General features: G+C 41.9%; 2 protein-coding genes across 5 annotated transcripts; both read left to right on the plus strand.

Moving 5' to 3' along the window:
- Window positions 1-10,279: 10,279 nt before the first annotated feature.
- Window positions 10,280-52,121, plus strand: FAM91A1 (family with sequence similarity 91 member A1). Of its 4 annotated transcripts, XM_061171831.1 has the most exons (24): window positions 10,280-10,580; window positions 17,022-17,106; window positions 18,414-18,565; window positions 20,193-20,250; window positions 20,957-21,024; window positions 21,575-21,688; window positions 22,933-23,023; window positions 23,445-23,507; window positions 26,471-26,577; window positions 27,093-27,131; window positions 27,662-27,774; window positions 28,197-28,312; window positions 29,163-29,272; window positions 29,605-29,691; window positions 31,526-31,658; window positions 34,981-35,129; window positions 36,367-36,501; window positions 36,641-36,754; window positions 40,965-41,037; window positions 43,032-43,181; window positions 45,170-45,274; window positions 45,798-45,921; window positions 47,090-47,159; window positions 49,190-52,121. In XM_061171831.1, the coding sequence occupies exons 1-24, from the start codon at window positions 10,509-10,511 to the stop codon at window positions 49,373-49,375; spliced, it is 2,514 nt and encodes an 837-aa protein (XP_061027814.1). In that variant the 5' UTR covers window positions 10,280-10,508; the 3' UTR covers window positions 49,376-52,121. The 4 variants fall into 4 exon arrangements, with proteins under 4 accessions (XP_061027814.1, XP_061027815.1, XP_061027817.1 ...); XM_061171832.1 differs by lacking the exons at window positions 20,193-20,250; window positions 20,957-21,024; XM_061171833.1 differs by lacking the exons at window positions 10,280-10,580; window positions 17,022-17,106; window positions 20,193-20,250 and having other exon boundaries at window positions 18,489-18,565.
- Window positions 52,122-120,282: 68,161 nt separating this feature from the next.
- FER1L6 (fer-1 like family member 6) lies at window positions 120,283-236,465 on the plus strand. Its single transcript, XM_061171617.1, has 40 exons — window positions 120,283-120,358; window positions 124,791-124,911; window positions 127,628-127,682; window positions 127,779-127,910; window positions 131,995-132,057; window positions 135,947-136,025; window positions 137,334-137,490; window positions 138,108-138,294; window positions 139,314-139,506; window positions 144,254-144,606; window positions 148,595-148,703; window positions 149,462-149,633; window positions 153,965-154,085; window positions 156,992-157,092; window positions 160,352-160,442; window positions 162,847-162,966; window positions 164,768-164,920; window positions 169,309-169,486; window positions 174,116-174,240; window positions 183,607-183,741; window positions 185,820-185,969; window positions 192,773-192,883; window positions 193,147-193,308; window positions 194,442-194,622; window positions 197,188-197,405; window positions 198,884-199,006; window positions 200,241-200,280; window positions 201,480-201,592; window positions 202,611-202,742; window positions 204,164-204,289; window positions 207,973-208,100; window positions 211,982-212,152; window positions 215,166-215,326; window positions 217,909-218,051; window positions 220,274-220,362; window positions 220,826-220,924; window positions 223,026-223,267; window positions 224,785-224,948; window positions 234,790-234,890; window positions 236,279-236,465. The coding sequence occupies exons 1-40, from the start codon at window positions 120,283-120,285 to the stop codon at window positions 236,463-236,465; spliced, it is 5,562 nt and encodes a 1,853-aa protein (XP_061027600.1).
- The last annotated feature ends 51,893 nt before the right edge of the window (window positions 236,466-288,358 follow it).

Genomic DNA, 288,358 nt, shown 5'->3' on the forward strand with positions numbered 1-288,358 from the left:
GAGGCTGCTTTAACTTCTCTCTTCATTAACCCTTCCACTGAAGGCGAGATAAGAAGTGAGAGGATTTAGGAATACCCCGGCCGGCTCACAGGCACGTGCCCATCAATGATGCCCTACATGGTGAGTGTTTATTTGTGTGTTTGAATTAGTTGCCCATCAAGTCCACATAAAATTCAGAGTTTCTGTTTCTCTCAAAAAATCAGACCTGATTTTTTAGTAGTACCGGGCTTCTATCTCCACTTGTAAACCAATGGCTGGAACCGAGCAGTAGATGCCCATGTTAGAAGAGGATACGAGACCTCAAGATTGCACCGTCCCCCCTACCCCCTGACCTGGCTCGTGTTGCTCATTTACTTGCCTTGGTCCCTCTAGCATTTGAGTTTGCAGTTCTGGGAATTCACTCAATACTGGGTAATCTTGGGTCAGCGAGAGAATCTCTGCCACCTCAGCCTCCCAGGGCTGCATGCCACTATAGCCACTGAAGCTCATCTTGCTGAGACTGAGAAGATTGACACATGCCTGCTTCTTTTGGTCAGCAGCTCCTGATTCACACTCCGGCCCGAGCACGTCTGATTGGTGAGGCTGAGGTCACGTGCTCATGCCTCGGCTGCAAAGGCAGCTGGGAAAGGGAATATTGGCATTTATAACTTCTTTGATGGGAGGTGGACTCTGCCTCCAGCAAGATTAATAAAATGTTTTGCTGTTGAGCAGCCAAATGAATGACAAAAGTCCATTAGAAAGGGGTTGGCTGTCTAACTGTGGCATGTTTACCAGTGGGGCACAGGACACATGAGATGATTTTATGTCAAACACAAAATCTTTGCTTTGATAGCATGGCATTATGTTATGTGCATTAGGAAGATACAGTTAAGATATCAAACCTGCGAAGGACAGGAAAAGTTTATGAAGAGTGCGAAGTGTGACAATTTAAAGAAAAATCTTAAGTAAATAGTAGTTTAGATGATATTGGAAATAATAAAATTATTATTCAAATGACTGAATTTTTGGAAATTAGTCTAGGTAAATGAAAATCTTTACATTTCTCTTTATGCCAAGTAATGATGATGATGATGATAATGATGATAAAATTAACACTAATAATACAAAATTTTACATTTATTTAGTGTTATGGGCAAGACCGTGTTCTAAGAATTTTACATTTGTTTATTTACTTAAACATCACATCAACTTTATGAGATAGTTACTATTATTTCCCCCATTTTACGGATAGGGACCTAAGGTCCAAAGGGGTTAAACGAGAGTTCACTCAATAAATAGTCAAGTGAGGATTTGAATTCATGCCACTACTCTCTACCTGACAACTGCATATATTAGGGTGGATATGGATTCCTGTACAATGATTGCACCAAAAATCTGCAGAACTGATTTAGGATTTGGTGTCAGAAATTTGGGGGTGAATGCTTTTCGAGTACTCATTTTCATGCCAAGGAGAGTTCTCAACTTCGGCACTATTGATATTTTGAGCAGGTAATTCTTTTTTGTGTGTTATGTGTGGGACTATCCTATGCATTTTAGGGCAGCCTTTCTGGCTTCTACCCACTGGATGCCAGTATATCTTCTCCAGTTGTGACCACCAAACATGTCTCCAGACATTGTCAGATGTCCCCTGGAGACAACATTGCCCCCAGTTGAGAACTCCTGGCCTAGAGAATTCTGAAGTCTCTCAGTGAGAAGCCCAGAAATAATTACCAGCAAGAGTAAATGATATGACTAAGCCACTCTGGTATGCTTTCCTAGGTAGTCTTCCACAGTATCATGTCATTATTCGTTAATAGCAGGCGTGTCTCGTTTCTCATATCACAAGTAAATACACAGTACCAGCTTGTACCAGCCATTGGTTTTTAATGCAGTATGTGGTGAATCTTTAACTTTGTGGCTTACTTATAAAATGAACAACCAGCGTCTCATTTTTCTAGAATCCAGTGGCTGTACACTTGGCAAGAAATGACAGGTGACCTCAGTCTCTTTAGATTTTTAAGCCAGTACATGTTTCTTTCCCTGACTTGGTGTTTGATCACATCAAGAATTTTTTTTTCTTTTCTTTTCTTTCTTTTTTTTTTGCGGGTGGTGTTCTATGTAAAAATAGGACAGATTATAAATTACGTCCATTCTCTATATTTGAATATGGTTGTTAGGATTTTGAACACAGTGATCAATATTATGTTCATGATGTATTAATACATCATAAAACATTGAAGAGCTATGAAAGGACAAATCCTCTCTCAGGTAGGGCTTTCTGGTCATTAAATCATTAAATTTTACTAGACACCAGAGTCTAGCAAGAGCATCACCTAATCCTTTTTATTTTAGTGTGCCCTGGCCTTCATGGCATCTCCCATACCATTCTTTGCCAGCCAAAACCTTCCCTCCAATCCCTTCAGATCTATCTGAGCATTAAAGCCCAACAAAAAAGTCACCTCCTTCACGATTGCTTCCAGAAGTCATAATCGGAAGAACCACTTCTTTCCACTGGCCCCACTTATCATCTTGTACCCATCCTTGTATTCCTCTTTATATTGCATCGAATTAAGTGAGGGACTAGCCCTCCAGTTCAGTCTTGCTCCTTATCTTTTCTGTGCAGAAAAGAAGTCTTAGCTCCGATTAAAGCTGGCAGTTGTTTTGGGGTTGAGAATGTTCATACACGACCATTCACATTGACAAATAATATTATAGCTGCTTTATTTTTGAAGGTGAATCAGTTTGTCCTCACACTCTCACCCCACAGGGTAGTGTGTGTGCAGGGGGTGGGGCCTTAAATCTATCAGTTAAGACACTCTTCTTTAAAAAACTTAGAGTTGGTTTACAATAGTGTTAATTGCAGGTATACATTACTCTTAATTTGGTCTCTTCCTGTTTAAATACAGCCATCTCATTGGGGCAATGGTTTCTACTCAGCTATGCTCCACCTTGAAGATTTCATCTTTCTCCCCTGTTTCTCCTCAAGATATGCCAGTGGGAACTAAAATAAACTAATTCAGAAAACTGTTTCTCAACAAAGCCTGGCTTTCAAGACTACTGTCTTAGACTCAAAAATCCTATTTTTTTATTTCAAAAGATGAACCTTGACTTTGTCTTTCTCTGTAATAATCCTTATCTGCTCAAAGGCAAGTGGATGATACTGGCTTTTTAATTAATTTTTCCTGACTTTTGCTTTCCTGGGCTTACCTTTTACCAGGTACATGATTCAGTTGGCTTTTAATATCCTTTAAAAGAGAAAGAAAGGAAAGAAAGAAAGAAAGAGAGAAAGAGAGAAAGAGAGAAAGAAAGAAAGAAAGGAAGGAAGGAAGGAAGGAAGAAGGAGAAAAGAAGGAAGGAAGAAAGAGAAAGGAAGCAAGGAAGAAAGAAAGAAAGAAATTACTGTGCATTGAGGCTATATAAATTCTAAAAAGATATGGTCACTAATGACATTGAATTCAATCTTTGCAAATTCTAAAAGAAAGAGAATTTACTTCTGTAAAGTGAGAGAACAAATGCTTACGTAGACCTGGGCCAAGAAAGAGCCAATTTCCATTTTCCTGGAATCAGTTGTAATGGGAGCCAAGAAAATATCCTGTCTCTCACTGAGATCTCATTTACAGAGGTCATGAAACAGTCCTATTATACTTCATTTAATCCTTGATCACAGATTATACTAGTAGACAAACTTGTATTTCTTGTTGGACAGTTAGATTACCTGTTGCTAAAGGTGTAAAGTTTGAGTGACACAATGTAGAAGGAAACAAAAAATATTTCATTTCAGCCAAGTTCTAAGCCACTGTGACAATATACCCAAATGAGCTAAAAAGATCTGAGATGGACCCATACCATATGTGTAACACAAACTCAGATAATTTGCATATTAGTCCAATAGCATGTAATTCTTTATTTATCTCATGGCTCTCCCAACGGTTACCAAGGGGTAGAGAAATTACTTCCTCGGTCTACACCAGTGTTGAATAGATGCCTGCTTATTTGTCGTACAGAAAAGTCTAGATTGGGGGGATTATTTTGAATACGAAAAAAATTATATTAGAGTTGGCCGTGGAATTATTGAGCTGTAGAGTTAGAATGGACAGTAGCAGTCGTCTTTGCTAACCTCCTCATTTTACAAATTCATTTCAACAAGTGCTCATTGAGTACCTGAGGCCCAAAGAGGCCTGAGAAGTGGTTGCCAGCACTGTGCTTTGAGTCACCTGGGAATATTTTAAAAACATGCATTACCTGGGCTCCAACTGAAGAATTCTGATATAATTGCTCTGGTGTGAGGTTTGGATGTTGGTAAGTTTAAAAAACTTCTCAGGTGATTCTCATGCTCCTAGAACTACCCTCTCCCCCCAGTAAAAAAAAATGGCATTAAAATTTTTATTCTGTATCTTATCCACTTACTTAAGTTAACTGATTTGATGAGGTAAAGGGGGAGAAATGAGAGAAACTCTCCAGATACCTCCTCACTTCTCTGGGCTTTCATAACCTTGTCCCTTTTACCTCTATAGTTATTTTTCCAGCTACTCCAACCTCTTTTTAAAAAATTAAGTTGCATACCTACTGTAGAATTCACAAATCCTATTCACTCAAAATGTGATTTTACTCCCCATGATGGATATTGTGAAAATATGTTCAGTTAAGGATAAACCATGCCTTGTAGCTGACTGACTTATCCTGTCTACCAGAGCTACCAAGGAGCGCAAACTCGAGGCTTAATGGTGACCTTGAGATTGTACAAACCTCAGTTGGACCACTGCTCAGCTGTCCTAACTCCATCAGTTTCCAAGGAAGTATTTGGTGCTATCAGATACTGGAGACAAATTAGGGAAAGAATTTCAAGGACTTTGAGGCTTCAGAGAATGGTTTGGATAAAAGTCAATAAATGAGGAAGTGTAGAACTTAGGTTGTAGGTATAGAAATGTTGTGTGAGATCAGCCCCTAGTGGGCACTGTAACGATTACAATTGTTCAGCCTTTGTGTTGAGGTGACGTGGCTTGCTATTGGAACAGTCAGTATTCATTGCCACGTCAGACCACAAATGTTCTAAACACAGACTGACTTCAGATGGCAGAAACATAACATTCTCTTTATTATATAAATATATAATATTCATATTTCCCAGGCTACGTGGCAAAGGATCTCTCAGCTTCTCTCTAAAACAGACAGCTCTTACGTTGTTTTCTATCACTTGTAGAAGAAAATCCTAGAAACTCCCTAATGTAGAGGACAATGGTCCCATATGTTCGTGCTTCTTCCCACCTCTCCATTGTCACCTCCTGATTCTTCAGTGTTCCATTCACAGTGTCAGGATGAGAAGGTTTTCAGGTGGAGAAGGAGGAAAAGCATTCCAGACGGGTATTCTGCATGCAAAGACCCAAAGGGATTAAGGAGTGTGGCACGTTTAGGGAATTCTAAATGTCTTGGTATTTCTGAAGTCTATAATGTGAGTGAGACTAGACGGCTGGGTCTTCCAGTCTAGCGTTCATTTCCTTCAGTTTCGACAGAGACAAGGTTAGAGAAATATTTCTCTACCCTGAGATAAACAAAGTACAAGTGAGATGGGTTTTGCAACTGACAGCTTCTTAACAGAGGTAGGGGTGGTGGAGAACGTGGCCCTGAGAAAGCCCACGTTCTGTCTAAGCCGGGTAGCCTGTCCTCAGCTCCACTGACTGGTGTGGGGAAGGGGGTCCAATGCTGTGGGATTTCCCACATTTTCAAGAAGATCCCCAAATCTGGATTTTTAGGAGAATTCTGCTCCCTATGCAACATCTATTCATTCATTCAATACTATGTGTTGTTCTAAGCCTGAGGGCAAGGCTGAGAACAAAGCAGACAGAAGTTCCTACATTTGGGGTGCTTCATGTCTGATAGGGGAGACAATTTTAAAACTAAGTAAATTATTAAATATATTAGATGGTAATAAGTGTTACAAAGAAAAGTAATGTAGGGGAGGTGGCTGAGAAGGACTGGAGATGTGTTACAATTTTAAATAACGTGGTTGGGGAAGACTTAACCAAGAAGGTGACATGGAAGAGCTCAGGTGTCACATAACTGATTCACTCATTCAATACGTTCAATGGCATTTATTGAGCACTTACTATGTGTGAGGCATGATTCTAGGTACTGGGGATAGACTGATGATGAGACAAAGTTCTTTCTTCCATGGAGATTGTATTTTTGCTGGGGAGACAGATAATAAACAAGAAATCAAGCAGGATAATGTCCATTAGTGATTCTTTGCAACAAAGGAAATAAACCAAGATAATGTGTTGCAGAGAGGTGGTGGAGAAGTGGCTAGGTGGGACAGAGAATTTGGCGAAGGCCGCTCTAAGTGACAATGGGTGGAATGAAGGGAGCCTGCTTTGCAAAGGTCTGGGGAAAGGCATTCAAAGCCAAGGGAACAGCAAGGGCAAAAGCCGTGAGGTGATAACAAGCTAGGTCATGGTGCTGAGCATCAGGGGTGATGCCTTGGTTCATGGAACAGAACAAAGCACATTCAGGAGGGAAAACCATGGCCAAGGTCAGGCCCAGGCAAAACTGTGAAACAGAAAATGTTCTCAGTGACTTCCTCTTTCTTCTCTCTAGACACCCCTTCCTCCTCTACAGATCCTTCCTTGGCCTCATTTAATCCCCAAGCTCTTTCTCTTTCAAACTTCCTCTCAGAAAAAGATGTGACAGCTTGTACATACTAAAAAATGATAAGGCTAAAAAGCTATTATTCCTCCTAAGGGTATTTATACTTCAACTATAATGGTTTAATTATGAAATTTGATTTAATTATGAAATTATGAATTTGATCAGCTGTTTGGGTGTTGGAGTATTTGATTGTTGTGGGAGTATATTAATTTCCTATGGATGCGGTAACAGATTACTGCAAATTTAGTGGCCTAAAACAACACAAATTTATTATCTTAGAGTTCTGGAGATCAGAAGTCCAAAATGAGTTGGCAGGGCTATGATCTTTTTGGAAGCTTTGGGGGAGAATCTGTTTTCCTTTTCCAGATCCAAGAAGCTGCCCATGTTCTTTACCCTGGGGCCCTGTGTCACTTCAACCTCTGCTTCAATTGTCCCATCTCCGTCTCTGACTGACTTTCCTGCCTCCCTCTCCTAAGAACCCTGTGATTACATTGAGCCCACTTGGATAATCCAGGCTATACCCCCATCTCAAGATCCTTCACTTACTCACACCAGCAAAGCCCCTTCTGCCATATCAGGCAACATATTCTCAGGTTCCAGGGAATGAGATGGGGACATCTTTGGGGGCCATTATTCTATCTACCACAGGGAGTGATATTCTGGAGTCTGTGAAATTAGTCCACCAGATAGCGCCCTACTTCCGGGTTGTTTCTGCTCCTTATTTTTGTTGGAATTGTGGGAATGAAATGGTTCTGTAGTCTTTCTGAAGGGCAGCTGCTCAAGACAACTGAGTAATTTTCCTTAGTCCAAGTTGGTAAAGCCAGATAAGATGGAATCTCATTGCCCTTGTATTCCTGAACACATTGTTAATCCATAAGGTTAATTTGAATGGTAGCTTCTGGAATGGGGTTTCTAACACTCTGCAGTTTCTGACCTCTCTGGAATTTGAATAGCAAAGGTCTACTGAAGCAGAAATAGTAGGGGGTCTGAGTCAAGGACCTAAAAGAATGGACATTACCGTTTACCAGAGAGGCTCCATGATGTAATGAGTGCTACATGTGGAGCCCAATGAGTTGTTTTTGCTTCCTGCTGTTTGAGGGAGCAGTCCTGTTCCTGAACTTCCCAGCAGAGGGGTCTTTGAGCCCTATGGATTAACCTATGGTCTCTCTGAACTGCTTTGTTTCCCGTCTCTCAAAGACTGGCACCTTGGGGGAAATGAGGCAGATCAGTATTTTAATTAGCACCTGTGTTTCATAAGCCAAACTCTGTCATCAGTTCCTCCTTAGAAGGGCTTGCTGTTTGGATTTTTCCCATACGTAGCTTTGACCCATTACCATTTCCTCCTTCAAATTTCTTTCTCAGCTACTTGCTGCATTAGGATCTTTTCTATACTAATCTTTCCTATTCTACTTACTGAGTTAGATTCTTTTCTTTTGATGGTCAAGTTTCCAAAGGTTCGTGTCTTATTGATTTAGCAGGTGTAAGTTCACTTCCACCATCCCCTGTCTACTTCTGTAGTTTCAGATGTGTCTACACCATGGTCAATAATTGTTGATAAACAAAAAAGATGAATTTAGCAGGTGCTCATGTTTGCTATAATTCCCTAAACAATGGTTTACAAAGATTTAAAAATTATGTTGACTTTAATTTTCATTGTTACATTGCATTAAATCAAAGTTAGACTTTGGAAGAATTTGAGTTCTTCTACACTTAATTATTCAAAAAATATTTTTGAGGGGGATTTATGTTGTTGACTTTAAATGAACATTATCTGAATTGGAACAGCAGGCAGAACAGTTCAGTGAGAGCCTGAATCAAGGAACTGAAAGGATGGCTCTGGCAGGAGAGAGTCTTAGGCTCCAGTTTGGCGCTGTCTCTACCACCTGTGTGATCTTATGAGTAAGTCAGGCAGCCCTGCCAAGCCTCGGTTTCCTCCTCTGTTAAATTGGGATTTTAAGAGTGGGATTCTTTCATAAGGTTGTGAGAAATAACCTGTTGTAAGTCAAGGGCTTAATACATAGCAGGCAGGCAATCAATACTTGTTGAATAAACATCTCATGGTCAGAGTTCTTTTAATTTTAGCTATGATGTCGAGGGTCTATAGACATAGAATTCAAAGTACTTAGTTATGGGCTCTTATAGTTGGATAACACGAGACCAATATATCTATGCAAGGGCAGCGTGGGTCCTATTTGTTTCAACTCATCAGAGATAAAAAGGTCTCTGCCATGCGTCAGGCTGCTGCTGAGCTGTGCCCTAGGTGTCACAAAAAGTTCTAAGTATACATCTGTCAGGTGTGGAATAAAATATTTAAAACCGTTGTTTTCTTTTTTAAAATTTATTTATTTTCCTTGTTTTCTTGGCTGCGTCGGGTCTTATTTGCGGTACACGGGATCTTCGTTGAGGTGTGCGGGATCTCTTGTCGCGGCGCTCGGGCTTTTCTCTAGTTGTGGAGTGCGGATTTATCTTTCTACTTGTGGCGCGAGGGCTCCAGGGCGCATGGGCTCTTTCGTTGAGGAGTGCGAGCTCAGCAGTTGTGGTGCTGGGGCTTCGTTGCCCCGCGGCATGCGGGATCTTAGTTCCCCTCTTAGTTCCCCGGGACCAGGGATTGTCCCCTGCATTGGAAGGCGGATTCTTTACCGCTGGACCACCAGGGAAGGCCCCTAAAACCATGGTTTAAAACTGAAACAAATACTATGGTTGCTTGCCAGTAACAAGGGTCATGGGTTTGCTAAGCCAGTGTAACAAATTCTGGAAGAAAGTGTCCCCAAAGACCTTCTCACTAGAACTGAAATTAAGAGTGTCTGAATTTCTGCCTTTAAAAAGCGACTCTGGAGCCATCTGTAAGGAGCAGAGCAGCAACAGGCTGCACGCAAGAATCTTATCTCCTAGATTCCTTCTGGACCTCCCCGACGTCAGCACCGGCTGTTTACCATTTCAACTCCCTGAATCCCTACATTTTAAGAATTTGGACCTTTGTGGGAATTCCCTGGCCGTCCAATGGTTAGGACTCTGCGCTTGCACTGCGGAGGGCCGGGGGGTTCAATCCCTGGTGGGAGAACTAAGATCCCGCCAGCCGGGTCGCAACAAAACAAGAATTTGGAGCTCTGAAGGAGAGCCCAACTGTTTCTCTTCCACAAGATGTAGCAACTACCAGGAGGGGATGAAGGATCACTAGACCTTTGCTCTACCACTCCACTGGGGGGAAAGCTCTGACTTACACATATCCTTCATCAGCCTGGACCCCTTCCACCTGGCCTCGGTTCGGGGTTGGCTCTTAAGAGCCCCCGGGACCTCACCGTTCTTGCCCTTTTTTAAGTCAACTATGGCCCCCTTCCCAAGTCGCTGCTTCTTGGCCGGCCCCACCCCAGTGCCTGTAACCGCCTGCTACAGGGCCACCCGGGCTCTCATTTGGGGGAAAGTGGGTCATCCAGCAATGGCAATACAAACCCAATTGACTCATCCAGAGACTAACAGAAGGACACGGAGCGCGCGAGCAAGGCGCCGCTACCCGGGTCCCTCCCGGCGCTACCTCGCTGCCCCGCCCCACAGCCTGCAGGGGGCGGGCAGGAAGGCTGGTCCCGGGCTCCGCCCCCCGGCCTCGCGCCGGCGAGCGGAAGTGACGCACGGCCGAAGCCGTTTCCGGCGGGCCGAAACTAGGAAGAAACTTGGAGCCGCCGAGGCGTCCGGCCCCCTGTGTCCGGTGCTCCCGTGGCCCGGGCCGCACCGAGCTGTCGGGAGCCCAGGCCATGGGGCAGCCCGGGCCGTCCGCAGTGTGAGGCGTGGGGCCTCCCGCGGGCTCCTCGGACGGGCCAAGGGCGGGCAGGCGGGAGGCGTCGTTGCAGCTGCGGTCCCGGCCGCCGCCGCCCTCCCGGGCTCCCGGCATCATGAACATAGACGTGGAGTTCCACATCCGGCACAACTACCCCTGGAGCAAGCTGCCGGCCAACGTGAGGCAGGTATGGAACCTGGGGCCGGGGTCCCGCCCCGCCGTCACCTGCTCGCCGAGCCCGCGGGGCCGGGGCTGGCGCCTCTGGGCTGACTCCCGGCCTTCCCCCGCCCAGGGTCTTGAGATAACCTACCCGCAGCCCCCGGGTGAGGAGGGGACGGTCCTGGGGCCACAGGGGCAGGACGGGGCCGTTTCGAAATGGGATGGAATGGTGTCCAGTGGGCTCGCTTGGCGCCTTCGCACGCAGACTCCCTTCAGCCGGGCACTGGGCTAGGCACCTTCGAAACAAATTTAAAACACGGCTCTTGACCTCCAGAACTGCGGGATGGTGGGAAAGGGACGGGAAACAAATGAATCCGTTACAGGCTGATAGCAGCTCACACGAACCTGCATGATAGTATATGCGAGCGCGCAGAGGAGGGCGTCAGAAAGCGTCCAGGGAGTGTCAGGACGTTGTGTAGGGGAGGCATTTAAATTGGGCCTTAAAGGACGAATAAGAGATAGATAGTTAAGAGGGATTCAAGATTTTCCAGCGAGAGGGAAAGTCATTTTAAGAAGCTTGGACGAGTGAAAGCGTGCTTTGAGAGTAGTGAGGGACCTCCTCCATCACCGGAATCCGGAGGTGTAAATGTATTGGTGTGTTTGGCTGTGCGGCTTGGTGAGTGCGTGGGGAGTGGTAGCGGTCAGGGCCGGATTTTGAAGGGCTTTCGGACTTTGTTTTGTTGGACTTCAGTCTGTCAACAAGATGGGTTTATTAGAGATGTTGCAACAAGAGAGCGAGGTATGTGGAGGTTTTTGTCCGAGAGGTAGTTCTCAAATGCTTGAGTGTTATTTTTACTCAGTTGTTTTACAGATATTTATTGAACACCTACTATGTGCTGTGCCTTGTTTTAGGTGCGGGTCATTTGCAACAGTCAACACGGGAAAGCCCTGTCTTCATGGAGCTTACGTTTTAGTAAAGAAAGACAGTTAACAAATAAATGAATAAATACATAATATGGTGGGCGGTGGTAAAGATTATGAAGGAGTGATATGTGCTGTATAGAAGGCACTGTTTCTCTCTGGTCATAGATTAACCTTCAAGTTCCTGCCATGTTGCTTGGTTGAGAGTGAAATTCTGTTTTCCATTGGTGCTGGACACTGGCATATTTGGAAAGATTGGGTTGGTGGTGGTGATGGTATAAGGATTATTACTTTGCCTCCTCTCCCAGCTTGGAGTCTTAGTTCCAGGAAATGAATAATTTAAGGTTCTGGCGGTGCGTCGTGTGGCAGAGAAAACACTTTCACTTCAAGATACCAAAAACACAAGAAAGTGGAAAAGTAAATTTAAGGAACTCAGAATTCTTGGGTGGCAGTGGCTGCCCATGTGACGTTAATCTTGAATGGGAAGAAGAAAGCTCTAAACCTGAAAGACTAAGTTTCTCTTGTTAAGCTGGAATGAGGGCTTTGATGGACACTTTTTGTTTTTAGGGTTTTGTGGCATATGGCAAGACAGCTGGAAGAACCAACAATTCTTTGTTGCCATGTTTTCTCTACTCTTCCTTTCACAAAAATAAATGTAACATAATAGAAGAAAGATGGATGATTCAATTATGTCCAACAGAAATAATTGATCTTAATTAGTATTGGGAAAAGCCTTTTTTTTTGAATTTTATTTTATTTATTTTTTTATACAGCAGGTTCTTATTAGTTATCTATTTTGTACATACGGCAAAAGCCTTTCCAAACCTTAGTCATGACTATTAAAAATCTCAGAACAGTGTTATACTTAAGTACAAGCATGACATTAAATTAAAACTTTTTTTGGTGAGATCACTTACAAGAATTGGTGTTTTAGCTTAGGATAAGCTTCCGCTTGTAGAAGGTGTTGCAAAACCCATCTGTACAAGTTACTTCATGGATTTTCTCTAGCCTTGCTCTTTTTCCCTAGGTCTACCTTGGATTAGTACATTAGCTTTCTGTCTGGTGTCTAGCACTCAGAAAAGTACCCTCCTATCCATTCTTCATACTGTACTGTGGTGAGGTTTCTAAATTGCAAACCCAGTCCTATTTCTATTTGTCTCCATAGAGTACATGTTGCTTCTTTTTGAATTGAGGTGTTAACTCCTCTAGAAAGGTTTTCCTGACCTATCTCTGGAGTAGTTGACCCTCAGGTGTGCTGCCCCAGCACTGTATTTCTCACCCATAGCACTTACCCCACTGTGTTATATTTTCTGGTTACAGTACTTGTTTTTGCTTTTGTATTTTGAGCACCTATCTCGTAGTTGGCTTTTAGTAAATACTTTTGCAGTGAATGAGTGATAGTATCAGTCTGAGATTTTTTTCCAGGAGCTAAAGCTTAGTCAGTTTAAAAGTGGGGAGTAGCCCTTGTGTGGAAAGAATTTGGTTTTTGGTGTTACAGGTACTAAGTACTTTGATAAGAGTTTCTGGTGAGTTTTGATGAGTTTAATTTGAAAGTGACTCATATTTCCCAGTTTTGAAAGCTGGTGGAAGGTGATTCAGATTTTTTTTAATGTGTTTTTTTAAAAAATGTGTTTGAAAAAATAGTTTTTATATAAATGAGATGAAAATTTTTTACATCGTGTGAGCTATACTAGACTTTCAGAAATACATTAAAAAGTTATGGATCAGGCCGTTATTTCAGGATCTTTCTATAGTTTACCAGTATTCATTGTTCAAAACAATTCATAGTTGTTTTATTTGAAGGGAAATTTTATGATGAGGTTCCAAGGAGGGTCAATGAAAAAAAACTATTGTGTATTTTGGGGGAGGTGGTGCACATTGGGGTTTGTAGGAGCAAAAGCTTTAGAAAGAATTCTTTATGCTTTTAGCATCATCTGATGCACAGTGGGTGTTTTACAGCCAGTTTCTATGTCACTCCGTCTGTTTTAGTTCCTTTTATCTGCAGCCCAGCTTCATTTGTCAGACCTGGTGGGAATTTCTGCAGGGTCTGCACTGTCTCCCAGTAAAATGACCTTTCTTTCGTTGCCTCCTGTAGTGGCAGCAGTGTTTTAAAATGTGGATGGTGGGAAATTGGGGTGGGCGTGGAAGAGAAGCCAAAGAATCTTTGTGAACAAAGCAATTATATTTTACATACGAGGGTAGTGAAGAATAAAATCAGCTGTTAATGCAGTTTTTAGTTATTTGTGTGTATGCACATGTATTGATCAGGACCAGTCATTACTTAATGACTAGCGCAAAGACTTAGATGTTTAGTAGATACTGTATTCTCTAATTAGCTTATAAATAACGGGGACCTTATATTTTGTGTAAGTGGCTTGATTTACACTTTTTATCCTGGAGTTACTGGGAAGAGTTTTAAAGGGAGAAAACGGTTGTAAGTTAGAATAAATTAAGGGACTTATTTTGAAACAGAAGAGTAAATCCTCAAGTTTGGAAGTTGCTAAGATTTTAGCAAATTGTCTGCTGTGTGAGTGAGTGTGTGTGTTCTCTGTTCCTTGAGAAAGAGACTTTTATTTGGCAGTAGAGCTAGAGGAGATCCTTTAAAAGTTTTACAGAAAGCCTAATATTTTGAATCCCCTAAATATCTTCAATACTGGCCCTGGTTTTGGTGCCACATAAAAGATAGGAGAGCAGTCTCTCTACAATGAACTTTACTCTTGATTTCTTGTAATGTTAAAATGGATGAAAATAATGTCAGCACATAACATTTCAGCAGTAGTGTGGGTTATGGTTCAACCTGTGATAAATCAATTAATCTAGATGCAGGAAGAAAGATTTTGTTTTCTCACGTTATGTCCCTTTTTTCTTAAAATGCTACCCACCAGTAGTTCCAGTTTTGTTCCAGTTTATTTAGATGTGAGTTTCATCTGTTTTGTGAAGATGGCCTTAAGTGAAAGTATGTGCATGGACATTTACCTTGGCTTTCAGAAACCTATGGGTGAGAAGTATAATAACTGAGTCCTCTGTTCCTTCTGTCATTAATCTCTTAAGATGTCTTATTTTATAGTGTGTTGGAAAGATCATAGCTAGTAATTAGAAGGGGGATAGCAGTCACATATTAAATTAAGTTTATGGTCTCACATTGAATATCATGTTAACTATAATCAGACAAACTTATTCTTTACTTTCATGAGAACCCAATTTTGAACTTAAAACACTAAATTCACAGCTAGAAAGCATTTTGCTCACTAAAAAATATATCGGAAATTCTAAAATTGTCTAAGTGTTTTCTAATGAGGCCATAAGATGACGTTTTTAAGAAATAATCGTATTTAGAGGTACATTTTAAGTGTACATTCTCCAGGAATCTTAATTTTTAATAATCATAGCCCTCAACTGTAAGTAGTCATCAGACGGGGATCTGTCCTTAGTGGCCATTCTTAAATTTAAATAAATGTAGGTTCAAGAATCCATCCATCCACACAAATTGGAGATGGTCGAGAAGGAAATCTTTTGGTGATGGCCATTCTGACCGCTGTGAGATGATATCTCATTGTAGTTTTGATTTGCATTTCTCTAATGATTAATGATGTTGATCATTCTTTCATGTATTTGTTGGCAATCTGTATATCTTCTTTGGAGAAATGTCTACTTAGGTCTTCTGCACATTTTTAGATTGGGTTGTTTGTTTTTTTGATACTGAGCTGCATGAGCTGCTTGTAAATTTTAGAGGTTAATCCTTTGTCAGTTGCTTCATTTGCAAATATTTTCTCCCTTTCTGAGGGTTGTCTTTTGGTCTTGTTTATGGTTTCCTTTGCTGTGCAAAAGCTTTTAAGTTTCATTAGGTCCCATTTGTTTATTTTTGTTTTTATTTCCATTTCTCTAGGAGCTGGGTCAAAAAGGATCTTGCTGTGCTTTATGTCATAGAGTGTTCTGCCTATGTTTTCCTCTAAGAGTTTGATAGTGTCTGGCCTTACACTTAGGTCTTTAATCCATTTTGAGTTTATTTTTGTGTATGGTGTCAGGGAGTGTTCTAATTTCATACTTTTACATGTACCTGTCCAATTTTCCCAGCACCACTTATTGAAGAGGCTGTCTTTTCTCCACTGTATATGCTTGCCTCCTTTATCAAAGATAAGGTGACCATATGTGCGTGGGCTTATCTCTGGGCTTTCTATCCTGTTCCGTTGATCTATATTTCTGTTTTTGTGCCAGTACCAAACTGTCTTGATTACTGTAGCTTTGTAATATAGTCTGAAGTCAGGGAGCCTGATTCCTCCAGCTCCATTTTTCGTTCTCAAGATTGCTTTGGCTATTCGGGGTCTTTTGTGTTTCCATACAAATTGTGAAATTTTTTGTTCTAGTTCTGTGAAAAATTCCAGTGGTAGTTTGATAGGGATTGCATCAAAAAAGTCTACAAACAATAAATGCTGGAGAGGGTGTGGAGAAAAGGGAACCCTCTTGCACTGTTGGTGGGAATGTAAATTGATACAGCCACTGTGGAGAACAGTATGGAGGTTCCTTAAAAAACTAAAAATAGAACTACCATATGACCCAGCAATCCCACTACTGGGCATATACCCTGAGAAAACCATAATTCAAAAAGAGTCATGTAGCACAATGTTCATTGCAGCTCTATTTACAATAACCAGGACATGGAAGCAACCTAAGCGTCCATCAACAGATGAATGGATAAAGAAGATGTGGCACATATATGCAATGGACTATTACTCAGCCATAAAAAGAAACGAAACTGAGTTATTTGTAGTGAGGTGGATGGACCTAGAGTCTGTCATACAGAGTGAAGTAAGTCAGAAAGAGAAAAACAAATACCGTATGCTAACACATATATATGGAACTGAAAAAAAAAATGGTCATGAAGAACCTAGGGGCAAGACGGGAATAAAGACACAGACCTACTAGAGAATGGACTTGAGGATACAGGGAGGGGGAAGGGTAAGCCTGGACAAAGTGAGAGAGTGGCATGGGCATATATACACTACCAAATGTAAAATAGATAGCTAGTGGGAAGCAGCCGCATAGCACAGGGAGATCAGCTAGGTGCTTTGTGACCACCTAGAGGGGTGGGATGGGGAGGGAGACGCAAGAGGGAAGAGATATGGGGACATATGTATATGTATAACTGATTTACTTTGTTACAAAGCAGAAACTCACACACCATTGTAAAGCAATTATGCTCCAATAAAGATGTTTAAAAAAAAAAGGAAATCTTTATTAGTAGAACTTAGTTTTTTGTTAACTTAAGTGAAGTTATGCTCTCAGACTGCTCTTTTATTTGATATTCAATACTTCAGATAATTTCAGTAAGTCCTTTTAGAAAGGGAGACTGAAGATAAACACATTGAATTTTTGCTCTAATACCATAGCAGGAAAGTTTGTATGATAAAATTTAAGAAAATCTTTACTCAGTTCTGGAAATTAGAGATTCCAGGATAAAATTAGGGGGCATGGTATTGAAATTTTATGGGGTAAAAGTACTGTTGTTTAGTTTAGAAACTATTTTAAATCTATTTGAAACTTTTTTTAGAGTCTTGGAAATTCACAGAGAGAATATGAGAAGCAGGTTGTCCTGTACAGTATCCGCAATCAGTTACGATACAGAAATAACTTAGGTAAGTAGAGACATTTTTACATTGAGGTAGAAATGACTGTTGCTGAATTACATTTTCATAAATCTCTCCTATCTTTTCATTATATATTTCATGGTACTGAAATTTTTCCATGTACAGCCTTTAATAATTCTGTAATGACCCATCACACCTAACAATAATTTGCATTAGCAAGTAGATTTTTCTTTCTAATTCCAATGAAAATTATTTTTTAGAATACTGTTTATAGATTCATTTTACCTATAGAATATTAATTTTGATTCAGTTGTCCTCTTTTTAGTTTACTGAGAAAATATGCCAGAAAAGAAGTACATTCCTTCTTAATGATTTTTGACTTTGAGTTTTGTTTTGGTCTCTATAAATTTTCCAAATAATATAACTTTAATGAAGACTTTTTCTATAATAATTGGAACAAATTTTAAACATAATTGGCTCCATTTTTTTTAAAAAACTTTTTTAAAAAAATTATTTATTTATTTATTTATTTTTGGCTGTGTTGGGTCTTCGTTTCTGTGCGAGGGCTTTCTCTAGTTGCGGCAAGTGGGGGCCACTCTTCATCGCGGTGCGCGGGCCTCTCACTATCGCGGCCTCTCTTGTTGCGGAGCACAGGCTCCAGACGCGCAGGCTCAGTAGCTGTGGCTCACGGGCCTAGTTGCTCCGAGGCATGTGGGATCTTCCCAGACCAGGGCTCGAACCCGTGTCCCCTGCATTGGCAGGCAGATTCTCAACCACTGCGCCACCAGGGAAGCCCTAAATGTTCGCTTTTTATTTGTCAGATTACTTTGATTATTCTGTTGCCCTGCTAGTCTTCCCTCCCATTTGTTACTCTTATTTTAAGCGTAGTATTTCAGAGATAGGTTTTCTATGAAAACGTATTCCATGGAAGTCAGAGGTTTTTTTACATTTAAAACACAGAAAACAGCAAATAATTTTTAAAAATAGACTTGATTTCATAGAAAACTGCCATTCAGATTGGCTGTCTTGTAAAGTATCATAGGGATTGGATGGATTATAGCTTATGGTTTTTGGGGGAGACATCTCATGCTCACTTTCTTTGCTTTTTGATTTGTTAAGAATTATTTCTCTACTTTTCTGTCCCATTATACATTTTACTTATGTACTCTGAAGTCTGTTTCTTGTGGTGTAATTGTTTCTTTGTTCCAACTTAGATTGTTTTATTTGTTCTCTTCCAATTTACATACTTTTCTTTTTAATTAATATTAGTTTGTAAAGTGTTTCTCCTTGCATTTATAATTATATGTAAGTGTAAGATCTGAAAAACAACTGGAGAATTTCCCTTTCTTTCCCAGTTAAACATGTCAAGAAAGATGAACGCAAGTACTATGAGGAACTGTTAAAGTACAGTCGAGATCATCTCATGCTGTACCCTTACCATTTATCAGATATCATGGTAAAGGGCCTGAGGATAACACCATTTTTATATTATACTGGGATTATGGAGGTGAGTTTACAGTGTACGTGAATCTTCAGGGATGGGATGGGACTTCATGTCGGGGACGCTTTGTGAATGATGACCAGCACTCAGCCACAGTGGACATTGTTTCTGAGTTTATAGTGTAAAAAAGACGGTTGCTTACAAGTTAACTGTTGTAGCCACACTTGTGCAAGTAGTTGTCCTTATCAGTGTTTTCTCAGTGGGAAAGTATCTATCTTTATTCTGTGTTCTTGAAGATGTTGTTGACCCTTTGTACTGTTGTAGCATTGATCAGTCATTTATGTTAGCACAGTTTGTATAAAATTTATTGCTTTTAATACACGGTTGAAAATGTGGCTGACGGAATTGAACATTAAGCTCAGAGAAGCTTAATATATTTGGCTGTTTTCTAACTGTAGGAAGAATAAATGATGATATAGACCCAACATTATATAATGCATGTTTCAGAAGAATAGAATTGTATTAGTAGTCCTGGTTGCGGATCTTTCTGTGATTACTGACTTTTAGATGTTAGCCTTTTTCCAAAGGCAGTTTTTAGGCCTGTGTTGAATAGCTTTAAATAGTAGTTATATACTGTTTTTAAGAGAGCTTTATGTAAAGATTGGCAGTATTTATCTAGTATTCATTTGCTGTTAATTCTGTTTGAGTGCTGCTGTTCTGGGCTCACCAGCCACTTGAAGAGCAGAGGGCAGCCTAGGACTGAAGGAGTTGGGCGCCTGCAGTAGCAGTGAGGTTAGCTCCCTTTAGGACGTGGCTGCCTTCACAGGAGCTCCCTTTGCCTGTCTCCTTAAGCCCCTTCTTCACAGGTACTTCTGTAGTCCCATGTCTCCTGTGTCCCTGTTTTGGAGGAAATACAAAGTAAAGCTTGAGGCCTGGCCGCCCAGGTTTCTGTCAGTCCCTTTCCCTAGAACCAAGGTAGCATGATGAAGGTGGCAGCTAAGCAGTGCGTAGAATAGTTTTGTTGCTGTCTCTCTGATTATTTTTCTGGTGTTGTCCACAGGTTTGGGGGAGATAATAGAGTGAGGTTTTGTCCCATTTACCAGCTTTCAGTTGCATCCATGTGCTTGCTGTTCTCTGGTTTCTGTTTTTATACCATTGGGTATAACTCCTGGGTTAAAAATGGGTATTATCCCCACAGTAAACAGCTGGTTTATTACTGGAGAAACAGATGAGGGTTGCAAGAAGCTGGATACTGAGTTTGACTCTGTTGCTGGTTGGGATTTGGAGGAGCAAAGGCTGCTGAGCGGTTAAGGTCTTTGTCGGCAGTGCTTGTCTTGGACGCTTGTTGATGGAGCTATGACACACTGTTGGGCCTTCTCTCGGGATTCTCTCTAATCCTAGGGTAGGAGTCTAGGATTAGGTATGAAGTGTGGAGAGCCTGGAACCCTGAACTCTGAGAGGGTATTCCTTGCATAGCTTACACAGGGCAGAGGTTACTGGGCAACTGTCTGGGCTTCATAGAGCGCTCTGAGGAACCCAGACCTGAAAGCCTGACCTTCATTTGCTAGGTTGGGACCTCGTGGTACATGCCACACTGTGACATGCATGCTCCAGGTTGCCAGGCTCTGATCTCAGTGCTTCCTGTGACAAGGACATTTTGCGTTTAACATTTACGTTTTTTTCTTTTTAAAAGGACATTATGAACAGTGAGAAAAGTTATGATTCATTGCCCAATTTCACTGCTGCTGACTGTAAGTATTTAATTATGCTGAACGAGGCAGCGTTTAGAGTGTCTTTGTGCATGCGTGCTCTTGTCTTTCAGTATTGTGCTTTTAACCTGAAAGACTCGAAAGATGAGAACAGCAAGCAACATTATTGATAGGAATTTTATCAGGTGATACAAGTCAAGTATAAGATTTAGTCTAAACGTCTAAGAGGAATATTTTGGAGTGGTAGAATCAGAAAAATGGGACTAGTCTCTGTATTTCTAGAGAATGAAGTACTTTCTGATACTTGGGCTGTGGTGTATACCAAATGAGGAAAGAAAATTTGTGCACAGTATTTTTGCAGCATGATATATGGTTGTTACTAACATAATTTGCTGGTGTTTTATTATGCTTATTTTAATGAAGTGTATATTTGAAATGTGACATAGTTCTGCTGTGTTAAGAAGAAACTTTCGCTGAGAAGTACATTTTGACTTCCTGGAATTGGGAGGACTTCTGCTTTTTAAAAATTTTCTCAGTTAGCATTGTCAAAAGTGTCAGCTTGAATTCACCTCTCCCAGTTGCTTGTCTTTTATACTTTGTTTGAAGAATTCTTTTTAATTTGATATTGATCATCTGTCAGTAATCAAAAGAGGAATGAAAGTCAAAGGTTTTTTCCTAGTAGGCTTGTGAGTGTACTGACATTTCAAGATGTATTAAATGTTTTTAAAGGAAAGGCTCTTTCTTTTAGGTCTAAGGCTTCTTGGCATAGGAAGGAACCAGTACATTGATCTGATGAATCAGTGTAGGTCATCAAAAGTAAGTTAGTTGTTTCCCTTCCCTTCTAATTTCTTGTCCTCCTTATCACACAATCTGATTAAATTTTTAAGTAGTAGGAATAATGAATTATGATTTCTTTGATCAAATAAAATATGCTTCATACAGAAACAACTCATCAGTATCTCTAGGTTATAGCTTAAGTGATTATTGGATTAAAAATATCTAAGGCATAAGACATTTCATTTATTTTTAAAAATTAACTTTGCTCTGCTCATTCCACTCCCAGGGTTCACTTCATGGGTGAAATCAGTACACATTTTCCAAATGCATTTTCACCTGGGTTTCCTTTGAATTTCTGGATTTAGATCCAGATTTAATGATAGTGTTTGGAAGTAATTTACTTTGAAATAATTTAAGAATGACTTTCTCCATTCAGTGTATCTAGAATACTTCAGATTTTAAAACATGAGAATTTTAAAAGATATTTGTTTAGTCCTCTGGAAACTGTCTTGTTATACTATTATCAATAAAAAAAGAAAGTAGTAGTTTTAGATTGATTGCAAATTCTCAGATGTTTGTACCATTGCAGAAATTTTTCAGACGGAAAACGGCCCGTGATCTTCTACCAGTAAAGCCGGTGGAAATTGCCATAGAGGCATGGTGGGTGGTGCAGGCTGCATATATCACAGAAGATGACATAAAGGTAGATACCTTTAAAAGTTAAACATAGGATTTTTATTTTAAAAATGATTTTATAATTTTTAACTATAGTTACATAACTTTTTTTTAAAAAAGTAACACTAGTTGGTTTTCCTGAAGGAAATTATACTTAAATTCAAAATTGTAAATGATCTTAGTAGGCTAGAATATTGGTAGTTTTCGAAAATACTCTTTAATAATCAGGGAGACTTGACTTGGTTCATGTACAGTCATCTGGGGATTTTACTTACATGTTTCATGTAAAGTGACGTGATGCCACAGCTACCAGCAATAGTATTGCCAACGGTTTTTGAGCACTTGCTGTGTGCTCAGTGTGCCAGGCACTATTCCAGCTGCTTTTTATATTGTCTCATTTGAGTCTCATCACAACCCCAGAGCTGTGTATTATTTGTAGCCTCTTTCACATGTGAGGAAAGTGAGTGCAGAGAAATGAAGTAATGGCTCCAGTCACAGTTCTAGTAAAGGTCTGGGATTTTAACCCAGGCAGTTTGCTGTGCTCTTAATCACTGTGCTGAACTGCTGTACTGAAGTGGTAAGTGCTTGATAGGGAATAGTGTCAAGATCAAGGGAAATACTATTCCCAGTGGTCAGACCACATTTGCTGTAAGCTTTATACATTTTAGAAGGGATGTTGATTTAGGGGAAAGAGGTGGAATAGCAGACGAGGTGCCTAGAGACAAGTCATATCCCTGTGGCTGAAGGAATTAAGTGAGCGTGTGGATTTTTCTTTAGTTGGCATTTTGTTTTACTTCCGAGGACAGAGTAAATCCAGTGAGTGCAAGGCTTAGAAATTCTGCTTCAGTGCATTTACTTCCGAGCAGAGATGTCAGACTGTGTCATAAGATAGTGATCTTCTTGTCAGTGATAATAATCCTGTGGCATGTGAATAAACTTCTGATTTGAGAGATCCAGAATCAGCAAATGGATCAGATTCCAATGCAGAGAAGATGGGTAAATATTAGTATTTATTAGTGAGCACATTACTTGCCAGCAAGTATTGGCACTTAAAATTGCTTTGTTGTATGAGTTCTGTTGGTAGCATATTTGGCACCTTAATTGATGGTTGTGTGTGGCTTTTTTTGTTTGAATTCTAGAGTAAAAAATGAAAAAAATATGTAGTTCATTCAACTAATGACATATAATCATTGGTTTAAACATGAATAGATTTCAGGAAACTTATCAGTTAATTTGGACAGAACCTAATTGAAAATATTTTGCTTTTCCTAGATATGCACTTTGCCCGAGAAATGCGCTATTGATAAGATCATTGATGCAGGCCCTCAACTCTCTGGATCACTAGATTACAATGTAGTACATAGTAAGTGGTTAGTAGAAATGGTCTTTTGTCAACATGAAAAATTATTTTAAGCCATCAACAATTTATAGCAATTATTTATCAATTAGGTAAGAACAGTAATATTTCCTAAGGCATGTTATTGTTTGAAATGTGACCTTAGTCCATTGTTTTCCAGTGTGGCTATAATTAGTCACATAGATTAGAAATTTATACAGGTGAATCATACGAAAAATTTTACAGTTCTGAGCATTTGAGGGAAACCAAGATTTGAAAGCTTTGATATAATTTTTTTTTCTTCTGTCTTAACTTTTTTCCTTTTCATATACCATTAAGTTGTAAGAATCTTTACAGAAAATCAGGAATAAAGTTTTTATTTTATTTTATTTTTTTAAATTACAGTGTTTACTGGTTCATCTAAAATAAGATACTTTTGCTTCTGTAGGTTTATATAACAAAGGATTTATTTATTTGGATGTACCAATATCTGATGACAGTTGTATAGCAGGTAAATATGTGCTAATATTTCTCAATGTTTTTTGAATGGCTGCTAGGTGCTGGGCACTGTGTGTCACCCTATTAAGTTAGACACCTATCATTCTGGGATCTTTGATGTTAGAATGTTTCAAAGAAAAACATTTCTTCCTCATTACGTTGCAACTCATGAGGTGGTTTTAGTTAAATTCCTTTCATTTTTATCTTTTGTTGGTGTAAGCACTGTATTAAAATAGTAGAAATCTGAGATAAATTTCTCACAATCCTAAATCAAACCAGTGTTTTTATAAATTTATGTCACCTTTTAAACCTTGTTCAGTGCATAAGTTTCTACATATATTCAGTAATATCATAGAATTATATGTTCTTCATTTTACATTATTTATTTATTTATTTGTTTATTCATTTATGGCTGCGTTGGGTCTTCGTTGCTGCGCGTGGGCTTTCTCTAGTTGCGGCGAGCAGGGGCTACTCTTTGTTGCGGTGCGTGGGCTTCTCATTGTGGTGGCTTCTCTTTGTTGTGGAGCACGGGCTCTAGGCGCGCGGGCTTCAGTAGTTGTAGCACACGGGCTCAGTAGTTGTGGCTCGTGGGCTCTAGAGCACAGGCTCAGTAGTTGTGGCGCACGGGCTTAGTTGCTCTGCAGCATGTGGGATCTTCCCAGACCAGGGCTCGAACCCGTGTCCCCTGCATTGGCAGGTGGATTCTTAACCACTGAACCACCAGGGAAGTCCTTGTTCTTCATTTTTACCTGACATATCTGTGTCTTATATTTTCATGTCACTACCATCTTTTTTATCTTTATCTCTTCCTCCCTTCCTCTTCACCCACCTCTCCAAGTTAAATCAATATTAAGACCCTTGTATATTTCAATTTAGTAAACCATTCCCCTATTGCTGGTTGTTTAGATCATTTCCTTTTTTAAATATTTTATTCTTTTTTATTTTATTTATTTATTTTTTTGCCTCAGTGGTGATGTGGTTAACATTCTTGGACACATCCTTGGCTTTTTTTCCCCTCTAGATTAGATTTCTCACCAATTTGTAGAAGCACTTGTTATATTAAGGTTATGTATTATAAGTGTGTTTTGCATCATATCTTTTAGGTATTATTCTTGTTTGTGATATCTTTTACCATTCTAAAATATTGTGTAATCAAATATGAAGTGTCAAAAAATTCCAGGGACCTTACTGTTAACAAATGAGTGTTAGGGCTTTTTACAAAAATACTCCCACATACCAGGTTATCATAGTCTAGTGTGTCCTGACCTTTATTTTTTATTTGTGTTACCATGTGTTTATGGCCAGGCCTTCCTTGTCTTTTTTTTTTCTATAACTTTCTTTGCTATTTCCAGGTATTTTTCTTTATTTTTATTTTTGTTAATGTATTTTTTGAGTAGGCAGTAATTATGATTATAAAATACTAAATCTACAGAAGAGTACAAAAAGTCTGCTTCCCATGCCTGCCCCTAACCACTCAGTTCCTCTCTCAGCCGCCACTAAGTTTCCTGTATATTCTTCCAAAAACATACTATGCACATAGGCTTATATGTATATATCCTTTTTTGTGTGGTTTTATTCTTACGCAGATGGTGTATCCAGCTCATACTTTGCTTTTTTAACTTAATATATTATACATTGAGACTATTCCATATCTCTTTATGTAGAGTTGCCTCATTCTTTTTGCCTAGATGTAAATTGTGTATTTCTAACCTTTTAGTGCTTTGGTTTCTTCATCTCTAAGATAGGGTATAGTTTTGAACAACTCTTAACATTAAGAGGATTAAGTGAAATTGTATATATAAAGTAGCTAGTCGTATAGTCTGGCACTTAGTAAGCGTTCAGTAAATGTTTACACTTCTTATTCACACAGCTGATAGTGTAGGAAAAGAATTATATAAAAAAATGGGATTACTAAAGTATTTCTAAAAAGAAACCTTTGATCCTTAACAGTCCTTGGATGATTGGAAATATGGGTAGCACTAAATCAGAAAATGACATGAGCCAGAGCTGTGAAGTAGATAGCCTATCCTGATGTATACATTGTGGTTCTTCACAGTGCCTTCGTTTTGACCACTTGAGTTTTGTCTTATAACTCTCTGTTGGGAATAATTTAGGTTTTGGGTGCAATTAGGTGGTGTTAGGGTTAGAGGACACAGGGACACCCAAATCCTGCTATGGCCTAGGCACACGCCTCTTCCCACGATGTTTTCAAGGGAAGTGTGCCCACAGGGGAGAATGGCAGAGGAAAACATAGTGCTTCTTTATTGTTGGTCAGGCAGAGCACTCTAGTAAAGTGGGTTAGAGCATCTGGACCAAAGAGATGGAGAGAAGTGAGTATGAATAAACAAGTGGGGAGCATCGATCGGGCAGCCTCTTGTGCGGAAGGTCTTGACCCTCTTCCCATCGAGGAGGTTACGGAATAGAAAGCCCCAAAGAGCAAATTATACCAGTGATAAACGTGGCAGTCACGCAGATGAATTTCCCCTTTTCTCAGGATGGAGCAGGGATGATGGGAGAGGGCAGAGAGTCAATACCTTCTGTCCACCTGGTTTTGGATAGCATGGTAACTTGCAGTTCTTGCTTCTCTGCTTTAGACCAGCCACCTGCTGCCTAAGACGCATCAGAAACACACCCTTGGCAGGCTTCCCCATTCTGAAGCAGCGCCGGCACCCCTGCCTTTCTACCAAGTCCATGCCTCTAGCACTTCTCTGCCTCAGTAATGCTGAGAGGTCCATGGGGATGAAATTACTCTTTGTAGGATTTATGCTCTGCCATAAGAGTCCACTCTGTGTAGACAGCATTGCATATGACCTTACTTTGGGAGTTTTAGGAAAACTTGCTATGGAGTTGGTAAAATGAATCAAAAGCTGAATTCAGTCCCTAAGTTGGAGGTCTCTTTTCAGTTAGATATTTGAATTAAACTTTCTTGTTTTGCAAAATTATGTCACTGAGAAAAGTCTGTTTTGTTTATTTTAGTTCCTCCTCTTGAAGGTTTTGTAATGAATCGAGTGCAAGGTGATTATTTTGAAACTCTCCTCTATAAGATATTTGTTTCAATAGATGAGCACACTAATGTTGCAGAGGTAAGTATGACAGCATCTTGTGAAAGAACTTAACCTCGAGATTATAAAATAAGTTTGTGTGCAGTAGATAAAATTATTTAATGATAAAATATTTTCAAAATCCACCCATGGTTAGATCTTGGACCATTAATATACTTAAGTTCACTATTCTTAAGTTACTTCCTGCATATGTATATTAAAATTTTTTTAGTTAATAGCTTATGAATGGGTTAAGTAACTTTATATGACTTTATAATAAAAGCATTGTAGACAATAGACTGATCTAGAAATTTTTTTATTTTGAATGAGACGAAATTAAAGGCTAAGTAATTCAGTTGTTATGGTCACTGCCTGGATTTGTACTCCTCTAAGTGTCTTAGAGATATGGAAAGAAAAAAATTCTGATTACAAAATTTATTCAGACTCAGTTATTAATAATTTAAATTTTTCTGATTATGGTTAAATTGTCTATTACAAGTGTGTAATATGCTTATGATTCTTAGAATGTAAAATATTTTTAAAATTTTATTTTCCAGCTTGCAAATGTTCTTGAGATAGACCTATCCCTGGTTAAGGTATGTAATTTTTATACTCTTTTCACTTGTGATAGGAATACTGAATGGATTATAGATTTTTGTCTTGATGCTGAGAAACGGAAGCAGTGAGATTCCTATTAGCTGTCAGAGGAAGTGTGCACAGTCGGGGTGCTTACAGAGATAGAGAAGAGCAAAATAAGAACCCTGAACCAGTATTCCATCCCAGGGAGTGAAAGCTGTACTCACACATCTGTGCCCAGCAGGAAGCAGCCTGACCGGTGTCTTGTAGTGAAGTCACAGTATCTTGTAATGAAGTCAGATAAAGCAACAACTACCGCTTCTTTGGGGGTGGATCTAGGGAGGCCCTGGCCAGACAGTTGGGAGCATTCCCTCTCCTACATATGTGAAGACCTTAGGGGAAGACCAGGCCTACTGAAAATTTTTTCTTCTCTTTATGGGATGAAAATGTTTGAGGCTCACTGTAAGCATAGTCCATAACAATTTTTTCTCTACAAACATTCTGAAGTCTAGTTTATTTCAAATGTTCATTTCCTTTATATTCCTTTCAGAATGCTGTGTCAATGTACTGCCGATTGGGGTTTGCCCATAAGAAGGGACAAGTAATAAATTTGGATCAACTTCATTCATCGTGGAAGAATGTTCCATCCGTAAACAGATTAAAGTAACTCATTTATTTAGTAGGAGAGTTTCTTTTTGAAAAAAACATTGTTTTACATACAAAAATTTTACTTATTCAACCTGTCAACTGAGGTGAACCATATATTAGTGGTTGTTAATCTTGTGTGTGTGGTAATCTTTTTTAGAATCTGATGAAAACTAAAATGCTTTCCCCAGAGAAAAGCTCGTACAATATTTTACATATAATTTTTAAATGTTCTCAAATTTCCTGAAGCCTATCCATGGGTTTAGTTAAGAACCTTTTCTGTGTGTGCAGAGTATTTTGGGACTGTCTCTCAATTTTGGGCTTGAATGTAAGAGTGGATTTAGGTGGATGTTCATAATTTAAGTACTGACTTCAGTAGCTGTTTTTATATATGATCATTTATATGATTTTTAAAAAGTGAATGTATTCTTCATTAATAGGAATACTTTAGATCCACAAAAGATGCTCCTATCATGGGATGGTGGGGAAAGTAGGAGTCCTGTACAAGAAGCTTCATCGGCTACTGACACTGATACAAATAGTCAAGAAGATCCAGGTTAGCAGTAACTCAGTTTGAGTCTGTCTGTAGATAAGCCATGTGTCTGCACATACACTCATAAAGCAAACTCTACGGGCTTACAGTTATTTTGTAGTTTGTTCCGGATTTCAGTCATTCAAAAGTAGTCTTTGAGTACTTACCCATACGGTGGGCCTTGTGGTAGATCTTAGGGGTATAAAACTGACAAGAATATGGTAGTTTCCTTCTAAAAACTAAGTCTGGAGAGTATAACCATAAAAACCACAGTGTGAGAAGCATTATGGTGCTTGTGGAGAGCAAAGAGAAAGAGCCCTCTTTCTCCCTAGAGAGGTTTAGGAGCCTTCATGGAGAAGATGATTTTTGGGCTGAGAATGAATAAGAGCATGCCAGCTGGCGAGTGCAGGAAGGCCAGTGCTTGGGCTAAGCACAGAGGGAGGCAAAGCATAGTGGATGAGGGGGCTGCACATGGTTTTGTGTTGGGAGGGGAGAGGGGCACACAACATGGGCTTCTACTCCTACCCTAAGTAGCTCTGTTACCTGAGCCAGGTGACTTGTCTGTAGAGGTTAGGCTAGGTAGTCTTATTGATCTGACAGTGATCAAGTCTTGGTTTATTATTGGTTTTCAAAAAAATTTACTACAAAAGTGAGTGCCTTTAAAAAAAAATTTTTTTTTAACTTTAACTTTTTTTATCTCTATGTTGGAGATAGGTAGGATTGGGACTTCTTATGACTACAGTGTTGCCTATATTATGTACTTTCTGATTATTAAATAAAGCTGAAATGAAATACTTTCTCATTCCAAATGATAAGCAAAGAACAGTTTTCATTTACTTGATTTTTAAACTATGATTTTTTTTTCCCCCAACAGACACAGCCAGCATAAGCAGTTTGAGTTTGTCTACAGGATATACAAAGCGTATTGCATTCCTGTTTGACTCAACTCTTACTGCCTTTTTAATGATGGGAAACCTTTCACCAGTAAGTCAGATTCTTGTTTAAATATGAAAATGTTTAAAATAAAGATTAGATAAAAAATAATTCAGTGCTTTTATATCTTTTTTTAAGTACTAGATTTTTTCCGGAAAATGCAACTGCCTTTGTTTTATATTCCTTAGAGGAATGTCGGAACTTTTTAGTGAGGGCTACTTTTGTAATTAGAAAAATCAGCTCCTCACCCACCCTTAAGTTTAAATGTATTGGAAAGCATAATATAAATCTAAGATGTTTAGCATTCAAAGGGAAAACTACAACTTATTAATAATAGGCTCAAATAAGGTACATTTAGTTTTGTTTTTGTTTCTTTAATGCAGAACTTGAAAAGCCATGCAGTCACAATGTTCGAAGTTGGCAAACTCTCAGATGAGTCTCTGGACAGCTTTCTTATAGAACTAGAAAAGGTAAATCTAGATAGCTTATTATGGGATGTCAAGGCATTTGGAATCTTTTCTTGCTTGATAAAACATCAGTTATTGATTATGTAGATTTTTCGTATATTCTTTGTTCACTCCTACCTCATTCGTGCTTTAATACCGTGGCAGTCATTTAGGCTTAAACATATTGAGTGGATGAATGAATTTTGTGATTTAAAAACAGTGATTTGTCTACCTCATCTAAGCTGTTAGCATAATTTGATATAATGAAGAAACGGGGTACAGAAATCTTAAGTCTGTGTAATTTTTTAAATTGCACTTTTCTAAAATAGCCTTTAACTTTTTTTTTCAGTATGACTCTAAGATCTATTCTTAAGCAATTTTATTTGAAGTTTTTGTTCCACTTATCTTAAATCTGGAACAGTGTCCCTGGGTATCATATTTATGTCCACTCTCACTACCCCTTTTACCATCTTGAAGACTTCAGCCATATTTGTTCTTAACCATCTTTTTCCTCATGAGTACAGCCTAGTTTTCCTTAGCTCTAAATCTTGATTGCCCTTTTGGTGTTTTTCATTCCCTGTATATTTTATTCTGTCCTCTGCACTTCGTTATGCAAACAGTTTGTGTGCCTAATCTATTCTTTGACTAATAATTTTGGTAACTTTTGTGCTTTAGTGATTAACTCGTGTATGTTTAGAGAATTTTTTATGATTTTGTACTTCCTTTACATCTCAGAAAAAAAAAAGACTTACCATAACATTTTTTTCCACTCCTCCTTCTCCACAGGATTTTTACTTTTTTAGTGCCTGAGATAATCCTTGTTATTAATTTGTCTCTTTAACTTTTATCTTTATATTTTTATTATTTCCTCAATACTTTTAATATCATGTTTAACCCTATTTCTTATTGTGTATCATCTTTTGCCAGTAAATTTTTTATATTTAGCACATTTTAACATGTTTTCCTGATTTTTATTTTTTCTCACCTTAACTAGTGTTTTATCGTGTATAGCAAATTGGAAGATCCCTTTTACACTTTATATATCTGTATTCTTTTTTACCACGTAGTCATTCTTGGGAAAGCCCTTTAGTCTGAAGTTTAGTTTTTAAAAATAGTTTCTTAGCTATTTTTTAAGCTTCATCTTGATTAAACTTAATCAGTTGATCTTACTAATTTCATGCAAATCTAATTTAGTTATTTCCCCCTGTAGACCTTTCCTTCTGTTTTCTGTGTTGCTTCTGGAATGTGTATGTTTTTACATATTAAACAGGTGACTGACTCAGTGTCAGAAGAGCATACATGTAAACCCAGTGAAGGCAGGAGTTTTGTCCACCACTCTCTCCTTACATCCTAGAGAGGTCATAGCACATAATAGGGACTCAGTGAATCCTTGTTGAGTGATTTTAAGCTGTATGTTCAGCAGTGTTGAACAGCTGTGTTGAATCACGTACTCCATTGTTCCTTGCAAAATTGTGAACAGGGTGATAAGATAGTGGCATAATTGGTGACCATGGATTGGAGTACTTTTCTGGATAAAACAGAATATATAGATTGTAGAGTTTTTAAAGCACCTTATTTGAATCATATATGGAACATACAACGTATAATGGTACAATTTAGCATTACTTGGTTGCTGAAGTTGTTGGTTTTACATGCTGGGGTAATTTCTGTCATCTTCAAAGGTATAGTCACATGGAAGTCCAACCACGATTGGGGTTAATATTTGTTTCAAAATCGCCTGGGCAAATTTTTGATTTACTGATTTTAAATATCTTAATATCTCTACTGTATGGTTATATACTAGAATGAATGGCATGAGAGTGGTTTTTGTTGCAAAATTTGTTTTCTCTTGGTTTAGGTTCAGAGCACTGGTGAAGGAGAAGCACAGAGATACTTTGATCATGCACTCACTCTGAGAAACACAATATTGTTTCTGCGTCATAATAAAGATCTAGTTGCGCAAACTGCACAGCCAGACCAACCCAATTATGGTATGATAAAAATACTTGATTTTGAAGACATGATCCTGTGGAACTTCTTTCTAAGAAATTAAACAGGTCATGCTCACTTATTTAATCATCACTTATTTAGAACATTTTGTGTAGATAGCACATTGAATTTATAACTGTTGGCTTGTTCTGTGAATTTCTTTACTCGTCAGCTGTTCCTTATCTTACTTTACTGTTTCTCCTCTTTTATGTGCCACTGACTTTTGTAGTATCTAAATTTGTTTAGTTACCTACAAAAAGAGTTGGAGTGTTAATTTGTTTAAGTAGCTGGATGGGATATAGAATAGGCATCTGTTTTGAGAGATGGACAAATTCCAAAATTTATTTAGGAAGCATGAAATATCAAGAATGAAAGAGTCGTTATATAAAGATAATAAACAGGGTCTTCCTATTCAAATGCTGCTATAATATTTACTAAAGTATTTTACTTTAAAGAATAAAAAAGGGAACAGATAACCTCATTTCAAAGAGTTAAGGAAAGAAATGGAAGCGGTTTTAATCTATTGATGAACTCTAATGTGGCTCTTGCCCTAGTGTGCTCTCTCAGTTTCGTGATAGAAAGGGGTTCCTGAACTTTAGTTGAACTGATGGTATTAGCTCCTAAATTGTGGAATGACATGCAGGAATGTGTGTTTTTAAAAAGATGCAACAGCTTGGGCACCAGTGTAAGAGCATTACACTGTGAATGTAATTACATTGTGAAGTCTTTGGACATTCACAGGAGTTGCATTTTGGGACACTGTGAATTCTTAGCACCAGTATCACATTTAATTTCACTCATTCTTTCATTTACCTAAAAGTTCTATTTTCTGGCCAAGAACCATCATTTTCTTAGTCATATCCATTTTCGTTCTACTGCTTTCATCAGCATCTGGCTTTCTTTTCGGCTCAATTAAAAAAAATTTAGGGCAGAATCACATGTCACTTCACAAGAGTTGTTGCAGAGGAGAGGACAAAGATGCTGGGTAGTTTAGCTGAGTGAGGCTAGACACACTTAGTACCTAGTGACTCACTTCTTCAGCCTTGGGGTGTCTGGTTCAGAGTTGTGCTTTAGCAGTATTACAGATGCTTCCATGCTGGAGCTCTTTCTGAGGTTATTCATAAACATTTGAAACTGAGAATATTAGATCACCAGACACCAAGAGTCTAAAGCACTTATTGATAAGCATTTGTTGATAGTAACCATTTTTTGGTTACCAAATATTAGATCATGTGACCTAACAGTGAGTGGCACAGTCTTAAATATGTCTCTGGATGTACAAATCCTGGAATTTCTGGGACTTTTTAGTGACTTATAGAGATAATGGGTTAGAATATTTGAACTATTCTGTTATAGCCATCTTTTACTGCCCATCATAGAATCCAAGAATGTTAGTGCTAGTGACCAGCCAGGGGTAACTCAATTTATAGATAAAGAAATTGAAGCTTATCTTGGTTAAATCTCCTGCCCATTTAGTCATTAAAGCCCATATAATTAGTAAATGGAAAAGCTGGGGCTTGAATCCATGTCTCTTGAATTTTTTTCCTTTGCTCTGTTCCTTACATCATCTTCTCTTGAACACTAAGGTTTTTATTGATTTATTCATCAACAATTCGTTGTTTAATAGGTTGGGCTAAACTTTGTTTTTCACCATGAATAGTCTGTGTTTCATCAACTAAGTTAAATGGTAAACCTAAACCTATTCTGTGTGAAAGTAAAGTATAATTCTAACCTTTAAGGTATATTTAATAGTTGACTATTTCTGGAGCTTAGAATAATTGATGTGGCTCCAAAGTTAAAATGTGATTAACTCCTCCCTCCCCATGAGACCAAATGGGCAATTGTTTATGAAGTTTCATTCTTTTAACCAGACTTTCTTAACTGGGGCTCCTCATTAGAACCACAGAACACAGAAGATGATTTAAGTGACTATTTCTCAATTTTTCTTATAATGGTGTATAACTAGTACCATTCTAGATTCATAGAAAAGAAAGTCATTATTCCAGATAAAGAATAACTTTTTAGGGCATTAGGGCTTAATACTCTCCATGTTGAGAAAGGTAACTTTCTGTAGGTGCCAGGAGTGATAACTTAACCTTACTCCTTTTTAAACAAGAAATTCTATAGTATTGGTGTTCAAGCATCTTTTTTTGAGTAGCAAGAATTTTTTTTTTTATGTCACTAGTAATTTGTAGTTTGAGTGTATCATGTAGTACTTGGTACTCACTGTAAAGCAAAAAGCCTTCTGATACTGTCATAGAAGCAAACCTCTGATATGTGTGAAAAAGACTAGTTTCGTAGTAATCTTTTGGTTCTAGACAGCATGAGGCACTGCTTAAAAAACAGAAACAATGTGTGGTCTAACTTGTTTTCATTTTATAAGCATAATTTTTTTTTTCCAGGTATCTTTGTCTTTAAAAAGATATCTTTTCCCTAGGATCAGTACAAGTGAGACCTTAAAGCCACTGTTTGTAATTCGGCAGTCTCGTACTATGAAATGTTTAGAAATTAAACCTCATTTGTAGAAAAGCTATCACAGTTGTAAAAACCTTGTTCTAACTACCATCAACTCTTTAGACTTCCTTCCATATCCTAGTATTCATTAAATATTTTCTATACTTGGCATTGACAATGTCGAATTTTACCTGAAGCTTCTCACCCTTTTTGTATTTCAAAAAGGGGCTTACTGCAAGGACCCACCCTTTCTCATATAACTTAGCTAAGATCACAGGCACTCCCCTTGTTTATCTGTGAGAGGCCAGACACGGACAGACCCTCCAAATCCCCTTTATCTTTTTAGAGAGCAGTAGGACTGGTATTTTCCAGAAGGATTAAGAATGGGGACACTTAAAATCAGTTGCATGCTAAGTGAGTTCATGCTTTATGGACTAGTTTAGGCACATGTTTCTAAATGAGGAATTCTTGCCCCTCTGGTCAATTCAGAACTTGGCTGCAAAGTTTGTATAGAGATTGAAAATTGGGGGAGGGAAGGATACAGCTTTCCCAGGGCACTTAGGTTTTCATAAGATGCCACTGCCATGATGGAGAGGAAGTAAGATAAAGCAAACATATTTTTAAAGTATAAGGTTAGCCTGAAGAAACACCAGTAGACAGTTATCTTCCTGGACCAGAGAATAAAGACTTTTAGCTTTAAGTCTTAGAGAGTCTTATTGGTCTCCTAGGAAATAAAGTGCTTTTTAATAGAGATATTCTACCTTATTAAAAAAATTTAAATCTCAAGGCAGTTATCAGTGTTTCATCTTAGACTCTTTTTTTTCACATTGTCAGTCTTTCATTCTATGTATGTGGTTGATCATAATTCAGGTTTTCCTCTGGATCTCTTGCGCTGTGAAAGCCTTCTTGGGTTGGACCCTGCAACTTGCAGCAGAGTTCTAAACAAAAATTACACACTGCTTGTTTCCATGGCTCCTCTCACCAACGAAATCCGGCCTGTCAGCAGCTGCACGCCTCAGGTAAAGACTCACTGGGAAGCTCGCTCTGCCGCCATTTCATCCTTCCTCATGGCGACGTGAAGGAGAGGTTTATCAGTCTTACTGTATTACTTCTCAATTTGTAGATAACCAGATATTAAAATCATCAACTCAGAAAGCAGTTTTGTATTTTTTGCTGTTGTAAGATGTTATGTTCAGTTTGTGAGGTATAATTGGTACATTTTATGTATGTATTATCTAGTGACTAGTGACACAATTAGGAAAAATGAAATATTTTTGGAAGTGGGGCTGTGATGCTAAATAAGCTGAAAAGAAAAGATTATGCTTGAAAGCTAGAACTCTAGTTATCTTTAAAATCGTGAAAATGACTTCTGGTCTTTTAGTTTTTAAAAATAGATCAGTTGCGTTTGTATACTTAGCAAGGCCATTGTGACATGTACCGTTTTCAAAGAGTGAGGTTTGTGCTCTATTCTTCAGTGCTGCATCCTTCCTGGTTCCCTAGATGTGCTAGGTTTAATGGTGTAGAACAAAGGAAGGGATTCTTGTACCAGGATGATTTTGTTGCCTGTGCTGATCTAGCTGCCTCAGTGCGCCCACTCCCCCCTTACCCCAGTTTTGTCCTCTGTTTGTCCTCTGTTCATTCAGGAATGATTGTAGATTTGCAGCCCCCCCAACACACACACGCGCTCACACACTCACACACACACGCGCACACACACACACTTCCTTCTGTTCTTTAACACAGCCTCTGGTCATAGCAGGAATCCATGAACTGAATGAATGGATGAATGGTAAGATGGATGGAAGGATAGATAGTCCCTTTTGAGAAAAATTATTAATGATTGTAACAACTAACACTTTGATACAGAGCTTGTTATGTGCTGCCAGGTACTATTTTAAACCTTTAACAATGTCCTTAAGAGATAAGTATTTTGTTGCCATGTTACAGATGAGCAAAATGAGGCACAAGAGCGCTTCAGTAACCTTAGGTGATAGGGCTGAGGGGGTGAAGCCAAGATTCAGACTTAGGCCACCTACTCCAGAGTCCATTCTCTTAATTACAGTGATAAGACCTGCTTTCTCAATTCCAGTGTAAGTTTGAAACTGTTTGAATGGATCCTTTAAAATTTATCTTCATAAGGATAATAGCAGTTAACACTTACATGAGGCATTAGCTTTAAGAATATACTTGGTCATTTGTGAAATTTGGCTTCAGATAAGTATTTACAACTTTATCTTACCTGTTTTATGATTTTAGCATATTGGACCAGCTATCCCAGAAGTCAGTTCTGTCTGGTTTAAACTGTACATTTACCATATCACCAGGCAAGGACCACCATCTCTTTTGCTGTCCAAAGGTACAAGACTTCGAAAACTGCCAGATATATTCCAGGTATGTTGATTGAGGTTTTTTTAAAAATCATTTTTAAGGAGGATAGAAACTGGTAAGCAGTATTATAGATAACTTTCTTAAATTTTTTTTTGTTAGTTTCTAAATGCCATGCTGTGTTTTATTCATTTCTTTCCCATAGGGTTATGATCGATTACTAATAACTTCTTGGGGTCATGATCCTGGGGTTGTTCCTACATCAAATGTGCTCACGATGTTGAACGATGCCCTAACACATTCGGCGGTTTTGATTCAGGTACAGTTAGCTTATTTGAAACAGTCAGTTTTGGATTTTTATTTTAAAGATCATAATTTGTCTAGCTTTCTGCTGAGTCGCAATCAGACATCAGTAATTTGACATTTGTAAAACTGAAATGTAAGGAAACAGAGATCTGCGTTTTAGTCCTGGCCTTTGTCTAGCAGCTTGGAAGTGGTGGAAACAGCATAGGCTTTGAAGTTAGACCGAACTTTGAGTTTCAGCCTCATCTTTTGCTGCCTGTGTGGCCCTATTTTTTTTTTTAATAGTAGCCTTGAAATAGAGATGCAGTTCACATACTTTATTCCCCAATTGAATTCTGTGATTCAGTGGTTTTAGTGTATTCACAGATGTCTACAGTCAGCACCACACTCAATTTTACAACATTTTCCTGGACCTTTAGTTCTCACTCCCCTATTCCACTTTCACCCCCCCGCCCCAGCTCTAACAACACTAATGTACTTGCTGCCTCCCTAGAATGCCTATTTGGGGCATTTCAGATACATGGAATCATATAATATGTAGTCTTTTGTGACTGGCTTCTTTCCTGTTGTCAAGGTTCATCATGTAGCATGAGTACTGCATTCCTTTTTATGGCCAAATAATATCCCCTTGTATGATGAAACGCATTTTGTTTATCCGTTCATCAGTTGATGGACATTTGGATTGCTTCTACCTTTTGGCTATTATGAATAATAATAATCACTGTTATAAACATTTATGTACAGGTTTTTGTGTGGACATGTTGTCATTTCTTTTGAGTATATCCCTAGGAGTGGAAATGCTGAGTCATATGGTAACTCTGTTTAACTATTTAAGGAACTGCACCATTTTACAGTCCCTCCAGCACTTGGTATTATCTGATTTTTTTTATTATAGCCACCCCAGCAGGTGTGAAGTGGTGTGTAACATTTTAGAGATACTCCTCTTATACTTAGTTTCCCATCTGCAAAATGGAGATGGTAATATCTACTGTGTAACAACAAAAAATAATAGTGACAGCTAATGCCAAGGTAAGCATTTTTAGCCTTAGGATTGTTGAGAGAATGAAATGAGAAGGTGTGTATGAAGTGTGTAGCACACTTTCTGGTATGTAATAGGTTCTTTGTAAAGATTTCTTTAATTCATTGAACTAACAATTGTACTCGCCATATTCTGTACTAATTAATGTGCATATACAAATAAGATGTGGTCCCTGTCTTCAAGAAACTTAAAGTCTGGTGGGTAAAGTTGCATAAGCAGTCACTTCCATTTTTTTGCTGAGTGCTGAAGAGAGTTATACATATACAGTGCAAGCATTAAAGAGAAGTAGTATCCTTCTAGCCTTGGGGCAAGGACAAAGGCTTAGGGAAAGCTCCTTAGAGAAAATGAGACCCAGGCTAAATAGAAAAGGCTGATTTAGAGGAGAGTGAGGCCAGGCAGAGTGGTCAGCATGAATAAATCTCTGGGTAGAGATTTTTTTTCTTTTTCTTCGTAACTATTTCCCTGGTGCCCAAAAATAGTGCCTGACTCGTAGAAGTTGCTCAGTGAGTGTTTGTTGAATAAATAGGAATACGAAGTGGGAGCGTGTGCTAGGGCCTGTAAGCTGTTATGTAATTTTGAGGGGTGAGCTGAAGTATGATGGGATGGTGGTCAGAGATGAGTCTGGAGAAGTAGGCAGGCCCAGAGGGCAGTGGACCTTAACTGTCCCACTGTAGTGCTTAGAATTTCCCCTTTAGATTGATGGCAGCCAGTAAAGGGTGCTGAGCAGGGGATTAACATGGTCAGTTTTGATTTGGAAGATCAGCCTGAAGACTGTTGAGAATGGCTGGGTGGGAGAAGACAGGATTAGGAGTCAGTGTTGGAGACCAGATAAGAGATGAGGACAGCGTAGGTCACGGAAGTGGTAATAAGAATGAAAAGGAAGAATTATTACAAATATAAAATAAATAGAATTGATCAGATGTCTGAGATGGATGTGGGAAGAGGAAGAATGATTCCTGAGGTACTTGGCTTTTGAAAGTGGAAGAGTGATGATATCACACAGAGCCGGTTTATGGGGGCAGATGAGGTGGTGTGTTTTGGGCCTGTGGGACGTTTGGGTGGTGGAGATATTTAGGAGGTAATTGAAAATATTCTGAAATTTGAATGAGAGGTTGAACAGGAGAGATTGACTTGAGTGTCAGCATCAGCACGTGGATGGTAGTAGAAACCGTGAGACGATGCATTAGCCAGCCAGGGCAGACATGAAGTAGGGGTTGGGGGAAGATACACAGTAGAATGGGTTAGATGTGGACTGAAGGGTCAGTCTGCCTGAATTCACATCTTGATTCCACTACTTATTGGCAACGTTGGGCAAGATAAATAACCTCCTTGAACTTCAGTGACTTCACCTGCAAATTGGAGATAATAAAATTTCTTATCTTTATACGGTTGTTGAAAAGAATGACTGAAATGGATGATCTACGTAAAAATGCTTTATACCTTTGTTTAGCGCACCGGAAGATCTCAAAAAATGTTCGCTGTGGTGGCAGTGGTGGTGGGAGTTGAGTGATAGGAGTTTTAAAGTGTTGTTAAGGAGTTCTGCCTTTGCTAAAAAAGAATGCCTCTTTTATTACATTTTATGGAAAAATTCACCTTGCTGGAACTTAAAACACAACAAAATTAAGATTTTGATTAGGGCTTCCCTGGTGGCGCAGTGGTTGAGAATCTGCCTGCCAATGCGGGGGACACGGGTTCGAGCCCTGGTCTGGGAAGATCCCACATGCCGCGGAGCGACTAAGCCCGTGAGCCATAACTACTGAGCCTGCGCGTCTGGAGCCTGTGCTCCACAACGGGAGAGGCCGCGACAGTGAGAGGCCCGCGCACGGCGATGAAGAGTGGCCCCCGCTCGCCACAACTGGAGAAAGCCCTCGCACAGAAACGAAGACCCAACACAGCCAAAAATAAATATAAATAAATAAATTAATTTAAAAAAAAAAAGAAAGGTTTAAAAAAAAAAAAAAGATTTTGATTAAAACCATGCTTTTATAATAGCCATCTTGTTTAGGGTTGAAATCATAAATGTATCAATGGAATAGAAGCAAGATGTCAGAAATATACTCAAGTTGTTATATGAACCAAATAAATGCATGTGATTTTTTTCCCTGAAATTATTTTTTTTCTTTTATGTCATGGTATCTTGAATTTGAATAATGTATGGGTCTCTTTTAAAGGGAAAAAATGTATAGATCCCCAGTGTTAAATTTTCTATTATAACAATTCGAAATACATATAAACATAAAATTAAATTCCTCATGCTTATCATTCTTACACAACTGTAAAACCAAAATGAATTTAGGAATTAAATACAAAAGACTAACAAAATTTAAATGAACAACATTAATTGAGTGTGATGGATGAAAGTAAATTATTATTTGTAATGTGGGACTGACGTGGTTAGACTCATAGACTTTTTTCAATTTAACTTTTGATAGAAATTCACATGATTCAAAAATAAAACACTATTAAAAGATGCACAGAGAAAAGTATCACTGCCCTTCTAACACTCTACCCAGTGCCCACTCCCTAACTCTCCTCCAAATCAGACAACCACATTAGTTTTTGCTGTACCCTTCTAGAATTTCTTTATGCATATGCAAGCGGTTACACACTGAGATGCCCCATGCTTTTTCCACTTAGCAGTTGTAACTTTCACTTTATAGAGAGCTTGCTCTTTTTTGCAGCTGCATTGAAAATACATACATTAATTTATTTAATCAGTCCCCTGACAGGCATTTTGGTTGTTTCCAATCGTATATAATTACGATGTTGCAGCAAGTAATTTTCAATATGTGTCATTCAGTGCAGGTTTTTGAGATTTACATTCCTAGTCCATGGCATGCCAGGTGATCATGGGGATCCTCCCACCACTTTTCTCTCTCAGCACTACAGCTAACCCTTGTGTGAGTGCACTTGATCTCATTCAGGCTTCACTTGGCTGACACCAGATTTACCTGTTTTTTCATTAGCCCATACACTCAATTTGAGACACATTGCCTTAATAGGTTAATATAGACTTAAGATTGTCTTTACTTGCTGGAGAAAAATAGAAAATTGTTGAGAGCATTTTGATGGAGTATTAATGTGGAATACACCATCACGAGGCACAGTCTTGTTTATCGTTTGAGTATCTACTATTGGAAATACAGGTTTTGCGTATACCTTTCAACTTGTGTTTTTTCGTGTTTAGGGACATGGTTTGCATGGGATAGGAGAAACTGTCCACATACCTTTCCCATTTGATGAGACAGAACTACGAGGAGGTACCTTAATTTTGAGTTGTATCCATTTGACTTCTTTATGATTAATCTTGTCCACAATTTGGTGGAAACATAGCAGGAAGTAAATTCTTAAAATTTTTAAGTTCTAGGGTCTTAAAACTATTCTGCTTTTAAAGAGTATTGGCAAAAGGTAGTTTTCTGTCATGTGCCTGTTCCTACAAAGAACTAATAGAATAAGACTCATTTAGAACCCAGGCCTAGAAGGAATACTAGTCTGTCTTGGAGATGAAGAGACTAAGTAGGTAGCTACGTAGATGGAAGACTAGGTTTTCTGTATGTTTGGCCTTTTAGTTTCCTTTTATTGTTTATTTATTTGGAGGTTGGGGGAGAAGACAAGTCATAGGGAAGATTTTATGCTTAGAAAGTTGATGTTTTTTCCCCCAAGTGTTACATACTGGTTTTTTTCAGGGGCTTTTATGGACACTAATGAACATTTGTATACTAACTTACAGTTTACAGAGAACTTGCATGTATTTCCTGTTTCAGCATTTTTTTTTTTTTTACAGAAGCAAATTTAAAAAAAAAAACTTTTATTAATGGTCAATGTGTTTTGATTTAAGTTTGTGGTATAGTATTAGAAGTCCCGAATCTAGAGTCATTGTGTAGAGAAAATGAGAAAGCACTAATTTGCTTTTTAATTAATTAATTAAAATTTTTTTTACATTTTATTTTTCCTATTAGAGAGGACTTGAGTGAATAGCAAAGTTTGAGCTAAATTTAGCGGGTTGGAATGAAGGGTGAAAAGCCTGTTTAATGTTATCTCTTTTTAGAATTGTGAGCTACAATACATTTGGTGAAAGATGCTCGGAGAATTTCTATAAACGCAAATTCATTCTTCCTTTTGTTTAATATAAAAATACCTTTCCTCTATTGAATATTAAGAAAGTATGTATATTCAAAAGAAAAATACTCTCTGATTAAAACTTACGTATATTTATATAGCACTTGTGTTTCCTGCTCCATGCAAAACTTTCATTCTCTAATCTATTTTTCTTGTTCTTAGAATATTGCTTGGAATTTTAGAGAGCAGTGAATCGTTCAAGTAATTTAACTTAATTCATATAAGAACTTTTCTTCTAAAATGTTAGTCACCATTGCCCCTCCTCGCCCAAAGCAGGGAAAAGGAAGAAGATTTTTATAAGTATTTTTTCCTTTCCACATGGCTAGGCTGCAAAAGCCTCACATTTGAAATTGTGCTGTCTTTTGGCTGTTGTGAATAAATGTGTACAAAATTTGGAGAAGAGAGTTTTCTCTTCCAAAAAATAGCCCCTATTCAGAAATAAGTATTTCTCTGCAACTAAACTTTGCTAGTTAATTCTCTGATACTTTATAAATTCTATGGAAAAATTTATTGTTCACCAGAAGATACAGGATAGTGACAGCAGGATCTTAAAAATCACAAAATCTCAAGAACTGATTAAGAAATCTCTTGCCTTTGGAGATTACTGTGAATATTCTAAAAAAGAGGAATATTCATATTTGGTTATAGAGCATCTTTCTCTTTTGTAAGTTCACATATTTGTGAGAACGAGCTGATATTTAAATAATTTATTAGGGATATAATTTCAAGTACTTTGTTAGCTTTAGTTTCAATAAGAATACTTTTTACTTTTCTTAAATTAAAAAAAATATATGATGTGTATTTGATGCATTTCCTGGTAGAAACCCACTAAGTAAGTATTTGAGGCAGAATAGAACTACAAAGAGAAGCCTAGAGAATTTGCCACGGACTGACCCTATTTGATTACTTAGCAGGTCAGTTGTTTTGCTACATCAGTTGCCTTCTGAAGTCTGTAAATATGTTGTATGTGTACAGCATCCTTTTTCATCCACAGATATTTCTTCATTGGAATCAATCTTGATAAAATATAAAAGTAGTTCTAGAATTGTTTAATAAAAGGAAAGTATATTTAAGTTTTTGGTGTTTTGTTGTAAAACTGTTTACTTATAATGTGATGTCAACTCTTTGTTCTTAGAGTTTACGCGTGTCAGTATGGGTGTTCATAAAGCATTGCAGATGTTGAGGAACAAAGTGGACTTGCAGCATTTTTGTGGATATGTCACCATGTTGAATGCTTCTAGCCAACTTGCAAACAGAAAACTCAGTGATGCTTCTGATGAGAGAGGTTAGCCAATAGCTGGGGTCTTTGAATTAGGATAATTGGTACTGAGTTTATCACAAGCTTAATATTTAAAAAGCATGGGTACCTTTGTGGGGATGTTGACTTATTTAATACTTAATGTTTTTCCACTGAAAGATGAGAAAATATTCTGTGACATCATTGGGACAAATATCAATTGTTCAAATGGAGAAAATACTAAGAGCATAAGTAAAGAAGTGATGACCTGGGGTTGGAATACAGAATGGTTATTGGGTTTTAGCCCTTTACTGTCGTATTTATGTTTATAGGCTTTAAATTAAGTTCCTTTATGGGGTGATGGTTTCAAAACTTTAGTCTCTTTGTAAAATTGTTTTCAAACTAGAATGAGTAGTTTTTTCCTTTCAGCTTTCCTCTTTCTATCAAGGCACCATTGTCTTGTTATGCAGGCCTTAAAAATCATATCTTTATCTCATCCTTCTCCTTTCCCACTCAACCCAGTTAGTTTCCAAGTTCTGTGAATTAGTCTTTAGAAATGTCTCTTATATCCATTTCTTTCCCTCTCTCTTTAATTCTCTGTAACTGCCATTCTAGTCTGAGTTTTGATACTTTATACATGTTTTATTGCGACCATTTCCTGCTTAGCCTTCCTGGCCTCATTCTCTTCTTTCTGTCTCCAGCCTGTCCTGCATATTGACAACAGCTAATTTTCCTTAGATACGTTTTTCTTTCTAATTTAAAAATTCATTTTCAAATCACCTTCTCATAATTACTAATTGTTTCTGTTCTGGCATAATTTTGGCTTGTATGTGGCTTTGGTTGCCATGATGTCACCTCTGGTCCATGACTCTATGGAACCTTTTAATTCAAGTCTCTATCATTGATTGACTATATTCGCTGAACCTCTTAGTTTGAAATCCTGAGAAAATATGATTGATTGCTAAGCCATCCAGTGGATTGAATTAGTCTCCACTCCTGGTCCATTTACCTTTGGCCAGAGGAGTTGGGTAACTTTCAACAGTTGACTGCCAGGTATCACAGGAGCATTTTTAGAGAAGAGGGCTGTCATTTCAATGAATGTCTACTGTAGCTGTCATGTTTTATTCCATTCATTCTATAAACATTTACAAAATACCTCCTTAGGTGTTGGAGATATTTCTGTTACTAAGTCCTAGGGAATAAAACCCTGGAAGGAGAGACAAGCAAGTGAATCAGCCTACTGTGTAGTGTTAAAAGACTGAGATATAGGGGTCTGCTTCTTGAAGTGCTAAAGTAGGACAGAGAAGGCATATCCCAGCCCAATTGAGCTATCAGAGAGGCCTCTTAGAGAAGGTAAAGTTTGAACTAAATTTTGAAAAGCGAGGAGTTCGCTACACACAGATAGTTGTTTATTTGGAGGGTAGCAGCCTTTAGGGAATCGGGCAATAAAGTAGCTCATCTTGGCCGAAAGAAGAGTTTGTGGGGCAGTAGTAGATGAGAGTAGAGAAGTAATAGGTGAGATCTAGAAGATCTTGGAGGATCTTTCATGCTGAAAGATACAGGGAGTCAAAAAAAATATTTTGAGAAGGAATGATGTAATCAGACTGCATGTTTCCATGGGGATAGAAATGACTTTAGTAATTCTCTAAAAGGTCTAAACTTGTGTTCTGCCTTTTTAATCCTTGCTTTTTTAGGTCAGGGCTTTACAAGCTCAGTACTGTTTATGTTTGGAGCTGGATGATTCCTTGTTGCGGGGGGCTGTCCTGTGCACTGTTGGATGTTTAGGATCTCTAGACATCAGCAGCATCCCTGTCCCCATGCATGGCGACCAAACCGTGTCTTCAAACGTTGCCAAGTGTTTCTTGGGGGACAAAATTGTCCCCCTTTTAAGAACTACTGCTTTAGTCTAAAGACTGTTCATTGTTTTCCGTTGTCATTTCTGTTGCCTGAAGTCTTCTTTTATGTTAGGACTGACTTATTGACAACCTGTGCCAACTACTAGAATCCTAATATTGTGTATGCCCTTTAATTATAAGGAGAACCTGATTTGGCTTCTGGCTCAGATGTAAATGGGAGTACAGAGTCATTTGAAATGGTCATTGAGGAAGCAACTATAGATTCGGCCACAAAGCAAAACTCTGGTAAGGCTTTAAAAATTATTTGCAATCTTGGACTAATTTCTGAGGTTTGACTCTTTTGTTAAGTCATTTGGATATCGTTTTTCTGCTCTTATTATAATGGACTTTTTCATAAGTATTTTCTAGGAAAGAATTTTATATGTTTAGAATAATAATTAAAGTTAGTTAAAATATTATAAAACTATGACCTGAGAATAAAAATGTTTTATTTTTCCTATGTTGATTCTCTCATCTTGTAGATGTCCTGCACTACTTTTTTTTTTGGGTAAAAGACCACTTTGAGCATCTGTTGAAAGCTGTGTGCCTTCTTCCCAGAAGCATGTACATACTCAAAAAACATTCTTTCCTGTTTCAGAGATTCACTGATCCCCTCTCTGAGTCTTCTCCCCTGCTAAGCCCTTTGGTGGATGTCAGTGGGGGGTGGGAGGAATCTATGAAAATCTCTGGAGCTCAGTTAAGAAACCCTGGTCGGTCATAATATATATAAATATATATATGATTAATAACTTTATATATCCTTTTGTAGTTGCCACAACAGAAGCAGATTGGGTTCCTCTCGAGCTGTGCTTTGGAATTCCACTGTTTAGTTCTGAATTAAACCAGAAAGTTTGCAGAAAAATTGCTACACATGGCCTTTGCAGAAAAGAGAGGTGAGGGTTTATGTTTGTTGTCATCCTTTCATCTATGAGACTTCTTAAGCTCTCAGTATTAGTTGCTATATCCTACTTTGTCTTATTTCACACATGATCATAGTACTTGCCTTGTGTTTATTTGTTGATTGAATAAAAATGGCTAGTTTAAGAGTTTGCTATGTATTTTAAAATTAAAGTTCAGTACCTCAGAAATTAGGCACATGCAAGTCTTTTGGACACATGTTTTGGTTAATTATATTTACTTAGTTACCCAGATTTGGCGAGAGTACGGTTAAAATGGGCATGCTTATATGACGGTATGAACCTAGTTTTTTTAATATGTAAATATCTATAGAAATTCTCTCTTTCTTAACATACACACACTCAAGTTATGTTAATAGTGATTATCTCCTATAGTGGAATTATGGCTGACTTTCTAAATTTTCTTCAGTTTCCACATTTTCTAAAATGAGCACATAATACTTATCAGAAATGACATGTAGGTTTTATCTCATATGCCAACTCTGATCCATTGGGAATGGCTGCTAAGAGTCAGCGTTGTAAAAGTTCTGAGACTGTCTAGTTTAGCCGAAAAGAATATCTTTGAATCTGATTGTCATGGTGGGTGGCTTGGAGAGATGATATCCACAGATCTTGACATCTTTATTTAGGAAAACAAAGTTGGATAATAATTTAATTGGCCCAATGTAGCTTATATCAGAAAATTAAAAGTACTTAACTGACAAATAATTTTAATAGCTATCCTGAAAATAAAATAACATACATGAATAAAAGAAAGAAATACTGTATAGTTTTAATGATTGCCACTATAATTGTTACCAATTTACATATTTGAAAGATATGTGCCTAAATTTTTATTTTAGAAGTTTTCTTGTATTTAACATTTATATTTGGTAGTAGTTTAAACTTTTAACAATAATTTTCCAATTTTGGTTATACATGATGTTTTATTTCAAAATGGTCTTTTTATGCACTGTTACTCTGTATTATTAAAACAAGCAGAAATTTCATTGATGAGAACCATTGAAATTGTTTTTTTAAAATTTTTATGTAATTAACCAAGATGTATATACATACATAAATGCGTTTAAATTGTTAAAAATTAAACTCTTTTGAGATATTAGTTCTTGTCATATTTGTTTTAAACTTTTCCCCTTTTTTTCAGCCTTCAAAACCTCTTACATTCCAGTAGAAAACTGTCTCTACAAGTCCTTAACTTTGTTCACTCATTCCAGGTAACAAAAACCAAAAAAATCCAAATGGTATTTGCATAGAGCTTTTATAGTATGCAAAACACTTCCATGTTTGTTCTGAGTCTCCACAGCAGTAAGACATGAAATAAGCATTATTTCATGCTTATTTATGCATTTTAATTTATAAACGAAGATGCTGCAATTCAGGAAGTTAACTGACATACATGATTTCACTGGCCAGGTGTTTAGGAAGCTTGGACTGTTTGTTCTGTGCTAGTGCTTCATTAAACGGAAATGTGTTAAGCATCTGCCATGGGCCATGCACCATGCTAGGTGCTGGTTCTTGGGTCAGTACACTTCCATTAATAACTGCAGTGATTCTCCATTACTGAGAGGGGGTTGTCTGTTATGGTAGTGAATGCCAGTGCTCTAGACCTTTTATCTTCCCCCCAAGGAAAGAAAGGATGCTCTAGACTTGATTTGTAGATAAACTTTTAGAATGGAATATTTTTGTTTGGTATATCTGTTCTAATATTATGAAATCAGTATTTTGGAGTTTGGTTTCATTCATTCTTTCAATAAATGCTTGAGTTGACTCTATGCCAGACCCTTTACCAGGTGCTGGGGAAACAGTGATATCTAAGACACTAATGGAGCTTAAGTGTTGTATGAGACCATAGTCGAGTAAACATCAAAATATGTGAAGTAATTACAGATTTCAGTAAGTGCTTTGAAGGAGCCAAGCTCCTTCAAATCTGATGGAATCCAAAGGTAGACCTAATTTAAATAGGTAGAGATGACGCATAAGCTGAAACCTAAAGGATGGGAAAGAGTATTCCAGGCCGAGGTTAGTAGGTGCAAAAGTCCTGTGTCAGGAAGGCATTCGGCCTGCAAGGAAGCGAGAAGGCCCAGTGTGGCAGAAGCCTCTTGAAAGAGGGATGGTGGGAAGAGGTGAGGTTGAAGAAGAACAGAGAGCCTTCTGGAGTATGTTAAAGAATATGTATTTTATGCTGAGTGCAAAGAGAAACTATTAAAGACTTTTAACAGAGAATGACATTATTTTTAATTGACTCTTTTAAAAGATTAGTTACTGTTTAGAGAATAGATTAAAAACAGACAAGCACAGAAACAAGATAAGTTCGGAGACTGCTCTAATAGCCCAAGTAAGAGATGTTGGTGGCCCAACACCCTTTTTCGTTTAAAAAAAATTTGCATGTATCCATAATAAAGGTTTGTTTATTACATGTATATACTGTTAAACATGTAATAATATAATAAATTATGTATATTATAAAAGATACACAAAACCAGGAATTTTATCGGATACAATAAGTAGATACAGGATTTTAAAAATTTTCACGGTACTGCACCCCACTTTAGAGTGAGTACCCCACTTTGGAGACCACTGGCCTAGACTACAGTGGTGGCTATGGTGAGTGAGTCAAGTAAACTCATTTGGGATACACGTTGGAGGGAGACTGATGGAACTTGGTGATTAAATGTGAGGAAAGATTGAGGCTGTGGTGAGGAAGGGAAGGATAAAGAATGATTTTCATATTTCTTGACTAGCTGGAGCAGGGAAGGCTGGGGAGGAACCAGCGGGGGAAAATTTGAGAGTTTGCTTATGGACATGCTAAGTGTGGAATTTATGGTGAAACATCCAAGAACAGATGTTGCATAGGTGGAGGTTTGAGCCTGGAGTTCTGGGGAGAAGTCTGCTGAATGTGTGAATCTGAGAGCCCTGGGAGTGGATGGATTGTTCCAGTGCTTAATGTTGTGTGAGGGTTTTTGTCTAAGAATTAACTTTTTCTCATCCCATATTCTCATAGCGTGTTATTTCTGTTTATTTCAAAGCACTTGTCATCATCTGAGTGTATTAGTCATTCCTGCACGTTAATACCTAGCATCGATTATTTTAGGTTTGTGAGGTACAACTTGGCATCTCCTATAGTGCTTTGCCATTCCATAAACATTTCTTAGGTAATCAAGGTCTCTATTTCTCATTAGCTACATTAAGTGGTTTGGTAAAGTGTTGAATAGAATTTTTTTTCTCTTGTTTCTTGATCTTTTAGGAAGGTGCTTCAACACTGGATATTCACAATGAGGCCAGTTTTCCCAGTTTGCTTTCACAGTCATCCTGTGCTGACCTGGGAGTTCCACTTCCTGCAAAGAACTTAATATTTAAAGATGGCATCTTAACAGAGTGGAGTGGACGTTCACCTTCCTCACTTCTTATTGCTAATCTCCATTTGCAGTAATTTGGTTACATCATTTGTTGCTCACACTTTCTGCCATTTTTCTTTCTTAACATTAGCTTTATATTGCCAGCCACTAAAAAGCATCCAGCTGCTGCAGTGCAATTCATGCTTAACTGATGTTAAAGTTAAAGTTTGGGGAACATGTTCATGTTTTCTGAAGTTTTCCTCATTATTGCACCTCCTGATGCAACGAAGAGCTTTTTAGCAGCCTGCACTGTATTTTTTACCTTGAGACAATCTGCGTTTCTTTTATAAAACTGAGGATATACTTTATAGGCTTTATGATGACTGTTATGTTTATAAGCAGTCACTATGAATATTGCAGTGGTAATTTTATATGTTAGTTTATCAAACATAAATCTTGTTTAATTTTATATTTTGTTACCTACTCTTTAGGGGATCGTGGGAAGAGGTAGAACTCTTCCTCTGAAAAGGCTTCTTGGTATTTAAAGTAGCAAAACTATAAAACGATAAACATCCATTATTGAGAGATGATCTGATGGGGCATTAAGAATTGCTGTGGATGTTTGTAAATTATGTATATCGGTTGAACATTGTTGAAGGTATGTACATCAGCATAGTTATGTATGGCTTAACCTTGATTTAGAAGGTCTTACCTCAGACTATGACTATACATCGACATCTCATAAGAAGCTTTGGAAAACATTCTATTTTTAAACAACATTTATATGTGGACTTCCGTTGTCGCTCATTTTGGGCTTTATATTTTCATAGAGTCTTTATGGAAAAATAGAATTTATTTTCCACTCTTGTAGCTGTGGCTGCTGCACATTTTCTCCCTGATTTATTTTTTGTTTAGTAGCTCTGCCCATGAATGTTATGGAATTGGATTTGATGTTTTCAAACCAAGGATTTTGATTTCAGCTTAGAATTGCATATTAGAGGCATTAAGGCTATGTCTTCTGATCAGAACACTTTAGTGATAAACCTACTGTGAGGACATAAGCAATCCGGATCTTAAATTTATGTGACTAGTTTTAGAGGAAATGATAAAGAAAAATTGAGTAATTTCAAAATGTTTCTTGAGTCATTGATTCTTTTAGTATCTCAAATGTTAATTAGGATAATTGGAATCACTTTTTAGATTTTTCAAGTTACCTTCCTTGGGAAGTTTGTGCAGTGTTATATAGTTTAGTTTAGCTTTTCTCATAGGATAATGGTTTGCTAGTTTAAAACTGTAACCAAACTAACTGGTCAAACAACATATATCTAAAATATTTAAAGCATTAGAAAATTTGGGAAGGTTAAACCTAAACATTTTTGCTGATAATTTTTGTTATTTATAGAACTGACATTTGTGTATTTAACATACTTCTGGAAGTATGTGTCTTTCTTCAAACTGTTAACCATGCATTCAGTACTGTCGCCTACCTGTTGAATATTTTGGAGCAGGTTACCTGTGGCACAGTCAGTGCTGTGTTTTGGGTAAATGCAGTAATGTTTAGTATTCTACTTTGTCTTAATATGAGGTAGAAACCAAGTGTATGTTATAAATGTTTGTGTATAAAAGGAAAAATACTAATATTAAAATAATTTCTTATAACTGTGAATCACTCATTTATTTTTCCAATAATTGATATTGTACATTCCTAGTGCTATTAGGTATGTATGTAACTTTTACAGTTTTTCAACTGAAAGTTGTAAGTATTTCATTTGATCAGGGCTCTTTAATCTCATTTTCATTTGCTTTGTTCAGATTAACTGTAGTTATTTTATTTATTTCTGTTATTAACAACTTAGCCTACAGTAATGACATGTACACTAATAAAGCACTGAATGTTTGTAGTTGTTGGTAGTGAACCCAGTTGTTGGTGAATTTAAAACTTAAAATATGGGAGTGATTTGCTGCTATATTTCCTTTGAGAGCTAACAGAGGAGGAAATAGAGCCTAATAAATGATCATGAATTTTAGGGAAAGTACTGAAAAAACATGTAGTCAACTCCGGTTTCTCATGTGAATGAGGAAAGATTCTGATTCCCAGCTGAAGACCTCTCATACTTTTAAGGACGGAGAATCTGCACTTTTAAAGCTGTTATTAGCAAAATGTGAAAGCCACTTTTATGCTTTACTTTGTGAATTTGGCTTTGTTTCATTCATACATTAACTCATGTAAAGGTGCATCTCTTAAATCTTATGTGTTGATCCTATTCAACAAAAAGGTAATAAATACAGAATTTATTATTTGCCAAAGAAAATTTGTGAAAGAATTTTTATCCAGTTTTTCTGCAAATGTTTAAAGTAATTTCATTTGGCTTTGTGCTGCCTCCCCTCTTTTCTGCCCTTAAAGTAGCTTAAACCATTGGCAAACTTCAGAAACCAAGAGAAAAAAAGAAATATAAAAAAGGACATAGAGTTTAGTATGGTACAATTTCACCTCTCACATAGGTCTAAAGAAATGTAACTTTATGTTGTTAAAAAAATATATGATCGTCTGGTTTTCTTGATTCCTTATTTTCTTTTAAAGTGTGTAATCAGATATTTTATTTGTTTTTTGTGGGGAATATTGGTTTCTTTTAGTTGTTTCCAGTTTTCTTTGCCATTTGTGTTTCTCTTTTATGTTCAGTGTTTCAAATACGGTTTGTATTTAAAGATTTTAAAATACCAAAACTGTAACTGAGCACAGTGGATTTTTTTCTGGTATGCTGTTAATATTATACAGTGAAATGTATAAAGTGTTGTCAATTTGATTATTGACACATATAATATGTTTACAAATAAACTGTGGTGTTGGTCAAGTTGCTGTGAAAATGTGTATAATCTTCTGTAAGCCCCTCCCTTAATTTTAAATACAGGCATGCTTTCAGTGCTGACGTTTTCCTATACTTTTTTAAAAAAAATAACCTTTTTATTTTATAGTAATTTCAGATTAGCAGAAAAATTGCAAAGGTGGTCCGGAGATATTCCCTATATCCTTCCACGAGCTTCCACTAATGTTTACAACTTATGTAAACTATGGCACATCTGTCAAAACTCAGAAATTAACATTGGTACAATAGTATTTACTAAACTACAGACTTTATTTGGTTTTCACCCATTTTCCTCTCATGTTCTCCTGTTCCAGGACCCCCTCCAGGATACCACGTTGCGTTTATTTAGTCATCACTGCCTCCTTGGTCATCACCGATCTGTGACAGTTTCTCAGTCTTTCATGACCATGACACTGTGAAGAGCACTAGTTGGTGATTTGGTAGTATGTCCCTCAATGTGGGTTTGTCTGGTGTTTTATCATGATTAAACTTGAGGTTGTGCTTTATCAGGAAGGATATAGCACAGCGGTTGTGTGCCCTTCCACGCTGTATTATATCATGGGGTGCAAAATGTAAATAGGCATTATTGGTGATGTTCCTTCATTGGTTAAGGTGGTGTCTGCTAGGTTTTTCCACTGTAAAGTACCATTTTTCCACTTTCCATACTCTTTTTTTTTTTTGAAGTGAATTACTAAGTCTAGTCCACACTCAAAGGGAAGGAGAATATCTATATATATTCTTTACAAATTTTCTTAAAGATTTGTTCCTTTCCCCTATTTATTTGATCATTTATTTATATTAGTATGCAATCATGGCTATTTATTTTATACTGTGGGTTAAAATCCAGTACAGTTGTTATTTATTTTGTTGTGCAAATTGTTTTAGCTTTGCCTATTGGGAACTCTTTGAAGTTGGCTCCTAAATCCTTTTGGTGTACCCTCATCTTTTTTTTTTTTTTTGACCATAGTTTTACTTTCTAGCACTGCAGGTATTATCTGGATGCCAGCCCTAGGATTAGCCTATTTCTCCAAGGAGCCCTGGTTCCTTTCATTGCGGAATGGTACTTAGAAACCAAGATTGTGGTTTAGGTGTGCTTGCTGCTACTGCATCTGCACCTTTCCAGTGAAATGACCTAAGAGATATAAATATGTATACTAACAAATAATATAGGCACACATCTCTATAATTATTTTTAGATCCATCTATCTGTATGTATATTAAACTGATTCTCGTCTAGCGCCACAAGGTTCATTCTAGTTATGCCTCTTTGCTTGTTCATAACTTCTTTCTGAGGGTGAGAAACCTGGCTCTTTTTATCTACAATTTATTTGCTTATTTGTTCAACCCTAGAATACTTATAAAGTGGTTTCAGAATAGTTAACATTGTACCCCTGTGAGAAACAAATTGACCAACTAGGGTATAGTGTTTAAGTACTTTTTTTTGTCTCTAGCCTTATAGTATTCACTCATTTTCCAAAGTAATTTAGTTCAGCTCATTTTATTCCCCACTCCCTTCATTGAGGTTATGTCATACATTTGTAAAACAGATTTATTTGTCACATTCTGAATTCCATCTGGGATCTCTTGACATCCCAGCTGATTTTTCACTGGGAAAATTTACTCTGCGTCGTCTTTGACAAACGCAGTCATGTGTCCACTGTCTCAGTACTACACAGAACGGTTCGATCACCCTAAAAATTCCCCTTTGTACTCAACCCCTCACCCCACCCCTCACAACCACTTACCTGTTCCATTCCTATAGTTTTGCTTTTCCCAGAATGTCATACACATGGTGGAACTGTACAGTTTGTAGCCTTTGAGTCTAGCCTCTTGCATAGCAAAATGCATTTTAAATTGATACATGTTGTGTGAATCGATAGCTCTGTTTCTTTCTATTGCTGAGTATTTCATTGTATGGATGTATCAAGGTTTGTTTATCATTTAACATTCATGTTCAGGTTTTAATACAAACAATTCATTTTGCTTGGGTAAATAGCGACGAGTGGGATTGCTGAGTCATTGGTAAGTGTGTATTTAACTTTATAAAAACTGCCAAACTGTCTTCCAAAGTGAGTGACTGCCATTTTGCATTCCCACTAGCAATGAATGAGGGTTCCCACTGCAATGGTATCTCATTGTAGTTGAAATAACTAATTTTCCCAGTGAAAAATTATGTTGGGCATCTTTTCATGCGCTTATTTGCCATTCATATATCTTCTTTGGTGAAGTATCTGTTCGGATTTGTTGCTCATATTTTAAAAACTAGGTGTTACTGAGTTTTAAGAGTTCAGTAAGTATTTGAGTACAAGTCTTTTATCAGATATGTGTTTTGCAGATATTTTTTCCCAGTCTAGCTTTTCTTTTCATTCTCTTAATAGTGTCTTTTAAAGTAAAGAGCAAAAGTTTTTAATTTTGACAGTGTCTGGTTTCTTGGTTTGGGGTTTTTTTTTTAACGGATTGTGCTTTTGATGCTGTTATCAAAAAACTCATCACCAAACCCAAGGTGCAGAGTTTTCATTTTCTTCTGAAAGTGTTATAGTTTTATGTTTAGGTCTTTGACCCATTTGAGCTAATTTTAATATGCGGTATGAGATACATGTTTATATTTTCTTCACTGAATTGCCATTACACCTTTGTCAAAAATCAGCTGATGATCCTATAGAGACAAAGTAGATCAGTAGTTGCCTGGGGTGGAAATGGGGGGGTGACTGCAAATGGGTATAAGGCATCTTCTTGGAGTGCTGGAAATGTAAAATTGGATTGCGGTGATTGATGTTGTGCAAATCTAAGTTTACCAAAATAATTGCATTGTACACTTAAGTAAATTTTATCATATGTAAATTATACTTCAATAAAATGGTTTGAAAAAATCAATTGGCATTTTTTTGTGTGGGTCTGTTTCCGGGCTGTCAGTTCTGTTTCATTGATCAATGTGTCTGTCCTTTTAATACCATGCTGAAATTGGATACTGTTAGTCATCCAACTTTGTTGTTTTTAGAATTGATGTTGGCTCTTTTAGTTCCTTTGCCTTTCCATATAAATTTTAGAATCAACTTTTCAACATCTACACACAAGCCTGCAAAGATTTTAATCAAAATTATATTGAATCTATACATCAAATGGAGGAGAATTGATATCCTAACAAATATCTCTCCATTTATTTATAACTTCTTTGGTTTTTGTTGGTCACTGTTTTGCAGATTTCTTTTTTTTTTCTTTTTTGAAAGGTTTTGAACTACAAATTAAATTTCTTTAATAGCTCTATTCCTATTAGCTATTTCTTCTTGAGTGAGTTTTGGTAGTTTGTATCTTTCAAGGAATTGGTCTGTTTCCTCTAGATTACTGAGTTTATGGGCATTTATTTTTCATAGTGTACTCTTACCGTCCTTTTATTTAGTTGGATTAGAATAGGAAGATAAAAAGATGAAGTGAGATAAATCCCAAAGAGAAAGTGGCTAAGAATGATCCAGAACAGATGAAAGATGGGAATCCAGAGATACAGGAATCCAATGCATAGTATGTATCAATAATGTTCATCAGTAATGAACTCAGAAAACAATTCAATTACATCATCAAAGTACTTGGAGAAAATGACTGTTGACCTAACAATTGTGAATCTGGCAAAACTATCTTTCAGGAACAAATGTGAAAAAGACATTTTCAAATATAAAAAACCGAGTTTATCATTAGACTGACCTCAAAAAAAAATTTCAAATAAAGAAGTTTTTCCACAAGGGAGGTCTGTTATATGAGAAGGAATGCTGAGCAAAGATGTTGATTAATCTTAAACTTCTTTTCTGAATGAAAATAATATGATATTTAATTTGGGAAAGTAAAGAAATAGGGCTAAAATCCTAAAAAGTAAAGTCATGTGAGTCAGGAGAAGATTACATAGAGTTAAAGCACTCTAAGCTCATGTTCAGAGGGTGAATAGTATTCTTTCATCTGTACATTCAGTACTAATTGTACATTTACTAAATGGTAGACATGATACTATTTTAGTAAAGGGGCAGATCAGTGAATAAGACATTCTGGTCTTCATGGAGTTCACATTCTAGTTAGTGGAGACAGTAAGCAAAATAAGGAAATTGTATAGCAGGTTAGAAGGTGATAATTGCTACGGGAAAAAAAATGGTGAGAAGGATGGGAACACTAGGAATTGGAATTACACTTTATCGGTAGCTGGCCAGAGAAGACCTCAATGAGACGGTGACATGTAAGCAAAGACTTAAAGAGAATGTGGGCCATGTAGACATCGGGGGAAGAGTGTTCCAGGGAGAGGAAACAGTATGCAAAGGCTCACAGGTAGAAGCATGCCTGGCATGTCCAAGGAACTTCCAAGATTTGATGAGACTGGGGTAAAGGGAGCTAGGGTAAATTGTGTTGGATAGATAATGGTGGCCGTCTGCTTTGAAATGGTTTGTTGATTTTGTATGTTTTGCTCATGAGAAAAAAGTATGAATGGCTTTCATTTTCCAAGCAGGCATCTGCTGAATCCCAGGCAGGACAGTGAAGTCAAAACCTACCTTTAGGCCATTCCTGCTCTCTGTCTTTTGAACACCATTGAAAATCCAGAATGCCAAAAGGGCACAGCTGCCGGATTAAACTTTTAACTTCATCTCTTAGTGTTTTTATTGCTGGTGTTTCAAAAATCACTGTCCAGGTCCCTGGAGTGTTGGCATTAGGACTCAGGCAAAGCGCAGAAGTTGTGTTGAAAGCTCAGAGTCCAGACTGCTGAGGACCTGAGTTGTTTCAGCAGCTTCTATTAATATTTGTTAGCAGGCTTTTCTCTTCCGGTGGGTGGCAGTATTTCACTTTTTAATCCTCCTTTCTCTGAGGGAATTAACTTGCATGAGGACAGCACAGAGTAAGCACCTCTTCACCCATCACCCCCAGTCCTGTTAACTGTGGGTTGAGTTCGTTTGCAAAACTACTCTGAGAACTGGAGGACTTACTCCTCCAGGTTGATTATGAATAAATTTCCAGGGGAAAGTGTCTCACTGCAGGAGCGTCTGACTCAGCCCGGGCATTACAGAGTGAGAACAGAAGGGTGGATTTGGGGCTTAGAGACAACAGTTTAACAGCATGGTGGTGGCAGGGGTGTTACTGAGCCTCAAAGATGAACACGTATTCCATCATTTTTAAAATTCATTTAATAAAATGTTTCAGATGTATTCGATTTCTATTGCTATGTATTAATTACCACAAATGTAGTGGCTTAAAACAGCATCCATTTATTTATTCCCCCTTCCGGGGGTCTGCAGTCCTAGCATGGCGTGGCTGGGTTCTCTGCTCAAGAGTCCCAGGTGCAGAGTCAGGGTGGCAGGAATCCTCTGGGGCTCCGGGCCTCCGCTAAGCTCACACAGTTACGGCAGGATTCAGATCCTTGCCCTCCCTGTTTTCCTTGACCATCTGCCTGCCGTCTGGAGCTACTTTCAGCTCCTAAAGCCTGCCTGCTTTCCCAGACACAGTCCCCTTCTAGCTCTAAAGCCCTGGGGAATCTTCCCTGTGTTGAATCCTTCTCACCCTGTGACTCTCTGACTTCCCTGTCTGACCTCCAGACCGGATTGAAAGGTTCCTGTGCTTAGGTCAGGCCCCAAATCTCCTTATTTTACCTTAACTGCATCTGCAAAAAGGTAAGCAGATAAGGTAGGGGATCCCCAGAGAAGGAGAAACAGGCATGGCTTTCTTGACATAAGAGAAGCCATTTTTGGCCTAAGCCATTTTGTGATCTAAGCCTGGCCACAATGCTTATCCTTGAACAGGTGTCAGCAATAATGATCTTAAGAGAACAAAAGGGCAAACTTATCAGGCAAGAGAAGTAACAATAGCAAAGATAATATAACAGTGGTGAAGAGTCCCAGTTCTGTTTCAATAGTAAAGATTAGCCTGAAGCCTCAACCACCAGAACTGGAACCTAAAGGATGATGTTGATCTTTTCTAACCCTCCTGACTTCAATCAACTACAGCTTGGACTCTGTCCATCGCCCAAGCCCATTCATGAATATGCTCATACCTTTAGCTTAAAACGTTCCCAATTTTGCTACTCTAGGAGACACTGCTGCTTTGAGAAAGATTCTCGGTGTTTTCCTTACTTGCTGCAAATGATAAGTCCTTTCTTCTGCTGCTCTTTGGCTTGGTTGTGTCCTTTGGCTTGACACCCACCAAGAGGCGAACCCAGTTTTCAGGTAGCATTTTGACCTGCCCTGACAGTGGGCTGAGCATACTTCCGGGGCTGAGGATACATTTAGGGAGAGAGACATCGGTACTTGGGGTGGGAAGGCAGCAGAGTTCACAGGAGCTGAGGCTGCAGGTGGCCTTAGGGTCGGCCAAGGGAATATCACCGGGGCTTGTGACACTGGGTTTGTCTGGGGAAAAGTGTGCTGTGATTTTCACTTGGCCCTTGCACAGGGCCCCCTGGTTGGGAGCTTCATGAGAGGGAGTGTCCTGGGCTATGTCTACAAGTTGGCTGTCTTCTTGGTCTGCCCTGGATTAAACCAAGTCATGCTTGGAGCAGCAGACCCTGTCCACAACCCATGGTCTACCCTTCTGGTGGTCCCCCTTCTTTGCCAATGTGTTCATGGAGGCACTTGGGGAAGGGATCTCAGCATGAGTTAGCCCCTACTTCAACCCAAGGGAATTGGTTTGATCATGTCATCTCTGTCCTTTAATTGGTCTAAGAGTGGCCATGTGATCCAATTCTGGCTGATGAAATATTAGGGAAGGTCTGCTGGGGAGGGCACCCCTCCCAAAGGACAAACAAAGCCTTGTGAGTGAGAAGATTTTTGTCCCTCCCCTTCTTCCTACCTGGAACTTGGATGTAATGTCTGGAGGTGCAGCAGCCTTCTTATGACCGTGAGTGTCAAGCATACAACAAAAACCAACAAGTAAGGATGGTAGTGCAGAAAATAGAGCCAGGATCACTGGTATTATCCTTAAGCAGCTGAGCCAATGTCAGCAACTTCTGGATTCTGTGTTATGTGACAAAAATTACCCCCATTTAAGTCATTCTGAATTAGATTGTTATTTGCAGTGAAAGTATTCTTTTTTTTTAAAATCATTTTCTCCTTTATGTTTCCTGACATTTTCTATAAAGAGATAAAGATTCTCTTGTCAAATTGTTTTTTTTTTTTTTTCGGAGTCCATCTCTTATCCCTCTGAAATGTAAACTTCTATGCTTAATGGATAATCTAGGTCTGTGGAGAATAATTCAGATATTAAAACTCGTAAAACAAGGCTAGTGTAAGAGAGAACAATCGTGACTATATTCTACCCATTGTCAATCACTTCAGTTGTAGCTAAACAATGAAACCGGGCATTTGGTAACAAGGTAACAATAATGAACTAATTTTCTTTTTTTACATTTTTTTTTCTGTTTAGAGTTAAGTCATTTGTTTTTTGTGCTTAATAAAACCTCTGGTCTTCAAGAGAGATATTTATAATTGCTGCCTCATCCTGCAGAAGTTTTCAACAAATTTAAATTATATGAAAGTGTTTTGGACAGTTTCTAAGTTTAAACATATTGCCAGTTGTCATTCATCTACAGTACTCAAAACATGCTGATTTTGTATTTGTCTAGATTCTGTCATAGGAGCTACAAGAAAGAAAATTTAAAAATCTGATGCTTGTGGTTCAACCATAGAAGGGGCTGACCGGGCAAATATAAAACAGCCAGTGAAAAAGAAAGTTAGGCATTTAGTGTTTTTCTAAGACTCATAAAGAAAACAAAGCAGCAATACCAATACAGACTCTGGTTGTCACGGTGATGATTTTGACAATTTTTTCAAATCTAGAACATATAGAAGCCTAAGGACTGCTTCACAAGACATATGATCCAAGGACTCCAGGCTCTCTGAGGCAGTAAAATTTATGTTTAGGAATTTTGGTTCAGGTGAGACAAGTCTTGTTTCTGTTTGCACCATTGTCCCTGAATCTCCATGTGTTTACCCACTGGAAACGTGTCCTTTTGGGTTTTTTTTTTTTAATGGAGTTTTCATTACACAAGCATGATTGATTAAATCCTTGGTCATTGGTGGTTAAATGCAATCTCCAGCCCCTCTTCCCTCCCAGGAGGTGGGGGGCCGGCGGTGTGAGGAGACTGAAAGTTCTCTAATCACGTGAATGCTTCTCCTGGCCACCAGCCCCCATCCTTAGGTGACCTAGAGGCTTTCCAAAAATTGCCTCATTAACATAACAAAAGACACCTTTATCACTCTCATCACTTAGAAAATTCCAAGGATTTTAGGAGCTCTGTGCCAGAAAACGACTTGATCAGAATGAAGAAAGAACAGAGATAAGAATCTATAAAAGACACCAGTTGTGCCTTAGACCTTCTGCTTTCACATTTTTGTTTGTATTTTTATAAAAGCCCTGTTATTCTTTTCACCAAATTTAAACCAGGACCCAGGGCCATTTCTACCAGAAGATGAAATTTTACTCCCCACACATTTCTCTCCTCTTAGTCTTCTTGGTAAATTCTAGAAGTAGGTTTGCCAGATTGAGCAAATAAAAATACAAGGTGTCCAGTTAAGTTTGATTTTAAATAGATAACAAATAAATTTTTTGTAAAAGTATACGTTCCATTTATCTGACACTCAGGCATCATGTTATCCTATCCAATAAACTTTTTCTTTGCTGGCAGTGAATGACTTGATTTTGTTTGGGAATCTACCCTTTCTTAGGTGGATTTACTTCAGAAGTTAATCCTGATTGGTCTAAGTGAACCATAGTAGTTCCATTCTCCTCCACAGAGACTGGTTTAAGCATGGTATATGGTTCAATTCTTGACAATGTGATTTGAGAACAAATCTACTGGTGTAGAGATTCTGGGAAAGGCTTCTTTGCTAGTTGAATAAAACACATAAGAAGAGCTGGCCTCTCTCATTCCTCTGGATTTTGTACTGTCTAAATGTGACACCTGCAACTGTGGCAGCCATCTTGAGGCCATGAGGGCAGCTAGACTGTGGGACAAAGCTAACTTTTTGAAGACGGCAGAGCAGAGAATTGGGAAGAACCTGGATCTCTAATGATGTCACTGATCCACTGAATTAGTTAAGCCTGAAGATACCTGACCCTGGAACTTCTTACTTGATGAGATAATAAAATTTCCTTATTGGGAGTTCCCCAGTGGTCTAGGGGTTAGGATTCGGCACTTTCACTGCCGTGGCCGGGGTTCAATCCCTGGTGGTTGGGGAACTGAGATCCCGCAAGCTGCAGGGTGCAACCCCCCCCCAAAAAAATTCCTTATTGTTTAAGGCATTTTGATTTGAGTTTTCTATTACATGTAATCCAAAGCACCCTAAATGATAAATTATTTATTAGACCAGAAAACTGAAGCTCAAATAGGTGAGGTAAGTTATCCAATGTCTCCAAACAAGGAATTACTGGGGTTAAATTTGCCCACAGGGCTGTCTGACTTCTCTCTGTTATACCAATTCAACCATTTCCTTATAGTTTGACTTTGGACAAATTCTACCACTTCTCTGAACTTTGACTTCCTTACCTGTAAAGTAAGGATGTACCTCTTCCCTCACCGTGATGCATTAAAGATTTAAAGAAAGAGTGTAAACAGAAAGGTCTGCATGAAGATGCCTAGTAAATTTCCTCCTTTCTTGCCCAGTTTGTGCCTTTATTCTTAGGAATATTCCTTTACTCCTTACTGTGAGAGGAGATGAATAGTCTTCTCATTTTAAAAAGGGCTGGCATAATTTAAGGACTTATAAAAAATAAGTAAAATTTCCCATTCCATGGAATTACTTAGACCCTTGAGTGTCTCACTGTTCATCGGACTTAATGAAGCTCATCAACTCAGTGAGTTCTTCAGACTATGGGGATCACTCACAAATATGTCTACATGCTGAGTGTTTTCTTCCATCTTGTTACAGTTTTTCAGTCCAGCCATCACTCATCTCTAGTCTTCACACTGTGGATGACAGTCACAGTGGGGAACAGCACCCACCAGCAGCCTAGATGTAATGGTCCTCAGAACCATATATATACATTTTTTTTAAACAACAAAAATTTATTCTCTTATCGTCCTGGAGGCCAGAAGTTGTAAATCAAGGTATCGGCAGGGCCATGCTCCCTCCAGAGGTTCTAGGGGAGAATCCTTCCTTGCCTTTTATACTGTTTCGGGTGGCTCCAAGCAATTCCTTGGCTCGTAGCTGCATCACTCCAATCTGTGCCTCCATCTTCACGTGGCCTTCACCTCTGTGTGTCTCTCCCCGGTGTGTCTCTTGTAAGGACACGTGTCAGAACCATACTTTCTAAAAACAGAGGCTGGGACATCAGTTTTGAGGATACTGGTTAAGTGACCTTGGACAGGTTGCTTAATCATTCTGAGCTTCACTTTCCTTATCAAGAAAATGGGAATAATAAGACTTAACCTCACAGATTGACACAAGGATTACACAAGGTCAAGTGAGAGCTTCTGATGCCTAGAAAGTGAACAGAACATGGTCACTTTCAGTGAGTCCTACACAGCTCAACACTCTGTTAATATCACCTCTGCAGCAGCAGCGTCAACTGCCAAACTATTCCTTTTTACAAAAAAAAAAAAAATTCATCAAGAAGGGTTTTAGCTTTTCAGTCACACATCATTTCTCTTTAGAGATTGAGCAGTAATCAGATTTCCAGACCTCGTGTGTCCTGCAGGGGCGTGAATCGGTCACAACTCAGACAGATCCTCCAGCAGCTTGCTGGCCCCTCACCAGCATCTCCAGTTTGATAAAAACAGGAAAACCTCTGGGACTCTCCAAAAGCCCATGTTTGGCGTTTGAGTTAACTCGAAACCTGGGCACGTGATTATAGTCCCTCCGACGTAGCCCTCTAAATTAACTTACCCCAGTTGAGATCACTCAATCCATTTCAAAGGTTAAGAAAAATGACAAAATAAATTGTTTTCCTAGAATCGATATAAAATGTGCTTCTAATGAGATGTTACAGAAGATAGACTAAAAGAATCCTGGCTAGTCACTCAGTCTAGATTCTCTTACCCCTAAATCATTGCTCCAGCTGGGCTATATTTATGGAATAGCCCCTCAACCCTTCCCTCTCTCTGCCCTCTTTATGAAATCAGAAGATTCAAATACAGTGTGTGTGTGTGTGTGTGTGTGTGTGTGTGATCTAAAATAAACATTCGCCGAACCCCAGGAAACTCTCTTGCACTCTTTCTGAATTACTGCCGCCCTCTAGAGGTAACTAGTATTCTGACCTCTATTACTTTACCTTTGTGTATCTTTGAACTTCACATACATGGGATCGTGCAGTTTGTACTCTTTTGTATTTGGCTTCTTTTGCTCATCAATATGTTTGTTAGAAATGATCCACATTTTTGCTTGTAGTCATAGTTTTGGTTTTTGTTTTGTTTTTTAAATAGAATTGATTAGTGGTTTTAAGCTCACAGCAAAATTGAGTAGCTGGTACAGAGGAGCCCCATATTGCCCCTCCCTCCCTCCCACCCCACGCATAGCTTCCCCCATTATCCACATCCCCCCCCCCACCGGTATTTTGTTACAATTGTCATGTAGCACAATGGTTTTCAATCAGGGCAGTACTGTTCTCTTAGGGACCACACAGATGGAAAAGTGTGGTGCTGTCTTAATTGTGACAATCACTGGCTCACTACTGGGCAGGCAGTGGGCAGGGGCCAGGAATGGTAAAGGTCCTGGATTGTGCAGTGCGGTCCCACAAGAGAACAACTAGCTCAAACTGTTCATTTTACAGGGGAGTTAAAGCCCAGGCGGAGAGATGCTTGTCTGAGGTCACACAGGATGACCTGGGACAGGACACTGGCCCCAGGGTCCTCACTTCTCCAACACAAGATGCAGCAGTTAAGAGCGCGGGCTCTGGAGTCAGATAACCTGGGTTCAAATCCAGAGTCCAGTGTGTCCTGTTTGCGTGACACTGTGCTAATTACTCATCTAAGCTTCCGTTTCTTCATCTGTATAATGGGAATAAGCTTAGTATTTGCCTTGTAGAGCAGTTTTTTGAGGATAAAAATGAATTAATTTACCAGCAGAGTGCTCAGAACAGCACTGGTACAAAGGGAATGCTCCTTAAATGTTGGGTGTTACTATTTCTCACAATATTTGCGTGTGGTTGTTTTTGTGAAGATGGCTAGTATTAAAACTATAAAGAATAGTTTTAATGCAGTATAATGTATTTATTAAAAAGCTCACATATCGTAAGTGTGCAGATTAATGAATTTCTGCCAGCTGGACCGATCTCATAACCAGCATCCTGATTAATATATGGGACATCGCCAGTACCCACGCAGCCCTTTCGCCTCCCTGCTTGTCACTACTCCCCACAAAGAGTAAACCATGATTCTAACAGCATAGATTCTTTTACGCCCATTTCATACTTTATATAACAGAATCATATAACGTGTACTTTTTATGTGTGTCTGGCTTCATTCACTCCACGTTATATGTGTGAGTTCCATCCCTCCCTCTTCCCCCTCCCCTGTCCCTCTCTCTTTGTTCATTGGAAAGGGATAAAGTGCCAGCCCAGGGGGAAAATATATGGGTGGGTGACTTAATAGGAATTTTTAAAAAGGAAAATATGCTACTTAAGATTAATTAATGGAATTTGGTGAACTTTGCTGCCTTATTAAAATCCTGACACGGAAGAATCCCAAGTGTGGTAAGAAGAGCCAATTAGTGATTTGGGCTTTGAGGAAGGGATAAAAGAAAGAGAGTAATAATAAATAAAAATGTACTTAGCATCTATTCCGGGGCAATGACTCAAAGCAGGCCAGTTGCTAGCTGAGATATCTGTTCAGCAGAGCCCTTTCTAGAATTTGTCTCCCAGTGATTTTATTTATCATAACTGATATTCATTTCTTTATATAATGAAAACACATTCTGAGTACAAGATGTTTTCCATTCCCAGAAAAATGATCTCTGCTGCCTGCAAACATTTTGTGAGGTGGCCCCAAGTCAGCCCACTACTTCTTTCCCCAAGCACACCGCCCTGCAAACTTGTTGGCATGTTTGTGCAATACATAAGTAAAAGTCTGTTGACTTGATGTTCATCTTTATTTTTATACTCCAGTAGGAGTCATTGTCTGCTTAATTGCAGGATATAGAGGTAATCATTTTTCTCTATCTTTCACCAGAGTTGCAAAACAAATTCTGAGCTAATGGTTCCACGAGGCAGGAAGTCACCAAAGAGTTGCCAGACATTTCAAGAGAGGTATAATAGGAAGAAATAAAGAGCATAGCCCTACAGAGAGATTCATAAGTGATTTAATCAACACTTCATACAGGCAGGGAGAGTTGCCAGCTGTAACCTGCCAGGTGAGCCTGAGTGATGCAGTTACAATTAGATCCAATTTATGGCAGAGTTGGGGATTGCTTCTAGGTGGGATTGAATGGAGTTCAATGTGACTAAGATAGAGTAATAGGGGGGAATATTTTTCCTAAAGAAACAATGAAGGAAGTTGCTGTTGGATAAGGTCTGAAAGTAGGAAAAGCAAAGGTTTCGACAAGTTTCTTCTTCACTTTTACAAGACTGAATTTATTTTACTGTCAGTAGAGTTAGACATTTTTAGAATTCTTAATAATTGCCTATATAGGATCTCCCTTGTTTCCTGTACACACCCATGGCTTTAACCATCACCTTGTGTAGGTGACTCCCAAATCTGTATCTTGACCACATCCCATCCTCTGGCAATCTTCAATTAATCCCATACTCCTAATTTATCCCTCCCCCCCTTCCCTTTTGGTAACCATAAGTTTGTTTTCTGTGTCTGTGTGTCTGTTCTGTTTTGTATATAGATTTATTTGTATTATTTTTTAGACTCCACATATAAGTGATATCATATAATATTTGTCTTTGTCTGACTTACTTCACTAAGTATGATATTCTCTAGATCTATCCATGTTGCTGCAAATGGCAGTATTTAATTCTTTTTTATGCCTGAGTTATATTCCATATTATATATATATATTCCATATATATATATAATCACATCTTCTTAAGCCAGTTGCTGCTGATGGGCACTTGGGTTGTTTCCATTTCTTGGCTATTGTAAATAGTGCTGCTATGAACATTGAGGCACATATATCTTTTTGAACTAGAGTTTTTGTCTTTTTTGGATATATACCCAGGAGTTGCATATACCCAGGGTCATATGGTAGCTCTATTTTTAGTTCTTTAAGGAACCTCCATACTGTTTGCAATAGTGGCTTAAGTACGTGTTTTGATATTTCTTCCCCAACCAGAATATAAGCTGCATGAGGGCAGGGACTGTGTCTTTTTGTTCACTGATTTAGCCTTAGAATCTAGAAGAGTCCTTGCTAATGTTTGTATGGACGAAAGTTCTCTGTATCCTTTAGGACTCAGATTACATGTCACTTTCTAGGGAATATTTAACCAACCCTATGTTCCCTAGGACCTTAGGATGGGTTGGCCATTCCTTCCTCTCTGCTCCCAAGTGCCCTACACTCAGGGCTTTGTAACAGCATATTTGTCTTTCTGTCCCAGCCCCTCCCAAACCCCACCCCAATACTGATTTGTAAGACTTTCTTAAGTACGGACCAATTCTTCCTTCTCCTCCTCATAGCCCTGGTACCTACCACAACACTTGGCACATAGAAATGCTTACTGAGGGACAAAATGCTGTAATTTATATGAAAACACTTGGCGTACACTCACCCAAGAGTCATGCTTTCACATAATTTTTAATTATAGTTGATTTATTGGACTTGTCTGGCATTGCTAACCTTCTTTTTGTTCACTGCCATGAGTTTATCCAACCTCTGTCTATTTAGCATATTTTTCCATATCTCAGTTCCTCTGTGCTCCCAAAATAGCAATATAATTTTCTCTGATTGATGCTGTTTCTCCGTATAAAATGGTGAAGGTCCTGGGTTCACACACCTGAGTTCTCTGGCTCAGGTGGGTTTCAGAAGGACTCTTGGGAGTTCAGTTCAGCTGGACGTGCTTGGTATCAAATGAGATGAAGAGAGGAGAAATAGCAAAGCACTTTGGAATGGCAGGCATGATAAGGGCCATTGTCATGCTGCTGCTGTGACAGGCAGTTTCTAGACCTGTTCTGTGAGTGTGCTCACTGGTAGCCTCATCTTGTTCGAGCCTAAATTGCTCAGGATTTGAATTAGCATTTTCATAAGATTGTTCCAATGACAGAAAACTCCATCATATATTATGCAAAAAATCCTCTAGCGTATGCATGTGAAAAAAGCCTCCTATGACTTTATTTTCTTTACCTGTCCCTGCAAAGAAAATGAAATTATTATCTGTAGTAAGATTGATTCTTTCCTAAAAAAGTTGTTACCATTATGAAAAAGAATTACCAGACATAATAGAGGCTGACAAACTATTATTATTATTGTTGTTTTGCTTAAGCACATTTATCATTATAAGTATAAGAAAGAGAGAAAGAGCGAGCTCTGCATAAATCTTTTTGGTATTGTAAAGAATCTAATGCTCTAATTGTTTTAACCTATTTTATTATTATTTTTTTAAATAAAGTGGAGGGTGTCCTAAAAGAAATCAGGTTTAAGATTGTTGAGCCGTCTTGTGTCAGTTTCCCAGAGAGAGCGCAAGTCTTAGAATTAAAAACAGCTGGGAGAATGGGGGGGTGGGGATACAGTAACATTATATGTTCCAGAAGGGGAAAGATGAAAGACAGGAAGAAGCTGGCTGTGCTGAAGACTGCTGAGAATTAGAGCAGGGCAACTTAGGGGACCTGAGTGCTTTTTAATGTGCTTTTGCTTTTGCTCCCAAATGTGCTTTTTAACTCTTTAATGGCCAAGGATAGCTGGAGTTCCTAGAGTCAAAGTCATAAGGAGAAGCTGGAGCAGCCTTTGGGTGGGAATAAGTTAAACACAGGACAATTGAGCAAGACCTGGATTTCATCATTATGGCCCAAGCTTCTACCCACCACCTCCCAGAGAGCCACCATCCTCCCCTGCAATGTTTCCTGACTTCTTTTATGTATTTATTTATTTGGTTGCACCAGGTCTTAGTTGCGGCAGGCAGGCTCCTTAGTTGTGGCACATGGGCTCCTTAGCTGTGGCATGCATGTGGGATCTAGTTCCCCAATCGAACCCAAGCCCCTTGCACTGGGAGCGCGGACTCTTATCCACTGCACCACCAGGGAAGTCCCAATGTTTCCTGACTTCTGTCCTTGGGACAGAGATCCTGGGAGAGGCAGGGGGTAGGAGCCACGTCTCAGGACCCCACCCTGAGTGCTTAATTCCAGGCCCTGCCCACACTAGCTACGTGACTGTAAGTTTCTTCATCCATCAGGCTTATTCTGGGGATAAACAAATTAATATTTGTGAAACATTTAGAATAGTGCTTGGCGCATAGCAAGAACTATGTGTATGTTAAATTACTTTTTTTTTTTTTTTTGCTTTGTCCAAATACTTTTTTCCTATTTCTTTCCTATAAACTTTTACGTGTAACTATATCTGTTTTAAAAGGAAACTTTATGTTACTAATGAAAACGGAAAATGTGTTTTTAAAGAGAAGGTAACTAAAAATAAAAATGAGGAAAACAAAACAATGTTGTTAAATTCTAGCTATATTCTGTGCGCTGTGTCAGGCTCTGAGCTTGAGGCCTCCTTCTCTCTGTTAAAAAGTGAGATTTGTCAAGGCTTGGTCATTAAAGATACAGTAGCACCAAAATGAGACTTTCCCTTTGTTGTAATCACAAGGATCAAGGAAGAAAGAGAGTTATAATAATTTTATTATAAGTTTCAATAATATATAATCTCACCTAATATAATCTCAGGACCACCAGGGAAACACACACACACACACACACACACACACACACACACACACACACTGTCTCTCTCAAATATGTATTTGGCAAAATGGAGGTTTAACCTCATTTCTCTCCTGCCTCGGCCACTTGTAAATTGCTTCATGATTCCCAGCTCTGCGGGAAGCACATATTGTTGGTTGTCACTTGGGTTTCCCGGATGCTCTCTCTCATTGGATGCTGCTTCTCCTCCGTGGGTGCCAGTGGAAGTTAAAGGCTACTGTGGGGCAGGCTGTACTTCTCTTTATTATGCTGTCCTTCTACCCATCACTACATTGCCACCGAGACCAGGGGTATATCAGACTCTGCTGAAGCATATGTGAGTCTGACCTGGGTCCTTTGGCTGTCAAGGACAGCCCTGACACAACTGGTGAAAGTTCAATATGGCCTAAGGATTAGGTCATGGTAATTCCCTTTCTATCTGTCTTTTCTGTATGTCATACACATATTAACTCATTTTCTTTTTACAACAACCCCATGAGTTAGTAAATATTAATTTACAGATAAGGCAGCTGAGGCTCAGAGAGGTTAAGTAACTTGCCCAAGATCACACAGCTAGTAGGTAGCAGAGCTGGGATTGTCCAGATTCTAGACTCTGGGATTTTGCCACTGCACTGTACTGCCTCTCAATAAACAAACAAGCAATAAACAAACAAATAAGATAAGTACATCGTGGATCAGAGAGTGACCTATGCTAACGAAGAAGACCAAAGCTGGGCATGCAGGGGGCTGGCTTTTGATTGAAATGAGGTGGTCAGGGACAATCTCACTGAGCAAGTAAGGATTTGAACATAGGCCCGATGGGGCTGAGGGAGGAGCCTTGAAAAATCATTCATTTCACTCCTGAAATCAGTCTTAGAAAAATTACAGGATGTATTAGATCTGGTCTTGCCCATTGCTCAGCTCAATGTAATAAGATATGCAGAATCAAATTTACAAAGAACATTATTGATGTTTGGTGCTGGGAAATAGACATGAGAAGATCAGAACAAACAGGATGGGAATAAGGATGGATTCTTAGTCTTCTCGATGCCTGGTTCAAAGTGAGGGCAGGATTACACCATACACAGTGCAGGCTCCTGGGGGTGCAGTTCACAGAGTAAGGGTTCCAGGGCCAAATAAAAAGCTGGGATGAAGTGAGAGAGTGGCATGGACATATATACTCTACCAAATGTAAAATAGATAGCTAGTGGGAAGCAGCCGCATAGCACAGGGAGATCAGCTCGGTGCTTTGTGACCACCTAGAGGGGTGGGATAGGGAGGGTGGGAGGGAGACGCAAGAGGGAGGGGATATGGGGATACATGTATATGTACAGCTGATTCACTTTGTTATACAGCAGAAACTAACACACCATTGTAAAGCAATTATACTCCAATAAAGATGTTAAAAAAAAAAAAAAGAGGGCTTGTTCTGGAGGCAGCAGCTCTAGAAAGAACAAGTGCTGTCCTGGGAGGGGGGAGGCAAGGGGTGTGGGCACAGAGCATCGTCCTGGGTGGTGGCAAATGAGTGAAGCCAGCCAGGGGTACCACGGAGAGCTGGGGGGCTGTGGGTAAAAAAGGGGAGCACGCTCAGCTCAAAGGCCTCCAGATTCCAGTTCTAACAACATTCTCTCACCTTTGTGTGTTATTCCTTCCAAGTAGGATTTTAAGTCCTTTTTGAAGCAAAGGTACCTAGGTGTTGTATATGCTGCTAATTTGAACATCTGAGAAAGTCTGGCTTCTTTCTTACTTCTGCTCTGCAGAAAGGTAAAATCAGGCCGAACACATGGAATTTTTTTTCATTATTGTGGTTACATATTGTGTTATTCACGAGAACTCTGAAACTGTGCTGATTTGACTCTTCTGCAAGGAATCTGCCTTTCTGCTTTGAACCTGGAAAGATTTTTGGAAGGATGTGTCCTGGCAGTGGTTTGTAACTTTTCTTTTTTGCCTGAACAGTCATGAGTCTCTCATTTAAAATTTCTATTTTTTTTCTTTTATCTTGATGTCTTTCCCCCCTTCCCCATTTTGCTTTTGAATATTGCTCTGATTTGTTTTTCCTTTTTAAAGACATAAATTATATTCATGGTTCTCACTGTGTAACATAGTATCTGTATTAGGTAGAAAATAATGGCTTTAAACACCATCTATCTGCTGATGACTTTCAAGTTTCTGTCTCCAATCCCAGCCATTCCCTGAGCTCTGGGGTCAAGAGAAGTTGGAAATCTTAAATGTGGTCAATGAATTAGATAAAACAACCACGGTAACATCATGTGATCCAAACCTATCGAAATCTAGTCTGCAGAGGATGATTTATATAAAGATGTAGAGGGAGAAAGATGCAAGCCATGCTTGGGGAAAAAGCACTGCTGGAAAGTATGTGGATGTGAGTGGTTGCAAGTTGGGGGCAATAAGAAAAAGAGCTGGGTAGAGCTGTATCTCCCCAGACCTGAATATACTTGTAGGAGTTCAGATCTTATTCTGGGCTGTGGGGAGCCTGTGATTATGGAGATGGTGTGTTGAAAACTCTGTTTTTATAAAGACTTATTTGGTTGCTTATGGAGGAAGAAATGGAAAAGGTTGTTGAGTTGAGGACAGGGAATGAGTTAGGAGGTTGCTGCAGAGATCCAGGGTGAGAACTGATGAGGGTTTGAACCTAGACTAAAGGGGACTAGTGAGATATATGAATGGTCAAAAAAATATTCATGATTGGCTAAAAATAAAGGTTGCTTTCTATTTCTTCAGAGGTTGATTTAGGAAACTGAGGTCTAAGTCACAGACAGACCACTAACTAGTTTTGTGGCCCAAGGCCAATCATTCCTCTTAAACTTTAGCTTTCCTTCTGTCAAGTGGTGACAATGATAACTGTTCTGTCAACTCGGGATGCTGCAGCAATCGAGAGGAGCAGAGAGCATGAAAGAACAGCCACCACTATGAAGGACTGTATCCATGGAAGTGATTTTTTTGGGGGGTGTGGTAGTTAGCATGCTAATTTTATTTGAAACGAGGACAGCAAGTATGGGCCGTGTTGGAAAGGACAAGCTTTCCATAGAAGTGATTTTTATTGGTGTTATTGTAGCCAGCTCCTGGATTCTGCATCAGTTAGGACTTTAAAAACATAAGGAGACATGAAAAATTATTATTAAAAAAATGACAACTTTTTCTTTTTTTTTAGATTTATGTGAAACAATAGCTGCATCTGGAGAGGAAAAATTTACTCTGTTGCTATGAGCAGTGACAATCATGGCACACAGTGTGGTTTACAGCCATTTCTAAGTAAAATGGACCCACCCACTACCCTAGCCGAGGGCTCAATCCAAGACAGCCACATTTGACACCTCAAGCCACGCCACGTCTGACTCAGCAGCAGCAGATGAATCTGCTCATCAGTGGTCTAAGATGCGTCCTCATGTCAAAAAGACTCTTGCAAATGGGAATAATGGTAATTAGTTGAGCCAGGGATGTAATTTCTGTAGGGAATTTGCGGAAGTAAAGAGTAAAGCATCCGGTCTATGGCATGAGGACAATGGGATAGATGAGTAACATGGCAGACCACTAGGGAGAAGACGATATGGTGGTAGAAGGAAAATGGTAAGATGGTAGGATGGTAGAACACTAGGGAGAAGATCCAGGACCTTTGGCATCCAGCCATTTTTGACCTAAAGCCACTCCATTGCTGGAGTGGCTTTAGGTCAAAAACCACTCTTCAGTTGCATCCTCCACAAGGCCACGTCAGCTTTCTTTACCTTGTTCAATATAATTTCATTCAGTGGGAATCCTTAAAATAATCTTCACCCTTCACTTGAGTTAGCCAAGTCTCTTGAAACCAAAAGGCTATATAAAAACACTACCCTTATTCACCTGAACTGAGAATAATCTTTTTTGAGGTGCTTGAATTTAAAACAGAGGTCATCTAAAATTTGTTTGGAGAGGGAGGGGCAAGATGGCGGAAGAGTAAGACGCGGAGATCACCTTCCTCCCCACAGATACATGAGAAATACATCTACACGTGGAACTGCTCCTACAGAACACCCACTGAACGCTGGCAGAAGACGTCAGACCTCCCAAAAGGCAAGAAAATCCCCACGTACTTGGGTAGGGCAAAAGAAAAAAGAAATAACAGAGACAAAAGAATAGGGACGAGACCTGCACCAGTGGGAGGGAGCTGTGAAGGAGGAAAGGTTTCCACACACTAGGAAGCCCCTTCGTGGGCAGAGACTGCGGGTAGCAGAGGGGGGAAGCTTCGGAGCCACGGAGGAGAGCGCAGCCACAGTGGTGCGGAGGGCAAAGCGGAGATTCCCGCACAGAGGAGCGGTGCCGAGCAGCACTCACCAGCCCGAGAGGCTTGTCTGCTCAGCCGCCGGGGCGGGCGGGGCCTGGGAGCTGGGGCTCGGGCTTCGGTGCTAGCCGGGAGGGAGTCCGGGAAAAAGACTGCAGCTGCCAAAGAGGCAAGAGAATTTTTCTTGCCTCTTTGTTTCGCGGCGCGCAAGGAGAGGGGATTCAGAGCGCCGCCTAAACGAGCTCCAGAGACGGGCGCGAGCCGCGGCTATCAGCGCGGATCCCACAGCAACAGGGACGCAGAGGGAAAAACGGAGAGATTCCCGCACAGAGGCTCGGCGCCGAGCAGCACTCACCAGCCCGAGAGGCTTGTCTGCTCACCCGCCGGGGCGGGCGGGGGCTGGGAGCTGAGGCGCGGGCTTCGGTCGGATCCCAGGGAGAGGACTGGGGTTGGCTGCGGGAACACAGCCTGAAGGGTCTAGCGCACCACGACTGGCCGGGAGGGTGCACGAGAGGAAGTCTGCGGCTGCCGAAGAGGCAGGAGACTTTTTCTTGCCTCTTTGTTTCGCGGCGCGCAGGGAGAGGGGATTCGGAGCGCCACTTAAACGAACTCCGGAGACGGGCGCGAGCCGCGGCTATCAGCGCGGACCCCAGAGACGGGCATGAGACGCTAAGGCTGCTGCTGCCGCCACCAAACAGCCTGTGGGCGAGCACGGGTCATTCTCCACACCGCCCCTCCCGGGAGCCTGTGCAGCCCGCCACGGCCAGGCTCCCGTAATCCGGGGACAACTTCCCCGGGAGAGCGCACGGCGCGCCTCAGGCTGCTGCAACGTCACGCCGGCTTCTGCCGCCGCAGGCTCGCCCCGCCTCCTCCGTACCGCTCCCTCCCCCCGGCCTGACTGAGCCGGAGCCCCCGAATCAGCTGCTCCTTTAACCCCGTTCTGTCTGGGCGGGGAACAGACGCCCTCAGGGGACCTACATGCAGAGGAGGGTCCAAATCCAAAGCTGAACCCCGGGAGCTGTACGAACAAAGAAGAGAAAGGGAAATCTCTCCCAGCAGCCTCAGAAGCAGCGGATTAAAGCTCCACAAACAACTTGATGTGCCTGCATCTGTTGAATACCTGAATAGACAACGAATCATCCCAAATTTAGGAGATGGACTTTGGGAGCAGGATATATTAACTTTTCCCCTTCTCCTTTTTTTTGTGAGTGTAGATGTGTATGCTTCTGGGTGAGATTTTGTCTGTATAGCTTTGCTCTCACCGTTAGTCCTAGGGTTAGGTCCGTCCGTTTTTTTTTTTTTTTTTTTTTGGCTTAAAAATTTTTTTTTTTCTTTTTTCTTTTCCCTAATAAATGTTTTCTTAATAATTTTTTCCTTATTTTCTATTTTTAAAAAAATTTTTAATAAGTTTTTTCATATTTTTTATTTTAAAAAATTAAAAAATTTTTTTTCTTAATAAATTTTTTCTAAATAATTTTTTTCTTATTTTTAGTATAAAAAATTAATAAATCTATTTTTAAAAATTAAAAAAAAATTTTTTTTTCTTAATAAATTTACTCTTAATAATTTTTTTTCTTATTTTTTATTATAATTGCTTTATTTTATTTTATTTTATCCTCTGTTTTTCTTTCTTTCCATTTTTTCTCCCTTTTATTCTGAGCCGTGTGGATGAAAGGCTCTTGGTGCTCCAGCCAGGCATCAGGGCTGTGCCTCTGAGGTGGGAGAGCCAACTTCAGGACACTGGTCCACAAGAGACCTCCCAGCTCCACGTAATACCAAACGGCGAAAATCTCTCACAGATCTCCATCTCAACATCAAGACCCAGCTTCACTCAACGACCAGCAAGCTACAGTGCTGGACACCCTATGCCAAACAACTAGCAAGAGAGGAACACAGCCCCATCCATTAACAGAGAGGCTGCCTAAAATCATAATAAGGCCACAGACACCCCAAAACACACCACCAGACGTGGACGAACCCACCAGAAAGACAACATCCAGCCTCATCCACCAGAACACAGGCACTAGTTCCCTCCACCAGGAAACCTACACAACCCACGGAACCAACCTTAGCCACTGGGGACAGATACCAAAAACAACGGGAACTACGAACCTGCAGCCTGTGAAAAGGAGACCCCAAACACAGTAAGATAAGCAAAATGAGAAGACAGAAAAACACACAGCAGATGAAGGAGCAGGGTCAAAACACACCAGACCTAACAAATGAAGAGGAAATAGGTAGTCTACCTGAAAAAGAATTCAGAATAATGATAGTAAGGATGATCCAAAGTCTTGGAAATAGAATAGACAAAATGCAAGAAACATTTAACAAGGACGTAGAAGAACTAAAGAGGAACCAAGAAACGATGACAAGCACAATAAATGAAATTAAAAATACTCTAGATGGGATCAATAGCAGAATAACTGAGGCAGAAGAACGGATAAGTGACCTGGAAGATAAAATGGCGGAAATAACTACTGCAGACCAGAATAAAGAAAAAAGAATGAAAAGAACTGAGGACAGTCTCAGAGACCTCTGGGACAACATTAAACGCACCAACATTCGAATTATAGGGGTCCCAGAAGAAGAAGAGAAAAAGAAAGGGACTGAGAAAATATTTGAAGAGATTATAGTTGAAAACTTCCCTAATATGGGAAAGGAAATAGTTAATCAAGTCCTGGAAGCACAGAGAGTCCCATACAGGATAAATCCAAGGAGAAACACACCAAGACACATATTAATCAAACTATCAAAAATTAAATATAAAGAAAACATATTAAAAGCAGCAAGGGAAAAACAACAGATAACACACAAGGGCATCCCCATAAGGTTAACAGCTGATCTTTCAGCAGAAACGCTGCAAGCCAGAAGGGAGTGGCAGGATATACTTAAAGTGATGAAGGAGAAAAACCTACAACCAAGATTACTCTACCCAGCAAGGATCTCATTCAGATTTGATGGAGAAATTAAAACCTTTACAGACAAGCAAAAGCTGAGAGAGTTCAGCACCACCAAACCAGCTTTACAACAAATGCTAAAGGAACTTCTCTAGGCAAGAAACACAAGAGAAGGAAAACACCTACAATAACAAACCCAAAACATTTAAGAAAATGGGAATAGGAACATACATATCGATAATTACCTTAAATGTAAATGGATTAAATGCTCCCACCAAAAGACACAGACTGGCTGAATGGATACAAAAACAAGACCCATATATATGCTGTCTACAAGAGACCCACTTCAGACCTAGAGACACATACAGACTGAAAGTGAGGGGATGGAAAAAGATATTCCATGCAAATGGAAATCAAAAGAAAGCTGGAGTAGCAATTCTCATATCAGACAAAATAGACTTTAAAATAAAGACAATTACAAGAGACAAAGACGGACACTATATAATGATCAAGGGATCGATCCAAGAGGAAGGTATAACAATTGTAAATATTTATGCACCCAACATAGGAGCACCTCAATACATAAGGCAAATACTAACAGCCATAAAAGGGGAAATCGACAGTAACACAATCATAGTAGGGGACTTTAACACCCCACTTTCACCAATGGACAGATCATCCAAAATGAAAATAAATAAGGAAACACAAGCTTTAAATGATACATTAAACAAGATGGACTTAATTGATATTTATAGGACATTCCACCCAAAAACAACAGAATACACATTCTTCTCAAGTGCTCATGGAACATTCTCCAGGATAGATCATATCTTGGGTCACAAATCAAGCCTTGGTAAATTTAAAAAAATTGAAATCGTATCAAGTATCTTTTCCGACCACAACGCTATGAGACTAGATATCAATTACAGGAAAAGATCTGTAAAAAATACAAACACATGGAGGCTACACAATACACTACTTAATAACGAAGTGATCACTGAAGAAATCAAAGGGGAAATCAAAAAATACCTAGAAACAAATGACAATGGAGACACGACGATCCAAAACCTATGGGATGCAGCAAAAGCAGTGCTAAGAGGGAAGTTTATAGCAATACAAGCCTACATCAAGAAACAGGAAACATCTCGAATAAACAACCTAACCTTGCACCTAAAGCAATTAGAGAAAGAAGAACAAAAAAACCCCAAAGCTAGCAGAAGGAAAGAAATCATAAAGATCAGATCAGAAATAAATGAAAAAGAAATGAAGGAAACAATAGCAAAAATCAATGAAACTAAAAGCTGGTTCTTTGAGAAGATAAACAAAATTGATAAACCATTAGCCAGACTCATCAAGAGAAAAAAGGAGAAGACTCAAATTAATAGAATTAGAAATGAAAAAGGAGAAGTAACCACTGACACTGCAGAAATACAAACGATCATAAGAGATTACTACAAGGAACTCTATGCTAATAAAATGGACAACCTGGAAGAAATGGACAGATTCTTAGAAATGCACAACCTGCCGAGACTGAACCAGGAAGAAATAGAAAATATGAACAGACCAATCACAAGCACTGAAATTGAAACTGTGATTAAAAATCTTCCAACACACAAAAGCCCAGGACCAGATGGCTTCACAGGCGAATTCTATCAAACATTTAGAGAAGAGCTAACACCTATCCTTCTCAAACTCTTTCAAAATATTGCAGAGGGAGGAACACTCCCCAACTCATTCTACGAGGCCACCATCACCCCGATACCAAAACCAGGCAAAGATGTCACAAAGAAAGAAAACTACAGGCCAATATCACTGATGAACATAGATGCAAAAATCCTCAACAAAATACTAGCAAACAGAATCCAACAGCACATTAAAAGGATCATACACCATGATCAAGTGGGGTTTATTCCAGGAATGCAAGGATTCTTCAATATACGCAAATCAATCAACGTGATACATCATATTAACAAATTGAAGGAGAAAAACCATATGATCATCTCAATAGATGCAGAGAAAGCTTTCGACAAAATTCAACACCCATTTATGATAAAAGTCCTGCAGAAAGTAGGCATAGAGGGAACTTTCCTCAACATAATAAAGGCCGTATATGACAAACCCACAGCCAACATTGTCCTCAATGGTGAAAAACTGAAACCATTTCCACTAAGATCAGGAACAAGACAAGGTTGCCCACTCTCACCACTATTATTCAACATAGTTTTGGAAGTGTTAGCCACAGCAATCAGAGACGAAAAAGAAATAAAAGGAATCCAAATCGGAAAAGAAGAAGTAAAGCTGTCACTGTTTGCAGATGACATGATACTATACATAGAGAATCCAAAAGATGCTACCAGAAAACTACTAGAGCTAATCAATGAATTTGGTAAAGTAGCAGGATACAAAATTAATGCACAGAAATCTCTTGCATTCCTGTATACTAATGATGAAAAATCTGAAAGTGAAATTAAGAAAACACTCCCGTTTACCATTGCAACAAAAAGAATAAAATACCTAGGAATAAACCTACCTAAGGAGACAAAAGACCTATATGCAGAAAATTATAGGACACTGATGAAAGAAATTAAAGATGATACAAATAGATGGAGAGATATACCATGTTCTTGGATTGGAAGAATAAACATTGTGAAAATGACTCTGCTACCCAAAGCAATCTACAGATTCAATGCAATCCCTATCAAACTACCACTGGCATTTTTCACAGAACTAGAACAAAAAATTTCACAATTTGTATGGAAACACAAAAGACCCCGAATAGCCAAAGCAATCTTGAGAACGAAAAATGGAGCTGGAGGAATCAGGCTCCCTGACTTCAGACTATATTACAAAGCTACAGTAATCAAGACAGTTTGGTACTGGCACAAAAACAGAAATATAGATCAATGGAACAGGATAGAAAGCCCAGAGATAAGCCCACGCACATATGGTCACCTTATCTTTGATAAAGGAGGCAAGAATATACAGTGGAGAAAAGACAGCCTCTTCAATAAGTGGTGCTGGGAAAATTGGACAGGTACATGTAAAAGTATGAAATTAGAACACTCCCTAACACCATACACAAAAATAAACTCAAAATGGATTAAAGACCTAAGTGTAAGGCCAGACACTATCAAACTCTTAGAGGAAAACATAGGCAGAACACTGTATGACATAAGTCACAGCAAGATCCTTTTTGACCCAGGTCCTAGAGAAATGGAAATAAAAACACAAATAAACAAATGGGACCTAATGAAACTTAAAAGCTTTTGCACAGCAAAGGAAACCATAAACAAGACCAAAAGACAACCCTCAGAATGGGAGAAAATATTTGCAAATGAAGCAACTGACAAAGGATTAATCTCCAAGATTTACAAGCAGCTCATGCAGCTCAATAACAAAAAAACAAACAACCCAATCCAAAAATGGGCAGAAGACCTAAATAGACATTTCTCCAAAGAAGAGATACAGATTGCCAACAGACACATGAAAGAATGCTCAACATCATTAATCATTAGAGAAATGCAAAGCAAAACTACAATGAGGTATCATCTCACACCGGTCAGAATGGCCATCATCAAAAAATCTAGAAACAATAAATGCTGGAGAGGGTGTGGAGAAAAGGGAACACTCTTGCACTGTTGGTGGGAATGTAAATTGATACAGCCACTATGGAGAACAGTATGGAGGTTCCTTAAAAAACTACAAATAGAACTACCATATGACCCAGCAATCCCACTACTGGGCATATACCCTGAGAAAACCATAATTCAGAAAGAGTCATGTACCAAAATATTCATTGCAGCTCTGTTTACAATAGCCAGGACATGGAAGCAACCTAGGTGTCCATCATCGGATGAATGGATAAAGAAGATGTGGCACATATATACAATGGAATATTACTCAGCCATAAAAAGAAATGAAATGGAGGTGTTTGTAATGAGGTGGATGGAGTTAGAGTCTGTCATACAGAGTGAAGTAAGTCAGAAAGAGAAAAACAAATACAGTATGCTAACACATATATATGGAATCTAAGGGAAAAAAAAAAAAAAAAAAAGAGGTCATGAAGAACCTAGTGGCAAGATGGGAATAAAGACACAGACCTACTAGAGAATGGACTTGAGGATATGGGGAGGGGGAGGGGTGAGATGTGACAGGGTGAGAGAGTGTCATGGACATATATACACTACCAAATGTAAAATAGATAACTAGTGGGAAGCAGCCGCATAGCACAGGGAGATCAGCTCGGTGCTTTGTGACCACCTAGAGGGGTGGGACAGGGAGGGTGGGAGGGAGGGAGATGCAAGAGGGAAGAGATATGGCAACATATGTATATGTGTAACTGATTCACTTTGTTGTAAAGCAGAAGCTAGCACACCACTGTAAAGCAATTATACTTCAATAAAGATGTTTTAAAAAAAAAAAAAAAAATTTGTTTAAATGGTTAAGTGAGATGGCATATGACTGGATAGACTCAGGAGTTTAAGTTAAACATTAGAAAAATACTACATTTCAAATTCCTCATTTATAGAAGGGCCATCACTTTAAAAAAAGGAAGATATCTTAAGACTAGTCAAGTCAATGACGGTGAGGACAAAGTTGAATTAATTCATGAAGTTGACGGTGGAGTGGAATAATCCTGGGCTTCAGAGTCAGAAACCTTAACTCGAAGTCCAGGCCCTGTGACTTCCTTGTTGGGTGGGCATTGAGGTAAGTCGCTCAGCCATGCAGGACCCTAGGTGTTGAAAAATGGAGGTGTGATGGTGATGGTGATGGTGACAACGATGATGATGATGATGGTGGTGGCCCAGGAGTCCATGGGATAATGTATGTGAAATACCTCATAAACAAAACTAATCTGTATTGTTTGCTATTATTAAGAAATTAAAGGGACTTCCCTGGTGGTCTAGTGGTAAAGAATCTGCCTTACAATGCAGGGGACACGGGCTCAATCCCTGGTCAGGGAACTAAAATCCCATATGCCGCAGGGCAACTAAGCTCGTGTACCACAACAACTGAGCTCATGTGCCTCAACTAGAGAGCCTGTGTGCCGCAAACTACAGAGGCCACATGCTCTGGAACCCGCGTGCCACAGCTACAGAGCCCACGTGCCCTGGAGCCTGCGTACCACAACTAGAGAGAGAAAACCCTCACGCCACAACTAGAGAGAAGCCCGTGCACCGCAACGAAGAGCCTGCACACCGCAGCGAAAGATCCCGCAAGCCTCAACGAAGATCCTGCATGCCGCAACTAAGACCTGACGCAGCCAAAAATAAATTTAAAAAAAAAAGAAATTAAAGTGTCAAAAATTAAAATGTTTACGGTGAAAAATTTAAAAAGCAATAGCAATTATACACAGGAGAAGGGAATTGACTAGTTTCAGACAAATCACTAGTGAAGAGTTAATATTCCTATTCGATGCCACATGACAGTAGAATGTTTTGGGGACTTAACTTTTTTAAAGAAAGGTGATACTATTAATAATGATGATGATGACAATCAGAATGTTGCTAATAATCGTCACAGCAGCCGCCACTTACTGAACATCTCCAGTGACCCAGGCACAATGTAGTATTTGATATTCACTCTTGAATCCTCCAATAGCCATGTTTATTCTCCCTACTTTACCCATGAGAAAACCAAGGCCCAGAAAGATTAAGAAGCTTGATCAAAGTAGAACAGCTTGGGATTCAAACCCAGGTCTTTTTGGCTCTTCATTCTGTGCCCATTTCCTGTTGACCTGATTAGCTCTTCCTAGGAGGCTGAAACAGAGGGGCTGCAATGATCCTTGCAGATTGGCCACTCTAGGCCCTTCTTTTGAGAGAAAAGGAATCTGAGGTCCAGAGCCGTGAAGTGGCCTGCCCAAGGGCACACAGCTAGTTACTGTTGAGATCAAATTCTCAAACTCAGGGCTCCGACTCTCAAAGCAGTAGCCTGTCTTCTATATTAGGCTGCATCTCTGGTGTGCAGCTATTTTGAATTTCCATGCAATCCTGCAAATAGGCTGTTGGTTTCATTCCAGAAAATTACAGGGCAAATTTAGCCTTCCCAAGGGAACAGCTGGTATGTGTGCTGTGCTGTGATGTCTGGAATTGCCCCACACCCTGCGTTTATGGTGGTTTGCCTCTGGCTTCTCTTGGAAGCAGAAAGCTGTGGCATAGAGTAAACAAATAAGGGAGTTCACTGAAAATCAACCCCTCGATTCTTGTGTATTAGCCACTTCCGGCATGAATGTCACATGGTACCACACCTGGATGGGAGCAGAGATAACACATTAATATGCTCACAACAGTCAGCTTTTATGGAGTTCTCATCACATACCAAGGTCTTTTAATTCTCACAATTAAGCTACAAGTTAGTGGATTAAACCGATTTAACAGATGAGGAAATTGAGACCCAGGGACGTTAAGAAACTTGTCAGTGTTAAAAAAAAAAAAAAAGAGAAGCTTAATGAGTACTGGAGTCAGGCTGTAGCCTTCATGCCAAAGCTGACATTTGTAACCATCACACGTACCTGCGCTGTACTTAGAGCGCTCTGCACCCATGGGGATGCTGGGTGGTTAGGAAACAAAGGCAAAGTTTTGCTTTCATGAAATTGATAGTTTCACATGGGACACACATGTGTACAAGCATAATTAATTTGAACATTTGTTATCTCAGAGAGAGCTTTGACTTTTTCTGCTGGGCACTCTTTGAAGAGATTTCTGGGAATCATCTTTAATTTTTTTAACGTGGCTATACAGTGAATTTTTATCCCCATTTTACAGATGAGAAAACAGACTGAGAGAGGTGAAGCAAATTACCAAACTTTCCGTAGTTAATAAGTATTAGGGTCTTGATTCAGTCCAGGCTTGTAGTTACTATGGTCAAGTCTAAAAAAAACATTCAAATGCTATGGAAATCCAAAAGGAGAAGCCTATGGAGTTGAAAGCCTATTACACTAAACACTTAGAACTGACTTTGATGAATTTCCCTGCCAACCTCCGTGATCTGGAAGAGCAGTGCAGTGCATGGTTTTGGAGGCAGTGTGTTGTAATCAAAATAGGAAGAGAATGGGCATCAGAGCTCCGGTTCTGAGACCACTCTCTTCCTCCAAGTTCAACGGCCATGAACTTGGCGGCCGTTGTAACTTGGCTGTTGTTAAGCCAAGAACACCTTGGGTCTTTCTTCTGTGTCTTGCTTGCTGTCACGGAAAGGAGCTCATAAACCTGGTTTATCTTATTTTATTTTATTTATTTTTAAAAATTTATTTATTTATTTGTTTTTTGGCTGTGTTGGGTCTTCGTTGCTGTGCGTGGGCTTTCTCTAGTTGCAGTGAGCAGGGGCTACTCTTCCTTGTGGTGCGCGGGCTTCTCATTGCTGTGGCTTCTCTTGTCACGGAGCACAGGCTCTAGGCACGCAGGCTTCAGTAGTTGTGGCACGTGGGCTCAGTAGTTGCGGTTCACGGGCTGTAGAGTGCAGTCTCGGTAGTTGTGGCGCACGGACTTAGTTGCTCCGCACATGTGGGATCTTCCCGGACCAGGGCTCAAACCCGTGTCCCCTGAATTGGCAGGTGGATTCTTAACCACTGCACCACCAGGGAAGTCCCTAAATTAATTTTTTAAAATGTATTCAGTTGCACTAGCCACACTTCAAATGCTCAATAGTCACATGGGTTAGTGGCTACCATATTGGTCAGTGTTGATAATAAAATATTTCATCGTTGAAGAAATAGCCCTTTTCTAGGAGAACTGAGTGATCTTTTTTTTTCTTTTTTTGGGCTCGCTGCACAGCTTATGGGATTTTAGTTCCCTGACCAGGGATCGAACCTGAGCCCTCAGCAGTGAGAGCACAGAGTCCTAACTGCTGGACCTCCGGAGAATTCCCTGAGTGATCTTTAAAATATATATATATATTTATTCATTTATTTGGTTGCACCAGGTCTTAGTTTCAGCAGGCGGGCTCCTTAGTTGCGACATGTGAACTCTTAGTTGTGGCATGCATGCGGGATCTAGTTCCCTGACCAGGGATCGAACCTGGGTCTCCTGCATTGGGATTGTGGAGTCTTATCCACTGCGTCACCAGGGAAGTCCCGCTGAGTGATCTTAAGAGTGTGTTTTCCTTGAGATGAGGTGATCTTATCACATAATTCTTAGAAGAATATGAGTTTGAGGCTTGAAGGCATTTAGCTTTTGATTCTGTTGTTGAAGGGAATTAAGACACATGCCACTGGGTGGGAGTGGTTAAGAAGCCTGACAGACGGGGCAGTTGCCTTTTGCACCTTTGATTACACTGGGTAACAGGATGCTCAGGAACAGCCATGCGCATCAATGAGTGCTGATTCAGCCACACCCCCAATAGTCTCACCCACCAGATGACTCTGAAACTCAGAAACTTGTGCCCAGGAGCTGGATAAAGCCAGACACCAGGACTTTGCCAATTCCTAGCCCAGAGGAGCCACCAAGAAGAGGAAGAATGGAGAAGCCATCCAAAGCCAAGTAACATATTTCCTTCTCCTAAAGTGAAGACTTCCGGGTGTGGCCAGAGCCAAAGGGCTGGGAGCTGGGGGTGAGGGTTTCTCTTCAAAAAACTCTTAAATGTTAATTAAGACTTAAGGCTTAGGAGGCAAAGGTCATGGGCCAGGTGGGACATTTGGGCCTGATCATGCACTTAAAAGACACATTTTTCCCTATCTGATGAGAAAATATATAATTTTCATTGTAGAGAATCAGGAAAATATAGAAGCCATGAGGATTTTAAAAATCACTCACAATATCACTGGAGATAACCATTGTTAACATTTTGAACATTAAAAAATTTCCTTTAATTCTTTCAACTGGACTACAAAGGGTTAATATTAAATGCTGTTATTTTTGGAAAGCAGGATCTTTCCTTATGTAATTTCACTATCCTGTAAAGCCAGTTTAAGCCTGCGGTTTCTTTTCTCGCTCTGGCCTTCTCCTCCTGCCTCAAAATCTCTTCTCTCAGTTCGTGAATAAGAGGTGGTGTCTTTTTAGTCCTATGGTCTCATTTTTGGACTTGCCAGGGGAGCTTTGCTGGGGCTCAATCTGTACCCCTGTGGCCAGAAGGGCCTTGGGGGAGATAGTCGTGTGTTCAGAACAATCCTTGGATCTTCATTTTGCTTGGGGCTGGTTAAAAGGGATGTAAGGACATTTGTATCTTTTCATCTACAAAGCAACTTGGTAGAATTACACGGGCAGCCCTCAGCTCTGCTTGGGGATGGGATTGGGGTAACAGTACATGATTGGGCTGCTGAATCATTTTTGAAAACTCAATCATTTATTAAATATATCTGTTATGAGTACAGCACTTTACCAGGCACTGGGTCCACAAAAATGGATCACCCAGATTCTTCTCTCAGAGCACTTACAGATAAGTGATATTGATGAATAACAAAATAGATGACCGTGATTTGGGTGTTGTGAGATTATGATGGGGTAGACGCCTGGGTGGGAAGAGAAATTTCATCCATTTTGAAGGATCAAGGAAGGCTTCTTGGAAAAAAGGGCATCTAAGCTGAGAAGTGGAGGATGAATGGTAAACAACATTCTTGAATGTGGAAGTGGAGGTGAAGGTGAGAGAGAATGCTCCAGGTAGAAGGCACAGCACAAGTAAAGGCTGGGAGGTAAGAAAGCATGATGTCTTTGGGAATGACAAGCTCAGTTAAGTATATACGATGTCCATTCTGTGTATTTTGCTGGTAAATGCTTGGACAATGATGTTTGCTTCCACACTGGCTTGTGTTAATCTCTGACGGCACATTTTCCTTCCTTCCGAAGTGTAACTGCCACTGTTTCTAAAGAAGACTTGGGTCAAGGTCACCTTCCTCAGGCAGCCTTCCTAGATTTCCTCTGGTGGAAAGAAACTCTCTCCTCTGAAATCCCATAGTGCTCTTCTCCTCTCTAAACTTTCCATTTATACAACAGCTACTTCCAATGTGTCTCTTGCTGCCTTCCAGGACTCTGAACAGATTGAGGTCAGGGACAGTCTGTCTTCCAGAATCTTACCTGGTGCCTAGAACAAAGCTGCACTTACACAGCATGTGTGTGTCCAGGGAGTACTGGGTTCATGGTGAGGACTGGTCTTCTGTGCTGCTGTCTTGTATTTTTTGAGATTTTAGCTCATCCTCTCCCACATTGTAATCATTCTTTCCCTCCCAGTGCCTGCCCTTATCCCCTGTCATGGTCAGGCTCAGGATAATTTTCAGAAGAGGATAATGGCATCTGATTTCATTTATGCATGCAGATTGGATGTGTCAGGATGAAGGTTTTAAGTGGCATTATAAATAGTGCCTGGGGTAAGGTCTGTGCTGTGAGTGGAGAGAGAGCAGAACTTCTCACATTGGGACCAACAATTTAGTGTTGCGGAGGGTTTGGGGCAGGGCTTATATCCAACCGTTATGCACTTGTATGGCTGCATTCATTGGTAAAATAATGAAATTGTTCCATACCAGTGGCTGACTAGCTCCATACCAGTGGCTGAGTGGGCTCCTGTCTTGAGCCCACTGAACGTCCTTCTGACACCCAGGACCACCTATATCCAGCAATTAATAGGTTAATGCCTGGCATGGCAGGAGGTCTCCAAGAACCAGTGCCATTTTGACAGGTCAATACCCATGCCACCGATATTTTGACTATCACCCCTGATTATCAAGTATATGTCTGTCAGTGATAGTGAAGAGTTTCCTCCCAAAGAAAACAGATTTGGTGGGTGCATTTTGATAAAAGAGGGCTGATAAGAAACCATATACAAGAATGATTCCAACCCCTGAGTTAATCATTTACTAACTGTATCACCCTAGACATGTTGCTTCACCTCTGCTTCTCTGTTTTCTTGTCTGTGAAAGAGGGAAAAGAATTCACTCCTTTAGTATCCATCCATCCATCCATCCATCCATCCACCCATTCGTCCAACCAACAAGCAACTGTGCCATCGCCAGCCTGGAAATGTTGCCTAACAGTGGCTGGACAGACATTTAGGGAATTTAGTTTGGGGAATAGTCACAAATCTAGTTTTGAAGGTCAAATGAGACATTTAAAGCAAAAGCCTTTCAAAACTGTGAAGGATTTCACTGATGTTGGGGTCCTCGCCACACCAATAGCAACATTACTACCGTGGGGTTTACTCAGGGAACAGACTAGGGCATTTTGGTGCAATATAACATGAGGAAGGCCCTTCAGCTCTTTATTTATTCATGACATTTGTATAATCCTGCTGGTGCCCAAAGGACTACGGGTCACTTTCCATTTAACTAGTATTTGGTAAGAGCCTCCTTGTTCCAGATACTATTTTTTTTTTCCAAAACAAAAAGAGCTTTACAAGTTTTGCTGATTGTAAACATAATACACAGCCTTTATTAAAATGTAAAACAACACAGAAAAATGTATAAAGATGAAAGTAAAATTAACCCAAATCCTACTCCGAGAGATTAATACTCATCTTTTATTTTTTTTATTTTTTTTAAACGTCTTTATTGGAGTATAATTGCTTTACAATGGTGTGTTAGTTTCTGCTTTATAACAAAGTGAATCAGTTATACATATACATATGTTCCCATATCTCTTCCCTCTTGCATCTCCCTCCCTCCCACCCTCCCTATCCCACCCCTCTAGGTGGTCACAAAGCACCGAGCTGATCTCCCTGTGCTATGCGGCTGCTTCCCACTAGCTATCTATTTTACGTTTGGTAGTGTATATATGTCCATGCCACTCTCTCACCCTGTCACATCTTACCCCTCCCCCTCCCCATATCCTCAAGTCCATTCTCTAGTAGGTCTGTGTCTTTATTCCCATCTTGCCACTAGGTTCTTCATGACCTTTTTTTTTTTTTTTTTCCCTTAGATTCCATATATATGTGTTAGCATACTGTATTTGTTTTTCTCTTTCTGACTTCACTCTGTATGACAGACTCTAACTCCATCCACCTCACTACAAATACCTCCATTTCATTTCTTTTTATGGCTGAGTAATATTCCATTGTATATATGTGCCACATCTTCTTTATCCATTCATCTGATGATGGACACTTAGGTTGCTTCCATGTCCTGGCTATTGTAAATAGAGCTGCAGTGAACATTTTGGTACATGACTCTTTTTGAATTATGGTTTTCTCAGGGTATATGCCCAGTAGTGGGATTGCTGGGTCGTAATTACTCATCTTTTTTGATCAAAATTTCTTTAGGCATCTTTCTATGGTTATATGCATTTTTAAAAACATAGACTACATTGTATTACACATGCTGTTCTGTAACCTACTTTTCCTCTGAATATTATCAACATACACTGAAAAATTCTATTATCTGGTAGGTGATTGAAAAGAAGTGTTTAATATTAAAAAGCACTGAGATTTTTATGGTTTCTTTCATCACATCATGCCAGGATTCTGTGAGAGTTGAATTCCTTTCTTGCATTTTCTCCTTGAACTAATCAAGTATGTGCTGAGGTCTTGTATGGTGGTTCTTTTTCAATTCAATAAATACATATTGCACTGCCATTGTTAATGACTACATGGTATTCCACAGTATATACAAAATACATTTATTTAATTAGTCCCTAGCTGAGTTATTTGAGTTATTTCCCATTTTTGGCTGATGTAATCATTCCGTAATAAACATCCTTGGGTATTCAACTTGGCCCATTTGTAAAGTTGTACGATCACATCATCAGGATAAATTTCTAGAAGTGAGAATCTGGCTGAGGTCAAAGGTTTTTAAAATTTAATTCGTATTTGTATCAGTGGCTATTATGGGACAAGAGAAGTTGTGGAAGCTTGAGGCTTAGCTGGGGCGATGGGACTTAAAACTCATGGCACAATCATAGAACAGTGCAGAAAGTGTTTAGTAGATAGCCGAAGAGTGAATGCTTTTAGGTGAAATGGTCACTGAGTGTTGGAAGCAGTTTCAGAGAAAGCGGGTGAAGTGACCTCACTTTGGAGTCTTTAAAAATAGCTGGACCTTCATCTCTGAGGCTACCTCTTAGAGAGCCCTGCTTAAAGGCAGAGAGAGGAATAGATTCTTTTCAGTTCAACAAATACTTCGTGAGTGCCCCTTCAGTGCCAGGCATGGGACAAGGCCAGGGCATCAAGGGGCTGTCAGTCCGTGGGGGACGCATGGTGGCCAACAAGAGCTGCAACTCAGAGTGGATGTGCTCTGGCCAGTCCTTGCACCCTTCTGTGACTCTGCTGCTTCCTGTAAATTGGTGGCCACGCTGTCTAGCCCCCGGGGGGTGTAGTCCACACCAAAACTGGGGATTCTGAGAGTAATGCTGTGCCGTCATGAAGAACGAAGACTAGACTGATTCTGTGGCTCCCAGAGTTGGGAGGAGAGATGGTGGCACGGCGGCTCATTCATAGCGCGTCTGGGCCATCACGTAGCAGGGCTGCTGTTGGGTAGAGGATATTCAAGCTTTGTACAGGAAGATACACTGATTGACCTTTGGGGTTTCTTCATACTCTGGGACTTCGTGATTTCATAGTAAAGTTTTAGGCAAGGTAATATTCATTCATTTACTCATTCAACAAACTCAAATGCCAGGTACTCTTCTAGGTATTGGAGACAAAAGATCAGGCTAGGTGTCTGCCACTAAGGGACTGTACTCTTAAAAATTAAAAAAATTTAAAAATTGTGACAGAAAAAGCATAGTATAAGATTTACCATCGTAACCATTTTTAAGAGTATTCAGTGGTGTTAAGTATATGCACATTGTTGTGCAACAGATCTCCAGAACTCTTTCGTCTTTTGAAACAAACTCTGTACCATTAAAACACCAGCTCCGCATTTCCCCCTCCCCCTGCCATGATAACCACCATTCTGAGTTTGACTACTTTTGATATTTCATAGGAGTGGAATCACATAGGATTTGTCTTTTTGTGACTGGTTTATTTCACTCAGGATAATGTCCTCAAGGTTCATTCATTCTTTTATAAGGCTGAATGATAGTCCATTTTGGGGGTATATATAGCACATTTTGTAAATCCATTCATTCATCCATTGATGGACATTTGGGTTGCTTCCACCTCTTGGCTATTGTGACTAGTACTGCTATGAACATGGATGTGCAAATATCTCTTTGAGACCCTGCTTTCAAGTCTTTTAGATAAATACCCAGAAGCAGATTTTCTGGATCATATGCTAATTCTGTTTTTAATTTTTTTGAGGAAGCTCTGTACTGTTTCCTTGTAGCAGTTGCACCATTTTACAATCCCACCAATGGCACACGAGTTTTCCAATTTCTTTATATCCTCACCAACACTTGTTATTTTCTGTTTTTTGGTTTTGGTTTTGTTTTTGACAGTAGCCCTTCTAACAGGTGTGAGGATTATACTCTCGCAGTGGGCCAGGCATGTCAACAGATGAAGCAGTAGGGTGGATCTGAAGCTGGGAGAGGGCAGCAGAGGGCACCGTGGGGTAAACAGAGGCAGGGCTCAGAGCTAACTAGCGATGATGCTATCAGGAAAGCCTTCAGGGAGGAGGTGACCCTTGGGCTGAGACCTGAAACATGAGTGCAGGTCACACCCCTTGTTGCATGCCACTGATTTGCTGTGAGACCTTGGCCAAGTCAAGTCATCTGTTTGAGGCTCTGTTTCTCCATTGGTGACACTCCCTGCTGGGCCGGGCAGCAGAATGAGGGAGGCATAGAATGTGCAGCAGCCTCGTCAGTTTATTTACCTCCTTGTGACTCAGGTACTTTGACTGCTGAGTAAGGAAGGTCAAGGGCGTTTCTAGCCTAGGTCCCTCAGAACTGCTGCCTTCAGGCCCCTTGCATAGAGGATTTTTCGCGGCCGGCCAGTTCCTTCCTACTTCCTCATGTGCCCTGTGCACTCGCCACCTCGGCAGCCTTTGCTCCCAGTGGTTGCCACCTGTGTACAGTGGCTGGTGGTTCCCGTCACCTCACCTGCAGGTGTGGGAAGCTGTGGGATCTTGGCTCTCAGGGCTGGCTGCCAGTTGCGGGTAGGGGTCATTTGTCCTCCATGACAGAGAGAAACATCTGTGGCTGGAGAGAGAAGCGGGGTTTCTGTCTGAGTCACTGGGGCGCAGGTGAGCTTGAAGGAAACGGGGAAAAAAGGGAAAACTGCTGACTGAGGAGACAATTTTCAGGTCAGAAACACGCTTAGGCTCTCTGAATAGTGACGGGACCCGGCCTTTGTGCAGGGTCCTAGCCGCCCATGGGACCCAGAGGAGACAACTAGTATGGGGAAGGTGGCGCCCTCTACCGGCACTGGATGAACTGCAGCAGAGTCAAGGGCACACAGCGCCACCAGCCTGGAATCCTTCCTATGCCCTTCCCCCACCTCCCGCTCCCCGTTGCCAAGAGAAATGGCCACGCTTCTAGATTGCAAGGGTCACCTTTGGATCTACATGTTGAACTTGCGTTGTATCTTATAATTGATGTGTCTGGTTTCTGTGCTAGTGTCCCCCTACAATTCCCCCGCCCCCCGAAAAACTATTTGTAAATTGGTGATTACCTTACTATCTTCTACTTGATCCCATTGACTCTCACAGCAGCCCAGGGAGAAAGATATTAAGGGATGTTGGTGAAGATTCTGTAGCTAAGAAGTGATGAAGCCAGGATTTGAGCCCAGACTGACTCATCCAAATCTCCTCCTTTCCTCTGAATCATATTTCCTGGTTCTGGTTTCCAAAAACACAAGAGCTGAGATCTCTTGCCCCCTCTTTCTGTCTCACCCTCTCTGTCTGCAGTCTGGCCACATCGTCTCCTGTCCTGTGGAGGGGCGCTGCTTAGTGCGTTTCTGCCCTATGAGCCGATGTGCAGAACGGTGAGGGAGGAAAACTTATCCGAGCTAGAGGTCTGAGCAGGTGTCTTTTGCCCTTGAGGTTTGTTCCAAAGCTGGAGAGAAAATGTCTGGTAAGAAAGCAGAAGCCCAGAGAAGTTTTGCAATTGGCCTAGGGTCATAGACAATCAGTAAATGGCAAGAAGTGAAAAAGGCAGGCGTCTTGGGAGCCTAGTTTTATATCATGGAAGCGAGTCAGACATCAATAACGAGACATCAACAACCAATCTCACTTTGGGGGAAAAAAAAGATTCAAACTCATGGCGTGGCTGAAATGAATGAGCAAGTCAGTCAAGATAGTGAATGTAGTTGTTGGGTGAGGTAAGAGGATGATGAAAAAAGTTTTCTAGGTCTCTAGTGGAACTGTTTAGCAGCAGTGGAATCTGTACTATCCTTTGGGGAAACCAAGTGAACTTTGAGTGGTAAGGATCCAATGGTAGAAGTCACACTTCTTTATTCAAATATCCAAAGGGCAACCCAGTTTTTATTTGTTAAATTGAATTTTTGGCTTTGATTGTAATAAACATACTATATTTTGAAAATCTTCACATTGGCTTTTGTGGAAGTACCATTCATTTTAGTAGCGATCTTATTTTTTTTTTTTTTAAGGGAACTTTATTTTTATTTATTTATTTATTTATTTATTTATTTTTGGCTGCTTTGGGTCTTCCTTGCTGCGCGGGCTTTCTCTAGCTGCAGCGAGCGGGGGCCACCCCTCGCTGCGGTGTGCAGGCTTCTCATTGCGGTGGCCTCTCTTGTTGTGGAGCACAGGTTCCAAGCGCGCGGGCTTCAGTCATTGTGGCGCACGGGCTTAGTTGCTTCGCGGCATGTGGGATCTTCCTGGACCAGGGCTCAAACCCGTGTCCCCCGCATTGGCAGGCAGATTCCCAACCACTGTGCCACCAGGGAAGCCCGTGATCTTATTTTAATGCTTTTTCAAAAGTTGTACTTCTGGTTGGTGGCTGGGTAGGCTGGCTGATATTATCTTACTTTATTGATGCCTGCATTATTCAAGGCAGAATCCCAAACCCTGACAAAATAAAAGTAGATCACATTTATTGTTTCTTCTCCATGTTCTACACTTGCCTTGGTTAGAGAGCTGAATTAGATTAGTTTGACAGGATTTGTTCTTTATGAAGCTTTACTGACTGCTGTCTTACACTTTTATATATCACTGTTTCTAAAGTTGTTGTCTGATGATTTCTTGTCACTGTTTTTTTTTTTTCTTTCTGGAAATGTATGCAATGTGCATATTATGAATAATGAAGGGCTTTATTTATGTACTTATTACAAATGACGATAAGGGTTAGAGAGGAATATTAATTTCTCTATTAGTACTTGAATATGAATCGAGGGTTCATTGATTTGTAAATTACCTTTTAATGGAATTTGGAAAAAAGTGTTCTCATCATATTTTCTCTATAAATTCTTATTAAATGCTTAACTTTGCATACAAAGGATACAATGGTATCACAGATGAATATTCCAACATGTTCAATTTTTTAGAGCAAGAATGATATTTGGATTAACTAATATCACAGCAGTCTGGTAGAGATTTATTGAAGTTGTTTATTGTTGGTGGAATGAAACCTTTTCTTTTTGACTTCTCTACCCTTTAAGCTTCTTTTCCCATTTGTAAATTCTTCCCAACGTAAAAGTCATAAACTTGCTTCCCTTGCAGCTAGGACGCGGGCACTTGACTCGGGCTGCACCAGTCAGATGCTTGCGTTTGAGATTTTTTAATTGAAAGCTAGTGACACAAATAAACAGGTGTAGCATAGAACCATTCTGGTGAGGGGAAGGGCAAATCGCCTATATTGGGGACTTCCCTGGCAGTCCAGTGGTTAAGACTGCACTTCCACTGCAGGGGGCATGGGTTTGATCCCTGGTCGGGGAACTAAGATCCCCCATGCCGTGCGGGGCTGCCAGAACAAAAACAAAAACAAAAAAACCCACATAAGCAAACAGCCTATTTTCTCAGAGAGAGCAGTACCAGAGGTTCTGGCAGTACCCTCTGGTTTCCAATGTGGTAGATAAGCTAAAGTATCTGTACCCAGAAGTGGAGTCTACCCAGGGGATATCTGTGGTGTGAGATGGGCATTGCTCCTGGCTTTGTAGTCTTCAAGCTTGGTTTTCCCAGTCTCCTTGAAAATCTGAAATTGTCTCATATCCTTTAACACATTCCTTTTCTATTTAATCTAGCCAGGGAGTTTCTGTAGTTTACAACTAAGAAATCCAATTGATACAACTGGAATATGAGGATAATGACAAGGAAATAGGATTCTTTCATATGTATCTCATTTTAGCTGCTGAAAGAGATCAGTAGAAAAAGACTCTTTGCCAAGTTTTTCTTACAGCAGCCATCACTTACTTAAACTGAGTCATGTTTTAAAACAGCAATCTAGAGGGAGTGATGCACACCCAGACAGAGTGTTTCTAAGGGAAATGGAGGGTGTTTTAATACTGGTGCAATAAATGGCTATGAGTTTGGGATTCACCACTGACCTTAGGAAAGGGCTTTAAAAGATGAGCTATGAAGAGGTCCAGGATAGAGCTCTTCTGGAAAGTTTCCAGGTTCTTAGCTTGTGAGGTATTAGGAGCGGGTTGGACTAAAGAGTACAGTTTCACTAAAGGCCCATGATTTAATTCTTCCAACCATTCATACAACCATATTTATGAAGTGCCCATTCTGTACCATGCACATACAAAATATGAAGGAGACGGTGGTGAACTAGGCAGAGCTACACAGACCTTTATTTGGTGCTCTGGGGTTTCAAAGTGTTTCCATATACACATGAGGGAAGGGTGATGGGTTTTAGTGTAAGTGAAGATGCTGAACATTGGAGAGGTTATGTGATTTACCCACAAACACATAGCCAGTAAGTAGTAGAACTGAGAATCAAATTCAATTCTTCTAGTTCCAGAATCTTATACTCTTTCCAGGATGCCAGCCCTTCTTACCTGTCGGAGCTCATATCAACAGTGAGAGATAGGCGTGAAAATATTACTTTTTCTTCCCTTTCCTAGGAAGGGAGCCTGAGTCCAGGAAAGGTTAAATTGGTAAATATAGAGGCAGGGCTTCACTTTGTAGGGCTTGTGGTGTTAGTACCACTCTGCAATTTTGCTACCCCAGGCTGCCTCTGTCATTTATATCTTGATTATAAACATGATATTGAGAGTTGCCCTTGATGGATGATATTCAGGGAAGGGAAAATATCAGACATCTTTGGGATGAGGGTTAGGTACCATCGAATATAGTCAAGTGTGAGAACTAGAGAGAGAGGGAGTACAAGAAAGGGAACTCTACCTACTTAGCCATTTCCTCCTAGGGCTGTGGTTTTATAAAAGACATGGTCCCCACCCTTACTGATACCACAATCTAGTGGGCAAGATAAGCATGTACTGTACCACAACGTTCATTGCAGCACTATTTACGATAGCCGGGACATGGAAGCAACCTAAATGTCCATCGACAGAGGAATGGATAAAGAAGATGTAGCACATATATACAATAGAATATTACTCAGCCATAAAAAGAAACGAAATTTAGTTATTTGTAATGAGGTGGATGGACCTAGAGTCTGTCATACAGAGTGAAGTAAGTCAGAAAGAGAAAAACAAATACCGTATGCTAACACATATATATGGAATCTAAAAAAAAAAAAGAAAGAAAAAATGGTTCTAATGAACCTAGGGGTAGGACAGGAATAAAGATGCAGACATAGAGAACGGACTTGAGGACACGGAGAGGAAGGGGAAGCTGGGACGAAGTGAGAGAGTAGCACTGACATATATACACTACCAAATGTAAAACAATGGCTAGTGGGAAGCTGCTGCATAGCACAGGGAGATCAGCTCGATGCTTTGTGACGACCTAGAGGGGTGGGATAGGGAGGGTGGGAGGGAGGCTCAAGAGGGAGGGGATATGGGGATATATGTATACATATAGCTAATTCACTTTGTTATACAGCAGAAACTAACACAACATTGTAAAGCAATTATACTCCAATAAAGATATTTAAAAAAAAAAGATAAGCATGTACAAAACTGAGTCATGTGCGTTATATTTATCCTTCTAGATGGCATTAATTTCTTTCTTTTTGTAACTGAAATTTTTATTGAGTCAATTGTAGATTGTTGAGAAGTGAAGATAACGTGCAATTATAAGAAATAGTACAGAGAGGTCTTGTGTATCCTTTACCCAGTTCCCCCAATGGTAACATCTTGCAAAACTATGGTACGATATCACAGCCAGTATATTGACATTGAAACAATCCACTGATCTTACTCAGATTTCCCACGTTTTACTTGTACTCATTTGTGTGTGTGTGTAGATGTGTGTGTTTGGTTCTATACAGTTGTATTACCTGTGCTAGTTTGTGATCCGACACCACAGTTAAGATACAGAACTGTTCCATCACTACGAGAATCCCATGTGCTGACCTTTTATATTTTTATAACCATATTTCCCCCCCTTCCCTGGTTTTATCTTTTGTGTCTCATGTATCCTTGCTATCTATAAAGAATAAATGAACTAACAGTGCCATAAGAGACTATATTATATTATTTTTATATTTGTATTTATATGAATATATTTGCTCTGGAGGCAGAGGACGAAGCCATTCATTATAGCTGGGCCTTAGTCAGAGAAGGAGGAGAAGCAGAGCTTAACAGTGAGTGTTATGGGACACCCATGACTTGGGCTGGAGGGCACAGTGACTAATCTCACGGACTCCAAGAAGGACTGGCTGCCTCCGTGTGAATTCCCTTTCCACCACTTACTGTTTGAGTGGTCTTACCTAGGCACCTCTCTAGGTCCCCTCAGTTTTCTCATCTTTAAAATAGGAAGGACATTGTACCCACTTCAGGGGTCACCTTGGGACAAACTACGATGGGGCATGTCTAACACTCAGCAGAGTGCCAGGCACATGGTAAGACTCACCTCAACGAACAGGTGCCATTCTTATTAGTCTTGGTTTTAGCAATTTGCGAAGGGCCTCCAAAGACCGAGACGGGAGGTCCTGTCTCAATCTGCCTTTGTGAGGAGGCGTGGATTGGGCTTCCTCCCGGAGGCTGGTGTGGGAAATGGTTCTCAGCGGGTGGCTGAGCAAGGCCAACACCTGGCCCCCAGCCCACTGTGGTTCTGTTGTTCTCGCCCTGCTGGTCACTCCCACTGAGGCTCCGGAGACCTTGCTGGCATTTTTTACATCTTTTCTTAAATCCTATGAGGAAAATGATTTGTTGATGGGCATTTCTGAATCTGGGGGTTCATGAACCTCCTGGCAGGCTGCCCTCCTGAATAACCAGTCTTGTGTACCAAAAGCCTCACCAAAACTTTGCAGGGTCAGTGGGTGAGTTTTATCCCAGCCTGGCCTCCTTCCTAAGAAAGAGGCTTGTAGGAAATCATTCCCAAGAATCAGCTCCCTTTTCATCCACTTCCTCTTCATGTGATCGAGGAGGGGTGTTTACTGCAGGTCTGACTTGCAGTTAGTGTGTCTGGACCTCTCTTGGTTCCATTGGAATTCCCTTGCTGTGTACACACCTGTATGAGAAAGTAAATCTTCTTGGGTTACAAAGACAAAAGGCGGTAAGTAGAGCAGGATTCCAGTTAAGAACCCCTTACAAATCCTTTTGCCAACTGTCAAACCCACTGTGAGAGGCCACCATAGAAAAGGCCTGTCTGGGGAGCTGCAGAGACTTCTTTTTTTTTTTTCAAGGATGAAATTGAACAGAACCTGGGAAGGTTCTTTCCATCCACAAATTTCAAATGGCATCCTCAACAATTCATTGTGGGCTATCAAATATTACTGTCTCTGTCTCTCCTTGGAGATTCTTATAATCCCAGCAGACCAGGGACTTAACACACTAAGTATGGGCAGTTGTGAAGAGGAGGGTAGTGAACTGTTTCCCAGTTACAGACACAAGGCGCATACGGCTGGGGAATAAGCAATGATTTTAGGGGATACAGGGACAGGTTTTAGCCTCCACTGATGATTCTTAGTGATAATTAGTGATCACTCTAGGGACGGTAAAATGGTGATCTAAAATCTTATTTTCCTTTATTACCTCTGAGTATAAAAAGAGGTTTCCCCTCTCTCTTCCTCTCCCAACACTTCCCCCTTTTCAGTATCAATATGGGTTTTTGGATTATTATTTAATGTGTTATAATCCCTTCCTTTTGTTATTGATTTTGATACTCAAATTGTTTCATAATTTGCCAGAGGGAGCCCCTTCAGGTTGGCTCCTGTGTCCTTTCGACATGTCCCCACAGGTTTTTGAGCATTTCCTTACTCTCTGGAATAAGACTTTCCAGGTTATATCTAACCTCTTATGATTAAAGTGTTAGAAAAAGCAGGAAGGTGAAAATCTTTTCCCAACTTCAGCACTGGCAAACACATCCCAGAACTTTGGCAAAAAAACAGCACGTTCTGGACTGGACTTATTGATCACTGAAGCTCCAGAAACGGGTCATGGGGAAGTCACTGTTGTCTGGGAGAGGCTGTGGGTGCAGACCCTGCTGGTGATGAGCATACGTGTGGGCTCAGGCAAGTGCAGGCTCGTGAACACCTGGTCAACCTGACTCCTGGCACGTATCCATGGTGATGGAAGATGGGAAGCATATGGTAATTAAAACCACAAGTAAAATGATTTCAACCAGTGATTTTAACTCGTTTCCTGAATGACATGATGAGAGCAATTGATAAAATTATCCATTTGCTTTGCACCAATGTAAATGTCTTCTGCTCTCACATCTGTAGAGATGAGGGTGCTCAGGAAAGGGGGCCAGTAAAAGGAAAATAGAGATGATGAGGTGAAAAATCCCGCAAACTGGCTGATGCAAAAAAAAAAAGTCAAATGTGAAAATGTTTCACCAAGGCAGAGACATTTTGGGTCAGCGACTTCTAGATAGTTTGTGTGTCACTTGGTAAGTGACCCTTAAACATAACTGTGCGATGCCAGCTGAGTGTGTGGAAAGAAAGAAATAGACCTGTGTATTAGGATGGGAAGGAGAATAGCCTCTTGGTTGGAGGTGGCCATTGGCCGTGTCACCAGGGACCTGATATTATTGATATACTAGGATGCACGCCAATAGGGATGTCCCACGTGAACAGCCCACATGATTTAAAATTGCTCTGAATCCTCCCAGTTGTTTCAAGCACAGAACCCCAGAAGACAGCCCACACTCCTCAGGAGGCAAGTTCAATGAGAAGGCCAGGTCCTGGGGAAGAGATGAAGACCAGCTTGTTCCTAGCCCACGGTGTGGTGTCCTACTTTTTCACCATAGATGTTCAAGGCCCTTTAGTATTATCTACTGAGTTAATTACAATGTTGCCCTTTGAGTTTGGAAATTGCATTGATATTTTTAGATAAAAGATGATTTCAGCCTGATCTTTTCAATAAACAGTGGTAAATTTTCTAAGGCCAAATAAGGGTACCGTGACATCTCATCCACTTGGACCCAACCACCTAGCATTTTCTGGTCTTCCAGTTGTTAAGAGAAGAGGGTGACTATTAATAAAACAGATATGTAGTATTCAAGCTTTAAAAAGTCAGCTTCCCGGGGATATTCATGTGTTGAGTCAGCTAATACACACACTACTGTTCTCTTTTGCCATGCCTATTGCAGGCATAGATAATCTATCAGAGCTTCAAAACCTTCTGTATAACATTAATTGGATGCCTACACTGGATGGGATGCTGAGGGCAAGAAAAGTGGAATATATCTTGTCTCTGTCCTTTAAGAGCTTTCAGTACGCTTGGGAAGAAATCAAGGGTGACGGTAACCGTTCTCAAATGCACTTTCCATCTATCAGAATTTTACAGTTACATGGAATCAAAGTCATCCCCTTTTCATTGTACAACGATAGTAGAACGAGGATGGCCTATTTCTCCTGGATCTTTTACAACATGATAGTACTTTCCAGAAAGAGACTTGCCCTGTAGACGGTTTTGGTGATGATTCCCCTGTGCTGTGCGGTATAAGTGTGATTTGGGGTTTTTTTGTTGTTGTTGCACAGAACAAAATAACATGCAGGTTACCTCCAATAATGGAACTTGTCCTATGGATACGTTGAATATGGGATAGTGAAGCAGTGAAGTGTGGAAGTTAAGAGCAAAGGTGTCAGAGACAAGAATTGGCTCTGCTAACCTTCAGGATGGTTGATCCTGGGCGAATCAACTTAAGCTCTCTGGGTATCTGTTTCCTTATCTGTAAAACAGGAAACAATAGTAGATACTTTACAGAGTCGTTTTGAGGATGAAATGAGATAAGAATATAAAAGTGTTTGCCACAGTTCCTGGCATATCATTAATGCTCACATTAATAATTGCCATTATTATTATTATTATTACCATGATCATTATTATTACATGTGGAATTGATTCCAGCAGCAGCCTTGAGGGCCAGCAGAAGCCTAGGCAGAGCCCCCCTCTTAGGGACGGAAACATTGCTCAGGAGCTGGTATGCTGTTCAGGTTCGCATCAGCCCCTAGACATCAGGTTTCCTTTGGCTATTTATTGCTCCATCATTATGTAGACTCAGCTACTCCGTCTCTGCTTTGACTGATTGCTGCTACCATGAACTACTTTCTCTCTGCTCCTTCTCCACCTGGTGACTTCTGCTGACTCGTCGCTTTTGAAATTCTCTTCCTATTTCTCATTCCCACGGTGGGTGATCAAAGGCAATCAGCTGGTTTCCCCTTTCCTTCTTGCCAAGAACATCTTCTTTCCATTACTGTACATCTCAGGGAGGGAGAAGAAGGAACACCAGTGGAATTCAAGGAAACCGAATCCCATGTAGACTCATTTTAGGTCTCTTGTCCCACCAGTGGAATTCAAGGAAACCGAATCCCATGTAGACTCATTTTAGGTCCCTTGTCCCACCAGTGGAATTCAAGGAAACCGAATCCCATGTAGACTCATTTTAGGTCTCTTGTCCCACCAGTGGAATTCAAGGAAACCGAATCCCATGTAGACTCATTTTAGGTCTCTTGTCCCACCAGTGGAATTCAAGGAAACTGAATCCCACGTAGACTCATTTTAGGTCTCTTGTCCCACCAGTGGAATTCAAGGAAACCGAATCCCATGTAGACTCATTTTAGGTCTCTTGTCCCACCAGTGGAATTCAAGGAAACTGAATCCCATGTAGACTCATTTTAGGTCTCTTGTCCCTTAAGTGACCCTAGTTTGCCCTTTCAGATGACTCTCACCTAACTGTGTACAGGGGGAACACCTCCTTGGTATATAGAAATGCCTTTTCCCACTAAGCTTCAAATGTGCTTAGCTTCTGCATCTCCGGGAAGTTTACAGAAAAGCTGTAGCACAATTTGTATCAGTGGATTTATTCCCTTTTCATTCAATTGTTGAATCATGAAGGAGAGTTGAGGTACAACCACTGACTTTCAACATTGAGTAGAAACATTTTAATATCAGTTAAAACAACAGAGTAATGCCCGTAATAATAGGTCCAGTATTAAGACCTATAGACGATTTAGAATCCACTGTTTACGTTTCATATCTTATTCAGTTCACCTGTCTCTTAAAGATGACACCTATTTTAAATAATCAAAATCAAACCATTTGCTAAAAATAGGAGCAAAGCTTTAATGTAAAGGATAATTAATTTCCTATTCTTCCAGGGAAGATGACATTGAGGGTTGCCTGGGTCCCTTGCTTTTTCAGTCTGCTTTTGGCAGTATTTATTGCACATCCATTTGGGCATAGCAAGAGAAGGGAGTATCAAACCATCCTTTTGAGGCTTTTTAGCAAGGCTGAGGAAAGGATAGGTGTCCACTTGTTGGAGGGTGTCTACCTGTTAGCAGGATTTCTCAGATTGTGATCTGCATTCCAGTCTGCCCGTCTCCAATTCAGGGAAACGGAATTAAAAAGTTTTGCTGTCAAATCAGGTTGGGAGCCACTCGATTCTGTGGTACTTTCATGCTTTTGAGGAGTCTTATTTCATGTAAGCGTACTGTTGAATCTAAGAAGCCCTGTAAAACTGGGGTAACTCCAGCATTTTCCAAATATATTTCAAAATGGAATCTCTTTATTTGTGGAAGGTCCATTTGTGAATGATGAAGTCTGGATTTAGAGTTCTGTTGGGGTGGTACCTCCAAAGAGCAGATTCCAAGATGGGATTGACGTGCTCAAGATTTATTTGGGGAAACACGTGGGAAGGACAAAGAGGAAGGAGTAGGAGAAAGCAGAGAGTCTTCAGACCACGATGCAAATTTGACCCCTGTGATGGAGAGCAGGAAGGAAGGGAAACTGGGTAGGAAGATTCTTCTAAAACAGTTTCCTCCAGGTCAAGAGGGAGCCTTGTGGCTTAAGTTATCCATTAGAGGCGTCCCATGTCTTGCAGGATTAGTTCACTTGCTGTGGTTAGTCATTTGCTGGGAGCAGCCCATGGGCAGCATGGCCTCGTGTGACACAGTAGTGAATTGAGAGTTATAGGAGCTGGGGCCATCAGTCAGCTATGCTTCGTGCAGCCAGAGATCTGAATGGCACTTTTTCATGACTGCCACAATTTCCAGCTTTGGCTCTTTTTTAGCCATGCAGACTTGAGTAAGTCATTCCAGGTTCTGGAACCTAAATTGTTAATCTACCAAGTAGCAGGGAAACCTTTCTATGTCACATAGCTGCCATGACACATAGCGGTACATGAAAGTTCTTTGTAATCTACAAAGCATTCTAGAAATAGGAAAGAATATTATGATGGAGTGACTGAAGCCTTTTCAAGTGTATTAGCTGCTAGAAAGCCATTGTGCTCCTTGACCACATCACACTGTCTTTTCCCTCATTGCTCTGAATTTCCCACAGGCCCACTGCAGTGCTGGGCATCTAATAGGTAATGAGTAAGTGTTTGTTGAATCATGATAACAACTGTTATGAGTTCTCCAGAGAAACACTCCATGACTAAGACGGTAAGTGGGATAAAGATTGTAGACACTGAAATTTATTCCCTCTGGCAGAGGCCACATGGCAGGAGGCAAAGCATGGGGGAGGGTGGAGGATGGTTTCTGCTGATGTGATCTGCACTTGTATCTGGAATGGACATAGCAGCTTCATGCAAAGGGTTATTACTCTTCCCAGAGCGCGGAAGGTTGGAGGAGAGTTTCATAACCTTCTTGCTTTGCAATATAGTCTCTCTTTTGAGAATTTCTAAAATAATTCTGAAGCTAACTGAATTGTTAAGACAATTCCCAATCTGCATTCTAGATAATTGTACAGCAACACTCCTCTGAAGTTCATTTTCCAGAGCTGTATATCAGTTACCTTATTGGCCCCTTTGAGTTTTACCAACTCATCCTTTCCCGCTTTTGGAGAAGTATCAGTTGGGGCCAAAATGGTTAAGGGGCAAGCACAGGAAAGAGGGTAAGTGGAGTAGCAGGGATGATGTGTGACTGGGTAATTTCTTAAAGAGTTGACTGTCGCTCATCTATTTGGTTCTACTTTCCTGAGAGGTGGCAGTGTTGTCTATTCCTTCTTTGTACCTTTCTTTGCACCAGCTCAGCATTTTGTTCAATTAATGTTTGTGCAGGGTGCACAATTAATGCTGGGTGCAGGGAAGACAGTGGTGAATCAGCTAGAGAGAGTTCCTACCCTAATGGAACTTTTGGTCTAATGGACACTCGTGAAAAAAACCATGTAAAAATAAAATAACAAACTTTGATAAGTGATGAAAAGAAAAAGCACAGGGAATGTGAGGACCTGCTGAGCCTGCGGGAGGGGATGGGGGAGGGGGAGCTTTAGGGAAGGCCTTGTGATTTTTTTATTTTATTTTATTTTATTTATTTTTTTATACAGCAGGTTCTTATTAGTCATCAATTTTATACACATCAGTGTCCTTGTGATGTTAAGTGACATCTTTCTAAGGGATGGGATGGAGTTAATGGGGCAAAGAGATGCGGGAGGGCATATGGATTCTAGGCACAGAGGAGAGCATGTGCAAAGGCCCTGAGGGAAGGGCATGTTTCAGTCAAGTTGCTGAAGGAAGGTGGTGTGGTCGGAGCAGAGAGAGCAAGCAGCACGAGATGAAGCAGAGAAATAAGGCTGCGGGGTTGTCCATTTGGTTTTTCCCTATGATGAGCAATCAGCAAACATTTATGATTGAATGTGTACTGTGCAGCCAGACGACTTCTGTTGTTACGATGTGTACTTGTATCTGAGCCAGACATAGCAGCCACGTGGTAAGGCTGTCATTCTGCAAACAAGGAGAAATAAACTTAAATCCTAGGAGGAGGGATTTGAGCTTTAGCTAGAGAACACTTGGGGCCCCCTGGGGCTGTTGAGCTCAGAAAAGAGTTGCCACAGGATCTTCTTTTGTGAAGAACAGATCAGACAAGGGGAGGAGGTTTGGTTCCCTTGACTGGCTCAGGAATCAGGAGACAAGGTTGCAGCTCTGACGGTTCCATGATTGGCTATGTGACCTCAGACCACATCACCTTTTTAGTCATCATTTTCCCCTTTTGTAACGTGTAAGGTTGGGGCTCAGTAATCTCTGACATCTTTACTTCTGATTGAAGTCAAATCTACGATGACCAAAAACGGGAGGTGGGATGCTTCAGAAAGCCTGTGCCCCATCTGTGAACCCCTGAGCCAAGGCCCATTTCCCTGGAGACAATGAGGACTCAGTTGCGGATGTTGAACGAGGCTGCCTTGTGAGCTACTCTGTAACCTGCTCAGTCCTCACTTGCAAAACCTTCTCGCCACCCCCCTGCCTTCCTGCCTTGCTGTCCTGCCCCTTGGAGGCTCTTACACCACTGCCTGGCCCACAGGCATCAACTTCCCATTCTTCTCCATGAGGGGCTCAGTGGAGTGAACCCACTTTCTTTCCTTTCCTGTGGTGCCATTAAGAAGTGCAAGAGGGGGACTTCCCTGGTGGCGCAGCAGTTAAGAATCCACCTGCCAATGCAGGGGACATGGGTTCGATCCCTGGTCCAGGAAGATCCCACATGCCGCAGAGCAACTAAGCCCGCAAGTCACAACTACTGAGCCCGCGTGCCACAACTACTGAAGCCCACGCACCTAGAGCCTGTGCTCCGCAGCAAGAGAAGCCACCACAATGAGAAGCCCGCGCACCTCAACGAAGAGTAGCCCCTGCTCGCCACAACTAGAGAAAGCCAGCGAGCAGCAACGAGGACCCAACACAGCCAAAATTAATTAATTAATTAATTAAAATAAACAGCACAAGAGGAAGTAACAAAGGGCAGTGGATCAGTTCCTTCCTTGGTGCTGGCATACAAATGACCACAAACTGGGAGGCTTAGAACAACAGAAATGTATCCTCTCCCAGTTCTGGAGGCCAGAAGTCTGAAACCAAGGTGCTGAGAGGACTCTGCTCCCTCTGAAGGCTCTGGGAGAGAATCCTTCCTTGCCTCTTTCAGCTTCTGGTGGCTCCAGGCATTTCTTGGCTTGTGGTCACATCATTCCGATCTCTGCCTCTGTCTTCACATGGCCTTCTCTGTGTGTCTTCTTTTCTGTTTCTTGTAAGAACACTTGTCTTTGGGTTTAACACCCACTCATGTAACCCAGAATGATCTCATCTTGAGATCTTTAACTTAATTACATTTGCAAAGACTCTTTTTTGCAAATAAGGGCACATTCACAGTTTCCAAAATGTGAATATATATTTTGGGCAGCCACCATTCAACCCACTCCAGGCAATGACTTCTGAAGCATCTGATCCACCAAAATGCCTTCTTTTTATTTGTCTCCTTTCTAAACTTGACGTCTTTGAAATAACCTCAGACTACAAGTCCCAATGAAATGCCACAGAGAGCAGGCTGGAGGGCCTGAGAGCACAGGCTCTGAGGGCAGGTGGCCTTGGTTCAAATCCCAGCACTTACCAGCCCCTCTGTGGCTCAGTTTCACCATCTGTACATTGGGCACAATGATAGTACCTACCTCTGAGGGCTGTTGTGGGACTTAAATAGGATAATACTTGTAAAAGTATCTAGAACTGGCCCCAAGTAAAGTGAAAACATATTCAATATTGCAAATGAGTAGGGGATGGTGAAAATAATTAAAAATCCAACTTCGATGGCTAGATGGTGGCTAGAAAGTATCCAGGGCTTTGGCATTGTCTGGAGCTGGGGTTTCTTTGAGCCTTGACCTACCTGTGGCTACCTGACTTGGAATAAAACACCCTGGAGGCCCCTCCTCTCAGGATCTGCTCTGAGCTGCTGTGTTTGCAGATCAGAGTCTTGGGCTCTGGATTTCAAACAGAGATAGGGAGCTGCCGGGCAGACACAGCAGAAAGGGCATTTCCTGGGAGACGCCTGCCCCTCTGGAGGAGATAGCCTTGTGCCCGAGACAGTCTCCATTCTAGAGGGGAGACTTTTTCCTCCCAAGACCAGTGCTGGACACTGCACCTCCTACCCTGCTGACCTACCTTGAGGTCAAGAAGTTAGTTATCGTGAGTATTTCTGGACAAGGTCAGGAGCCTTCACTGGTCAAGGTGAGACTGGTTGCTCTTTTTCTTATTACTGAGCTGGACTCTGTTGCTGTCTAGGCTGCTGGGAGCCCTTGGGGATGCTGCTCTTCTGTTTGTTCTTAGAGACCTGGGTCATGATGAGTGGTGTCGCAGAGTGCAAAGAGGCTGGGCTTCAGCAATGGATGCTGTGTGGCTGTAGTCAAGTTTCCAAACCTCTCTGAGCTGTGGTGTTTACCATCTGGGAAGTGAGGATTGCCCAGTACCTGACTCTGGTTAGGTGCTTGAAAAATTGTGGCTCTGATTGGTATTTGGGAGGTGGTATGGAGTGGAGGTTGGATAGAGTTTTGTTGCAGCTTAGAGCTGTGGGATCTTAGACAGGTTACTTAACCTCCTAGGCTTTAATTTTTGCATTTGTAAAAGAGATTGAACCTTTCCATCAGATGGTTATTGGGATGATTAGATGAAAAAAATGTATGCAGGACCTTAAGCCAATTCCTGGCTTATCCTACGTGCTTAATGAACAGCAGCTATTGATTGCCCCAGAGCACTTTGAATCATGATACTAAATAATAAAATGGATGACTATATAGAATAAATTATCCATCCCAGCATGGTCTAGAAGGAAAAGCATTCAGCTGGCTGTGAGGAGACCGGGCTCTGTCCCCAGCTTGGCCAATTTGTAGCTGGGTGACTTTGAGCAAGTTGCTTTTGCTTTTAACAGTTGTGAAATTTCTTTCACTTGGCTTTTTTAACCATCCAGAAGAAAGTGATTAGATTATCATATTTAACCCCTTGGAGCATTTTCTGTAATGCACAGGGGTTCTGAAGTAGAGCTCTATGGAAGGAAAAAGTCCATTTTTGAATGAACGGGATTCGAGGTGTGTCTGTTATCAGAGTTCCCCCGGCCTGGGTTTGGAGAGGGGGGGCTGTGGAGGTCCATGCTTGCTGAGGTCTTAGCATTTCTGGGGGGTGAACACAGGATAAGTGGGCAGCCAGAAGTCCCAGCAGTTTCAATAAACAGGTATATGATCTTGATTTGGTTCCTAGTTTCTTTCTGGGTCTCAGTTTCCCTACTGGCCAAACAAGTAGGTTAGTCTTGATGAGTGGTTTTCAAACTTTACAACTTAATATATAAAACAGATAAAAATGGAGCCCCTCAGATTGAAGGGATGGGGGAGAGTTCTCGGTGAATTTGAGGTCCTTGATGTCTCGTCTCAGAAAGAATTTAGTGAGAGACAAAGTGATAGGTAAGAAGTGGACTTATTTAGAGAGAAAGACACTCCACAGACAGAGTGTGGGCCATCTCAGAAGGCAAGAGGTGAGATAGGGAGCTCCTCATCACTCGAGGCTATAAGGCAAGGGCTGGCTTGACAGCTGAGAGTTTTATTTATTTTATCAAACAAATACCTCTTGCGCACCTGCTACATGTATAGCACTCACGTGCACCCCACACATTGCCTAATGAGGTGGAAAGACATACACACAAGTGGTTCGGGAGGGGATGACCTGCTTTACCAGCTTAGGTTACAAATAAGTCACATTGTCTTTTATCATTCAAAGTCATTGCTTAAGCAAGTTAGAAGAGTGGTCAGCTTTGCCTTCCTACTCTTAAGTTTCCCTGGAAGCATAAAGTGCAGTTTTGCTTTTAAATATTAAACAAGGAGGTAAGATCAGTCTACTCACAGTCACAGATTTTACTCCCATCACTCCGAATTGTATCCCTATTGAAAAGGAGTCCTTCTTTGGTAAAGGACGTCCCAAGGCTTCCTGAGGCTGTAACACCCTGGTTTTTACTTGGATGCTTGCTCATTTCAGACCAAGGCCATTGAGTTGGGAGGGGCTTCCAGCCTCAGCCATGCCCTGGACCAGCACCGGCCTTCCCCATGACTCTCTAGTCTTGGTATTGGGCACCGGTCAACAATCTAGATTCATTTACCCTCAGGATGAACACCCCTCTCTCACAATCCCCACCACCTTGGGGTTCTTTGTTTTCTTTCCAGCCAGTGAACCTCAGTCAGAGACAACCATAACCCCTCAGAATATTTCTAATAACATTGGACCTCAAAAGGGTCTCCCTCCCTTTCCTCCAGGTAACTCCCCAGGCCCCATGCAGATTTGCCTGTTCCTCCCAAACAGCCTCTGAAATCTAAGTACACAAGAGCATGTGGAAGCAGAGTGTTGGTTAAGACACAAAAAAGAGGGACTTCCCTGGAGGTCCTGTGGCTAGGACTCCGTGCTTCCACCACAGGGGGCACAGGTTCGATCCCTGGCTGGGGAACTAAGATTTCGCATGCCACATGGCGTGGCCAAAATTAAAACCCCCAAAAACAAGACACAAAAAAGAGCCTCATCCCCTGAGACCTCTGACCTTATAGCTACAGAACTAAGAGGCACTGGTCAAGCCATGCATCCTTAAAGAGGATCTACTGGGGGGGCCTTGCTGATCCCATCTGCTCAGAGAAGCAACTGGCAAAATATAACTGGCAGTTTAGTAATGATTCACCTGGCTGAGTACCCAGTCACGACTACGAGGGAGTGGTCCAAGGTGTGAATATTGGGTGGGAGTGGTAGGATTGTCCAGAGGAGAAGATCAAGTGGCCTTCCTATTGCTCTCAGGACAAAATCGAAGTCCATTCCCCATGGCTTGAGTTCCTGCGTGATCTGCTTCCTGCCCACCTCTCTGGCCCCCTCGCTCTCCTCTCCTTTCTTTCACTCTGCTCCAGGCTTGCAGGGAGGGGCACTTTTTTAACACTGCATCCGCATTTGCCTCCAGGCCTTCAGACTTGCTGCTGCCTCCTCCCTCCTTGAACTCCGACAGTGTGGAAAGAGATGCTTTAAAAAGAGATGCTTTAAATGTGGACAGGAGAGCAGAATTGCTGAAGGCTCACGTGGACCTCCTGCCTGAGCGTAGGCTACATGGCTGAGACCTTCTCGAACAGAGCCGAGTGCCATTTGGAACACTGCCAACGCCAAGGCTCACAAAGCCCCTTTCAAGCCTGTCACTCACTGTTGCTCCAAGCCTCGCTGTCCCTCTCCATCCCACTGTCAGCCTTTTGCTGAAGAAACGTCCTCTAGTTTATCCTCCTACAACTTCAGGTGGAATGCTGAAACATTAGAGCTTCCTGTTGGTTGAGTGTCAAACATCCAACCAAAGTTACCCCTGAACCTCTAGATACTTTGAAAAGTACTGTGACTGAAATAGCTGGGTGGTTTGGAAGGTGGTGAATTCCTCATCCTCAGAGATACTCAAGGAATATTGTAGGTTGAAGTCAATGGGGTTGGGTGTAAAGGAATTTAAACATCAGGTCAAGAGATGGATGACTTTTAAGAGCCCTTCTAACTCTGAGTTGCTGTGAATTTCCAGAAGATTAGGCAGAGTGCATGGATTTTTATAATGTGGTGTATCTTGTCCTGTTTTAGAATCTCAGAGAAACCGGAAAGATATAGAAGAAACCACCCACTAGATTAGGGCATTTACTGCAGCCAGGGGGGTTATTTTCTCAGATCTGACTTTGTATCTCTTGATTGGAGGCTTGTTGGGATATGTTAGTTCCAGGAAAGACCCTTAAGGAAGGTCTTATATTATGAAAGTAGAGAGAAGGGCTTGGAGTGCTGGTTTGCAAATGGTAAATAAAAGAGAACACTTTTGTATGGTTTACAGAAAGGATATTATTGAATGCAGGCATGAGATGCTACTCTGAGGGATACAGAGCTGAGAACCAGTCAAAGGGACTGAAACAGAGATTGACCATGAGCCAGCTAAAGAGAGGGGACCTCCCTGACCCTCCTCCTCCTCCTTCTCCAGGTGCTCAGTGCAGATTCCTTGAGGCATCTCTGTATGTATTGTTCTCCTTGCCTGGCTTGCCCAGTCTGAACCCTGCTTGTATTCACTGTTTACCACAACCTTGGGCAAGTGGCCTGTCTCAGTCAGTCCAGGCTGCTAGAACAATAATACCATAGACTGGATGGTTTAAACAATAAACATTTATTTCTCACAGTTTCGAAAGATGGAAAGTCCAAGAACAAGGCACTGGAAGACCTGTTGTCCATGAGGGCTTGCTTTTTGACTTGTAGACAGCTGCCTTCTCACTGGGTCCTCATGTGGCCGAGAGAGAGAGAGAGAGAGAGAGAGAAAGAGAGAGAACTCCAGTCCCTTCATCCTCATATAAGGGCAAAACTCCCATCACTCGGGCTCCATATCCATGACCTTATCCAAACCTGATTACCTCCCAAAGGCCCCACCTCCAAATACTATCACATTGGGGATACAGCTTCAACATACGGATTTGGACATTCAATCTATAGCATGACCTAACCACTCCTGGTCAGTTTCTCCTCTTGAAACTGAGACTAATCTCCTCTAAAGGTTGTTGTAGTCATTCAGTGAATTATCACATGTGAAGGAATCTGACACCTAGTAGGTGTTCAATACACATTCACCTTCTTACTCATCTCTTCTCTACTTCCTGGATCCTAGTCCTTTTTCTAAGGCCAAACTAGAGTGTCACCTCTTCCGGACGCCTTCCTTGACTCTTCTTGGCCCATTTAAGTCATTCTTCCCTGCATTCTCCAAAAGCACTTGGTACCTACCCATGATAGCACTGCTTGTACTGTACTTACAACAATGCAGGCATCTGCATTTCCAACCATACTATGAGTGCCTCTAAGGCTAAGGACCCTGTTGGATTTATCTTTGTACACCAGGGCCTAGCACAGTGCTTGGGCCACAAACAGGCTTCATATCATTTTGTTGACTCATCCCCTAAGGGACTGGTGGTAGAGAAAGAACCAACCAATAAAAGATGTTCAGACATGATAAAGAGAAAGAAAAACGAGGATGCATTCAAAAAGGGAGTGATTTTCAGAAATGGATGGAGACCAAGACTGGGTGACAGCCAAAAGTGATACACCATTTCACAGAGTACAAATGGTTTATCAGGTACTAGCATGAATAATTTCTTCTTTCTCCCCAGCTCCAAGGTGATTATTAGGATAAGGCTTAGCAACTGACATATGAGATGGTTCTCTTCTCTGATTATGCTCTGCTCTGATGATGGCCTTAACTCTTTTCTGTCTGATACGATACATTTTTGAATAGAGGCAGAGAACTTCTAGTGAATTCATGGGCACCTTTCTCTATGTATGTTCTATCTGTCCATCTATCTGTCCATGTGTTCAACAGTCATTGAGCCCTACTATGTGCCAGGCACCGTGTTAGATACTGAAGGTACAGACATAAACTAGGCATGGTTATTGCCTTCAAAAGCTCAGCATCTAACAAAGGAGAATGATAGTTTTCAAGTAACTGTTATGTTCCATGTAATAAATGCTATAATAGAAATAAAGACAAAGGGCCAGTGGAATCCAAAGGAATGAGTGATTTGTTTCCTCCTTATAAAACTGGAGAACCCATCACATGAAAGGAGATAGTTGAACTTGCCTAGAAGAAAGTTGTGGGTGTTGACAAGTAGAGATGGGAGCAGTCACCTTCAGTGGAGGGCCTGGAGTGAGATAAGGTTCATGGACAAAAGTGTGATGAATTTGGGAGGAGCTGTCCTCTGGGCTGGAGTACAGAGTTTGGGAGGTCAAGTGCTAGGTTGGTGGGCTGAGCCTATAGTGTGGAGAGCACAAAGGGATGTTCATAGAATGTCAATCCTATTTTTTCATTTAATTAACATGTGAAGGATACAGCACTTTAATGTTTACAAACAGAATGTTGTATCTTTTATCTCATTTGGTCTTCATGACAGCCCTCTAAGAGAGGCACAACTTATCCTCCATTTTACAAATGAACAAACTGAGGTGCAGAAAGGTTAAGGATTTGCTCAAGGTTACATAATTAGCAGGTGGCTGAGCTGATACTCAAAGCCAGGACTTTGGATCCGAAAATCTACGCTTTTAAAAAGTGAAGCGTAGTGGGAAGCAGCCACATAACACAGGGAGATCAGCTCGGTGATTTGTGACCACCTAGAGGAGTGGGATAGGGAGGGTGGGAGGAGGATGCAAGAGGGAGAAGATATGGAGATATATGTATATGTATAGCTGATTCACTTTGTTATAAAGCAGAAACTAACACACCATTGTAAAGCAATTATACTCCAATAAAAAAAATACAAAATAAAAAAATAAAATGGCATAGAACAAGTCAGGAAGAGAGTTCTCACCAGAAATCAACCCTGATATCACCTTGATCTTGGACTTCAAGTCTCCAGAAGCATAAGAAAATAAATTTCTGTTATATTAAAAAAAAAAAAAAAGTGAAGCGTTTTGTTGAAGCATGACATATACACATAAAATACACACACAAATTATGAATATATGACTGAAAAATTTTCACAGGTGGGCGGAGTAAATAATAATCTCTATTACGTTGGAGAGGTTTTATATCTTTCCAATACTGCATTTTCCCATCCATGAGCATGGAATATCCCTTCCCTAATCTTATTTTGTAATTTCTAGTGTAGAGGTCTTGCTCATATTTCTTAGATTTATTCCTAGGTTTTTAAATTTTTTGATGCTATTATGATATCTTTTATTTACAATTTTAGTTAATACTTTGTTTTTGGTATAGAAAGGTACAATTGATTTTTGTATACTGGCCTTGTTTCTAGATGATCTACTAAATTCACTTATTAATTCAACTAATCAAACTTTATTGAACTGTTAAGGGAGGGCCTCAAGTACAGTGTTGAATAGAAGGGCTGATAGCAAACATCTTTGTATCATTTTTTTTTAATCCTAGGGGCAGTCTTTTAATATTTACCATAGATAAGATATTAACTCTAGGGTTTAGGTAGATATTCTTTATCATATTAAGGAAGTTCGCTGCTCTTCTAGTGTGTAAAGATGGCTTCAGAATGGAGACTAGTTTGCAGGAAGGGGAAAGAATGGAAGCAGAAAGACCAGTTAGAGTAGAGGAGGAGCAGTGTGGATGCAAGGAGGGAATGCAGGGGAGAGATGTCCCGGGTTCTCTACTTCCTCAATCGCTCTTACTTGGAAACTGCTCATCTCATAAAAGTTTCAAAAGAGGAAAGAACACTAAAAGGTGCCAGGGTTCTCTTTCTCTGGGTATCCCAAATGGTGCTGTTTATTACTAGATGTTTCGTGATAAGGATGTGGTCAAATTCATTTAGAAAAATCTGAATACTTCACCTTCCTCTTGGAGAGTCATAATGAATGTCAGCTTATTAAAGGCTCTAAGAATCCTACAGCAAATTATTTAATTTAATAATTAAATTATTAACAACACCAAAAAATGAGGTTCAGAAGGAATCGTATAGATCCTCTCTACCCATTATGGAGTTGAATGATTCTCACTTATAACAAAATTTTATATGTCAGTATATTGGTGTTCCTGAGGTTATAACTATATCCTTCTCTTTCCCCGTTATGTTCAAAACCCATGGAGAAACAGACTTATGCATCAAATTGGGATCAACATATCACCTTTATTGCTGGCAAAGGTAGATTGGAGGAAGCTGTATGGATCGGAGTCCGGATTGGTTTTCATATACTTCACTGTAAATCAAATGGGCTTGCTCACACAGCTGCAGGGAGAAGAAACCCTGCCTCAGTGACTTACTTCCACTTGGCAGTTGCAGCAGGAAGTAGAATACAAATGTTCTGTGGGAAGGTGGACCCAAAGAAGGGAAGACCACATGGGAATAGGAGTCTTGGACCTTAACCCTATCCGAGAGTCATGTTAACCAATGGATGCCATATCCTTTGGATGTCTTTTCATTCTGCCAAAAGATAATCAGAGAATATATGGGGAAAGGACGTTTTGGAGAGTAAACAAAAACAGAAAGCCTATAAAGGGTGGAAGTTTGAAGACCCATTTATGCTGGGACATAGGGAGAGAGCACTGCTTGTTCCAAATAAGTCTATTTTTGGCTTAGAGGTTGATCCTTTTATCTTTAGGAGAACAGAGACCAGGGCTCTGATTAGCCTGGATATAAAGAGGATGAAATAAGAAAAATGAACATTTTCTTAGGGACCCAGGAAAGAGAAAGTTTGGGGCTGGGGGATCCAGCAGCCCTAACTATCCTGAGTCAATGACATGACCTGCCGATATTTGTTTCTCTATTTTCCTTGCTCTCCAGCCAACCTGGTCATGTGCTGATCTTAGCTCCTTAGAGGAGGAGAAGCAGGAGAGGATGCAGGCCAGTGGCCACAGGTTGAAAAGTCTCCTCCAACCCTTGGAAGATGGCATCAGTAGTGGGCACTGTTGGTGTGCTGCAGGATGGGTGAGATGCATGCGAGGCAAAAGTCTCCATTTTCCTGGAACAGTCCTACAGCAGCACCCTCCTACCAAGTTGCCCTTGAATTTTTGGATGGATCTCTGAATGGCTGTCAGAGGCTGGCTTCACCTGGGCTGGCTCTACACGATGTGACTCCACCCTTGTTTCAGAAAAACCACAGGAAGTGGGATTCATTAGCATCCTTGGAGGTGCATTTCCTAGACTCTTGCAGGTGAAGTATCAAGGTTTTCAGTGATAGTCTTTGAGTTGGTGATATTTGAATCTCATTATCATGACTGATGGGGCTGGAATGTACAAAAGAGGACCTACCAGAGAAACATCCATTTACCTCAAAGAGGTGGGAGAGTCCATATTACAGTAGGCAAGAATGAACTGGTTCCCACAAGATTGGGGGTCAGTACTCCATCTACTCAGGTCATTGCCTGGGATGCTTTGGACCTAATAGAGGACTGATCCTTCTTTCTTAAACTGAAGGACTCAGTTCCATCAAGACTGAGCTGATCCCATGCAGAATTAGAGAAGGCTGGCCAATTCTGTGGCCTAATTGCTGGGATGAGGGTTGAGTGGAAGAAGAGTTGAAGTTGGACAATAAAATTCATCCAGCCTACCCAAATATATTCACCAATAACTCTGAATTTCCTAAATTTTATTGTTCCTCTGGTTAAAAAATTATCTTTGAACTTCCTTTAAAAAATATGAACCTTGTCTTTGAGAACACAGTTCATTGGCACTGATTACTTAGCCACAGGGGTTTGCAACCCTGCTGCGCTTTAGAATCACCTGGGGAACTTAAAAAACTACTGCAGCTTGGCCCCAGTGTTGACCAATGAAATCAGACTCTCTGGGATGGGATCTGGCCATAGTGTGGGAGATATAGTTTTAGAATGCTCCTTCACATGCATCTGATGTACAGCCAAAGTTGACCATCATTGCCCTAAATAAATAGGATATGATCAGGAGAGCAGTAATGGGAAGATCACGGGGAGAGAGGAAAAAAAGTTTCTGAGTCTTGACAAGGCAAGATGTCACATAGATTTATATTTTAACAATCTTCTGTCAAAGCCCACATTATGGCTGTTTCTATGTTTGCTGGTTTGCCTTTAATAAATATATGCTAGTCCTAGAAGTAAGATGAGTACACTGATAGCATATACCCAAGAAGGTATTTCCTAGCAGGCAATGGGAAATTTACCCAAGGCTCTCTGGATAACCTCAAAATGGTGATAAAGCTTGATTTTGTTTTGTTTTTTAAGATAGACTTGATTACCTGCAAATCCATTCTTCTGATAAAGGAATTTTATTAAATATAATATAGTTTTAAAAGTTTTAAAGAGTTCCCGTATAAAGAAATTCACAAATCAAAGTGGTTGGGTTTTTTTTAATATAAATTTATTTTATTTATCTATCTATTTTGGCTGTGTTGGGTCTTTGTTGCTGCGCGCTGGCTTTCTCTAGTTGTGGTGAGCAGGGGCTACTCTTTGTTGCAGTGCGTGGGCTTCTCATTGTGGTGGGTTCTCTTGTTGCGGAGCACGGGCTCTAGGCGCGCAGGCTTCAGTAGTTGTGGCATGGGTTCTAGAGCACAGGTTCAGTAGTTGTGGCGCACAGGCATTGCTGCTCCGAGGCATGTGGGATCTTCCCGGACCGGGGCTCGAACCCGTGTCCCCTGCATTGGCAGGCGGACTCTTAACCACTGTGCCACCAGGGAAGCCCCAAAGTGGTTCTTTTTTCCGCACTGGATGTTATGAGTGGATCTGGAGGGTGAGGTGCAGAGGTGACCTGAGTCTTCTTATCTGGGAAGGAGAGCAGCAGGGGCCAGTACTGGTCACGCCCATTGATGCAATTAACTTAGTGTTTGGCATCTTGGCCTGAGCTGCTTCTCTTCTGCAATGAAGGTAGAAAAGGTGATTCCAGAAGGGGAATCTGGTGACACAAGTAGAAAACCACAAGGAGACCGTGGTTGTGAGCGATTTCCTGATCTCGGCTCCCCTGAGCTGTGGACATGACAGTAAAGTTGCTATTTGTAGAGCTTAGAGCAGTTCAGCATGAGGGTTCAATGAGGTGACATACACAATATCCCAGTGGGAAAAGCAGTGTTAACTTTACCACCACTTCCTGCAGAAGAGGAGCCTGGAGGTCCGAGAAGTCCTGTGGCCAGCTGCAGTGACATAGAAAGTGTCATAGATGAGACCCAAACTCCAGTTGCTGGGCTCCTCTTTCTGTGTGCCAGGCTGGCAGCCTCCCTGGCAATGCGAGCCCTGGGCTCAAAGTGGAGCAACGCCGCCTTGAACAGATGTGCGCAAGCAAGTTAAACACGGGCACTGTTTAATGCTCTCGCTGTTTGGATGCAGGTATCGGAGTCATGGTAGCTTTCACCCTGAGGAGACCAAGGTGGTATGGGGTTTGCTGTGTGCCTCTTGACTTATCTTGGGGTGGCCCTGGGAGGAGATTCAGTAGACCCTAAACCGGAGAATTCCATCCTTTTTTTGAAGTGGGGCAGGAGGTTCCCATGCCGGAATCCTCGGCAAACTGGAGAGGGGGGGCCGGTATGATGGCAACTGCCTTGAAGACTTACCAGGTAAGTCTTCCTGCTTTACTGGTTGATCCCAAAATATTGGCTGGAAACCCCGACAAACTGTTGTTTGTAAAAGTGGATAATAATAGCATTCTCCTCGTGGTACGTGGTGGGGATCCTAGGAGCTTATGTATGTAACATGGTATTCCTGGTACCTGGTGAGTGTCAAAGCATGTTTAAAAAATTCAAAACTCACTCAGGGGAATATTGTAGCATGTTTTCTTGTCATCAACATTGTAATAATTTATAGCATGTTTTACATTGTATAAGCATTGTTTCCTTTTTTAACATCAGCCTGTGGATTTGATAAGAAATATTGTGTCATGTGAGAATGAAACATGTTCATCTGATTTAAGCATCCAGCCCCAAATTCTGGAGCTAACAGGTGGATTCAAGCAGGGCCCTGAGCCGAGTCTTGTGTCTCCAATTTACCCTGGGCTGTGCAATCTGCCAGTGGCAAGGTCTTTCAGGGCTGGCGAGCTGTGCCCTCTCTCTACTGTGGATGTCACGGGGCTGAGGAGAAGAAATCAATTTTCATCAAGAAACCTTTTCACGCTGGGAGTCATGCTGGGAGTGCCCTTGATAACTGACTCAGGGTTTCAGGCAAACAACCTTGTGTGTTTGTGAAACAAACATCAATCCACCCCAGAGAGCAGAGCTGGTTGTAAATTCTTTGGGCATTACTGGAAGGTTTCTGGCTTCCTCTGTAGGGGGTCTGAGCTGTGTCTAGAGCAGACCTCCTGAGAACTGGTTCTTCCCCCAAATCAATTAAAAATCTCTGAAGGTGGTTCCGGACATTGGTATATTTTAAACTCCTTAGGTGGGTCTAATGGACAGTAGGGTTAGGAGCTCTTGGTGTTGGAGGGGCAGGGGTGCCTGACTCTGAGAGGTGGCACATCTCTCCGTCCTCCCGTGCCCACAACAGTAGCCTGTGGCATGCCCCGATGCCTCAGTCACTGCCCTGTGGGAGGGCTCAGAATGCTGAGGCCATCCATGATGAACTGTCAGCTTCCGAAAGGAGTGTTAAGTCTCCCTCTGGTAGCTACTGTCATTTATTGGTAGCAACTTCCTGTTTCCAGATGGAAGTTACTCAGTCTTCTCAAGTACTCTGTCGAGCCTGCTTGCCAATTTCCCAGGAACATCAGATTCTGCCTCTGTGAAATGATCACGGCAGGGAGCCCTTGGGGACCACAGTGGCAATTCAGGGTCTGGACGGGACTGGCCTTGGACTCTCAGCATGGTAACCCTCCTTTGAAAACAGGAAAGCAAAAACTATTATTGGAAATTTCCTTTAAGAAATTTCAGAAACAAAGGGAATTTCCCTTGTGTATTTGAGATTCCTGGGTGACTTAGAAGGATGTTCTTATCACAGCTTTGCTTTGTCCTAGGTGCTTTGCTTACTTACCTCATTATATTCTCACAACAATCCTGTAAAGTATGCACCTTGTCGTTTATCTCCGTTGTACTCAGGGGGAAACTGGCTCAGAGAAGTGCTGTGACTTACCCAATCCAACCATGTCTGGGTGGTTCCAGAACCCATTCTTTCCATCATTCTACTGTATTTCAGGATCTCAAAGGACCCCCGGAGTCCCCTAGGCCAGTACCCCCTGCTTTTGATGTTTGTCCTCTCTACAACATCTTTTACCAGTGGTCCTTAGGTCTCTGCTTGCACACCTCCAGGAACAGGGAACTCACTTCCACCCAGTGCAGTCCATTCCACTGTTCAGGCAGCACCAATGAGGAGGGCTCCTTAATTCCTCATCTGGATCAAGGCAGGACATGAAAAGAATAAATAAACAAATAAGGAAATAAATAAATAAGTGAATGGAGGGGACATATGTCTCCTAGTAGCTTCCTCTCATTAGTTCTAACCTTATCCCTTCAAATAATAACAAGAATAGCTAACATTTATTGAACAACTAGTATGTTCCAGGTACTGGGCTAAATGCGTTACATTTGTTATCTCATTTACACACGAGGACCCTGGAGTTTTGAGAGGTTAAGTGACCTGTTCAAGGTTGCAAAGATGATGCTGGGATTAGCTCCCAGGCAGTCTGGCTGTGGAGGCCCTGATCTTGGCCACTGCAGTCCACCCACTCTTGAGTCCTAAATATGTAAGCAAAATGGAAAACTTCAGTGGTTCTGCCACTGTCCTCACATTGCTCAGGGCTGCAGGATGCTCCCTGAGAGGGTCCGAGCCTTTGCTGCTCTCGCCTCCCTTCTCCTCCATTCCGTCTCTGTTCCTCTTCTTCCCTTCTCCAAAGGCCACCCCATCAGCCTGCCCGACTCAAAGCCAGGACTTTTTCTGACCTTCCATCCTTCCGCGCAGCTCCAGAAAGGGATTCTCTCAGCAGTCTGGCAGAGGGTTGGGATGCTCCTGGTGTCAGTTAGAAACAACAGACTGGGCCCCTTTCCAGGGTTGAGAAGGAGGCCCCCAAATGGCTTCCTGCTCATGGCTAATAATAACAATAATAATAATAGCTGACATTCTGGGCATATACTACATGTCAGCTGAACTGTGCACTTGTGGAGTGACCTTCGTAAATCCCAGAGCCTCTTGACCTTAGAAATGGTCTGGAGCTCAGCTGTGGAGAGGGCGTTCATTCTGCTCAGGTGACCCAGTGGTTAGAGCCTGGGCTCTAAAATCAGACAGGCCTGGTTCCAGGGGTAGCTCTGACACTTAAGAGCTGTGTGACCTTGGAAACTTTACTTACCCTCTCTGGGCCTTGGCCCCTCATCTGCAAGATGGGTAGAAGAGGGTTTCTGTGATGATTAAATGATATCATTTGTTTTGAGTAAAGAGAAATGGAGAAAAAAACAGCTAGTGTTATTAGTATTTGTATTATGCCTAATTTAAGTGTGGTTCTAGGTGGACCTCATGATTTCTGTTCAGGCGGGGTTTTTGTGGTTTCTGTAAGAGTCTGGAGAGCATGTTGGGTCATCCTGATACTTGTCTTTTGATGCCCATCCTGGGTGGTTGAGGAGGATGGTCAGCTTCCAGAAGAACTCAGTGTGTGTGTGTGTGTGTGTGTGTGTGTGTGTGTGTGTGTGTGTATTTTCTCTTAACATGTCTGAATGAGTCAAAGTTATTATCACTGTATTTTTTAGTTTTTCTTTTTTTTCAGAAAGGAGATGTTTGGGCTGAAGCTGAAGAAGAAGAAGAAGAAAGCAGAGAAGGGGTTAATCCTAGCCAACAAGGGTGCCCAAGGTGAGTCTTTTGAGGGGTTGGGAGGGACCACCACCCTGGGGCCTGCAGGTCTCCAGGGTTGACCCCTCCTTGGCTGAGAATGGGATTCATTCTCTGAGGAGTGAGGTGGGAACTGTGCTGCCTTCTAGGTCTTCAGACCCTGCCAACCCCAAGTGTGGGCCCAAAGTGATCCCCCCTGTGCCACTGGTCATCTGGTCCCTTGGCCAAACAAGGGTGGGTGGACACCTGCTGGACCCCGGAAGGATTCCCCCCAAGGAGGCAGTGACAGGGTTCAAGCTCCCATTTCTGTTCTGATTTGCTCTGTGGCCCAGGATAAGTCACTCAGCAGCTCCAAGTCCCAGCTTCTCCCTTTGTTAAGTGGGCATGACGTGGGCTACTGAGCTGACCGCGTGGTCATGGGGAGAAGCAAGTGAGATTTTGAAAATCAGAGGGAGGGTAGCAGCTGCTCTGGGGGAGGCTTTACATATACTGTCTCATTTAACCCCTCCGTCATCCTACCAGAAGGTGTGGTTATCCCAGTTTCACAAATGAGGTTACAGAGATGCAGAGAGAGTAAGTAAAGTGTGGAAAAGACCAGCTGCAGAATTGCAGGGCTCAGTGAAAAACAAAAATGCAAAGCCATTGTTAAGAATTTATTACGAATATCTGGATGGTGACTGCAGAGCATTAGGCCCAGGGCAATGAGTTCCTGCTGATCACAGGACCCTACAGGGCTGCACAGACCCGTGAAGCCAGCCTTGAGGATGGGAGGTGCAGAGCCAGGAAGCAATGGCATTGGGACATATTGATAAATCCAGGCTCTCAGACTTTCTGCGCTTAGAATGGGCGATTCCTTCTCCAGAAGAGCAAAGTTCCAAGTTACAGTGTGACCTGTGCCAGTGGAGGCCAGGCCCCATATCAGGGAGACACACATGTGTATTGAATCAAATATGATCAACTGATTCCAATGGACAGGTCTGGGGTGGTGTCTGGAAACTTATGTTGGGTGGTCCTGACAGCAACTGGTCCAAGGCTAGCTTTCTGGACCATTTCTAAACCAAAATGGTACAGTGAGTCTGCTTTATTTTCACCCCTCTCGTCTCCTTGGAGGGGGCGTCCTTCACCCTTCACTGCCGTACCCTGCGGGTGCCCAGTAGCCTAACCTCCTCCACCCAACTCCACTCCTCACCCTCAGGTAAAACCTAATCTTACAATGGGAAAACACAGAGACTCATTCATACTAAAGTGTTGATAGTAATGATTAAGTCATTCTTGGATGGGACAGGAGAGGCATTACATTTTAGGTGGAGACAAGGCTTAAAGCTTAATAGAAGTACTTGTCTCTTCACTCAAGTTGAAGGTATCAGGGATTGGGTAGAAAAGACTCTGGGGTCTTTCCTGGTGTCCTTGAAATTATGACCCTGCAGAAGGTCCTGGAGATACAAGGTTGAATAAGACAGAGTTCCTTCCTTCAAGGACCTTATGAAAAATAATATCTATGACACATTGAATAAGCCTCTGCTGTTTTTTACTTTACATACATCATTCATGACTCTGAAATGTAGTTTCCTTTGCCCCTGTTTTATAAGAGGTTCAGAGAGGATAAATGTTTGCTAAAAGTCACACAACCAATAGGTGAAGAAGCTGGCTTCTGAGGCTAGGTCAGTCTTACACCAGAGCCCAGGCTTTCCTACCCCATGGGTCAGCCTCCAGTTAGGAGCTCTTACTGACTGCGCAGCAGGGAAAGAACAAGCTGGTGGAGATTTAGGGCAGCCGACCATAGGTGTTTCAGAGGAGCTGGCTCCCCGGGGCTCCTTTTAATTAGAGTCTTCAGCCCACAGAGCAAACAGGGCGGAGAGGAGTCAGGCGCCTCCTAAAAGTAAATAGCATCCATCCTGCTGGCCAGGGGCTGAGCCTGTGGGAGATGGCAAAAACAAAGTCTACAGAACTTAGTGCAAATTGGTCTTTCCCTCTTGGCCTGACTGGGGAAGTTAGGACTTTTCTGGGTGAAATGTTTAGAGATTCTCATAGTCTGTGGCTCTTATATCTGTGTATTTTGAGACATAATGGCTATGCCTTAATTTCATAAAATTCCAATGACCCTGACCCATCCATTAATTAGCTACCCAATGAGTAGTTGTTGGGTACCTCCCATGATCATCATTCATTCATTTATTTAACAAATATTAATAGAATGTCTGTTGAGCGTAGGGTCCTGTGCTCGGTTCTGGGTATGTAGTGGTGACACTGGATAGTTTAGAGGGAAGACAGCCCTGTGGAGGATTCTTCCGTTTGTCCCTCCAGATCTATCTTCCACCCTTGTCCACCTCTTCTCTGTCCCAGGAGGCTGATCTCTATGGATGCACAACCCAGGTCCCTTCCCCAAGGGGGTGCCCCAGCAGGAGGTCTGGGGGAGGGAGGAGTGTGAGGTCGGGACCCAGTGGTTGGATGTGTCCCTCAACTGGAGGATGGGTGTCCCTCCTCCTAGGAAAGCCGACTAGACCTGACTTCCTCTCCTTGCACGTTCTGGTAACTGTTCTCTCTCCTCATTTTGGGGGCCTCCAAGTGGTATCAGCTTGGCTGCCATAGCCAAAGATAGCTGTACGACCCTTTGTGGTTTTCCTACACCCACGCCTTTGTAAAAAGTCCTCAAGTCATCCTGCTCTGGACGGGCCATCTGTTATCCATGGGGACCCTGATGCAGTAACTGCATTACAAGTGGAGAAAAGTGCCGTAAAGAAAATAGACAATGTGCTCACATGGAGACTATTGGGGGATCTCTTTTAGTGTGGTCTGAGAGGGGCTCCCTGAGTGGAGAGGTAATATTTAAGTTACAGCATCGAGGGTGAGCCCCCCAGGGGTGGGCAGGGAGAGCAGCTCAGGCGGAGGGCTGCCTGTGAAGAAAGACTCCAAGCAGGAGAGAGCTTGTTAGAAGGGATGGAAGTCAGCCTGTGTGACTAGAAAGCACTGAGGGTAAGGCCGGGGGGGAAGGTAGGCCAGGAGGAGGAGATGGCAGTCAGGTAGGACAGGGAATTAGAGTTGTGTGTGGACTTCGGATTTATTCTAAGTGCAGTGGAAAGCCATGGAGGGGTTTTCAAAAGAGAAACATGATTTTTTTTTTTTTTTTTTTTAAAGAAGGTTGCAGTGGAGCTCCTTGGTGAATAGATTGGAGGGAAAAGAATGAATGAATCAATCAATGAATGCGTGAATGTTAGCTATGGATGACGCTTTAGCTGACTGCCTTCCTGCCTCCAGGCCTGTCTCACCCTCCAGCATGTAAACCCCTAGAGGGAGGGGTCCACGTTTTGTTAATTCCTCCATCCTGAACATCTAACCTAGCCCAGTTTCTGGCATGTATAAGGTACCTAAGAATGTTCACTGTAAAGCTGATTCCCTAACAATTGCTCCTCATTCTTGAGGCCCTTGTGGTCAAGGCTGGGAGCAAGGCTTCAGTTCATCCTCATGCTTCAAGGCGCGCAGTCGGGCGCTGGCATTCCTTCTGGGCTCTTTGCAAGCTGGCCTTTTCTTTTGTTTCCCGAGTGAGAGAAGAGTCAGAGCAGGCTGCACGCATTCAGTCATCCTTTCTGTGACTACTGAACACCTATGAGCCCCATGTCCACGAGCTCCTGTGGCATCATGGGCTGCGTTATTCCGCCTGTCTTCTGACTCAGTTCTGTTTAGCTTGGTTCACTGATTAATACCAGAGAACCAAAATATATCAAGGCTGGAAGGGGTTTAGAGCTTATTAAATTGACAAGTTTACCAGTTGAGTCCCGTGGATCCCAGGGTTCTAAGAAATGGCTTTAGGGGTGCCCGAAGAGGGTGGTGGTGAGGTTGGCAGGAGGTCCCCAGCCCTGCATTCCACACACTTGTGTCAACACACTTGTGTTGTATATTGAAGTTCAGTATAAAATTAGATTTATGAAAAGGGATTAGGATCTGATCTCTTTGGGGAACATTATTCAACCTATGACACATTGCTACTCAAAACTAGCCCTCAGACAGCCAAAATGGCCTCACCTGGGACCTTGCTTTTAGAAATGCAGAATCTTGGGCCCCAACCCAGACCTACTGAATCATAATCTGCATTTTAACAGCTTCCCAGGTGATTCACACTACATTTTGCTAATGAGGTTCAGAGGGAAAAAATTAGTTGTCTAAAGTCAATGTGACAAGGTCATGACTTGAAAGCATATCTTTAAATTCATAATCCATAATTCCACAATACCAGGCATACAGATCTACTCTCTCTGTTTTTTGGAAACAGAAGATACATAGTATGTGTCTGGCTTTTCTGTCAATAAGATGTTAAGGTCCATGCGGTCAAGGACTGTCTTTGACCAGTCCTTGTACGCCTTAACGGTGACTGGCATAGCCTGGACACAGAGTTGAGGCTCAGATTGCCACAGTGTGTCATATTTAGTAGATCTGTTCCTTTTGTTTGCTTTTCTAGATGGTCAAGGTGAAGCAGAAGCACCACAGGAGGGGCTTTCTCACCAGGAAGGCCTGGGAGGAGATTTGATATCTGACAATGCTTCCATCACTCCTGTCCCCTCAGCTCCTCCAAAGAGAAGGTACAGTATTGATACAAGCCATCAGCACACATTTGCTGAGCACCTCCCCTCTGCCAGGTACTCCTGCAGGCTCTGGGAGAACAGAGAATAACACCTAGTCACCGTCTACAGGAGCTGAAGGTCTGAGGCAGGAAGACTGAGTGTTTTGTCTCCTCTACTTTCTCTATGGCAGTGATGGCCAGGGTCCTGGCTCTACCAATGTCTAGTCTTAAATTTCCTGAGTTAAGGTACTCATGTCCCTCATTGTTCAGGAATGACAGCAGCAACAGGAGACAGAATCAGGTGCTGCCCCTCACCTGCTCTTTAATTCGTCAAGATGCTAGATGTCTTGGCTTTGTGTTTGTCCCAAATGAGAAAGTGGTTCTTATACTATCCAACAAAAAGTCAGAACAAACTGGCCTTCTGCATGTAATTTGTTGTATCAGTTAGGTATATGTGTGTAACAAATAACCCCTAAGCTCAGTGGCTTAATATAAGCACTTATCATTGTTCATGAGTCTGTGGGTTAGTTTGGATAGTATTACTGGTTCCAGATAGTCACAGGTATATGACTGATGTGTCTGTTGTCATTTGGCAGTTCTGCTAATTTTAGTTTGAGTGTTGTTTGGTGGTGGGCTGGTCCAGTATTGCTTTACCTGGGACCACTGGCCTCTCCTCCATATGGTATTAGATCCTCCAGCAGGCTATTCCAAGCTTATTCCAATGGTGGTGATGGCAGGGTCCCAGGAGAGAAAGTGGAAGTACACAAGGTCTCTTGAGCCCAGGCTTGGAATTGGCAAAAGTCATTTCTGCTGCATTCTGTTGGCCAATGCACATCACAAGTCTAGCCCATGTCACAGCAAGAGGAGACTACAAGTTACAGGGTAAAAATCCTGGATACAAGGAAGCCAATAATTGGGGCTATCAATGCTTTCAGTTTACCATATTTGTTTATGTCAATTTCTTACTAATGATAATTCCTCATGCCATCCCTTCCTTTTCCATTCAGAGTTGTTATTATCAGTAGAGCAAATTAGTGCTTCCTTGTGTGGCAGATCCTGAGTTGGTATTACTGGGCTGTGACAGGATGCTACACAGTATATGTGTGTAAGGGGAGGGGGGCAGGGGGCGGGAGACAGATGGAAATCAGAAAAGGTGATAGCTCAGAGGTTGACCCTTAAAAGAAGATGTGAAGTCTGTACGCTCATACTCACTGCAATGTCTCCTTCCCACTACACGGCACCATGACAACTACCACCTCCCAAACCCCAGAATCAGGACTTCAGTTATTTTTTAATATCCTTTAACGGATCCTTTGCCATTTATTTCACTAAGGTAATAGCATAGAATTAGTGGAGGAAGGCAGGAGAAAGAGAAGGAAGAAGTACTAGCCTTTTTCTTTCTCCTGGCCAGTGCATCCTCCATCAATTAAAATTCTACCCACCTACCGATGTTCAATTCATATCTGACCTCTGTAGTGATGTCTTTGATGCTTACTTCGGCTCTCACAAATTTCTCTCTTCTCTGAAGTTCTATCACATTTTTTTCTGTGACATGTTTTACACGTAATAGTTCTCCCTTTATCTGCTTTGGTCCTCTCTCCCTTGGATAGCTTGCTAGCTCTGCAAGGACCAAGATGATGGCTTGTTCATGTTTGTTTTTCCTCTGAGACTAGCACAGAGCTTTCACATGGTAAATGATCAGTACTGATTTGCCATTTTATTAATGAACAGATACCCTTTGATATCTACCCTTTCCTACATGCAATATTTCTTTTAATCCTCAGAGCAACCCTATGCGGTAGAAATTATTATTTCTATTTTTAGATGAAGAAATTAAGGCTAATATCACAAAATTGGGGAAAACAAATATTCTAATTCAGATTGGCCTGACTCCAAAGCCTTGAGACTTTTACTAGTTTACTCTGTTCTCTACTGGACTCAATTATAATCAGCAGAAATGGAATGAAGTCAAATGCAGCAGTGTTGCTAGAAGGCAAGAGAATGGAATTCAATAGGAACTCGAGCTCAGTTTATATCCCACCCATTGCTGCTTCTTTGGCAACAGGGATTCTTCACCTCTTTATGTTATTATCCAATCTCTAGATGCCCAGGTGTTGCACATCTGTTTTCAATTACCCATGACAGTCCAGATAAATGAAATCCCCTGGAATGTGAAAAATTGCTGAGATGACATCTTGGTCATTCTTTGCAATTTTCTTTTTTACCAATTTTTTTTTTTTTTCAAAAGCAATCACAAAACTCAGAATTGCTATATTTACCAGAAATGGCAAATTGGTCTTCTGGATAGGATCAGACAGCAGATTAGGGAGATCCTTATTTAGACCCAGCTCTGCCACTGATTTGCTGAGGCATCTCAGTTTCTCCTTCTGTAAAATAAAAAATAAATGATACTGATAATCATACTCACAATAAGAATTGACATTTAGTCTTGCCAGGAGCTGGGTTAAACCTTTATATGCCTTACATCTTTTAATTGTAGCAATCACTCCTTGTGGTAAGGGCTATTATTAGTGCCATTTTTTAGGATGGGAAAACTGAGTCATAGAGAGGTTAAGTCATGTGTCCATCTATACTTATCTCCTCCAGAGAGGGAGAGAAAATATGTGATATAAATAAAAGCATGTGGAAATACCTGGGAAAATATTATCATGGCTTATGGATCTAAGGTAGGTTCTTACTTAATGAAACAAATATGTTAAACTTTCTTTCAATAGATCGAAACTGTTGACTAAAATCCACGATGGGGAGGTCAGATCCCGAAATTACCAAGTAAGTGATGAGCTCTTCCTACCAAGCCTCCCCCAGCTCTTCTTGTGTGAATGAACAGCTAGACCCAGAGCGTGTACGCGCTGCTTTGTGTTGTAGATTGCCATAAACATCACTGAGGCCCGCCAGCTGGTGGGTGAGAACATCGACCCAGTTGTGATCATTGAAATTGGGGATGAGAAGAAGCAAAGCACAGTGAAGGAAGGAACCAACAGCCCATTTTACAATGAAGTAAGTCACGGAGGTCACCAACTTCCTCTCCACCAGCACACACTTCACCACCACTCTGCAGCATTCTTCAGTCAGATGGAAAAGCCGTGCTCCTCGTGACTGCTACTTGCTGAGCCTCCTTACAAAATTTAACAGACAATGGAAAGGAGAGGCAAGGAATTCCTCCTGATTTTAAACTCATTGCTGTGTTTTCAATAGACCCATTTTCTTATTTCTTTTTTAAAAAAATATTTACTGGGGTATAACTGACTTACAATATCATATTAGTTTTAGGTGTACAGCATAGTAATGCAATTTTATAATACATTATGAAATGATCACCGCAGTAAGTCTGATTACCATCTGTCACCATACAAAGTTATTACAATATTATTGACTAAATTTTCTGTGCTGTACTTTGCATCCCTGTGACTTATTTACTTTATAACTGGTAGTTTATACCTCTTAGTCCCCTTCACCTATTTCATACATCCCCCCAACACCCCTCCCCTCTGGCAAACACCAATTTGTTCTCTGTGAGTCCATTTCTGTTTTGTAAGTTGTTCCTTTGTTTTGTTTTTTAGATTCCACATATAAGTGAAATCATATGGTATTTCTCTTTCTCTGTCTGACTTATTTCACTTAGCATATTACCCTCCAGGTCCGCCCATGCTGTCGCAAATGGCAAGATTTCATTATTTTCTATGATTGAGAAATATTCTATTGTGTGTATATACCCCATCTTCTTTATCCATTCATCTGCTGATGGACACTTAGGTTGCTTCCATATCTTGGCTATTGTAAATAATGCTGCAATGAACATAGGGATGCATACACCTTTTCAAATTAGTGTATTTGTTTTATTCAGATAAATACTCAGAAGTAGAATTGCTGGATCCTATGGTAGTTCTGTTTTTAATTTTTTAAGGAACCTCCATGCTGTTTTCCGTAGTGCTTGTACCAATTTCTTATAAACACATCTTGATCTGTCATAAGCTCTGAGTTTATATTCAATAAATGTGCTGGTTAGTGAGAAGATATACATTCTTTTGCATAGCAGAAACATTGAAAATTTAATTATTAATTTTGAAATAGGCATGCTGTGTTGAAAAGTACAACAGTGGTATTTTTCTAAGCAGCGCAAAAATTGTAAAGGAAAGCATCAAAGAGAGACACAAAGCTTCTAAATTTATACACACTAAATTCTTGTTTTTAAATAAAAAGATTAAACAGTTTTTAAAAATGGTCAGAGATACAGAGTTTAAAATGATATATGTGAAAATATATACGATATATGTGTTTCCGCCTGATCTTTGATCTCTATCTAATCCCTTAGTGCCCCTCCCTGGAGACAGCCATTCTCCGCAGGCGTTTGTGTATCCTTTGTAGAGATATTCCAGGCCTGCATAAGAATACAAACAGATACTGTAGCCAAATGGTAGCATTCTATACACACTGTCCTGGACCTCGGTCTTTTCACAAAACAATGTATCTTGGAGATTAGTCTGTATGGAGACATATAGTTCAGGGCTTCCCTGGTGGCGCAGTGGTTGAGACTCCTCCTGCCAATGCAGGGGACACGGGTTCGAGCCCTGGTCCGGGAAGATCCCACATGCAGCGGAGCAACTAAGCCCATGCGCCACAACTACGGAGCCTGAGCTCTAGAGCCCGCGAACCACAACTACTGAAGCCTGCATGCCTAGAGCCTGTGCTCCACAACAAGAGAAGCCACCGCAATGAAAAGCCCATACACCGCAATGAAGAGTAGACCCCGCTCACCGCAACTAGAGAAAGCCCACACGCAGCAACAAAGACCCAACACAGCACCACCCCAAAAAAGTAAATAAATAAATTTATATATATATAAAAAAAAGACATATAGTTCAATCTCATTTTCCCTTCTTTGCTGTAGAGTTTTCCATTGCATTGATATATTATAATTTACTAAACCAATTTCTCATTGATGGATATTAAAATTTTTTTCAGCCTTTGGGTACTACTTATAATGATATTTAAATGGCATAACTACGGTGAAGAGTATATGCATTTAAAATTTGATATGACCACATTGCCCTCCAAAAAGGTAACAATTTGTACTCCAACTAACAGTTCGCAAGAGTACTTGTTCCCCCCTAGGCACTTCAACACCATGAATGTCAAAAACTGCAGTAAACTCTTAATTAATTTTTTAATGAGAGTGGTAATTGAAAAGGCAGGCAGAGAGAGTATGCATAATAAAATATATAGAAAATTCCCAAATCACATTTGCACTGTTAACCCCTTTCCTCTTTATCATTCTTGCCTCTGAGACTTTTACGATGTGTTTAAATGACAGTTTTCTCCTTTCTGTTCTACGACTCACCTCCATAACATCTTTCAGCTTGAATGTGATATGAAATAACGTGCATGAAAATGCTTTAAAACTGCAAAGCTCTACAGATTTGTTGACGATTATATTAATGTTTGCTTTGTGCATACAAGTCCTGTATCTAAATGACATTCAACTAGGCTAAGTGTAATCATTGGGAAATCAAGTAAAAACAAAGAAGTTGAATTAAAAATCTTTGTTACAGATTTGAACTCTAATTTTTCAAGCCCAAAGGTCATCAGATGTTGAAGGAACCAGTTAGTAGAGGCTGGGGAATATTTCCCAGCTAGAAAAATGTATGTGGGTTCAGAGGTCCAGGGAACATATGTGAGGCAGCTAAGTCTGAAATACTGTATGTGAAACTCAGTGGAAGGCAATAAACATTAGAACTAATTTATTGGTCCAAAGGAACCCCCAGCATCTCATATACCAGAGAATGAAGAACTTCATGCAAGTGTTTTGCACATAAAAGAAATTCTGAACACTGAAGCTCTTAAAACTTCCTGATATGTTATACATAGTTTCCTGTTCTCTTAAACAGGAGGCACTGAATATAATGTAACTTTTCATTGATATTGAAGGATGGCCATTTTGAAGGTCTCTTATTATGGTATATGATGACATCTTTCAGCTTTCACGTTTTGGTTTTTCTGTGTTGTCTTTAACAGCAGGCTGTTAGTGGTCACTTCTCCCTTTCCTACTGCTGTCATTTTCATCTCTAATGTCCTCGTGTCATTTCTCCATCCTGCAGCTCAAACACAAAACAATCCATGAAACAACTTCCTACCGGCCTCCCCCAACCCCATCAGTCCTCAAAACCCACAACCCACAGCAAAGCACTACACCAGTTTTCTACATGAGGAGCCTCCTACCTGACATTTGGGAGGCATTCAATAAAGTTCCAGTGGTGAAACATCTAGCACTTGAATTCCTTTTATGAAAACTTCAGGAGAACTCAGCTTTGGTCCCCAGCCCAGCGATAACTAGCTATATGACTCCAGGCATGTCTTTTAAATTCTTTCATCTTCAGTCTTTTTAACTGTAGAATATGGAGAGCAGTCTATATATTTTCTTCAACTCTAGAATTCAATTGCTTTCCTCAAATTAGAAGTCTCCCTTACCCATAATTTCTTTTCATTCCTTCCCTGGTCAATCTTGGGAATTTCGCAGGGATGTTTGAAGCTGAAAAATCCTGAGAAAATCAAATTTTAATCAAGTTCACTCCAAATTAAAACCACACTGTGATATACTTTCACTCATCATTATATATAGGCAACAAATAAATAGATAGATAGGTAGATAGATAGATAGATAAATGTAAAAGAATTGAAAATTCAATGGTTGGCAAGGGAATGGCTATTTTCATATGCTGCCAGTGGGAATGTAAAATGGCTTAGCTCCTTCGGAAAAACAATTTATGCTAGCTACTAAAAATTTACAGGCACACAAGCCATGACCCAACAATTCTAATTCTCATGTCCATTTTAGAGGAAAACTTAAAAAATATGTTGTGTAAAGATGTAATTGGTGATAGTCTTTCTTTTTCTATTTGAAAAAAATTGAAAACAAATTAAATGACTTTCAGTAGGGGAGGGCCAATCAATTGATGATACAGTTATGTCATTGAGAACCTTGCAGCAATTTGTAAGACAAATGCAGATCTAAATCTATTCCAAGAACAGAGTTCTTACATGCAAGCCAGGAATTTATGGTCAGAATGAACTTTATGTTTTCCAGTACTTTGTCTTCGACTTCATTGGGCCCCAATTGCATCTTTTTGACAAGATCATCAAAATCTCAGTAAGTATATCATTGCTGGTGGGGGTGAGGGGAGGTGGAAGAGATTCTAGGCTTTGGGAACTCTCTAGGGCAGCTCTGTCTGTTTAGGGGTGAATAGATTCAGGAGTGTGAGTGTGGGTTGTTGAGTTTGAAACCAACAGGATAGAACTTGAAATAATCAGTGCAGAGGCATCTGGGAAGGAAAACAGTCTCAAGAAAGGTTCTATACTTGCTGGAAGCAAGTTGTAAGCTACCATCAAGCCATTGTGTAGCTTACTAATGTGGGAATGTGAAATATATATGTGAAGTATAAATGACATCTTAATAGATTGCCATTTTGAGTTGATTTCTTTCTTTTTATCAAGCAAATGTTAGTATTTCTCTCTTGGGGTGATAGCCACACTAATAATAATTAGTCACACCCCCCATTCCCCTCCTATTTGGTAATAAATAGAGAAATAGGAACAAGAAGCAGGAAGCAACCCAATATATCAATAATGCTGAGTCGGAAAATGTGATTTGGAGCAAGTGGTTGCCATTTGGAGTCTTAATAGTTGCCTCTGAGTGTAAACATCAGGACCTGCCCACGGGGAGTTGGGTCTGCTACGAAGAGCCTTCCTCAGCCCTGCCGGGTGATTTCCTGTCTCCACAGATCAAGTCTGAGGAGTAGAGATGGAGAGAGCTTCCTGGTCACACAGGTGCCTTACTAGGTTGGCCCACCATGTAGAGGGCAGGAATGAGAAGGAAAGTGCCCGTGTTGAAGCCGTATTAGTCCAAGTGAGGGTAGGGCAGGCCAACCGGGATCACTGCCAACTTCACACCACTCAGTAAAGGAACAGAGAGCTGTGGATGGCTCACTGCATCCATCTCACCAGTCTGAGAAATCTCTGCTTCTCCCATGAAGAGGACAGTGGGAGTGTGTATGCCTTAAAGTGGTGGGGATGGGCAGGGGGGTTGAAGGGTAGGTGCTCTCTTCCCAATAAATTCTGAAAGAACAGAATTCCTACTTTATGTGACAACGTAAGACGTGTGGAGAATGAGGAAATGTTTTGAACAGTGACACCAACCCTGATCAGAGTTATGAAGATGGCAAAACTTGTCTTGAAGACTTCCTTGCCTGTCATTATCACCCACTCGATCTCTATTATATAAATTATATTATATTATATTACATTACATTATATGTATGCATATGATATATAAGTCGTACATTAAAGCTTAGGTAATAGTGGAATCATGATATTCTCTTTCCCGCGGGTACTTGAAGAATGTGACTCTTGAGGAATGAAAAGTCACTAGGAGCCAAACATTCTTCACACGTGAATTTCAGGCGTGATGACAGGTGGTGAGAAGATATTTCAGGACCTGGGACATTGCCCAGGGTGTCTTAGTACATCACTCAGGCAACCACCTGTTTGTGGGATCGGCTTTATAACAGGCTCCTAGGGGACTGTCTAGAGTGCAGATGAATAGTTAATAGCTAGGGTTTTTTAAAAATTAATTAATTTATTTATTTTTGGCTGCGTTGGGTCTTTGTTGCTGCGTGTGGGGTTTCTCTAGTTGCAGCGAGCGGGGGCTACTCTTCGTTGAGGTGCGCGGGCTTCTCATCGCGGTGGGTTCTCTTGCTGCAGAGCACAGGCTCTAGGTGCGTGTGCTTCAGTAGTTGTGGCATGTGGGCTCAGTAGTTGTGGCTCGCAGGCTCTGGAGCGCAGGCTCAGTAGCTGTGGAGTATGGGATTAGTTGCTCCGCGGCATGTGGGATCTTCCTGGACCAGGGATGGAACCCACGTCCCCTGCATTGGTAGGAGGATTCTTAACCACTGCGCCACCAGGGAAGTCCAATAGCTAGGTTTTATATGGCATCATAGACAAGCGTCATGACTCTCTGCAGGGCAAGTGGATTTTTAGCAGAGGATCAAAGCTGGTATTGCCTATCTCTGTTCTTCTCACTTGGAAGAAAAGAATACTTTGGTCTCCCTAAAAGACACTTGGGGATAGAGACTGAAGATTTTAAAGGGAAAACTACCCTTGAAAAGGGAGTGTTTAATATAAGTTTTCTGTTAGTCCATGAACCAAAAGTTAGCATGTCCAGAAAAAATTCCATGTGGGAGAAGGGGTCCAGTGCTGCAAGCAAATGCTGCTGGGACAGCCAGGCTGTAGCAGACCCTGGTGATGCCGAAGACCATCTTCCCTTGACAGTGGCCCCAGGCATGCAGGGCCCCCTTCTGTCTGTGTGTGAGAGGCCCTTGTTCTTGTAACTTGATGCTTGACCACACCAGCGCTGCCTGGTGCTCACACTGGGTGGGTGATTTGAGGAGGCCTCCTGTTATTTCAAGATCCATCTGGGGCTCTGGCTCATTATGCCCATAGGGACCGAGATGCCTTTGATCTGAGAAGAGAGCTTGAGTTAGGCTCGTGTTCTTGCTCAGGGCTTTGGGAAGCTGCAGTAGCAACTCTAAGCATGAGGGGTTTGAGGTGAGTTTTGTGCCCATGGACTTAAATAGCTCCTCAACTGAAGCCAAACTGTCCTTACTTCCCCTTTGTTCTCTAACACCCTCGCAAACTTTGGACAAGGGAGGAAGAGTGGGAAAGGAGCTGGGAAGGGCTCTCATTTTCTTCATTTTTTGAAATCAATTGAATTTATTGTTTCTTACTGCCTCTTTCAAAAGGATCGGTTCAGAAGCTACAAAAGTCTCTCACTCATCCGTCATTCAATTAGTCAATCACTCATTAACTCACTGAATGTTTACTGAGTGTTTATTATGAACAAGGCCATGTGGTGGGTAGAAGAAGGTAGGAAACTGTACTTGAATCAAGGAACTCATAGAATTTTACAGTTAGAAGGAAGCCTCAGAGACCATCTAGTCCAACTTCCAGCTGGCGTAGGAATCCCTCTCCACCACCTCCATGACACATGACATGGGGTTCTTGGGCACTACTTGATTATATCCAGAGATGGGGAGGTCACTACTTCTAGAGTAGCCCATTCCATTGCTGGGAAGTTCTGTTATAAAAATTGCCTTTACAGTGAGCTGAAATCTCTCTTCCTGTAGCTTGGGAACCACACAGGGATCCTACTCCCTCTTCTAGATGGCAGTATTTTCAAGTGTTGAAGACACTTGAGTTACCATTGCTCTTCTTCCACACTCTCAATTTTCTCTTTTCTGGGTTAAAAGTTAAACTACTCCTGATTCTTCAGCAATTTTTCATGCAATGTGACTTCTGGACCCAGGCCCAGCTCTCCCAGCTTCCTTTAGAACTTCCTAATCTTAATAGCATTAACATAAAAATGTGCTACTGTAACCAGCCAGGCACTCTACTGACTTCTAATCAGACAAAATATTGAGGATGACAGCCTCCTTTGTTCTGACTACTGTACACGTCCAAAACTTCTCAAGGCAATAAGGATGAGTTCTCTGAGAAAGTTGTGAGCAAAGTGTGGGATTTTAGGAGAGAAAGGGAATACTTTCATTTGCGGAGGATCAGGGAGGGCTGCTTGGAGGAGGCAGCATTTGCTCTAGGCATTTAAAGATGGATAGCATTTCAAAAGGCAGAGATGGGTTTGAAGAGTGGGCTGCCCTAGAGTTCATTTTGGCTACAAACAAACAAACAAACAGACAAACAAGCAAAAAACACGTTTTAGGCAGTGAGATTTGATAGGTGTCCTTCAATAGAAAATTAGCTGAAATCCTGCTAGGAGATGAGGTACAGCTGCGATACTTTGGACGCCCTGTACAGCCAGCCCTGAGGTTTGATAACCAAATGTCACTGTGCTCCAGATAAGTGTGAAGGCCAGACAAGGTTCAAGGCCTAGAATCCTCTTTGAATGGGTTTGTCATGAACCCATTTCACAGATTTATCCTCAAAGAGAAATCTAGTGTTGCTGGACTCACCGCTCCATCTCTCCCCAGGTCTTTCACCACAAGCTGATAGGAGGTGTACTGATCGGCTCCTTCAAAGTGGACCTGGGGACCGTGTACAGCCAACCTGGTGAGAAAGCATTGCCTCCCAATCTCTCTCTGTTACTCTTCTCTTACTGTGACACCTGAAGGTCAGTTAGTTTATGCGTTCTTCCATGTATCCATTTATTCAATAACACTGAGCACCAGTTTTACAAAGTGGAGCAAGACATGGCTCTTTTACTCAAAGTTCACAATCTAATGATAAAAATATCTTATATGTTCATACGTCTGAGCAGTTTAAAAATTTTTTTTCACAAATTCTGTCCAATTTACTGCTGCGAGACACAAGAAGGAAAGTTGGAAGGGTGTAGAAGTTAAGAATATGGACTCTGGGGCCAGATTGCCTGGCTTCAAATTCCACTCTGCTGTTTCCTAGCTGTGCAACCCTGGGTTAATAACTTGACTTCTCTGTGCTGCAGTTTCCTCATCTGTAAAAATGGGGATAAATAGCACCTCCTTATAGGGTTGTTGGAGGATTAAGTGAATATATACGTAAGTGGATATATGCATAAGAATATATACGTAAGCACTTTATAGGATCTAGCACAGAATAATGACTGTGACATGCCATATGTGGGTTTGCTGTAATTATTATTATCCCTGATTTGTCAGAGGAGCTAGGTAGTTTGTCCAAGGTCAAGAGCTAATAAGTAACAGAACCAACAACACACATAGATCTTCTCATGAAAGGCCCCTTCTCTTCAACAGTGATTCCAACTCACATGACCCCAAGGGGGCCAGGCAGTGAGCATCGCTGAGTGCAGTGGGCTGGGTTTAATGCAGTCAGGGGTGACGGAGGCTATGGGAAATGGGGGGCGGGGCTCACAACCCCTGTGGAAGGAGTAGGATCTACTCAGCTCCTTACCACCTACAGTCGTGTGGAAATGTGGGCTCCGTGTGGCCAGATCTAACAGTTTTTAAAAAGATAAGCCTGAAGTCTAGATTTTGTAAGAGTTTTGAAGTTTGGGCTCACCATGTAGGTCAAACAAAAAGATCCATGAGCAGCATTTATGGCCTGTGAAATCATGTGTGGCTTCTATACTGCATTAATGTCCTCCTCTCCGGTCAAAGCTAGACTCCCGTCCAGGCAATTTCCACTACGTTGAAGGCTTCCCAAATCCCTGTGGCAGTTTGGAAAAAAAGATGGAGAAGTGGGTAGGAAGAGAGGAGAGGAGGGAAAGGAGGAGAGAGAGGCAGCACGAGACTTGGAAAGAACTGTGATGAGCTGGCCCCTCCTGGGGAGTAGAGGGTGGGGAGGCTTTGGGTTGGAAGAGAAATGGGTGGAGCGTCGCGGTGCATCAGTGCCGGATATCTGAGCTGTCAGGACGTTTTGCAGGTCATCAGTTCTCTGACAAGTGGGCCCTGCTCATGGACCCTGGCAACATCAGGACTGGCACGAAGGGGTACCTGAAGTGTGACATCAGCGTGACTGGGAAAGGAGATGTCTTAAAGCGCAATCCCAAAACCTCTGATGCCAAGGAGCAAATAGAAAAGTGAGACAGGTCCATCGAGGACCATGCAAGAGAAATGATATGTCCCAATTTCCATGTCTCTTTCTTCTCCCTTTCCTTACGGGTTCACGAGAACTTCCAAGTTCAAGGCCTGTCCACTGGGGATTCTGCTCTATCAGAGGCACCACGATGTGTCTTATCAAAGGCGTCACTATCCTTTGGGAGGTCAGCTTCTAGGACAAGAACAGCCTGTCTTCCTGTAATAACCCATAATAAATAAGCTATTCCTGAGCCTATCCTATTAATCTGAGTTTAGTTGATTTTTCTTTGAAGGAAGAATAATTTCAGCCACTAGCTTGTAAAATGGGAAGACTTTATGCGCCTCTTTTAAGTGTTTATTCTTTAATTCCAGGACCTGAACGAGTTTGCATTCACTCTATTTTTTTTAAATTAATTTTTATTGGAGTACTGCATTCACTCTATTCATACCCTGTGCTGTCATTTACACTAGAAAGAAAACTCATTTTAGTGATGAATCCTATCTTTTCAGATTTTTCTCCTGTATCAGAATTCTTTCTGCCTCCAAATTGCCTCTACCTTTTCTCTCTACTCTTTCAAGTGAGAAAGCTTTTTTATGTCTTATTTTTGTCCCCCCCAAGGAACCTTTTGATCCCACAAGGGTTTCCATCAGAGAGACCCTGGGCCAGATTCTACGTGAGACTCTACAAAGCCGAGGGGTTGCCCAAAATGAACTCCAGCATCATGGCGAACATCACCAAAGCATTTGTGGGTGACAGTAAGGACCTCGTGGATCCCTTTGTGGAGGTCTCCTTTGCTGGGCAGACGGTGAGGAAGGGTCATCACCAATCCTGGCAGACCTGGACTGGAATCCTGTTCTTCACCCAGGACACTGCTGGTCAAATGACATTAAGTTAAATTCAAAATTAGGAAGTGCCCAGAGAGAGGACGCCTGTCACAAAAAGGCTTTACATCACATGGCAGGAAAATAGTGGAGGGTCACCCACTCCCTCACCATTGGAGCTCGTGGAGAGAAGTGAGGGGGGGATCACAGTTCAGCACCCAGGCAGGCAGGCCTCCTTCCTCACCTCTGGCTGCTTCTCTGAGCTGTTGCCCAGTCCCCAGTCCCCAGAGGATTCCCACCTCCCTTTCAATCTGCTCTACAATCTACCCAGCTAGTCCTTGTCCTGTGTAAGCCTGGACATCTCTGTTCCCAGCTGTTCCTTGCTCAAGAGCCATTGGAAGTGCTAGGGCCTGGGCACATGGTCAGAGCTTAATCCTGGTTGGCTGGACTTGGAAGCTTCAGCTGACACACATGTTGTCTCCACCCGGCCCCTCCCCTTGGCAGGGTGAACCTTGGACTATTTCTATCTTGGACCCCATTGGCATATATAGGACATATATAACCCCCATATAGGACACCACCTCCATTGTATGACGAGGAAACTGAGGTCCAGACTAGGGAAGGGATTTGCACCAGGTCCAACTTTTATAAAACATGAAGTCAGGCTCTAACTATATCTGCTGCATTCCTGGAGATGCATGGAACTCCTTCATAACACAGGTGTCAATTTCACCCCAACCCAGTGGATGATGAGAACTTCCTGAGGGCAGGACCTGTGACAACTCACCTTTGTCTCAGATGCCCAGCACAGTGTCTGGCACAGAATAGAACATCAATAATGTTCATGGAGTGTAACTGATTTTCATGGGTGTCGGTGAAAGCAGGTTCATTATTTTTGGCAACTCACTTTATATTTCCAGCTGGTGTGAAGAGTTTTCTTTAGTCGGTCAAGGGCCTCTTTCATTTCCTTCTGTGGCTCACATTTTCCTGGCTTTGTTTTTAGGGGCGAACCACGGTGCAGAAGAACTGTGCCGATCCTGTGTGGCACGAACAGGTGGTCTTCAAGGAAATGTTCCCTCCCTTGTGTCGGAGGGTGAAAATCCAGGTATGGGATGAAGGCAGCATGAATGATATAGTGCTGGCAACCCATTTCATCGACTTGAAGAAAATCTCCAATGAACAGGATGGAGATAAAGGTAAGGTCTCACATGTCTGACTTGGAGATAGGGTCTCCAAATGATTGATTTAGAGCCTTCATCTTCAAAAAGAGAGGGTTGGAGCAGGCAATGTCTTAGGCACCTTCTGTGGCTTGGGTTGGTTCAGGGTGGTGAACAGAGCCAGACTCTGGGAACCACGAGGCTTGTTCCCTGTCCCATGTCTTCCAGGAACATTGCTGTGTGTCCTTGAGGAAGTCACTCCCTCTCTCTGGGCCTTAGGTTTCTTAATTGAAAAATGAAGAGTTTAGATTAGATAAGAGGTTGGCAAACTGTGATCCATGGACCACATCTGGACTACCACGTATTTTTGTATGGCTCACAAGCTAAGAATGGTTTTTACGTGTTTATTTATTTATTTTAAAAAATTAATTAATTTATTTATTTTCACTTTTGGCTGCGTTGGGTCTTCGTTGCTGCGCGCGGTCTTTCTCTGGTTGCGGCGAGCAGAGGCTACTCTTTGTTGCGGTGCACGGGCTTCTCATTGCGGTGGCTTCTCTTGCTGCGGAGCGCGGGCTCTAGGCGTGCGGGCTTCAGTAGTTGTGACACGTGGGCTCAGTAGTTGTGGCTCGCGGGCTCTAGAGTGCAGGCTCTGTAGTTGTGGCGCACGGGCTTACTTGCTCCATGGCATGTGGGACGTTCCCAGACCAGGGCTCGAACCCGTGTCTCCTGCATTGGCAGGCAGATTCTTAACCCCTGCGCCACCAGGGAAGTCCTGGTTTTTACGTGTTTAAATGGTCCAAAAAATATGGTGCCCTCAACTCACAATGGGAACTCAAGAGCATGAGTATTTCAGGGAGGTCCTGCTGACTCTGCACTCAGAGAGCCAGGGCCAGAATAGAGAGTCCAGCTAATCCACTGAGTCAGGCAAAGGAGCTTTCACCCAAGATAAAGCTCTTTATTTATAAAACCTAAATTCATAGCTGATAATTCTCTAAATACCCCAATCTACCTTCCCTTTTTAAAATCCCAATGCAGTCTTCCTCTGCACTACAAATTTGCATTGATCAATGTATATATTTGTGTATATGTGTGTATGTTTGTGTGTATATATATATATATATATGTATACATATATATATACACATACACATTATACTGAAGGCTTGGCTTAAGCAGAGAGCGAGATGTACACATTTTTGTGCCCTGCACAGAGTGACACCATAGAAGGGCCTTAATAAATATCAACTGTTTAAATATTCATGATGTGGGAGGATTTGCCACAGGATTTCTTTATGCAGAAAGCACACTCTGTCCACCTACAGGATTTCTCAGCCAGACATAAACATGTTACCCACAGACTTCCCTGGTGGCACAGTGGTTAAGTATCCACCTGCCAATGCAGGGGACATGGGTTCGAGCCCTGTTCCGGGTAGATTCACATGTCGCGGAGCAGCTAAGCCTGCGAGCCACAACTACTGAGCCTGCGTGCTGCAACTACTGAAGCCCATGCACCTAGAGCCCGTGCTCCGCAACAAGAGAAGCCACTGCAATGAGAAGCACGCGCACCACAACGAAGAGTAGCCCTCGCTCGCCGCAACCAGAGAAAGCCTGCGCGCAGCAAAGAAGACCCAATGCAGCCAAAAATAAATAAATTTAAAAAAAAGACACAACACGTTACCCACAACTTTTCAGAAACATCTTGATGGGTTCAGGGAGATGTATAACAATGGTTTAAAAAGTAGACATCGGGGGCCATGGGAGGGGGACGGAGGGGGGAATGGAGAGAGGAAGTTTTCAGGCATAAAACTATTGATAACAATAATGCATACGGAAACTTTTCCTCGTCAAAAAGCGGGGGGATTGTTAAGCAAATTATGATATGTATACTTATTAAGAGTAATGGCTAATATTCTAGACATCTCTTAAAGACTTGTGTGAAGCACTTAATATTATCTCTTTTAATCCTGATAGGTGAGATAGGTACTTTTATCACCCCCATTTTACAGTTGAGGAAACCGTGGCATTGGGAAGTTTAAAAACTTCCACAGCTTGAAAATGGCAGACCTGAGAGTTGAGATTTGAACCCAGGCAGTCAAGCTCAGGACCACCATGCTATATACTGCCTGTCAAAATGGAATATTCTGTTGTCAAAGAGATGTTTGCATAGACACTGTATATTTTCCCAGGTGCTCTGTATTAAGAAGGGAAACTACTTATGCTAAGAGTAAGTTAATTAAGATCACCAGGTCTTTTCAGTTCTACATTTAGAACATATCTCAGAATATTTACTTCTCTCAATCTCCACTACCATCGCCCTGGTCCAAGCCAGCCCTGTCTTCAGGGTTTTTTTTTAATATAAATTTTTAAAAATTTATTTATTTTATTTATTTATGGCTGTGTTGGGTCTTCGTTGCTGTGCACGAGGTTTGTCTAGTTGCGGTGAGCAGGGGCTACTCTTCATTGCGGTGCGTGGGCTTCTCATTGTGGTGGCTTCTCTTGTTGCTGAGCAGGGGCTCTAGGCGCAGGGGCTTCAGTAGTTGTGGCTCGCGGGCTCTAGAGCGCAGGCTCAGTAGTTGTGGTGCACGGGCTTAGTTGCTCCACAGCATGTGGGATCTTCCCGGACCAGGGCTCGAACCCGTGTCCCCTGCATTGGCAGGCAGATTTTTAACCACTGCGCCACCAGGGAAGCCCATGTCTTAAGTTTTGATGAAGTAGTGCTTGAACCAGTGTGCCCACATCCATTCTTTTTTTTTTTTTAATTTTTATTTATTTATTCATTTATTTATTTACTTATTTATTTCTATTTTAGGGGAAAAGCTAAAGTCTTGACAAAAACATGGTACTAAAACAGGAAACTAAACAAATGCAAAACAAAACACAAAACAAAACGAAATCAAACCAGCATGGACTTCTGTTTCCACCTAAGGAAGATAACTGATTCGGGACTTGCCCTAGCACTATATTTAGCTGATTTTTAACTTTTTTTTTTTTTTTTTCAAATGAAAGGAGAAACTCAAGTTGAAGAATTTTTTTTTTTTAATTTTTATTATTTATTTATTTTTGGCTATGTTGGGTCTTCGTTTCTGTGCGAGGGCTTTCTCCAGTTGCGGAGAGCAGGGGCCACTCTTCATCGTGGTGCGCGAGCCTCTCACTGTCGCGGCCTCTCATTGCGGAGCACAGGCTCCAGACGCGCAGGCTCAGTAGTTGTGGCTCACGGGCCTAGTTGCTCCGCTGCATGTGGGATCTTCCCAGACCAGGGCTCGAACCCGTGTTCCCTGCATTGGCAGGCAGATTCTCAACCACTGCGCCACCAGGGAAGCCCTAACTTTTTATTTTGTATCGGAGTGTAGTTAATTAACAATGTTGGGTTAGTTTCAGGTGTACTACAAAGTGATTCAGTTATACATATACATGTACCTATTCTTTTTCAAATTCTTTTCCCATTTAGGTTGTTACATGGTATTGAGCAGCGTTCCCTGTGTGATACAGTAGGTCCTTGTTGGTTACCCATTTTATATACAGCAGCCCACATCCGTTCTTAGAACCCGTCACATAGCAAACAGGGTGATCTTAAAAACACACAACCGGTTAGGACTCATCTTTGCTTAAACTCCTCTAAAATATTCCCATAATTTCTAGGATAAAGTCCAAAATCCTTATCAAGCCTCCTGAGACCCGCTCACCTCTCCAAACTCTTCTCACCCTCTCACTCTCTGGACTCCAGCCACATTGGCTTTCTCTTCCAGTTCCTTCTATCTCCAAGCCCCTTTCCAACTGCCATGTGCTCGTCCCTCTGCCCAGAATTCTCTCTCCTCTCTCTCTGCCTAACTCCTCTCTCCACGTCACACCAGCCTGTTTTTTGTCCTTGCTGCCCGAGATATATCTCCTTCATAGCATTTGTAATGTGATGTGAATATTTATTTGTTTAATGTTTGTATCTGCTTTATTCTCTACTGGGCTCTGTGTTTTGTATCTAGCATGATGCCTGGCACATGTTAGGAGTCAATAAACGTTTGATCAATGAGTGAACAGATGAGGATGCAAGTTGGCATTCATAGTCTTACTACGATTGTAGACAAGCGTAGACATGCATGGGAGAAAGACTAGAAAGGATTATAGCAAAATGGTGGTTGTGGCTTTTGGTGATGGGATATTCTTTTTTTAATTAATTAATTAATTAATTTTTGGGGGGCCGCATTGGGTCTTTGTTGCTGTGCGCGGGCTTTCTCTAGTTGTGGCAAGCGAGGGCTACTCTTTGTTGCGGTGCACAGGCTTCTCACTGCGGTGGCTTCTCTTGTTGCAGAGCACTGGCTCTAGGCACACGGGCTTCAGTAGTTGAGGCACGTGGGCTTCAGTAGTTGTGGCATGCGGGCTCAGTAGTTGTGGCTCGCGGGCTCTAGAGCACAGGCTCAGTAGTTGTGGCGCACGGGCTTAGTTGCTCCGCTGCATGTGGGATCTTCCCGGACCAGGGATTGAACCACTGTGCCACCAAGGAAGTCCGGGATATTCTTTTTGGTTTTGTTTTGTTTTGTTTTTTGGCCACGCCCAAAACTTGCAGGATCTCAGTTTCCCAACCAGGGATTGAACCTGGGCCATGGCAGTGAAAGCCCAGAATCCTAACCACTAGGCCACCAGGGAACTCCCCGTGACGGGATATTCTGTAAATATTTTCTCTTGTCTTTTCTTTATATTTTACATTTCTAAATGAATGTGCCCAATTTTCATAAAGCAAAAAATAGCCAGCTTGAAAGCATAACTAGGCAACTAAAGCTTGGTATCTTTACAGGCTTTCTACCCACATTTGGACCTGCCTGGATCAACCTGTATGGCTCACCCAGGAACCAAAGTCTGATGGATGACTACCAGGAATTGAATGAAGGTTTCGGAGAAGGCGTGTCATTCAGGGGCAGAATTCTGGTAGAGATTGCTGTGGAGATCCTCTCGGGAGGGGCACAGGAGTTTAAATTCTCCAAGGCACCCAAGGAGCTCAAGCTGTCTTCAAAGGACAAAGACTCCAAATCTTCCAAAGGCTCAAGTAAAGATAAGGGTGACAAAACTGATGATGGAAAAGCCCAGCAGGCTTCAGACAAAACCAACTCAACAGAGGTCGAGGTGGAGCCTTTCGATGTGCCCCTGGAGGTAGGTCTGAGCACTGCTCCACCGTGTCTGTGATTTGAGCCCAGAGCAGGGACAACACCTGCCACAGGCTTCCAAAGACCCGCAGAGGTGACACTGCCCCTGCAAAACATGTGTTGGCTCAGCCCTGTATTCCGGGGCTGGTCCTCTGCCTCTTCCTGCTCACATCACAGCCATCTGCTCACGATACATTCCATCCGCGTCCCCCCCAAATACAGATTCCCATGGCAACCAAAGTAAAAGAGAAATAAAAGTGCTCTGGGGGAGCTGGTGGGAGTGGGTGGTGGGGTGATGGGCTGCAGTCTATCCGTGGCCTAATTTTGTTTAGTTTTGTGAGCTTAGCGTACGCCCTGGATGTGAGATAATGTGGGATGAGGGAGGAAGAGGAGGAAGAGTGGGTGACAAGCTGTGGGATGAAAGAAATTGAGAAACCTATTCTCCTGCCCTGATGGCTGTGGGGAAATCACAACTGGAAGGAATGGTTATCTTTGCTTGTGATTCAACATAATGCACAGCAGCATCTTTTAGCCCAGTTCTGTGTTATGGTAGAGAGATCTGGGGCTCCAAGAGGAATACAAACCATGAATATCCTCTCAATTGTTTAGTTCAGCAATAGTACTTTGTAGTTGCAAATGAAAGAATTTTATGTTTTGGTGGGTAGATTATAGCTTGGATGATTCTGCCTCTGGGAGTGTGTTTCTCAGGTCGTCCAGGCAATAATTTCAGATGGGGAAGGGAGGTAATGGCCAGTCTCCCTGAGCTGTCCATTCCTAGTAGAGACTAGACAGATGGAAGGATTTTTAGTATGTCGGTCACCTTAGCTTTGGAAGAGCCACTTAATTTTACTGCTGGGAGCTAATAAATCTTAAGAAACAGTGTGGGGGAGAGGTTGTAGCTCAGGGTTGGAAATCTTGGGGATTGGTCCTATTCATGGCTCTGATACTAACACCTCTCCGTGTTTCAGTTTACTCATCAACAAAATGGGGTGGTAATGGTCCCTCTGTCGTAGGCACCTCCTGGAGTGAATGAGGGAATAGTTGTAAAATGGTCCGCAGAGTTCTTAGCACATCCATGGTGAGCAGGCAATACCTTGGCTGTTGCTGTAGTTACCAGTGTGTTTCTATGGTTTACTCCCACCAACAGGGGAAGGTTATTCAGAGCTCTCCACCCTGCTTGACTTTTTTTGGACTTTGCCAAAAATTGTGGGTAGGTTGCTTAGTGGCCACCTAAACTGATATCCCCTGTATCTGTCCCTGTTGAGACCAACCATTCTTTTCTAAACAGAGATTGCAAAGTGGAAAGGGGCTAGTTGAAGATTTCTTTAACCTGTCAATATCTTCAAGATATTTTGCTGAGGCCATCTGAAAAAGTAAAGTCTAGCAGAAAGCCAGGGTGACTGGGAACTTATGTGGGGTAGAGCGTCCATTTTTCTACAAGGCCAGGGGGCCATCTTGGCTATTGCGTGGTACGAGAGGGCAAAATTCAGACCCTTATTTCATTCAAACCCTTATTTCTCCTCCCTCCTCTCTTAATCTTGGCTTCTGGTTTGCGGTCAGTTCCTTGCTGTGTTTATTAGTTATCTATTGCTGTATAACAAATTACCCCCAACTTTAGCAGCACAAAATAAACAAATGTTTATTTCCTCTGTGGGTGAGGAACTTGGGAATACCTTAGCTTGGTGGGTCTGGCTCAGAATCTCTCATGAGGTTCCCATTTAGATGTTGGTAGGGGCAGCAGTTATCTGAAGGCTTGACTCAAGCTGTAGGATCTAATTCCAACGTGGCGCACTCACATGGCTGTGGGCAGGAGGCCTCAGTTCCTCATTACACGGACCCTTCCATAGGCTGCTTGAGTGTCATCATGGAAGATGACTTCCCCCAGAGTGGGTGATCCAAGAGAGAGCAAGGCAGAAACTGCTGTCTTTTATGACCAAATCCATGGAAGGCACACCCTGACATTTAGGCCACATTCTAATTGTTAGAAATGAGCAGCAAGTCCAGGCCATGCTGAAAGGGGTGGGGCAGGGAATTAGTCTTCACCTTTTAAGGCGAAGATTTTCCAAGAATTTGTGTACATATTTTAAAACCACCACACTGGGCTTCTACCTTTCTCAGAGCCTCAACAGCTCAGAGTTCACCCTTACCAACATGGTAACATCCTTTTTTTGCAGCATCTTCTTCTTTTTTAGCTCTCCAGGGTCCTCCAGCTCTAATCTCCTTTGCTGCAGCCTTACTCTCATTGCATATCTGGACAAATGAAATCCCATGTTGCTGGCTTTCAAAACTCACCCTCATCACCACCATCAAAGCTTTTCTCCCTTAGGTCAAACTTTGTATTCATTTTTAAATCCTCAACATTGGAAGGAATAAAAATAGAGTCTGACTCCATGAAATTTATGGTTATAGAAAGGGAGATAAGACATACAAAATAAATATACAGGAAGTGGAAAGTGATAAGTGCGATAAGTAGGGACAGAGAAAGTGCTATTATTTCCTGGAGTGAGTGCAGTATAATGATTAAAATGTTGGGCTCCCAAGTAAGACAGCTGGGTTTAAGATGTGGCAGTATGGTGCAGTGGTTACTGCCCCAGCCTCTGGACAAACATTCCCTCTGTTTGAATCTTTGAGCAAGTGACATAAGCTCCTTAGGTTTATTTCCAATAATAACCTCTACTTCATCGGCTCACAGTGAGGATTTAATGAATTAATACAACAAAGTGCTTATTAGAACAGAGCCTGGCACATAGTAAGTGCTCAATAAATATTAGTCATGTTTAGCAACTTTGGACAGATATCTTAATCTTTCATGGAATTGCAGTGTCTTCATCTTTAAATGGGTATAATAGAAAGATCCCCCTCCTAGGATAGTTATGAGAATTACATGAGGTAATGTAGGTAAAATTCTTAATACCACATCTGACACATAGTAAGAGTTCTGTAAACATTACCATCATCATTTTTCTAACTCAGGGAGTCAATGGATGCTTCCAGAAGAAGAGGCATTTGGGTTGGACCTTGAAGGGTGGGTGGGATTAAGACATGAATTATAGTTGAAGTATAGTCACCATATACTTATGGTGACTGCCACTTGCAGCATTGATATGAGTAGGCTTTATAATAGGTATTGCACATGGATGATCTCATTTCTTCCCCGTGTAGGTCCTACTATGATGTTTATTTCACAGACAAGGAAAATGACACCCAGACAATGGACACAGCTTGCCCAAAGTCAACAGCTAGGAAGTAGCAGAGTTGGGATTTGAAGAGGGGATTGCCTGGCCTTGGAACCTGCTGTCCCTCTTCCAGGCTCTATGGCCTCCATTCCTTTCAGGTCTCTGAGCGGTTTTTAACCTCCTCCCAGATAGTAAACTTGGCCCCAGGAAGGCGCGATAAGGGGCTGGCTTACAGCCAAGGGACACAGTGGTGGCAGGTGGGAGTGGTGTGTGCTCTGTGACTAAGAGCCAGCACTGGGTCCCCACCCTGTCCCACACTTTCTGGTCAATAGAAACATTTCCTGCTGATGGCAACAGCACAGGAGGCTCGTGTGTGAAGGAAGGGTCTCAAAAAAGAGAGAGGAACAGAGGTCAGGGCTCTTGATTGAAGGGAGCTCTTAATCTATGAAGCCACGACTGCTTTATTTCCTTAAATGAACCGTATTGCTTTTTCTGTTGAGTTTAATAAGTCCAAGGGTAAAACCAGAAAGCACAGACTATAAATCCAGCTCATTCAGCCTCTTCGTTCAGAAATGTGATGCTGTGTCATGTGGTGTCCCAGCTACACATGCTCCTTGAATGATCAACCTCCTAGAAAGATACGTATACCAAGCTGATCTTTAAAATAAAAGGAAATTTGATTGTCAGGTGCCATTCCAGGCTGACACCAAGACTCAAGTTTCTATAAATTACCTTGGACGGGGTTGGCATCACTAATTCAGCTTCCTCCTGCTAAAAAAAAGAGCCAGCCCTGTCTAATGTATTTTTTTCTTTCTATAGATTGTACCAGAAAAACAAGAGGAATTTTTACTCTTTGGAGCATTTTTTGAAGCTACCATGATTGACCGGAGGATTGGAGATAAACCCATTAGCTTTGAAGTTTCTATTGGTAAGTGCAGACAAGCACGGTGCCTGGCACATGGCATGAACTTTATACCTACCTCTTAAATAAATGAATTAGTGTGTTACGTGACGATGGTAGCACTCTGCTGGAGGTTTGCACCTCAGGAAGAAATGAATAAATCCTTGTCCACTCTGGTGTTAATATGTAAGGGATAGATTTATTTTCATACTTAAAAAAAAGGATTAAGAGTATAATTTGCATTCAGACAGACTTGGACTACTAATTCTGATTCCCTTACCCTAGGCTCACTTAATTTCTCTGGGTCTCAGTTTCTTCGTCTATAAAATGGGGATAATGATAATTCCTCATGGAGCTGTTGCAAGGGTTTAATGAGTTAATGCACGCAACATGCCACACATATAATAGGTGCTGTTATTATAACTCCCAGCAATCTTCCTGGACTGATGTACATCTGGGAAAACCACTCCAAGAAAGAGCATTCCATCAGAGAAGGTCTTGATTTATATTTGGGAAGTTCTCCATCAGTGGAGCAAAAGGAAATGGAGATGGAATCCAGTTAATTTGTAACTTAGTAATTTTTACAAAAAAGAACCTAAGATGTATGTTGATGATGGCTTAGTATCATTGTTAATCTTATTTCTTTGGTCTGACCATCACTCTACCTTCATACTGAGAGCTTATTTCCCTGCCCTGGGAAGACATAAACTTGGATTCCTTCTGCCAAGCAGCCTGATTCTGCTTATTGACACCTGGCCCTTCTCCCCTTGCTACTGGCTCTTCAGGTAACTTTGGGAACTTGATTGATGGGGGATCGCATCATGGGAATAGGAAGAAGTCAGGTGACCAAGCTGAAGAAGATGCCCTTCCACTGCTGCATGAAGGAGAAGGGGACGCAGCCATGCCCATGGTCTCCACCACTCACCCCGAGAAGCCACTCGTGACAGAAGGGAACAGGTAGGAGACACAGCAGGTGAGAGTAGCCGGGGTTTCTGATAGTAGAAGCTTGACCAATTTCTGGGACTGTTTGATTCAGTTCTTCCCTAAAACTGGAAACACTCTTTATTTTAGTTATAAGAACAAGGTGCAAACAAGGGCAACATAGTAAATGCCACTCTCCTGAATTCTTAGTAACATGTTGACAACTCTCCAAACGACACATCCAGGGAAATCATTTAAGGGCAGAGCAATGATGATGGTTATTATTATCATATCTGAAGCTCCATTCATTCTATAACTTTGAAGCATAACAAGGTAGGAAGGTCAGATGTTAAAATTTCAATCCAAAATCCTATTAACAGTTGTTATAGTCATCTGAATATAATGTAAACTCAAGTTGGTAGAATTATTAGATACATGATTTATTATCTTATTTTTGCCCACAATCAAACTGAAGAACTCAAAAAATGAGTGTCAGCCACCAGAAAAGACCGTTTCAGAGAACTGCTGGGGCACCTACATGTACCCTCACCGATCTTTAATCCAAGTAACATTTCAACATGCAAAGAGAAGTGAAACTATAGAACTGTCTTAAGAAAGTGATGTCAACCAAATGGTTTATGAGAAGGGAAAGCCACAAGTAGAGAGATTCTTCTGTGTTCTGAGCTTTATGCTATGAGTAAAAAAATATGATCTCACTGGATTGTCATAAGAGAGCATTGCTCTCCCTGTTCACATGTGAGGGGATTGGAACCACATCGCTAGTTCTCTTCAATCTTTGCTCTTCTCTCTCTGGGCACGAACCCATGGCTTACTGACCACCGTTAGAATAATGACTCTCACATCTATTTCCCCAGATGGGCTTCTTTCCTGAGCAGCAGGTCCAAACACCTCCATTTGGGTGTCCCCGGATTATTCACCAGACTCATTGTCTTCACAGACAACTTTGCCCCTTTTCCTATCTTTCCCATCTCAGAGACTGGTCATACCGTTGTCTGCATCCTCCAAGCCACAAATCAGAAAGTTGGCAATTGTTCTCTTTTCCCTTCCTACCCGTATCCAATTAGTGATGAAGTCTGGTCAATTCGAGTTCTCAAGTGCGTTCTCTATTGCCATTTCTTTAATCTGGCCTGTCAGTACCTTTGGCCTAAATTATTTTAAACACCTCTTACCTGGCTTGGATCTGTTTCAAGAAATTCACCAAACTATCTATCTATCTGAACTCCCCAGTCCCCTGATTGACATCATACAATGACATTGCCATTGACATCTGTCTGTGGCTTTCCGAATTAATTTCAGAGGACATATTTTGTTGATTTGATCCCTACCCACTTCTCTACGGTAATCTCTGGGTATTCCCCAAACTCCACCATCCCTGCGGCGCCATCCCCCAAGTGGATTCCGTTGTTTGCTGTGTCTGGGCCTGTGAACACCTCTTCCTTCTGCCAGGCAACCACCGCCCTCCTCAGAACTGCTAGCTTCCGTTACCTTTCGAGACTAAGTTCAAGTTCCCTTCCCTGAGTCCCAGGTCTTATTTGGACTTCTCTACTCCCCTCCATCAAACACTAATCGCACTGCATTAAGACGTTTTTACTAGTCTGTCTCCCTATTAGACTGTGAGCACCCTGAGGGCGAAGGACTGTGTCTGGTTCACCTTTGGATCTGCTCATCTCCACGCCAGGCACATAGTAGACGCTCATAACTGTTTCTGAATGAGTTGAGGACACGCTGTAACTGGGCTGGGCACAGGGTACTATGTGGGTAGAGAGGGGGAGCGGAGGAGGTGAAGAGTTGGGAAAAGTCACAACCAAGGTGACATCCTGAAGGGCGAGAATGAGCTTAAGGGATAGAAAGCGATTGTCTGGGACAAAGTAGGAAACAGTAAGTGAAAATAATCCTAGCTGCTTGTCCTCTCATTTTTGAGCATGGCCTACGTTTTCTAAATTCTGTCTCTCCCACGGACCACCCTCCCCCTCCCACGGACCACCTTCTTTGGGGTCTTTTTTATGGGTCCCTGGCAGCCATACTTGGCCACCCTCCTTTACACGCACCAAAAAGGACCCCAAACTTCCCAGTCCTTTAATGGCTTCTCTGTCCATTCTCGAAACTGAGGACCTCAATGAACAGGATCTGCAGCTCTGGGAGGCTTTTATGAGACTCAGTGGTACTCTACATCCTTTCGCCAGGATCCTTTTCGCAGTGAAAACATCCCCACCTTGTTAGACTAGCCCGTTGTTGACTGTTGGCGGGGATGTCAGGGGATGTAGTGTGGGAAGGGTTTGAGAGGAAATGAGAGCTCTCAGGAACCCTCAGATGGACCTCACATTAGTACTGACAGGCTGGCTCGAAGAGACCAAAATGTCATGCTGCTGTTTTGGGGCTTTATATTCCTGTCACTATATCGAGGCTCTGTCCACATAGTGGCAAGCCAGGGTGGCAGCAGCCGAATTGGAAGATTCTCTAATAGACCACCACACACACATGCATGCATGTGCACACACAGCATCTACACACATGCACATACACACACAATTTTTCTGTTGCCTCCATTGAAATACCACTGTATAAGGGGTGGTTTAGGACACTTAAAACATCACCCTGCATTTGTTCTGGGCTTTCCAGTTTTACAAAGCCTGTGCATTCACATACAACTCAGATACGGGGCCGGAGCCCAAGAATGAGATTGGAGCACAAGACATCCAGAGTTGGGTCATCATTTGCTTCTTAGCGTTCCAGGCCCACGCTTGCCCAAAGTCACACGGCTGGTCGTACGTCAGGGCAGCCATTCAAACTGACAGGCTTCTCTTCCCACTGGCAACATGGTGCCCTCCCATCTGCTGTCCTCCATCTCACTGTCATTTGCCTGAAAGACCACCGCATCCCGGACCATGCAGACCCAGTAAGACCTGGAGGACCCTGGGCACCAAAGACAGAGGCTCTAAACATCATTAGCACAAAATCATCCAAACCAAAGAAACCTTGGAACAAAGTGCAACAATGAGTGGGAATTTATTTAGGTGCAGGATTCTCAGTGCCATAATTTTTCACAAGATAAAGGAAAGAGCAGTTTCTGAACTTCTTTATTTTTAATTTTTATTTTGTTCTCCTGCTGTAATAATAACCACAGTTTCTGCCAAGAATTTATTTGGCTTCTCTTCTGAATGGACGCCTGCTGGTTTATTTTCTGCAGAACAGACCATGGGGCACCTTTGCTAACTTTATGGCCTCTAGAAGAAATCTGGAGGTTGGAGAGCTAAAAAGAACAACATGCATTCTTTCAGGCTGAAGTTCTCGGTAGCTTTTTGGAATGGAAACAAAGCTCTCTCTTTCACCTCACCACCCCAGCCCAGCCTCTATAAGCGCGCGTGACTCCAAACACTGTTCACATTTATTAGGGCCACCTGTCCAACCACGCCCATGACAAGAAATGTGGTCTGGCCTGCCTTCCGCGTTTCTCTTCACACAGACCCAGGTGTTTGTGGGACAATTACAGGCGGCTGGGGGCAAACCTAGTTAAGAATATAGCTGTTTTTAGGCAGGGAGCTTCAGCTTTTTGCTACACCTCTCCCATCTTCCCTGCTTTCACATCCATCCCTTTCCTCCTTGGGAACTGAATTCTACCAGTTAGTTCCTTCTTTTCTGTCTTCAGTCTCATCCTCTTAACTTTTTTCTTATCATCATTTAAGCATATCCAACCATCACCATCAGCCATTCTCTTTGGCTCCACAGCTCCCCTTCCAGCTACTTTGCCATCCCTCTCGTCCCTTCTTAGTCAAGCAGGTCATCTGCATTACTGGCACCAATGCCCAGCAACAATAAATTTTGTATGGATGGATGAATGGACGGCAAGCCATGGAATGCTGAAGTTTAGTTTAGAGCACATGACTTCATCTTCATTAATATTATTACCCTCTTAGATTTCTCTAGCGATTTCAGTTTATAAAATACATTCACATCTGTTCTCTCAATTGATCCTTACACAGTCAGGGCCTAGCATATAGACATTAAAAGGAAAAATATGTTAGTTTTTCTCCTTTCTCTCTTCTCTCAATTGGAAAGAGAATTTCTCCTTGAAGAGGGCTTGCCTTCGCTCTGGTGATCATTTCTAAACTTGGCCCTGGGTCAGAGGGTGGTAGCTGTTATTACCTCACCATTGTAGCCATATAACAGTTCGTCACTTATTGTCCATGGATCCCCAAGTAAAGGCTAAGGATGGAATTAATAGTTTGACTATTTTGTCATCACCCTTCCCCCAACCCACCCAGAACATACAAACATGAACAGGTTACTGGGATTGTCTGAAAAACACTGATCACCAACTAACTTCCAGACCTAATGTGTTTTCCCAGGAATTACAACTATTTGCCATTCGAGGCCAAGAAGCCCTGTGTCTATTTCATCAGTTCTTGGGGAGACCAGACGTTTAGGCTGCATTGGTCCAACATGCTGGAGAAAATGGCGGACCTCCTGGTAGGTGACTCTGACAGGTGATGGATTTGAATATTGGGAAGCTGGAGGCAAAGGGGATTTTTTTCCACCCAGTAGAGGGTCTTGACCTCAGTTTAAATACAAGTGAATTGAGACTGCTGCGTTTGGAGGACACCTGGCTCCTGCCACGTGGACGCAGGGGAATGAGAATACATTTTGTAAAATCCCTTGACTTTAAATCAAATTATCCAGTTCAAACCCCTGCTCTGCTTCTAACTGTTATAGGACCTAGGGATAGGCCACTTTCCCAATCTCCAAAGGCAAGGGATGGACAGCTTTCTCACAAAATTGATAGATCTTAGCTTCAACTAATATAAAATCCTAAATCCTTAACAAGGTGGACAATTTCTTCCAAGTTCAAGCCCTGACACCTCTCCAGTCCTATATCTCACGTGCTCTTCCTCCTTACTGTATTCCAAGCATGCTGGTCTCCTTTCAAGTGTCTCAAAGAAACCAAGCTCCTTTGTGCCTCCTAGCTACCTGCATGCTGTTCCCTCTGCCAGGGCTGCTTTTCCCCTTCACGTTTCTCCTGTGAAGCCCAGTCAACCTCTAGGGCTCATATTTAAGCCCTTCCTCAGAGAAACCTTCTTACTCGCTCCCTCTTACCCTCTTCCATCATGTCCTGTTCTTTTCCTTCAGAATTATTTGAGGAATTGAATGTGTGAAAGTATTTAAAACAGCACCTATATGCAAAAAATGCTAGGCTGTCCCACCCAACCCCTGGGGGGTGGAGGGGGGAAGAAAACCTGGGAACACTGCTTCTTTGGTATCTCCTTCCCTTTGTGATTCCTTTTCGTTTACTCTCACATTTCTCTTTCCAGCCCACACATCTCATGGGCAGTGTCCTCTCCTCTCTGTCCCACTGTGCCTCACCAGGGGACCCTGGTCTGATCCCTCTCATTCCATGAAAACCCACACTAAGGAAAGCACACATTTCTCTCTCCCGTTTGCTTTATAATTCTGTCTTCAATTGTGTAAAACACGGTATTGGGGGCTTCCCTGGTGGCGCAGTGGTTGAGAATCCGCCTGCTAATGCAGGGGACACGGGTTCGAGCCCTGGTCCGGGAAGATCCCACATGCCGCAGAGCAACTAAGCCCGTTAAACCCGTGAGCCACAACTACTGAGCCTGCTATCTAGAGCCCGCAAGCCACAACTACTGAGCCCATGCGGCTAGAGCCTGTGCTACACAAACAAGAGAAGCCACGGCAATGAAAAGGCCATGCACCGCAACAAAGAGTAGCCCCCGCTCGCCGCAACTAGAGAAAGCCCGCGCGCAGTAACGAAGACCCAACGCAGCCAAAAATAAAATTAATTAATTAATTAATTAAAACAAAACAAAAAAAACACAGTATTGCCTCTGGCCATGAAGATTCCAGGCATCATGGAGACAGAGTCTGAAAGTGGTCATGGAGGCCGGGTTTGGAGTCATGCCATGGGGAGGCCATGGACTCGCTTTTTACAGCTGGTCTTGCTTCTCCTTCAGACAAAATAGTTTATTTCTAAAAGGCTTGACCAAACAAATCAGAATATTTTTATCCCTAGAGGCCATAGTAGCCTTGAGCACTTGTTTCTAATTCTTTCTCAGAGCCAGGATCCCTGCCGTGCGCGGCATATCATGGCTAACCTGACTGAATGTTTACTAAGCACCAAGCACGGTTTGAAGAAGTTCACATCTCCCTATGGGGCTATAGGTGGGTACCATTATTACCAGATTTTACAGATGAGGAAACTGGGCAGAAGTGGGTGAGGTCACCTGATAAAGCCTGGATTTGGATGTCGTAGGTAGTCTGACTCCCAAGCCTAAATCTTTAACCGCTCCACGATGTTGCCTGTACTTATAGTGAAGGGGGAAAGAGGGAAATATATGTCCCTAGGCATGTGATGGAGGATGTCGTTTTTGTAGATTCTAGCAAAGCAGTGGTGACATGTACATTGCCCCTTGGGTGCCATTTTCCTCCAAGCCATGAAATGGAACCCTAGAATTTAGGACCCAATGGAAAAGTACAATGATTAAGTACACAAGCATATAGCCATTGTCATATACAACCTGTCTTCTTTTCCCTCAACACCCCACCCCTGACAAAACCCCCATAATCAGAAGAATTGATAGCCTGTTAGTTTCAGGGATTGTTCAGTGTGGTTTTACTCCTATATAACAAACTGGCATGAACATTGCTTTTGAAATTTCTTTTTGTTTGTTTTTTTGTTTGTTTTTTTGTTTTTTAAAAATTTATTTATTTATTTATTTATGGCTGTGTTGGGTCTTCGTTTCTGTGCAAGGGCTTTCTCTACTTGCGGCAAGTGGGGGCCACTCTTCATCGCGGTGCACGGGCTTCTCACTATCATGGCCTCTCCCGTTGCGGAGCACAGGCTCCAGACGCGCAGGCTCAGTAATTGTGGCTCACGGGCCTAGTTGCTCCGTGGCATGTGGGATCTTCCCAGACCAGGGCTCGAACCCGTGTCCCCTGCATTAGCAGGCAGATTCTCAACCACTGCGCCACCAGGGAAGCCCTGAAGTTTTTGATAATTCTATCTAATTTACTCTTCTTTGTTGGGTATTTCCCATGACATTAGGTTTCCCTCACAAGGTAGATTCTAAATAAATGGAACTCAGTTCAGGAATAAATCTGGGACAGAAACAATGAGTTTGAGCAACACAGGAGAAGACTTGAATCTGGACCAATTCCAGTTAAGAAAGGAAGGTTCGAAGTTAGAATGCAGTAGCATTTCCCGGTTCAGACATACACGAAAAAACAAGAGATATGTTCCTTCATTTTCAAAACAAAATATTAGCTCAATATTATTTCTGTGGGTGTTAGAATCAGTATCTCCACTATGGTGTCTCATTCCCACCTCTCATCCCCCCATCTCTGTGGTTTGTTTTCAGGAAGAAGGTATAGAGGAAGTGAAAGAACTGATTAAGATTTCAGAGGAAGCCCCAGAAGAGAAAATGAAGATGGTGCTCAGTGACTTCATCAGTCAAAGCAGGTACTGCAGAGACAGCTGTCATCTGGGCAGCTCAGCTGATATGGAATCAGCTTTTAATTACCTTAGAAAATGGTCGATTTTACATGCATTCATATGGGCATTGAATAGTGTTATATCCATCTTAATTTTGTTCAGTAATTTAGCTGCAACTGTGGGCTCACTACTGCTTCCTGACACTTAACTAAAACATAAAGCAAAGGGGGAAAAAAAAAAAGGAAAAGAGAAGAAAAGAAAGACTGCAGAGACATTTTATGAAACGAGAAAAATGCTGGTAGTGTTAGTGTCCAGCATGGCTCTTTGCATCTGGTAGGTACTCAACAACTATTTGGCAATTAGATGGATAAGTTATATCAAATGCTATTTAGTAGAATTTTTTATACACCACATTAATAAGCACCAATTAATGACTCTTATTCCAGGAGGTAGACAATATAATAAAAGACGAAAAAATAGGGTGTATTAGTTATCTATTACAGACTAACAATAACTCTCAAATTTAGTGGCTTACACATATTTATTATTTCACAGTTTCTTGGGTCATGAATGCAGGTGTGGCTTAGCTGGGTCCTTTTCTCGGGACCTCTCCCAGGCTGCAATCAAGGCATTGACTAAGGCTACAGTTACCTCAGGGCTCAACTGGGAAGGACTCACTTCCAAGATGACTCATACGGACATTTGCAGAATTCAGTTCTTCATGAACTGTTGGATTGAGGATGATTGAGGGCTTCAGTTCCGGACTAGCTGTTGTTTGGAGGTCATTCTCAATTCCTTGCCACGTGAGCCTCTCCAAGCTACCTCTCACAACGTGGCAGCTGACTGCATCGGAGTGAGCAAGAAAGAAGAGTCAGAGAGAACATGCCCATAAGATGGACGTCACGGTCTTTTATAACCTAATCTTGGACGTGACATCCCATCAGTCTTGATGTCTTCTGTTAGAAGGAAGTCACTAGGACCAGTGCACATTCAAAGGGGATGAATTGCACCATGGCAAGAAGAGCAGGAGGTGGGGATCATTGGGGCCATCTTAGAGGCTGCCTTCCCTATAAGAAAACAACTTGATGAATTAGGTCAAGACTTGACCAACAATGAGAATTTGTTATAATAGAATCAATGGAAAAGGAGTGGCTATTCATGTGATGGAAAGAAAAAATTAATAGATTCTCGTGTTCAGCTTTGTAAGTTTTGTCTTTCCTAATCTCTCAACTACCCAAGCCTTTTTTACTTAAAAAAAGAAAGCAAAGAAATAAATATGTAGTTTTTTCTCTCTTTATTTCTTTTCTGTTTTTCATATAGAAGCAATATATATCAGTGCTACTCCTGCTGTGAGCTAAGCGTCACCTGCAAATCCCTTGAAGCATCTTTAAAAGCTTCATGGTCATATATTTAGAAATTGTGGGCAAATTAATAGCTCAATAACTTTTCTCTATTAGGGGGTTACTTGGAGGTGATAATTATTCCCTTTTCTCTTCAAGTTTAAAGCCAACTGAAAAAAATATTCATGAGGGTCAGACAGAGATCAAACGTTCATTTTATATTTGGTAAATCTGGATTTGAGAAAAAAGTTTGTACCTGAGGTCAAGGAGACTTTGTGGTCCCCCCACCTGTTTGAGGTTGAGTAGCTGGACTTTGGGGCTTCCCCCCAGAAGGGACAGACCACCTGCTGTGTATAGGTGAGGAGGCTGCCCACAGCTGGCAGTGGGCTGGGTCTGAAAGATGAGGAATGAACAGAATCATGTGCCAAAGTCACCTACCCCCATTCTGGTGGGGAAATAAGTTATTTCTCCCCCTGTGAGGAAGGGAGAGAGATTAGAAGCATCCATAATGTTTCCTAGAGCTGATCCATCCTGGGAGTGGAATGGATTCCTTCTGCCTCTAGGAAAGCAAGGTAGACAGGTGGCACCAAGATTCCCTCCTCAAAATAGACTCCTTTTTATTCTTTTTAAAAATGAAGAGAAAATGCAATGACTAGTATGTCCAAAGAGAATTTCTGATTGAAGTTTCCAATTACCAGCAGGCAGAGCCCTGGTGTGGGACCCCTCCCTGGGAGGTATGGCATCTTAGATCCCCCTTTTGTTCTTTTGTAATTGATTCTTTTCATCACAGAAATACTAGATGCTCATCTTCAACAACAACAAAATGCAGGATGTATAAAGGAAAAGTGTTCTCAACTCTCTCTCCAATCCCACTCAGAGAGAAGAGTTTGATTTGTCTTCCTTTTTTTCTGTGCATTTGCAAACACACACATTCATAAAAATACTCTGTTTCTTCATAAATATCACACACTTTGTTCAGTAGATTGCTTTTTCACTCAGCAATGTATCACTGGCATCTTTCTACAGTAGTACCTAATAGTCATCCCCAATGTTCAATCACGTGATATGTACCATGTAGTATTTAATTAGACCCTTATATTTAAGTTGTTCTGATTTATTTTGCTACTGTAAACAATGCTACAATAAATGTTACTATGTAAACATATTTTTGCAAGAATTTTCAGTTATTTTTGAAGGATAGAATTCTAGTATAATTTTTGGGTCAAATTATATGGACATTTAAATTTTGATAGATGCTGTCAAATAACCTCTTAAACATTATAATAATTAACACTCTCCTATCGTAATAGAGGAGAGTGACTATTTCCCTTTGAATATTATCAACCTTGAATATTACCTGGTTTTTAGTAAGTGAAAATGGTATCGATTTTAATTTAAGTTACTGCTGATGAGGGAATATCTTATTTCCCCAAATTTAAAGTCATTTCTGTTTCTTCTTCAATTGCATTACCATTACCATTTCCCTATTGAACACATTTTTAACTTCATCCCTCAAAATGTTATTATTCAGTCCTTTGCATGGTTTTAAAAATGTGAAGACATAGCCTAGTTTTGAGTCTAAAATACTTGCTCTACATACAATTTTCAGGAACATTTTGGGGTGTGTTAAATTTGTAAGATAAAGGAAAACTGCATTATGTTGTGTTTGCTGTTATGAACTTGGATAGGAATCACAATAGGTATATACTGAAAGAAAGTAGAAAAACAAACATCCCCAAAACTAATGTGAGGTCTGGCACTATTTCCCATTCTCATTTTGTCTCGTAGAAAAGTTAGTGCCTTATTGCTTAATCCAAAATGAAAAATCTTGGTTCTGTGGCTTCATCAACTTTCCCATTGTATTGCAGAAAGTATACTTGCAAATCTCTGGAATTATATAAATGAATTTTCACTAAGTAGGTTTCAAAATTGTTATTCTTTTATAGTGCCTTTGTCTCTGAAGTGGAAAAGAAACCCAAGATGTTGAACCAAACCAATTTAGATAAGAAACGACTTACGCTCTGTTGGCAGGAGCTGGTATGTGAAAATCTATTTATACTTGCAAAGAACTAAAACGTGTGCTTTAAAAATAAACCTCATGGATGAAGCATAGGTCATAGACCACATGAGGATAAAGTTCTAAAAGTTATACAGTTGTGTGATATAGAAGAATGAGAAGGGAATAAATAGGTGAGTGAGTTGGAGAGGAACTAGCATTTACTGAATGTTTACAAGAATGAGCTAGAAGCCCACCAGCCCTATATTCTATTCTGATGTAGGACTTGTTCATTTTCTTGACGTTTGTATTTTGTCAAAGGCTGTGGACTCTTTCACTTAACCTTCTGCCTCCTAAGCTGAGAGACAAAAAGAAATAACTAAACTACCTCTCCTTGGTGTCCTCCCATTATGAATTGTGTGAGAAGTTGTGAGCATACCTGAGGGCAGGGCAGTGGCTGGTACCTCTCTGTGCCCTGGAGACCCTGCACAGTGCTGAGTGCCTTAGAGATGTTCGGTCCCTATTGAATGAGTGACGACTGCGAAACGCCAGACCAAGTCAGACCCTGATTATCTCTCCTTGAAACTTCAGTTCCAGCAATGGCAACAAGGGACGTCTTGTATGAGGCCATGATAATTCTGCAAAAATAAAATTACTCAGTGTTTGGCCAGGGACATTTTAAAGATGTGAGTGAGGCCCACAGAGGTTAAATGATTTTATTTAAGGGTCACAGCTAGTTAATCACACTCCAGAGACTAAAGCCTGAGTCTCTGAACGCTTGACTCATCCTTCTTTCCAGAAAATAAATGAAGTTTTTTGTCCTCCTCTACTCCAAGGAGGCTAGATTCCCACCATATGTAAGATTGGCTTCCTACTCCATGTCTTTCTCAGCACCTCTGACTGTCTCTGCAATACCCATCCTCTACAGATAGCCCACAGAGCGCTCTCATTTTCTGTGTCCAACAGTCTTTGTCCTGAACAAGCCCAAGATTTCAGTACTTTGCATGGCCCAGCTCTCTCTCCGCATTTCCAGCCTCTGGGTGGACACGTTCACTGCTTGCCTCATAGTACCTCTGACTCAGTGTATCCCACTCAGCCCATCATCTTCCCACCGAAGCTTGTTCCCTGTCCTGTATCGGTACCACCAGCCTCACCTGTTGCTCCAATCAGAAGCTTAAGAATCAACTTTGAATCCTGTACCTCAGCGGTCCCCAAACTTTTTGGCACCAGGGATCAGTTTCGTGGAGACGATTTTTCCACGGACTGGCGCGGGAGCGGGGGCAGTGGGAATGGTTCAGGCAGTAATGTGAGCGATGGGGGACGATGGGGAGAAGCAGAGGGAGCTTCACTCGTTCGCCTGCTACTCACCTCCTGCTGTGCGGCCTGGCTCCTAACAGGCCGCGGACCGGTACCGGTCCACAGCCCGGGGGTTGGGGACCCCTGCTATACCTCACACTAAACGGTCATTTTGACCCCAGGCCAGGTTGAGACCCCGGCCCTTAAAGACTCTGGCACTCACTCCATTCTTCACCCCCAGGACCACTGCCTAACCCGAGTGCTGTAGCGTCTCTGGCCTGGGCTCTCACAGTCATCTTCCTACGGTCCGCCTTCCATACCACAGCCGGAATGGTCTCCAAAACACAAATCTGCTGAGATCTCTCTTGATTAAAAAAATCACTGGAGGGACTTCCCTGGTGGTGCAGTGGTTAAGAATCCGCCTGCCCATGCAGGGGACACGGGTTTGAGCCCTGGTCTGGGAAGATCCCACATGCCGAGGAGCAGCTAAGCCCGTGTGCCACAACTACTGAGCCTGTGCTCTAGAGCCCGTGCTCTGCAGTGAGAAGCCCACGCACCGCAACGAAGAGTAGCCCCCGCTCGCCGCAACTAGAGAAAGCCTGCGCGCAGCAACGAAGACTCAACACAGCCATAAATAAATAAATAAATAAATTTATTAAAAAAAAAATAAATCACTGGAGTCTCCCAATTGTTCATAAGATAAAGGCCAAATTCCTTTGTACATGATATACAGGGGTGTTCACCGTCTTGTCCCAGCCTAGTCTCCCAGCCTTGTCTCTCGTTGCTCCCTTCCCATGTATCTATGTGCCAACGATTCTGAACCCTCGCTGATTATGTGCCTTCATATGTAATTGTTCCTTCCAACTGGACTGTACTTTTTCTTCTTATCATCTGATGAATTCAATGCATTTTTTGCTCAGCACAAATATCATATTATCCGTAAAACCTGGCTTTGGCCCCTCTGGTCCCATGATGCTTTACACATTTTAGTTATTTGCATATATTGCTTTCACCTCACCAACTGTCAAAGTCTCAAGGAAAGGAAGCTTGAGTCCTCCTCTTGTCCCAGGCCCTGGCTCCTAGGATAGTGATTGGGAAAAGTGGGAGAATGTATGTTTTGTACAAAACAAAACTCTTGTTTTGTTTTAGGAGGCCATAGCCAAGGAGGCCAAGGGGCTCACTCAGCAGCAGAAGAAAAAGTTATCTCTTGATGAAATGATCCAGGCAGCCCAAAACTTTGTGGAAAAAATCCGCTTTCTTGTGGATGAGGTAATCAACTGTAAAGGCAAAGCTCATTTGGAAGATTAGACCGAATATCTTCCCAGTGGGGTTTGAATGTTTGATAAGAATGAAAGATGAGCAGTGTTTTCTCTCAAGCCCTGCTGAGCTGAGCAGGCACTATTCGTTTGAAGGGTGAAGGAGGGTGTTTTTTAATTAAGCCAAACATGTACAGCTTTATCGATTTTTTCACGAAGCCTGAGTATTCAGCCGAAATAAAAAGCATGTTCCTAAATAATAATAATAATAATAATAAAGCACACTCCTTAATAGGCTCAAGAAAAGTCAAAATAAACATGGGACCTTTGATAGGTTTTTTTTTTTTTTTAATTTTTTAAATTTATTTTTGGCTGTGTTGGGTCTTCGTCTCTGTGCGAGGGGTTTTCTCCAGTTGCAGCAAGCGGGGGCCACTCTTCATCACGGTGCGCGGGCCTCTCACTGTCGCGGCCTCTCTTGCTGCGGTGCACAGGCTCCAGACACGCAGGCTCAGTAATTGTGGCTCACGGGCTTAGTTGCTCCGCGGCATGTGGGATCCTCCCAGACCAGGGCTCGAACCCGTGTCCCCCGCATTGGCAGGCAGACTCTCAACCACTGCGCCACCAGGGAAGCCCCTTTGATAGGTTTTTAACTGTAAGGAAATTGAAACTCATGTCCAGTAAAAGTTAAAACAGCTTCTCATTTTAAAGTTAATTGTAAGCAATATCTTCCGGTGACTACTAGAATGATCTAAAAAAAGTCCTCGTATTTGCTTCTGTTAAATACTAGGTTTTGTGGCGGAAGTTTTCAGGGAGAGGTACAGATTTACTGCTTCTGTTCTTGAAAGTTTTTTTTCTTGTTGCAAATTTATCATTCCCTGGAGGCATAACAAGCGTGAGATAGTCACTTTGGAATGCAGGAATTTTAATGAGCACCCAGAAGGTTCAAACCAGGTCTGTGACTGACTGACCGTGTGGCCAGAAAACCTCCACAAGGATGTCTCTGTTTCCATGTCAAGAGAGAGGGGATGCCTTCTTAGGGTACCAATTACACTAGAGGATTACGGGGTTAGAAAAAGTATCTGCTTCCAGTCCGAAAATGTCAAAGCCTAGTTGATGACAATATGCCTCCCTTTTGTTTTAGAAGCTATATTGGCTCAGCAATGTGCATTTCAAACACTCACAACATAATGGGCCTCTTGGCAGGGAATTCTGCAATTCTTATCTTGATTAGCTCAACTTTAAAGTCTAATTTTCTGTGCAATTTAGTGCAGTTTCTCCCGAATAAACTCCTAAAATGGAGCGAAAATACTTAGCAATTATATTTTAGGTATAAAATCCCTTGTAAAATTGGTTTTCCTTCCTTAAGAGCAGATGGAAAGACATCCAAAGACATTCACGGATTTTTGTTTTTGGTGTTTCATTTGAATGTTCTGGAAATGTTACCTGGCTCTTAGGAGGTCCAATGCTGGAAGCTAAATCATGATTACAAGATTGCAAAGAAAAAATCCATGGGAAGGTGGAGCAAACGTTTGTTCTGCAGATGGAGAAAAATAGGCCACCAAAGATGCCAAGTCACGGGTCCGACTTGCATATTGTCAAAGCATGATAAGTAGTTTGGCGTATGGGGCTTCCGTGACCTAAGACTTTCTCAAAGAAGCCACGCTTAACTTGCTTGGTTGCATAGGTGTTTCAGTACCCAGAAAGTTTAAGTCACAGAACTTGTTGTGCAGAAGGGGTGCTGTTGCAGGATAGGAGAACCCTGGAGGTGCCGTGTAAACACCCACCTATCAAATCTGTCCCCTCTGCCTCCACAGCCACAGCACACCATCCCTGACGTCTTCATCTGGATGCTGAGCAACAACAAGAGGGTGGCATATGCCCGCATCGCCGCCAAGGACCTGCTCTATTCCCCCATCAGGAAGCAGATGGGTCAACACTGCAGGAAGATCAAAACTCACTTCCTCAAAGTAAGTCTGTACTATTTTTGACTCAAGGATGGGAATCTCTGTTTTTCCTGGGTTGCACGGCATTCCTAGTGTGTGTGCAGATCTCTGAGTTGACCCTAAGACTTTCAAAAGTCTGAGGACAACTAGAACATCTTGCCCCCTCTTGATTCAAGTTGTGTTTTAGGAGACCATCCTGGGGCTGAATATTTTCCAATTTTCCAATAACTATGTCACCAGACACATATAAGGTGTTTTTTTTTTAAATCTGGTGGAGGTACCTTAAGGTTATTTTAATTTTTACTTCTTTGATTACTAAGAAGAATGAACATTTTTCTATTAGTTTCCTCTCTACTTTTCTCTTGAGTAATTTATCTATGGCATCATTTTACGCGAGTTCATCTATGTTTTAAAAATAGACTTCAAAGAAAATCACAAGAGGAGAGGTTGCTATTCCACAGAACTGCTAGTTTAGGATCCCTGGTGGTTTTACACTGTAAAAATATGATAGTCTTTTCATCTTGGGTCCCTGCACCATTCATGAACACAGGGTCATAGGCACAATCTCTGGATAGATCCTACTGTCTTTAAATCAAGATTTGAGCCTTTCCTGGAGACCCTGGGTATTCTACCTCTACTACAAAGACATTTCTATCCCAGGAGTGAACTTGAGCAAACATGGAGAAAGACTGGTCCGAAAGCTTAACACTCACCAATGGCTGGCGACAAGAGTGTGTGATGTGACTGATTAACTTTCCCAACTCACAGTGGGCTGTCCTGCCAATCTGAGTTCTGATTATTTGCTATAACATAATTATTCTTCCACTGCTTTAGAAGGGGGATGAGAAGGCTCAAAACCATGCCATGTGAAGAATAGGTGAGGATATGACAATGTTTAACTGAGAAGAGAGATTTGGCGGCATGATAGAGGTTTTGTGTTCGTAGGGCTTCCACATGGATGGGGGGGTGATTGTGTGTGTGTGTGCACACGCACGTGTGTGTTTCCAGAGGCTAGAGCTGGGCCCCACGAGAGCCATTACAGGAAAATAGTTCCCTAAATGGAGGTCTACAATGTGTCCTTTGTCCCCTTGATATGAATATGGCAGTGGGCAGCTAGATTAGACAGCCTCAAAGCGCATCCAATGGCTAGATTCTACTGTTGATGTGATTGTTATGGGGGGCAGACAGAAGAGGCATTACAGGGTACTGGTTTAATACTTGAGCTTTGAAATAAGGTGAATCTGGGTTGGAATTTGTATTAGTTTACTAGGGTTGTTGTAACAAAGTGCTACCGTGTGGCTTAAACCACAGAAGTTTATTATCTCCCAGTTACGAAGGCTGGAAAGCTGACACGAAGGGATTGGCAGGGCCGTGCTCCCTCTGAAGGTGCTAGAGAAGCATCTCTTCTAGCTTCTGGCAGCTCCTTGGCTTGTGGGAGCATAAGTCCAATCTTTATATCATGTTCTCCCTGTGTGCATGTCTCTTTTCCTATGATGTCCTTTTTATAAGAATCCTACTCCAGATTGACCTCATGTTAACTCTATCTGTAATGACCCTATTTCCAAATAAGGTCATATTCTAAGGTACTAGAGGTTGGGGCTTCAACATGTGCATTTGAGCGGAATACTATTTTACCTCTTAGTGAATTCCAGGGCTAATACTTAGGAGCTGTATGATTTGGGAAATGTTACTTAACATCTCTGTGTCTCCTGTTCTTCATCCTTCAAATGGGGATGATGTTGAGGATTAAGTGGATAACTGCACGTAAAAGAACACAGAGTGTACGTCCCCCGGAGTCATCACGCAATAAATGTTGGCATTCAAACAAATGGGAATCCAACATCTAGGGGACATTTCTGGAATTGTGTGCCCCCTTCACATCCAGGGAAGTGTTTGTGGTTCTGTATGTTAGATGTTATGGAAAAACCCGAATGAACTTTTTGGCCAACCCAATATTTTCTGTCATGTGTACAAAAGGATTTTTAAACCCACCTCTGTAAAACTGTAACTGAAAAAGAAAAATTCACCCTAGTTATTCACCACAAATATTTCTTCAGCTTTCTCATTCCAAGGAATTCTGGGGTCGAAAGAAACACCTGTCTTAAAAATAGCAAATCATTTCAGAAAGCCCTGTGCTAAAAATAAGAGAAAACCAGCGTAAAGTTATTCCTTCCTAAATATTTTGATGTATCCCAGAATTATTTAAAATTAGAACAGAGAACAACTGTCAACCAAAGCCAGAGAATAGACCTAACTGGGAATTCAGGACCTTTGCCCTGTGACCTTGGCTTACTTCTTTATCTGGATTTTCCTTTTGTCATTGGGATTGCTTTGGGTGACAGCTTTGTAAATGTTGAACATGTTGTTCAATTGTCCTGACATGATGAGACATCTTGATAAGATGAAAACTATTTTCATTCCTGTTTTAATTGTTACCCCTGCTTTTTACTCCCTCCCGCCACCTCCCTTTAGCCTCTGTTTCTCTTCACTGAATTGGTAAATCTGAAAAAAGCAAGAGCTGCTCCAGGGAGACAAAGGATTCACCCACCTGCTGCTCACTCTGGTTTCTTCACTGGGAGTTAGAAAGTGCAGTGAGACAAAGCATAGAATGTAAATCTCTCAGATCTCTAGATTTTTTCCAGAGTCGCCTCAAAGTTTGTTCCACGGAACAGCTGTCCTTTGAGTGGTGCCATAAACATCCTGTGTTCAAACACATTTAGAGGTTGCCGTTGTATCCCCCTCTTGGAGTTTCACAGTGCCCGTCAACCAGTAGAAAAGTCAAAGTCCTGCAGTCAGGAATCATCTTTTACAACCCATGCTTGTCAACCTTATTCATCTAGAATAGCTATTTACAAATTTTAGGAAACTGCTATGCCTAGGGGGCCCAGGTTGAGGGAATATTAATCTAAAGGAAACAAAACTGCCTCACCTGAAGTCACATGGCTAGGTAATCTGGAACGGCAATCAGGTTTTCATGGTCCCTGTTGCATGATCTTTCTTTCTCTCTAATGTCTTCTCTACGAGTCCAACTCCAAAGTACCTATTAAAGCCTACTGGAATATGTGAGTATTAAAGAAAGGATGGATATACCTGCTTCTTCTCCTCTGGTCCTATGGCATCTTCTCTCTTACACTTGACTTTGCATTTGAGTAAGTGAATGCAAGTCGGTCTCCCTGTCTAGATGTGAGCTCTTGGAGGGGAAGCCCAGGACTGTGTCGCAGTCATTGTGATGCCCTTCTGGCCCCACTCCCTCAGCAAGGTCTGGTGGCACCTGGTAGTAGTTGCTGAACTGAGTTGCTCACAATCCTCTTGGGGAACTCACAGAGCAAGACAGGAAGGCAGGCAAACAACCAGGCACAATTTGGGGTTCTGGGGCTTTCCACGGGTGCCTGGGAAATTGTCAGAGCAAGTGGTAGCCTCTCCTAGTGGGATTTTGTGATTCTCCATGGAAAAGAAGTGGTGCAGAAGAAAGGGGAATTGTGCATTGATGGGAAATCCTAAGAAACACTAAGAGGCACTTAGAAGAGTCAACAAAATCTGGAGAGGTGGCCACTTTCAGAGCGAAAGCCTTGCCAGAAATCCTGCACCCAGCCAAGTCTGGGGCCTGAGGTTCCTTAGATGGGGGTGAGAAGTCCCCTAATCCTGGTGACGGAGAAATAAAGGAGCTGCTCTGCATTGAGTTGTGTCCTTCACATGTTGAGAACGCACGTACCCACACACCACACACACACTACTACACATATAAACACAAATTCAAACAAACATAAATATAAATACAAATCCGAGTACATTCAAAGGAGGGAAAGCAGGGTAGTAAGGGAATTTGAAACCACATTGCGTGAGGAAGGGGTGAAGGGATGAGAGGTGTCTAGCAGGAAGAAACAACGTGGTAGGGCAGGTAGATGCCTTCAAGCCCATGGGGGCCTGACCTATGGAAGAAGAATTCGAGTTCCTCTGAACAAAGCAAAGAGGCAGAGGCTGTGGTTGGAACTCAAGGCAATTGGAAGTTCTGGGAAGGGGGATTTCAACTCAGTGTGGGGAGAAGCAGGCTGTGGGCGTTCAGAGTCCAGAGCCCAGATCTGGTATCATCTCCCCTGGTTCGAGTCCTGGCTCCGTCACTTAAAAGCTGAGTGATCTTAGGAACTTATTTAGCCTCTCTGAGCCTGAGTTTTCTCATCTATAAAACAGGGGTAATAACCATACCTACCTGTTAGGTTTAAATGATCGCACAGGGCCTGTTGAAGCTTCAGGCCCCATTAAACCTGGATCCTCCTCTAAAACTGTGCATCGTGGCAATTGGGGTCATTGGTCTCATTTTAATATGAGCCCCAGGGAAGGACCTCTTTTCTCAAAGAGTGAGGCCCACAATGGCTCCTACTAATGAGGTGGTCTTCCTTGTAACCTTTCCCCAGCTTCCTGGAAAACATCCGGCTGGTTGGTCGGTGCAAGCGAAAATTGACCTGTACATGTGGCTGGGCTCCACCAGACACTCTAGTGCCATTTTGAACAACTTACCAGCAGGCTATGAAGCAGAAATGTCCTCCAAAGGGGCTGACACCAGTAAACCCCCAGCTAACCTGCTCTACCAAGGTATGATGCCCACGGGGCAAAGAGGGTCATAAGATGTCTCTGGTGGGCTTCTGAGGGGTGACATTTATGAGCTGTTTGCATATGATTTTAGGATCAACTTATTTGCCTCTTTTAATACAGTTTCTAAATTTTCTTTCTGACCTTCCAATGTCCCATCTAAAGAATAAAGTGAAGTTATTAAACATATCTGGAATAAATATTTATATTTTTCTGTTAATGGAGAGAATGCAATATGAGTTTCTTTGTTGGCAGACTATATAGACTGAGTTTGCATTTAAAGCAAAAGATGTCTTTTTCGGGCCTTCCCCGGTGGTGCAGTGGTTAAGAATCCACCTGCCAATGCAGGGGACACGGGTTCAATCCTTGGTCCGGGAAGATCCCACATGCCGCAGAGCAACTAAGCCTGTGCGCCACAACTACTGAGCCCACGTGCCACAATTACTGAACCCCGAGCGCCTAGAGCCTGTGCTGTGCAACAAGAGAAGCCACCACGATGAGAAGCCTGTGCACCGCAATGAAGAGTAGCCCCCACTCGCCACAACTAGAGAAAGCCCGCGCACAGCAACGAAGACCCAATGCAGCCAAAAATAAATAAAATTTAAAAAATAATAAAGCAAAAGATGTCTTTTAAAGAGACATCAGTAAGTTCTTGTGCTCATAGGACCTGTGGAATTAAAGCAGATTTCCTTTTACATGGCACTGGGGTTTTGACCCATAAACAGCAGTCATTTACATTTCCCAGTAATGACCCGATAGAAACTGGTATCATTGGGGTCACTCATGTTTCTCTAGCTTGGTTCTTGAGTTGGCTACTTTTAGCAATTCAGCATGGTTTATGTAATCCTCTCTTCTATGTAGGTATTTTCTATGAGTGCCATCATATTTACATTTCCATATAATTTTGAACTTTATTCTAAGCATTAATGCCTTACAGTTGCATTTTGCTTTCTGTTTCCAAATTGCTTCAATTTGCAGGATCCTTGCTGCTGAATTCAGATAGGGTAGAACACAGTTTTACCTTCACTTCAAATGAAGTTGAGTTTTTTTTTTTAACATCTTTATTGGAGTATAATTGCTTTACAATGGTGTGTTAGTTTCTGCTTTATAACAAAGTGAATCAGTTATACATATACATATGTTCCCATATCTCTTCCCTCTTGCGTCTCCCTCCCTCCCACCCTCCCTATCCCACCCCTTTAGGTGGTCACAAACCACCGAGCTGATCTCCCTGTGCTATGCGGCTGCTTCCCACTAGCTATCTATTTTATGTTTGGTAGTGTATATATGTCTATGACACTCTCTCACTGAGTTTTGAATTGAGCCAGTGTCTGAAACACTGGAGGACTGTCTACAAATCCAGGTTTCCAGTGTTGCACACGGCTCCTCTGATACTGACTGAACTTGACTGCCAGTGGAACCTAAATGGCTCAATAGTTAGAGAAGACAGAGTTCTAGAGATATTTATCCAATGGTTCAGCTCGTGGTTTCCATGCCCAATATCAATGCGTAAGAGCAAGGAAAGCTCAGCTCTGTCTTTTTGAAAAACGCACAACCCCTACCATATGCCAAGCATTGTGCCCTACACTTTACACATAGGATTTGATTTATTTCTCACACCAACCTTGGGTGGTTTCTTCATTCTATAGGTGGAGAAAGGATGTATTGGAAATGTTTAGAAATTGCCCAAGATCACACAGCTAGTAAATGATGGAACAAACTGTCTCCAAACTCTTCTTTATTTCCACTGCTTTCCATCCTGTCTTTAGAGTTTTCATCTTTGGGTGAAAACACCCACATCAAATTACCTTTTTATTTCTATAGACACTATCTCTAGAGACCCAAGGTACCTGGACATATCTGCTGTCCCAGCTACTAACGATTCAGAGGAGAGAAAAGGCTTTTTCCAAAGCTTTCTGATCCTCTGCAGCATGTTCTTTTCAAGGAATGACCTAATAAACTTTCTCGGCTGTGCCCTGACATTAATGGCTTTGGCTGCCTTCCACAACTCCTGGAGAATTTCCTTTCTTCGTTCATTTTATGCTTCAGAACATAGCTATTCAACCAATAATTAGTTTGCACCTGCATATGGAAGGTACAGTGGGAAAACTAGTGGGGAATGAGGAGCCGAGGGAGAGGTGATCCTGGCCCTCCAATGGGGGCAATCAGACGTATCTCTAATAACCACACGTGGAAAGTGAGCCAGAGCACAGAGATGGGCCAAAGTATGAGAGCAAAGAGGAAGCTGACTTTACTAGTCTAAGGAACAGAGCTGGTAAGACTCAAGGTTTCAGAAAAACAAAAACCTAGACTAAGTCAATGGTGACCCTTGGAGTTGTGCAGTGTCCTGCCTATGTGGTTGTATTGGGAGCTCTGCTAAAATTCTGGGGTGACTCACTTCAGGGACAGCTGGTGGATGATCTCAGGGAATGAGCTATTCTCAAGTTCACTCCCAGCTGAGAAATTTGCCCACTTATGTAGCGTGTTAAGGAACGCTTAGAGAGCGTGGGTTCTCTCTTAACATACCCTGGTCAGGAAATTCCTTAACCCTCTGCTGAATGTTCCTTTGTCAACTGTCACCCTTTTAAGGAGCTCTCTTGGGTAAGAGGGTAAAAGGGAAAAACACTTTTAACAGTTTTTGTTAAGGTATTTATCTCCCTTTATTCTACATGATATGTTTATATCACTATTTCTTGATTTTACATTTAACACATAACTACTCATTGTGAAAGACGAGGATTTACCTCTGTAACTTATCCAAGCTTTTATCTCCTTGTTCCAATTTTAAATACATAGTTCTGTTGCTTAGTGTTTTTCTTGATTCAATGCAATCTCAATTAAAATCCCAGCAAGTTGTTTTGTGGATATCAACAAACTGATTCTAAAGTTCATGTGGAGAGGCAGAAACCCAGAAGAGTCAACACAATATTAAGAAGAACAAAGTTGGAAGACTGACACTACCCGACATCAGGACTTACTATAAAGCTACAGTCATCAAGACAGTGCAGTATTAGCAAAAGAAGAGACAAATAGGTCAGTGGAACACAATAGAGAGCCCAGAAATAAACCTACATAAATATATTCAGTTGATCTTTGACAAACAAGCAAAGGCAATACAATGGAGCGAGCATAGTCTTTTCAACAAATGGTGCTGGAACAACTGGACATCCACATGCAAAAATATAAATCTAGACATCGAACTTATGACATTTGCAAAAATTAACTCAAAATGGATCATAAACCTAAATACAAAATGCAAAACTATAAGGCTCCTAGAAGATAATATAGGAGAAAACCAAGATGATTTTAAGTATGGCAATGATTTTTTAGATACAACACCAAAGGCATGATCCATGAACGAAATAATTTTTTTTAAAAGAGGGTAAAAGGGAACAAATGAATATAAAAAGCAAGAGGGGCCAGGCAAGGGCCAAGGATCATAAAGTCCATGAAACAAGGAATATGATTAACTCAACTCTTCCTTGGGGTTCCCCCACTGAACCCTGGTCTGCCCCACCTGCTGCCCTCTCTCTGCCTCCCATCCCGTCAAGCAGATGTGCTCACTCCTGCCTTTAACCTCCCATGCCCTCTGCCAGTATCTCCTGCAGGACACTTAGCTCTGGCTCCTGTCACTGGGATTGGGGCACCTGCTTATCTTCTGCCCCGTCCCTGGAGCTCCCCAAGGTCAGGGGCTGTCTTAGCTGCCTCAGAATCCTCAGAGGCCAGAACTGTGCCTGGTATACTGTAGGTGCTCAAAATGACATTGGCTGGCTGAATGGCAGAATGGATGGATGGATGACTCAAGACTTTACTGAGTTTATGGAAGCAAAAATGAAGAAATGTCCCCCTTTCTTATACACACACACCATTGGAAACAGGAGGTTTTACTAAGAGGTGAAATGTGGTATTTTAAAATTTTTTTATTGAAGTATTATTGACTTACAATATGATATCATTTTCAGGTGTACAGCACAGTGATTCAGTATTTTTGCAGATTATACTCTATTATAAGTTATTACAAAATAATGGCTATAATTCCTTGTGCTGTACAGTATATCCTGTTGCTTATCTATTTCATACATAGTAGTCTGTACCGTTCATCACATACCCCTAATTTATCCCTCCCCCCCCATTCCTCTCCCCTTTGGTAACACAAGTTTGTTTTCTATGTCTGTCTGTGAGTCTGTTGCTGTTTTGCATATAGATTTAAAAAATGTGGTATTTTAGGAAGAGATTTGGATTTTGGAATCTGACGGAAATGAAATCCAGGCTCTGGAATTAGTTAGCTCTGCAAATTTGGAAATGTATTTTAGCCTTTTTATGAACCATTTCCGTCATCTATAAAATGAAGATAATGATATATATTTCACGGGGTTGTTTTGTTATGAAGAGTAAATCCCACAGTGTGGTGAATGCACCAAGGAGAATGCCTGGCTCCAAAGTACCCATGAACATGACCTCTTCCCCCATCTTCCCTGTGTCCATTTTGGTCTAAGAGGCCTTCAGTGCCCGTGGTCTCCTTTGTCTGTCTCCGGAAACACCCACAGGTGGGCATCACACACAGACACCCACTCGCACTCACTGTTCCTCAGAAGCCCGCTAATGCCACCCCTTCCCATTATTTGTCCACAGACCGGCATGTCTTCCAGCTGAGAGCTCACATGTACCAAGCCCGGGGCCTCATTGCAGCCGACAGCAACGGACTTTCAGACCCTTTTGCCAAGGTCACATTCCTTTCCCACTGCCAGACCACGAAGGTAACCAGGGGAGCCCACTTGCTTTCTCCCCGCAGCCCACAGCCAAGCCACAGCAGAACCCCAGGAAAGAAAAAAACAGGGGCACATTGCAAATACTTGTGTCCCTGGGTGTGCAGGTGTTTCAGTGTTTCAGACTCAAAAGCATGGGCACAAGGCAGGCCAGACATTGGGAAGGTCTACTGATCCGATGTGATCTGTTGTCGTGAAGCCAAGAGAGCAAGTAACAGAGTTGAAGGAAGGGAGGGAGGAAAAGAGGGATGAGGAAGAAAGGGATCTGGCACCCAGAGCACCTGCCGGAGTGATGGGCACAATGCCAAGTTCAGTGGGATGAACAAACAACTCAGACAACTTGCATGAGGCTTCTGGTGCAGTCTTTGCTGAGGGGTCTTGGTGGGGAGGAAAGCTTTCCTGCTCTGCAGTCAGGAAGCCCTAGACTTTGTACTTCTAGCTGGGGGACTTTGCACACTTTTAACACCTGTGTGATTCAGTGTCTCTCTCTGGAAAATACTACTTCCAGACAGACGCTGTGAGGATTAAAGGAGGTGGATCTATACCTGTTTCCTTGGCTTTCTCCCTTTCCTGTACACTGAGTGCGGACATGTGAAAAGGGGCCCTAATCAGCGCACATCCAATAGGCTGCTTTTCTCATTAGATCGTATTCTCTAAGGATTTACTCTGTTCTCTGAGGATTCACTGTTCTGAGGGAGGGAAGCTCCATAAAGGATTTGCCCACCTCTGGGAGTTAGAGTTAAGACACAAAGAGACCTGAGCTCACGTTCTACCTCATCTACTCTCTAGCTGCCTTTACTCACTAAACCTCAGTTCGTCTTCTTAAAATAGGGCTGTTGAGAAGAAGCAAAAAGTTAAGTGTACAAAGAGATTGATGACTAGTGGCCATTACATTGGCTGATGTTAAGAGGGCTGACATTTCTCCCCAAAGTGAGGCCGTGACCTGGGAGATGGCGTTTTGATTGATGACACTCAGGTTGAGAGCATAACATGAGCTAGCATCTTGTCAATTTCACCAGCACAGGTGGAGCGCTTGCTCTGTGCCAGGTCCCATGCTGGGCTCGGGGGAGCCGGGGGACCAGACTCTGCTCTTTTTTTTTTTTAATAGAACTTTATTGGAGTATAATTGCTTCACAATACCATGTTAGCTTCTGTTGCACAACAAAGTGAATCAGCCATATGCATACACATGTCCACATATCTCCTCCCTCTTGAGCCTTCCTCCCATCCTCCCTATCCCACCCCTCTAGGTCATCGCAAAGCTCCAAGCTGATCTCCCTGTTCTATGCTGCTGCTTCCCACCAGCCAACTATTTTACATTCGGTAGTGTACATATGTCGATGTTACTCTCACTTCGCCCCAGCTTCACCCTCCCACCCCATGTCATCAAGTCCATTCTCTATGTTTTCTTCTTTATTCCTGCCCTGCAATTAGGTTCATCAGTACCTTTTTTTTTTTTTTTCCATATATATGTGTTAGCATACAGTATTTGTTTTTCTCTTTCTGACTTACTTCACTCTGTATGACAGACTCTAGGTCCATCCACTTCACTACAAATAACTCAATTTCGTTTCTTTTTATGGCTGAGTAATATTCCATTGTATAAATGTGCCACATCTTCTTTATCCATTCATCTGTCAGTGGACATTTAGGTTGGTTCCATGTCCTGGTTATTGTAAATAGTGCTGCAGTGAACATTGTGGTGCATGTCTCTTTATGGTTTTCTCAGGGTATATGCCCAGTATTGGGATTGCTGGGTCATATGGTAGTTCTATTTTCAGTTTTTTAAGGAACCTCCATACTGTTCTCCATAGTGGCTGTATCAATTTACATTCCCACCAACAGTGCAGGAGGGTTCCCTTTTCACCACATCCTTTCCAGCATTTATTGTTTTTTGATAATGACCATTCTGACTGGTGTGAGGTGATACCTCACTGTAGTTTTGATTTGCATTTCTCTAATAATTAGTGATGTTGAGCAGCTTTTCATGTGCCTCTTGGCCATCTGTGTGTCTTCCTTGGTGAAATGTCTATTTAGGTCTTCTGCCCATTTTTTAACTGGATATTTTGGTTTTTTGATATTGAGCTCCATGAGCTGTTTGTATATTTTGGAGATTAATCCTTTGTCTGTTGTTTCATTTGCAAATATTTTCTCCCATTCTGAGGGTTGTCTTTTTGTCTTGTTTATGGTTTCCTTTGCTGTGCAAAAGCTTTTAAGTTTAATTAAGTCCCATTTGTTTATTTTTGTTTTTATTTCTGTTACTCTAGGAGGTGGGTCAAAAAAGATCTTGCTGTGGTTTATGTCAAAGAGTGTTTTTCCTATGTTTTCCTCTAAAAGTTTTATAGTGTCTGGTCTTACATTTAAGTCTTTAATCCATTTTGAGTTTATTTTTGTGTATGGTGTTAGGGAGTGTTCTAATTTCATTCTTTTACATGTAGCTGTCCAGTTTTTCCAGCAACACTTATTGAAGAGGCTGTCTTTCCTGCATTGTACGTTCTTGCCTCCTTTGTCGTAAATTAGGTGCCCATATGTGCGTGGGTTTATCTCTGGGCATTCTATCCTGTACCATTGATCTATATTCTTATTTTTGTGCCAGTACCATACTGTCTTGATTACTGTAGCTTTGAGGTATAGTTTGAAGTTGGGGAGCCTGATTCCTCCAACTCCGTTTTTCTTTCTCAAGATTGCTTTGGCTATTCGGGGTCTTTTGTGCTTCCATATGAATTGTAAGATTTTTTTTTCTAATTCTGTGAAGAATGCCATTGGTAGTTTGATAGGGATTGCACTGAATCTGTAGATTGCTTTGGGTAGTATAGTCATTTTCACAATATTGATTCTTCCAATCCAAGAACATGGTATATCTCTCCATCTGTTTGTGTCATCTTTGATTCTTTCATCAGTGTTTTACAGTTTTCTGAGTACAAGTCTTTTGGCTCCTTAGGCAGGTTTATTCCTAGGTATTTTATTCTTTTTGTTGCAGTGGTAAATGGGACTGTTTCCTTAATTCCTCTTTCTGATTTTTCATCATTGGTGTGTAAGAATGCAAGAGATTTCTGTGCATTAATTTTGTATCCTGCAACTTTACCAAATTCATTGATTAGCTCTAGTAGTTTTCTGGTGGCATCTTTAGGATTTCCTATGTAGAGCATCATGTCATCTGCAAACAGTGACAGTTTTACTTCTTCTTTTCCAATTTGAGTTCCTTTTATTTCTTTTTCTTCTCTGATTGCTGTGGCTAGGACTTCCAAAACTATGTTGAATAAGAGTGGAGAGAGTGGACATCCTTGTCTTGTTCCTGATCCTAGTGGAAATGCTTTCAGTTTTTCACCATTGAGTATGATGCTTGCTGTGGGTTTGTCATATATGGCCTTTATTATGTTGAGGTAGGTTCCCTCTTTGCCCATTTTCTGGAGAGTTTTTATCATAAATGGGTGTTGAATTTTTGTCAAAAGCTTTTTCTGCATCTATTGAGATGATCATATGGTTTTTATTCCTTAATTTGTTAATATGGTGTATCACATTGATTGCTTTGTGTATATTGGAGAATCCTTGCATCCCTGGGATAAATCTCATTTGATCATGGTGTATGATCTTTTAATGTGCTGTTGGATTCTGTTTGCTAGTGTTTTGTTCAGGATTTTTGCATCTATGTTCATCAGTGATATTGGTCTATAATTTTCTTTTTTTGTAATATCTTTTTCTGGTTTTGGCATCAGGATGATGGTGGCTTCATAGAATGAATTTGGGAATGTTTCTCCCTCTGCAATTTTTTGGAAACGTTTGAGAAGGATGGGTGTTAACTCTTCTCTAAATATTTGATAGAATTCACCTGTGAAGCCATCTGGTCCTGGACTTTTGCTTGTTGGAAGATTTTTAATTACGGTTTCAATTTCATTACTTGGATAGGTCTGTTTATATTTTCTAATTCTTCCTGGTTCAGTCTTGCAAAATTGTACATTTCCAAGAATTTGTCCCATTTCTTTGTGGTTGTCCATTTTATTGGCATATAGTTGTTTGTAGCAGTCTCTTATAATCCTTTGTATTTCTGCAGTGTCAGTTGTGATTTCTCCTTTTTCATTTCTAATTTTATTGATTTGCATCCTCTCCCTTTTTTTCTTGATGAGTCTGGCTAAGGGTTTATCAATTTTGTTTATCTTCTCAAAGAACCACCTTTTAATTTTATTGATCTTTGCTATTATTTTCTTCGTTTCTATTTCATTTATTTCTGCTCTGATCTTTATGCTTTCTTTCCTTCTACTGACTGGGTTTTCTTTGTTCTTCTTTCTCTAGTTGTTTTAAGTGTAGGTTTAGATTGTTTATTTGAGATTTTTCTTGTTTCTTGAGGTGAGATTGTATTGCTATAAACTTCCCTCTTAGAACTGCTTTTGCTGCGTCCCATAGGATTTGGGTTGTCGTGTTTTCATTTTCATTTGTTTCATGTATTTTTTTATTTCTTCTTTGATTTCTTCAGTGATCTCTTGGTTATTTAGTAGTGCACTGTTTAGCCTCCATGTATTTGTGTTTTTTACAATTTTTTTCCTGTAGTTGATTTCCAGTCTCATAGCATTGTGGTCAGAAAAGATGTTTGATATGATTTCAATTTTCTTAAATTTTCCAAGGCTTGATTGTTACCCAAGATGTGATCTATCCTGGAGAATGTTCCATGTGCACTTGAGAAGAAAGTGTATTCTGCCACTTTTGGGTGGAATGTTCTATAAATATCAATTAGATCTATCTGGTCTATTGTGCCATTTAAAGCTTGTGTTTCCTTATTAATTTTCTGTTTGGATGATCTGTCCATTGGTGTAAGTGGGGTGTTAAAGTCCCCTACTATTATTGTGTTACTGTCGATTTCTCCTTTCATGGTTGTTAGCATTTGCCTTATGTATTGAGGTGCTCCTATGTTGGATGCATAAACATTTATAATTGTTATATCTTCTTCTTGGATTGATCCTTTGATCATCATGTAGTGTCCCCAAGGACCCACGCAGCCTGGAGGGGCCTTGGAGCAGGGGAAACCAGCTTGGGAGCTCAGCAGGCTCCCCAGGTCCTCCGCTCCTCTCCCACTCCTGTCCTGCCTCTCCTGATCTCCCTGGCCTCAGGGGCACTGATCTTGTCTGGCCTCCACTTCTCCTCCCCCCTCGGTCCCCCTCCATCCTACTGGTTCACTCTGGGGTCCCTCCTGTCTCCTTGGGGGTCAGAGTTTCCCACCAGCAGCCGGCAGGCGCCCTAGTTGTGTGGAGACGCTAACTCCACGTCTTCCCACACCGCCATCTTCCAGACTCTGCTCTTGCACGGTGTATGATCCAGTGGAGCTAGGCAGTGCTCTGTGCAGACGAGTCAGCCATGCTGTGATAAACCCCATAGTACTGAACCTCCAAGAGCCACAGGGAGAGAGGGGTTAGCTCTGCCTGGGAGGGAAGTCGGGAGAGACCTCAGAGGGAAGGTGACTGAGCATGAAAATGAGAAGACTTCAGACTCCCTTCTCCTCCCTGTGTTTTGAGAGGTAGTACATAGCCCGGTGGTTAAGAGTATAGACTCTAGAGCCATAGTGCCTGGGTTCAGGTCTGAGCCCTTCCATTTATTGGCTATGTGACAGCAAAATCCTCTTTGTCCTCTATTTCTTCATCTGTAAAAATAAGGATGGTGCTATTGTATATACCTCCCAGAGGGTGAAACACCCAGTACAGTGCCTTGTTTATAACAGCTCCTGTGTGACTGTGTTATTATTGCCATTGAGGCTTCCCACCAAAAACAAAGGGGATTCTCAAAGGGGGATCCCTGGGACTTCCCTGGCAGTCCAGTGGTTAAGACCTCGAGCTTCCAGTTCAGGGGGCACAGGTTTGACCCTTGGTCGCGGAACGAAGATCCTGCATGCCACACAGTGTGGTTAAAAAAATAGGTGGGGGGGTGCGGAATCCCTGGAGGCCTCCTCTACCTGCATAGCTGGGGAGTTCCAAGCCCTCAGAGGTGATCTCAGGGCTCTGGGTGGGGTAGGAGGTTTGAGTGAGCTCCCTTGGTTGCTATGTAATTCTCCTTCTATTTTGCATCTCCATACAGTATATTCATTTGATTTAGATGCATATCTCAAAGGAACAGATGACATTTGTTTATCAAATAATCATTTGAAAGGGAAAACAAGTTCTGTTGAACCCTGGACTTTGCCTCCATACTTTTGAACCAAGTACTTAGTTTTTGCTAATAATAATAGCTGTCCTTTATTAAAAACTCCCTCTGTGACAGGCATGATGTTAAGCATTTTATATGCATTTTTGGTTACGTCTAACTGCAGCCCAAAGGTGAGTATTATTAGTGTCCTCATTCTGCAGATGAGGAAGGTATGGCTTGGAGACTCTTTATTTAGAAGATGGTAGAGCCAAGATGGATACCCAGGTTGGTCCAATTCCCAAGTCATTTTGCTTAACCACTCTGCTTCCGTTTTGGTAAGAAAGGGTTCTGGTTTCTCTCTCCTGTTTCAGTGTGTGCTGCCTCGGTGGGACTGATCTGTGTGTGACATGCCCCACTCGTGCATTCTTCAAGGTGGGGAAGGCTGAGCCTGGGGGCCCTGCAGTCATAGCTGAGCTGGTCTACCGTACACCTGGTAGCACTTCTCTGAATGGACCACGTGTTGCTCAAGGAGAACTATCTCTGAAGGGAGGGTCCTGCAGCCAGTCCTTTATAAGTGACTTAATGGTACGAAATCTTTCAGGAGGGGAATCCGGCTATGCCACTGAGGACGTAGAACTTGGAAATCTTGTGATGATAGGATAAAGAGAAAGGGAGACAGCTCCCAAAGAGAAAGGTTTTGGGGATAGAAAGGGAGAAGGACTATGTGGCTGAGAAGGAGGCTTAGAAGAGAAGGACAGGGGATCTTAGAGGGTGGGGGGCATGGAAGCTGAGATTTCAAACAGTCAGACTGACGCTGAGTCCTGAGGACAACGGTGGTCTCTTGTTAGATACGAGTTACCCTGGTGACCAACGCTGGCACATGGTAGGTATTCAGTAAATGTTTACTCATTTATAAATGAGTGTGGCTGGGGTGGGGGGGGACAGCAAGTCCTTACTGAGCACCTACTGTATGCCAGGCACTTAATACGCTTTATCTTAGACAGTGGTCATAACAACTTTACAAGGTGGGTGCTAACCCCATTGAAATGAGTAAGACTAAGGATCAGAGAGGTTAAATCACCTGCCCAAGTTGGACATAGGCAGGTGGTGAAACTAGGGTTCCATTACAGGGGGTCTCTGATTCTAAAGCCACGCTCCATCCATGGTATCTCACTCCTTCTTCAAAGTGTTAAATTTAAGTGTTACCATAATCTCTCCAGCAATGTCACCGAACAAGTTTATAAAGCACAACTCCTTAAGGAAGCCCCGAGGAAGTGAGGTGAGCTGTGCTCACCTTGGCAGAGAAGTGGGAGAATGTATTTTGTTTGGGTGAACCTTTCAGTACCTCTCGAGGGTGGCCACATCGTCCTTTTAATCATGGGACAGGCCAAAATCCACTCATTTATTCATGCAAGTAGCTATTGAATACCTGCTAAGCACAGGATGCTGTGTTAGTGCCTAATACTGAGCCTAGCACTTTGAAGGGATAAATATATGATGAATGAAAGAATGAATGCTGGCCTCTGGAATCTTATCAAGTGGCAATTATAGCCCAAAGTGCCAAGGAAGCCATCAGAATATTTCTATAGGAAAGATGCTGTGAGAATCATAAATTGCTTTGGTGTCACACTGTTGGGTGCAGGTTGCAAAAAAGATCACATTTCTATTTTCAAAAGCAACATAAAAACACATAGTTCTTTGTGACGTCAGTCACCGACACAGGGGAACTTTGCATCGCAATGCCTTAACTGCTGTTCATAGGTTGGTTGAAGCCATTCTTTTCCTGTCCAAAAAATTAAGATTTTCTCTGAAACGTTATGTTCAAAACCTCACTGTGTCTGAGGCATAAAATACTCTAAAGGCAAAAAGCAAAGAAGGAAGGAAATTGTGGAATGCATATTTTTATGACTCATAAAAAAGAGCAATACAAATATTCTTTCGCAACCACAGTGCAAATGATTTAGTGCCATGACTAGAAATGGCTCTTGATGTAAAACTCTGAGATGACAGTTTTATTTGGGCTTTGGAATCTAAGCAGTAGTTAGTTCAGGCCAGATCTCTCTCCAATCCCTCCTGGAGAGAATGGTGAGAGGTAAGAGTGGAGTGCAGAGGTGGTGCGGAAATTTCCTCAGGACCCAGCAGGCTCTGTGCAGTCTGTGCTAACCTGAGAAATCACTCATTTGCCTGCACAGGAGACTGTGACTGTGGCCTCTTTCCAGAACTGGCCTCACATATGAATGCGGCAGTTTCTGCCTAGGTACAGGCACCCATACTGCAAGCAACCTTAGCCTTTAGCTCTATGAAAGTGGCATGTTTCCAAACATCCAATTAAATAGAGGATGCAAGCTCATTACACCCTACCTTCTGAAGGTACCACCTGAATGGCCTGGCAGGGGGCTCTGAGTCACTTCTGGGTGAGACACTCATGGTTCTGAGCCAGTTATGCGGGCTGTTGTCCTTCTTTGTCCTTTGGTTTCTCCATCTGCATAATGGGTGCAGCCAACTTCCAATGTCACAATTTGCTATGGAAGAAAGAATGACGTCATGCAAAATGGTGAAGGTTATTTTGAAGACCCTGGTCAGTTCAATGCAGTCAAATAAATATCCACAAAACAGTACAATTCCATGTAAGGAATATTAAATTGAAAATCCACTTTCGAGTATTTGATGACAAAATTTTATTTGTTCACAGTGAAGAATCACTAGATCTTCCCCATCCTCAGTTTGCCCTTTCATAAAATGGAGATAATATGAGCATCTACTTGGTGAGGATGGTTGAAGTTAGCAGCCTGGGCTTTGGTGCCAGATGATCTGGGTTGAATCGCAGTTCTGCCACGTGCCGGCTCTGGGCAAGTGGGCCTTGGTTTACATTTCTACCTCCCAGAATTGTTGGGAAGTTTCAGCAAGACAGTGTATGTGAAGTACCGCAGCCAGTACACAGTACATGCTCAATAAAGGGTAGCTGGTGTTATCATCACAGCACCACTGGGAGGATTGAGTTGGAATTATGCTTGCAAACAGGGTGGTAATCAGGTGGGAGTTCTACTCATGAAGCTTATATAAGCTCCTCCAGGGTAGGGAACCTGCATCCCTAGCATCTGATACTCAGTAGTACATCAGTTTCCGTTGTTGCTTGAATGTTGAATAAGTGAGCAATGATGATGAGGATGTGTCCTCTTTACCTTTCATGGAGCCCCCTCCAACCCAGTCGAGTGATGGTTTTGCTTTTCTTTTGGCCCCAACTTCCAGGTGATTCCCCAGACCCTCTCCCCGACCTGGAACCAGATGCTGCTGTTCAATGACCTGGTGCTGCACGGAGACCAGAAGGAGCTGGCAGAATCCCCGCCGTTAGTGGTGGTGGAGCTGTATGACAGTGACGCAGTGGTGAGTGTCCCAGGGCTGCACTAACTGTGCCTTGCTAAAAACTCCCTGTTCAACTAACTTCCTTTATTTAACCAGCCTGTGACTATGCCCAGAGGCAGTCCTCACCAGGGAAAACACTGATTTACAGAATCTGGGAAATTGATGATGATCATTTGCTTTACTAAAGGGTTTTTTGCTTAGATTTCCCTTTGGATTGCAATTAAAATAGAATCTGGTTCACAAAAGTTCAGTCCACATATACTTCTTCAGGAATATAATTATTATACCCAGCCCCCAGCTAGTTCTATACCCTATTGTTGCTTAATAAAAATGTCCATGCCTTTTGAAAATAGAAGGTCTTTACTGATTTCGCCTGGTTGGAAGGAATGGATATAGTGTCACTGATTCAGCATTTGTAACTGGGCCTTTTTTTTTTTTTTTTTTTCTTTGCTTGTTGCTTCCGAGCCCTGAAACAATGCATTCAGCTCTGTCTCATTTCTGTTATGATGTTAGCCAAACCTCTTTCTCTCCAAAGATGTCTGTGTCCTGAAACAGCAGATTCAAAAGCTTACTGGAGGGTTTTTCTTTAAATGAAATTTATTTATTTATTTATTTTTGGCTGCATTGGGTCTTCTTTGCTGCGCGCAGGCTTTCTCTGGTTGCGGCGAGCGAGGGCTACTCTTCGTTGTGGTGCGCGTGCTTCTCATTGCAGTGGCTTCTCTTGTTGCGGAGCACGGGCTCTAAGCGCGTGGGCTTCAGTAGTTACGGCTCGTGGGCTCTACAGCGCAGGCTCAGTAGTTGTGGCGCACGGGCTTAGGTGCTCCCTGGCATGTGGGATCTTCCCGGACCAGGGCTCGAACCCGTGTCCCCTGCATTGGCAGGCAGGTTCTTAACCACTGGGCCACCAGGGAAGCCCCGCTTTGTTTGTTTTTAAGTGTGACTGAGCTAAACTCATTTCCACCTTAACCAAGCTTCCTTCTACAGCCGGGAATGCAAATGCTTGTTCGTGAGTCCAAAGGCAATGAAGTAGTGCAGGTACTAAAACCCAGCCTCAGCCAAAGAAAATGTGGGCACTGCCCTTGGACTTGGAGGTCATTTATCCAAGAGTTTTCACTCAATAAATATGTAATGAGTGCCTGCCCTGTGCCAGGGGATACAGCAGTGAATAAACAGGCAATCCTGACTGCATGGCGCTTACATTGCAGCAGTTCCTGAGACAAATAGCAAAGCAACCCCACGCTCCAGCCCCACACTGCTCGTGGGGGAATGTGGACTTAGGCTCCTGGGAGCAGGGATGAGGAAGAGGAAGGAGGTGACCTCATCAAATAGTTCTTAGAGAAACTTACCTCCTATACATACATACAAAGCTATTCTAATACCCTCTTTTACTACCGAGAACAATAGGGCAGAATTGCTCTATTACTTAAACATGCTGACCTTAGTCACCATCGCCATCATCACCATCATCACCACCATCTTCATCACAGTACTATGGATTGAGCACTTATTGTATACCAGTCATTGTGGAAAGCACATACATCATTACATTAATCGTCATGGCCCTATGAACAAGGCCCTATGCTCTTTTTAAGCATGAGGTTCAAAAAAGGTTGAGTAACTGACCCAAGACCATAGCTCTCCAAAGCAGTAGATTAGGGAACTCCAACTCACGTTTGCCTGGACTCCAAACTTGTGTTCCCAGCCACAATGGTTCCCTGCTCTGGAGATCTTTTGGAATATTTGGTGCCACCTTATTTCTCCTTTTCCCCTTCAAGTCTACCCTGGGTGATTATTTTTACTTTATTCCACTGAACTCAATACACTGAGGAAAGGGATAACCCCTAAGATAGCCTTGAGCCAAGAAGCCCCTAAGATGACCCTCTTAGAGTTTTCCCTGAGAGCCCAGATGGATTCTGCTGCTCCCCAAGGCTGTGGGAAGAGGTGAGAGGGGCTTAGCAGAAGAAGAGAGTGAGATAGTAGCAGGAGGGAGACACTGAGGCTGACAGTTTTGTGAAGATTAATTACAGAATCACACTGACGCAGATCAGAACCAGGTAGATGACCACCAGGGACAAAAATTCATTTCTTTTCTGCCCTAGGGGAAGCCAGAATATTTGGGTGCCACCGTGGCTGCTCCTGTTGTGAAGCTAGCCGACCAGGGCTATGAGCCCCCCAGGCTGTGTTACCACCCCATCTTTTGCGGGAACCTTTCTGGAGGGGACCTTCTTGCTGTATTTGAACTGCTGCAGGTAAGTGAACCAGAAGTGATATCTGCACTAGCCGTCTATCTAGTGTACCTGGCCAGAGAAGCAGCCTCATGGGAAGTGCATGTCCATCACATTATGCCTGGTCCCTCCCTGCTGTCCTGTGTCTGGAGATGGCTCCTTCTGGGGATCTGGGAGATGCCATTTAAGAACTCAAGTGACGGGTTGTTCCCAGAGCCTCTATGCTGCAAGTCAGCGTCCCAGGATGAAAGGTCCGTATGGATTTGGCCAGCAATGCTTGAGCAGCCCTACGCGTCAGACCCTGAGCTCCATACAGACCACAGGAGGATATAAAAGGGGAAGGGAGCAAACGTTTGTGGACACTCCCATGTGCCCCGTGTTGTGTTTGCTGCCTCACATACCTCTCATCACACTGAAACCTCCCTCAATCCTATTGAGGTAGGGATTATGATTCCCATTTTGCGGATAGTAAACTGAGGATTAATGTAATTGACTGACTTACCTTGTCATGCTGCTAGTCGGTGGTTGAGCTGAGAGCTGAACTTAGACCTTTAAAGCCTTCCGCTCCTTACGCTGTATCACAAAGTTTCCCAAAGACATCGAGTTCTCAGTCTGTCCCACTAAGACATCGGGGAATTTATGAACATATGTCTAGGAAGACTTTTTCAGAAAGCAAAGGCAGGATACTTAGGGAGGGAAGCTGAGCCTCTCAAGTCTGGCTGTCCAGTCAAGGACCAAATGGGACAGAGTGATGACCTGGAAAGAAATGACCAGGTGGGCCTGTATCAGAGAGATTTCTCTCCCTGACCATTCCAGTCACTGAGGGCAGGTGGCACTTACCCTTTGGGTCAGATCAATCCCTCTCTAGGAAAGCCCATTTTCCAGAAATCCCAATTTTAAAAGATCTCTAGTAGAGAAACTAGAAGACAAACATTCCCAAGACGTACCAAATGAGTAAGATGGAGGTGCTGGGGTAGGATCCCATGAATATGGATCTCATTCCCCCCACTTACTGGTGTGCGACCGTGGGTAAGCTACTTTATCTCTCTCTGTTTGACCTGCAAAATGGAGATGATAATTAACCTGCCTAAAGTGCCTGGCGTGGAATCAACACTCAACAAATGCTACCTATTTTATTATTATTAATATTATTATACCATGGAATATTAAAGCAAAATATCTAGTCCCATCTATTTATTCAGGTGAAGAAATTGAGCTGGATAGAACGGTAATGGCTTGCTGGATATGGCAGGTCGGAGCCTAGAATCCAGGTACACAGATTCCCCCGGGGAGCTGAAGAGGCTGAAGAGCGTTAGAGGACAGGAACAAGTAGCTCCGGGGTTAGACGCACTTGTACTCAAATCCAAACTGCCCAGGTGTGCAGCCTGGGAGTTGCATACGACTACAGAGATGAATTCTGAAGTGCACCCAATCAGCCTTTGACTGTCGTCTGGTTTTTGCTCCACTTAAGGAAGAACTTTTTAAGGCTGGAGTGGCTGCCTTGGAGAAAGAGCAACCTCTCTCAGGGGAACTGAAGCTGGATGAGCTCTTAAAGGGACAGAGTAGCAGGATCGCAGGCTCAGCTCCAGCTCTATGATGGTTGTAGTCTAGGAGGGGAGGAGAGAAGGACTAGGGAAATCTTTGTCTTACAAGTCTTAGCTTCTAAGATTCCAGGATGATCAACCAAGTGAGAGTCTAATAGAACCAGCTCTCACCAGATAGATGTGTGTTGCACAGAAACATGGATTGTCAGCCCTGAAAGAGATCTTCAAAATCAGCTGGTCCAGTCTTTCCTTAAGTGAGAGTCCAGGTGATTTTAGGCTGTCAACGAGTCAAAAATCTTAGGTTGAAAAATCTTAGGTTGTCAAAATCTTAGGTTGAAACCAGGTAGAGCATTAAATAACAGTGAATTAATGTCGAGGGAGTGTTGCCTTTTTTCCCTCAGGTTTATTGAGATATAATTGACATATAACGTTGTGTAAGTTTAAGGTGGGCAACATGATAATTTGATATATGTATATATTGCAAAATGATTACCACAATAAGGTTAATGAACACATCCATCCATCACCTCACATAGTTAACCTTGTGTGTGTGTGTGTGTGGTGTGAGAACTTTTAAGATCTACTTTCATAGCAACTTTTAAGTGTACAATACAGTATTGTACCTGTAGTCACCATGCTATGCATTAGATTCCCAGAATTTATTCATCTTCTAACTGGAAGTTTGTACCCTTTGACCACCTTCACCCATTTTCCTCACCTCCCTACCCCTGGCAGCCACCAATCTACTCTCTGTTTCTGTGTTTGTTTTCTTTTTTTAGATTCCACATATAACTGAGATCATATTGTCTTTCTCTTTGACTTATCTCACTTAGCGTAATGCCCTCAAGGCCCATCCATATTGTTGTAAATGGGATTTTGCCTTTTTGGATCCTTCTAACTACTTTTAGAAGAAAGTTTCATGCCCATCTGTGTATAATACATTTCTTGACCTGCAACCTTTCTTTTTAAGAAAGCATAGGCTTCAGCTTCAATGCCTCTAAAGAAACATCAATGTTATCTACAAGAACATTTCTCAAAGTCTGCTTCTTGGAACACTGGCCCCTCCAAACATAGTGAAAAGACATTTTAAGAAATGCTACACATGACATATTCCAATAACATTATTTTGTTTTCGTTGGTTTTCTTTTTAAAGTTACTTTCCATTGATGGCCAGTGGTATTTGTTTTACTTAGCAACTTGAAGTTTCCTTTCTAAAAATGAAATTATATCTAATGAAAATGTTTACTAGATAATAACACAGATGGTAAAAGTGGTAGAAGAATGACTGATTTGGGAAAACCAGCTTGAGTACAATGCTTTCATTTTACATGTCAGAAAGCTGAGGGTCCAGGTTAACTGGATGGGATTCAGTCAACTGCTCTTTTCATTGCATGAAGCTTCCTGAAGGGAGTCCCCTAATCCATCAATGAGGGGCTGGACCAGCTGATCCGAACAGGCCCTCTGAGGTCCTGGCTTTCTCCCAGTTCCACTGTCCCACCTCTGATCCACCCTCCCTCCTTCCACAATGAGCTGGGCAGACTAGTCCGAGATACTGCTGCTTCCTGACAGCGGGGTGTCAGAGGCAAGCACCCTAAGAGACACAATTCAGTAGGGTTTCATTAGGACTTCCTCTCAGTTGATTACGTGTGCAAAAATTAATTTGATCATCAACGCCACTGTCTCAGCATGTGGATCTCCTACACTCCGGGAAGGCGGGAGCTGGAAAACGCCTTCATTTGTCACCAGCGGCTTTCAGTTTCCATCTGTGGGTGGTTTACCTTCAGCCCGTCTGTCTCCATTACTGAAAGGCTTCCCTGTCTCAGAAGAAGGGTGTAGTACCTGGGTTCTTCAGTGCCCCAGACTGAATTCCTTACCTCCATTTTCCTCCTCTACCCAGCTAGCTGACCCTGTTTTCCCAGTCCTGGCCCACTGCCCCCCTGTTCTCCTAGACTCTCTGCCTTGAGAATTCAGACTCAGCTGTAATTCTTCACTCTGGGTTTGTATCCACGAGCAAGCCAATCGTTCCAGCCAGGTGACTGTCCCTTGTTCCCATAGACCCTCGTTCTCATCAGGATTGTTCCACTGGCCTCTTTCCTGGTCTCCTAGCTTCCTCCTCTTTCTTGTTTGTTTCATCCTTCGCATTCCTTCCAGAACACAAGTCCACCATACCACTCTCCTCTTTAGACATCATCAGTGGCTGTCTGTTTCTTATCTCCAGGAGCATTTCCTGAAATCTGTATCTTTGGAACACGAGTCCCTCTAAATACAGTAAAAAGAAAGTTTGGGAAATTCTTCATAGTATGTCCCTCTTGGGACTTTGAAATGCCCATTACCATAGTAAAGACTCTGAGAAGTCAGCTATAAAGAAACTTTTGAAATTTCTTTCTTTTTTGAAATTCAACATTTCCCAAATGTTTGTGAGTACAAATATTTTCTTTTTGCAGGGTAACTCTTAATATTTCATGAAAAGAAAATCTAGCCCATAGGAGAATGTCAGATTTCCATAGCTTAGCATTTAAGCTCTCCCCAAATTAATTTGTCTTCAAGCTGCCTTTTCAGGCTCACATTGCAGCACAATTACTCTGCACATACTGTGGCCTCTTTACAGCAGACTATTCTGAATTCTCAGACCTCACCGCACAAATGTGCTCCTCTGCTTTTAGCCATGCTGTCACCCAATTTTGAAATGTCTCCCTGCTCTGCCGACTCCACCCCCTGCACTCTATTTACCTAGTTAGGAAACTGATCATCCTCACAGTTCAGGACAAGAGTTGCCTCTTCCAGGCAGCTTCCCCTCCCCCACCTCAGTCAAATGTTTTCTCCTCTTCCATCCTACGTCACTTTGCCTCTTTTTCCATTTAATCCAGGCTTTTTTTTTTTTTTAGGATTTATTTATTTATGTATTTATTTTAATTTTTGGCTGCATTGGGTCATAGTTGCAGCACGCGGGATCTTCGTTGTGGTGCCTGGGCTTCTCTCTAGTTGTGGCGTGCGGGTTTGCGCTTCTCTAGTTGAGGTGCACGAGCTCAGTAGTTGCGGCGTGCAGGCTTAGTTGCCCCGCGGCACGTGGGATCTTTCTTCCCTGACCAGGGATCGAACCAACGTCCCCTGCATTGTAAGGCAGATTCTTTGCCACTGGACCACCAGGGAAGTCCCAAATCTAGGCTTTGATAAAGGCAATTGTTTACAGCTTGTCTCCCTTAATCTGTAAATTTTTTGAAGGCAAAGGCCCCAAGACGAGCAAAACGTATGGTACTTGTAAAAGCACATCCAGAGGCACCATCCCATCCTGTGCCACCATCACAGCTGGTTTTGTGGCTTTACGTTTGGAGCCACAGGAGCAATTGGCTTTCTCAGGGAGGTGCTGTTTTGCAGCCTGGATCGCTCACCTCCTCACCGCCCCGCAGTGTTCACCTCACCTTTTCCCAGCTCCTTTATCTGGTTTGGTTCGTTCTGCAGCTTCATTATCTTGAGCCTACTTGGCATTCGCAGTGACTGCTGTCTTCTTTTTCTGGGCTTTCTTATAATTAACTGAACCACATCTGCCGTTGCCAGCTAGAATATGTCTGTGAAAAAGAAATGGTGATATGTTTGTGCTTTGCAGGTTTTGATGAGCAATTAGGCTTTTTCGAGCATAGAGAGCTAATGTGTGTCAGCCAATAAACATTTATCAAGAACTCACTGGTTTTGTAACATTACTTGAGAGTCTGAGAATAATGAAGTAAACAAAGGCTTCCTCTTGGCCAAGTCAGGCAAACTCCCCCAGCGAGGAAAACCTCCTGCTCCCAAGCAATGTGTAATAGAACATCTGGCTCCTGAGGGACTTGAAGGGTCAGCTGGCCCAATATCTGAAGCCCAGAGAGGGAAAGGGACTCATGCAGGGTCACACAGCAGAGCCTGGTTTCCGGGCTCAGTCCACTAGTTTCTGCACTAAGCCTCCAGAGAGGACACACTGTGTTCCAAGGACTGAAGATTAGGAGAATGGCCACAGTGGCTGGGACCAAATCAGGGTAGCTTCTTGAAAGACGTACGTGTTGAGCCAGGTCTTGAAGGTAATGTGGGGTGGCTCACAAATGAGAAAGGCCCTCTCCTTAGGAGACTTTCTAAGTCCTTTGTGTGAGATTTCAATAAAGCATAGCAATTGTCCTCTTGCGGTTTTGTTAACTCCAAATGCACAGGAAATAACACCTTTTCCTGGAGGTCTGCCTTCAAAAGACTTCATTTTCTGTTTCACTGATTATGACTAGTCTCTATGTGATTAAATCAATCTCTTGTAGTGCACAGTGGGGGGATAGTTAAGTCTCAGAGATTTGGAATCTGATCAGAGCCCCTTCTCTATTCTACGGCTGTAATTCCCCTGTCATTTTTTTTTTTTTTGACTGAATATGTATACTTTAATGACAGAAAAAAATTAGATTTCAGCCATTTGTAAAATACTTGCATTTATCCTACATACTCAGAACATTCAACCATTACTTTACCACTCATAATCTTTCAGTTATTATTTAATGTCTATAGGTTTACTTATTTCCTATTTCTATGATATCTGCAAACATTTAGATACCAGAGATATTTTTTAAATGTTTTTTCCTATATATTTACTGCTTATATTCTTTAATGAATAAATCATCTGCAAAGGTGTTACTAGAATTTTTTGCTTCCAGTAATGTCAGATAACATTCAAAACACTTCAAAGGTTTAAAATCCTACAGAGTATATTTTTCTGACCACTCTGTAAATCACGCAATACTTCTACAACAACACCATAAATTCAGAAATTAAGGAGACTACTTCTAAATTACCCACAGGGTAAAGAATAAGTATGAAGGATATTAGAAAATATTATGAACTGAAAACTTGCTTTTCCAAAATTTTAATATGAAGCTTTAAAATTAATTTATTGTTCTTTTTAAACTTTAGAAAAGTGTTTATGTAATTAATTTTCAAGAAAAAATGAAAAGAATGAAATACAATGAGGTTATGAGGATCTATCTGTCTTTTTTTCCTCTCCTCTGTACTGTGAGCTCGCTGAAAGCTTATGAAACTATTAATTTGTGACACATTGTGAGTGCTCACTAAATGTTGATTACCCTTGTGAACGAATGCATTTGTAAATTAAGAAATTATTCACTGTGATAAAATGTACCATCTTGATTTACATTTTAAGCTGGAAACATTCCTTTGGTTAAAACAGTGACAGTCTTTCCAATGAGGTCATTGTGTGGCAGCGTTCATTTTCCTTACCTCTCCCAATGTCTAACCAGCGCTTGATCTGTGTGGTAGGTCCCTGCGTCTGGGCTGCAAGGGCTCCCTCCCCTCGACCCACCCGATGTCACCCAGATCTACCCTGTTCCTGCCAGCATCCAGCCAGTGCTGAGTAAATACCAAGTGGAGGTATGGGGCCGGGAAGGACTGGGTTGTTCTTTGGGACTAAAGGGCACTGGTGCATTGCAATCATGCCTGCACTGTGTCAGGGGACTTGAGGGGTGGGAAGGATACATAGCTGATGGGACGGAGCCACAAGGAGCCGCCCCATCCTTTCCTGGAAGAACATCCTGCGGTTCTCAGGCTGGCACGGCTGACCTTCCCACACCTGAGCCACACCTGCTGGCTCCTCCCTGGGCCTTTGTGTGACAGCCCTGCCATCCTCTCCTCAGGTTCTCTTCTGGGGAGTCCGAGAAATGAAGAAGGTGCAGCTCCTCTCGGTGGATCGTCCCCAGGTCCTCATCGAGTGTGGGGGGCATGGAGTCAAGTCCTGTGTGATCCAGAGCTACCAGAACAACCCAAACTTCAGCGTCCAGGCAGATGCTTTCGAAGTGGTGCGGGTCTCTCCCCTCCCCTCCCCCACCCGCTCATTCCCTTCATCTCCATAGGTGCGGCCCACTCCTTCCTGAACCTGACTTGGGGAGATGTTTCAGAGTTTCAGGTGCCCCACTACTCACAAGAAAGAACAGTTTAATTCAGTAAAAAGCCAGAATTTCAGAATGGGATAAAACAGATTTTTGTTGTTGTTTTGTTTTTAAAGGTTCTGGGTGTAGATCATATAGTAAATCAAAGAAGGTTGACAGTGGTTCCCAAAGTGTGGCCCCCAGTTTATCAGCATCACCTGGGAACGTATTAGAAATGCAGATTCTCAGGCCCTGCCCCAGAACTACTGAACCAGAGACTGTTGGGACTGGGGGGTAGGGCCCAGACACCTCTGGTTTAACAAGCCCTGCAGGTGACTCTGATACACACTGGAGTTTGGGAACCACTGGCCTGGAAGATACTGTCACGGAACTTACTACAATGGTTAGAGTTTTAAAAAATTATTTGTACATAACGTGTCAAAAGCAATGTTTGACACCTGTGCTTTTGTTCATTTCAACACTTTTTTGTGCTCTGATTTGGAACCAACTGTGAAGTCAAAGTTTGCTTTGTCTAACCCAGTCAGCTCCAATGGACACAGATTCTGAATCAAGAAAGACTAGCATTAAAGAATGCGTACTGCGTTTGCAAACCTTCCACATCAGACTTTGTTGAGCCTCGGGGTCCACCAGGGTAAAGAAATGGATGGGGCGCTGGCCCCTCACGCTCAGCTCCATCTTAAATGGCTCAAATCTCATCTGCTTTGTATCTTGGGTCTGGATTAATGTTCATCTGAGATGAAAGTTCGGATAAATACAGTAATGACAAAGTAAGAGGATTGAAGACTACTGCCATAGAGAATTTGGGAGTATGTGATTTTTGCGATTTACACCTGGGGTGAATTGTTAGTGCCATCCCTCCTATGTTGGGTAATGACTCCCTGGCTTGAGAAGGCATTGCTCCAGACTCTGGCAAGCTGCAGGGGTGACCTGTAGGGAAAGACAGGCAGGGACAGAGGAAGGATGGGTGCCTGGCTTGCTTTGGTCCTACCCCCAGACAGGTCAGCCCAGGCAGTGCCCCACTTCACCCCGGCCTCTCCCTGCAGGAGCTGCCTGAGAACGAGCTTCTGCACCCACCCCTGAGCATCTGCGTGGTGGACTGGAGAGCCTTTGGGAGAAGCACCCTCGTGGGCACCTACACCATCAACTGCTTGAAACAGTTTTTGTATAAATCCAGGGAGCCCCTTGCCCTCACCTCACAGGCGGATGGAGCCCAAGTTGCGCAAGGTAGGAAACTCCTTCTAGATTCTCACGCTGTGGGCTACAAAACCGTGGTGCCTGCAGGATCTTTCTGAAGAATTTCCTGCGGTCCCCTCTACTTCTTAGCTGCCTCGTTCTGACTTTAAGCTTGACATAAGGGTCAACTCCTCTAAGAAGGCTTCTTTGAATGTGACTTAAGCTCCCTCCTGCCCCTATACCCTGACATTTTTCCTTGCCTGATGTTACTGTAATTTCTTCTGTTTTGGATTTCAGGTTGAGTTAATTACGCTTCTCACTTCATGCTGTACAATCATCACTCGTCTGTGCAAGGCTTCCGTCTCATTATATCCACTGCCCCCCATGCCTTATTCCCAGTCTCCTCCCCACTGTGGGCCCCGCCTCTGCTGATGCTTGTAAAATTTAAATCTATTTAATTGACATATTGGTATGTGATATGATACGATAATCTTCATTTGGTTTTCTGCTACTCAAAGCTATGTTTTAAGATCTATGCATGTTGCCATGGGTAATTTCCCTTGTCACCATGACCTGCTGCATCTACCCCACTTTGCTTTTGTTTGCCCCTCATATTGGACCACTGGGCTGCCACCAACTCCCCACTTCCACAAAAAATGTTGTGATGAACATGCTGTGTTTGTTTGCTGAGGGAGAATATGTGTGGGATTTTCTTTGGAATATACACCCAGGAGTGAGATTACTGGCTTGCAGGGAATGTGTATATGTAATTTCATTAAGTACTTCCCTTGGGTGCTCCAGAGAGCTGTACTGGTTTGCAACAGTCTACACCAGTCTACACCAGTCTACACCAGTCTATACCAGTCTACACCAGTCTGTATTCCCACCGTTACTGCTCTAAAGTCCCATTTCCCTCCTCCTCAACAGCACCTGCTATTATCCAACTTTCTGAGTTTTTGTTTCATTTTGTTTGGTGTTTGGTATTTGCCACTCAGATGGATATAAAGTAGTATCTAATTTTAATTTTAGCTTGGGTTTCTCTGAGTACTACTGAGTTTGCACATTTCTTCATATGCTTGTTGCCATCTTGATTTTCCCTACTGTGATTTGCCTGCTCATACACTTTGCCCATGTTTTATGTGTTTCCTTTAATTTTCTTTTTTGTATATTTTAGATGTTAATATCCTGTAGACTATTGATACTGGTCATATCTTCCCCTAATCTGATAACTGCTAATCTTGTCTATAGTCCTCATCTTTGAGCAGAAATTCTTAATTTTGATGTAATCATATCCATCCGAATGTTAAACTTTATGGTTTATTCTTTTAGACTTTTGTTTAAGAAACCCTCTCTCACCCCTTGGTCACAAAGATCTTATATTTTCATGTGTCAGTGTTATGTTTTTATATTTTACACTTAGATCTTTAATCAAAGTAAAGATCTTTAAAGGGTTTAAGGTAGGGATCCAGCTACATTTATCTCCATAGAGTACATCATTTTCTTTCCCCCAGAGTCTACTAACTTTCCCCATTGATTTGTCCTGTCATCTTTCTCATAAATCAAATTGGCAAACACCCCAAGTCCATTTCTAAGCTTTCTATTCTGTCCCACTGATCTCTCCATCTCTGTGCCCAGGACAGAGTAGGTGCCTATTAAGTGTTTGTTGGGTTGAATTTGCTATTGAAAAGTCAGCAGTAGCATGAAGGCCATGGCAGAAATGGAGGCTCCTGATTGGGCAGTGTTCCTAAGTACTGAGTTGTACAGCACAAATGGAGAAAAGAGGACCCGTGACATGGACCAGCTGTTCAGTGAAAAATCTCATAAAGTCCAGGGACATAGCCTTGCTCCCTATCATGCACATGGACTCAGGTGCCCAGAGTTCTGCCAATGTTTGGGGAGTTCACAGACCTCTGCAGCCTCCAAGGTTTCCCCTGGTTAACACACTGGGGGAAGGCAATCAACACAGAGGACCTGTGTCCTAAACCTTGATAAACACGATTCCTATGACCACAGTTATTTAAAATTACTCTGAGGGATCAATAATAAGTACAGTCATTTGTTGAGTACCTATTATGCCCCAGACACCTTACATCATGAGCTCTTTTATCTCCCAATGACATGGGTATTTTTACTCTCATTTTATAAATATGGAAAGTGAGGTTCGGAGATGTTAGGAACTTGTCATATTTGAATCCAGATCTGTCTGATTCCCAGTATGAGGTCCCTGAAATGATCACCCTGTATTGTAGCCCAGTTGCTGGACCCAAGTTACTTTCTTTTTTAAAAAAAAAAAAAGTTATTTATTTATTTATTTATTTTTGGTTGTGTTGGGTCTTCATTGCTGCGCGCAGGCTTCCCCTAGTTGCGGTGAGTGGGGGCTACTCTTCGTTGCGGTGAGCGGGCTTCTCACTGCGGTGGCTTCTCTTGTTGCAGAGCACGGGCTGTAGGCGCGTGGGCTTCAGTAGTTGTGGTGCACCGTTTTAGTTGCTCTGCAGCATGTGGGATCTTCCCGGACCAGAGCTCGAACCCGTGTCCCCTGCATTGGCAGGCAGATTCTTAACCACTGCACCACCAGGGAAGTCCTGACCCAATGTACTTTCATTTTGGCTATTTCAGATTCATTAATTTCCACCGAGCCTTCTGAGACCCCCAGCTCTGCTCAGGAGCTCCCAACAGATCAAATCTTTGTGGCTATTGGGTCGCCTCCCACAGTGGTACCCAACTTGGCCCAGGTTCCGGCAGCCAGCCTCGTTGATATCCCTGACTCATCCCCTATGCTGGAGACGGAACACAAACCTGCAGCCCAGGAGCCACCAAAAGATGGAAAAGCTAAGGTCGGAATGTCATCCCTCTTCATATTTACAAGGCACATTAGAGTTTGCTCAGGAGGTTTTAGATACTAATCCTCCCACCTACTAGCTGTGTGACCATGGCAAGCAACTTCACATTTCTGAGCATTAGTTTCTTCATCTGTAAAATGGGGACACTGATACCCATTTCACAGCATTGTCATAGAATCAGATAAGTCAGTGTATGTGAAATTAAAGTGCTAGTCAAATGTGACAGCAGTATTTAATGGAACAGAAACTCTTAATTCATTAACTTGGAAAAACAATGGTTTCCTCATCGAGGCTTATTCCACAAATATTTTGAACCTACTTTGTACAACATCACTTGGGACCAAAAAGATGCGTCTTCTGGTCTAAATAAAAGTGAGACTTATCCTCAGTTAGCTGAGATTCTGGGAGGGGAGATGGATAAGTACACAAGACCATAAAATGGGGGCATGAGTAATCTTTTAAGTCATAGTTTTAAGTGCAAAATACTGGTGTATCTAGCAACTGACTTAAAGAAGAAAGCAGGTTTAAGAAAGTCGTAAGAGATGACCTGCCCAGCAAATTGTAAAAGCTGAAATAAAAGGCACAGTAAGGTAGATGAATGGCTGTTTTCTCAGGCTCTTCCCATCTCATCCAGGCTCAGCGTGACTCTCTGACAGCCCACGGGGTTCTCTCCATCCCACCAGCGTTGTACCTGCCACGTTATGTTGCAAATTTCAGTTTGTTTGTTGCCACCATAAAACTGTGGGTTTCACTAGGTCAAAGATGATTTTTAAAAATATCTCTGTATCCCCTGCACTTGATAGAGTGGCTGGCACATCGTAGATACCCGAGAGATGTCTGAGAGCAAATGGATGATAAGTACACGATGAATTTGGCATGACACAACTTTCTCCCCAAATGCTTCCCTTCTGCCACGTATGCATCACACTGCTTCTCCTATCCCCCCATCACTTATGTTGTAGGTGTCATTTATTTGCACCTGTTCAAATCAGAAGTGATGCTAAAGGGGGATTGTCTACCTTATGTCACTTAATCCTCATGACAGTGAAGTGAGCAGGTATTATTGTTCCTAGTTGAGGAAACTGAGAATCATAAAGTTTCTATTTTTGTTTATATTATGTTTAGAAGCTAATTCCCTTTCTACTATATCACATTGTATCATGTAGCCTGCTTGTCTCTTCCACTGAATTCGAAGCTTCCCAAAAGTAGGGATGATGTCTACCCCTTACATCCCCAATGTCAACCACAAAGTCTCATATCTGCTTGATAAATGTCAAATAAACTCATTAATGGATGACAGATTATTAAACTTTTATTTATTTAAGAGGGACAGAGAGCTGCAATCACAAAACCTGCTGACACCTCCATCCACTTCCCCGAGGGTACCTACATGTCCTCTTCCTTAGTAAACCACTTAGCCACCAGCATGCAGATCCTTGACACTTAACAATCCATCCTTCATCCCTTGCCAGGATGCCAGGAAACCTTCTCAGAGGTCTACTAAAAGGAGAAAGAGGACCATAGCAGACGAATCTGCTGAAAACGTCATTGACTGGTGGTCGAAATATTATGCCTCCCTGAAGAAAGCACAGAAGGTAGATTCTCTCCTGGCTGTGACAGTCAAGGGCTTCGATAAGAACACAGCACCATTTACCACCCTCCCCCACCCCAAATCCTGCATTGTCCCCTCTTTTAAATTCCGCTATAGGTAGGCCCTAATTGGGTGTGGTTCTGTTAACTGCTGAAGGGTACAAAGCCTGAAAGGACCAAGGGTCCAGAACTGCCAAATCCTTACTGTCTGGCTGGAGCTGGCCCTAGGACACAGGCTCTGCTGTAAATGATGGCAGGATGTGCAGTCTATCATGGCATCCAGGGAATCTGCCCACCTCAGGGAGGTCTAGCCAAGAGAAATGGGGCTCTGGACAGGTGGGCATCAGCGAAGGGGGCTTCAGGTTCACCTGGAGATTTCAGGTCAAAGGGCTTCAGGTCTCCAGCAGATTTCTAAGTTCATATGGGAAATTATCAAAGTAAAGGCAGAGGTCTTGGCCTTAGCAAATGGGAATAATCAGCAGGGCTTCATGCACATGGAATAAGAAAGGGATTGAGTTATAAAGCCAGAGAACCAGTGGGGAGTGGGTTTGGAGACTTAGGCAAAAGCTCAGTGGCTGAATCTGGTAAGACTTCTCATCCTTGAGTAAAAATGGAAAGGAAAGTTATTCAGATGTTATCATCATATTTTATTGAATAGGAACTCTTCTGATTCTTTATTTGGAAAGACCATAATTTCTTCATCTAGGACTATCCATGAATATTGACATACATTTAAATAAACAAACTAAATGTTTATCCCTGCTTCCAAACACCCTCATTTTACTACAATGGACACTACCACTTCTGGTGAGTGTTCAGCCCTTTCCCCTTTCTCTGCTAACCTCCCCAGTCCCAGGACAAACCCAACAACCCAACATGCCAGCCCATAAAACTCATAGTTGCAGATTGAGGTGATGCTCCAGGGATGTGGAAGAACGGTGGGGAGAGGGGTTGCTTTCCCAGCGGCTGAGAGGAGGCTGCACATAGAGGACGAGGACGTCTACAGTTTGATGGCACTGGCTTTGGAGGTGTGGGCACCTCTTCTCTAGGGCAGGGCATCTCCCTGCACTTAAGTCCTAGGTCTTTACAGTGAGGCTTCATCTGGGGGCTATTGAGGACTGTTTGCATATTCTTTTAAAATGCAGAGGGCTGAGATAATTGAATTAGAACTGTTAGCAGTCAGGGTAAATAAATGAGACAAGACAGTGTCCATCATCTCGTCTCCCTCTTTTCTCAAAGGAAAAGGAGAGCAATTCCAAGGAGCAAAAAGGCAACACAGGTAAGTGGCTGTTCTGGGGACATTGGAACATGCATTAAGGCCATATGAGTGAGAAAATGATAAAATGGGAGCCATGGGAGCAACACTGGAGCCCAAAGCCCTCATTTCCCTAGTGAGGAAATAATCCCAGGAAGATGACAACACTTTAAAGAGGCCACGTAGCTGATTTGAGCTGGATGGAGACCAGATCCCAGGTCTCCTGAGTTCAGTTGAGTGCTGAAATCGACCCTTTGGCTCAAGTCCCTACGTTGACAGTCTTAATACAGAAACAGCAGAGTAAAAATAGGAGCAAGCTGGGATGGCAGGCCAAAACCAGCATGATAAACTTTAATACAGGTGACCTGGATTTAGCTTCCAAAACTCAGTTGACAAGGTTTGGGTAGATCTGGTTTGGCAGAAGCTCGAATGAAGAGCCCTGGGATCTGAAATGACCACAAACTTGATGTAAGCCAATGGTAAATCTTGGCCTAAAAACAACAGTAACACCAAGTGCTGTTTCAGGTGGCACAAAAAGTAAGAAAACCAGAGCCAAGCTCAGTTCCTCAGGCCACTCCTATTAGCATATTTAATTCTAAGACCAAACCCATGACATAAGCAATAGTATCTTGATTTGCAGATAGTAAAACAGAAGTACAAAGAGGTTGAGTAACTTGCCCAGGTTTATACAGCTAGAAAATAGTGGAGCTTGGTTGATTTTTCTCCAACATCTGCTCCTAAAAAATTACTGAATAATCTAAGTACATTTGTGACCTTGTGTTAGATCCTTAGCATATTTGAGCCTGAGGTTGTTGAACTAGATGATTCTCAAGTTCCTAAACAGATCTGAGAGGGAATGTATCTAAAGCTTTGGTGTCACTCCATCCTGGGTCTGTTCTTTGCTAGCTGGGTGACTGGGCAAATTACTTACCCTCTCCGTGCCTAGGTTAATGAATTCTTGCATATGGCGGGGAAGGCCAACACATCGCCAGCCCCAGGGCATCCACTGACATTGCACTGCTACATAAGTGGTATCTCCTCTGCTCCTTCAGTGCACAGTCTGCAGGGCTATGTGCAGAAATCCTACAGTGAAATGTTACTATTTCTTTCTTAAAAGAAGGGTCATGACACATGCCAGAGCAAAGGGAAAGAGGGAGCTTGACTTTGTTTCTTCTCATCTCAACAGCATAAGAAGTCTAATCATTTTCACTAAATATCCACAGAGGCAAAACCAGACGAGGTAGTGGTAAATATAGATGGCCCGAAGAAGAAGAAAGACAAAATACTCAAGAAGAAACTCAAAGAAAAAGAAAGCCCCAAACTGGCTGTCTTGCAGGTGTGTGGACATCTTGGCTATGGTTAGGGTGGGAAACTCAGAAGGTGGGCGTTCTTTTAGTGCTTCAGTCAACTCCAGAATACCTTTATCTGAATAACTTACTTTGTCTTTGTTATAATCATTGATGCAGAGTAACAAACTAAGAAGCATGCAAGCCAAGACGGTGGAACTTACTATTTTTCCATTTTCTACATCCTCCTATTGAGAAGGGGCATAACTTAACTTGGTTAGCCTGGATGCAACAATGTAATTTACAGTGTGTGAGTTCCCCTGGGTTCACCTCTTGGGGCTTGACATCATCATGCAGATATGTACAGACTCGAAATAGCAGGAGTTTTAACTCTTACAAAAGTCAGCTTCGTCAGACCAGTCCTAACATTAGCCAGAGGCTATTAGCCAGAGGCATATTGATGGATATGAAAATTGGCATTATGAAAATTATGTACCTAGATAATGAATTTAGATAAGTAATTTTGATGGGAAATTTGAATAAGTGATTTAATTATATTACTCAATCAAAAACTCAATTCAATTTTCCATTTCTAAAATATGTATGTAATTTTCTGCTTGGAAAATTCATGTCTACATGCATTATAATAAAAACAAATATTCCATCATTTTATATGTGTTAAGAATGAAATGTTCAATGAATATTTTTTAATTTGAATGTCCTCAAAATATTGTAGTCTGTATCCAACAATCAATGACATCAATTATCTATAAAAAGCTTTGTCACATTTATACTTATATATTATATTTAAAATATTGTTGGTTTAGCTATACTTCTTGGAATTTCAAAGTTTATCAAAAACGTTTTATAAATTTCAGAGTGGTACTTAGTTCTAGGAATGCCAAGTCAATCATATTCCTTATTTTGCTGAAGATAATTTAACAGCATCTCTTAGATTTTTCCAAGGGGCATATACGAAGGCTGGTTTTGGAGAATCTTGGCAGTTTTCATTAAATCAATCCCGGGCTTTCCTTCCTCTGAGCACACTCTTCTCCCTTTTTCCTAAAGATATACGATGGGGATCTGGAGAGTGAATTCAACAATTTTGAAGACTGGGTGAAAACCTTTGAGCTGCTCAGAGGCAAGTCTACGGAAGATGACCATGGCCTTGACAGAGACCGAGTCATAGGAAAGTTTAAGGCAGGTTCCAAGGTTAACCCTTTTATCTGGCTCTCCTGTCCATAAACGTCGGATATGACTCAATTCTGTTGGACTGTGGTATGCGACGTCTGTAAGGAAAATCCTTAATCTCTATGCAGGCCCCTCCCTCTCTAGAACCCCACAAGACCTATAGCCCCAGTCTTTCAAGGTATTTGATTTGTGGCCAGTAAAATGGATTGGAGCTCAGTCTGTGGAATATGAGGAGCCAGAGTCATTGCCTAAAGGGATCACTTGGTTTTACTCTGCTTTTCCCACCCCCTGACCTACCAAACATATGATTTACGCAAGCCTATCAGTTGAATGATTAAATTAATCAAACAACACAAACCCTTCATCTGGCAGACTTACGGTGTCAGCACCACAAAGCAGTAGCTGACACTTACTCTGAACCTACTGCATGCCTGGGCCCTTTATATGAAGGTGATGTGTTGGAAATCGCATGGGCATTGCAGCTTGCCAGTCTGGGTTTAAATCCTCATTTAGGATTTAAATCCTAACTAGCTTGTGATCTTGAGCAGTACTTGACCTCCCTGAGCCTCGGTTGCAGCATCTGAAAATGGAAATACTGAAGCCAAGATTGAATGAGATAACGGGAGAAAACACTGGCTCAGCACCCTGCATGTAAAAGGCACTCAGGATTCCATCTGATGCCCCTATTCGTTTCTCACGTAACAGCCCCGTGAGGTGGGTGGTACTGTACCAACACTGATTCACTGATGTACCATGAAGAAGCACAGATGCAGGAGGGTTATGTGAATGGCCTGAGGACATCCAGGGGACAAGAGTGGCACCACCCCAGGTCCTGTTGGGTCCCAGGCTGTGCTCCTTTTCCCAGCGCTATGCCCTAGACATTTTGTTGTAGTTTTTTTTAATTTTAAAAAACCCTCTTTGTTTTGAATAGTTAAGATTCACAGAAAGTTGCAAAGATGGTAGACAGAGGTCTAGTGGACCCTTCACCCAGTTTCCTCCATTGTTTACATCTTATGTAAATATCAAAACCAGGATATCCACATTGATAGAGTGTGTATATAGTTTTATGTAATTTTTATCACATATGTAGCTTTGCATAACCACTACCACAAACAAGATACAGAGCTATTCCATCACCACAAAGATTTCCATCATGCTACCCCTTTATAATTATGCCCTGCTTGTGACCATCTCTATCCTCTGGCAATCACTGACTTATGCTCTACCTTTATAATTTTGTAATTGCAAGAAAGTTATATAAATGGAATCCTCCAGTATGAGACTTTTGAGATTGGCTCTTTTCACTTACATAACGTCCTTGAGATCCATCCAAGTTGTTGCGTGTATCAATAATTTATTCCTCTACATGGTTGGTTTTCAGCGGGGCATATGACTGTCTTGTTTCAATGGGTAGTGCTTTGTGGTTCCAGGGCTCCTTCTGCATCTACAAAAGCCCCGAGGATTCCAGCATCAAGGACAGCAAGCAGCTGAGAATCCAGCAAGGGATTCCATCCAACCACCCCATCAAAGTCCTGATCAGGGTGTACATTGTTGCGGTGAGGCATCCTTGTTTACTTTGAGGGGTTGTCTTAATCTCCTAGAGCTGCCATAACAAAATACCGTAGACTGGGTGACATAAACAACAGATACTCATTTTCTCCAGTTCTGGAGGCTGAAAGTCCATGATCAAGGTACCATCAGAGTTGGTTTCTGGTGAGACCTTTTTTCTTGGCTTATAGATGGCCACCTTCTTGCTGTGTCCTCAAATGGCCTTTCCTGTGTGTGTGTGTGTGTGTGTGTGTGTGTGTGAGAGAGAGAGAGAGAGAGAGAGAGAGAGAAGAGGAGATCTGTTGTCTCTTTCTCTTCTTGTAAGGCCACCAGTTCTATCGGATTAGGACACCACCCTTATGACCTCATTTAACCTTAATTAGCTCCCTAAAGGCCCTGTCTCCAAATACAGTCACATTAGGGGTTAGGGCTTTGACATAGGAATTTTGAGAAAACACAATTCAGTCCATAACAGAGGGTATGAAGTTTGGTTGGTAACATGGACCTTTGCTGGCTTTTCACTGAGCGAAAATATTTCCCAGGCTGAGAGGACTGCTCTGTGTAGCTTTATTTGCTCTCTGTGGTTGCCTGCCAGCTGGGCAGGAAACCAAGTAGCACTGAAGCAGGAAGCTCACAGGCAAGACAGAGGGAAGAACCAGGGCAGAGCAGGGCAGCTGCCACTGTGCAATCCTCCCGCACCTCCGGGGCTATGCCTCTGTTCTGCTGCAGTCAGAAATTTCATTTCCAGTGTATTTCCAAGAAAAATATTATCTGCCCTAGGCTTCCTCCTTTCTGATAATGAGAGCACTAAACTCTAATTGTGAAACTTTTGGCCTGATTGCCAGGAAGCTTGGGGCCAAATTTGGTGCTCAATCAAAGCAACTGTGTGCTAGACGTTTATGGTTCATGTATTTGTTTTCATCTCCTGACCTTGGAGTTGATTTTCATAACCTTACTTGATTGTAGTCATCTTATTTTATATTAACTCTTTGCTTAAATTGCCTAAAATCTTTTTTAGAAACCGAAATGAAACATAAAACAAAGATGAATTATTCTTTAATGCCAGGGGACAACTAAACATCCCCTTTCCATCATGCAGTTCTCATGTTTCCTTTGTTATTAGCAGCAAGGTCATCATGGCCACGACCACCATGTGCCAGGCATGTTCTAATCACTAAGGATATCGTGACGGAAAAAAACACAGTGCCTGCCCTCGAGGAAGTCACAGTCTAGTTGGAAAGATGAGAAGTAACTTGTAAAGTTATCCAATAAAGGATAAAGGATCCAATAAAGGATACTACACGTATCCAATAAAGGATACGTGTAGTATCCTTTATTCATTCATTCAACAAATATTGGGAAGACCCTGTCCTAAGTCCTGGAGTTAATGTAATGAACAAGACAGACAGTACAATAACTTGTAAAGCGTTATTGGCAATGCCAATAGTCTATATTAAACACCCACCCACAGGATAGTTTAGACTAATCTTTTCAAAATTTTGTTCAGGAAATCACTCATGTCTTGGGAGAGATAATTAATATGGATTCCTCTGGAAATAGACCATGTATTCAAATAAATTCTAGAAATAGTGCATATAGTAATTCATTTCCCTTCTCCAACACCTGAGATTCACAAAGCTCATTAGCATATTCAAGGCTCTGAGAATTCCAGAAGCAAAGAAACCTATTTAACTCTTGAATCTTTAACAGCATTTTCAAAACTTACTGCCCACACCTACTTTTCCTCCCTACAGGAAACGCTGCGGAACTCAGGTTCTACGGGACATATTTTGGGGAACCCAGAAATAAGAGTCTGAATAGTAGGAAGGAGAGGGAGAAATTTTTTGGACTACAAAGATTGGAGAAGGATTATGATTATTTATTCATTTAGCAAATATCTACAGCACACTTTTATATGTATATATATGTATATGTGTATGTATATATCTATATCTATATGTAGATATAGGTATAGATATAGATATTTATATTCAGGTACCCTCTAGACAAAGACCAAGAATGCAGATCAGGTTCCTGCTCAGGAAACAGTGTGGAGGAAGGAGAACTGGGGCTGGAACTTGAGGACCGGCAGGTCTTGAACAAATGAAGAGTCAGAGGGTGGCAGCCCTGGGTTGTAGGGAGTAGGATAAATTATGGACAATGTTTTTCGTCGACATTTCTAGTAATGGTGATTATGTGTGGTTTGCTCTCTTACACTAAGATTTAATTAACTAAATAATAAGTTAATTTAAAAATCTCTTAATTTAATAAAACACCAAAGAAGTAGAAAGTAATACTACTTAAATTTGCATGGAGAAAGAAATCAAATCCCCCCACCTCTGCAATTCCATCCCCAGAAACTTACCCTTCTTATGTATATATACTCGTCTTATGCAAACACATCTCTATCTATTTACACCTGTCTACAACTACATCCAGGTATTTATTTAACGGAGTCCAGCTTCACGTATTACATGTTGATCTTCTATTTTCTTTCTTTACTTAGTAATGTACCTTGGACATTTTTCTAGATCAGTACATATAGGTCTTTCTCATTCCTATTAGTAGCCACCTAGTGTTTTCTTGAATTAATGTAGTATCCTTTATCCATTCATTCAACAAATATTGGGAAGACCCTGTCCTAAGTCCTGGAGTTAATGTAATGAACAAGACAGACAGTACCCTTGCTCTCATGGAGATTATAACTAATTGGGGGTGGTGTGGGCATTAGGAGGGTATGAAAATAAACAACAGACAGATAAATAAGCAAGATGAATGTCAGAGATAACTGCTAAATAAAGAATTAAAATTGGGGGATGTAATCAACTATACTTCAGTAAAAAAAAAATTGGGCAATGTGGCGACGAGAGTAAATGGGGAAGGGACAATTTTGGATGGAAACCAGGATCTTGACCACTAGACCATGGGGCCAGCAGGGGAGGGACAATTTTGGATGGAGTTTCTCCCTAAGTAATTGACATATAGGTTGTTCACAATTTTTAGCTATTAAACAACGTTCTAATGAACAACCTTGAAAATATAGCTTTGTGTGCTTATACCCTTCTGTCTGTACGACAGAGTCCTAAAAATGAGATTGTTTCTTATCCAGCTCTCATCTCTGCAGTTTCTCCATCTTCTCCATATCCTTCCTCACCAGCTCCCTACCCTGGCCCTCCCTGATGGAAACAGATCGTTACTCAGCTGACCAACGCTAAATGCAAGACTGATGGGGTCATGGATTCAGAGTCCACTACTTCTGGGAGGAGGCTTTAGGTCTACCCCATAATTTTAATATTAATCTCAGAGAGATGACATGTTTTGCCCAAGATCACATGACTACCTAAAACTGGAACTCAAATTCATGCCTTCTGCTTCCTGGTCCAGCAGATTCCTCTGTGCCAAGGGCTGCTTTCCACTGGGGAGGCAACTCCAGAGAAAGTAGAACTTGGGCAAAGCTGATAACTTTTCTTTTAACAGCAGAGTAGAGAGGCTAAAACAGTGGTTCTTAACTTTAGCTGCACACTAGAATCATCTAGGGAGCTTCTAAAGATCCCCAAGTCCAGGGCCAATTTAATCAGAATATCTGGGAATAGACCTCAGGCATCAGTATTTTTGAAAACTCCCAGGTGATACCGGTGCCAGCCAGTGTTGAGAACCACTGGACCAAAGGGATTTTTTTTCTCTTCTCCAGGCATTTAATCTTAGTCCAGCTGATCCAGATGGCAAATCGGATCCCTACATCGTGGTCAAGCTTGGCAAAACTGAAATCAAAGACCGGGACAAATACATCCCTAAACAACTGAACCCAGTATTTGGAAGGTCAGTGGCCATCTGGGTCTCATTGCATTGTCCTCTCTGCATTTGTTCCTATGGTGCTTCTGTAGGATGTTTGGTGTGGATACGTGTGTGGGTCTGAGTAAAGAGTGCAGGAGATTAAATGCCGACTCCTGCCCGGGATAACAGCCAATCAAGCCTCTCTTCATGGAGAAGGGCTGAATTCTTTCCTTGGTCCCTTCAGCAGCTTGGTTCTGCATGGTCTTCATGTCCATGGTTTTCCAATAATGATTTTCCCAGATCTCAAATTTAAGACACCACTTGAACAGTCATCAGATTCAGCCTCCTGCCTTGGAGAGAGTTCCTTTTTACAAACAAGATAACCAAGGCCCAGAGAGGCTTAGAAACTTGTTCAAGTTCACACAGTTCATAAGTAGAAGAGAAGGGGCCAGATGTTTGGTCTTTTGTCTTCTACCTAAGAGATTTTTCCATCATATCATCTTGCAGTTCATTTGAGGTGACCCCTGCAGTCAAAAAGTGGAACTGCACCCCCCGCCTGTGTTTTGTTTTCCTGCAAAGTGTTTACAATGCATCGCACTTGTGTTATGTTTAGGTGAACCAGGCATTCTCCAGTTCACAGCAACCCTACCACCCCATTTATCTTCTAAAAGGGTATGTCACACATTTATGTTCCCTGCTTGGGTTTGCGCTCTTGACTGCCAATAACTCTGGAGTCAAGCAGACCTGGGTTTCACTCTGCCACATACAGGCTGAGTAACTTTATGCAGACGGCTTAACCTCTCTGGTCCTAGTTTTTCTCATCTATAAAGCAATAACAGTGATACTTGACTCTCAGACGCCTTTAGAAGATTAAATATGACAAGCACCTAGCACGTTGTCTATGATAGCGCATCGTAGATACTCAAAACTCATTAGCTTCCTTCCGCTCCCCTTGAAAATCATTTTAGCAATGCACACATCTTAAGTGTATTTAATTTCTTTTTTTCCGGAGTAACAAGGAGCATGGGATGAAATCTTTATCCACCTCATTTAAATTCAGTTACACATTTGTGATCGCTTTGGACCCTCTGACATTTGATCAGCACCAGCCTCTTACATTTTATTGCTCCCAAGGAAATAAGGCAATAAACAATCTTGCCTGTTCAGATGAAAGAGAATGATTGAAAAGACATGCTGGGGAAACTTACCCTTGCTTCCCTGATCCGGAGATGACCTTTATCATTACCTGCTGTTTACGTAACCAGCACTTCATTTTGTCAAGTGCTTTGCAGTCACGTTTTATGAGCTGCTCTCACCACAGTGCCATGAATTAGACTGGTTTTATAACCTCCGTTTATGGCTGTGGTAAACAAAAGAAGAGGATGATGGAATAGTCCCTCCTGCCTCTGGCATTTCAGAGCCTCTTCCAGAAGCCCTCCAGGTGTGGATGCTTTGTTGGATGTATATTTAATTGTTACTCAGGGACAGACATTGTTGGCTCAATCTGTGTTCCAGCAGGGAGAGTGGAGGGCTCTCATCCCCGACCTGGGGTCTGGGGAACTCCTCTTTGAGATCTCCCCATAGGAGGATGTCACAGGCTCCACCCCTGATGCCCTGGCTCCTGGTCTGCTTTACTTTTCTTCATAAGCTGTGACATGAATTGGTGTGTTTATGTGTTTATGGCTGTCTCCCATCTCCCCACTAGAATGTAAGCTCCATTCGTGCAGGGACTTGGTCTAGTCTGTTCAATGCCGCATCCCCAGCACCTAGAACAGGATGTGGCACAGAGCAGATGCTCTTTAAATATTTGTAGAATGAACAAATGAACAAACAGATTGACAAACAACCCTTCAGTCAGTTTTCAGTGGGATTTCATGGGACCCCATCATCCTGAGGGGCTATATGTCTGAAGAGTTGGCCGTTCCTCATTTTCTTAATAACCACAGTGCCTGGCACATAATGGATATCTCATAAATGTCAAATGAACAAGTGAATCAATACAAGAATGAATGAATGGGCAAAGAAACAGTGAGACATCTTTGCTCTGAAGCTTTCGGTACTGAATGTTTCTACAAGGCTCAGTTTTCACCCATTTCAGGATGCATTCTCTTTTCTCACACCAATGCTGTTTCTAGAGATCCTATCTCACTGACACACATGCGTTGGTATAAGCCTAGTTTATCCCTGAATGACTGGAAGTCCAATCATGGTGAGCTGGTTTTGGTAGTTTTTCTAAGGACAGCGCTAACAAAAATTCAGGAGAGGTGAACCTGTGAGCACATAGCACACAACTCTGGGAGATGGACCAGAACAATTGAGCCCTCTGTCCTCTGTCATGGTTGCCAGGGGCAGTTAAGCGCTTAATAAATCCTTCCTTGGTGGCAGCAGCTTGGTGATGGCCAAGCTCAGAGGTGGCTGGGGGCTTTCTTGTGAGATGCCTCTAGAATATCAGTTACAGTTTCAAATCCAAATCTTAGAGCCCCAGAGAGGCAATACTATGTCTTCAGGTGGAAGAAACGAATTTCTTTTTTGCATAGCTGTATCCCCGGCCTGCTAGAGCTGCCAGCATCAGTCAGTTACAGGCACTGGAGCTGTCCAGCATCCCTGCTTTTTTCTCTCTGGGGAGGGCTAATTGGCTCCAGGCTGCGCTGTGATTGCTGTCCCTACCAACCTGGAGAGTGAGAGTCAGGGCTAAGTGGACCTGACCGTGACGGCAGCAGCCCAGACAGGCCTGAGGACAGGCAGGGAAATAATGGGTCCTCTGTTCTCCCCTCCTCTCCGCATCCTCTCTGTCCCTTGTTCCCAGACCAGCCTCCCCACCTTGTCCCAGGGCAGACAGAGACAGGAACAACTGGAGAAACCCTGGTGTATCCTTGATTTTGTTTTCAAGAACACATTTCCCTAAAATGCAGCCTTTCACTCCCAATTTAATTCTTAATTATCTTCTCTAACGCTCAGTAGCACGGATAATGCATTGTCACGGGAAATCTGACAGCATTGCTATTCCTTTCAACACTGCATTGGGGTGAGATTGTGGAAAGAGAACGGTACCAGGAGTTAGGAAACTGGTACTTATCCCAGTTTGACCTGATTTATGATCCTGGGCAAGTCCCTTGTGTTCTCTGGATTTCAGTTTCCTTATCTGTAAAATGAAGCGATTGGATATGGTGATTTCTGAGATCCCTTACAGTTCAAGGAAACATTTATTGTGTCTACTCTCTGCAGGTGAAGTGCAGCCTCCAGTAATGCGGAGATGAAGAGGGCAGGTCTCTGTTCTCAAGGGGCTCAGAATAATCTTGTAGAGACAGTATTCCAGTCCTGCAAGTCTATGTTCTAAAGATTTTCCATTGTCAATAGGATTTTCATTTCAAATAAACCCAGCTGGTATTCCCTGATGAAGCAACAATGGAGGGGAAAGGGAATGGTAAATTATTGGGTACCAGGTTGAATGCCTGGAAGTAAAATCTGTGTTTATACAAACACTATCACATTTAACCACTCTGCTATATTATAAAGAAGACATATTTATCCCCATTTACACATAAAGAGGCTGAGAGGGATGAAACAACTTTCCCAATGTATTACAACCGGGAAGTGGCTGATTCAAAATCCAGATTAGAAATCAGTCCTGTTTGAGACCAAAATCTAAGACTTTCCTCTCCCTCTTGCTGTCACCCTAGTTGAAGACTGCAAGGCATGGCCCACAAAAGAGGAGATGATTGGCTACTGGAAAACTGACAAAAGAGTTGGAAATTGGTTGCATCTCAATGAAAAATTAAATCACATAAACGTCCATTAAGTAGTAACTGGGTTGCTGAGTGTTTAGTGAGTTCATATGGACTGTAGGTGGGCTAAAAGTGAAACAGGGAAAAGTTCTCTGTATCACCAAATGCTGTTGATTCCTAAAACCTCTGCTTGGATGGCAGGTCATTTGAGATCCAGGCCACATTCCCAAAGGAGTCCTTGCTCTCTGTGCTGATCTACGACCATGACATGATGGGGATGGATGACCTCATTGGTGAGACGAGGATTGACCTGGAGAACCGCTTCTACAGCAAACACCGAGCCATCTGTGGCTTGCAGAATCAATATGAGATGTAAGTTATTCCTCCCATGGAGACTCCCATGGAATGCTGTTGGTGTTCTGAGGCTGCAGCCCATGCGCTGGGAAGGCCAGCCAAGGCCCAGATTTAATATCTCAGATGTGCTCCATGTCAGCAGGGCTGGTTTGGGGAAACTGCTCACTGCACTTGAGGGTACTTGGGGCTGGGGAAGCAAAACTGATTTAGAACCCAGGGCAGGTTCTTCAAGAGTCAAGAGCTGAATTGTATTTGTTCATTCGATCAGCTGGGCCTGGTGGACAGAGTTCCCAGTGGGGAATGATGCTAGAAGAATGACTAATATAATACAACTGCCAATATCCTAGTTAATTACAACAAACACTCATGAGTGCTTACAATATGCCACGCACTTTACATGGAGTATCTCATTCAATTCTCTCAAAACCCATTAAGGTGTTATCCCCATCTTACACATGTGGGAAAAGTGGGTCCAACTCTCACTCTTTACAAAGATTTTTGAATTCTGATTAATTTTAAAATATAAATTATCAGCTTTATTTTTTTATTTTTACTTTTATTAAGGCTTTTAAAATAACATTTATTTCTTAAAAGCTAACATGTGCATAATAGGAAACCAAAAAACACAAGAGGCAAAAAACAAAGTCATCCATAATCACAAGCAGTTTACCGTTTGATGTGTCCTTCTAGGTCTTGTTTTTGTATCTACATGACTATCTATGCTTGACTATCTACAAGCGTCCATTTTTATGTAATTAAGATCATGCAGTTATGTATCATGCTTTTTCACACACCATGAATATTTACCATTTCAAAGTCCCAAAGCTATGAGCATTTTAATAACCAAGAATACACTACACCAACTCAGTCTGGAAGGAAAAAATGTAATCCTGCCTTTCTTGGTGACAAAAATTTCATAAAAGACAAAAATAGCAGCAGGCCTCTAAATAAAGATACTGGCTGAGTTACGATCAAAATACTACATTCCCTTAATGTTCAATTAAAAATGAGACATAGAGCAACAGAGACCGGCTTTATTTTTTAAAGTATGATATATTTAATATCTTAAGAAAAAAACTCTTACAAATATCAGCTAGGAAAATATAAAAACATCCATTAGATTTCTATGGTATAATTTTAGAAATATTTCTTCTGAATATAAAGTAATACATAGTCCTTGTAGAAAATTTAGGACATACGGAAAGTACAAAATGATGCTCAAATTATTTTATCCAGAGATAAAATTTACATTAAAAAATTTGTATGTATTTCCTTTTAGTATTTTTTTCTATGCTACTTCCCCCAAAGTTGGACTCATACTATCCATGCAATTTTGTAAGCTTCTTGTTGCACTTATACCCTTATAAGCATTTTATGATGTCATTAAATATTCTTCAAAGTCATTATTTTAATAATGGTGTTCCATTATATAAATTTACTATAAAATGATATAACCAATTTCCCTTCCTAAATTTCAGGGCATTTATATTTTTCTTTCTTATTCCATTAGAAATATTGCTGCCATGCACATTCCCATACAAAAGCCATTGCAAACCTTTCTGATAATTCATTCAGTGTTCATCTATAGGTATGGATTTATTCCATTAAAAGGAATGCACACTTTAAAGACTTTTAATATATATGTCCAAATGGCTCTCCAGAAGGGTTGGACCAGTTTACACTCTCATTAACACAGTCTGAGCATCTATTTCCTCCATGGCATGATTTTTCAGACAAGTCTCTACTGCTGGCCTGTTCTTCTCTGAGCCTAGAAGGCCGGTTCAGTTTTGGGACTGTAGTGAATTTATAAGCCTCCTGGTGTATTTACATCATTCTCAAGTACCTGAGAGGGTACCACTCAGAGAATGATTAGCTGTGCTCACTCTGAAGTCGGTAAAGGAAGCCACAGCAAACATGGTGGATCTTTTGTTCAGGAGAATTTCCTGACAGTGGAACTAGCAGGGACCAGAATAATTTAGTCAGGGAAGTTGTTCTCTGAAGTTTTAAAAATAAACAAGAGCACTTATTTCTGGGGAGGCCTATGTATGGCTCTGGGGGTGGCTTGGAATCTTTTCAGGATCCTCATATCTCTGGCCCAGTGTAGGAAAACTGCTTTATAGCCATGTTTTGGTTTATTTCAATGCTTAAACAAATTAAATTCTGATGAATCCTGCATCCCAGGGAGCAGAGAAATCCAAGCTTATCTTGGTCATGGTTCCTAGGGAGCATCTCATTGCAAGTTAATAATTTCTAACCAAACAGCTAGTTTTTAAGGGAAGAAGGGGTTGAAAAGATTTAGAAACCCACCACTAAGAAATAACTGATTAGAGAAATGGCACATCAAGACTTCCTGCCTGTGACATGAGTCTACAATATGATTTTGGCCCAGGAGGAGAAGGGAGGAACGAAGTAGAGAAATTGGAAGGATGAGCTAGGCTTTCTTCTTAGAATAAGTAGCAGCCAAATAGCTATTCTGCTAGGGACAGAACAAACTAAACAAAAACTACCTGCAAAGAAATCCAGAGAGACAGAAAGCAGATTGGTGACTGCCAGAGGCTGGGTGGGGTAGGGGGCGTGAGGAGTAATTGCTTAATGGGTAGAGGGTTTTCTTTCGGGGTGATGACAATTTTTTGGAACTAGATAGAGGTGGTGGTTGCACAACATTGTGAAAGTACTAAATGCCACCAAACTGGTCAACTTTATAATGGTCAATTTTGTTATGTGAATTTCACTTCAGATTTTTTTTAAAGGATGCATTTCTTTACAAAAAATATCCAAAACTACCTGGAAAGAATGTTTATGTCAAGCTACTCAGAAGTTCTGCCTTTTGTACAAGCATACATATGCAGAGGTATTGACCAGAAAAGAGAGAAGATTATAAAACGAAAACACTAGCGCCAAGCGTGTAGAAGGTCAAGTTAAATCTGAAGGATTAACACAGATCATACTTAGGTGGTCCTTTTTACAGGGACCTCAGATGTGGCTCCCGGAGAGGCTGGACCTCACCCTCTGTCCCTCCTCCACTTTTCAGAGAAGGATACAATGCCTGGAGAGACACGTCCAAACCCACCGAAATCCTCACCAAGCTCTGCAAAGACAACAAGCTGGATGGCCCCTACTTTCGCCCTGGGAAAATACAGATAGGAAACCAGGTCTTTTCTGGAAAAACAGTCTTCACTGAGGAGGACACAGGTAACTCCCCCAGTGTATCCCGCTGACATGGCTCTTCTTTTGAAAAGCCTGCTTTCAGTGGTATTGGTGACTGAAGATAATGCTCATTTATTGTAAAATTAAGGCATGCTCACAGTAGAAAATATGGAAAAGTAAGGAGGAGGATGAAAATCACTCTTAATCCCCAAATTCAGAGATAACCATGGTGCGTGCTGGTATATTTCTTTACAGAAATATAAATTTTGCACAGTGTGTGTGCAATATGGCACATTTTTACATAATTTTAAATGTACCATATCTATAGTTTTGTACTCTGCTTTTTCTATTTCCAATAGATTACGACAATTCTCTGTTCTTTGAAACAATCCTTGATAATATTCTATTTTATGGCTGTGACATTTTTTCCATTGTGTCCATTTTTGTAGTGACACTTAATGCTACCACGAACATCCTTACACATATTTTTGCATATTTCTGATGTGTCTACAGTATATATCATATAAGTAGAATTGTTGTGTCAGAAGATAGACAATACCTTAAAATTAATATTACATAAAATAAATAATTGGACACAACTCAAATTACCCCCATAAGTGTTATACCAACAAATCTCCTGTTTCAACACCAAGAAACAGATTTTTCCATATGAGCAACATAGGACATACCAGGAAGATCCCAGAGAGCCTTTCATAAATTTAGGATAAGAAAAAAAAGCCACCTTTACTTTAAGGATATAGAACAATTTCTGTACTGTCACACCTGTCCATTTGAAACTTAAAAATTACCTATATATGGTGCAGTGCTCCTGATGCAAAAAGCCCAATTAAGTACACGCTACAGGGTGTTTTGACACTATGTTGATCCCACCACTTCAATGCCAAGATTTCTTTTTACCTTGTTGTTTTGGCCCCAAGAACTTCTTAGAGGTTCATGCATGCAGAGTTATTGACATTTAGTGTATTAATAATATTGATGAATTTCTGTGAGAAAAATACTTTTTCGTAATATAGTCTATTAAGCCACTTTAGTCCCTTGGTCAGTATTCTACATTTCATGATTAAACAATTTACTTGCCCACCAAAAACCTGAAATTATATTCCTTAAGATCAGTTCTTGACTGATTAAACTTTTTGACAAAGATTTAATTCATTGATTACTTGTTCATCCCTATTGACTTTTACTGATTGTAATGACTGCTGTTGGGAGATTTTTTTGGTAGCCTTTTTTTGGTTAAACCTGGTTCAACTTTCCTATGTAGAATTTGGCCATTCTAAACTTTGTTCAAGAAGAGTTTATTCTTTCAACAATTTTTGCCTTATTTTGCGAGTATTATTTCTACTGGTAGTTTTTGTCATGAATTACCTTTTTTGGTAAAACGATAGATCAGGGAATCTTTTCTGGAGTAAGTGTTGGTAGGCAGGAGATCCCAAGCAATAATGAGAAAAGTCAAAAGACATCGATGAGCACATATTACGCCTGTTTCACCACATTGCTTAGGGCCACACTGGTTCTCCAGGCCCTCTCCCACTATGGTGTTAGCAAACAGCTTTATGTCTCCAGGAAACATACCGTCTCTAGTCCCTTGAAGCCAAGTTTGTGATTCATAGACTCTGAAGGAGTCTGATTCAAGGGATGAAGGGAGTCCTGTACTCCAAGACTCTGACTGCGCTCTAGATCTTTTGGTCAACCCGTCTCATTTCCCACTCTCTTAACTTTTTTTTTTTTTTTTAATCATGATCTTAACATCAACCTTTTTTTAAAAAAATTAATTAATTAGTTAATTATTTTAATTTTTGGCTGTGTTGGGTCTTCGTTTCTGTGCGAGGGCTTTCTCTAGTTGCGGCAAGCGGGGGTCACTCTTCATCGTGGTGCGCGGGCCTCTCACTATCGCGGCCTCTCTTGTTGGGAGCACAGGCTCAGTAGTTGTGGCTCACGGGCCTAGTTGCTCAGCGGCATGTGGGATCTTCCCAGACCAGGGCTCGAACCCGTGTCCCCTGCATTGGCAGGCAGATTCTCAACCACTGCGCCACCAGGGAAGCCCTCTTAACTTTCTTTTAATTAATTATTTTTTTAACTGAAGTATCGTTGATTTACAATGATGTGCAAATCTCTGCTGTACAGCAAAGTGATTCAGTTATACACTTATATACATTCTTTTTTTTTTAAATATTCTTTTCCATTATGGTTTGTCCCAGGAGATTGACTATAGTTCCCTGTGCTATACAGTAGGACCTTGTTGTTTATCCATTCTAAATGTAATAGTCTGCATCTACCAGCCCCATACTCCTAGTCCCTCCCTCTCCCTCCCCCTCCCCCTTGGCAACCACAAGTCTGACCTCTAGGTCTGTGAGTCTGTTTCTGTTTTGTAGATAGGTTGGCTCTCTTCACTTTCAATCTCTTTCCCCTTCCCACCACTCTACTCCTACCTCTTTCCATTCTCTCGTTGTCCTTTTTCTCTTTCACTGTCTTTTCTCTCTCCCTGTTCCTTGGTATATTTAAATGAACCTTTAAGGGAGTGTTTGAAAACGTATCTGACAGCCCATGACTATCCCCTTACAGGAACACATCTGACAAGTCTCTTTATTTTTCTCTCTTCCATGCAGATGAGACGGTGGAGTCGTATGAGCACTTGGCCCTCAGCGTTTTACGCTCTTGGGAGGATATCCCACAGGTTGGGTGTAGGCTGGTTCCTGAGCACATAGAAACTCGGCCACTGTACCACAGGGATAAGCCAGGAATGGAGCAGGTAGTGGCCAAGACAGTTCTGGTCCCAATATGAGTGTTTATCCCCGAAGAGAATGACTTTCCCCCTACAAATTAATCTTGTGTGCCATATAATAATGGTTCTCAACCAGGGACACTTTTGCCCCTCCTGCCCCGGACGTTTAGCAATGTCTCAAATATTTTTGGTTGTCTCACGTGGGTGGGGGTGATATTGGCATCTAGTGGGAAGGGACAGAGATTCTGCTAAACATCCTATTCTGTACTGGGCAGCCCTCCACAACAAAGAATTATTCAGCCCCAAACGAATGTTGAGATTGAGAAACTCTGCCCTAAAATCAGAGGAGGATTTAATGCTCTTTCCCTTTTATGATTTGAGTTATCAAGTTCTTTCTGAAGAATCCTGACATTTGAGAAACTTCAAAACTCATCTGATGTGCCCAAGACCTTGTCCAAAAATCTGTCAGTAACCACACAGCCCACTAGTTTTCCCAAAGAAGCAATAGTTGGAGGCTTACCTTGAAGAACTGGCAAAACAAGCTGTGTGGAAAAGATAACTAGAGATCTGGCTTCTGAGTTAGAAGGGAAGAGAAGACGACTTTATTAAGAGGCTTTTATGTCCTAGGCCCTTTACAGAAATTATCTCACCTAATTAGGATGGCCATAGATTTATTTATCCAAATTATGGCCATTTTGAGAGTGAAAGAAGGCACTATTAATAATTAAGCTGATACAAGGGGCACACACCACGATTTTCCTAGACAAACGGGTGTGTGCGTCACCTCACGCTTATTTCTTAATACAGCCTCATGATGAGATTATTATAATCCTTACTTTTAAGATGAAGAAATTGAGGTTCAGAGAGTTTAAGTAACTTGCTCAAAGTTACTCAGCCGGTAATAAGTAGAGGTGGGATTTAACCCAGGCAGTGTGAGTCCCTAGTTCTGTCCCAGCTCTGGACTCACTCGCTGTGTAGTCTGGGAAAAGCACATGGGCTTGATTATAATGGGGCAGGAACTCCCACACTGCTATCCCAGCAATGCTGGGGTATAAACCTAGTGATAGCATGTGTGAGGGCCTGTCTGGAAAGGATAAACTTTCATCAGATGTAGAAGCTTATGATTATTTCCTAAGATTTACTACCAGATGTTTGAAATCTTTTGGTTACTGGTATCCTTCATTTTGCCTGTCAGATGTAGCTTCTTGGTTAACAGTGAATGTTAATGTCTCTTTAGAGACCTAGGAATATAATCCTCCATTGAATTGGTTCTTCTCTTCCCGAATGCTAACTCTTTGCTTACATTGCCCCTTCCCCTGGAAATCCTCTTTTTTTTTTTCCTAGCCAAAGCCCCTCGTTCACCCAAATCCTACAAATCCTTCCCACTCTGTTGGAAGCCCCACTTACTTCATATAGAATCTCCCCTGACCATCCCAGCCTTTGTTGATCACTCACCTTCTTGCCTGAGCTGACGGAGCAATTAGCATGCATACAACAGAGCTGAACATAGAATCCACTGGACCTTCTCCCCACCTGGGCTCTCACATCCCTTGCAACAGGGTAGAGCAATGGATGGAAGGCCCTATTCTGCCACTAATTAGCCACGGGACTTCAGATAATTTCTTTGACTTCTCTGAACCTTAGTTTTTTTATGTGTAGCACAGAAACATAGCTGGGGGTGAGCACTGATGGGGATAATGGATGTTAAGGTACATTGGAAGCAATGAAGCATGATTCTTCTGACAGTATTATCTTTGCAATCTTTAGGGGTTGGTAAGAAGAGCAGGGTCTCTAGAGTCAGCAGACAAGGGGTGAATCCAGGCTCTGCTACATGTTGCCTGTGTAAACATGGGCAAGACATTTTCTCATCTGCCAAGTAGGAATAATAACATCTACCTAGTGGGGATATTGGAAGAATTAATGAGACAATGCTTTTCAAGTGCATAGCACTGCGTCTGCCACATAGTAGGTGCGCAATAAGGTTTTGCTTACCCTTCCCCTTCTCTTGATGTACGCTCCTCTTGATATATGTTCTAATTTTTAATAAAAATATAAGTTCTGTCTTTGTCAACAAATATTCTGAATATAATATGGATAATATCCTTATTATATTACATTACATTATATTATATGTACCTAATATCCATTACTAGTAAAGGGATCTGTTAAAACCGTGAATGGTCAGTGTCTATGTGATAACGCCCCCCCCCACCAAAAAAATAAAATCTAAAGGATGTCTTCTTAACAAGGGCCGCCTGCAGATGTGGGTGGACATGTTTCCCAAAGATATGCCTCAGCCTGGACCTCCTGTTGACATTTCGCCAAGGAAACCCAAAGGGTAAGTAACCTGCAGCCCCACCTTCAAGGAAAGAGACCAAGGTCTCAGACTAAAGGATCATGTCATTTGATCTGGTGTCTGATACATTACATTAATCAACTGACACCTGATAATCATGCCTCACTTTCCACCTGGCCAAGTACAGCAGGGGGTGAGTGGTGGTGATAATAGTAGTGGTGGGGATTGAAATGGTGGCCCCTGTTTTATGGTAGGAGCCCCTGAGTTTCAGCATTCTGAAAAAATGTCGGTTAATGGAAGGAGGGTCTGCTCAGAGAAATTCACGTTCTTGGTGATTCCAGCTGGGACACTTGGTTTTGATGGAACGAAGACCTTAAGTCTTGATATTTTTGAACTTGGTAAAGTTGAGGAAGCTTATAGACTCAAAGCAGTACCAGAATCACATAGACACCAATCGACTCAGCTTCCAAGGTCTTCAACCTAAGTCTGCCTTCCCTTATCCCAGGTATGAATTGAGAGTAACCATCTGGAACACGGAAGATGTCCTTTTAGAGGATGAGAATATCTTCACAGGACAAAAATCAAGTGATATTTATGTTAAAGGGTAAGATCATCAGCAAACTCCGTACCCCCTTTCCTTCTCCTCTTCACCTCTTTAACCCCTAACCAAACTATGCCTCGTGGAAGATATTCTATGCACATCTCACAAAAGGAGTCCGTCTTACCTTGTTAGTTAAGGTCACTTTCTTTGTCAAATATTTGCCTTATTTGGTCATTTTGCTAAGAATGATTATCCCATGAAATATTTTTGTGAGGAAATCTTATTATATAAACGTCTCTTTCAGTTAAATATTGGATGCCTAAACTTTTTGAATGACATTGAAAATACCTTTACACCAGAAGGAAGTAGAGAGCTGTAGTGCTATTGATGAAAGGTTAAGTGTTAAGAAGATTATAAGCCTAATACAAAAGCTAAACTTTATACCTTCCCGTTTGCTAGTTTTACCAACCTAGGACTCAGGAAACTAAATATTTTGTATCTCTCTCTTACATCTTGGCTATAACACAAATGTCTTTGTAGGTTCCTTTTCACTCCTAATCAGGGAGGGAGATGAAGTGGTAGAGAATCAGAAACAATGTGACTTAAACATGTACCCTCAGATAAAACTCATCTCAGAAACAGTAAATTCATCTCAGCCTTATTTTGGTATCTCTTTGTCTTCCCCCAACAAGAAACCCCCTTCCTCATTGACACTCCCATTTCTAGTACACTATTAAGTCTTGTTCATTTTACTCCCAAAATAGCTGTCAGCACTGTCCATTCTCTTCATCTCACCACATCACCATCATCATCTTTTCCTCTGTCATTTCCTGCTGGGGTCACTGAAATACCAATACTATCTGAATTGGTCTCTCCCTAGTCAGTCTTGCCTCCAATAATCTGTTCTCTATTGTTGAAACATGAGTTATCTTTTCAAAACACAATCTGAGCACATCAGTCCTGTACTTAAAACCCTTTAATGACATCCTATTTTCTCTGGACAAAGATCCAAATCCCTCATATGTCCTAAAATATCGCACATGACTAGACTTTGCCTATGTCTCCAGACTCATCTCACTGGATCAATACTCCCCCTTGCCCTCTGCTCTCTAGTCACACTGAGCTTCTTTCCCTTTTTAGAATGTGTCCTCACCTCTTCTTCCATAGGGCCTTTGCACACCCCTCACTGGTGACTTTTGCCATCCCACCCATCTCCCTCCATCCCCTTCCCTCCATGACTGTAGCTCCATGAAGGCAAGAACCATCTCTGTTTGCTCCCTATCACTCCCCTAGCATCTAGCTCACTCCTTGACTCATAAGAGATACCACACATGTATTGGTTGACGGAGCACCATCTTTAGCTAAATAATTGTGCCCATACCCCGAGTGGTACCACTCCTCTGGGAATAGAAGGGTTCTTTACCCTCCCCTGCCCCAGCGTGGGTTGGGGTGGAGGGAGGGATGTCTGCTTTCAGAAAGCAAGTGGTTTGGCATTATCAGTTAGTTTGAATTAAAAGTACCTTTTTTTCTCAAGAATTAATTAACTGTGGATAAAGTACTAGGGGAAAAGGTATTCACTGTAGCTTACTTTATACTTGGCATGAAGGAGAAAGACCAGATAATACTAAGAGGAAATAACATAATAGATCATTTGGAGTACACAAAGCACTGTACATATACTATCTCATATAATTCCTCTGAATTTCTATGAACTAGATATTGTCATTGCTTCCATTTTCCAGATGAAACAAAGGCACAGAGAGGTTAGATAATTTACCTATGTAATGTAGCAATGTAATGTAGTGGGTGCAGAAATGGTACACGTTATAAAGAGGTCGCCCAAGGTGAGAGGAAACTCAGATTACACTTTCATTTCACATTTCCTGACTTTTCCGTTTTTATTGCGTGCAGCTTCAGATCTACCCAAGAACTGAAGACAATTCCCCAACCTGACTTAGAATGAGAGTCTTGTTTCAGTTTCCGACCCTTTGATCCCTATTTATCTCTTTCGGATTCAATGGAAACTTTCATCTAAATCTAACTATATCATAATTTTAAAACCATGGATCTGTGACCACAATGAAACTAGTTAAATCACTTTTGATTATACTGATGCCCGAATAATGTGCTCTGAGTGTTTAATTCTTTTTCTGTCTTTATTCAGGTGGTTAAAGGGTTTGGAAGATGACAAGCAGGAAACAGACGTGCATTACAACTCTCTGACTGGAGAGGGGAACTTCAACTGGCGCTTTCTATTTCCATTTCAGTATCTCCCAGCGGAGAAGCAAATGGTCATTACCAAGAGGGAGAACATCTTTTCCTTAGAGAAGATGGAGTGTAAGACGCCAGCTGTGTTGGTGCTTCAGGTTTGGGATTTTGAAAGGCTGTCTTCAGATGATTTTCTGGGTAAGCCAGTGGCTTCATCAAGCTCATATTAATGTTGAGGGTTTTGTCCCAGCTTTTGGAGAACTTAGTCTGAGTTAGCTCCAGGGATAGTAATTTCAATGCTATTTAATAATTTTCATAGCAAAATATTGAAACACTCCAAATAGCCCTTAATAGGGAATTGACTCAATAAGTTACAGTGCATCCCTATGGTGGAAGATACATATTCAAACAGACTAAAATTGATCTTTGCTTTACTACTAAGAAGCTATTAAGTTTTGAGCTAATTACTGGTCTCCTCTGTACCTCAGTTTTCCTCAGTTGTAAAATGGGGATAATAATATTACAACCTCAGAGGGGAGCTGTAAATGTGATAATATAATTTAAAAACAAAGTACAGTGCTTCATACATAGTAAGCACTCAATAAGTGATAACCCTGCAGCCATTACAATATTAGAATATTTAATGAGTTGGATAGTTGTGCAAAGTGCGTTAAGTGGAAAAAAAAAGTGTATAGGAAAAAATCCCCTTTCAGTAAAAAATATGTTCAGTTTTATAGGCAAAAGAGATAGTCAGAGATAGCCAAAGAGACAGAAAGACTGATATAAGGATATGAACTAATAAGTAGGACAGTCGTCAACTTTTGGGAGGTAGAAAAATAATAGAAAAAAAGATTTCTATTTTTTGCTAATGTGCATGCTCTAAATGTTCACAGTTAACATATATCACTTTCGTAATAAGGAAAGGTTATTAAGGAGAGAGAAATATAACATTCTTGTGGCATTATCTTACTCTGGCTTATATTCACTCATTGAAAGTACATTGTTGAAAACTAGTGAATACAACAAAAAAGAAGCAGACTCACAGATGATAGAGAACAAACTAGTGGTTACCAGTGGGGAGAAGGACGGGGAGAGAGGCAATATAGGGGTGGGGAGAGGGAGGTACAAACTATTGGGTGTAAGATAGGTTCAAGGATGTATTGTACAACACAGGGAATATAGCCACTATTTTGTAATAACTGTAAATGGAAAGTAACATTTAAAATGTATAAAAAATTTTTAAAAAGAGAAAACATTGTTAAGAGCCCACGAAGGTACTGGAGAGTAGCTACCAAGACAATAGGACTTAGTCCCCAACCTGCAGTTTAGTGGACTCAGAGAGGGAGGTATGGTCGTGGGAGGAGGTTCCTATAGGCTATCTGTGCTAAGGCAGGGAAAAGCTCAAAGGACAGACACGTAATCCAGATCACACTCAGGGAGCAGAGAAGAGGCCCAACAGATGACACCGGAAACTAAGGCTTGAAAGTTACATATGGTAGCTCTGCCCTTTCTTCTACCTGCTGCCATATTACTAATGCTTTAAATGCACCAAACATGTCTTGGTCATATTTGTGCCCTCAATACCTGGCACATGCTGTGGATCCCATGTGGTCCTGACTGAATGACCAGTGAGTGGATGGGTGAATGAGTGGGTGAATGAGGATGATGATGGATTTTCAAGCCCTTCTATAACTGTTAAGGGCATCTCTTCACAGGCTCCCTGGAAATGAACCTCAACAGTTTTCCCCGAGCAGCTAAGTCTGCCAAAGACTGCGGTCTCACCAAGTTTGAAAATGCAAGTGAGGAGAGCAAGATTTCCATATTCCAGCAGAAGCGTGTGCGGGGCTGGTGGCCTTTCGCTAAAAGCAAAGAACTCACGGTAAGTGACAGCTGTAGGAGATGGGGGGAGAGTGGAGTATGCAGGGGACCTCATGCTCTTTCAATGGGTCATTTTGCAAACTTCAAGTGCCCTAAAATGACATAGAGCCCTTTAGGGCAAAGGTTCTGTTGAGAAGCGAGAATTTTGAAAAATTTGTAAATGCATTGCACCTTCCATATTTCAGCATGCTTGATTTAATGGTGATCTATATCAGGCTGGGTTTCTATCTTCTTGCCTTGAGCATATGCCCCGGCATTAATTTTTTTTCAACATTTCTTGAAATCACGCATAAAGTCCTGACTAATGTACAATTTTAATACAACTGCTTCATCCCTTCACCCTCAAAACGTGAAACTCCATTTAAAAAGTGATCCATCCTTTTAAAACTTGCTCGAGAGGATGCTAGCAGAAAGGAGAGCCATTTACCCCTGTCCTTGCCTAGCCAACTTGGTCCATACTGTGTGACACGTGCTGTAGGAACTCGGACCTTTCACAAATAGTAGGAAGAAAGCTTCTCTTGCCCTTTCTTTCAGCCCCCTCATCACTCCCCTGTAAGGGAGGGTGGAGGGCTTAAGTGCTCAGTGAAGGTGAGAAAAGGGACCGGGCCAGCATCGGGGGCCTATTTTCACTGCTGTCCTCCTCTCGGGGTGAGCGCATTCTCCCCTCTGTTCCTAGTGCCCAGCGGCAAAAGCAAACCCAAGTCAGGACCTTTCAGGTAGCAGGTTTGCATAGAGCCTGATTGCTCACTCTCTCTTTGTTCTACGGGCTCAATGGGTACAAGACAAGGATTTCTTCGACTTAACTGGGAGCTGCTGACCTGACTCCATGGTGTCTAGTTTTAGTATGTTTTCTAGGAGCTTTCTCTTCCCTCCATTCTCAATTCAGTCCCATCTGGTGAGATTGGATCAAAAGAACAAGGATCCAAGCAGGCTCCTTGCTTCCAGTCTCCTCAAGTATGCATTGAGGTTTTACTATGTGGCAGCCTCTGTACTCCGTTCCAGGCTTCATGGCTTAGCACATAATAGACGCTCCATCAGTGACTTGATTGATGAATGGATGAGTTCAGAAATGAAGTACGCATGGCCTGTACTGTCACCCGAGTCCAGTGAGGACAGATGTATCAACAGTACAGTCTGCGTGAAATAGTCAAAGTGAAAATGACACAGGGAAGAAAGAGGGGAGGGGAGGAGCTAATTCTCTCTGAGGATGTTGAGGAGTCAAGCAGGGCAGAGCATGAATTTTTCAAGAACAAGGAATGATGAAAGGCCTTTTCTAGATGAAGAAAAGGGGGATGTCTACTCCAAGTAGAGGAACCATGATGAGTGCAGCCTGGAGTCATGAAATATCCCCATGGGGACAGCTAACTGCCCACTGGTCAGAGTTGTCAGAATGTAATATGAGGTCAGGAAATGGGGAATGCCAAGTCCTGAAATCTAAATTCTTATCTTTTGACATAATTCCTTTTCCTATGAAACAAACGGCAGTGATTATGTATGTATTATATAATGGCAGTCATCTATTATATTTTTATAGCCCTGCAGAGTTTGCCAAATATGTTCAGATCCCTTCTGTTATTTCATTTGATTCTAATTGACTCTTTATTTTCCATGTAATTTATTTCTTCATTTCATTCAACAAATATTTATTGAGCATCTATTAAAGGATAGGCCCTGAGAATAATATAGTCCAATGTCAAAGACAGACACACAAGGGTAAATGGATGAACACACAAACGCACAGCGAGTCACCCACAGGCACACCAAGAAAGCAAATTCTTTTTTTTTTTTTTTAAGAGAAAAAAGTGAATTTTATTTGAGCCAAACTGAGGATTATAATGTGAGAGACAGACCCTCAGGAAGCTCTGAGAATTGCTCTGCCTAGCAAATTCTTAAAACAAGGGCTGGGAAGTGCTGAGTTAAGGCACATCCAAGGCAGATATTCCCACCCCATACAGTGATTAGAGGCCTTTCTGTGACTGTGAACCTTTATAGTTGAGACCTAAAGAATGAAAAGTAGTGAGTCATAGGGAAAAAAATGGAAGTGCGTTTGTCACCAAGCAAACACCACAGGCAAAGGCCCTGAGGTCAGAATGAGTTCAGTAAAAAACAAACAAAACAAAATAAATGAATAAACCAAACAAAACAAAAACAAACATGTATATACGGAACAGAGTAGTAGTTACAAGAGGAGAAGTGGCGGGGGGGAGTGCAAACCGGGTAAAGGGGGTCAACTGTAGGGTGGTAAATGGGAAGTAAATTTTTGGCGGTGAGCATGCTGGCATGTATTCAGAAGTAGAAATATAATGTGGTATACATTAAACATATAATGTTATAGATCAATGTCACCGCAATAAAAATTTTTAAATAAAAATTTAAAAAAGAGAAAAAAAAAAAAAGAGTGAGTTCAGTGCATAGGAGGAACTAAAATACAAACAAGCAAAACCTCGCACAACTGGAGCAGGGTGAAGAGAGGGTGATGCCAATGAAGTGGAGAGGAAACCAGAGCTGGATCATGCAGCCCTGAGACGCCATGTTGAAGAGTTTATGGATTTCGGTCTCAGATCAACAGGAAGCCAGTGAATGGTTTCCAGCAGGGAGGTGAGGGGATCTGATTCACACAGGAAACAGTCCCTCACTGCAATGGGGACAATGGGTGGGAGAGGGTCAGAAGCGGAGAAAGAGAAGTAGGCAGAGATGTAGGAAGAACATGATGAAAATGTGCTGAGACATAAACCCAGAGAGGAGAGTCTTTTGCGGACAGTTGGGTCTTTGTGTCAAATGCTCCTGGGTGGTTGCATAAGAAGCAGAGAAGTGTCGATTGGGTTTAACAGCATGGAGGTCACTGGTGACCTTTAATTAATTAATTAATTAATTAATTAATTAATTTATTTAAATTAATTAATTTCTAACTGAAGTACAGTTGCTATACAATATTATATAAGTTACAAGTGCACAATAGAGTGAGTCACAGTTTTTAAAGGTTATATTCCATTTACAGTTATTATAAAATATTGGCTATATTCCCCATGTTGTACAATATATCCTTGTAGCTTATTTTATACATAATAATTTGTACCTCTCCGGGCGACCTTTTTAAAAAGCAGTGTTGTGAAAGTTCATAGCAACATTATTCATAATAGCCCCAAAGTGGAACCATCCAAATGTCCATCAACTGATGAATGGGTAAACAAAATGTGGTATGTTAACCAAAATTTTAGAAACAGAGACCTTATTGAAGTAAAGAGGTGCTTATTTGGGGTTTGTTAGGACCATAGCCTGGGAGACACAGATTCAAGAAGCATTTGAATTGTGTTCTGTTGGACTACAAAATGGGGGATGCTTATAAAGCAAAACACGGCAAGGTTACACAAGTTGTTTGTCAAGAACTAGGATTGGAGCTGGCAAGAAGTAAGGGTGCTTATTAAACAAGAATTGGTTGGGGTTCAAAATGATTACATTGTTGCAAAAGGGTTGGGGAAACTTTGAAACTACAAGGTTTCAGGGAGCAGCTGCTAGCAGATACTGTTTTGAAGACGGCCAGTAGTGTCCTAGGATGTGATACAGTTCAGAAAATTCAAGTTCTCAGTGATTTAGGAACATGTCTGCAACTGCATCCACAATGGTCACCTGGCTCCATTTTGTTATTTATTTATTTAGCTGCACTGTGCAACACGTGGGATCTTTGTTCTCCGACCAGGGATCAAACCCGGGTCCCCTGCATTGGAAACACCGAGTCTTAACCATTGGACCACCAGGGAGGTCCCACCTGGCTCCATTTTGGATGCCTGAACCGTAGTTACTCCATTTTGATTTTTAAATGGCTTTAAATATGTCATCAGGTATATCCATACAGTGGAATAGAATTCAGCCATAAAAAAGAATAAAGTGCTGATAGATGCTCCAACAATAGACTGCTAGTTATTTCTCCCGCAGAAACTGGGTTATTTGGGGTTAACAAAGAATTGCAATTTGAGGTCTGCAACCGTGGCTAGCCATGTGCAAATCCCCAGCAAAAATGGAAAGAACTCTTTTATAGAGGGGAAAAGGAAGTTGGGAGTGCTATAGTTAACAGAGCCCATGGCTTTTCATTGACTGAGCCATGACTGTCTCTCATTGGCTGAGCTCTTGCCAGGTGAGAAGAGAAAGTCTTTCTTCTTCCTATTAGGCTCTGCTATCAGCATAGGGCCTGAGAGCTCCCCTTTCTGGTCTCTCTATTTTAATTGAGGTTTCTGTTTATTAATTGTTACAGTTTCCATGTCTATAAAATGAGTAGTTTGGACTGGGTGCCTCCAAGGTGTGTTTCCAGCAAAGACATTCTCTAATTCCCACTCTGCATGAACTCCCCTCCCGTGCCTTGAAGCCAGCAGTCAGACATCACTGTCCTCTTATTCCAATTACCAGCAGCCAGGAGGGATTTGTTTATGGGCACCCACCTGCCAGGCTTATTTTTAAAGCTGCTTATCTGTACACCCAAGCAGTGTAATTTAGACATTTGGATCACACAGCTCCTCGTGTGGAATATGGATAGTAAGTGAAAAACAGCTCCAAGTGGAATTGCAAAAGAATGGGTACCCTTTGGAGAAGGAAAGGGAATATGTATTGAATATGTTCTTCATGAAACACATTGCATTATGCATTTTATAGGCATTATCCTACTAAAAGCAACTTTCAAAGAAATCACTCCTTTAGAAGATGGAGATCAGGAAGTTTCTTTTACAGGTTAATCTCGCAAGTCTACAGTTAGGCAGCCCAGGTAAGTCCCAAGAGCATAACAACTAAAACTACCTCCAGTTTAGTGTGAAAAACAATTGTCAGCATTTACTATGGCCATGTACACTAGGAGCTAAAGGTTCAATGATCAATAAGACACGTTTCTGCCATCCAGAAGTTCACAGCTTAGCTGAGGCAGCTGGTAGACAAGACAAATCATCTAAATAGTATGTGGCAAATTCAGATTCTCCAGGAGCGGAGGAGGGGAGGTATTTTCATGTGAAGATCATTTTTAAGACAAACTATATTATATGCATTTATAGGAAATTTGAAAGACACAAAAATGTGGAAAGGAAGAAATAGCGCCCATATGCACATCACCCAAAGAAAACTATTGCTAACATTTTGGTTATTCCCAATATGCATAGATTTTGGTTAATTTTATATAATAGTGATCATTCTATGTTAAAAATAATGCCTTGTTCATTTTGCTTTACTCAGTGTTACAATGAGCATTCCCCTACATTTTATTGTGAATATTATTAATTCTTTGTATTCTCAAAATAGAAATGCTACAGTTTAATCATGTGTTTTTTCCTCAACATACATGCATTAAAAAAATGTAAGCATGCAGAAAAGTTGAAAGAATAGGACAATGATCAGCCATATACCCACCGTCTAGATTTAGTATTTGTAGACATTTTGATATATTTATTTTGTCTGTATATGTGAATATATGGATATAGTATACACACACACACACACACACACACACACACTGGCTGAACCATTTAAGAGTAAGCTGTAGACATTCTGACACTTTACCCCTAAAGACTTCCTATGCATCTCCTGAGAATATGGATATCCTCCTACACAACATCTCATTGTGAAAAACAGGACGATTTGAACATCCAAAAGAATAATGACTATGCTTTGTGCATTAAGGGTTTATCTGAGTTTTGAATTATTTCCTTAATTAGCTACCCAGAAATGGAATTCACAGGTCCAGAGTATGACTATATACCGTAATGCACATACACTCACACATACATATATATGTGTGCAGATACGTATATGTGTGTGTGTATATATATATATATATATATATATATATATATGTATATGTATGTATGTATGTATGTGTATGTGTATATTCCTCTTCCTAAAGGATTTACCAGTACACATTCCCACCATTAATGTATGAGAATGCCTCATCTCATATGAGTGACAGTTGTGTTTAATAAGCAATAATTATTGCTGAAGAAGGCATGTCCAACCTGAACACAATCACTTCTCAGCCTCCCCCAGCATCCACCCTCCAGGCCCAGTGAAGTTTGAAGCCCATAAACAATGGATGCGATACAACAAATCTAGTCTTTTTAGGACCTTTCCTTATCATGTTCTTCCATCCATAGATGTCATTAGGTTAATAGATAGTCTCTCACACTGTCCATTTTTTCTAGCTCTGATTTAAAATTACATTTGGAGGATATTATTAGCTTAAGACCTCTACCTGGTACTTGGTTGAATACTGATGATTGAAATAGGACATGGAACCCTCTGTGTGGAGAGATATGGAATGAGGAGCAGCGTTTATCAGACCATGTCAGTAAACACCTTCCCCTGCTGCCTCTGGGACACCAGATAAATGCTTTGTGACCACGCAGGCAGGGCAGTGAAGCGGGGACAAGGCTCTTCCTGATATTAACTGGCAACTTCTATGCCTGGGGCAGAATTCATTTCATATTCTCTGCCTCCTTTTTTTCTTTGCATTTTTTTTTCCTGTGGGAATATGGGTCCTTGGGACTTCTCTGGGAGTTTGCTGCATGAGCAGAATATATTTCTCATTAAATTATGTGTTTCTGTCCATAAAATAGTGTTGAAGGTAACAACTCTGATTTTTTAAGTGTCTACTATTCACCGGGCAGTGGGTTGAGCACTTTATAAGTGTTGTATCATTTATTTTTCAAAGCAATCTGATGGGGTACATGCTATTAACATCCCAGATCAGTGAGACTCAAAGAGGGCATGTAACTCACCCAAGGTCACACAGCTAGTAAGTGGTAGAGCCTGATTTCAGATGCAAATTTGTCTGCAACAAATCGTACCCACTCAATTCCTATGCTACGCTATGCTATACTATTCCTTAAGCTACCCAAGGCAAGTCCTTAGATGGAAGTCAAAAACATGTTCTTTTTTTTCTTTTTAAAACCAATTTATTAAAATATAATATACTTACATACAGAAACGAGTAATATACATTACAGACGAAGAAGCAGAACCTCTCCAGTGACCCAGACCCCTCCTGCCCTTGTCCTGACCACTCTCCTGACCTCTAACCTCATCATTTGATCATGTCTATTTCCTTCTTTAGCTAAATGAAATCACACATCATGTATTCTTTTGTGTTTGGCTTCTTTTGTGCAACAATGTTTCTATATAGCAAGTGTGTTTTTCAACATTTTATTTGAAACATCAAAAATACATTCTAATGCTGGAGCCATGGCAATGACTGTGAGGTTCCTCTTGAACATTTCAGAAAAGGTATATTGATTCATTGTCAAATAAATAGGCTGCTTCTTTTTTTTCCACAAAAAGGGGCCACTTGGACACATAAAATAGAAGGGGATGGGACTTGGTATCAGAGGACCTGGGTACAAATCTTAGTTTTATAACACAAGTTAGCAAACATCATCTAGCCTTCATTTCCTGGGCTGTAAAATGGGAATAAAAACGTCATTTGTTTTGCCAGGCTGTCAAATGGTTTAAATGGAATAATGTCTTCACATACCACCATGCAAATTATACAGCACTATGGCTGAGCTTATTGTTAGGCAATGAAGACACCTATGATCCTTTCACTCTCGTCCTAGCTTGTTCTCTGTTGATTTTTGTCCTCTCTTCCAAACATTTTGGAGCCCAGCAATTGGTTAGTGACTCTTAAACTCTATCAAGTATAGAGGAGTTGGATGAGGCTCCCAGCGTATAAATATATTGCTCAGTGGAGCTCAGATCATCTCTGAGAAACATCTGGAAATAAGCCCTTTTGGCAGATCGGAAGCCCCTCTGCCATGAGTTTTGGGCTGGATTCTTGGGTTTCTTCCAGCCGTGAAATCTTGCAGGGGCACCGTGGGCTCTAACTCTGCCTTTATGAAACCTAGAAGTTAGAGCCAAGTTGCTTTAAAGAGCCTCCGGCCATTTGATAGATGAGGAAACTAAGACCCAAGAAGACAAATGCTTTCAGGTGGCAATGATGAAGACAGTCATAGAATCATCTCATGTTAGAGCTGGGAAGGTCTCATACAACTTCTAGTCCAATTATCTGGCAGTTGGGAGGCAGCCTGCTATAATGGAAAGAGCATGAGCTTTGGAATCTTACAGACCTTGGTTCAAATTCCAGTTGGTTAACTTATTGCCTGTGTGACCTTGGGAAAGTTATTTGACTTTTATGGCTTCATTTCTCTATCAATATAAAGGAGACCTACTTTGCTAGTCACTGTAATAGATAGATGATAGATGATAGATAGATAGATAGATAGATAGATAGATAGATAGATAGATGATAGATAAAAAGAACAAACCTGGGACAAAACAGGCATTCAATAAAGCATTGCAATTACAGTTAGAGTTACATTACTATTGCTCTACTGTTGATAGATGTGATAGAATGGATAGAAGCTTTATATTCTTTCTTTCCTGGTTTTCAAATACTTCCTGAGTGCCTTATGTGCAAGTCATTGCCGATGGAGCCGAAATTTCTCAAAAGGAACGAGAGAGTACATATATACATATTTTAAAGGAATATTTCTGGATCATAGGAATTTAATGCCTTCTGAGTTGGGTCATGGTACTAGTCTAAAGAATGGATGAGACCACCTAGATTTGAACTCATGACTTCACTTGTAATAAAAGTCCACTGTGCTTCTTTACTAATTCAGACAGCCATGACTCTGCCTCTCTTCTCCAGCTTCCAACTCACCCCAAATACTCTACTTTTCTCTAATTTCTCCCATGATTACATTTTCATGGCTGCCAGCAACTAAACTTGCTTGTTAAGAAGCCCTGGCTTTTTCAGAGAGTATAGGTAAATTAACACAAGACCATTGGTTCATCAGAATCTTAGACCTTTTTACTGGGGTAGGAAATCAACCATGCCTCTGAAGTCAGGTAATGCCCCATCCACATGGGATTCAGAAAGACAAGCTTTAACAGCAATCATAGGGGCTAAAATACTTCGGTGGTGCTGCAGTCTCCAGCCACGTCTGTGTCCCTCCTATCACCTTGAATCTTGATCCACAAAACCAAAGGAGGCAGGAGAGAGGGTCCCCTCCACCAAGAACGGGAGCTCCAGGAGATCAAGGGTCCTATTTTTCTTAATCACTAAGCCCCAGGGCCTAGAACAGTGCCTGGCATACAGGGGTTCCCCAAAAATAATGAATGAACAAGAAAGAATGACTCCTACCTTTTGCAGACATCCTGTCTCATCCTTTGATAACCCAAGACTTACATCTCTGCCACTATCTTTGGGACAATGCTCTGAAGAAGCATATGACTCATAATTTTCAAACCAAAGAGGCTGTTTCTTACTGAGGGAAGAGAAGGGGAGAGAGAGTGCTAGAATAAAAGGATAATTCTAAAACACTTAGAGGGGACAACAAAAACAAGGAAGGATGACAGAAAAGCCTTTTGGCAAATGTAGGTCCATACCCACCCATCTCCTCTTGAGAGTCATTGACAGAGAAGAAAGACGGTAGCAGATTCAAAAGAGTTCTGCCACTCAAGTAATTAGTCCCCTTCTTAATTCTTATTTTCTATAAGTCATATTACTTCTGCAGATATTAAATGATTACAAGTGAAATAGTCCATGTGACTGAGCATATGTGTGTCTATGTATACATGTGGGACCCCCTCTTCTCACAAAACTCAAGAGTAACGTCGTTCCAGGGCTTTTATTGTCCGTCATAAAAATGGCTTCTCCCAGGACCGAAAAGATAATATTTCCTCAAAATAAAGCAACAGGATAGTCAAAATCCTTCCTGACATTCTCCCACATGATAACACTTCTTCTAGAAGGTTGGCGTTGCCCCCAGCAGTTCTTTGTGACTAGAAACTGAGAGTTTGTCTTTGTGCAGGGCAAGGTTGAAGCTGAGTTCCACCTCGTTACGGCAGAAGAAGCTGAGAAAAATCCTGTTGGAAAAGCCCGAAAGGAGCCAGAGCCTCTGGCCAAGCCCAAGTGAGTGAAGTCACGGGGTGGGGACATCAGAAATGGGAAAGACCCTCTGAGGTCCCCATATCAGAGGATGAAAACATTTCTCCAGAGCATCCCGCTGGGAGAAGTGAGGAGTTAATAGGTACCATCCAATCAGTGTAGCTTTTTGTTTCTATAATTGAAAAGTATTCCAAAAACATTACAGAATGTTTGGCAAATGGACAGGACACTTTTCCATAGAACTACCACATAAGCACTTCCAGAATAATTTCATATATTTTTTTCTACTATTTTTTTCATGGGAATATGTTTCACATATTCACATATAAGAATTTTTCGCATATTCACATATAAGAATTTTTTTCTACTATTTCTCTAATTATGCATACAAAATTATCTTCATATTTCACTTATCCTTTGCTGAAAATTTTTGCTTTGTTGCCATAGTTGTCATAATTAGGATTTTTAAATGGCTGTGGAATAGTCCACAGACTTGATACCCATAACTGAGTTGGTTGCCACCCCATAACTGGATGTTTAATTTACTTCTACCTTTTTTCCATTATTATAATATGATAAAAATGTTTCCCCTTTATAAATTATCACCTTAAATTTCCAGAAGTAGAATTACTAGCAGCAAGTGTTACCCTATTCAATTGAAACCATGGCTATATATCAATTAAAAAGTAAACATATATAGATATGAAATGTGTACACAAAATACTCTTTCAAATTGTATTTGTCCTACCCCTCCCTGGACTCCAAGTGTCTCATGATTAGTAGGTGGTCCCTTCTCTGTACATACCTTTCATCTATCATAGTGTTAGGAACATAACTGGTGCTTCATTAATTCAAAATTATTTATTAAACTCCTACAATGTGTACCTACTAAAAAAAAAAAAACTTTGAAGAACACCAAAGAAATATAAGATATAAACTCTGCCTTCCAGAAGCTTTCAGTCTGTTTAGGGAGAACACACAGGTTCATAAAACAGTCATCAGAGTGTGGAAGACATAGGTTAGGTTCAAAAAGTGGGTAAGTCAAGCCATGAGTGAGGCAGGAATTCAGAATGAGGGGAATTATTGTGGCCTGGGGTAGTCAGGAAGGGCTTCATGGAAGAGGTAGGGCTTGAACTGGTCAGGGTGGGACAGACAGAGGGCCCTCAGTTCTCTGGCTGGGTCCTAACCAAACTCTTGCCCTCCTCCAGACCAACTTTTAAAATGATGAGGAATCATTATCACCCAAAATGTTAGCTTGCTTCTGCTTCAAGGCAACATGGTCTTCTCCCATTCTCGGGCCTCTCTTTGTGGGCCCCTGGAAATTGGGAGTCAGAGATCCTTCCTGAGGTCTTGAGACTCCTATGTGTTGACAACATGGCCCCTTCCCTGATCTCCTCTTGCTTCCTTCTCAGCCGCCCAGACACCTCCTTCTCCTGGTTTGTGACCCCCTTCAAGTGCCTGTACCACCTCATCTGGAGGAATTACAAGAAGTACATCATCATCGGTTTCATTCTGATCATCCTCATCATCTTCCTGGTCCTCTTCATCTATACCTTGCCGGGAGCCATCAGCCGAAGGATCGTTGTGGGCTCGTCGTAGAGGGTCATGGAGGACCCAGACCTTCCCTTTCTACTACTCCTCTCTTCTTCCTCATCTGTAAATGTACAAGAATGTATGCTCTGTGCAGGCACTGTGCCGGCTGCTAAGGGGATAAACCCAGAGGGCCCAAGAGCCACTCCCTATGTCTAAGGACAGATCAGCTCTTCTTGGAGGAGATGGGAGAGGAATAGTCCTGCCCTACCCCAACCCTTGCCACTACCTTTCCAATTTAAAAGCCTTAAGTCATGGTTTTGTCCATGGGCAGGATGAAATAATGGCTCCTTTACCCCATAGTAATCAATGGTGACCTCAAATTGACTTAGGAAAATATTTTCTAGAGCACTAAGTACGGAATGTGTTTCATGGATAAGGTTTAGGAAAAAGCACAACATACATTTATGGTGACGTTGAAAAGGAAAAGAACAGCATTACTTTAGGACAGATTTGGAAGGAAGGTATTATACTTTCTTCTGGATTCTGGACAGTAAAACGACAAGTCAGGTCAACAAAACAACGCACAATGTTCAAATCCACAATAAATACAAGCTAAAAATTGAAAATTCTTCTAAGTTAAATAGAGCTCATCAAATTTACTTTTATGTCAAAAGATGTTGGAATGCTGAAAAGCCTTTAGCAAAAGTATTTGAAACACTTTCAGATCAGATGGTATCATAAGAAATGTGCAAGAAGAAGGGGTAAGCAAGAATAATTTAGGAATCAGCTCTGTCTGGTGTTCTACACATAGGTTATCACTCATGGCCTGTCCTGTGTATAAAAAAATAAATTAAAATAATGTTCTAGGCCTAATTGTGCAGCCCTGACCCTAAAGATATTACGCTTAAGAATTAAAAAGATTTTGAAGCAGAAAACCCATTTCCCAAGAAGTTGTCATGAGTCCCTACTTGTGTTCTTAAATGGGATTAATTTAAATCTATTCATTTGACGGATTAGAGTTGTTCTTGCTGCTTAATTTTGTTCAGAGTGGTTTTGTTTTGTTTTGTTTTTTTAACAACATTTGAATCTTTCCTCCCAAACCAACTAAGCAAAACATAATTAATAACAGCAACAACACCAAGCGACTCACAGGATATAATATCCAATTCTGTGTCTCCAGTAGTTGAAACAGTTGGTGCCTTTCTTGCTCTTTTCCCTCAAAAATACACATAAATGGAAATTGGGATTGACTTCACAGCTGGGGAATTTATTCATTCAACAGCTAATTATTGAGTTTCATCCTTGTTCCAACTGCTGTGATTAACTCTAGGGACTCAAAAGTACACAATCAGATAAACTAAATCTTTGCTCTAAAGGAGCATAGGGTTTGATAGACAGAAGATATTAATCAAATAATCACACACAGATAAGTACAGACTGATGGATCGAATAGGGGCAAAGTACTGGGAGCAGAAAGACCATCTTAAGGAGGACCCGTAGCCAGTCTGGCAGTCAGAAAGGCTTCCTAGGGAAGTAATGACTGAAGGGAGATAAATGATAAGGAAGAAAGATGGAGAGGAAGAAGAGCACTCTAGACAGAGGAAAATAGCGTGTGCAAAGGCCCTGAGGCGGGAGGCAGTGAGGCACATGAAGGGGTCTAAAAGACGGTGGGTACCAAGTGAGAGGCAAAGGACCCTGAGATGGGGCTGGAAAGTCATCTAAGGGCCCACACCCTTAAGGGCTTCAGTCTTCATTTTAAGGGCAGTGGATAGCAAAGGATTTTTAAGCAGTAGAAAAGAATGACTAGATTTTTATTCCACATGGAGAACAGATTGGAGGTACTGCAGTCCTTCCCACAAGAGAGGATGGTTATTTTCACTCAGTAATTGTGGCAGAGGAGGGAAGAGGAGGGATCAGAGATGATCTCTCTAAGGCTCCAGGGTGGTCTAATGGGGAATTGGGGGTCTAGTATTGACTCTACTTTATACAAGCTGTGTGACCTAAGGCAGCTAACTTCACATCTCTGATCTATACTTTCCTTGTCTATCACATAAGGAAGTTCATATATACTGTGATGAAAAGACCATGGCATATTCTGGGGCAAAATGAGCGTTGATGGTTCTGTAGCATGGAGTGGGATGGACTGTACTCAGAGTCAGATTATGAATGGCTTTGAATGCCGAGCCAAGAAGGTTGGACTTTATGCAGCAGAAAGTGGGGGTCCCTGGAAGAATTTAAACAGAGAAGTGGCAAGAACCAGTCTAGGTATTGGAGAAGTTGCTCTGCCTGCAGTGCATGATGGATTGATGAAGATGAGATCCAGAGGCCAGGGACATTTTAGGAAGCAGTAGTCAAAACCCTGGTGGGAGACGAGGACCTGTGTCAGGGTCACAGCCATGGAGATGGAGAGGAAGAGCAGATTCTGGAACATTGGCGAGGTTCCCCAACCTTCACCCCCATCTCTGGCACCCAAGATGCCTGCCAGAGAGGACAGCGAAATTTGAATCCTGGCTGTGTCATTTCTACCTGGGCAGGTCACAATCTCTGAGTCTTAATTTTTTCATCTGAAAAAAAGGAATTATTACCTACTTGGCAGGAGTCGTGTAGATTGTAGAAAAGGTATGAAATGTGTAGCTTGTGCCTGGCATGAAGCCAGTCCTCAAAGGCTAGTAGCTAGTGTCTTAAGTATCATTTCTACAGGTGGAATCAGCAGCATGTGGAGTCTAGTTGTATCGAGAAGTGAGGAAAGATGATCAGACCTATGTTTTAGAAATGTTCTGGCACATGGACTAAGAACCTTTCGACCAATAATACTCCCAAGTGTATTTATTTTGTATTGATTCTGTAACAGACTACAACAAGCCCGGTGGATTAGAACAACACAAATTTATCATACAGTTCTGTAGGCCAGAAGTTCATCACGGACCTCACTGAGCTAAAATCAAGATATCAGCAGACCTACCTTCCCTCCTGGAAGCCCTAGGGGAGGATCTGTTTTTTTGCCTTTTCCAGTTTCTAGAGGCTGCCTGCATTCCTTGGCTTGTGGCCCCTTCCTCCATCTTCAAAGCCAGCAAGTTTACATCCCTCTGTGCCTTTCTTTTGTAGTCACACCTCTCTCTGACTATAGCCGGAAATGTTCTTGCTTTTAAGGACCCATGTGAATACATTGGACCCACCCAGATAATCCAGGATAATCTCCCTACCTCAAGGTCCTTAACTTAATCACATCTGCAAAGACCCTATTGCCATGTAAAGTAACATATGCACAGGTTCTGAGGATTAGGACATGGAATTTTTTAGCAGAGGGAAGCATTATTCTACTACATCGAATACCACCCCAGCATTTTAATTCAGCCCAATTTGAAAGCCACTTCAGCAGAGCTTTGAAAGTCGGTGGGATGATTATGGTGTATGAAGTAAGGAGGCTCCACAGATGCTTTTCTCTCTGGAACAAGAGGTTTCCATTTGTTGTTCAGCCTCTCAAGCAACAATTTTCTCAGGAAAAAAAGGAAGGATCGTTCAGTCCTTCCCTGACTCATTAAAATCCTCTCAAGCACAATGGATGAGGTGTGTTCGGAGCTGGTTATGAAAGGACTCTGCCACTTCCTCTCACATTTCTGCCTCAGGAGTTTTCAAATAAGCCTCTTAAATTCAGCTTTCCTTTAACACATCAGTAGTTCCTTCCAATTCAGGAGAAAACCTGTGTCTCTCCTCTCCCTAGTTTATAAAGGGCAATCTGAGAAACGAGCACTCTATTTTTCACTGAATTGTTGTACTAGTGGAAAGAAAAATGGGCTTTGGAGACTGAGATAAAAGCACTGAGGGCTTCCCTGGTGGCGCAGTGGTTGAGAATCTGCCTGCTAATGCAGGGGACACGGGTTCGCGTCCTGGTCTGGGAAGATCCCACATGCCGCGGAGCAACTAGGCCCGTGAGCCACAACTACTGAGCCTGCGCGTCTGGAGCCTGTGCTCTGCAACAAGAGAGGCCACAATAGTGAGAGGCCCGCGCACCGCGGTGAAGAGTGGCCCCCGCTTGCCGCAACTACAGAAAGCCCTCGCACAGAAACGAAGACCCAACATAGCAATCAATCAATCAATCAATCAATCAATCTTTAAAAAAAAAAAAAGCACTGAAACTTGGGTGTAGACACTAGCTGTGTGACCTTGAGCGAGTTACTCAACAACTGTGAATCCTATCTTTCTGATCTGTAAAATGAAGCTAATACCCATCTTATTAGGATTGTCTGTGTTTGGGCATTTGTGGTTGTGGGTAGTGGACCTCTACTGGGGATAGAGGTAGAGGATTATAAAATGTCTAATATACTGTCTTCTATGTCATAGTATCCAAATTAATGAGAGCTTATTATTTAAGTAACAAATAACTAATGTTTGCTGTGTGCTGTTATAGATTACAAAGTAATACATGTATCTTCTCACTGATTCTCTCAACAGCCTCACATTGTAGACAAGGAAACAGCTGCAGGGACTTCGAAGATCGCCCAGCTCATTTGTAACAGATCTAAGATCCAAGCCCAGACTCCTCCCTCCTGCCGCACGCCCCGCCCCTGCCCTCCTGCTCTCTCCTTTATAAGCGGCTGCCTAATGATTGATTTAAAGTGGGTGGGGCCGCCTCCAGTCAGAAAATTCCTCAGAGATTTTTAAAGGTCCATCCATGTCCTAGGGGTTCATCCAGGTCCCCTAAAACCTTTCAAGTATCTTATACACAACAGTGTGGATGCATGTTTGAGCCTCTCTTTTTACTTGAACCACTGCATTTGACGGTTAGAGAATGTAGTTGGCATCTCTCATCCATGCTCTCCCCAGATCTTTTCAATTTTCTTTTCTCATTTTGCCACTTCTTATAGTAGAAATCCCCCCACCCTAATGCAGAAAACAACTTCTGGAGTGCAAACATTTAACTGAGCTCTTTATAAATCAGGCATAGAACTCATAGAACTTAGATTTGGAAATTATGTGAAGAAACAGGCAGGGTAGAGGCACTCAACCATCCCAGAAACTGCTAGCTACTTACCAAATACCTATTTTCTCTTTCCTGCTTGGTAACAGAAGGTAAACATTAACACTTTACTAGAGATGTGATTTGCAAATATTTTCTCTCTGTGGTTTGCTTTTTTACTCTGTTGATAGTGTCTTTTGACACACAAATTTTTAAAATTTTGATGAAGTCCAATTTGTCTATCATTTCTTTTGTTGCCTGTGCCTTTGATGTTATATTCAAGAAATCATTATCAATGTCATGAAGCTTTTATCTTACATTTTCTTCTAAGACTTTTATAGTTTTAATTCTTATGTTTAGGACTCTGAAACATTCTGAGTTAATTTTTGTATATGGTGTTAGGTAAGGGTCCAACTTCATTCTTTTGCAGGTGGATAGTCAGTTTTCCCAGCACCATTTGTTGAAAACCTCACCTTTTAAGTGTTTCTCTGTACTTCATTAATACATAATACTAACAGCAGCCTTTTTTTAAAAAAATGTTTTTAATTAATTTATTTATTTATTTATTTTTGGCTGTGTTGGGTCTTCGTTTCTGCGCTGGGGCTTTCTCCAGTTGCGGCAAGTGGGGGCCACTCTTCATCGCGGTGCGTGGGCCTCTCACTATCGCGGCCTCTCTTGTTGTGGAGCACAGGCTCCAGAGGCACAGGCTCAGTAGTTGTGGCTCACAGGCCTAGTCGCTCCGCGGCATGTGGGATCCTCCCACACCAGGGCCCGAACCGCGTCCCCTGCATTGGCAGGCAGATTCTCAACCACTGCGCCACCAGGGAAGCCCCAGTAGCAGCTTTTTATTGCAGCTGGAATGCTAGATATTTTCATAGATAATCTTCTTTAATGCATATGATGACCCTATGAAGAATCTATGATCAGGATAGCCTAGGATATATTATAGTAGCAAACAACCTCCCACATCTCTGAGGTTGATTTTTTTTTTTTAATTAATTAATTAATTAATTAATTTTTATGGCTGTGTTGGGTCTTCGTTTCTGTGCGAGGGCTTTCTCTAGTTGTGGCAAGCGGGGGCCACTCTTCATCGCGGTGCGTGGGCCTCTCACTATCGCGGCCTCTCTTGTTGCGGAGCACAGGCTCCAGACGCGCAGGCTCAGTAATTGTGGCTCACGGGCCCAGCTGCTCTGCAGCATGTGGGATCTTCCCGGACCAGGGCTCGAACCCGTGTCCCCTGCATTGGCAGGCAGATTCTCAACCACTGCGCCACCAGGGAAGCCCTCTGAGGTTGATCTTAATAATTTTTCTCACTCACAGATTTGGCTTCGGGTCTGAACAACTCTCCACATGTTGCCCAGGATCCTAGGCTGCTTTGGTCATATGGACCCTCCATATCAACACTAACTCCACAATATGTGGCCAAGAAAACAGAGCAATGAGTCTCCAACACTGCCTTCCATAAGAAGTAACACGTGACACTTCCACTCACACCTCATTGGCCAAAATGAGTCATGTGGACATGCCCAAATTCAAAGGAGCAGCGAACTATAATCCCCCCACCCTGTACTCAGAGGCAGAGGAGAACCAGATGTTGGTGAATAGTAGTAATGCTTTCCGCATTTGGTTATGATTATTTGCAATTTACAGATCAAAAAATTAGGACTCCATAGCTAATTACAATGAAGTTCTGTTGGGTTTTAAACCATCTTCTCTCCTTATTCCCCAATTTTTTTTTTAACCTGCAATTAGAGATATCAACACACATGTAGAACACAGGGACTTTGCTGGGGAGTCTGGTGCTATTTTATTCCAAACCAGGTGGTCTGCCTGGGAAATCTTAACCATGGCTTTAGAAATCTGGCAGATTTCTATAGCAGTAGAATTGCAAATGTGGATGATGTCATGAGTAGCTATTAGAAGGTCAACATATGTGGTGGTGTTCTTGACATTGTTTTCACTCCTTCTAATACACAGTAGAGAGAATTTCTGCTGGCTGCATAATTACATTATAATATACTGGATATAGACTATGTTCTCCCTAAAGAATTATCTAATTTTCTGCCTGTACCAGTCTTTGTGATGTTTATGATGATTTAATGAAACTGCTTGCTAACTGTAAGCCAAGTGATTTTCAATAAAACAACACGATTCAGATTGTGGTGAATCATTTTTATGGCTTTCCTGAGCTCCTTCACCAGAACCAATTACAGCGCCTAAGATTCCACCTGGGGCTCTTAGGAAACACCCAGGTGGCCCTCTACTTCCTTTGACTCAGGAAGCTCAGCTGGAGTCTTAGCAGTTAGGATACAGGCATGTAGAGGCAGCAACGGTGGCCACAAAGTAGAAGTCAATTTGCATTAGTGTCAGTTTACAATGCGCTCAGAAGTACATGACGCTCTGCTCATTTTGGTCCTCCCCACCTTTCCTTCTGCCAAACCCCGGTATACTTTGTTTGGACCTCTCCTATGATCCAGACACATTTTATCTGGCCCTGGAATCAATATGTACTTGTCATCGTGCCTTATTCACCTCTGCATACTGAGTTTTCTCAGGTCCTATTGACTGATGTGTAGAAATGTGATGACAGTAACAGTAATAACCCCAAAGTCGGTACTCTCTTGACCCAATTTGATTGATAGAAACTCAGCCTCCTAAAAAGTCTTATTCGATTACTCAGACCCAGAAGCTTTTAAATAAAACCTTAAACCAGGCCTAGGACAGTTTACCCATCATCATTTCACCTCCAGCAGGGCAGGAACAGATATACGGACAGAAGCAGAGACTAGGGTGGCCATGGGACAAATGTTGGCCAATGACAGACATTAAGAAGTCCACTGGCTGGAGCTTTTGAACTGTTCTGGTTCACCTGACAAGAGGGGGACACAGTTCTTTTCTTTTATCCAATCCCCTGATTCCTTTCTGGAATGTAGAAGTGATGCTTGGAGTTGCAGCAGCCATCTCTCCACATGAGGATGGAAGCCAAGATCAATGATAGTGCATCACAAAGCATGAAGGAGCCTTTAGCTCTGCACTGGTGCCCTTCAGACTTCCCATTACGTGGGAAAAAAACAACCCCTAACCTGATAGTTAGATTTTCTGTGGCTTACAGTCAATAGCAATCCTTAATGAGGCAGAATGGCAAAGCACATGTCTTCAAAATTAGAGATGCTATTAAATTGCTTTTAAGGAAAAATGCACCCATTTGAGTAAAAATTGGTAGAGGAAAGGCAGAGCAAGAGGAAGGGTCTGGCCAGATTTGGGAGCAGAGGCAGAAGTTCACACCCAAATACATATGATGGTAACTCAGATATAAGAACATCCCTCTCCCCTCCATCAGCACCAGTCACACACAAGCAGAGGCCAGGGCAGGAGCAGGAGTAGGGTGAAGCTAAAGCTTTGTAAAAACTCAATAATTCAGGGAAATTCCCTGATGGCCCAGTGGTTAGGACTCCGCACTTTCACTGCCAAGGGCCCGGGTTCGATCCCTGGTCAGGGAACTAAGATCCCACAAGCCGTGCACGCAGCCAATAAATAAATAAACAACAAGCACTTTTTTTTTTTAATGTGAAAGAAACCCCCAAAACCTCAATAATTCAGTGACTTGGTCAGTTGGTGAATTGGCTTTTAGAAAATTAGCTTTCAGCGAATTAATTTTCACAAAGCCTGTGTTTTCAGCTGAAACCACTGCCATTTCCCTGGGCCACCACAGCTCCTACAATAGCTGAGTGCTCCTCTGTGCCAGAGCTGCGCTGTGGCTGGGCTCAGAGGGCACAGTGCCCCTCTCCCCGCTCACTGTCAACCCCAAGAGGACTGCATGGTCCCTGACCCCTACACAGATCTCAGCCGAGCAGCTCTCTCCCATTCCCACTCTCTCTGAAGGATTCGGCCATCAGCAACAGCTAATATCGAGTAGGCCACACACTTTGCTAGGGGGTATTAATACAGTATATAATTGAATCTTCTTAACCCTGTGAGGAAGGCATTTTCCCCAGTTTACAGATAAGAGGCTTAGTAACTGGCCAACGTTACTCAGCTTGGCCAGAATTTGAATCCTGAGCTGCTGGGCTTTAAAACTGATGCTTTCTCACCTGTATCACCCTCTTCCCCACAAGGCTGACCTTACGGTCCTTCCCACAGGGCTGTGTTGTGAACATGGGGACGTGGGTGTGAAACTGCTTTGTAGGAAGGCAAAGAAAATGTCAGCTGTTATTTGATCTCATGTGCTGGCTCCACCTCTGGCCTCCCTTTGGGACCCACCTCTCAACCCACAACATCCCCCGTGGGAGGAAAGAGCTGGCAGACCTACCGCTCTGTCCCTCGACAGCTCCCTTCTCTGGACCTGGAGATGGTTGCCTTGGGAACTAAGCGGCTTCCTTGCTGTCTGCTCTGAGGACAGGCAGGCTGAGAAGCCTGCCAGAGACTGGCTTTGCTGGCTCCTCTGGTGCCAGGGGCTGTTGGCTTTGGTGGTCCACGACACTTGCTGCGTGCTGTGTGGGCAGAAACCAGGAGGTGTGGGGTGGGAGAAAAAAATGATTCATAGAAATCTGGGTAGAGACCAAAACCAAAGTCAGGAAGACCATCCATCTGGACCCGAATCTGCAGGGGTCCTAGACAGGGAAGGAGACAAGAGGATGCAATACGGGGAGACCAGAAAGAGGAAGAAGGGCCCAAGTGTAGGGTGGGAGTCAGAACCTAGAGAAACTCCTACTCAGAAAGTGTCAGAGTCGAGCCTCTTTGGGGACAGTGGGAGCCTTGCGTACAGGCAGAAGGAACTGTCAAGACACTGAACCTACCCATGTGGCAGGTTCAATCCCTCCTTGCCTTTTGTCCCACACTCCTGAGGGAAGGGACCACTGGACAGGTCAGTTTTGTTTGTTTTTTATAGACGTTATTTTTTAGAGCAGTTTTAGGCTCTCAGTACAATTGAGCGGAAAGTACAGAGAGTTCCCATATACCCCCTGCTCCACATGTGTACAGCCTTCCCCACTTCAGCATCCCGCACCGCATTTATTACAACTGATGAACTCACCTTGACACATCATTACTACTCAAAGTCCATGGTGTACATTAGGGTTCATTCTTGGGGCCGAACATTCTAAGGGTTTGGACAAATATATAATGACACATATCCATCATTATAGTATCATCCAGAATAGTTTCACTGCCCTAAAAATCCTCTGTGCTTCTCCTATTCATCCCTTACTCCCTCCTAACCCCTGGGAACCACTGTTCTTTTTAATGTCTCCAGAGTTTTGCCTTTTCCAGAATGTCATATAGCAGGAATCATACAGTATGTAGCCTTTTCAGACTGACTTCCTCCACTTAGTAACATGAATTTAAGTTTCCTCTGTCTTTTCATGGCTTGATAGCTCACTTCTTTTCAGCACTGAATAATATTCCATTATCTGGATTACCACAGTCTATTTATCCACTCACCTACTGAGGGACATCTTGGTTGCTTCCAAGTTTGGGCAATGACAAATAAAGCTGGGATAAACTTCTGTGTGTGGGGTTTTGCGTGGACATAAGTTTTCAGCTTTGGGAGATAAATACCAAGGAACATGATTGCTGGATCATATAGAAAGAGTATGTTTAGTTTTGTAAGAAACTGCCAAGGATGCATCAATTTTGATGAGAAGAGTTGTTCAAACATGAGAGAGCTCCTGAAAAATGGTGTTTGGTGTCTAAGGAGTGGGGTAAGAGGGGAATGGGGGAGCCAACAATCCCAAAGAAGGGCAAGTAGGTGAAGAGAGTAAAGACTGACACACCTGCTTCACAATTGCCAAGGCTGGGTGTAGTTAGAGACCTCATCTTCGGACTTGATTCAGCCTTCACTGAACTAGAGCTGCCAACTCCAGTCACACCCCGCCTGCCCTTAGAAAATTCACCAGCTGGTTGTAAAAATCACAAGTCATTAACTCAATGCACTCATTTTCCAACTGGCTTCTCCTGCAAAGAAAAAGCTTTCTCATATTTCCCATTGTACAAAGCACCCAGTTCGTGCTCAGAAATACTAGCTGTAGGTAATAATACAGTAAGCCAAATTATTCTGAAGCCCAACCTAGTGTCCACACCCAAAACCTTAGTCTTCTCGTTACTTTCGAGGGGTGTGTCCATCAGGGCACTGTTGTGCTGGAGATTGGGACCACACGTTACTCATTCCCCTTCCCTCTGGGCTGTAACCAGTTGACAATAGATACAGGAGCCAAACAGGGACCAGAGAATCAGTTTTATCAATAACAGCAAGGTCCCCATAATTTGCTTACAGTCGTGGTTTTCCAGAAAATCATCCCCCTGCCCTGCCCTGCATGGAAGGTAGATGGGCCAGTATGGTAGGATGAACTTATTAACCAATCTACCTCTTGCTTTTTTGCTTTAGGTGCTGCTAAGGAAGCCAGAGAATGGTGAGATCATGAGGCTGTCTGTGCCTGGGCACAGAGCCAACAAGAGGCAAGAGCCCTGCCATGAATGAGCACACGGACCTTGCCCAGCAGAGCAGCGTGGCTGCTGAACGCCCAGCCTCTCACCAGCCCTCCAGTGGATGAGTCCATGCTCTTCCTTTCTGCTAATGGGGTGGGAGGAGGAGACAGAGAGAAACCCACCATCCCAGTTTGCCTGGGCTGAAGCATTCCTGAGATGTGGGGCTTTCAAGACTAACACCAGAAAGTCCTTGATGAATCGGAACACAAGTTGGTCACCTTACACTTTCCTCAAGCCTTAGCAAATATGTTCTCTCTAAAGAGGGAACTACAATGTGGAGAGAAGGAAAGACAGGTTTCTTCCTACAGTGGCTCCAGGGCTCCCCCTAGGCTGATGAGAACTGGGGCAGTTAGTGGATGGGGTGTGGGTGAGAGGATAAAATTTGGGAGGTAGATACAACGCCACCTTAACAGTGTTACTGAACTAGGTTCGTTTGCCCAGGCGTGCAGCAAGCCAAACGCTGAGACACCAAGGTTTGCAGCAGAGAAAAGGATTTATTCACGAGGCAGCTAAGCCAGGAGATGGGAGAACTAGTCTCAGATCCATCTCCTGGAAGGTGAGGGGCTTGGGACATTTATGGGTAAATCTGAGGCATGGGGAGCAAGGGGAAAGGTGATTGGAGACAAGGAAAAGGTGAGGTAATCGCCATTCTGCGCAGGTGCAGCTAAGTTACATGCTTTTTCACGGGACTCGCGTTCAGCAAATGGATGCATTAACATGTTCTGAGGGTAGAATTTTTGGTCCTCTGAGGTCAAAAGGTCACCAAGTGGACACTCATGCATGCCCAGTTGGAGGGTCAGTGGTCCTAACCAATATTACCAGCTCAAGCTCCAACTGACTACAAGTTCCTGAAAAGCAACTAGGGCAAACATCTTATGGTTTAGGCTACGTGACACTTGGAGGGCGTGCAGTTTTTTGCAGCAATAGTAAAAGCGCGCTTGATCAGTGATGGCAGGTTACAAGTTTAATGGATCTAACTGATGGTTACCCTCAATTTCAAAAGTACTCCTCTCAGAACTATTACATTTAGAATGGATAAACAACAAGATCCTACTGTATAGCACAATGAACTATATCCAGTCTCCTGGGATAAACCATAATGGATTAAAAAACGAATGCATTTATGTGTATAACTGAATCACTTTGCTGTACAGCAGAGATTGGCACAACATTGTAAATCAACTATACTTCAATAAAATAAAATAAAATAAATACCTAAAAATAGAATTCCAAAAAAAAAAAAAAAAATACTGCTCTCCATGGTGGGACTACTGGTGATCTTTATGTTCTTTAATGCTTTTCTATTTTTTTCCCCAACTTTCTAAAATAAACATCTGTAACATGGTAATCAGGAAAAAAAACCCCACTAAATTATAGTTAAACAAAAAGAATAAGAGAAGATCAGTAATTTATATAATAAAACCCATTTTTAAAATGAGATCATTTTCTCCTGTATGCTAGATGGGGTGTATACTCTGGAAGTATTTATCAATTGATGCGGAGAGATGAGTAAGGAAAATGAAAAACATGTTCCAAGTTTACCCTGGATGACCTTTGGATTATGGTAGTATTGCAATTTTTAAGAAGTATCTGTTCCACAACTCTCCCCTTCTCAATTGTAATCAACTTAAGTACTTATCCGGATTCTCGCAAAACACAGACTGTATCATCCTATTCCTTCCCTACCCTATTCCCAAATACCTTCGCTGACTTGAAAGTGTGATTTAATGTTATGCTCTCCATTTCAGTAGCATTTGCTACCTTTTGAGCAAGCATGGTTGAAGATACAATTTGCTCTATTTGCTCTATTACCCACCTAACTGACGGGAGACTCTACGGAGATGGATTTTTGGTCTTGATTCAGCTGCTTTCTGAATATATGTCCTTAAATGTCCCCAAGACTCAGGCTCTTCATCCAGAGTGGAGCTGGGAGGCACTTTTCCCCCAAGCTTCAGAGTGCCCCCGGGGACCTCGATCACAAACAGTGAGTGTGGGAGTGCTCTGTATGCTGTAGGATACTGTCTACGTATTTGCAACTAGGGATCAAGGGACTGACTTTTTGCCTTAGGTGTCAGGATACATAGAAACCAATCCAACTAGAAAAATTTAAATGTATTCATTCATTCATTCATTCATCCATTCATGTATCCGAAAGGCATTTCCTGGTCAGCACCATCATCCCTGTGCTCGGAGCTGGAGACCCAAAGGTGAATAAGGTAGTTTCTAACCTGAGACTGAGTCTGAGAGGTATCAGTGACACTGCAGGCTCCCAGACCACCTTCTACCCACCCCTCTTAGTTCTGGGCTCTGGGACCATAATGGGACCATGATGAGACAAGTCTGCTAGGACCAAATACCAAAACTTCCAGCTACTTCTCTACTGGTGACTGATAGAAACTTGCATTTTTCTTTCCTTTTACCCAAAGGGAAAAATAAACACTTTATAACTGACACAAGTCCTTCAGTCAGGAAACTGGACTCAGACCTAGAGAAAACAGACAGTCAACACTCGAATTAGCAGGAAGAAAAGATCTTCTTTAAAGAGCTTCTGTGGGGCAACCACTGAAGAGACTAAAAATAAACCCTTTGAAAAACAGAGCAGATGAGTCTCATTCCCTTCATGTAAGTTTATGGCAGATTCCATTTCAAGCTTTGTCTTGGAGCAAAGAAATAATTAAACACATATAGGCAGACACACTCAGATAGAGGAACCTCCACTCCTTGAGGACTGAGGCTAAGGGAAGATAAGGATGACTCACATTCCCATGGACCAGATCTGCTTCACAAGTAGGCAACACCCCATCGAATGAGGTAGCTGCTGGAAGCCACCCAGCTCCCCAAATACCACATTTTAGCTCAGCCCCTCGTGTTCCACACACACCTGCCTTATGGGTATCTGAAACTCAGCCCCACTGTAATTTCATTCTTTTAGGTTAAGACATTGTCCCTGGTATATAACCCACTCCGGGTGTTGGTAAAAGTGGGAAAGAATAGGTGAGTCAAATTCCAAATATTTGCAGGAAGGAAGGAGTTAACAGTGAATCGTTCAGAAAGGAGAAGCCCTCCCAGGATGTCTATCAAGAGAATGCTCAAGCCTGGTGGTTCTCAAACTTCAGTGCGCCTGAGAATCACCTGGAAGTCTTGTGGAAATAGAGCGCTCCTTCACCTTCGCTTACAGTTGGCTAGATAAGGAATTTCAGCTTCAAAAGTACGTATCCTCTAATTGCTTTCTTTTTATTTTTTAATATACACTGAATTCCTTGAAACTGCCGATCAAGTATATCAATAGATTTCTTCAATAAAGAGCTTGGTTTTATGTTAGATAGCCAATGTATTTTGGAAATTTTCCCAAGAATATTCTGAAGTCATGTACCTTAACACCCTATGATTTATTATCCTTGTTGCACAATTATCTGATGTAAGGAAGAGCCTGTTAGTTTTCATATTTGTATAAAATAAGCCATAACATCATTTTATCATTGAAAACAAACCAAAGGTACATAAGCTCAACACTTGGAGGCTGATCCTCCAATGTCTCCTGGTATCTGATGTGGCTGAGATTTCTTTACCTTATTTTAATATGCTATTACATAATTTTACTTTTTTTTTCAATTTTACCTTCTTACATTTTTTTAAAAAAATTATTTATTTTAAAAACTGAAGTATAGTTGATTTACAATCTTGTGTTATTTTCTGGTATACAACAAAGTGATTCAGTTCTACATATAATTTTACTTTTTAATTTTAATGTTCATTAATTATATGTGACTATTTTAAAATATTTTTATTATATCTATGTGTTTTTGAAATGAGGGCATTTCCCCCATGCTCAATCTATCATCTTGAGTGAGAAGTATGACCATGTGCTCTCAACCCTTTTCAGTTCCCAGCAGACTCTAGGAAGTCCATCTCAGGACATCCCCAAAAGCCCAGAGATCAATTTGCAAAACTCCCTTGGCTCTTCTAGAGAAATCGCAGAGTTACCATTTCTGTTACTGTTCTTTATTCAGGAAGCATGGTGTGTCCATGGTTTGTCTAAATGCTTCTTTATTCCCTTGGTTCAATTAAATATAGAGAGAAGAAAAGGAGGGGAAATGAAGACATTTGTTCAGGTTCTGATCTGAGGTGAATAACAGTATATATTGATATTTCCCACTTTTCAACCCCACACTGTAGCATATTTACCGCAGGAAAATCAAATCCATAGCTTATAAACTGGTCTGTATGTTCCATGGGAGCAGGTTGTCAGTGTCATTCATGGCTGTATTCCTTGTACTTAGCAAGGTGCCTAATGTATAGGGCTATGTATAATCTGTCTACCAACTGAATGGGCACCCCTAAGGAGTAAGCAAGATGTATTTGATTAAATCTATTTCCCATTTGAGGAAACTGAGGGTCAGAGTCACAGCCAGGCACCACAGGTAGGACTAGAAGCCTGAATTTCTAACATTGACCCAATTCAACACATTCTAGGAGAAACAATACAATGTTGTTGATGATTTAGTGGCTAAATTGTCTTATTCATCTACATGTTCATATGAACACATAAAAGATAGTCAATAAGTTGCTTGTTAGATTATTATAATGAAATGAATTAGTATGATTACATTAATTATCCATTTGTTTCTTGATATTTTTGCCCTCATGGAACATCTTAGAATTGAGTAACAGCATTAAGAACCCTCTCCCCAGAAAAATGCACATCTGTACAAATGCACTCAAACACATAAAATTGTGCATCAATTTTATAAGGTACCCAGAGCTTCTAAAGCTGAGTTAAACCTTAAAAAATCTCTTTCAAAATCTTGAAATTTTCGGGTCTAGAAAGGGCTTTAAAGATGATTGATTTCAATGTCCTTACTTCTATAAATATAAAACCGAAGATTAGAGATAGGAAGTTACTGGTAGATTGATTTTAGAGTGCACACACTCAGTAGCCGTGGGATACCTACTGGGAATGTGTATCAGAGAGTCCTACTTTGGGAGTCCTCCTCAGAGTTAGCTGGGGAAAGAGACACTCCACCTCCCTTGGATACCAGTCTTGTGGAGAACTGTTCTCCCTACTCTCACCGTCCTGAGCTTCCCATTGGCAGGAATGATCTGCCCAAAGCTTCACAGATGTTTCGGAGAAGCCCAGAGACTAGAATTCAGGTCTCCTAACTTCCAAACCATTGCTTTTTCCATGACAAATTTTGTCTCTTTTTTGTTTTGCTTTGTTTTATTTTTCTCTTCCTTTTTTTAAAAACTGAGGTATATTACTTTCAGATATACAACATAATGATTTGATATCTGTATGTATTGCAAAATGATCACCACAGTAAGCCTAGTTAACATCCATCACCACACACAGGTACAGGATATTTTTTTCTTGTGATGAGAACTTTTAAGATTTCCTCTCTTAGCATCCTCAAAGTCTCTTCAAACCTTTTCCTCCGCCCTCCCAGCCAGCCGCTCTCCTCCCATTCTGCTTCTGGGCTCCATTTTCACTGACTGCTTTCTTATATAATACACCCCCCCCCTTTTTAATGAAAAAAGAACAAAAATTTCAGTCCATAAAGTGATAAATAGATTAGGATGATTGAAACCAAAAATTACTTAATTACTTGTACACTTCCATTGTAAGTCTCCTTAAACCAAACTCTTATAAATCAGTTAATCAATAATGACTCATAACTCCTTCCAACTCTGAGAAAACAACATAAATATCACAAGCTGATGAGATAACAGGTGACATTTAAAATTATGTCCTGAAAATGTCACTAGAGGTTTGGGTAAGTCTTTATTATGCTAAAATAAATTAAAATTAAAACTAATAATATTTGTGGAGAGATATGGGTACAGAACAGAATTAAGTTTTGCTATTCCTAACACACTGTGATTAAATCAAATGGACACTTCCAGATAATAAAAAATTTTAACTGCTTCAGAAACTTAATTACATAATGACTGACAAAACAGTTTCATTCCACAGAAAGGAAAAAAATATTAAACAACAATTCCTTTTCAAGGTGAACTCCTGCAAGGCCCCCCAAAACACATGAAGGACAGATATTTCTGAGTGTTTGGCCAGTAGTGGAACCCAGATTTCAGGGCAGGGTAATGACTTACCCAAATTATACAGCAGTAAGTTACACAGCCCAGATTTCCAGATAAGGCCTTGACATTTCTGAGTTGGTTTCTCTATAAATATTAATGGTGAGTTTTGCTATCATCAATGACTAGGACCAACTATCCCACTGAAGACCACAAGAAAACCTACACAAAATAATGCCTATTTGAATGCATCAGAAAGCTACCAAGGCAAAGAGAATTTACAGGACCAAGGTCTGGCACAGCCAGGGGAAGTGACACCAGAAAATGGAGCTCCTTTACTATTCAGTTCAACTGTTGATTCCAAAACCAAAGCTGAGCTTGAGAGTAGAGCTTTTTGGGATTCTCATAGGAATAGAGGGAAATAAAATGGGTTCACCATCCTCCACAGAGGAGGGGCCTTGAAAAATATGCAAGGCTTTTAGTTGGACAACAGGAAGGCCACCTAGGAATAACAGTAAATGGGAAATGGAATAGCCCTTCCAAGGACCGAGGCTTTCAATAATTTCAATCCCTGATTTGATAAGGTGATCTGACCTTAGTTTAACTTAGTTTAGGAAAGTTCCAAAAGAAGAACAAAAAAAAAAAAAACAAATGCGACAAAGAGAAAACAAATAGCAATAAGTCAGACTTAAGTCCAGCCATATAAATAATTAAATTAAAATGGACTGAACACTCCAATTAAAAGGCAGGTATTGTCAAACTGGATTAAAAAAGCAAGATCCAACTGTATGCTGTCTATAAGAGATGTATTTTAAATACGGAGGCATAGATAACTTGAAAGCAAAAGGATAGAAAAAGATATACCATGAAAAAACTAAGCATAAGAGAGCTGGTATGGTTATACTGATAACAAAGTAGATGTCAAGATAAAGAATTGCCAGAGATAAAAGGGGACACTTCTAAATAATGAAAGTATCAATTCATTAACACATAACAATCCCAAATGAGTATGTACCTAATCACAAAGGCTTAAAATACTTGAAGCAAAAACTGATCACAACTAAAAGAAAAAAGAGAGAAATCCACAATCATAGTTGGATATTTTAACACAATTTTAATGTTTTTTTAACTCTCAGTATTTGATAGAATTATCAACTACCATCAGCACTATACGCTATACATTATACAACTCAATGACAACAAAAAACCTGTAGGTGAATCTACAACTATCTCAAAATAAATTTTAATTTTTTAAAATCTGATTAAAAATGGGCCTAAAAAAAAAAAAATGGGCCTAAATAGACATTTTCCAAAGAAGACATTCAAAAGGCCAACAGGTACATGAAAAGATACTTGACATTACTAGTCATCAGCAAGATGCAAATCAAAACTCATTGATATCACCTCATTGATAAATGGCCGTTAGAACGTCTTTTACCAGGAAGACAAGAGACTACAAGTGTTGGCAAAAATGTAGAGAAAAGGGAACACTAATTCACCATTGGTGGGAATGAACATAGGTTCAGCCACTGTGGAAAACAGTATGGAATTTCCTCAAAAAATTAACAATAGAACTACCATATGATCCAGCAATCTCACTTCTAGTATATATCCAAAGGAAATGAAAACAGGATATTGGAAAGATATCTGCACTATTATATGCAATATAATATTATATTCATGCAATTATATATAATAGCCAAGATAGGGAAGCAACCTAAGTGTCTGTCAACAGATGAATAGATAAAGAAAGTGTGATGTATATACACAATGGGATATTTTGCAACCACAAGAAAGAAAGAAATCCTACCATTTGAGACAACATGGATGGACCTTGAGGGCATTATGCTGAGTGAGATAAGTCAGACAGAGAAAGACAAATACTGTATGATATCACTTAAAAGTGAAACACTAAAAAACTGAACTTGTGAAAACAGAGTAGGCTGAGGGGTGAGAACTGGGGAGATGCTGTTTAAGGCAACTAGTGGATAAATAAGTCCTGGAGATCTAATCCACAGCATAGTTATTATAGTTAACAATAATGTATTATAAACTTCGAAGTTGCTAAGAGACTAGATCTTAATTGTTCACACCAAAAAAAGAAATAATAATTATGTGATGCGATAGAAGTGTTAGCTAATGCTACAGTGGTAATCACATTGCAGTATAGAAAGTGTATCAAATCAACATGTTGTACACCTTCAACTTCCATAATGTTATATGACAATTATATCTCAGTAAGTAAAAGGAGAAGAGTTTGAAATAGATTATCTACTTTCTTAATGATCTAAATTATCTTAAAAAGTTAGAAAAAGATAACCAATTAAACCCCATGTGCAAGGAAGGAAAATAACAAAGAAAAGATCAGGAATCAGTGAAATAGTTAACAGCAATGGAAAACAAACAAGAGAAATGTTAAAAAAAGCCCAAAATATCAATAATAAAGAAAAAAACAGAGATGTATAGCACAGGGAACTATACTCAATATTTTGTAATAACCTATAAGGGAAAAGAATCTGAAAAAGAATATATATGTGTATGTATATATATGTGTGTGTATATATATGTATATACATATACATATATACATATATAACTGAATCACTGTGCTGTACACCTGAAACTAACATGACATTGTAAATCAACTATACTTCAATTAAAAAATAAAACAAAAACAGAAAGAACAAAATTGCTAATATTAGGAATCAAAGAGGGGATATAACCTACAGACACTAGGAGGATAATAAGGCAATGTTATAAACAACTTTATGCCAATAACTTCAGCACCTGGACCAATTCTTTGGAAAACACAATTTACCAAAACTAACAAGAGAAAAATGAATGGCTCAAAGACTGCTATGTCTATTAACGAAATTGAATTCATAGTACAGAATGTCCCCACAATGCCAGATGGTGTCACTGGTAAAGTCCATCAAATAGTTAAGGAAGGGGCTTCCCTGGTGGCACAGTGGTTGAGAATCTGCCTGCTAATGCAGGGAACACGGGTTCGAGCCCTGGTCTGGGAAGATCCCACATGCCGCGGAGCAACTAGGCCCGTGAGCCACAACTACTGAGCCTGCGCGTCTGGAGCCTGTGCTCGGCAACAAGAGATGCTGCGATAGTGAAGAGGCCCGCGCACCGCGATGAAGAGTGGCCCCCGCTTGCCACAACTAGAGAAAGCCCTCGCACAGAAACGAAGACCCAACACAGCAAAAAATAAAATAAAATATAAAAATAAATAGTTAAGGAAGGAACAACAGTGGCATGTGTCAGATGGTTGAGGGGACGCAACAGCAGGTCACTGGCCTTCACTGTCGTTGCTTCTGGGCACATGAATCCCAGTCTCTGCCCCTTTCTTCCAAATTCCAAATTCCAGGGAAGAAATTTAATTAGCCCAGCTTGGTCAGGTATTCACCTGACCAAGAAAAATCAAACCATCCGTGGCCAGTTGGGGTGAGGAGCACGAGCGGTTGTGTGATACTGACCAGGACACAGGGACTGGGGCCTGAGAACTGGGCACGTGCCTGGACGAGAGGGGTTCAGCCCAGGCAATCACCCCCAGAGCACCTACTGTGCCTGCTGTGCCTGAGAAACATTCAGCTCCGGAAACTGGACATACAGAGTCTGGCGGGAAAAAACTAGAGTCCAAACTCCCTAAGTACACGCAGCCTTGTCATCTGGCTCACAAGGAAATCCAGTTCCAGTTACCATGAGGCTTAAGGTACAACAAAGGACAAAATGTGGACCTAGTAACACACTGAGAAGGTCAACCAGCGAACAAGCAGGGAGTACAACCCCAAATAAGAGAGCCCGTGCTTGGCACCACCATCATGTGAACAATAATCAATCCCCAAGCTCATGCAGTCCTACAATAAACAAACAATCTCCCCCCCAGACAAAAACAAAAACAATGACCCAGTGAGATCTCTATAATCCCTGCTTTCAATGGGAAAGTTCACAGTTGAAAGGAGCAAAGGGGCCTGCCCCATCTGACAGTAGATTTGGGGTATCTTAAGTTGCATGAGTCCTGCCTGTGTAGCTTTATCACTTTAAAAGATAATTTGGGGCCCCCTCGGATTTCAGTTGGATGAGGAAGCAGTGGGGTAGGGCCATTCATGAAGGGCCCATTGCTTTCCTTTTGCTCCTGCACTCCCAGCTCCCCTGCCCTTTTCTGCTTGGCCTGCCTCCCCATTTTGTTGAGATTATTACCAGTGTTGAAATGAGAACAAAGATCATAAAGCAGAACTGCCAGGCGGCTTGCAAAAGGTAACTGAAGAGGGCAAAAATACATATTTAAAGAGGCTCAGTTTTTAAAAGGCTGAGTGATTATTTCCTCTCAGAATAAAATTATGTAAATCCATTCTCTTCAAGGAGGGGGAAAGACGGCCTTTGGAGAAAGAAGCTAAACTAATTTTAGCTCGGTTGCAGTTCTAGTACATTAACGACTTCAATTTGGAGTGCGGAGGGGGAGGAGAACGGCTGACCCAATTACACAACTGAAAAGGGGTGGGACAGAGCTGGGCTTGCCGATGTTGACGTTGGGTGTGACGGGCTGTGCTTTGATCACACAGCTTGCAAGCAGATGACATTCCTTCCCCTGACCTTCATCGCCCCTCTGCATCTTCCTCTCCCCTGGGCCAGCCAACCTTTGACTTGAAAGCATTGAGGACTCACAAGAGGCAGCATGATTCGGTAGACAGAGTGAGGGTGATTTCCTTGTCTTGGACAAGTCACAGCCTCTTTCTTCCTGTTTTGTTTTGTTTTGTTCCTGTGAAATGGGAAACCATTCATGGTTCCTGTAAGGATTCCAGGTAATCGTACTTGTAAAGTACCTGACACAAGTGACTTTCAAGAAGGGTACTATGAGATAATAGATATTGGTCTCTGCCCCCTTTTGCTGGCACAGAGCTCCTGAAACTCTTGGAATTTCCTAAGCGATAAGAGTACTAGGAGCATCTTTTGTTCTCATATTTGGTCTTTGACCCCAGCTCCTGACACAAGGTTCCTGAAACCCTTGGAATTTCCCTGGTGATAAGAGCATCTTTTGTTCTAATGAGGTGACTCTGGGTGGGCTCCTGGATGGCTCCTGGATGAGGACTGGTCACCAGAAAAACCAAGCCATGATTAGAGACTTGGAATTTCAGCCCTGCCCCCATTCTCTCGAGAAAGAAGAAGGGCTGAAAATGGAGTTAATGATCAATCATGCCCACGTGATGAAGCCTCCAAAAAAATCACAAAAGCTCAGAGAACTTCCAGGTTGGTGAACACATCCACATACCGGAAAGGTGGCAGACCTCTACTCAACAGGGATAGCAGCTTCTTTAATAAGCTGATAAACATAAGTGTTTCCCTGAGTTCTGTGAGCCACCGTAGCAAATTAATTGAATCTGAGGAGGGGGTTGTGGGAACCTCTGATTTGTATCCAAGTCAAACAGAAGTTGCAGGTAACCCAGGGACCTACTACTTGAGATTGGCATCTGAGGTCAGGTGGGAGCAGTCTTGTGGGACTCAGCCCTCAACCTGTGGGATTTGACACTTTCTCCGGGTAAACACTGTCCAAACTGAATTAAACTGTAGGACACTCAGCTGGTGTCATGGAGAATTGCTTGATGTGGGGAAAAAACTTCACACATTTGGTGACCAGAAGCATCAGAAGTGAAGCGTTCTGTTTGAGTGGTAAAGAAAGATTCACAGGAGGAAAAGCTGTAGGTTTTCCCCTACAGAAGTGGTTATTATTGTTAGTATGCCTGAGCCCCACTCATCATCCCTATGACATCCATCCATCCATCCATCCAGAGATAGTCATCAATGGGAAGTTGTGTAAAATAGATTCTAGAGACACCCTGAAGTTCTGGAATTTGATCGGTTCCTGAAGTCTTTCTTACTTCCTAAATTGTGTAAATCAAATGAAATTCAAAATGTACTTGGTGCCCTTGCTATTTGTAAATAGATAAAGAAAACCCACAGTGAATTATTTTACAGAGCAAAGACTTGGCTCTTCAAGTATCTGATTTATAAGTTCAGGTTTTCACACAGAACAATAGACCCTCAAGATGGAAAGGGAGCCAGGGCTCTATGCTCTCCTGGAAGGCTGTGGATGCAGAGGAAAAAATACACCCATGTGTGGTTCACTCAGATTAGAATGAAACAAAATACCCCTAGCTTAAAAAAAATTATTTCTACCTTTTTAATAGTGAACTATTAGTGAACTATTAGTATGCATATCTAATATTATATCATGATGTCCTTTTTACATTTTTGATGGTGGCAAGGCATTCCACTGTGTGTATGTACCATAATTTAAATGATCTTATATTGGTGGATTTTTCTATCATTTATAATAGAAAGTTATAAATATAATTTTATATTAATATAATCACTGTTATAAATACTATGGTCAACATGTTTACGTATATAAATTTGTTCACTTGGCTGAATACTTCCATAAGATAGATCATTCAGAATTAGTGAGCCAAAACATACCATGAACTACCTTTAAGGTTTTGGCTTTCATTGCAAAATCGCTTTCCAGTAAGCCAGTAGCACGGTCTTCTCCCACAGTGTATAAGACTCTCTGTTTCTCTAGCCTTCTAATGCTAGATATTATTCTTTTAATCTTTGCCAATCTGATGAGCCAAAGAAGAAAATTTATCTGATTTTTTGGTGAGCTTTTGATTACCAAACAAGGGGCACTCACCAGTCATCTTGATGAGTGCCTACTGTATAGCACAGGGGAAAAAAAAGAGAAGGTACAGTCTGTTTGCAGGACATATATTAAGTTAACTTTAAAAATGCATTCCAATATACACTAGGTGCAGACAAATACTGTTTGATTCCATTTATATGAGGTACGTAGAATAGTCAAAATCATGGAGTCAGAAAGTACACTTGTAGATGCTGAGGGGCTGGGGGGAGGGGGGGAGGGGGAATGGGGAGTTAGTGTTTAAAGGGGACAGAGTTTCAGTTTAGGAAGGTGAAAAATTTGGGAGATGGATGATGGTGAGAGTTGCACAACAATGTGAATGTGTTTAGTGCCACTGAAGTGTACAGTTAAACATGGTCAAAATAGTATGTTTTATATTATGTGACTTTTACCACAATAAAAAAACATTAAAAAAAAGGGAGGGGGACACAATGGTTTCTTGTTGAATGCGTGGCTATCACAGAGCACAGGAAATTTCTTGCCTATTTTACTCAGACCCAGGCTTGCGAGGCCCCTGAGCACCTGGAATGACAGACAACAGCCCCACTCCTTCTCCCCAGCTGATTAACTGACCTCATATGTCAGTGCAGTAACTTCCCCTCCTGGCCTGCTTCAGTGATAGCCCATCACGCAAGCAGCACGGGAGCCCACATTTGAACAGCCTGCCCAATCCCAGCTCCTGGTGAGACACAACAACTTGTCTTTAGTTGGTTATTTTCAACCCCGGCTGCACATCAGAATCACCTAGGGTGTTTTTTAATCTTTAATTTGCATCTTATTTTCTTTTATGAGTTGGTAATATATGACTCACAAGCAAAAAAATGCAAAGGGACATTCAGTTAAAAATCTCCCTCCATGGTCCCCAACCAGTCAATTCTCCTCCCCGGAAGCAAATGATGTCACTAATTTCTCTTGGATCTTTCCAGAGATATGAGTAGATTTTAAGAAGTGCCCTTTCTGGGACCCTATGCCCAGACTTTCTGTATCGGAATTTCCAGTATGGAGAATCTGAAAACTTGGATTTTTTTTAAAGCCCACAGTATTGTTGAATTATAGTCAGGGGTTAAAACAACTTCTTTAGTATGTCACTCATTCCTTCCTTCCTTCCTTCCTTCATTCAACTTATATTTATTGAGCTTGGGCTTTTCTTTTTTCTTGGCTGAGCCACACAGTATATGGGATCTTAGTTCGCCAACCAGGGATCAAACCCACGCCCCCTGCAGTGGAAGCGTGGAGTCCTAACCACTGGACTGCCAGGGAAGTCCCTGATCTTGGGCTTTTATGTGCCAGACATTGTGCTTGGTACCTGGGAGACAGCAATGAGCCAGTCACTACTCTCATGGAGCTTAGATTGCAGTGTGGGGGGAAAGCAGAAAACCTATAATTATCAGAAAGTGAGACGGTCCAGGACAAAACTAGAGCAGGATGATGGTAAGTCTTCCAATTGCTTTTGTATCAACTTGAGCCTCTTCCTTCCTCCCCTTCTAGACTTTCGTAGCCCCTCCACTGAAAGGCAGGTGGAGGAGAGAGAGAAAAAAGGAGGCAAAATTTATCAGGTAATTGGGTTACTGCCAGAGTCCAAATTTTTAAATGAGTTTGAAGCTCAAGCCCAAAGTCATTCCCAGGTGATGTTCATGTCTCTTCATTAGCACAGATCATTGAGTTCTTCATAATGGCTTAGAAATAAGTCTGAGAAATGTCAATTTGACTATTACTCTAAATAGAAAGTCTGATTCTTCCTTTCTCTCCTGCAATCCAGTAAGACTTATGCTGAAGCATCACAGGGGCTCCTGAATACCCAGCTGATAGATGAGAACCGGAGAGGTAACACCAGTGTCTCTCAAAGAGAACAGTGGCTGGTTGTTCCCTTGCCACTGACACACACAATGTTCAGTCCTATCCAACACAATACTGTTATCGACATGTTCCAGGCACTGTAGTCTGTACCATTTTTATCCCATTTAAAAATGAGTAGGTCAAAAAGGATCTTACTGTGATTTATGTCATGGAGTGTTCTGCCTATGTTTTCCTCTAAGAGTTAATAGTGTCTGGCCTTACATTTAGGTCTTTAATCCATTTTGAGTTTATCTTTGTGTATGGTGTTAGGGAGTGTTCTAATTTCATTATTTTACATGTAGCTGTCCAGTTTTCCCAGCACCACTTATTGAAGAGGCTATCCTTTCTCCACTGTATATTCTTGCCTCCTTTATCAAAGATAAGGTGACCTTATGTGCGTGGGTTTATCTCTGGGCTTTCTATCCTGTTCCATTGATCTATATTTCTGTTTCTGTGGCAGTACCATACTGTCTTGATTACTGTAGCTTTGTAGTATAGTCTGAAGTCAGGGAGCCTGATTCCTCCAGCTCCGTTTTTCTTTCTCAAGATTGCTTTAGCTATTTGGGATCTTTTGTGTTTCCATACAAATTGTGAAATTTTTTGTTCTAGTTCTGTGAAAAATGCCAGTGGTAGTTTGATTGAATCTGTAGATTGCTTTGGGTAGTACAGTCATTTTCACAGTGTTGATTCTTCCAATCCAAGAACATGGTATATCTCTCCATCTGTTTGTATCATCTCTAATTTCTTTCATCAGTGTCTTATAATTTTCTGCATACAGGTCCTTTTTGACCCACCTCCTAGAGAAATGGAAATAAAAACAAAAATAAACAAATGGGACCTAATGAAACTTAAAAGCTTTTGCACAGCAAAGGAAACCATAAACAAGATGAAAAGACAACACTCAGAACGGGAGAAAATATTTGCAAATGAAGCAACTGACAAAGGATTAATCTCCAAAATTTACAAGCAGCTCATGCAGCTCAATATCAAAAAAACAAACAACCCAATCCAAAAATGGGCAGAAGACCTAAATAGACATTTCTCCAAAGAAGATATACAGATTGCCAACAGACACATGAAAGAATGCTCAACATCATTAATCATTAGAGAAATGCAAATCAAAACTACAATGAGATATCATCTCACACCGGTCAGAATGGCCATCATCAAAAAATCTACAAACAATAAATGCTGAAGAGGGTGTGGAGAAAAGGGAACCCTCTTGCACTGTTGGTGGGAATGTAAATTGATACAGCCACTATGGAGAACGGTATGGAGGTTCCTTAAAAAACTAAAAATAGAACTACCATATGACCCAGCAATCCCACTACTGGGCATATACCCTGAGAAAACCATAATTCAAAAAGAGTCATGTACCACAATGTTCATTGCAGCTCTAGTTACAATATCCAGGACATGGAAGCAACCTAAGTGTCCATCGAGAGATGAATGGATAAAGAAGATGTGGCACATATATACAATGGAATATTACTCAGCCATAAAAAGAAATGAAATTGAGTTATTTGTAGTGAGGTGGATGGACCTAGAGTCTGTCATACCTAGTGAAGTAAGTCAGAAAGAGAAAAACAAATACTGTATGCTAACACATATATATGGAATCTAAAAAACAAAAAAAAAGGTCATGAAGAACCTAGGGGCAAGACGGGAATAAAGATGCAGACCTATTAGAGAATGGACTTCAGGATATGGGGAGGGGGAAGGGTAAGCTGGGATGAAGTGAGAGAGTGGCATGGACATATATACACTACCAAATGTAAAATAGATAGCTAGTGGGAAGCAGCCGCATAGCACAGGGAGATCAGCTCGGTGCTTTGTGACCACCTAGAGGGGTGGGATAGGGAGGGTGGGAGGGAGGGAGACGCAATAGGGAAGAGATATGGGGATATATGTGTATGTATAACTGATTCACTTTGTTATAAAGCAGAAACTAACACACCATTGTAAAGCAATTATACCCCAATAAAGATGTTAAAAAAAAAAAATGAGAAGGAAACAGACTTGGAGAGGTTAAGTAACTCATCCAAATCACCTGGAGTTCAGACCTAGGTTTGCTGATGCCAGAGCTTGGTTTAAACCTCAAAGGCTTTGCCTCAAAAGTTGAATGAGATAATCCATGCATCATGCTTACGGTAACATCTGATAAATGATTAAGTTGGCTTTCATTCTGTGAAAGCTGCCTGCTTGTCACTGCTGTTGTTTTTAATCAGTTAGACTCTAAGATCTGGCAGCTACAGGCTCACATCCATCATTTTTTTGGAATCAAACTAATGAGAAGAAACGAGGTGGGGAAGCGTGAAACCACACAGTGGGGGCCAGAGTTAGCCTGCCTGCTGCAAGCCGGGCGGGGATTGGGAGGCCCCTCCTGGTACCCGCCAGCCACACCGTGAGAAGTTCCTGATTCAGCCTGTGTTGTTGGTGCCTCAACATCTGCCTCATTTTCTCCTCCCTTTGACTGGGAACCACTGGAGGACTTACTCCTATTTGTATTCCCAGTGCCTAGGATAGGGTCTAGCACATCGTAGGTACCAAATGCTGAATGAATGAAGAAATGACTGAATGAGCTACCCCACCTGTCAAGCTTCCTCTTCTCCAAGGGTGGACCCAGTCACTCTTCACTTTGCATTTTTCCCTGAAGATGCTGTACTAGACTCTTTAGGCATATTTTCACCCTTAATTCTCACACCAGTCACCAAGGTAAGAGGTATTCACTCCACTTTACCCCTGTGGACAGTGAGGTCAGAGTATTAAGTGATGGTCACATGGTTTGGAAGCAGCTGGGGTAGTTCTAGCAGCCCCCATACTGCCCGCTCCTCTCCTTTCTCCATCAGCCTACTCTAAGACCCCAGCAAGACTTCCACCCAAATCCACCCATTATCTTTGGTTCCTTGACACTGTTAGAGTTGCTGGTACAGAGTAGTTTCTTTGGGAGACAGCTGCTGTTCAGGATCTTAATTCCTAATAGCACACAGGTTCAAATCTGGCCATGTAAACGTGGTTTTGTATGTCCACGGGACCACTCACGTGCTGTCAGCTAGTGCATTGTTTCTCACAATTTAATGTGCAAACCTGTCACCTGGGGATAGTGTTGAAACATAGCTTCTGATGCATTGGTCTGGAGTGACGTCCCAGATTCTGCACTTCCAGCAAGGTCCAGGTGATGCTGAAACTGCTAGTCTGCATGCCACACTTGAGTCATGGCGAGGCACGAATTCTCACTAGGTCCTGACCCAGGAACAAGTTTGTTCTGTTCTTTGTTATGAGGTGAATTGTGTCCTCCAAAAAAGATATGTTGAAGTCTTAAACCTCCAGTACCTCAGAATGTGACCTTAATTAGCTAAACTGAGATGAAATCACACTGGAATAGGGTGGGCCCCTAATTTAATATGACTGGTGTCCTTCACAGAAAACAGCCCTGTGAAGACAGAGAGACAGAGGGAGAGGGCCATGTGAAGATGGAGGAAGAGATTGGGGTGATGCGCCTACAAGCCAAGGACTGCCGGCAACCACCAGAAACTAGGAGAGAGGCATGGAACAGTATCCTTCAGAACCCTCAGAAGGACCCAGCCCTGCCAACCTCCTGATCCTGGACTTCTAGCCTCTAGAACTACGAGAGAAAATTTTTCTATTGTTTTAAGCCACCTAATTTATGGCACTTGTTACGGCAGTCACAAGAAGCTAATATACTCACAAACCCTGAGAAAATAAAAATTAGCCCAGAATAAGAAAGTAAAAATCTGCCTGGCTCTTCATCAGACTAGACACAAATAAGATAGATAGGACAGATAATGGCTGTAGATACAGATAAGACACACATAAAATAATAAGGTAACAGACACAGATGAAGTCGACTGCTGAGTGCTAGGAGACAATATTTCTGCCCAGAACAGGCTACTGCTGAGATAACCCCCAAAGTGTCCTAACATCCCCCTTCTTTGTGACTGCTACTTTCTTACACTGAGAGACTCTGGGCTCTAAAACCATACACTATCAGAAACTTGGTTGTTTGAAGTTATATCAGCAAGAATGAAATGCCCCACCCTTGCCTGGAGAATCTAAGTTACTTTGATACCGAGAAACAAACTCCATTTCCAGCCCAGGTACAGAGTGTCCAATAAGGCTTTTCTAGACTCAACTGTCCATACCTACCCTCACTTTGTAGTGAAGGAGTCCGCATCCACTTTGCATCCAGAGCTGATGTTGATCCTACATCCACAGATCTGGTTTGCTTTGAGCTTATTAAAACTGTTTCTTTTAAAGTTGACCCTTGAACAACATCAGGGCTAAGGATGCCAACTCCACACTGTCAAAATTCTGTGCAAAACTTTACAGTCAGCCCTCCATTTTCACGATTCCACATCCATGGATTCAACCAACCATGGATCTTGTAGTGCTGTGTGCATTTACTGAAAAAACCCCACAAATCAGTGGACCCGTGAAGCTCAAACCCATGCTGTTCAAGGGTCAACTGTAAATTTTACCTACACTCCACACTTGCCCCAATCATATAATATCTCTATCCTTCCTTTGTTTGGTGAGACACCCCATGGGTCCTCTGGCGTGTGACCTCCCTCATCCCAATGGGTCAATAACACTGACTCTATTGGACAATAAGTTTGTCTTGGTGGTTTTGGGCTGATTGGACTGGGACACCCCAATTTGCATTCCCGGGCTTATTACACAGTAAGGGACCCTTTAGTTGAGAACATCAGGACAAGAGGTTCATGTGCCTCTGGCTCCTCTCTTCTCACCCTACCCCATCCCACCGCTTCACCCCACCTGCTCCTTTCTACTTCTTCAGTTCATTCTCTCCCCCGGAATCACTGCTCCCCCCATGCCTCCATTCTGGAAAAAGTCATGGGATGATTGAATTTAAGATCTGCCACTCACTAACAGCTTGACCAAATCACTTAAATTTTCTAACCCTCATGATCTGTGAAAGGGGGATGATAGTCCCCAACTCACTGGGTGGTTGTAAAGATTAAAGGAGACCATCCACACACAGCATTTAGCATGGGCTCTAATACATCATACGTGTTCCATGATACTAACTGTTTTTATTATCGTGTCATTGTTGTTGTTAACATCAGGACAAGCCAGCAGGAACTGCCTAGGCCCTCCTTTATCCTCTCTTCTTCTCCCCCTTCAGTTCCATGGCCCATGGTCAGACATTTGCCCCACTTCCCACATGGAAGACAAGCCCCGACCCCTTAGGTCTGCCTGAAAGGGGCCCAGCAGAATTTCTCAAAGTGAGATCCGTGAATCACCTCCATCAGCATTGACTGACAGAACTTGTCAAAACTGCAGATTTCTGGGGCACTGCATCAGGTCGTCAGGCCCAGGAAGAAAGTGAGTAGAAAGGGGGCCTCTGAGACTGAACCACCAGGCTAGTTGGCAGGCGGCACTCAAGCCCACCTTTGTGCATTCACGCACTCAGACAATATGAAACAAGTGCAGACTTAGCACAGCGCCCTGCAAGGCTCAGGCACACGGGGAGGTCACGACCCATGGGCTGTCGTCCTTGCGGGGTTTATGGCCCCACGGCGAGCAGAGAGATGTGAGCAGTTAAAATGCAGGGTGCTGAGTGCAGAGTGCAAGGAGGAGAAACACGCAGGGACTGTGGGGGACAGAGGAGGCACCCAACTCACTGGGGGTCGTGAGGAAGTGGCATCCCAGCAGAGCCCTGAAAGAAGGATGCTCTAGGAGTGACCCAGATGGAGGAGACAGCATCCCCAACAGAAGAAACAATATTTGCAAAAGGCCAGGGACTTTGGATGGGGGATCAAGAAGTGCTGGGGGGAGAGGAAGTGAGCCACACAGCTGCCAAATAATTGGGGCCGGATAGCAAAGGGGCTTGCAGACCAGGATATATAAAGATTGGGGGCTTTAATCTGCAGAGGAGCTTACATTGGGGGTGGGGTGATATGATCTGATTTGCATTTTTGAAAGATCACCCTGGATCCTGTGTAGACAATGAGTGGAGGGGAGCAAAGGTGGACGTTTTAGACTAGGCTAATGCATGGCAGAGGAGAGAGATGGCAGACTGCATGAAGGTAACAGCAGAACAGCAGTGGGATGGAAAAGAGTGGATGGATTTCAGAGGCCTGTGGAAGTGCCCACCAACAGGACTTAATTCCTGAGGGGATGTGTGTGAATAGTGTTTGGGTGGGGCAGTGCTAGGAGCAAGGGCATGAAGCCTGTGTTCAGAAAGGTAGCATCTGCTGTCAACATAGTGCTGGGAAGGGTCCGTTGTTCTGCTGGCCTTAGTGCCGCACCCCCCAACCATGCCTTGTACCACCTACTTCCAACCCCCATGTTTCTTTCTACCTGGACAACTGAAGTCTGAGCTTCCTAGGACATGTCCCCCACTTAGCAATTACTGTGCTGTGTTGTAATAATCCATTGTGTGTCTGCCACCTCCAGTTGGGCTGTGGATTTCTCCTTCTCTTGGGACTGGGTCTGGGGGAAGCACTGATACAGTAATCACTTAGTGTGGTCTTCAGACCACTGGAATTAGAGTCACTTAGGGGATACCATTGAACATGCAAATTCTGGAGCCCAACTCCAGACTTCCAGAATCAGAATCTCTTGGAGGAGGACCCAGGAGTCTGCCTTTTAACCAACTCCTCAAGTGCATCGAATGTCCACTGAGGTTTAAGAACCTGTGGACTGTAAAGTTAAGAGAGTATCCAGGAAAGAGGACAAGCTCTACAGTCAGAGAGTCTGAGACCAAATTCAGGTCTTCACTGAACCTCAATGTTCTCATCTCTAAAATGGAACACTGGGAATTCCCTGGCGGTCTAGTGGTTAGGACACCTCGCTTTTACTGCCGAGGGCCTGGCTTCAATCCCTGGTCGGGGAACTAAGATCCCACAAGCCATGTGGCATGGCAAAATAAAATATAAAATGAAATGAAATGAAATGAAATAAAATAAAATACTGTGCTCACTCCTCAGGGATGAATTAGAGAGTGTCCATAACACACAAAATATAGGGTGAGACAAAGGCATCTGCTTGGTGAACACTGGTTGAATAAACTTGCAAAAGATGCATGCAACAGGCAAGCACTTGAACATTTTTTTGTTACTTTATAATCACTGAACATCCATTTGACATTAACAGCAGTAACTTGCTAATGGCAAAAATCAATGGAGCATTTGTCCTCAGGAACTTAGGACTCCACGGCCCTGTTACAATGAAATTGTACTAAACCGAAGACCACAAGAACATTTCCTTGTCCCCATAAGAAGACTCATCTAAGTTAAGTTGCAGTTACAGCAGAGGGAAATACACCCATTATTTTGTAACAACTTTAGATGGAGTATAATCTATAAAACTATTGAATCACTATGTTGTACACCTGAAACTAGTATAATATTGTAGATCCACTATCCTTCAATCGAAAATAAATAATTAATTAAGAGGAAGTTTTTTCTCTTCTAAATGCTGCTCAGACGGAAGAGTGCTTCCATATTATTCTTTATCTAACTCTCTTCTTCCCATTTGGCCTCTTTGGCAAATTATCCCTTCATTTTTCCAGAATTAAAATGATCTCATCTTAGAATCCTGATGTGCTACTTCTTGGTGGAAAGTGCGTATAGGGGAGGAAATGGGCTTGGGAGTCCGTGGAGGCCTGGGCTGGAAGGTCAGCTCGAGCCCTTACTAGCTAAGCAACCTGAATGCCCCTGAGCTTCAGTGATAATCTCTGTAAAGTAAAACAGCAGTTCCTACATTATAGGGCTATTGTGAGGATTCAGTTTATCTTGCAAAGCCCTTAGAACAGTGGTCGCTCCTGAGTTAACATTTAGGTTGGCTGTTCTCCAATGTCTCCAGGAGCAGATACTTGGTTGGTACCCGACCCTCTCTACATTTTAGCCCTATTCACCCTTTAACTCCATTCACTGAGGTCTATCTCTTTCTCCTGGGTCCAGTGTTTCCTTGTTCAATTTATAAGCAAACCAACTCCAGAAAGAGAAGAGAAAATTAATCCCCAATAGAGTGTGGTTGACTGAAAGTAGCTTTTCCTTTGACCTCTTCTCGAAGGATTTGTAGTTTCATAAGCTCTGAGCCTAAGACTCATCTAAATCCTGCCTAATACACCCCATGGGTCAACCAAATCGAGACCTCAATAGGAAGCTTTTAAAAATAAGAAACTGGACTTATTGACTGGGTATAGCGGACGACGGCAGGAATAGAAGGAAGTCCTGGTACTCGCGTTTCCACTCCTCATCTCTGCCTATGGTTCATGGCGACGTGTCTTTGTGGTCCAGGCATCAGCAAGACGGCTGTGGCTAGTGGCAGAAGGCACTTCAGTGGCTCCAGGTAGACTGGTGCTGGTATACTGAGTGTCTCCAATTAAAATCAGAGCCCCCAGGTTGTCTGAAGTTGTTGTCTCAACAGAATAACAGTAGGCCAGCTATAGCTGCTCTGCCTCTTCTCCCTGCTTGTCCCCTTAGAATCACCTGGGGAGCTTTGAAAATCCTAATGTCCAGGCCACACTCCAGACCAATTACTTTAAACCTTCCAGGGGTAGGACCCAGTATTACTGCAGATTCAGATTCAAGAGGTCTGGGGCGGGGTCTGAGATTCTGCACGGCTAACAAACTCCCTGGTGATGCCCACACTGCTGGTCTGAGGACCAGAATTTGGGTAGCAAAGTCTTAGACTGTCTTTCCGCCCATCCCTTCTGTCCATCAAAATTAGTGCTTGATGCTCATTGGTCTATTTTCCCCAAGGTTGTAACATCAGAAATAAAGTCTTTTTTCTGGTTCGTTTATTTACTTCTGGGACGTGTTCAGAGGAAAGAGAACTCATTATTATTGATTCACCTGCATTATCTTGTTTAAGGAGAAGATACTTAGAAAAATGGGAATTCAAAATGTTCTTGCAGTCAGATCTTTCTGATCATTTCAATACTGGTCATCCTCACACTTCTTGGCAGAGGGCTTTCAGTTTGGAACAGGCTCACACCACTTCTCTTTCCCTCCAACTCCCAGTTCTAACAATATTCTTTAACGGCCTCACTTTGACTGTGAGGCAGAATGGTGCAGTGAACCTGAACTTGGAATTGGGAAACCCAAGAACTTGGGCAGGTCACATGTGTTCTCCAAGTCTGTTTTCTCTTCTGAAAAAGGACCCTGTTGTGATTATAACAGCTGCCGTTGTGTGCTGAGCATTAGATGTACACCAAAGTATCTTCCTCAATCCTCACTCACAGCCCATCTACCGATGAAAATCTTGGGGCCCAGAGAGGCTAAGAAAACCAGCTCAAGGTCACAGGGCTGGTGAGCGATAGAACTTGGATTTACGTCTGTGACTGGCTCTTCCACTGCCTCAGTGCTACCTGCCTAAGAGGCTTGTTAGGTGACAGATGAAGTCACACTTGAGAGAACTTTATAAGTGGAGATGTTTCGTCATTTTTTAAAAGCTGAGATTTATAGCCTTAAAACCTGGCTTCAAGTCCTGGCTCTGCCATTCATTTACTGTACAGATTTAGACAAGTTACTTAATCTCTCTGAGTTTCTTTCTTTGTCCATAAAACGACTCCAATATTGACCGCTGCCTTGTCTAACTCTCAGGGTGAGGGTGAAAATAACAATAATAACAGCAACAGCGACAAAGCTAACGTCTCTATGACGCCTAATATGCCTCAGGCACTGCTGGAAGTGCTTTTCAGAAATGTGACAATGTACGTGAACATAATTTTAAAATCAGAAGGAGTTTTTTCATTAACGTGAAGTTTTTCTAGTCAAACTGATATGTCACAGGTGTTGCTGGGCAGCTCTGTTTTTTTCCAGGGGATGTATTCAAGTAGACAAATCTTCAAGTGAAAACTCAGGTTCTACCCCAGTGATAGCCTCTCCAGACAGCAGCGAGGACTCCAGAGAGAGGATGTGGGGAACAGTGTAAGTAGAAACTCCGGGTGTTTATTCCTCCACTCAATAAGGTGTCACGGAGGCCCACTCCCTCCTCAATGCTTGGGCTTACAGACCTGAAACTTTGCCTATGATAATATCAGGGCAAAACATGGCAGAATCCACCACCAGTTGTCTAGTTTGTTTTGTCTCCCTTCCTGAGAACAGACAGAAGGACCCAAGTCCCAGGATGCATTACTTCACTGTCCTGATTCTCCCCAAGGATGCATCACAAATACCTCCCCTCCTGCTCTGCCAGCCACTCCAGCTCTCTTTTCTCATTCTACTTCCAATACCCAACATTTCTATCCTGCCTCACAGTACCTGAGAATCACAGGGAAGTGTCTCTTCCGTTCCCTGGACATGGAAACCTGGCCCTAGTGTGCATCATTATCTTTCTGGAAAAACCAATCTGGGAGGTGGGCAAAAATAGTCTTTCCTTATTAGGGAATCCCCAGCTTGCACATCCTCACCTCATGCAAATTCTTTCCCTCCACAGCCTCTCCTCACCTTCAATCATTTGTGTTCCACCTTCATGTTTTTGTCATACTTGTATTCCAGCCATGTTATTATTTGCTCAATAGCTTTCTTTAAATCTAGTCACTTTTTAACTTAAGTTCATTTTAAGAGGAAACTTTATATGACTACCATGAATGGAAAACTAATATCGGGAAGATCTTTCCCTGTTGCTGTAATTCTTGCAACAACTGATGGTCGCTCAAAATGATGGTTATGAAAACGGAGCAACTTTATCAGCTTCTAACTAGATGGTGTTGCTTGTTGAAGACACTGCTGAAGCCTGCTTTCTCTAGATATAACTGGAAAGGCTGACAGAAAATTGAAAAGGGAATTGTTCCCTCACTCTGAGTTGATGCTGTTTCATGCCTTGCCTGTAGATGACCTTAAATCTTCATGAGTAGAACCAGGAGTGCACACCCTATACCTTGGAAACACTAATTTAAGGGCTGGAAGTCCTTCTACTCTTCAAAGGGATTGGCCACAAGTGCTGGAGGGCCCTCGGAGACCAGCCCCCCAACCCTGTCCATCTCCCCGTGCCAACTTCCCACCTCCACCCTTTGCTCAGAATGTGAGAGATCTTTCCAACAACTCTACCATCGATTGTTGCCAACTTTGTGGTCTAAGAGGCCACAAGACAACAGCAGTTATTCCACCATCCTCAGGTTAAATGACCCAAGAAAAAGATGATTACTATCGAATGGCATGACCCCACTTTTGTGCACATACATGTTCCCCATCTTGGATTCAGTCTGTTGGGGTTCTCTGCACTCTTCCAGACTGCTGTTGCAATAAGAGTGAGGTGCGTTTCCTTCTCTAGAGAGGTCTGGGGTGATGAGATTCTGACACCTCTGGTCTGGGTCTTCTGGACGTGCTCTCTTGCTGTCTCTGAACACATTTTCCTCACCATTGAAGTAGTAAGACACCGAGCGCTTAGGTGTGGTTTTGACACAGGGGAAGGACCGTGGTGTGTCCTCAGCCTACCGTCTCTTGTGTCCACCACTTGGAATACATGTAACCTGGATAAAAAGCAGCCTCCATGTGCCCAGGCCAGGGCATCATAGGACTTGGAGCAAAAGTCTCAGTGTAATGAAAGCTTGTGCTGTCTGGCCTCATCCTTTATGCATATATTTTCTTGTGGTCACGACTCAGGAATCTGGGATCATGGATCTTTGCCAAATATCATCCTCCCATCTGGCAATACCAATATATAGTGAGAGAAAATCTCCAGAAGGCAATGCACAAAACGTTACTTGTGTGGATTTCTGTGAATGGCAGGTGATTTTAGTTTTTACATTGAAATGAAGTATTTTATAAATATTTCTATTCCTTGAGTGGTTTCAATTTTTCCTTTCACGATCTGTATTTTCTAATTTTAGTATCATAACTTTACAAAATAATTTGTATTAAAAAAATTTTTTTTAACTGTCACTCCAGCCATAAAGTGATGTACTAGCAAGTATAGGACCAGTCATGCCTTGAAAAATAAAAATATATTCCTGGTCCAAAAATGTCAAACTCTGGTGAAACTCTGAAATTTTAATTCCACTTTTATTGTTTCATTTTGTACATTATTATCTTATAGGTTAGGATAGGTCCATTTAAAAAATCCCATCTTAACTTTTCAAATCTAATTTTTGTTTGTTGGTTTATCTTGGAATCTTTTTTCCATATAAGACCTAGTAATAGCCTACAGAATTGAGAGTTCCAGTAAACATACTTTTGGAAAAATTGATCTGGTCCATTCTTCCTTTCCCGTTTTTCAGCCAATGGAACTAAGTCCCAGGGAGATGAAGGGGTTCATTCAGAGATTCTCATAACCATTAAGAAATCAAGCTGGAACTTGAATTGAGATCCTCTTTTATAAGACGAGAGTTTAATTGTGTGGGTTCTGCACACTCAGCTCCAGGGCACACCAGGCACGTTGTCACCTCTGTGAATGACACCCCCTGGATTTGTGCAAGGCACACCTGCTTGGCTGTACAGCACTCAACTCGCATCATTACCACTAAGTGGGAAGCCCTTTTACAATTTGGCTGAGGCCATGATAAGAATCTGGATTGAACACACAAGTGAAGTATTTTCTGTTATTTGTTGAAGGCAGTGAAATAATCTCATAGCTAATGGATTAAACTAACATAACGTTCAGAAGGTCCTGAGAAAGGAGAACTAGCAGTGTACTCTCCTACTAACTGTGGAGTTTTCCGGGTAGGATGCTGGACGACTGACTGAGGTATAGTTGAGAGAATCAGAATATTTCTCTCTCCCTCACTTCCTTCCTCCTTAAAAAAGGCACCAAGTACCAGAGATGTGTGCAAAGAATTGTCCTCTGAGACAGGCCTCATGGGAGCTATTGTCACAGCCATCGCTCTTGGGCAGGGTCATCCAACCTGCTAAGGAATCCCACTTTCCAGACAGATTTTACTGCATTTACTTTTGTCTTCCCTGCTATACTAACTTGGCCACACCCCCAAACGGCAATCAGAATGTCAAGTATAATATCGTATTTTCTTTACTTCTTCCATTTCACCCTTCCCTATGGCAAAATGGCTGCAGCACCCCTGGCATGGGTCCCCTTCTTCGTCCCACCATGTCAGCTGAGGCATGGAGGGGTCCCTCTTTGCTTCTCTGAACTGGGAAGCCAGCCTTGCTTTCTCTTCCCCACCACGTCTAATCCTTGAGCAAGTCCTGCTGCATCCTTCTCCTAACTGGTCTCCCTGCTCCCAGCCAACACACCTCTGACTCTCTGGTCTTTCCACCTGCTGCCGACTTCCCTCCTCCCTTCCCATCGTTTAGCCTTCAGTACTTAAGCCAATACTTCTCTCTACCCCCTTCCCCTTTATTTTCAAAAATCCTACCATAATGTATAAGTATTTATTTGTGATTGTGTGTTTAATCCTATAACTGCTTGAATCAGGAAGAGCATTTGCCTTGATTGCCGCCATAGCCCAGTGCTTAGCACCATTCCCTGCTTTGGTTTCACTTATTCACTCCATGGTTGTGAGCAACTTATTTAGCCTCTCTTTTTAACGATAAAATGGGGTTACTGAGCCCTACTTTTCAGGTTATTTTGAGAATTCAGCGAGATCATTTGCAAAGTGTCTAGCATAATGTTTGGCCCATTATTGGTATTTAATGCCAGTTCCCTTGCCTTTCTCCCTGGCGGGGGCAGGGTGTGTTAGTCAGGACCCTTGGTTGTAGGTGACAGAAACTGAATTTGAGCTGAAACACAAAAGGGAAGTGATTAGCTGGTGTTTCTAAACCACTGGAGAAATAGGGCGAAAGCTGAAACCAGGGACTCAAATGCCCTCAGCTGCCCACCTCTCTCTCTCTCTCTCTCTCTCTCTCTCTCTCTCATTCTCTCCCTCTGTGTGTGTGTGTGTGTGTGTGTGTACCTTATCTCTGCTTCTCCCGGTCTATCACTTTTATTCTCTCAACTGCCAGCCTTTTAGAAGCAGGAAACTTGTCTCTGCAGCACAAGACTCCCCATCACAGCTCTACTTCCAGAGAGAAAAGGTGCTTCTTTCTCTGAGTTCTAGTTAGAGAAATGCCAGGGAAGGACTCTGATTGTCCTGACTTGAGTCATGTGCGTGTTCCCCGGACTATCACCAGCGTTTAGAGAGATGGAGACGAACACTCTTATTCAGACTACGACAGGCTAGGGGACAATGCCCCCCAAAGGAGGGGGATACATTGCCAAGGAGGAGCGGAAGAGTTCCAGGCGGACAGAACAATGGATGTCCACCATGAGCAACACTACAGAATACAAAGCAGTGTATGTCACGACATAGCGATCATTGCAACTGCCTCTCTAAGTTATTTTTGTGTCTTTCTCCCTGGTTAAATTCTGGCGTCCCGGAAACAGAGATGATACCTTAATTATGATTGTTTCCCCTGTACCTAGCACAGTCAGGTGTACACGGGGCAATGAAGAATTGTTTGTTGCCTGAATAAATGAATGAGCGGTATAAGCACCAAATCTTTCTTTCATCCCTGGCCATGTTTCTCAGCTGCAAACTGCTTCTGTGATCCTAGTTTGGGGAAACAGTTACATAATGGCCCTCAAGGCGTCTTCAAGAAATCTGGCTCCTCTCTCATTAGTTATTTACATCTTAGAATGGTCTTGCTGAGACTTGCCTGCTCTCCTTTGCCTTGCTTGGCTTCTTCCGTGAGTTTCCATGTTCCTATTTATAAATCTCACTTGAGCCCAGTTCTTTGGGCCCAATTTCTCCTCCCTCCCTCCCTCCCTTCCTCCTAGGGGCAGAATGCTTTGGTTAACCTGAAATGGTTTTCAGAGGAGGTACAGCTGTTCATACCAATGTGTGTGGCTCCATCCAGCTCCTTGTCAAGAGGCAGCAGCATTTCTTGATTGCCCGTTTAGCCCCTGCCTCAAGGACAGAAGGGTCACTGAGCAGCTTCCCCATTTTATGTGTGGAAAAGTCAAGAGGCTGTGAGAGGAAGTGAATGCGCCAGAGTCCCAGAGTTCCAGATGAACTCATTTCTGGGCTTTGCAAGTCCTAAGCCCTAGCCATGGCGAAGCCTGGGACACCTGTCCTCAACCCCTAGAGATGTAGCCAGCCACCATGGGCTGAGCACCCAGGCCCTGTGTGGGGTGCTGGGACACTGTGATGATTCTGCCTAATTCCTGCCCTTGCAAGACACACGTCCACAGCAGGCAGCAGAGAAGAAAACCCATTACTACAATGGAGTGTGACGTACCAAGGTCTCAGGCCATGAGTTGCACAACATGGAAGAGACTAGAATGCTATAAATGGCTTTTGCACCTGGAAACACCTCGGTTTGACTCGAGGAAATCCTCCAGGGCTCATTTACCAAGTACCAGCTCATAGAAACAACTAAAGAAAAATCCTTTAAAGTTATTTATTTACAGTCATAGCATTTTAAATCTGATGGAATCTTGATGGTAATCTTGTCCCAAACCCTGAGTTCACAAGGGAACAAACCAGATCTACAAGTATACAATGAAATCATTGCCGTGGTGTGCAAATTGCTCCCAAGGAGGTCATCTTAATAATGGATATCATTTTCTGTTGGGAATAGGAGAGAAATCAAACATTTATGCATGAGGCCCTGAGCTACACATACGATTGTCACATTTAATTCTCCCAGTAATAGCATGGGTGCCTTTATTCCATTTACAAAGGAGGAAAGCAAAGCACAGAGATGTTAAGTGACATGGCCAAAGTCACACAGCTGGTAAATGATGGGTTAGGGATTTGAACTCAGGCTTATCTATTGATATTTCCAAATCCTCTCTTCCTGTGCAAATAGAAAAGTATAGAATTACTGTTAAAAACCTGGGTCCTCTTCTTAAATCCACCACTAACAAGTTATGTGAACTGGGGAAGGTCCTTCCACTTCATTGGGACTTAGTCTCCTGTTCCATAAATGAAGAGAACTGAGCTGGGTCAGCGATGGCAATATATGATCCACAAATGGCCACCCTCCCATCCTCTGCCCAAGACAGACGTGACTATAGATCAGGGCAGCATTTCCCCCTGGGCTCAAATTGGGCTTCTAATGCAGAGTGTCATGCAGCCACCCTCAGTCAGTTGCAACTGGCACGAAATAAAATTTATTTTCCACCCTTTGGCCTGATGAGCTCTCAGATCTCTTCCAACTCTAGTTTGTGCAAACTCTGGTCCTGGATTTTGTCATTTCTCTGCAGCATCGGAAGAAAAATGGGAACAGCTTATCTGTGATTCTGCAGAACAGACGCCTGCCAGATGCAGAGCCCTACTGTTCTCCGTGCCCAGGACTCCAGGGGGGTCTGCCACAAATGTGAGGGGGCCATAACTCTGCTCCACATGATGGAAATCTTTCCTCGTGCCTGGCATTTACTGGAGTGTCACAAAGTTCTCTCAGGAGAGGAATCTGTGTTGCTGAAATGGCTTAATATCAACAATAAGGCAGCCAAAGAGGTATATGGAAAAATACCACAATCCTCACGTGCTGATCAACATACAGGCCAGAGTGATGGGGTGGGGAGGGGGGGGCATCGTGGGGGACACTGAGTCAGAGTTACCCGTGTGGAAGAGACCCAGGAGCGCCAAGCTACGTCAGGCGGTGGAGCCTGGGACAGGAGGGGACAGAGGAATGGAAAATCAGAACAACGTTGACAACTGACATTGAGCTGACAAGTGCCATCAAATGCCATTCACGGGGGTGGGGGGGGGGGTGTGGGCAGATGCAAGGGAACTGAGCACCTGGCAAAATCACCAGGCTGCTTCCGTCCAAACTTCATCAGTGTCCTTTCACGCAGCAGGCACAGGTCATCCCGTCCTGCCAACAGCCACTGTGGGAAAAGATGCGGTCCATTCTTCAAGGGGTCTATTTGAGTCCAGTGTCCAGTTACCCCAGATTATCAGTGATTGCCCGTGGCCCTGGCTCTGCTCTAGGAAGTGAGTCAGCCCAACTCAGAAGAAAGCCCTGCCTGGCCCCGGGAGGGTGACATGCTCTGGTGAGGCAGGCAGGCAGGCAGGGACAGCCCTGAAGCTGAGTGAACAAGGAGCCTACTTCCTGAGGGGCCCCAGGCCCCCTGCCCTGCTTCACTCCAGGCGGGGCTTTGTTTCAGAGGCTGTCTCATACCCCACTCTCAAGGCAGCCTGCTCAGCAGTGATATTTAGTAGCAGAGCCAACGATGATTCATTAGGTGACTCAGAGAAGACAAACAAACAAAAACACTCTCTCCAAGAAAGAGAAATTCATCGGAAGCATCCAGGTCTGTCCACCCCATTTCTCTAACTCAGTGATTCTCCAACTGTGGTCCTCAAACCCGTAGCATCAATATCTTTCGGCCATCACACCACTTCAATAAGGTGCATTTAATATCCTTTCAAATTGGTAAGAGTCAACATAGCTTAGTGAGAAGAGCAAAAGCTCTGGAACTTGTTAGAAATGCAAATTCTCTGGCCCCAGCCCAGATCTCCTGAATGGGAAACGCTGGAGCGGGGCCCAGCCATGTGGCCTAACCAGGCTTTCAGGTGGTTCTGACGGCTGCTGAAGTTTGAGAACCATGTCTGCATCGTTCGGGAGCAGAGGGGATTCCTCCTCCCCTCCCCTCCGCCCAATTCCACTTTGTTATGGAAACCTCCCATCTGGTCCAAAGCCCCTGCTGCAGGAGCGAAAGGGTCTGGCTTTAGGACTTTGTCATCCCCAGTATTGTGAGGACAGGCCATTGCAGCCTGGGGCACAGTCCTGGGCTTAAAGTGATAAATAAAACTGGTACTTGGGAGGGGGGAATGGCAAGGACTGAAGGGAAAGGAAAAATAAGCCTCCTCTTCATCTCCTTAATGTTCTGCTTCTAGAATCCCATAATTACATTAAAGTGGTGAGCACTTTACATGTATCATCTCTCAGCAAATGTTGAGGGAATACGGCTTTATCTGACAAAAGAAGATGCTGAGTGAGATCACACATCTTGTTGGAGGGTATTCAGCTCTCTATAAGTGTCAGAGTTGGGACCTGGCTCCATGTCTATCTGACTCTAAGTCTTGGTCATGAATTGACTTAACCCGATAACCATTGTCCCTCACTACTTGCCAACATGGTGGGTCACCATGGTCTTCATCGTGGTCGATGACTAAGACCAGGAACTCGAACTTTGTGGCACATAGTAGGTGCTTAATGGATGGTAGCGCTCTCCCGAGGCTTTTCATACGCTCATCCTCTGCTGCCTGGTCCTCGAGAGGGTGCCCCTGTATTACATTGACTCTCTTTGTTATTGTAGAAACTCACTCCTATTTGTGCATAGTCCAAGGGAAAACCAGAGGTTTTGCCCCAAACTGGCTGTGTTGCAAGTCCCATTATGACACCATCCCAGGGGGGTGCTCACGCTAACAGAGACAGTGGGACACAAAGGCATGTCCCTTCACCAGTTTCCCATTGTCATTGTAGCATCTCTGGACTCTTACCTCCTTCCCCTGAGGGAAACCGAGGCCCTGCGATATCGCATGACCTCCGGTGGTTGCCAGGGCAACAGCAGAGCAAGAACCAGATTCCAGGTTTCCTGATTCCCAGCTACCCCTCATACAGCACTGTCCCTCTGGGACAAGAGCCTGGGAATCCTGCCACTGCCTGGTGGAGGGCACAGCTAAAAGTCAGAACTGTCTCTCTGCCAGCGAGGAATGCTCACAGGCTGCCGAGTATTGTTCCAGCTGCTTCCTAATGAAAAGTAGCTAATGGTTGCGACGAAAGCAGCTAATGGTTGCAACGGTTAGACATGCTGTCTCTAGAGCCAGACAGCCTTGGCTCCAATCTCAGCTCTCCTACTTATGAGTGCTGTATCTTTGGCCAAGTTATGTAGCTTCTTTGTGCCTCAATTTCCTCACCTGTAGAATGGGGGTAATATCTTCATGAGGTTGTCATGAGCACCGCATGTGTCATACTTGGCCCTTTACATATGTTCTCCCATTTGATGTTACAAAAACACTTTGAAGTCGGTATTATTATCCCCACTTGCCTGTAAAGAAACAGAGGCACAGAGCCAAGAAGTGCCCTGCCCAAGGTTCCACAGATGGTAGCGATTTTAATAGCAATATCAAACATTTAGTAGACTCTTACAATGTGCCAGGCACAACAAAACCGGGTAGCTACAGTTGTTCCTACTTTACAAACAGTAAAAGCTGAGGCACAGAGAGATTGACTAACCTGCCAAGATCACAGAGTTGGTAATGGTAGAGCCACACTATCGACCAGGGCAGCACGGCTTCAGAATCTGTGTTACTGATGGCTGTTTCCACTCCTGAATCCCCAGCCCTTGCTCTATCTACCACACCCTGCTACCTACGAACGAGCTGTGGAATTGATCATTTCATGAAAAAAATAGCTCTTCTTTACCTTTAACAACTTCTTTCACCCAAGGAAGAGTTACAAGATAAGCCACAAGGATCATCAAATAGAGGTAGTTCTAATTTCACAAGAGCTGATTGTCCACTGAGAGCCGTGGGTGTGCGGTTGGCATTTTGGGTGAGACAGTTCTTCGCTGTCTCATGGTGAGTGAGCTCCCCGCACACTGGAGGATGATCAGCACCCCCGCCCGTGGACGCCAGGCCACTGTAATACCCCAAAATGCCCTGCATGATGCTCTCAGGTTCTCCGGGGGTGGGGGATGATTCTGCCTCAGGTGAGAACCATTGAATAGAGGATTCCCTACTCCTCTTTTTTCTTTTCATTAATTCAGTTACACCCATGGAATTAGGAGAAACCAGCATCAAACACAGGACAGCCAACAGCGTGAGACTGAGTGAAATAAAGCACCAAGTGCTTTATTGGAGTGGTCGCCAGGCATCAGAGCCCTGGGGTGAATGGACCCTACCCAGGTGTGTGGTCAGGAAGTGCTCTGTGCAACACCCCCTTGTTGGAGGTAGGAGTAGGTGGGGGGCAAACCAGAGAAGGAGATGAGACTTAAATGAGGCCGCCCACTCCCTTTCCCACCTTCTGTTGGCAGAGAGGAGACTAAGGCAAAAGGGCGTGGAGAGAAGCTGGGATCCAGGCTCTGAGACACGGTGTCACCGCGGCCAAGTTATTTACCCTCCATCCCTCAGTTTCCCCAGTGGCCGCGTGGTGGTGGCTCTCATCCCCCCTTCCCCAAATTAGGAGGCTCAAGTGACATCAGGAATGTGAGGGCACCTGGAACAGTAAATATCACTGCAAGTTTCGTCTGTGTCCAGAGCAAGTCTCTGGGCTCTGAGTGCTGTTTCCTCTTGGATAACTGTCGTCATTCTTAGAAGAATGAACCGTTTGCCAGGTCCACGCTGAGTGATTCATTTGTCCCCCTGGGGACACCAGAAGAGCACTTCCTTCCCAGGACAATCACTGCCAAGTACTTGGAGGGTGGTGTGCGTAGGCGGCCCGGAAGGCAGGGAAGGACCACGTGACCCGGGCGCAAGGCAGCCCCTGAGCCTCCGCTGTCCCCTCCGTTAGGAAGGCCGGGATGTCGCTGTCAGCATCATTTAAGGACATTATGGTTCAGGATATAGGCTTTGGCGTTCTACATTGTGTACTTTACTTTTGAGAAAGGAAAGAGAACGGGACAAAGACTGAGCATTTATTATGCGCACGGTACTGGTGCTAAGTACTCGACGCGTATTTATCTCATCTAATCCTTACAGCACCTCAGCAACATCTGGGTAATTATTCCTACTTCACAAATGAGGAAACGGAGGATTAAAGACTTAAGTAACTTGCCTAAGGTAATACACCTATTTGGTGGGTGTGAAAAAATAATGCCTCCCCCTCAAATGTCCATGTCCTAATCCCCAGAATCTATGAGTATGGCTTACATAGGTTCCCTGGCAAAGGGGAATTAAGACTGTTTGAAGGAATTAAAAATTCTTTAAAAAAAAAAAAAAGATTCTAAGTAGCTGACTTTAAAATCAGGAGATTATTCTAGACAATCTGAGTGGGTGGGCCCAATGTAATCACAAGGGTCCTTAAAAGAACCTGAGACGTTCTCCCCTCTCAGAAGTAGAGAGGGGGAATGGGAGGGCCTGAAGGGGAAGTGAAAATAAGGCTCCCTCTTATCTCCTTAACGTTCAGCCCCTAGAATCCCATAATTACAGCTAGGTAAGTGTATACGTATCATCATTACTAGCAATATAGCTAGAAGATTTAGAAGAGACCAGCGCAGGAAAGAGTAATGTTACGTAGCAGCCATCAGCAGATTAGAGAGATGTGGCTTTATTTTACAAAAGAAGAAACTGAGGCACCATGGGGTTAGACACCTTGTGGATTCAAGTTCAGACTGTTAGGGCCAGCACCTGTGCAAGGCTGCTTACTCTGACCGTACAGCCATTGCCTCTGGTGTCTGAGTGCAGCCATATGACCACTGCCCCCCAGATCCTCAGTGAAATCAAGAAGGCCCTTCAACTGCAGTGCCTTCTATCACCAGCCCTGGTCGTCACAAATAGCACCTCAAGTATTTTTCAAAGATACTAGTCGTTTCTTCACCAACATATTACCTGAGGCTTGGTGAAAGGAGTTTCTTTTGGGTTCTCTCAGACAATAGGTTTAGTTAGGTAGTTTTCATGTAATAATTGTACTCCAACATTTTTTTAAGTCTATGATTTTTAATTTCTTTCTCCAAATTATACCAAGAGATTTCTGGCATCTGAACATCATTTTGTACGGGCCACGTTTGAGACAGAGTTCAGTCAATCAACCAACCAGCCAATTAGAATCCATTCGAGATGCTCCAGCTAGCACATTGAATCAGGGACTGCTGCCCTTGCTTCTTTCTTTCTGCCTTGTGTCCGGACAAGTGCGCTCTTATGATTACAGAATCGTTCTCAAATGGAATATAAGTAGTGGTTTCCCATAGTTAAGCAGAGGAGCTGAGCTAAGAAATTAAATTCTTCTCTGACTTTCTAAGCTCAGTGTCTGAATCATCCACTGCCATCTGCCTTCAGAGCCTTCAGGAAACAAGGAACACGAAAGGGGGAAACAACAGAATCCATGGACCCGGGTTGCAGTTCCAGCTCTGCCTCTAAGAGTCTGAGAATCATTACTATCTCTTTAAGTTTCAGGATCCTCTCTGGCACGGTGAGGAGGTGGAATGAGACGGTCCCTGTGGTCCCCTGCAGCCCCTGCATATGAGCCTCTGCCCTAATTCTCCTGCCCGGAGACCCCATCTGCTTTCCTTCTACCCACTGCTTATTTGGAATCTAATGATTCTTTCCCGGGCCCAGTATCTCAGCTCTTGAGCCATCACCCATCCCATCGCATGGGTTTACAGTTGTCCATCTAGAATATTCAGGCACAGATACTCACATCAGAACCTCTTTTTCCCTGGAGAATCTAAGGTACCCCAGAATATGGTGACTTTTTATCAGAAAGAGAAAAGAAATTATAGTAGAGCAATCCTCTCCCTAAGAATCTATATTAACATTTTCTATCGTTTGCTGAGCATCAATTATGTGCTAGCTCATTAGACACTGTATATATTTTATTTCATCTATTTCTCACTAAGACTCTGGAGATAAGTATTATCCTCCGTTTCAGGGATGGGCATACTGAGACTTGGAGAGGTTAGGCTGATTTGTCCAAGGTGAAGACATTGGTGGGTGGTATATGCAGGATTCCTAACATAGTCTATTTGGCCCCAAATTTGGTGTTCTTTACACTGCACTATAAATCATACAAACTGTTGGCTTCCTTCTCTGTCTTCAGAGCCCTTTGTTTACTCCAATTATTCAAGGTTTGACCACACCCACCCCTGTATTGTATCCATTTCTCCAAACCTGCCTCACCCAATGGTCCATCAATTGAACAACTGACCTTTTGCAGGGCACTTACTACAACTTTCTCATCTCTCTATTCCTTCCCCCTCCCCCAGACCTAGCTCCCAGGAGGTGTACGATATACGCTGGTTAGCTAGCATACATCAGTATTCCAAAAATTGTCTCTGCAATGAATACCATGCTGATGAATTTTGATGACAGAAGCCTTTTTAAAATATCATCTTAAGATAGAAAGATCAGCATTTGTCGTACTGTCCATTATAAGCATCATCAGCTAAGCCTTTTTTTTTCCTGCCCCCATTTTAAAAGTTAATTCTGATCTGTTGGGCTCACCCACATATTTGAAGCTATCACTATTGCTAGAGCTGTGAACATATTCCTCTCTGGGCACAGACTCAAGCACAGGAAGGTGAAATGTGATTGGTACCCAGATTCGCCTGCGATTCACCTGCTTGTTAGTGTCCGAATCCATCGTGATAATGAGTGCAGTCACCACTAACGTGTACCTGGGGCTCATTGCATAGGCTCTGGAGTCATGCTGATTCAAATCTTGATTCCGCCAGTTTCCTAAGGAGTTCTGAAATACTGGCAAAAACAAAGGACCAAACAGCAAGGTGAATCCTTGGCTGTCATACCCTTCCTTGTCCAGAGACCTGTCACTTTGTCTTCTGGACACTTTTACCTGATTAATATTAGAATAAAACTATGGAGCTCAAACAAGGCATCATACTGATTCATTGTCAGCCAAGAGGGCAGTCTCTGGGGTGAGCGGCAGGGCTTTATATTGGATGTTTTTCTGCCAAGATGGGCCAATATTTTCTTCCTCTGACGTAAGGGCAGAGTTGGATCAGAAAAATGCCTGTCAACTCAGATGCCAACACCTACACTCCTGCTAGTACATAATCAAATCTGCATTGTTTCCCTGGTGGAAATTTTTGTAATTGGGATATTTTCTGTTTGGACCATTCAGTAAATCCCAGATTCAGAGCCAAAGAAAACTCCAACATTCCTTCAATGAAGCATTGTAATATTACATACAGTAGAACTTCCAAACCATGACCCATTCCTGTCAGCCCAGCTTCCGAAACTTAACCTGGGTCCTTCCTCCTGTCCCCATTTCCAGCACTACCATCGTGGTCCAGGCCACCATCATCTCTCACCTGGACTATTGCAATCACCTCCTAAGAGGTGTTTCAGCACTGTCTCCTGACATAGCAGCCAGAATGACCTCTGAGAGAAATAAACTAGATTATACCACTCCTTTTCTTAAACCTTCTCTATCCGATTCCCACTGCATTTAAAATAAACTCTTATCTTGCCGAGGGCTACCAAGCCCTAGAGATCTGACCCCTGCCTCCCTCTCTGACCTCGGCTCTTTCCCCACCCCTCCTCTGTCACTGTGCCCCACTCGCAGACCTCTGGCTGTCCCTGGAACATGGCAAATGTGTTCCCACCCAAGAGGCTTTGCCCTTGCTCTTCCCTCTGCCTGGAACACACTTGTCCCTGTTCTTACAATAGCTGGCTACTTCTCATCCTTCAGGCCTCATCCTCTCTGTGACTTTCCTGGACCATCTCCATCATGCTCCATCATATCACCTTGGTTTATTTCCTTCACAGTACTTATCACCTCCTGAAATGATTGTGTTTATTGTTTGTTTCCTTTTAAAAACTCTCTTTCCACTAGAATGTGAGGTCTTTGTCCTTTCGGGTGATGAAACTTTCTTCAGAATCTAACACAGGATCTCAGTGAATGAATGAACTGTGTACCATGTACAATAAAAACACAGTGTATAATAAGAAGCTATTAAATCTATTTGTGGTGCGGAAAGGTTTCATGGAGGAGACGATCTTTGGTCTGATTCTTGAAGCATGATTGGTTTCAGGCTAGGTGCACAGGGAGAGGATGTGGGCCAGGCAGCAGATGTGTAATTAAACACCACCATGCCTGATGAACCAGGCCTGTGCAAAGTACTATGAGATCACAGACTAGAAAATGACTAAAGCAGAGCAGAGGGTTGGGGGAAGGCAATGAGGTTTGACTTGAGCCTTAAAGACTGAAAAAAAGAGTTGACAGGCAAAGAAAAGGAAGAGGCATTCCAGGCAGAGTAAGCATCCTGGACAAGGCATAGAGTATGAAAGACAATGATGAGGAGGCTAGAGAGGGGAGGTGGGGCTAGATTGTTAAGGGCCTGGCTTGCTGCTAAGGATTTTGGATTTTTTTTCCTGAGAAAAATAGAATAGAATGCTATTTTCACTATACTATGGTGAAATTAAACAAATAAATACTTGGAACAACAAACAATGTGGGACTTCCCTGGTGGCGCAGTGGTTAAGAATCCGCCTGCCAATGCAGGGGACACAGGTTCGATCCCTGGTCTGGGAAGATCCCACATGCCGCGGAACAACTAAGCCCGTGTGCCACAACTACTGAGCCTGCACTCTAGACCCCGCGAGCCACAACTACTGAAGCCCGCATGCCACAACTACTGAAGCCCGTGTGCCTAGAGCCCATGCTCAGCAACAAGAGAAACCACTGCAATGAGAAGTCCATGCACTGCAACGAAGAGTAGCCCCCGCTCACAGCAACTAGAGAAAGCCTACGTCCAGCAACAAAGACCCAACACAGCCAAAAAATAAATAAATAAATTTATATTAAAAAAATATATATATAATTAATTATATATAAAAAACAAACAAACAAACAATGTGACAGATACAACACAGGTGAGTCAGGAAGACTTGAATAGATCTGATTTAAGTAGATACATTCATATAATTATACATGTACATCCAAAACACATTTTTTGCTTATTTTTAGTTGGTCAGAGGGCTTTATGCGTGACTAAATTTGCATGCTCAGATGGGCTTCTCCAACTGTGCTGAAGGAACAGATATTTTAATTTCCAATTTATTATAATCAATACTTTTGGAAAATACAACAAAATTGTCATGAATGTCAAATTGCTATAAATGTTTCCAAGCACTTATTCTCAATTTCTATACTTATTTCCTCCTAGTCTGGTAAAAAACGTTTGGTGGACCAGCCTTGACCCATGGACCACATTCTGAAGTACACTGCACTAGAGAGCTGAGTGGCAGGGAGGTCGTGGATACCACCTAGAAAGGTCCAGGCAGAAGATGGTCCTGGGACATCCCCACCTAGAAAGGTCCAGGCAGAAGATGGTCCTGGGACATCATTTGGTCCAGACCCCTGCCATTGGGCTGATGGACAACCAAAT

The sequence above is a fragment of the Eubalaena glacialis genome, chromosome 17 (genome assembly GCF_028564815.1).
Source record: "Eubalaena glacialis isolate mEubGla1 chromosome 17, mEubGla1.1.hap2.+ XY, whole genome shotgun sequence".
Lineage (NCBI taxonomy): Eukaryota > Metazoa > Chordata > Mammalia > Artiodactyla > Balaenidae > Eubalaena > Eubalaena glacialis.

Excerpts from the sequence above, each read along its gene's own strand:
- FAM91A1 (XM_061171831.1), top strand. The coding sequence starts at position 10,509 with ATGAACATAGACGTGGAGTTCCACATCCGGCACAACTACCCCTGGAGC. Across the intron at positions 10,581-17,021 it reads TGCCGGCCAACGTGAGGCAG|AGTCTTGGAAATTCACAGAG; the intron begins GTATGGAACCTG and ends AACTTTTTTTAG. Across the intron at positions 28,313-29,162 it reads AAATAGTCAAGAAGATCCAG|ACACAGCCAGCATAAGCAGT; the intron begins GTTAGCAGTAAC and ends TTCCCCCAACAG.
- FER1L6 (XM_061171617.1), top strand. The coding sequence starts at position 120,283 with ATGTTTGGGCTGAAGCTGAAGAAGAAGAAGAAGAAAGCAGAGAAGGGG. Across the intron at positions 157,093-160,351 it reads GACTTCATCAGTCAAAGCAG|TGCCTTTGTCTCTGAAGTGG; the intron begins GTACTGCAGAGA and ends ATTCTTTTATAG. Across the intron at positions 164,921-169,308 it reads TCAAAACTCACTTCCTCAAA|CTTCCTGGAAAACATCCGGC; the intron begins GTAAGTCTGTAC and ends ACCTTTCCCCAG.